This window comes from Dipodomys merriami, unplaced genomic scaffold (assembly GCF_024711535.1).
Source record: "Dipodomys merriami isolate MVZ:Mamm:240054 unplaced genomic scaffold, mDipMer1.0.p SCAF_1, whole genome shotgun sequence".
NCBI classification, from domain to species: domain Eukaryota; kingdom Metazoa; phylum Chordata; class Mammalia; order Rodentia; family Heteromyidae; genus Dipodomys; species Dipodomys merriami.
In genome coordinates, this window is record NW_027202270.1 from 98,709,918 (window position 1) to 98,939,884 (window position 229,967).

At 40.5% G+C, this 229,967-nt stretch overlaps 3 protein-coding genes across 10 annotated transcripts; 2 read left to right on the forward strand and 1 right to left on the reverse strand.

Annotated features, from left to right (window-relative positions):
• The first annotated feature begins 59,929 nt into the window (after window positions 1-59,929).
• On the forward strand, window positions 59,930-75,612 carry Coch (cochlin). 4 transcript variants are annotated; one of them, XM_070026247.1, is made up of 12 exons: window positions 59,930-59,992; window positions 60,425-60,476; window positions 60,560-60,607; window positions 63,037-63,193; window positions 64,387-64,520; window positions 64,943-65,005; window positions 67,261-67,305; window positions 67,765-67,912; window positions 70,532-70,635; window positions 71,493-71,719; window positions 71,876-72,392; window positions 75,113-75,612. In XM_070026247.1, the coding sequence occupies exons 2-12, from the start codon at window positions 60,443-60,445 to the stop codon at window positions 75,286-75,288; spliced, it is 1,653 nt and encodes a 550-aa protein (XP_069882348.1). In that variant the 5' UTR covers window positions 59,930-59,992; window positions 60,425-60,442; the 3' UTR covers window positions 75,289-75,612. The 4 variants fall into 4 exon arrangements, with proteins under 4 accessions (XP_069882348.1, XP_069882358.1, XP_069882377.1 ...); XM_070026257.1 differs by having other exon boundaries at window positions 59,975-60,210; XM_070026276.1 differs by having other exon boundaries at window positions 59,977-60,060.
• Window positions 75,613-79,541: 3,929 nt separating this feature from the next.
• Window positions 79,542-184,811, reverse strand: Strn3 (striatin 3). 5 transcript variants are annotated; one of them, XR_011372717.1, is made up of 19 exons: window positions 184,273-184,735; window positions 139,011-139,114; window positions 136,998-137,071; window positions 132,199-132,280; window positions 127,311-127,484; window positions 117,312-117,441; window positions 116,438-116,579; window positions 111,011-111,121; window positions 100,538-100,678; window positions 95,092-95,225; window positions 93,138-93,313; window positions 92,711-92,758; window positions 92,419-92,540; window positions 91,125-91,292; window positions 88,724-88,864; window positions 86,160-86,267; window positions 81,545-81,631; window positions 81,226-81,467; window positions 79,542-80,605 (listed from the first exon to the last, which is right to left on the reverse strand). XR_011372717.1 is itself a non-coding variant. In XM_070026287.1 (18 exons), the coding sequence occupies exons 1-18, from the start codon at window positions 184,570-184,572 to the stop codon at window positions 81,298-81,300; spliced, it is 2,412 nt and encodes an 803-aa protein (XP_069882388.1). In that variant the 5' UTR covers window positions 184,573-184,811; the 3' UTR covers window positions 79,542-81,297. The 5 variants fall into 5 exon arrangements, 4 of the variants coding, with proteins under 4 accessions (XP_069882388.1, XP_069882399.1, XP_069882401.1 ...); XM_070026287.1 differs by having other exon boundaries at window positions 79,542-81,467; window positions 184,273-184,811; XM_070026298.1 differs by lacking the exon at window positions 111,011-111,121 and having other exon boundaries at window positions 79,542-81,467; window positions 184,273-184,811.
• Window positions 183,967-225,810, forward strand: Ap4s1 (adaptor related protein complex 4 subunit sigma 1). The gene is made up of 7 exons (XM_070026317.1): window positions 183,967-184,119; window positions 198,358-198,464; window positions 199,200-199,408; window positions 203,559-203,645; window positions 205,501-205,569; window positions 211,702-211,713; window positions 225,391-225,810. The coding sequence occupies exons 3-7, from the start codon at window positions 199,271-199,273 to the stop codon at window positions 225,517-225,519; spliced, it is 435 nt and encodes a 144-aa protein (XP_069882418.1). The 5' UTR covers window positions 183,967-184,119; window positions 198,358-198,464; window positions 199,200-199,270; the 3' UTR covers window positions 225,520-225,810.
• The last annotated feature ends 4,157 nt before the right edge of the window (window positions 225,811-229,967 follow it).

Consider the following 229,967-nt stretch of genomic DNA (forward strand, 5'->3'; position numbering starts at 1 on the left):
GCAACTTTTTCATTGCTCTGCAGAAAAATATTTCATAAATAGAAGTTATTTTTTTAACAGTAAAACAGTAGACTTACTCAGTGTGACTCTGGGAGGGCTCTATGTCTATTGGCCCAATGGTTCCCTAACAACAAATCTCAGATCTGCTCCAGGTGAGGGAAGAGTTAGCACACAAGCTCATATCAAAAATGCTATCCTGCCAGGCACCAGTGGCTCACACCTGTAATCTTAGCTACTCAGGAGGCTGAGATCTGAGGATCACAGTTCAAAGCCAGCCTGGGCAGGAAAGTCCGTGAGACTCTTATCTCCAGTTAACCACCAGAAAAACAGAAGTGGTGCTGTGGCTCAATTGGTAGAGCACTGGCCTTGAGCTGCAGAGCCGAGGGACAGCACCCAGGTCCAGAGTTCAAGCCCGATGACTGTCCCTTCCTCCACCCCTCCTACAAAAAAAAAAGTTATCCTGCCAGACACCTAGCTACTCAGGAGGCTGAAATCTGAGGATTGTGATTCAAAGTGAGCCCAGGTAGGAAAGTCTTTGATACTCTTATCTCCAATTAAGTACCAAAAAAAGCTGGAAGTGGTACTGTGTTTCAAGTGGTAGAACATTCGCCTTGAGCAAAAAAGCTCAAGGACAGTGCCCAGGTGCTGAGTTCAAGGCCAGAACTGGTACAGATTAAACAATCAAAAGAACATGCTATCCTGGCAGTGAACCATTCTTAGCCACCAATGATAAGTGAAGTTATAGAAAGTTATATGAAAGTGGCATTGATTAGCAAAATTGTGATATTCTGTATGTACATGTGCGTGCGTGTGTGCATGGGCATACCAGCACTGGGACTTGAACTCAGGGCCTCATGCTCTCACTTGACTTTTTCACTCAAAGTTAGCACTCTACCATTTGAGCCACATATCCACACTACCAGATTTTTGGTGCTAAAGTGGAGGCAAGAGGCTCTCATATTTGTTTCCCTAAGCTAGTTTTGTATTGGGATCCTCCAAACAGCTAAGATTATAGGCATGAGCCACAGGTACCCAGCAATTGTGATGTTCTTAATGGTCTTGTTTAGTTCTCCTAAAGGTTTTTTGTTTGTTTTTGTTTTTTGTTTGTTTTTGCCAGCCCTGGAACTTGAACTTAGGGCCTAGGCACTGTCCCTGAGCTTCTTTTGCTCAAGGCTAGCACTCTACCACTTGAGCCATAGCACCACTTCCAGCTTTTTCGGTTTATGTGGTCCTGAGGAATCAAACCCAGGGCTTCATGCATGCTAGGTAAGCGCTCTACCACTAAGCAACATTCCCAGCCCCACCTAACGGTTTTTTTTAACCCACTATAAGCTCATGAAGTCTAAAAATCTGGGACCTACACTCTAAATCTCTTCTTAATCTGGTGGATTTTAAGTAGAATCATGAGATGTTACAACCCACCAGTGCCAGATGCCATTGCCTCTAATCAACATAGTACTATGTGAGATAGTCAACCAATCATCCATGGTTCCTATAGCTCCGTTCAACAAACAATGCAAACAAACATGGCCTTTGTTTGTTCTCTGATGGCTCCTTTGCCACCTTCTGTGTTGGCTCCTTTATTTCCCCAAGTGAAAAGCTGTAACTGTGGACATTCCTCATGACCTGTTCTTATTTCCATTCATGCTTTCTGGGAACCACTTCAGAACTGAATTACAACTCTGTGCCGATGACTTTCAACACTTCAGATTGGAAAGCTTCAAGTGCGAGGCCTCCAACAGGTTACACACATGGAAGGCCCACCGTTGGCTCCCACTGGTCCTCTCCACAGTGACTCAAGTCCCTGTGCCCTCACAATTTTCCACTTTCATCTAGCACTTTACTGGAAATCAAAACCTCATTGTCCTTTTATTCTTTTACCCCCTAAATCCAATTTCCCCTCAAATCCTTTTCAACCATTTTCTAAAATTTCTCCCTACAGACTTGAGAGAAAAAGAAACCTATGTTTGAGGCTAAGCCCTGGCATATAACAGCTCTGAGACCTTCAGATGAACAACTTTCTCTCTCTGTGCCTCTGTGAAGTGGGGGGCTAATAGCAGCCACCCTGCAGGAAGATGCGAGCTCTCTTTTCCAGACCTATCACCACCTCTTCCAACTGATGGAACAACCTTAACTCAGTTCCTTTCATCTCTGTCACTCCAGTCCACTCTCATGTTACAAGCGGATTCATACTCAGAAATCAAACCAGCCACATCTAATGCCCTCACAGCTGTATGTCTATTGGCTGAAGTTTGTACTTACAGATATTGCATTATCTATCTCAGGGTCCCACCCCATCCATTTCACACACACACACACACACACACACACACACACACACACACACACACACACTTTTTTTTCAAATTCTTTGTGATTGATTACATAATTTCACAAATTTCACAGTATTGTGGGATAGTGATGCTTAAAGTCACAAACACATTCTAACTTTCATGGGGTAAATTGTCTATCATGGTCTATAACATTTATGAGTTCTATGAGCTTTGCAATACAGTTATTTCTTCCACATTGGGTGATATGTACATTTCTTTTGTTTTGCATAGCATCAGCTGTTCCCTCTTTCCCACTTGTTCCCTCCCTCCCATCGCTGCCATTGAGTTCCTTAGTTCATTTTGGTCAATGTCCAGTGCAGCTGATGGGTCCCACTGTTGTATGTTTTTCCCTGATTCCCTCTAGTTCTGTGTCGTCCTCCTGGTTCTCCTCCGGTGTGCACATATATACCATACATGTGATCAACAGCATGGGGTTATTTAGTAGTGATTCGACCAGATGAGTGGAAGTCCTTTCTCAAGTCTTGTTAATTTTGTCGTATCATCTAACATTTTGGATTTAGCATCCACATATCAGGGAGACCATGTACCGTTTGTTTCTTTGCTCTTGGCTTACCTCACTCAACATGATTTCTTCTAGCTCCATCCATTTCCCTGCAAATGCCGTTATTTTGTCCTTTCTAATGGCTGCATAATATTCCATTGTGTCTAGATACCACAATTTTTGGATCCATTCATCTGTGGTGGGGCATCTGGGTTGTTTCCATATCCTAGCTATTGTAAACAGTGCTGCAATAAACATGGAGGTGCATGTGTCCTTGTAAACTGGTTCTTGTTGTTCAGGATAGATGCCTAGAAGTGGTATGACTGCGTCATAAGGGAGGTCAATATTTAGCTTTCTGAGGATCCTCCAGACTGCTTTCCAAAGTGGTTGTATAAGTGTACATTCCCACCAGCAGTGTAATAGGGTTCCTCTTTCTCCGCATCCCCTCCAGCATTTGTCGTTGGCTGACTTTAAGATGACACACACCCTCTTCAAAGCTACAAAATGGTTTCTACTGGTCCCTTTCAAACTTATTCATATGATGAACATAGTTAATTTGCCTGCATCTATCAAATTAACCATGCAAGTCACTCCTCCCTCAGTTGGTCTTCATTTATTCCAGGAGCCCTGACTTCCAACTTTTGGCAAGACTTAATTCTACTTCCTCATCTTCATACATAATAATATGCTTCTAGCTTGGAGCCAGTAGTTGATATCTGCAATCCTAGCTTCTCAGGATGCTGAGATCTGAAGATCTTGGTTCAAAACCAGTCTGAGAAGAAAAATCCAAGAGATTCATCTCCAATTAACCAACAAAAATCCAGAAGTGGAAATGCAGCTCAAATGTTAGAGCTCTAGCCTTGAGCAAAATAGATGAGAGCACAGACCCTAAGTTTAAGCCCCAGTACCAGCACGCACGCACACACACACACACACACACACACACACACACACACACACACACACAAACACACACACACACACATATGCACACATGTCATTCCATGACATAACTGCTTAACATAAGAATGGATTATTGGGGCTGGGAAGGTGGCTCAGTGGGAAGGTGGCTTGCCTTGCATGCATGAGGCCGAGGGTTTGATTCCTCAGCACCACATAAGCAGAAAAAGCTGGAACTGGCACTATGGCTCAAGTGGTAGAGCACTAACCTTGAGCTGAAAAGCTGAGGGACAGCATCCAGGCCCAGAGTTCAGGCCCCATGACCGACCAAAAAAAAAAGCATTATTTCAACTAAAAGAGCAGACTTGTTCCTGGGGATCAAGGCTCATGTCCTTCATGATGTCTCTGGAACTCCTAGTCCCTAACACAACAGCACTCACCAAAAAATGTGACATACTGCCAAGTGCTGGTGGTTTACGAATCCTAGCTACTTAGAAGGCTGAGATCTGAGGATCACAGTTTGAAGTCAGCCTGGGCAAAAAATGAGCTTTTATGCTCAAGGCTAGCACTCTACCACTTGAGCCACAGCTCTACCACTGGCTTTTTAATGGTTAATTGGAGGTGAGAGTCTCACAGAATATCCTGCCTGGGGTGGCTTTTAACTGCGATCCTCAGATCACAGACACCTGAGTAGCTAGGATTACTAGCTACTGGCATCCAGCTTACTTTCATTTTTTTGTAAGCTATTTCAGACCTATATATATCAAACCCTAAGCCAGGCACTGGTGGCTCATGCCTGTAGTCCTAGCTACTCAGAAGGCTGAGATCTAAAGACTGTGGTTCAAATCCAGCTTGAGCAGGAAAGAACGTTAGACTCTCATTCCAATTAACTATCTAGAAACTGGAAGAACTGTGCCTCAAAGTGGAAAAGCATTAGCCTCGAGCAAAAAAGCTCAAGGACAGCACCCAAGCCTAGAGTTCAAGTGCTACAAAACCACGATAAACCTAGAGGGCTTATGCAACAAATTTTTAAAAATGTTAGATTCCAAATATTTTAAGAAAATAAAACTTTTCAAATGCCATTGAAGTCATTTTACCTTTTTGAATTATTCCCTGTCCTCTTGCATTCACAGATCCATTTAGATGTGCCCTTGCCAATGAGTTTAAAACTTTCTCCAAGCCGGTTGCCGGTGGCTCACACCTGTAATCCTACTATTCAGGAGGCTGAGATCTGAAGAGCTCCGTTCAAAGCCAGCCCAGGCAGGAAAGTCTGTTAGACTCTTAGGTCCAATAAACCACTCAGAAAACTGGAAGCGTTGCTGTGGCTCAAGTGGTAGAGCACTAGCCTTGAGCTGAAGAGCTAAGGGACAGCTCCAAGGCTCGGAGTTCAAGTCCCACGACCTTCACACACACACACACACACACACACACACACACACAAACTACTTCTCCATAAATGTGACAGTAGATGGTGCCTTTTGTTTCTTAATTTCACATAAATGTTTATACTATGGTGATTCATATTCTAATTATGTTTTCAGCTCATTATTAGATTTCTGAGATCCATTCCACTCTGATAAACAAGGGATGTGGTTTAGCCATTTTGCCCTTCTACAATGCTTCCTTAAATACCTGCACAGTAATATATTTATTTACTCCCATGTCAATGAATGTTTACATTGTCTCCAATTGTTTAGAATCACATATTGAAAGGAATATTCTCGATAATGTAAGGCAGCCTACTTCAAAGTAACTCAACCTACGCACGAAGTCTGTGATTCCTAAGCAATGGTTTACATGTGTTCTCTAATTTTTAAACGTTTAAATATTCAAACACAAAGACAAGAATTCTTAAACTAGGCAATGCATGACTGTAACTTCAGATTACATAACTGTATTCTCAGCAAGTGGGAGGCTAAGGTAGAAGAGAATCACAAGTTCAATGTCAACCTGAGCTACATAGCTAGATCTTGTTTTAAAAAAAAAAAAAATCCTAGTCTCAGTATAATTGCTTCTTCCTGAAGTCCACCAATCCCGAGATATTATCAATCAGTTTATCCCTCGCAAACAATAAGCAATATCTGCAATAATTGGGAGGTGAGCAAAGTACAGGTAAACATCTCTTTTCTCAGCCCAAAGGTACTGAATGTCTGAGCAGCCATCCATCACTGAATGGCAGGTAGCCTCAGACACTCTTCTAGGCCCTGAGAAACAAGAAGCAGAGCCTGCTCTCACAGAGCTTGCACTCCAATAGAAAAGATAGGCAAGAGATAACCCAAAAGATAAACATAAAATATACCACACAGACCCAAATCTACAATGAGAAAATGTTGATATGATGAAACGCAATGAGAAAGGAGAGTATGCTTGTTGGAGACCAGTGGAGTCCAATATGACTTTGTACAATGAAGGGACAGTTCTCCAACTGTACCATCCGATATGGTAGTAGCTGCCCCCCCCCCCGCCACCACTCTAAAAAGAACTAAATTTAAATTTATCTTTTTTTTTTTTTTTTTTTGGTCATGGAGCTTGAACTCTGGGCCTAGGCACTGTCCCTGAGCTCTTCAGCTCAAAGCTTGCACTCTACTACCTGAACCACAGCGCCACTTCCAGCTTTTTCTGTGTGTTTGAGATACTGAGGAATCAAACCCAGGGCTTCATGCATGCTAGGCAAGCACTCTACCACTGAGCCACATTCCCAGGCCTAAATTTGAATTTTTTTTTTTTTAATTTTTTTTATTGTAGAGATACTATACAGAGGGTTACAGTTACATGAGTGAGGTAATGAGTACACTTCCACTTCCTCTTGAACATTGTTACCCCCTCCATTGTTTTCCCCCTACCATCCCCTCCCTCCCTCCCTTCCCCAAGGTTCTTTTTTTTTTTTTTTTTTTTTTTTGATCGTGATTAAGTGATTACTTAATTTCCGGAAATTCACAGTATTGTGGAATAATGATGCTCATTTAAAGTCACAAGTTCATTCTAACTTTCCTGGAGCAAATTGTCTATCACAGTCTGTAATATATAACGGTGCTCATATGTTATATACCATATATGTGATCAGCAGCATGGGGATATTTAGTAGTGGTTCAACCAGATGAGTGGGAGTTCTTTGTTTCTTAAGTCCTGTTAGTTTTGTCATATCACCTAACATTTTGGATTCATCATCCACTTATCAGGGAGACCATGTACTGTTTGTCTCTTCGTTCTTGGCTTACCTCGCTCAACATGATTCCTTCTAGCTCCATCCATTTCCCTGCAAATGCCATTATTTTGTCATTTCTAATGGCTGCATAATATTCCATTGTGTATAGATACCACAATTTTTGGATCCATTCATCTGTGGTGGGGCATCTAGGTTGTTTCCATATCCTAGCTATTGCGAACAGTGCTGCAATAAACATGGAGGTGCACGTGTCCTTGTATATTGGTTCCTGTTGTTCAGGGTAAATGCCTAGAAGTGGTATGACTGGGTCGTAAGGGAGGTCAATCTTTAGCTTTCTAAGGACCCTCCAGACTGCTTTCCAAAGTGGTTGTATGAGTGTACATTCCCACCAGCAGTGTAATAGCGTTCCTCGTTCTCCACATCCCCTCCAGCATTTGTCGTTGGCTGATTTGTGGATGTGGGACATTCTGACTGGGGTAAGGTGGTATCTCAGGGTTGTCTTTATTTGCATTTCCTTCACCACCAGGGATGATGAACATTTCCTCATGTGTTTCTTTGCCATTTTTATTTCTTCATTTGAGAAGTCCCTCTTTAGTTCCCTTGCCCATTTAGTAATTGGTGTGTTGGGTTTGGGAGGGATTAGTTTCTTGAGTTCCCTGTATATACAGGATGTTAACCCCTTGTCTGATATATTGCTGGTAAATATTTTTTCCCAATTAGTTGGTTGTCTTTCTAGCTTGGTTGCGATAGCTTTATCTGTGCAGAAGCTTTTTATTTTAAGGTAGTCCCATTTGTCGAGTCTCTCTCCAATTTGTTGTGACCCTGGGACTCTGTTCAGGAAGTTCCTTCCTGTGCCTATTAGTTCAAGTGTCTCTCCTACTCTGTCCTGCAGTAGTTTCAGAGATTCAGGTTTAATGTTAAGGTCTTTAATCCATTTTGAGTTGATGTTGGTGCATGGTGATAGGCTGGGGTCCACTTTTAGTTTTCTGCATGTGGCTGCCCAGTTTTCCCAGCACCAGCGGTTGAAGAGGCTGTGTTTCTTCCATTGTATGTCTTTGGCTCCTTTGTCGAATATCAGCTGGCTGTAGGCCTGTGGATTTATTTCTGGATCTTCTATTCTGTTCCATTGGTCTTCGGGTCTGTTTTTGTGCCAGTACCATGCTGTCTTTGTTATTATAGCTCTGTAGTAGAGTTTGAAGTTCGGCATGGATAGCCCTCCCATATTGTCTTTATCCCCTAGAATTGTTTTGGCTATTCTAGGTCTTTTGTTGTTCCATATGAATTTTTGGACTGTTTTCTGTATTTCAGTGATGTACGTCATTGGGATTTTAATAGGAATTGCGTTGAATTTGTATATTAGTTTTGGAAGTATTACCATCTTTACTATATTAAGTCGGCCTATCCAGGAGCATGGGAGGTCTTTCCATTTCCTAGTGTCTTCTGCAATTTCTTTCTTTAACTTTTTATAGTTCTCATTAAATAGTTCTTTTACATCTTTGGTTAGGTTAATTCCTAAATATTTTATTTTTCGGGAGGTTATTGTGAATGGGGTTGCTCCCTTTATTTCCCTCTCTTCCTGTACATTATCAGTGTATAGGAAGGCAACTGATTTTTGTGGGTTTATTTTGTATCCTGCTATTTTGCCAAAGTGATTTATGATTTCTAAGAGTTTGGGGATGGAGTTTTTGGGATCGTGGAGGTATAGTATCATGTCGTCTGCAAAAAGGGATAGTTTAACTTCTTCTTTTCCTATGAGGATCCCTTTAATATCTTTTTCTTGCCTTATTGCCCTGGCTAAGGGTTCTAGGACTATATTGAAGAGGAGTGGAGACAGTGGGCATCCTTGCCTTGTTCCTGATTTTAGGAGAATTGGTTGTAGCTTTTCCCCATTAAGTATAATATTGGCTATTGGTCTGTCATAAATGGCTTTTATTGTTTTTAGAAATGTTCCTTCTATTCCTATTTTCTCCAGAGCTTTTAGCATGAATGAATGTTGAATTTTGTCAAAGGCCTTTTCTGCATCTGTAGCGATAATCATGTGATTCTTGACCTTGGCTCTGTTGATATGTTGGATTACATTTATTGACTTACGTATGTTAAACCATCCCTGTGTCTCTGGGATGAAGCCTACCTGGTCATAGTGAATTATTTTTTTTATGTGTTTCTGGATTCTGTTAGCTAGAATCTTGTTAAGGATCTTTGCATCTGTGTTCATCAAGGAGATTGGCCTGTAATTCTCCTTTTTGGTTGGGTCTTTGCCTGGTTTGGGGATGAGTGTGATATTGGCTTCGTAGAATGAGTTTGGGATAGCTCCTTCCTTCTCTGTTTCTCTGAAGAGCTTGAGGAGTATGGGTATTAGTTCTTGTTTAAAGGTCTTATAGAATTCTGCTGTGAATCCATCTGGTCCTGGGCTTTTTTTTGTTGGAAGACTTTTGATAGCTTCCTGTATCTCATTATAGGATATTGGCTTATTTAATTGGTTAACTTCTTCTTTGCTCAGTTTGGGCAACTTGTATTTCTCTAAAAATGCATCCATTTCTGCCCGATTTTCTTCCTTTAGAGAGTATAGCTTTTGAAAGTAGTCTGTTAGAATTGTTTGGATATCTTGGGTACGTGTGGTGATGTTTCCCGTGGCATCCCTAATCCTATTAATATGGGTTTCCTCTCTTCTTTTTTTAATTAATCTAGCCAATGGGCCATCAATTTTGTTTATTTTTTCAAAGAACCAGCTTTTTGTTTGGTTTATTTTGGTTATGGTTTTCTGATTTTCTAATTGGTTAATCTCTGCTTTTAATTTGGTTATCTGGCTTCTTCTAGTAGCTTTAGGTTCCATTTTTTCCTGTTTTTCTAGCTGTTTTAATTGCAACATGAGGTTATTTACTTGGTCTGTCTCCATTCTCTTGATGTGGGCACTGAGGGCAATAAATTTGCCCCTCAGGACTGCTTTTGCTGTGTCCCACAAGTTTCTTTGTGAGGTGTTTTCATTTTCATTGAGTTGTAGGAAGTGCTTTATTTCTTCTCTGATCTCTTCTGTTATCCAGGCATTGTTAAGGAGTGTGCTGTTCAATTTCCATGTATTGGAGAAATTTCTGCGGTATGCTTTGTTATTGAGAGCTAGCTTGATTCCACTGTGGTCAGATAGGATACAGGGGATTATGTCGATCCCTTTGTATTTGCTTAAGTTCCTTGCATGAACTATGATATGGTCTATTTTGGAGAAAGTTCCGTGAGCTGCTGAGAAGAATGTGTACTGTGTTGTTTTAGGGTGAAATACTCGGTAGATGTCAGTTAATTCCGCTTGAAGTATGGCCTCTCTTAATTCGGTAGCTTCTTTGCCAATCCTCTGGTTGGTAGACCTGTCCTTTGGTGAGAGTGGTGTGTTAAAGTCTCCTAGTATTATCGTATTGGGATCTATTTTATTCTGTAAGTTTGAGAGCATTTGTTTGACATATCTGGGTGCACCAATATTTGGGGCATATAAGTTGATGATGGTTATATCCTCCTCTTGGATTGTTCCCTTTATTAATATGTAGTGTCCGTCCTTGTCTTTCTGTACTGATTTTAATGAAAAGTTTATTTTGTCAGATATCAGGATAGCTACACCTGCTTTCTTACTGGGGGCGTTTGATTGGTAGATCCTTTTCCACCCCTTCACTCTGAGTTTGTTTGTATGTTTGGCTGAGAGGTGGGTCTCCTGAAGGCAACAGATGGATGGGTCTTGTTTTCTTATCCAGTCCTCAGTTCGTTTTCTTTTAATTGGCGAATTCAGCCCATTTATATTAAGAGAAAGTATAGAGAGATGCATTGTTGTCCCTGCCATTCCGTTTTCCTAAGTTTTTCTTTTTTCCTTTCCTCCTGTGCTTGCTCAGTTAGACTTTGAGTAACGCCTGTTTGGGGCAGGCCCCAGTTCCTGGCTGCTTTCTTCAGGTTGTGTCCCCCCTCTTAGAATTCTTTGTAATGCTGGCTTAATGTTTATGTATTCATTTAGTTTTTCTTTGCTATTAAAAGTTTTCAGTTCTCCATCAAATGTGAATGCTAGCTTTGCCGGGTAGATCAGTCTGGGTTGGCAGTTATTGGCTCTCAGGGCTCGTATGGTGCTTTCCCAGGCTTTTCTTGCATTCATTGTTTGTGTGGAGAGATCTGCAGTAATTCTTATTTTTTTCCCATTGTAGTATAGCTCCTTCTTCATTTTTGCTGCATGCAGGATTGTTTCCTTATTATTCAGATCTATCATTTTTACTATAATGTGTCTAGAAGTGTTTCTCCTGGGGTCTTGCTTGTTGGGTGTTCGATAAGCTTTTGTGATGTAGTTAAGATGGTCGTTTTTGAGGTGGGGAAAATTTTCATTGATTATCTTGTTAAATAGGTGTTGCATTCCCTTGCTCTGGAATTCCTCACCTTCGTCCACTCCAATTATGCGAAGGTTAAATTTTTTAGCATTATCTGCTTGCTCTTGAATATCCCTTTGGTTTAATTTGAGTAATTTTTCCATATCTGTCACTTTTTGGTCCAGTTGGTGTATTCTGTCTTCTGTATCTGACACTCGACCTTCCATTTCATTCACTCTGTTGACAGTGGCTTCTATTGTGGTTTGCATGGAGGAAATGGATCCCTTTATGGATTCAATGTTGGTTCTCAGAGTACTGATCTCACCTCTCAATGAGGTATGCATTACCTCTAATTTGGCGTTTATCTCACTTCTTATTGAGGTTTGTGCAGCTTCTATTTTTGCATGCATCTCTTGTTTGATACCCTGTATCTCTTTGGATAGTTCATCCTTGTGCTCTTTCAATTTCTGATAAATTTCTCGCTTTATTTCTTGAGTCATTGCCTCCAGCAACCCTTGGAAGTAGCCTTTGTCTTCCATTCCTGCTTTGCTCCCACTGGGGCTCTCCCCTGTGTGGCTGCTGGCTTTTGAGGTGAGCTTGCTGTCCTGGGTGGTAGTAAACCTTGTGATTTTTCTCTGTGATTTTCGCATGGAGGTTCAGGAGACTGCTCTTCAATTTTGTTTTGGTGTGTCTGTCTTTGCTTGGTTGCTGATTCTGTATTGGTAGAGAGAGTCTGTGCCTGATCTGGGTTCTGTTGGGAGCCTATTTCCAGCTGCTATTCTGACTTACTTAGGATTCTCAGCTCTCTGCTGTAGATTGCTGACAGTTCCCGCCTTTGGAAGGGTTGAGCAGCCTAGACTGCTTGTGTTTGCTCCTACGGGTGCTCTTGTGAAGAACAGATGCTCTGGATGCACTCTCCCAAATGCTGGAGTCTGCTATGGGCTCCTGATGTGTTTTTGTTTATTTGTTTTGGGCTGGTTGTGGGCTTGAACTCTAGGTTTGGGTGCTGTCCCTCAGCTTTTCAGCTCAAGGCTGGCACCCTACCGTTTGAGCCACAGCACCACTTCTGACCCTTTTTGCTTTTGTGATGCTGAGGAATCAGATCCAGGGCCTCATACATCCAAGACTATCACTCTATTGCTGAGCCGCCTTAACAGTCTGAGCTCCTGCTTACTATCAGGTGCTGGCAGCCTGTGTTGCCCAATTCCCAGTCTAGGGTATATGGGTGGAGTTTTGGTGGGGTTTGGGCTTCTCTTGTCCTGGGCCTCCAGGTCTTTTGTTGTCACAGGCGTGCTTCCCGGGGGAGTGTTGTTTCCTGGTTTTCTCCCCTCTGTTGAGGCGTATGCTCAGCTTTTTACTTCAATTGGGAGGAGTTGGTTGTGTTGTTCAGGCGCCGGGTCCCCGGGCCTGGTTCCGGCCCCAGCCTGGAGCGCGCTTGTTAGGCCTGTGCTGATGTGTATACCACCTAGGTTATGCAGCCTGGAGCGCACTCGTTAGGCCTGTGCTGATGTGTATACCACCTAGGTTATACAGCCTGGGGGACACAGTTCAAATTTCTTCTACTGTTGGTAGTCTTGACCCAGGGGCGCTGTTCCTGGCTTGGGCATTTAAGCTCCCTTCCAGGGGTGCTCTTGCTCTAGCCTGGCCAGCTGAGTGTGCTCCACGGGCTGGTGGAGCTCTCAAACAGTTCCCAGTTTTAGTGGGTCCTGTGGTCCGGGTGTTGGGGTAGGGAGTCTAGGTCAGGGTCTGGGGATTCCCTCCAGCTCTGGTCTCCCTTGAGGGATACACTTCCCCTGTGGGGTACTCACCCTGGAGCTGGTTGTTTCTGTGTGGTGTAGGTCGTCAGTTGTTGTTGCAATCCGGGCTGGGTTGGGCGGTGGTGGCTCTGTGTGATTCTTTTCTGTCTCTGCCTCTGTCGAAGCTGTCGGGTCAAGAGTGTCCCCGCTCAGACAGCTTCTTCGCGGTACCTCTGGGGCCCGAGTGGCCCCGCCGGGTCGTTGCGATCGTGATCGGGCGGGCGGGTGGGTGGTCTGCAGACAGTTCCCTTTGCACGCTGCTGGCGGTTTTGGCGGGATGGAACCTCTCTGCTCGGGTGGAGAGTGCCGGGTCGTTGCGATCGCGATCGGGCGGGCGCGCTGCTGGTGCCGAGCGGCTTTGGCGGGATGGAGCCTCTCTGCTCAGGTGGAGAGTGAGGGGTGGGGGTGGGATCCTCGTGGAGACTCCCGGCTGGTAGGCTTCTCTGTTCCTGGCGATCCGCTGTTCTGTAAACCAGTACCTGGTGATCTGAAAGCGGCCCCCTGTGTCTCTGCTGTGTCGCTTGGGGCTCCCGCAGCCCCCGCCGGGCCGGCTGGCAGGCGGCTTGGCGCACTGCCGCGCGGCCAGTAAAGGTTGGGGGAGGGGTCTTCGCTTTTCTTCTGAAATTCTTCTTTTCCTCTGTTTCTTTTTTGTTATTCTCCGCCTCTGGTTTTTCTCTGAGTGTTCGTCTTTTTGTTGTTGTCGGTCTCTTGGGGAGATTAAGCGTTGGAGCTCGAACTCTCTTTTTGGTTGGAGAGAGCTGTGGCGTTTCCCTACTGCCCCGTCGCCATCTTGGTCCCCCCTCCCCTAAATTTGAATTTTAACTAATATCAAATTAAATGTTAATAGCCACATGTGGCTAATGGTTACTGAGTAGCAGGCCTTTCACAAGGATAGTGGACAAATTTGAACCTAAGGAATCTGGCATCAGAGTTGACACGCATAACCAATGCATCCACAGCCTCTGCTGGCATATATTAGTTGACAGAAGGAATCCTGAGTAGTTTTGTGTTCGTTTCCAAAAAATAGCCTGTTTTTATGCTGATGGAAATTCATCAGTGGAGAATGGGAAAAGTGATGATGTAGCAGAGGAGAGAAAAGGCATCTTGAATTAATGAGAGGAGATGAGAAGCAGGACTTGGTGAAAAGCAGGGAGCTCATTTTCAGGAAAGCAGGATTACAGGAACTCTGTGCACTGACACGGCAGGAAGACTTGGATAGAGGATAGTAAGGGAGCTTCTGCACCTTGCTATGACTCCCTCCACAAGTGTCATGCAAGCTCATCAAGTGAAAATCAGGAAAGGAGGAGCCGAGGAAGGCTGGAGGAAAATGCAAGTCTAAGAATGGTAAGGCAGGTTTTAAGGGCCCATCCAAGGTCCATGGTCATCAGTTCTACAGGACATTGTTGTTGGTCTCCAACAACTTCTGCAATTATTACAGTTATTGGTATTATTTGGTGGTGTTGGGGATCAAAGTTCACACATGATAGCCAAGCACTCCTACCACTGAGCTACTCGTGCAGCCCAACTTCTCTAGCAGTTTCAGTGGATGGGGTGTAAGCACAAATTGAGTAATTATGTGCTGACCAGTAAAGGAAAAGCCAAGGGCCCAGGGAGTTTAGTACATTTACAAGGTTAACATGAAGTCCAGGGTAGGTTAGGAAAGGAAATGAGGCTGAAGATTAGTGATGGTGAAAATGCAGTAAAACCTGCAATTCTAAACAAAGCTCCAACAAGGGTGTTGTTTGTTTTGTGTGTTTTTATGAAACCTAACTAACTATATATGTATGTAATGAAAGCCAGACACTGGTGATTCACACTTATAATCCTGCTACATGAGAGACTGAGAATGGGGCAATTGCTGTTCAAGGCCAGCCAGGGCAGACAATACAAGATCACTTTTCAGCTCAAAGCTGGGTACCAGGGGTCGTTCCTGTCATCCTAGAGATGTAGGAGGCTACTATTGATTGGATATTGGCTCCAAGTCAGCCTGGGAAGAAAAGTCTGAGGGACCTCCTCTCAAGGGAAGAAAGTTGGATACAGAAGTGTGTGCCTGTGATTCCACCTACAATAGACAGCCTAAAATAGGTAGATCTTGATCCAGGCATGCACCCAGGTGGTGCACCAGTCAACTCTATCTAATGGAAGAGAGCTTTAAATGCACCTGCAAACATATGGCAGCCTGACTTAAGACATGGCTGATACCACAAATACTGTTGGAACAGCATATAATAAATGAGGTTAGTAAAATAAGCTGTCTACATGAGATAAAATTTCTTTCATTAAATCACACCACACATGTGGATTAATGACTTTAATACAAAAATCTAAGCTATAAAACTTGTCAAAGAAAATGAAGAGTATCTCTACAACAGGGCAAAAAATAATCTTAAGTAAGAAAGAAAAAGAACAACCACAAAGGAAGAAACACATAAGTTTGAATACTCTAAAAATAAGTCCTGTTCAAACAATAAAATAATGTGAGAAGATACACCGAAAACTGGAAAGAAGTGTTTTCAACACCCAAAAACCAGTAAGGGTTTCTATTTCTGCATATATAAAGACCTATATATCTAGAAGGATATTTCAATAAAAGAACATAAGCCAAAAAACACTTCTGCCTAGATGTGTTTCACAGCACAAAAAATTGAAACAACCCAGAAACATTTTTTAAAGAGAGAAGATCCTCAAATTCACTGTTATTTATGGTAATCACAGAAATGCAAATTCAGCACACAATAAAATACATTTTGCATTCTTAGGTTGGCAGCAGTTTTAAGGTTTGTATAGTAATGATTGAGAATCTCATCAAGGGTAGGGAAACATCTGGTGGTTGTTCTCTTAATTCTTCTTGTAATAGTTAAAACAACAAAAAGTCAGTGGATACGAGTGCTGGTTCAAAAATATACAAATAAATCTAATAGTTTCGAAGAAAAGATCTTATTTTTTCCTATATTAATTTTTTGTTCTAATACTGGGGCTTGAACTCAGGGTCTAGGCACTGTCCCTAAGTTTTTATGCTAAATGCAAGAACTGGAGCCACATCCACTTCCAGCTTTCTAGTGATTACTTGGAGAATAAGAGATTGTATCTTGATTTTTAAATTTTTTTTACTGTATTTGTAATAACACTTTAAAATACAAATATATTCTATAGCTAGCTATACAAAAAATATTTTATTTTCTTACTGTACAAGCATTTTTGTTGTTAGTTGTGGGTTTGAACTCTGGGCCTGGGCACTGTCCCTCAGCTCTTCAGCTCAAGACTAGTGTCCTACCACTTGAGCCACAGAGCCACTTCTCGTTTTCTGATGGTTTACTGGAGATAAGAGTCTCACAGACTTTACTGCCTAGGCTGGCTTTGAACCATGATCCTCAGATCTCAGCCTCCTGAGTAGCTAGAATTACAGGTGTGAGCCACAGGCGCCCGGCTTTTGCAAGCATTTTTTGTCAGTCATGGGGCTTGAACTCAGGGCCTGGGTGCTGTACCTGATCTTTTCTGTTCAAGGCTAGTACTCTAACCACTTTGAGCCACAGCGCCACTTCTGGTTTTCTGGTAATTATTTGGAGAAGAGTCTCATGGACTTTCCTGCCTGGCTTCAAACTTCAGTCCTCTGATCTCAGCCTTCTGAGTAGCTAGGATTACAGACATGAGCCACCAGTGCCTGGCTTCTACTAACTTTTTTCTTTAACTTTTCAATTTTGTTCACATTATTGATTAGCACCAGTTAGACGTACAGAAAGCTTCATTCTGTCATGTTCATATCTGCATATGGTTTACCTTTATCAGACTCACCCTGTCCCTCCCTCTCCCTCTCATGTTCCCACCTACCTTCCCCAAATCAATCTCAGCAGACTTCACCAGTCCATTTTTACACATGTACTACTTTTTGCATTGTTTTTGGTTCAAAAAGAAAGACTTGCAAAAATAAAAAAAGTAAAATAAAAACTAAGACACTAAGACTGTGCCTATAACCCTAGCTACTCAGGAGACTGAAACCTGGAGGACCATATTTTAAAGCTAGCCTGGGCAGAAAAATTGGTGATTCCATCTCCAAAATAACCAGCAAAAAAAAAACACAGAACTAGAAGTATGGCTCAAGTGGTAGAATACCAGCTGAGCAAGCAAGCCATGGGATCATGAACCTTGAATTTAACACCCCCCCTACACACACACACACACACACACACACACACACACACACACGTGCATGCTATCAATAGCACCAGGTAACACCGTCTTTCTCCTCACTTCTTTTCCCACTAATGGGCTTGGTGGGCAAAATGTGCATGAGGTTGTCATCTCCAGTGCCTAGTTCTGGATCTCATGCACCATGACCTGCTGGGTCTTATCCTGAGGAATAGGTCCACTGTGGGTTGCTTGATTTGTTTTCCTTTTCATCATAGATTTCCTTGTATATAGATAATGCACCATATTCGATTTCATACTTTTTGACTTTTAAGGATCGTGTTGAGGTCTAGCCAAAAAGCTCCTGCCAAGCCCTTCGCTGTGAATTTTCTTAGCGGTTCTTCCGTGTCTTCTCCTAAAGTTTCCTTTCTCCCTTCCTCGGTTGTGTTTCTGTTCCAGCAGCAGCAGCTCCTCGTCCTCAGTGCCTTAGGAACCACCTCAGAGCTCCTGTATGCCACCCTCGCCACACCCATGGTCACAGCTGTTTGTCTATCAGCCACCGTCTCGTGGACTTGGCACTCAGCCCACTTCATCCTTGCAGGAGCTTCCTGTCACTGTGACACGGTGAGTGCAGCCTTTGCATCCTACTCATATCCCTGTCATTTGGCGGGGAGAGGCCCACTTGCTTAGCAACTTGCTATTAACTGTGCACACATGCTCTTGAACTTAGTCCCCCACTCCCTCCCCCCATCACTGAATTTTTGTGTCACTCCCTCCCCCCATCACTGAATTTTTGTGTCTTTGACCAAGACCATTGACAATTCTATACAATCTGTTGTCATCATTGGGTAGTTCATGATCAGTTATTGTTCATCTCTGTGCCTAACTTATAAGTTAAACTTTATTGCAATGATAGGTTACAAAGGAAAACACAGGACATGCAGAGTAGTATTCCTGGCTTTTATTGGCTCCATTGGGGAAGTTGGAGCCTATTCCCCATGGATAAGTGGAGACTTCAGTATCCAATGCCACCTCTTAAGTGTTTCCTAAAGAAAAAAAAGCATTATCTATCTATAAAGAAGAATGAAATGATGATATTATGTTAAGTTGGATAAACCAAACTCAGACAAATACCACATTTTGGTCTCATATGCAGAATCTAAGTCCATACATATAAGCAAACAAACAAAAATACATGAATTTCAATGGGAAGGACTATTTAGGGGGAATCAAGCAAAAAGGACATGAAGGGAGATGGTAGACAAATAAAAAAACAAATACATTGTATGCATATATGGGAGTGTCATAATGAAGCCTATTGTTTTCTCAATAAATTAATGTTTAAAGATTATTCCTCTAAGGACCTGAACTCTTGATTTTACATGAAAAAGATGCTATCCTAAGACCAGCTTCCTTGGGAAACCTGTAAACATGAAGTTTCTAATTAGAGACCTTGAAACCTCAGATACCAGATAGTAGCTTGGCCTGGTAAACTTTTAAGACAATCATTGTGGTCAATCAGCAGTTTCTGTTCAAGATCAGGAGTTGAAAAGCTAAAGTGAAGAGGATGGAGAGTTTGTTAGCTCAGGAGCAGAGCAGAAGTCTAGATGTGCATTAGGAAAGAAAGAGTGACTAAAGCTCCTGATCTAGGGGAAAATGATCTGATTGTGACAGAAGGCTGGGAAGGCAGAACTGGGACATGCTTGTCTTCAATGTAAGAATAGATGTCTGGACATGATGACAGATTTAGAAATCTCAATGGAAAGTGAATAAAGGAAATTTTATAAAAAGTAGGAAGTTGGCAGTAAGTCTAGGAATTCCCCTAGATGTCTGGAACTTCCTTCCTGTTAATACATGGACCCTTCCATCCTTTCCCTTAACATCTCATTACCTTCTACAGATAAACTACTTCAAACAGTTCAGCTCAAGGGGGACAATGAATAAACATGGTTTTCAGTTTTAACAAAACTATAGGGACTATGATGAATAAGTCACTTTAGAGGAAGAAGAGAATCACATGTGGATAAAATAATATGTTCTAAAAAAGGAATGCTCGGCAGATCTGAATGTCTGGGTTTGCTTTGGGTACTGGTATGAATGCTTACAGAAGAGCGTGTATCACCACCAAGAGCGGGCCCATTCCAGTTTCCTCCTTCCTGCTCATCTCTCTCATAGAGGATGGCTATAAGTCAGATCATCTACGTCTTCCTTGCAGAGGGTGTGCATGCTTGAATGTGTGTATGTGTGCATGAATGTATATTCATGTACAGAGGATGTAAACTAAGACTCACCACCTTCTTTGATGTTCATATGGTAGAACAAATTGTGATAGAGAAAATCAACTCACTACTCAGCAAGCGATTATTAACTGTAAATAAATTACTACATGACAGAACCAATGGCAGATGATGCTACAATGACAAGCAAGACAATGTCCTACTTCCCATGAAACTCATGGTTTATTCTGCAAGATGAAGTAGTTCTCAAAGATGTAATATTAGAAGAGCAAGAAGAGAGTGAGTCCGGTGCTGGTGACCCACACCTATAATCCTACCTAGGAGGCAAGGCTGCAATCTGAGATTGTGCTTCAGAGCCAGCCTTGGTAGAAAAATCCATGAGACTCTTAGCTTCAATTAGCCAGCAAAAAGGTGGAAGTGGAATTGTGGCTCAAGTAGTAGAGTCCCAGTGTTTGAGTGAAAAAGCTAAGTGACAGCACCTAGTACCTGAGTTCAAACCTCAGTACTGGCACACAGAGAGAGAGAGAGAGAGAGAGAGAGAGAGAGAGAGAGAGAGAGAGAGAGAGAGAGAGAGAGAGAGAGAGAGAGAGAGAGAGAGAGAGAACTCTAATATATTTTACACTGACAAGTTAGAATCCTAATCAATCAAAATGGCATTTTCATAGAATAGAAAAACATAAGCAGGCTGAGTATCCCACAATTTGGTGGAGGAAACTATAGTGCATCAACATGACAGAAAATTATTCTGCCCCTAAAAGTTATGAGCAAGATGATTATGTATCTCATGTGAGAATAGAAATTACAAAAATATGTATTATGATTGAAAAAAATGCAAAGATTTGTACAAATATTACTTGGAAATAATATCTTAAAGATTTAAATGAGTAATTGCAATGGGGAAACCCTAGATTTTTAAAGAATGGTCTACTCATATTCTAACTCCTAACTTTGGTGAGTTGACCATATTCCTTATACTTCATGTTCTTAGAGAATGGAGCCCAGACTATGCAAACTGTTATATGGTACGCTCACTGAACAGTGAACACAAGAAGTCTTATTGTATAATTTGTGATTTTAAAAAAATTAATGTAAGTCAGAAACCAGTGTCTCATACCTGTAATCTTAGCTACTCAGGAGGCTGAGATCTGAGGATCACAGTTTAAAACCACTCTGGGCAGAAAAGTCTGTGAGACTCTTATCTCCAATTAATCACCAAAAAGTTGGAAATGAAGATGTGGCTCAAATAGAAGAGTATCAACTTTGAGTGCAAAAGCTCAGGAATAGCTTCCAGGCCCAGAATTTAAGCACCAGTATTGGCATGCATGCATGCATGCATGTATGCATGCATACACACACACACACACACACACACACACACACACACACACACAAATTATAGGATAAAAATGAATAGACCTTTTACTTTAAAACTACTAGATTCTTTTCAGAACTTCTATTCATTGTTTGTTTTGTTTTTTTACTAATACAAGAAGAATTAAAACACAGCCTTTTTCCTTCTGGTCACAGTCTCTCAGGCAAATTACTCTCAGCAGCCTCTCTGTATTTCTCTCTTGTCAGTAAGAGGAGATGATGGGAACTGTGTCTACGTTATGGGGCTGTCACCCAGGTCCAGTGGGATGGCCTAACCATATGCTTCATCAGTAGAAACCATTTGCTGTCTTCAGCTTTCACAAATTTCCTTATACCTGACTCATGACACTCTTTATGCAACTCTATCTTTCATTCATATCTTTAAAAATACGAGTTTGTTGTGAGCGCTCTAAAATAGATAACTTCCTCCTCCTTTCTTTTAGTTGGATCATTTGTAACTAGAATGGCAGATTATGCAGAGTCTGGCCTACTTACATTATAATGTCCTTGAATTCTCACATTAGGTATCTGTGCTCATCTTCTCTATAAACTTTTCCACTCACATACAACTGATCCCAGCCTTCTTCCTCCTATGACTCTCTTAACTAAGGTGTATCTTTTCATTTGAAAATTTTTAATGTTTTTAAATTTTTAAAAGATACACCTGGACATAATAATATATACATATATGTATGTGTGTATATAATATATATATATATATATATATATAAAGTCCACATGCAGAAGAATGAAATCAGACTCCTATCACTACCAATTATAAAAATTAACTCAAAGTGGACTGAAGAATTAAATGTGAGCCAGGTGCCAGTGGCTTATACCTATAATCCTAGAAATTCAGGAGGCTGAGATCTAAGGATCATGTTTTGAAGCCAGCCTGGGCAGGAAAGTCCATGAGACACTTATCTTCAATAAACTACTTAGAAAAAGCTGGAAGTAGTGTTGTGGCTCAAGTGGTAGAGTGCTAACCTTGAGCAAAAAGAAGCTCAGGAACAGTGCCCAAGCCCAGAATTCAAACACAGGACCTAATAAAGAATTAAATATGAGGACTGACATTATGAAACTATTAGAAGAAAACATAGCAAAAACATTTCATATTTTTAAAATAAGCAAGGACTTTTTGACAAGACTCCATAAACACAGGAGCCAAAAGCAAAAATAGATAGCTGGATAATATCAAACTAAAAATCTTTGGCACAGCAAAGGAATCAATTAACAGAGAAAAAAGACAGTGTACAGAATGAGAGGCAATAAAATTCACAGATTACGCTTCTCACGAAAGGTTAATATCCAGAACATAAAAGGAACCCCCAAAACTCAGTAGTTTAAAAAGTAATAATAACTCAGTTAATAAATGGACAGTAGGCATTTCTCAGAAGAAATTTTGTACACAAATGCCCAATAGAGTCATGAAAACATACTCAACATCAGTAATCATCAGAGAAACAGAAATCCAAACCACAATGAGCCCTCATTTCCCCCATGTTGGAATGGCTATCAACCAGAAGACAAAAGACAGCAATTGAGGGCAAAGATTTGGAGCAAAGAGAAGAATGCTACTGGTATCAGTACAGCCAGCATAGAAATAGCTGTATGGAGGCTTTAGATTTTTAAATATAAATTTTTAATTCAAAAAAGGACCTGTCATGTAATCTGTCATCTCACTCCTGGGCATATATCCAAAGGAAATGAAATCAGTATGTCAAAGCAACACCTGCAGTCCTCTGTTTACTGCAGCACCATCCACAAGAACCAAGAGATGGAAACAGCCCGTCTCCATCAACTAATGATGCATAAGGAAAATATGCATAGACATCATGCAATATTAGTCAGACATAAAACAGAATAAAATCCTGTCGTTCACAATCATTTGGATAAAATTATAAGTCATTAGAGCAAAACAAGCCAAGCACAGAAAAACAAATACAGGCTTGGTGGTACATGCCTGTAATCCAAACTATTCAGAAGGTAGAAACAGAAGGAATATGAACTTGAGATCAATCCAGAAAAAGTTAGCAAGATCCTATCTCAAAATCAAAATGCATGCAAAAGGATTGAGGTACTGGGTGCCAGTGGCTCTTCCCTGTAATCCTAGCTACTCAGGAGGCTGAGATCTGAGGATCATGGTTTGAAGCCAGCCCAGGCACCAAAGTTCATGAAACCTTTACCTGCAATTAACCACTAAAAAGTCAAAAGTGAATGTGTGACTCAAGTGGTATACTGCTATCCTTGAGTGAAAGCTAAGGAATAATCCCCTGGTCCTGAGTTCAAGCTCCAGTATCTGCACAAAAAAGGGATGGGGGAGGGACAGGCATTGGTAGCTCACACCTGTAATCCTAACTCCTCAGAAAGCTAAGTTATGAAGATTGCAAGTTGAAGCCAGCCTAGGCAGAAAGCCCATGAGACTTTTCTCTCTAATTAATCACAAAAAACACCAGAAGAGGCACTGTAGCTCAAGTGGTAGAGAGCTAGCCTTGAGTAAAATGAGCTCAGGGACAGCACATGGCCCAGAGTTCAAGCCCCAGCACTGGAAAAATTCATTAAGAAATAATAAATATTTGACATAGATATGTTTAACCTGATTTGAACAGTATGTCATATCTAGATGCATTGATATATCACATGGTACCTCATAAATATGTATAATCTTCTATTTTTGTATATCAGTTAAAAATAAATTTAAATGAAAATAAATTAAACCTCCCTCTTCTTGTCCTAGAGGTAAACACTATTATGTGTTTAATGTATCCTTTGGAAGCACTCTATTCATTTTCAAGCATATATCTGTTTGCACATATACATACGTGTATATGTATCACATTTTTAATTCGGCTTCAAACATGCCATATATACTTTGCCACACATTGCTTTTTTCATTGGAACATCATAAATTGTCCCATGTCAATAAAAATAATACCTCATTTTTGTTTACAGTTGTATAATTTTCCATGGTATGTAGAAATTCTAATTTTTCACCAGTCCCATACTGTCATTTCTATGCAACATTTGATCCTTATATTATTACAAATATGCCACAACAAATATCCCAAGCCTTGAATATAAAATAATATTTAATATATAAATATTCCTTTTATGCATAAATAATTTTGCATCTTTTTTCACAAATCAGCCATTCTGGCAGTTTTAGAAACTTATTTTCAGTTGTTATCATAGATAAATCAAAACAAATATCCTTAATAACCCAGATGTCAAAATGAAATGTTATTTTGATTACCTGTGCTTTTAATCTTTGTGGGTACTGAATAGCTTATCAAAGCTATCTAGACAAAGCTTCTGGCAGGTTACAGAATTCTGCAAAGCCAATGAAAGAAGAAAAGATTGATATAAATATTTCTTATACTTGGCAAACTCCTGTTAGTGGCAGTTCAGCCATTAAGGTCAGTCTCTCTTCTACCAAATCTGCTAAGTTCCTAGAAATTTAATTGCTGATCCAAAGTATACATACACTCATTGAAACAGGTCCAACTACTCCCTAGAGAGATTGTGTACAGTATTGCTCTTCCTCAAGCTTCTCATGACAAATTCATTATCAACCACTGGACCTTATGGTCAAACTTTGGCCTAGAGCATTAGTTTGAATATTTGCTTTCTCCACACTCTGAGAGGTAAGTCAAGACCGGTTTTCTGCGCTGCCTTCAATGGAACAATCTTTGGAAAACACATTCCATCAGTACCATTTCACCAACATTCTCTCAGGAGTGACTGTTCAGGTTCTGATGGCATCAGCAGATAACTGCAAGACCTGGAAATTGAAAATAAGGATGGATAGCTGGGCTCAAGTGGCTAAAGTGGTAAAGAAGCAGCTTGAGAAAAAAAAAATAGGGCATGAGGCCCTGAGTTTAGGTCTTAGTACAAGTACAAAAAGAAAAAGAAAAGAAAGTAAACATTCAGGGTGATGACTCATATGTTAAACAGTTCGAGTTAGCCATTCCACAATGTGCACACATATCAAAACATCGTGATACCACTGGGCACTAGTGGCTCATGCCTGTAATCCAAACTACTTAAGAGGCCAAAAGCTGAGGGTCTCAGGTCAAAGTCAGCCCAGGCAGGAAAGTCCATGAGATTTTTTTTTCTTTCCTTAATCCATGAGACTCTTATCTCCAATTAACAACCAAAAAGCCAGAAGTAGAGCTGTGATTCAAATGGTATAGCACTAGTTTTAAGCACAAAAGCTCAGGCACAATGCCCAGGCCCTGAGTTCAAGCCCTCAGGACTAGCACCTTGAAAAAAGAAAAAAAAAGTTGTAAAAGTTAAGTGTTTTCTCATTCTCTGGTCTCCAAAAAAGTAAAGAGGAGTGGGGCGGGGGAGGAACACTGAGGAAAAGAAAATAAAAAAGAAACAGTGGGGAACACATTCACTCACCTAACCTCTTCCAATGAGCATGAGAAACTGGTGGGAACTAGCAGCAGGTTGCTGGCCTCAGGTGTCTGCCTGCCCCCTGGATCTGCTCGCCTGCATCGAATCAACTGCTTCCTGAGCCCTGATTTCCCCTTGGCTTTAGCCACAGAATGGAACCAAGAGAGGATTGAAGCAAAAAAGAGGTCACGGTGAACAGCTGGATGGGCTGTCACTGTCACTTACTCAATCTTCTTTCACTTATACATCCTCTCCAGGAGGTCCTCCTCCCTCAGTTCCCCTCCTCAAGTTTGGGGACTCACTTCACCCTTTACCTTCAGAACACTGCAGTGATCGGAGACTCCCAGTTAGTCAATCCTGTGTGCTGCAATGACTTGTGATTTCTCTTAATTCTACCCAGACTCTGTGACTCTGTGAGTCCTCTGTGTGTGTGTGAGTGTGTGTGTGTGTGTGTGTGTGTGTGTGTGTGTGTTAGCACTATGATTTTACACTGGCTAGGCGGGTACTCTACCACTTGAGCCACTCCTCCAATCCTTTTTGCTTTAGTTATTTTTCAAATAAGGTATTGTGGTATTTGTAAAGTATGCCAGTTTTGCCTCCCTCCGAGGTAGAATGACAGACAATATACCACTGCGCCGGCTTTTATCGGTTGAGATGGCATCTCTTGAACTCCTTTGCTGGGTCTGACCTACAACTACAATCCTCCTCATCTCAGCTTCCTGTAAAGTTGGGTTGACAAGTATGTATTAACAAGCCCAGCTATAGATTGGATCTCGTGTACTTTTTTTCTGGGGATTTCTGAAACTATAAGCCTGTCTTCTTAAGCTCCTAAGTAGCTAGGATTACAGACATGAGCCACCATACCCTGCTTGTAAGACATTTCTTTATTAAACTTTTCTCACATTATCCATCCATTTCCTTCTGGGAAACTAGTTTCTACAGAATTCTGATATTAAAACATCCACTAGAAAAATCTTTCTCTTTTCTTTTCTTTTCTTTTCTTTTTTTGTCGGCCGTGGGGCCTGAACTCTGGGCCTGGGCGCTGTCCTTCAGCTCTTCAGCTCAAGGCTAGTGCTCTACCACTTTAAGCTACAGCGTCACTTCCAGCTTTTTGTTTATGTGATGCTGAGGAATCGAACCTAGGGTCTCATCATGCAAGGCAAGTACTCTACCACTGAGCCACCTTCCTAGCCTGAAAAATCTTCTTTTAAAAATGAGTCTTATTATCATTACGTAGCCATCCAAAGGGGTTACTAAAAATTTCAAAAATAGAAAAAATTACCTATCAAAAACTTAAGGAGCTGGACACAGTGGCTCATGTCTATAATTATGGAAACAATGAATGAATCAAAAAAATAGCCTCTTTAAATGTTGGATGCTATACTTTCCAGACCTTTTAAAGCATAAAGCTTCTTTTATTCATTTTATTTATTTTTTTGCTTCTCTATTTTTTAAAGAGCATCTGGGAACCACTGTTCTACAGAATACTTAGGAAAATTCTGAGTTACGCCACAAAGGAAGAAGAGAAGAAAAATATACAAAACTCTATACAGCCTCTAAGAATGTTCATGTTGCTCATCTGCCAGCTTCAAAATACAGCCACTCACCGACCCTGAAGGTCTTCCCACAGACATGGGCATCCCTGAAACAAGAACCTTCCAGAGTGCCCTGCTCAGAACAAGGAGCCATTTCTGACTTCTAAGTCATCATCCAAGTCACTGGAAAAAGCCAAGGACACTTGTCATTACCGACATAGGATTTTTTTTTTAACAGTGCAGGGGTTTGAACTCTGGGAGTCTTGCTTGTTAGGCTGTTCTTACGACTGAGCCATACCTCTAGCCCTGTTTTCTACGCATTATTTTGAAATCAGTTCTTGCTCCCTGGATGCAATTCAGACTTCCCATGCATCTAGGCTAGCAGGCTTGTGCCACTATATCCAGCTGCCATGAACTTTTACTGGGTTGAACTTGAACCACAGTCTTCCCGATCTCAGCCTCTTCAGTAGCAAGGATTATAAGCATGAGCCATCAGTTCTGGCTCTGATAGCTTACAAGAACCTTGACGGACAAAGAAACACCAACTGTAGACAAATTATCTGAGGAACATTGAAGTTACATTTCCTTTCCTGAGCTCTACATGTGGTACCTTTAATTGCCTGCAAGACCAAAATTGAGTCGTAACAGATATTTAGTAATCTGCTTTTTTAATGTTTAATATCCAGATAGCTATGCTGTGCTCCATTTTTATCCTGTGAAAGCACCTCCCACGTTAAACAGTAATTGTGAGTTTAGTGTAGGCTGCTGCAGGGAAGAAAATTGTCTTGTTTTTAAAGCCTTAACACTTGACACATTGTGTGCTAATAAATATTTTTGAGCAAAATGGAAAAATATTGGCTGAGTGAATAAATGTGTCCTTGGGAACTTATCTCACTATGAGTCATGTCATGAAGTTTTACTTCAGACCTACATCACGTGTAGAGAAAAATCTCTAAAGACATTTAGAGGCTACCCACTCTGGATAGAAGTACATTGTTTTAAATCAAAGTTGTCTTGTTTTCTATTCATTGTATTTCTTTTCAATCTTCAGTAAAGAAAACTTCACAACCACCTTTGCAAATGTATCTCAGAAACATTTAGAGGTAGAAAAGATTCCCTTAGATACCCAGGAGCCCTGTGCTCATCTACACATAAGCTAAACAAGGTAGGTAAACAGGGAAGCAAGGTATCTTGGTATAAGACCTTATAGGAAGGCTCAGTCGTGTGTGTGTGTGTGTGTGTGTGTGTGTGTGTGTGTGTGTGTGTGTGTGGTCTTCATATATGGTGAGATCAAACATAGAATGGTGAATCAGTGGACATCCCTCCTCTATGCTCCCATTGGTAAGTCACTTTCATCAAATACTCCTCCTCATGAAGAGAACCAGGCTTGGTTCCCACTTAGCCCTGAGTGGTGCATTTCAGGGATAACTGTCAACCCATGCAGTGTTCAAGCCAATCCCATCTTCCTGTGGGAATAAAGGGGCACTTCCCTCTTTTGAACTGTAAAGCCTGCCTCCCAAAGCCATACCCCTGTGTAGCAGGAAGCATCTTCAACTGCCCCCACACACACACACTTGAATGTCTGTGATCAATAAATTGCTGTGGATCTCACTTGACCGTGTCAGGTCAGGTCAGGTCAGGTGTCAGGTGTTTAGCCATCCTCCAAACAGTCAATCAAGAATCCTTCCCCCACCGATGAGCTGGGTAGGAGGGAATTAAAACAGGGATGGAAGAGTTACAGATAAAGCTCAATGATACAGTGCTTGTCTAGTGTGAGGTCCTGGGTTCAATCTTCCTACAAAAACAAAACAAAACAAAAAACAGGGATGAATCCAATATGGGAAAAATACCTGCCAGCAAATGAACTGTAGCAATACCTGGCCTGGAGCCTTGGAGGCAGGTGGTTGTAGAAAGAATGGAGAACTGGACAAGGCATGCCCCCATTTACACAGGCTGCTGCCATTCCACTCTTACTTACTGTGCACAAGCTAGTTACAACAGTGCACAGCGCTGCTAAAAGCTCAGCTTTGTGAGAAATACAGGACATTTGTATTTTACATTAAAACACCTAATTTTTTGCTTTTTTGTTTGTTTTTTGCCTTCTTTTGTTCCTTTTTGTGGTTGGTGGTGGTGGTTGTGGGGCCTGAACTCTGGGCCTGGGTGTTGTCCCTCAGATCTTCAGCTCAAGGCTAGCGCTCTACCACTTGAGCCATAGCGCCACTTCCAGCTTTTTCTGCTTATGTGGTACTGAGGAACCGAACCCCAGGCCTCATGCATGCAAGGCAAGCGCTCTACCACTGATCCAGCCCCTGATCCTTTTGTTAAAGACCTGGTCTCAATAGATTGTCCAGGTTGCCTCAAACTTGCACTGCTTCTGCCTGACGCTCCCAAATTGTTGGAATTATAGGAATATGCCATCATGCCCAACTTGACTAAAGAATTGAAGGATCTCAGTTCAGAGCCTACCTGAGAAGAAAAGTCTGTGAGAGTCAATCTCTAATTAACTAGAATTTTAATTAACTAATTAACTAGAATTAACTAGAATTCTCTAATTAACTCAATTTTTTTTTAACTTCTTAAAAGCTAGTAACGTCTTACTCTCTTCCCCTTCCAAACTTCCATCTTACCAGGGGTGGTTTTGACAGGTGCCAAATTGTAATCCCTGTTACAATGTGTGGTCCTCCCTTACTCATTCTGCCATTCCATCTTTTCTTCTAATACAGTGATCATTGCTGATTTGAGTTAGGTTTATCATACCCTTGAAATGGAATCTCTTCTCTCTAAGCTAGCCTTTAATGTAAGTCCCCATTACATTTTAGACTGGTCTGCTTTCTGCCTCCTAGCAACAATTAAATGCACTGCATTATGTCTTGACTACTTTTCATACTCCATTTTAAATTCTAATGATTTCCTTCCAGGACCTTTACAACTAGTCTCAGCTCCTGCTACTCCTTCCATTTTTATCATCCCAAGCATCAAAAAAGTCAAAGAAAGTAGTTTTAAAATAAGACTTCTAAAACACTGTGGCTAGTTCTATCAGATTGACGTGCACAAATAATAATTTTCTTAATAACTTCCAGGAAATTTAGCAATGCATTTGTTTCTAGAATGTCAGTCTTTAATGACTGGTAAATACTAGCTTTGGAAGTAATTAATAGGGTCTTGGAAGGTGGCCCAGTGGTAGAGTATTTGACTTTCATGCATGAGGCCCTGGGTTCAATTCTTCAGTATCACATAAGCAGAAAAAGCCAGAAGTGGTGCTATGGCTCAAATGGTAAAGTGCTAGCCTTGAGCTGAAGAGCTGAGGGACAGTGCCCTGGCCCAGAGTTCAGGTCCCACGACCAACAAAAAAGAAAAAAAAAAAAACTTGATCCATTCCTTACACTACACACAAAAATCAACTCCTTGTGAATCATAGACCTAAATATAATACAATAGTATGTTTTTGTTATAATCTATTTAAAAGTACTAGAGGTGAATCCCTCCAAGCCTGAATACAGGAAAAGATTTCTACCATATAACCTAAAACTTAAATTCAATAAATAAAACATAGCCAGGCACACAGTGTCTCATGCCTGTAATCCTAGCTACTCAGGAGGCTGAGATCTGAGGATCATGGTTCTAAGCCAGCCCAGGCAGGAAAATCCGTGAGACTCTTATCTCCAAACTACCAGAAAACCAGACATGGTGCTGTGACTCACATGGTAGAGCACTCGCCTTGAGTTGAAAAGCTCAGGAACAGCACCCAAGCCCAGAGTTCAAGCCCCACAATGGGGAAAAAAAATTAAAAATTCTGATTACATAGAAGTCAACTATCACATAACTCAAACTATCACATAAGAAAAATGTCACAGACAAATAGGAAAATTATGTAACATATATATGGGTATATATAGGTATATACATATCTATATATACACATGTACATATGTACATATGTGTATCTAAATAAAGGGCTAGTATATGAAAAACTTTTAAAATCAAGAAAACAAGTCCTGTAGAAAAGTGGGCAAAAGAAATGGGGTGGGGGAATTCAGAAATAAAAATATTTAAAATGAAGCTGAGCACCAGTGGCTCATGCCTGTAATCCTAGCTGCTAAGGAGGCTGAGATCTGAGGATTATAGTTTGAAACCAGCCCAGGAAGGGAAGTCTATGAGACTCTTATCACTAAAAAACTAGAAGTGCAACAATGCCTCAACTGGTAGAGATGCCAGCCTTGAGCAAAACAAAAGCAAGAATGAGAGGGCCTACTACCAGCAAATATATATATACACACACTAATATATATACACACATATATATCATAGAGAGAGAGAATGAGTATTATATATGTATATACATTATATATGATGACCATTAAACACATGAAAATGTGTTCAAAGCAACAGGAACCAGTATACAAGGACACATGCACCTCCATGTTTATTGCAGCACTGTTCACAATAGCCAGGATATGAACAACCCAGATATCCCACCACAGATGAATGGATCCAAAAATTGTGGTATCTATACACAATGGAATATTATGCAGCCATTAGAAAGGACAAAATAATGGCATTTGCGGGGAAATGGCTGGAGCTAGAAGAAATCATGTTGAGCCAGGTAATCCAAGAGCAAAGAGACAAACGGCACATGGTCTCCCTGATAAGTGGATGTTAAATTCAAAATGTGAAGTGATACGACATTAAGAAACAAAGGACTTCCACTCATCTGGTCTAATCACTACTAAACAACCCCATGCTGCTGATCACATACATGGTATATATGTGCACATCGGAGGGAAACCAAGAAGACGACAAAGAACTACAGGGAATCAGGGAAAAATCATACAACAGCGGGACTCATCAGCTGCACTGGACATTGATCAAAATGAACTAAGCAACTCAATGGCAGTGATGGGAGGGAGGGAACGAGTGGGAAAGAGGGAACAGCTGATGCTATGCAAAACAAAAGAAATGTACATATCACCCAGTGTGGAAGAAATAACTGTATTGCAAAGCTCATAGAACTCATAAATGTTATAGATCATGATAGACAATTTGCCCCATGAAAGTTAGAATGTGTTTGTGACTTTAACTAAGCATCACTATCCCACAATACTGTGAAATTTTGGGAAATTAATCACAATAAAGAATATAAAAAAAAGAAAATGTGTTCAAAATCCTATATAATACAAGAATTCATATTAAAATTATAAAAAATAAAATATAAGTTATAATTTTTCTCCTATTTTGAGGTCAGAAATTCAAAAACATTATTGTATACACTGTTGGCAAGACTGGGAGCTCACAAGCCCAGGTACGAATGCAAAATGGTTCAACATCTCTGAAGAGAAGCTAATCAATATCAGACAAAACTATGTATTTCAGCTTAGATCCAAAATTCCACTTACCAAATTTGTTTTCTAAAGACACAATCCTAGCAATATGAACACAGACACATACATATACAACATCTACACATACCCAAAATTTCTTCATTACAACACCATTTGAAGTAACAAAATACTATTATCCAAATGATTATGTAATGGATATTATTTGAACAAACAAAATAAGCATGTCCCTTATGCCACTATTTTAAAACAATGAGAAAGTCATTAGTGTATTAATATGGAAATATTTCAGAATTATTTTCAGTGGAAAAAAAATCAAAGTTAAAAAATATTATGTAGGGCTGGGAAGGTGGCTCAGTGGTAGAGCGCTTGCCTTGCATGTAAAAGCCAGGTGCTGGTGGTTCACACCTGTAAACCTAGTGGTTCGTGACGCTCATATGTAAAGATCATGGTTCAAAGCTAGTCAGGCAGACAAATCTTTGAGATTCTCAACTCCAATTACCCAGCAAAAAGTCAGAAGAAGTGTAGCTCAAGTGGTAGAGCACCAGCCTTAAGCAAAAATGGAAAGCAAGAGCCTTAGGCCCTGAGTTCAAGCTCCAGTACTAGAACACACACACACATTTAATAAACAAGTAAAACTTACAAAATTTTATTTGTGTAAGAAAATGAGGAAACAGAATGCATACCTGTATCTCTTCACTTTTGCAAAAAGAAACACCAAAGCTTCTTTTAATGAAATTAATTATCTATAAGGGATAACAGTGAAAAGTTTAGGAGAAGAAAGACACATTACTTAATATAATTTTTGTGTCATTTGACATTTGCTAGTGTGTTAATGTTCTATACAAATAAGTACAAAAAAGTTAAAATTTTAAAAATATTAAATCAATAAGGATAGCTGAAGATAGAAGAACCTAATACAAGACAAAAACAACTTAATACAAGACAAAACAAACGTTTCCTTCTGTATTTCAGTTTTTCAAATAAATAGCATAGCCATATTGAAGGCTAGTTAGCCAAGACATTTTCAGACACAGTCCTTGGGTATAGACCCTCCATCTAGAAGGAAAAAAGAACTTCAAATTTTGAAGGCTTGCTAATTGTTACAGTCTACCTGTAGAATATATCACAGAATCAGATAAGTGTGCAAACGGTGTTGTTCAGAATTAGAGTTCTTACTGTGAAAAAAAAACAAACATAGGAGAAAAAGGGAAAAGAAGAACAGGAGGCTGGCCAGGCACCGGTGGCTCACGCCTGTAATCCTAGCTACTCAGGAGGCTGAGATCTGAGGATCTCGGTTCAAAGCCAGCCCAGGCAGGAAAGATCGTGAGACTCCTATCTCCAATAAACCACCAGAAAACAGGAAGTGGTACTCTGACTCAAGTGGTAGAGTGCTAGCCTTGAGCTGAAGAGCTGAAGGACAGCGCCCAAGCCCAGAGTTCAAGCCCCACGACCGACAAAAAAAAAAAAAGAACAGGAGGAAGGTGGGAACTGGAAGCACAGATGTGCTCTCGTGATTTCTAAGGAAAAAAATAGGTTTCCACCCTCTCTTGCAAGAAGCAGAAACAAATATCTTATCTCTTCACCCAGTCATGGTTTCTAAACACACTTCCTTGTGGAAAGGAGTCAACCTTTGGAGAAAAAACTTCCAAGAGTGGAAAGCAAAAGTACAAAGTACAAGCTAGCTTGAAATAGTCTCTGAATCAGCAAGTACATGCTTTTAAGGCACTGGACTCAAACCTGTTAATCCTAGCTACCCAAGAGGCTGAGATCTAGAGGATTATGATTAGAAGCCAGCTCAAACAGAAAAGTCCAAGAGACTCTATCTCTAAAACAACCAATTTTTAAAAAAGGCTAGAGATATGGCACAAGTAGTAAAGCACTAATTAAGCAAGCAAGCGAGCGAAGGAAGTGTGGGCCTGAATTTAATTCCCAGTACTGGGAAAGCAAAGGAAGGAAAAAGAAGAAAGAAAATGCTTTTTTACTTTTTTCGGCCAACCCAGGCAGACAAATCATGGAGATACTTATCTCCAGTTAATTAGAAAAAGTCAGAAGTGTGGCTCAAATGGTAGAGCATTAGCCATGTACCAGTACATGTTAAAAAAAAAATAAAGGGGCCCGGCGCTGGTGGCTCACGCCTGTAATCCTAGCTACTCAGGAGGCTGAGATCTGAGGATCGTGGTTCAAAGCCAGCCCGGGCAGGAGAGACCGTGAGACTCCTATCTCCAATAAACCACCAGAAAACCGGAAGTGGCGCTGTAGCTCAAGTGGTAGAGCGCTCGCCTTGAGCTGAAGAGCTGAGGGACAGCGCCCAGGCCCAGAGTTCAAGCCCCACGGCCGACAAAAAAAAAAAAAAAAAAGGGGGGGTGGTCAGCATTTCAAAAGAATACAAGAAACAATTTGAAGAGGCTCCTACCAAACAAATGTGACTATTTCATTATCAAAATACAATAGTGTACTGTAATCCCCTGAAAAAAAGAACACATAGAAATTCATGAGTCCAAATTCATAATACATAAACACGTGTATATAAATATAGAAAGAGCTCTTTCCTAGGGTAATGACTGATAAATGAGGAGAGGGTCAGCTTTGTTGGATCCCTGCTCATAAAGACCTCAAACATCTTCTAATGTTCTTCTGCTGCTGTCTCATAGCTTTGTATAATCTATCTTTGTACATAGGGTAGTCCTAAGGCACAAGGGACATGGTGTGAACAGAGAAGATAGGCCCGGAATGCCAATCGTTCCTTCTACATGTGTGCCAATGACATAAGCACAGAGCTGCAGAGACCTTCCTCTGCTCTCCCTTTCAGTGGGAGTCAGGCACCTGATGTGGGCACCTACAGTTAGAGAGAGAGAGAAAGAGAGAGAGATCCCAAATAACATAATGATGAAACTCAAGCTTCTCGAAAAACAAGAACCAAACCTCAAGTGAATTCTAAGATTTATATGAAAATATAACATACCCTGAGAAGCAAAAGTAATTCTGACCAAAAAGAGCTGCGCTGCCAGGTGCTGTTGGTTCACACCTATAATCTTAGATATTCAGGAGGCTGAGATCTAACCCAGGCAAGACAGGAATATCTGTGAGACTCTTACATCCAAATTAAAAAGCAAGAAGTGGAGCTGTGGTTCAAGAGGTGTTAGCCTTGAGCAAAAAAGCTCAGGGACAGCGCCCCAGGCCCTGAATTCCAGCCCCAGACTGACAAACAACAACAACAACAATGATAACAACGTAAAGGATTGAAGTTCTTTATCTGTGAGGCCTGAAACTTTGAAAGGACTACAGGAAAACATGGAAGAAACACTTGACATTATGGGCATAGGCAATTATTTTTTGAATGGGACTAATGTAACATGGAATGGTCGTATTTGACATAAAATTACCAGAACCATGAGGCAACCACAAAATGGAGAAAAATCTTTGTCAGCTATGCATCAGTTAAAAGATGAATATCCAGAATATACAACAATCTTAAATTTTTAAACTGCAATAGAACAAATAGTCCAATTAGTAAGTGGGCGAATGAATTAGGCAGTTCTCAAAAGTACAAATACTTAATAAAGAGAATACAGGAGATATCAAAGGAAAATTTTGGTGTTTAAGGTTACTCCTTACTAGGGCAAAGAATAAAACATGTTTTCCAACTTAATTCATTGTTTAAAAAAAGTGAAGGAAATAAATACAAATGACATTTATGGACATGCAACAAACAATTAGCTTTCCATTTCCTGGATATTTTCCTGTTATATTAGTACAAATTAATACTTTGACTGAAATGAGTCAGTACTCAACTGCTTGTTTACAGGACAAATGCAGTACTTAGGGAAATAGAAGAATTTCTCCAAATGTGCCTTTTTCAACGAGTTGAACTTCAAGTTCAAGCTTCAGGGTTTCAAAATGTCTTAACTTTTCTAAACTACACATGTCTGCAAAGGTTTTTTGTTTTTTGTTATTGTAAAAGTGATGTACAGAAAGGTTGCAGTTACATATGACAGGTGATGAGTGTATTTCTTTTTGAACAGTGTCACCTCTTCCCTTGTTTTCTCCCAGTTTCTAAGTTGCATAGTTCATTTTCAGCATAGTGCCCAATAAGTATCACTGCTACGTTTGCTTACGCTTTGTCCTGCTATTTCTGTGCACCCCCTTACCCTCCCCAAAACAGATCAACTTACATACAAGACCAAAGGTATAAAAAACAGTAGCACAACAAAGGAAAACAAAAACAAAATCAAAAAGCAAAGTAACAAAAAACCTCTAGTTTTCATTTCTTGGAGTTCATTTCAATAAACGTCATTGTATATGATCATCTGCACATAGCTATTAAGCCTTTGTGTCCTCTCCTAAGAATATCTCAAGCAAAGGTTTTTGACAAGTACTCTTTTGTCTGAGACTCCCACCCCCTTACTGAAACTGCTCAAGTCTGGACCCTGCATGGTTTGTGGGAAAAGTAGCACAGAGCTATGCCTCTCCACATCAAAAATCTGAACGTGGTCTTTGGAGACCATGTGTGTCTGGAAGAGGAAGGAGGCAGTACTTCCTGTCATTTTCTTTTATGTTTGTTCACATTTGTGTTATTGCACGGGCTTATGGATGCAGGAAACCTGGAGTGATAAGTAAAAGGTCTGGATCCACTACCTATTGTTTGCATGAACTTAAGTAGGCAGTATTTTCTCTCAGTATTGGTTTCTTGAATGTAAAATGAGGAAATTAATTCTTAGCTGTTTTTGTGGATTACATAAGAAGTATGTAAAGCTCTTGATATGGGACCTTATACATAGTAAACTATCAATAAGCAAAATTATAGTTTATAACAATGAAGAAGTAATAGTTGCAATCCTTTTTGTGGTGACATAGTCATTATATTTAAACATGCAACGGAAACCATTTGCTTATAGATTTGGGTTGCTGTGTGTGTTACAGCAATTGTTAGCATCTGTGGTAGTGACCAACTAAATAATTTGTTTGGAGAATTTGTACGAATTTATTAGAATACTGATACTGATAAGAAACAAAACAATTGTTTTATTGAGTGACCCTTTGAATATCTGACGAGATTCTGAAAGCAACTTAGAGGATGTTCTCAAGGTGATGGACTGAGACCAGAGGCCTGTGTCTTGGTACCAGATGGCTGAATCTGCTCCTCTGCTCCTCTGATATGTTTTCTAGGAAGTGTTCCCTTATTTTTATTTATTTATTTTTTTTGGGGGGGGGTCTGGTCTTGGGGCCTGAACTCTGGGCCTGGGCGCTGTCCCTCAGCTCTTCAGCTCAAGGCTAGCGCTCTACCACTTAAGCCACAGTGCCACTTCTGGCTTTTTTTCTTTTTGTTTATGTGGTGTTGGGGAATCGAACCAAGGGCCTCATGCATGCAAGGCAAGCGCTCTAGCACTGAGCCACCTTCCCAGCCCAGTGTTCCCTTTATTATTCTACTGGATGTTCATAGAGACACCAGTCTAACAGGTGCTTTTTCTTTCAAGATTTTTGGCTGAGCTCCAGTGGCTCACGCCTGTAATCCTAGCTACCAAGGAGGCTGAGATCTGAGGATCACGGTTCAAAGCCATCCCAGGCAAGAAACTCCGTGAGACTGTTATCTCCAATAAAGCACTAGAAAACCAGAAGTGGCACTGTGGCTCAAGTGGTAGAGCGGTTGCCTTGAGCTGAAGAGTGCAAGGACAGCACCCAGGTCCAGAGTTCAAGACCCACAGCCAACAACAACAACAACAAAAAAAAGATTCTTGAACAACTGCTGAAAGATCCAAGGGGAATTCAAATTCCCCTTCAAATTTTTTGCAAATATTTTCATTGTAGCCATGAAATTAATCAAATACAGAACCTAAAACAAACAAAACAAAAAGAAGAGCAAAAGAAGTTAAAATGTGGAGGAAGACAGAAGCTGTGGAGAAGAGAGACACTCTGTCTTTTATTGAAGAGAAATTAGACTCCAAAGTATTAAGACTATCATTTTGTCCTTCATATGAAGCCAATTTGTCTTCTGAATTCTAGCTCCATTGATATTTTAAGTTTTTATAATTGTGCTGTGATATTATTGAATTCAACAATTCAATTTTTCAATGCATTATTATTGCAGTCATTGTAACTAAGTTATTGTTTCTAGAAACTAAGCATTTTTAATTTATCTACTAATATGCGCTCACATTTTTTATCAGCAGAGGTATTACAAAGTCATACGACCAAAAAAAGATACATTAGGGGACTGGGAAGGTGGCTCAGTGGTAGAGTGCTTGCCTTGCATGCATGAGCCCTGGGTTCAATTCCTCAGCACAACATAAGCAGAAAAAAAAAGCCGAAGTGGTGCTATGGCTCAAGTGGTAGAGCGCTAGCCTTGAGCTGCTGAAGAGTTGAGGGACAGTGCCCAGGCCCAGAGTTCAGGCCCCATGACCGGACCTAAAAAAAAAAAAAAAGATACATTAAAACAATCCACATCTCTCCCCAATTTTATTAATGCACATTAATTGTACAAGAGGATTTCAGAGTAATATTTTCATAGACACAAAACGTGCTCTTTGAACAAGTTCACCACCTCTATCACATGCCCTCAACCCCTTCCCCCTCCTCTTCCTCCTTCCACCATTTTCAATTAGTGTTTAGTGGATTTCATTACGCTATTTTCATTCAGATATACATATGTGCACCCTGCAATATCCTCCTTTCTAATTCTCCCTCCAACTAATTCCACCTAGATATACCCTTTTATGCTAATGTGCAATTGTTATTGCAACCATCATCAACATTACCATTATCATCATTATCATTTTAGGTATAGAGTTTATGTAAGAGTGAAATATAATAGGGGTTTGTTTTATTTTTTTTGTTTTTTGGTTTTTTTTTTTTTAGCTTAGCTTGATCTCCAGCTCCATCCATTTTCCTTTAAATGACTTTTTTTTCTTTTTACTAGTCCTGGGGCTTGAACTCAGGGCCTAGGTGCTGTTCCTGACACTCTTTGTGCTCAAGGCTAGAATCTACCACATGAGCCACAGCCCCACTTCTGCCTTTTTCTGAGTATTTATTGGAAATAAGATTCTCTTGGACTTTTCTGACCAACCTGGCTTCAAACCAGAGGGTCCTCAGATTTCAGCCTCTTGAGTAGCTAGGATTACAGACATGAGCCACCAGCACCCAGTTCAAATGACAGAATTTTATTCTTCCGAATGACTAAATAATTCTCTATGTAGCCTGGCACACTTCTATAATCCTTGCTACTCTGAGATCTGAGGATCTGAGGATCAAGGTTCAAAGCAGCCTGGACAGGAAAGTCCCCATGAGACTCTTATCTCTAATTAACCACCAGAAAACCAGAAATGGAACTGTGGTTCAAGAGGTAGAGCACTAGCGTTGAGCTGAAGAGCGCAGGGACAGCGCTCAGGCCCAGAGTTCAAGCCCCCTGACCAACAATAAATAAATAAATAATTCTCCATGTGTGTGTGTGTGTGTGTGTGTGTGTGTGTGTGTGTGTGTGTGTGTGTGTGTGCGTGTGTGTGCGTCTCATATTTTTTTACCCATTCATCATCTATTCAGCACTAGGCTAATTGCAAAGACTATGGTAAACAGTGCTGCAGCAAATGTAGGTGTGCAGACGTCTTTCTTGTATGTTGATTTATACCCCTTCAGATACATGCCCAAGAGTGAGATAGTGGGGTTGAAAGGTCAGTGTATTTTTATTTTATTTTATTTATTTTTGGGGGGGGGTCCAGTCATGGGGCCTGAACTCTGGGCCTGGGCGCTGTCCCTCAGCTCTTCAGCTCAAGGCTAGCACTCTACCACTTGAGCCACAGCGCCACTTCTGGCTTTTTTTTCTTTTTGCTTATGTGGTGCTGGGGAATCAAACCCAGGGCCTCTGGCATGCAAGGCAAGCACTCTACCACTGAGCCACCTTCCCAGCTCCAGTTAGTATTTTTTTTTAGAAAGTTCCATACTGATTTCCATTGTGTTTACACTAGTTTACAGTGCCAACAATCTTATAGGTTCCTTCCCTCTTCTCCCCATCCTTGTAAGCATTTGTTTTTGTTTGATGATTGTTATTCTGACTAGGGTGAGACAGAATCTTAGTGTAGCTTTTTTTTTCCAGACATTTTTAAGGCTAATTTTTCTTTTAAAATAAATGATTCAAAAGAAGTAATTTTTGTGCCATTCCTGAAGTTCACAAATTAAAGAATTCCCATAGTATTGTAGAAGCCTTTGAGTTTATATGATTTGGCCTGGGTTAACTAAGGAGTAACTGAAAGTCTCCTTTTAAAGTTATGGTCTTATGGGCTGGGAAGTTGGCTCAGTGGTAGAGTGCTTGCCTTGCATGCCTGAGGCCCTGGGTTCGATTCCTCAGCACCACATAAGCAAAAAGAAAAAAGCCGGAAGTGGTGCTGTGGCTCAAGTGGTAGAGCGCTAGCCTTGAGCTGAAGAGCTGAGGGACAGCGCCCAGGCCCAGAGTTCAGGCCCCATGGCCAGACCCAAAAACTAAAAACAAAAAAAAGATTTTGGATTATTCATGAACTGTGTACTGACAGCATTTCCACCAGTTTTCTCTAACTCAAAATATCCTGCACTGTAGCAATCTGTGCTATATTTAGTTTATAAGTAGTGATTCAGTTTTACCAAAACAGTACCATTTGTCACATTGAGTTAAAGTTGATTTAAAATTAACTGGTTTTAGAGTTTATATTTAATTTGTAAATATTTTGGTCTTATAAAACTAATAAAAAATTATATCTAGTCTTATGTGTATATTATATTTAAGTGACATTATTACATAGTTAATTCAAGTTCACCTCCATTTTTTTTCTTTAAGGAAAATCAAACAGAACATGGTCTCTACCATGCATTCTCCTCTCAATGAGTCTGCCAGCATTGTGAGAGTTTGAGATCCAGCCTGGGGGAAGTAATCGTAAGTTTTGTATGAAGGGACAATGAGCTTTAACATCTTTGACTTGGTGATTCCAGCTCTTTTCAGGACACTGACAAATCCCACCCCAGTGAAGAAGATGCTACATGATCAACACATTCTTCTCAAGTTCTTCTATAGAATGTGGCAATTGCTCTAACTTCATAGCAATGTGCTTCTTAGAAATCTTATTATAAGTATGTATCTGCTAGGTACTGGTAGTTCATGCCTGCAATTCTAGCTACTTATGAGGCCAAGATCTGAGGATTATGGTTCAAAGTCAGCCGGAGCAGGAAAGTGTGTGAGACTCTTATTTCCAAGTAGCCACCAAAAAGCCAGAAGTGAAGCTGTGGATCAAGTGATAGTACCAGCCTTGGACAAAAAGCTAAAGGAGAGCCCTCAGGCCTTGAGTTCAAACCCCAGTACCAGAACACACACACACACACACACACACACACACACACACACACACACACACACACACACACACACACCACACACACACACACACACACACACTATGCATTTTAAGAACTATAACAATAAAAAGAAATTCAGTCAGAAGATTTGAACTAATGTCTAAGAAGCTTAAAGCATTTTTTTCAAAGTGTCTTCCTCAGACACCTGAAATGCAAATCATAGGGCCCTGAATCAGAAATTGTTCAGGTAATGCCCTATCTGTTTCGCAAGACTTCTGGGTAATCCTGATGCATATTACAGTCAATCAAAGACCCCCTAAAAAAAAGTCATTATTTGCAAAGAAGTAGCATAGTAGGAAAGAATCTGGTGGACAACAGATCAAAAAATTTTAAGAGCCAAGTGAACTAATGGAGAATATAAACTATTCAACACATTTGTTGGTTGGTTTTCCAAGAATTGGGTGCTAGAAACATTCAGAACCAGTTAGTTCTCTGGTTTTAGGAGCTGGCCAGGCTGGGTCCTGATTGAGATGAAAGGCAGGAATATTGCAAAGTCCTAAGAAGCAAACACCCAAGTTCCAGCAACATTTTATGGTATAATAGGGCTTTTCATGCTCCACCCTATACCATGACACATTAAAAACATGCCCATCTGCTTTACCCACAAGCCCACCCTGCTCGTAAATGATCCTCTGTCCCCAAATATGGCACACATTTAAAAAGACGTCATTGTGTTTTTTTTGCAAATGCAAGAGCCATTAATCACATCCACAGCTGTGGCTTTCCCCCATGTTATTATATTTTAATGCATTATCTGTGAGAATCAGTCAAAAAGTCTCCTTCCTCTATCCTTATGCAGTAGCTTCTACAAACTCTCAATACCCCACAGTGGAAAATCTGGTTCCTTGCTATTTTGTCAATAAAAATAGGAAACTGGGGCTGGGCCCCAATGGCTCATGCCTGTAATCTTAGCTTCTCACAAGGCTGACATCTGAAGATTGAAGTTCAAAGCCTGCCAGGACAGGAAAGTCTATGAGACTGTTGTCTCCAATGAAGTTCCAAAAAGCTGCAAATGAAGTTATGGCTCAAATGATAGAGCCCCAGCAAAAAAAGCTCATGGACAACGCCCAGGCCCTGAGTCCAAGCCTCAGTCTCACTACAAAAAATAAACAAAAGGAAACAAAAACTATATAAAGAAAAAGAAAGAGATTACATCCTCCAAGATAAGTGGCATTACCAACTAAAAGAGAATAATATCTGTATTATTATTACCAATTTCAGAACCTAGGTCCCATTCCAGACTAATTATAAATGAATGAAGGACTGCATTCAACAGCTCGCTAAATGTGAAGTCACACCAAGCAAAAAGGGAAAGGCAGTGAATTTCTCTTTTTTCAACCCACTTCCACCTCGAGGACACCCCTCCTCACCACCCACATCCAATCTGTCAATTTATTCCACCTTTACAATCTCCCCATCACTACCTTGACCCAAATGCCTAAGGCTGTGTGAAAACAGCACTGTCAGATTTCATAAATGTGCAATGACGACTCACACTGAAAAGAGACATTCTGTCACAACGGAAGCACAGCTTGTCAAAAAAAAATTCATACCAAATTTGAGTAGCTCTCAAATTTCAGGTCTCAGGGCTTTATTTTTAGAGATCAGTTCTTGTATTTGGGATTTTGCTCAAAAACTACATTTTCATAAATTTGGTTTTTATAAAAACCAGAAAGTAGTATTTTGCTATCATAAATCTAATAAAGTTTATATTTGTCAAATTCACAACAATTTTCTATTCTTTAAGAATTATAGCCTTTGGACTCTCTTCTATTTATTCTTGAAATTGAAGAGCATAATTTTGTTTTTTATTTTGCCCTATCATTCTTTTGCCATGTCCAGAATAATCAAATTTATGTGTGCTTTATATTCAAGTACAAGTCATGTTTGTGATGGCAAAAAGTTGGTGCTCTGCCTTCACTGAAGTCAGAATGGCTCTTGACCATGATTAATGTCCATCTCTGAAACATCTCCTTTGTGGTTATTGAGTGTTCCCCAGCTTTTGCTGAACTCTCTTCTTGGCTTTTCTTTTTGCTTTGTGTTTCTTCCTGACAACAAAAAGCCTAAGGAAAAGAAACTAAGGGTGAAAATATTTACACGATGTGATTCCCAGAATTTCCAACTTGGACTCCTACTGGAAGGAAAAGCTGAGATCCCAGGCTCTCAATTACTGGTTTTCGTTTCCTCCTGGCCAAGTATGGGAAGTCCCTTGGTTTTCTCTCCTTTACCATCTTTTGTCCATCACTGAGGGGTCAACCCAGCTTCCCCAAGGTGGATTCAGCATGTCCCTAGAGCCTGCCAGTAAAAGCAGCCAGTGCCGTGAACAACAGCAACATAACCCACCCACACTTCCCTTCTTCCCAAAATCACACCATCACATGTGTGTTTATAGGGAAGGAGGAAAGGCTCTAAGACCAAGTTTATCCATGCCCATGTTGCCAGTCTCCCCCCAGCCTGGAGTGGGGTGGGGGGTGAAAGGATTGGGCAACCAGTGTGTCTTTTAAGCAAAAGATATAAGGCCCTCCCCAAAGCCACCCAACAGTTGTTTAAGCTACTATGACAACTCAGGATTTAAAAAGGTAACAGCACAATTTTCTGGAAAGGAAAGGGAGGGAGCTGAAGATACAAGCAAAAATTAATTAGTAAGATCTATAAGGGAGGAAAAGTTATAAAACTAAGAACAGTGAAAATATGGGAGGAAAAACTTGAGTGGGGTTTCAGTGGTCACACTTGTAATTCTAGCTACTCAGGTGGTGAAATCTGAGGGTCACAGTTCAAAGCCAGCCCAGGCAGGGAAGTCCAGGAGAATTAACAAAATATCCAGAAGTGGAGCTGTGTCTCAAGTGATAGAGCACTAACCTTGAGCAAAAAAAGCTAAGCAAGAGCATGAGGCCCAGAGTTCAAGCGCCAGTACTAGCAAAATAAATAAAAATGTGCTTATAAGATATAATGTAATTGTAACTTTTGAAGAGAAGAAATAACTGATTGTTCTGAGCTCTTAGAGGGCTGATAGGCCGTTTACTTAATGGTGGCTCATGCCTGTTCAAAACCAGCTTGGGCAGGAAAATCCATGAGACTATCTCCAATTAACCACTGAAAAGCTGGAAGTGGAGCTATGGCTCAAGTGGTAGAACACTAGCCTTGAACAAAAAGGCTCAGGACACATGGCTAGGCCCTGAGTTCAAGCACCAGGACTGGCACAATTTTAAAAATGGGAGAGGGGAAGGAATACAACAAAGACTGAAAGGTTTGTGGCATTATAAGAAAAACACTTAACAGTACAGGTTGATAAACATCAAAAATTGTTACAGAATAGTTGTAGAGCTTATTTGAGAAGTGTAAAAAGTGAACTTGAAGACTCATTACCATATGGGCACTGGTGGCTCATGTGTATAATTCTAGCCACTTAGGAGGCTGAGATCTGAGGTTCACAATTCAAAGACAGACCAGAAAGAAAAGCTGGTGAGACTCTTGTTTCCAATTGGCCAGCAAAAGTCTGGAAGTGGAATTGTGGCTCAAGTGGTAGAGTACCAGCTTTAACTGAAAAAGCTATAAGTAACCATACAAGCCCTGAGCTCAAGTTTCAGTGCTGGTCTGTGCGTGCGCGCGCGTGCGCGCACACACGCGTGCGCACACACACACACACACACACACAAACTATCAAAAGTTGGCAATGTGGCTCAGTGGCAGAGCACTTGTTTTACATGTTCCAAACCTAACACCACCAAGACCAACAAAAATCATGAAAAAGAATTTCAGGGACTGGGAATGTAGCTTAGTGGTAGAGTGCTTGCCTAGCATGCATGGAGCCCTGGGTTTGATTCCTCAGTACCACATACACAGAAAATGCCAGAAGTGGAGCTGTGGCTCAAGTGGTAGAGTGCTAGCCTTGAGCAAAAAAAGCTCAGGGACAATGCTCAGGCCCTGAGTTCAAGCCCCAGGACTGGAAAAAAAAAAAAAAAAGAATTTCAAACCATGACCATAGTATGTCATCTACCTTTTGTCTGTGCTTTCTCTATGACAATACGAAATGACAATACAAAATGAAATAATATTCCTAGACCATGCTAGATAAGAAATCTGCTTCTTACACTCAGTAGAACTTCGTGGATGAGTGTTCCCTACTTCCTACCATTTCATTCATACACACACACACACACACACACACACACACACACGGTCAGCCCTGCGAGGTTGTTAGGAAACATAATAATGCCCATAATATAAGGTGGAAAGAAGCCAATGCAGTGGTCCTATGTCACCAAGTGTGTATGATAAGCTCCCCATAATGCATTTTGGAAAGACAAGTGCTGGTTTCTACTTCAGAAAGCTCACATTTTCTGAATAAGGCTGGAGAAGGGAAGACAGAGAAGGAATCTGATGTAGTTCATTTACTTGCAAGAATGAATATATCCTGTGGCAGTTTCCTAACTTTCGACGATCCAGGGCACTCGTCATATCTGATGCCCAAATGTTTTCACATAACCTCTTCCAACCAACAGAGCTGATAGGCTGAAACGCGCTGGCTTGTGTCACTGACACTGAAACAAAAAGCTGCCCTTGTAAAAGCACAGATGACTGAAATGAAATGTCTTCTGAATAAATATTTTTGGTTTGCTAAATCACCCAGGCAGCTTTCAAATCACCCATCAAAGCAGGAAGCCTTTCCCAAGATTGAAAAATACTGCAGCTATTTTGTAAACAAAACATTCAGCAAACATGCCCTTGAGTATCTCTGAAAGTCAGATTCAGACCAAAATTGACAACTGTTTTTCTAAATCCATCCATGACAATCAGTATAGTAGGGTGACTGTGTAACTGGAATTTCTTATGCAATAGTCAAACATTACTCAGGTTTAAAAAAAAATTATTGGTTTGTAATCAACTTCCATCCTAGTTAATAAGACAGCAGGGAAAATAATGAGATAGGTCAAAGAAAACAAAAGATAAAGAATGTCCTTGCCTTGCCAACTTCACTCCCAAAATGACTTCAAGTAATCAACGAAAAAGCAAACACTCCTCAGCAAAATTCTCATCTGTCAAATACAGTAGTGTGTACACCACCATTTAATTATGAAACTCAATTACTACCAGGCCCAAGCAGACCTCATGGAGCACAGAAGTGATGGAATCATTATGCCACAAGTGGAAACAAATGTTTAGGCGGGAGGATGTTGTGAGCATTCTAAAGGAGGAAAGATTAGAACTTTCTTACCTTCTGTGAAAACAAGTTAGTGTCACAAAGGCCTTTTCATCCTAAACTTCTTTTCATCTAAAACTTCAAATTTACCAGAAAAATGTTCTCTAACTCTAATACCTTAAAGTATGTATTGTATGTAATGAACTATTTTCTCTCCTTCTCCTCCAGAATGGCATTTTCCATGTATCATTGTAGATAACTGATACAGTTACAATGGAATTCCAGGTTCAGAAAGGTGTACTGAACAGATGTCAGCACGTTCGTACCCCTCACACTTTTACAGCACTTTGTGATTCTCACAAACAACAAAAATATGTTCTGGTAACATATATGGAGTGCCTTAAAATACCTTTAGACATCCAATCCACAGATAAGATAGATGAGAGATAGGATGAGAGAAAGAGAGAGACAGAGAGAAGAGAGACTGAGGGAAGGATAAGAGACAGAGGACTGAGGAGAGATGATGGAGAGGCAAGAGAGATAGAACAAGAGATGGAGAGAAATGAAAGATGAGAGAGAAAAAAGAGGAGAGAAAAAGATGGAGAGAGAAGAGAGGAGAGATGGAAAGAGGAGAGACGAGAGGGAGAAAGGAGGTGATGGAGAGAGTAAAAAGAAAAGAGGGAGAGAAAGATGGAGAAAGAGATGGAGAGAAATGAAGAGAAGAGGAAGAGAGAAATGAAGAGAGGTGGGGAGAGAGAAGAGATGTGGGAACCCTGAGCTGTGTGGGATTGTGGCAGGCTGCAGGAGCCTTGACAGTGTGCTTGAAGTATGAATGGTAACAGTGGAAAACATTCAATTTTTTTTAATTCTATATCTAAAGACACAGGATTATGAGTGTTGGACCTTTTGCATTAAATCCTGTCAAAAGACCAAAGTTCTTGTGCTGACTTACCTTAGGAAATTCCTGGATCCTTACCAAAACTCATCAAGTGCTTTGTGTATGTATGAGAGAGAGAAAGAGAGGGAAAGAGTGTGTGTGTGTGTGTGTGTGTGTGTGTGTACTCATCAAGTGCTTTGTGTATGTATGAGAGAGAGAAAGAGAGGGAAAGAGTGTGTGTGTGTGTGTGTGTGTGTGTGTGTGTGTGTGTGTGTGTGTGTGTGTGTGTGTGTGTGTGTCCTGGGGATTGAACTCAGGGTCTAGATGCAGCCCCTGAGATTGTTTTGCTCAAGATTAGTGCCCTTCCACTTGACCACAGCCTCACTTCTGGCTCTTTTTGGTAGTTTCATTGGAGGTAAGAGTCTTGCAGACTCTCCTACTCTGTCTAGCTTCAAACTGCAGTCCTTAGATCTCAGCCTCGTGAGTAGATAGAATTACAGGGGTGAGCCAACAGCATAGGCCTTCAGTGCTTCTTGATTTTTCATCATCTACCCTTGATATGTGCCCTTTTGTCTATTTTCCTGAAACTCCCTCAATTTTTCCCTGGGCTCACTTGAATGTATAAAGCAGAGATTGGAAGCGAGAACTTGAATTTCATTTTATCTTTCAGTTAAACTCATTACTCATTCCATAGAGATAATTGGGATATTAATTATTTAATCACCAATATTCTGAAATATCACTGCATGGGCATTTCTTCATCTTGTTTCCCTGGAATCTGCTTTGGAACTGGCAAATAGAGAGAGAAGAGGGAGAGAGATGAAGAGAGAGAGAAGAAAGAAGGGTGCAATGAGAGAGATGGAAAGAAAGAAGAAGAGAGAAGGAAAGAGGAGAGAGAAAGAAGAGTAACGAGAATAGAGAGATGGAGAGAGAAAAGAGATGAGAGAAGTGGAGAAAGATGAAGAGGAATGGAGAGAGAAAAACAGAAAAAAGATAAAGAAAGCAAAAGGAGAGAGATGGATCTGGAGAGGAGAGAGAGGAGAAGAGAGAGAAAAGAGATAAAAGAAATGAGATTCGATAAATATTGTATATTTGAAGAGAATTGTTATTCTGAAGTATTTTTTTAAGTTTGCAAGGACTTACTTTAGAAAAACAGGATAAAGTGGGTAGGTAGAAGAGGAAGGGAGAGACATTTCCTACACAGTATTTTATAGAAAAAAAAGTATTCTTAGTTCTGTCCGCTAAAAAAAAAAAAAAAAAAAAAAATCCCTAAGAATATGATGCAGCCATTTCCCACTACCAGGGAACCTGGGTTCCTTGGAGAACTGGGTACTTCCAGGAGTTGGAAATGTCTCAGAAGATCGGGTATTACGTAGGAAAAAGGTCACTGACTTGAACTTGGCAAGGCACCTTGCTGACTGGCAGGAAGCCACGTAAGCAAGTACACTGGATGGGAAGTCTGCCCACGTGTTATCCCTAATGAGTGACTGCCCTTTGTTCTGATGGTCAGAACTTAGGACACTTGGCCAAAGCAGGAGCTAGTCAGAAGAACAATTCTTAATGCTTTACCAGGTGAGCCACACCTCCTCTCTAGAGAAACAATTCTTAGAATACAATGTGGCTTAACTAAAATAGCTCTTCTAAGATGGCAGTCATCCTTAAAATGGTGAGGCTTATGTCAAGCAGCCACTTTGACAGAAAAGATTCTAACTCCTCTACCTGCTTGGGACAGAAAATCATCCCCAAGATGAAAATGGAACATCTTGTCAAACCAGAGAACAAGGAAACTATCAAAGACAACTAATGTCAACATGAAAAGAACTTAGGGACAAACCAGACTCCTGAGTTTATAGGGAACATGGCAGATAGTTAAATGACATCATGAAAATACGATCAACAGTTGGGTACTGGTGGCTCACACCTGTCATCCTTGCTACTCAGGAGGTTGAGATCTGAGGATCATGGCTCAAAGCCAGCCCAGCAGGAAAGTCCATGAGAATCATCTCCAATTAACCACCAGAAAACCTGAAGTGGCACTGTGGCTTAAGTGGTAGAGTGTTCACCTTGAGTTGAAGAGCTTAGGGAGAGTGTCCAGGCCCAGAGTTCAAGCCCCACAACAACAACAACAAAAACAGAAGTACTGGGGCTCAAAGTGGTAGAGTGCTAGCCTTGAACAGAAAAGCTAAGGGATGGAGCCCAGGTTCTGAGTTCAAGCCCCATGACCATAAAAGAAAAGAAAGGAAGTCTGTTGCTATATTAGATAAGTCAATCAAACAAAATAGCTGATACCTGGGCTTTTCCTGTGCTAGCCATGAAGTTGACTTGTAGGATCAATAAAAGTCAGAATAACTGTGGCTCTTCAGTTAATATAAAACTTAGCTAACCTTGCCAGCCTTGGCACAGCATTATTATTGATGATGCTCTTTGGTGTGAAATGTAGGCTAAGCAATTTAAATACATTTAATTTTATTTTAAAATTTCTAAAAATATTGCCTGAAATTTTACATGTCCTCTGTGCATCAGAATGGACAAGAGAAAACATTTTCTTCTTCTTCCAAACTGTTATTGAAGGCACTTTCAATTGCCTTGAGCTCTTTACGTGGTTTAAATGTCAAAATTGTTTTCTTCAGTTTCAAAAAAAAACGTGTCTTCCCTAAGGGGGATAATCCTGTTAATCATAAAATAGATAGTATAAGGAATTTTCTTTCAAAGCTAAATTTAATTAATGTTCTTTTAAATGTTTCTCCTTCCTTTTACATGCTTCAATTTTTTTTAATTTTTACAAGCTATTTACTGTATACCTATATCCTTTAAAATGAGGAGTAACAAGTCATTAACTGTAAGAAGCACATCATATCCACATCTTTGAAATTGGGGCGCATTTATAATCAACATAGTTTTCCCAAATCATTTTTTCTCATTTAAATTTACATTAAAATAAGACATTAGATATTTATTTATTCATTTATTTATTTATGGACATGGGGTTTGAACTCTGGGGCTAGGTGTTGTTCCTCGGCTCTTCAGCTCAAGGCTCATGCTCTACCACTTGAGCCACTGAGCCACTTCCAGTTTTCTGAGTGATTTATTGGAGCAAAGAGTCTCATGGATTTTCCTGCCCGGGCTGGCTTTGACCCATGATCCTCAGATCTCAGCCTTCTGAGGAGCTAGGATTATAGGCATGAGCCACTGGCACCCGACATTTTATATTTTATTGCAGGCTAGATTTGATAAAACACCATAATTTCTTCAACAATTATTATGAAGTTAGTGATGGAACTGATCGCTATTAAGTACTTCTCAGTGTCTTGTTTTGTTTGTGTTAGTCCTGTGTTGAAATCAGGGCCTGGGCACTATCCCTGAACTTTTGTGTTCAAGGCTCTCCACTTGAGCCACAGCCCCACATCCAGTTATCTGATGGGTAATTGGAGGTACGAGTCTCATGGATTTTCCTGTCTGGGCTGGCTTTGAACCCCATTCCTCAGATCTCAGTCTCCTGAGTAGCTGCGATTATAGGCATGAGCCCCCAACATTCAGCTAACACTTTGTTTTCTATATACCTTTATAAAAGAGCAGTTTCTCATACTCAAACTTTTCAAAAACCATGGGCAGGCAAGGAATTGGCCTTTTCTATGCACAACTACTTGGAAACATATATTCCAATTATCCTATTTTTCTATAGTTTAGGAATTAATAGACAGTAGGACCCAAAAGCCACTGATGAATTGTGTTTTAAACAAAATTATATTTGAGCGAAAGAACAAAGCGCTGACACATCAGGACCATGCCCAGAGTCAGGATCTAAGGGCGTGGCTTTGAGTGTCGGCCTGTATCAGCTTTTAAACATATTCAACCGGAAGGGGGACAGGGGAAGGACTTACGCCTGCGCAGTTGGGCTCTCTGTCCATTTTGGCCAATGGTCACTCCAGAAGTGTTTACAATTTTTGCCAAGGCCTTTTGCCTAGGGACTGTTGACGGGAAGGTTGGGGAATAGAACAAAAGATGCGAGTGATGCATTTAGTTAGTAGCAGAAGCAGAGTTACAGTTTAATTTTATAACCACAAAAACAAAGTTACAAAATTATCCATTATTGATAAGCAGAGACTTTTAATTTTTACATGGCCTAAATACCTAAATCAAACATTACATCTTTAATTTTTATACCACAACAGTATTTGGTACAAGAGAAATGTGAAGCTTCATGTGAGGTTATAATGACTTGGAACACATTTTTTGATCAATCTAGGAATCAGTATCTTTATCTAGAAAATGGGAGGTGATGGCTATCTTGTGAGGATGTTGCAAAGACTCAAAGAAGAACATGTATCAAGAGGGTAGTACAGGACTATGGGCTGTGGCTCAGTGGTAGAAATTGCCTAGCATATGGGAAGTCCTGGGTTTGAACCTCAGCAGCAAAAGAAAGTAGGAAGGGCAAAAAGAAGGCAGGGAAGATGGAAGGAAGGAAGGAAGGAAGGAAGGAAGGAAGGAAGGAAGGAAGGAAGGAAGGAAGGAAGGAAGGAAGGAAGGAAGGAAGGAAGGAAGGAAGGAAGGGAGGAAGGGAGGGAGGGAGGGAAAGAGAGAGGGAATGAGGGGAAAGAAAGAGGGAAGGGAAGGAGGAAATAATAACAGTATCAAGTTTTTTTCTCTGGTGGTACTGATGACTGAACTCAGGGCCTGAACTCACGCTTGCTAGACAGGTGCTCTTTTACTTTAGCCATGTCCCCAGTTCTTTTTCACATTTGCTATTTTTTGAAGAGAGTTATGTCTTTTTGTCCAGGCTACCTGGACATCAACCCTCCTATTTGCACTCTCTGTATAGCTGAAGTGGTAGGCAGGCCAATACTATGCCCAGCATTTTACTGGTTGAGATGGAACATTTCAAACTTTTTGCTTGCATTGGCCTCAAAGTGTAATCCTCCCCTTTCTCCATGTAGCTGGGATGACAGGCATGAACACTCAGCTAGGATCCCTATTATTATTAGAATTTTGGTTCAACCTGCACAAGAGTCAAATAAGCAACTTAGTAAGTAATAAGAAAGAGTGAGCCATGGGCAGGAAACTCCCCGGAGTAGAAGGTACTAGGCCATCTTCTACATTAGTAACTGAGATACACTTAGAGTATGGATCCCAAAGGCTCATAAGTTGCAGGATCTGATAATGCAAGAGGTGATGAACCCTTTAGAGTGACACCGAGGTCCTTGGTCCTTGGGAGTCTGCCATTGAAAGGAATTGTGAGACGCTGGTCCCTCTCTAGATTCTGGTTTTACCCTGTAAACTCTCCTCTCACATGTCCTTCCCTTCTGCCATAAGACGACATAGCCCTGTGGGGCCCTCACAAAGGCCTACACCATGTTGCTCAATGACTAAAACTGTGAGATAATTAAATCACTTTTCTTTATAAAGCTATATTGCCTCTGGTATTTCTTTACAGAAATGAAAAATAAACTAATGCATTAAGTATCTACTTTGTAACCTAACACACTACTGAGTAGAATATTGGGAATATAGAAGACTTGGTCTTCAAGGAACTTACAATAAATAAACAAGTAAGGGAGAAGGAACGAATCTCTCATTCAGAAGAATTCTCAATATTTGAGGCTATTTTCAAGGAAGTAGAAAGGAATACCCCACTCCTTAAATGTGAGTTACTCATAATGTCTTTCTTCTAAAGACTATAGAACAGAGTCATGTGCTGGTGGCTCATGCCTATAATCCTAGCTACTCAGGAGGCTGAGAAATGAGTATCGTGGTTCAAAGCCAGCCCAGGTAGGAAAGTCTGTGAGACTCTTAATCTCCAATAAACCACCAGAGAAACAGAAGTGGTGCTGTGTCTCAAGTGGTAGAGTGCTAGCCTTAAAGAAGAGCTGAGGGACAGCACCCAGGCCCGAGTTCAAGCCCCAGGACCAAAAAAAAAAAAAAAAAAAATAGAATATAGAACAGGAATAAAATGAATAGTCACTGGTGGTTCATGTCTACAATCCTACCTACTCAGGAGGCTGAGATATGAAGAACATGATTCAAGGCCTACCTGGGCAGGAATGTCTGTGAGACACTTATTTCCAATTAACTACCAAAAAGCCAGGGGCTGTGGCTCAAGTGGTAGAAAACAGGCCCTGAGTTCAAGTCCCAGGAATGTCACACACACAAAAAAGACTACAGGGTTGGGAAGATGGCTCAGTGGTAGAGTGCTTACCTTGCATGCATGAGGCCCTGGGTTCGATTCCTCAGCACCACATAAGCAGAAAAAGCTGAAGTGGTGCTGTGGTAATGCTAGCCTTGAGCTGAAAAGCTCAGGTACAGCACCCAGGCCCAGAGTTCAGGCCCCACAACGGACAAAAAAAAAAAAAAAAAGACTACACAGCTTAGAAACTTGATCAACACTACTTTAGCCAGATGACCAATTTTAAGCCAATAGTGGTGTCAAACAAATCTCAACATCTTACAATAAGAAACATCTTACAAAATACCAATCTGTCCTCTCCAAAACTGTTAAGGCCATCAGATATAAAGACATTCTGAGAAAGTCTCACAGCCAAGAGCAGCTTAGGGAGACATGATAACTAAATGTATAATGTGGTGCCTGGATAGAATCTGGCATGGGAAAAGAGCAGCAGAAACTAAGGAGATGTGACTCAACACGGACTTTAGTCCATTGTATCAGTGGTTCGTTAGGTATGACCACTGTGCCACTATAGTGGAACATGTTAATAGCAGGCAACTAGGTGTAGAGTATATGGGGACTCTGTACTGTCTTATTATTTCTTCTGTAAACCCAACATAAGAAGCCAAAAAAGAAATTGACATAATGTAGCAAATGCCAAGACAAAATGACCCACATGCATGGTTTTCTATGGGGTCGAAAATGGAAGCCAAGGCCAGGCAGGCGCACTTTTCCAGAGACTACAGGAACAGTAATGATGGCATGAAGAAAGATATCCTGCCCTGAGGAGTATATTACAACACACTCTGGGCCTTGCAGAATTTACATTCCCTGTCACAGCCTCCTCTCTTAGAAGCAAAGACCTAGTGGACTTCTAGTGATGCTATGGCATTACTTCCTGATCCAGACCAGAATTTATCAGAGTAGTGAATAAAAAGAGACTTTGGGTGAACCCCAATAGCTTATGCTTAGAATCCTAGCTGCTCAGGAGGCTAAAATCTAAGGATCAAGATTGAAAGCCAGTCCAGGTAGAAAATTCCAGGAGACTCTTATCTCCAATTAACCAGTAAACCAGCTGGAAATGGATGGAGCTGTGGCTCATGTGTAGAACACTAGCCTTGAAAGAAAAAGTTAATAGTGCCCATACCCTGGATTCAAGCCCCAATACCAGAAGAGAGAGAGAGCGAGCGAGCGAGCGAGCGAGAGAGAGAGAGAGAGAGAGAGAGAGAGAGAGAGAGAGAGAGAAGAAAAGGAAGCATTACATACAAACATACAAAGGGATCGGCCCTGGGAAGTTGGGAGCCAAGTGGTACAGCCAGTGTTCCCTAAACCACACCACTCCATCTCTGGAAAACTACAGCCCCTGCAGCCCCCACTTCCCCAGACACACGTGTACCTAGTCACTTGTGAACTGCTTGTAGCCAGTAGAAAGTCCAGTTTAATCACTTGATCTAATTCCTGTCACCCTCTAGGAGAGGAAATTGAAGTCTACTAGTCACAGGAGCATTTCAGAACCACCTTTCCGAGTGTTTTTGTTGTTTTGTTTTCTTTTATTCTTTTTGTAGTGCTGTGGATCCAACCTAGGACCTGGCAAACACTAATAAGTACTCTACCACTCAGCCACTTCTCCAGCCTCTGGGATCAACTTAATTTTCACTCCTCAGAGACTATGGACATTTCTGTTGCTAGAAACCATCAGAAACTAAAAGGCCATATGTATATTAATTATACCAGGTGTTGATGGCTCACCCCTGTCATCCTAGCTACTCAGGAAGCTGAGATCTGAGGCTTGCGGTTCAAAGCCAGCCTGGGCAGGAAAGTCCAAGAGACCTACATCCAATTAACCACCATAAAACTATTGGTAAGTGTGGCAAAGCATGAAGCTTGAGCAAAGCTCAAGGACAGCAAGTACCCGGGCCCTGAGTTCAAGTCCCACGACCAACAGAAAGAAGTTAAAATTAAAAATATATATAGGACTGGGAATGTGGCTTAGTGGTAGAGTACATGCATGAAGCCCTGGGTTCAATTCCTCAGTATCACATAAACAGAAAATGCTGGAAATGGTGCTGGGCTCAAGTGGTAGAGTGCTAGCCTTGAGCAAAAGAAGCTCAGGGACAATTCCCAGGCCCTGAGTTCAAGCCCCAGGACTGGCCAAAAAAAAAAAATATATATATATATGTATATATATATATATACATATATATATAACATTATATTATATATACATAATATATAATAATACAGGGAATAATCAGAATGCCTGTAACAAAACATTACTGTGGGCTCACTGATAAGAGTTCTAAAGCTGATTTTATTCTATATAATCAATCAATCGCATAAATCTTAAGGTCACTATAATTGAAATCAAATTAAGTTACTATGTCTTGCTCTTCTAAGTAACCGTTTAGAAAAGCGCTTAATTGGTAGAGGGGTGCAGCAAGAATACTCTAAGAAAATAAAAGACCTACAACAAAGATCTAAAAGAGAATGGGTAGAAACAGAGAGGGACCGTGCAAACCTCAGAGCTTGCCTCTTAGTTTAAGTAAGGAGCTAACCCTAAGCTTTTCTAGTGAACCTCTTTCGAGTTAGCAGCAGCATCTGGCCACTTGACCCTCTCGGTTTTAGAGGCAGTCCATTCCTGCAACACGGACCAGCCCACTCTAGAAGGCTGGAAGCTTGGTAGAAAGCACCCCTAGGACACAATATTTTTTGTGGTGCATGCCAGGCCAGTGCTTCAGCATTGAGCTACACCCCTCCCCTCCGCGTCCCTCCCCTACCCCGCTGCACCCACTGCCCAGATAATTACCTTTTAATGTCTCCCTCCTTTCTGTTAAGCATTATTTTTGAACAACCATCAAAAGATTATCTCAAATGTTTTATCAAGGAAACTGAAGGCCAAATTTTAATGATAAAGATCATAAAAAATGAAAAATTAGAATGATGACCTTCTACCTCTAGGCCAAACATTAGACTCACCTAGAAAGATAAGCTCTGGAGGCTCTGGCTCTATTCTGGCCAATTACATGGAATATCTGAAATGGGACCTAGACCCCTGGTACATTTTATTTATTTATTTATTTATTTATTTTGGATTTGACTGCTTTATTTCAACCTTATTATCTTCAGATTCACAGATGTTCTTGCACGCCGATATTCGGTCAAAAGTACCCAGGTGCAACTTTCCTCACCTCGCCTGTCATCTCTTAAATCCAGATATTCTGTAGTGTGTGTGTGTGTGTGTGTGTGTGTGTGTGTGTGTGTGTATGTGTGTGTGTGTGTGTGTGTGTATGTGTGTGTGTGTGTGTGTGTGTATGTGTGTGTGTGTGTGTATTGAGGCTTAAACTCAGGACCTGAATGCTGTCCTTTGGCTTTTTCACTCAAGGCTGATGCTCTAACACTTGAGCCACAGCTCCACTTCCAGTGTTTTAGGGGTTAATTAGAAATAAGTGTTTTATAGATCGCTTTGAGCTTCAATCCTCAGGTATCAGTCTCCTAAATAGCTAGGATTGCAGGCATTAGCCACCAGCACCAGCCTCAGAAATTTCTTTCTTCTTCTTCTTCTTCTTCTTCTTCTTCTTCTTCTTCTTCTTCTTCTTCTTCTTCTTCTTCTTCTTCTCCTTCTCCTCCTCCTCCTCCTCCTCCTCCTCCTCCTCCTCCTCCTCCTCCTCCTCCTCCTCCTCCTCCTCCTCCTCCTCCTCCTCCTCCTCCTCTTCCTCCTCCTCCTCCTCCTCCTCCTCCTCCTCCTCCTCCTCTTCTTCCTCCTCCTCCTGCTTCTCCTCCTCCTCCTCCTTCTCTTCCTTCTCCCCCCCCCCCCCCGTGTGTGTGTGTGTGTGTGTGTGTGTGTGTGTGTGTGTGTGTGTGTGTGTGTGTATGTATTGCTGGTCCTGGGACTTGAACTCAAGTCTGGACATAGGCACTGTCCCTGAACTTCTGTGCTTGAGGCTACCATTTGAGCCTCAGCTCCATTTCTGGCTTTTTAGTGGTTAACTGGAGATAAGAGTCCCTCAGGTTTGTTTGGCTTCAAACTGCAATCCTTGGATCTCAGCCTCCTGAATAGCTAGGATTACAGGCATGAGCCATCAGTGCATGGCCACAGATAGTCTTCTTAATATACTTATGGTAAGCATAAACTACAAACCAGAAAAGAAAGACAAACCTCATCCTCACCCCTCCAATTCTCCTGGATTGGCCACTCCAAAAGAAAAAAATAAATAAGAGACTAACTTCTCTTAAATGTTTCAAAACAAAATAATTAAAATGTCTCTGGGTAAACAGCTATGAAACTCAATGAGCTATTTCCTTTATTTTTTTTTTCCCCTAGTCACAGACCCAAGGTCTATCATGGAAATAGTTGCATTGTTTTGACAGGGGCCAAATCACTCAGTGAAATTACATCTCAGGAGGTTGCCTGTGCCCTGCGGGGTTCTGAATAGCATGTACCCCCTTGGCTATTTGGGCACCAACCTGCTGAGATATGGAGTGGCAACATTTTTCTAGTCCATGAACTCTTCCTAATTATATGGCATCATAACAATTTACCCAGCCTAATTGGAGGAGCTATTTAGCCCTATCAAGGACACTCCATAAACAATAGTGAGAAAGACAGCTTTAATGGGCTGAGGCTTGAATTTTCTCCCAAGGCAAATATCAGGGGTGGTGGCCATATTAGTGGGTTTCTAAGAGTAGTAACTCCTCCACCATTTAAGGGATTTAAAACCAGCTCACAAATGCTGTTTTTGTCCCTTTCCTTTCAGAGGACAACTTACATAGTGACAGCAATGAAATCAACCCTTTCCAGTTGCCAGATGAAACCACTGATTTGTTCCAATCAAGAGGGTTGTAAAACTAAATATTATTTGACTTCTAGGAGATGGTGGTATGTTTGTTTTTCGTGCCTGTAAATCTGGCTTCTCAGGAGACTAAGATTATGAGGATTGAGGTTCGAAGCTAGCCTGGGCAGGAAAGTCCATGAGATTCTTATTTCTGAGTTCAAGCCCCATGACTGTCACAAAACAAGATTAAATAAGTGAAATTAAATGATATGGGGATACTGTTCAGCAGTACTGCAGGGAAGGAGAGAGGTGGAGATGGAAGAAGGGAGGGAGGGAGAGAAGAAAGAAGGGAGAGAGGGAGGGAGAGAAATGGACTCATACATACTCCAGAATCTCAAAATCATTCCAGTGCATGAAGCCCCACAGTGTATATCATTTATTTGAGAAGTCCACCAAAGGAAACTAAATCTATGGGGAAAGAAAATAGATTATTGGTTCTTAGGCTGATGCCCAGGAGTGGCATGGGAATGTTCTGATCCTGGGTTGTAGTGAGGGGTGCACACCCCTGAAAAGTTACTAACAGTCGTGCTAGATGGGTGTGTGATATATAACTATATAAAGCTGTTTGGGGAAAAGCAATGAAGGCCATGGCTGCCCAGGTCTGGGGTGCCTGCGACTTAGCGTTCCCAGTGAATTCTTCTCTTTCTCCATGGCCATCTATGAAAAGTGACTAGAATGGAAGTGTTCGGTGAAGGCGCGCCGCAGTACCCAATCTGGACATTCTATGTCTATCACTAGGCACCATGTCTGGGAATTTGGAAAGGGAATTAATAAACCTTACATCTCCCCTGACCTGGGGGGGGGGGGGGAGGCAAATAAATGTACCAAATGTACCTCGATGGAGGTCCGGCCACTCTACAAGCAGGGGCTCTAACCATTATGTAAGTGTGGCGTGGAGAAGATGGGACTTCTGGGCAGAAGAAGGCCGCGAACCCTATGAACCAGCAGTCAGCTGGCAGATGCGTCGGGCAGAGCCGGGCTGGTTTTATTTCGACAGCAGACACTCTTCCACCGGAGCACGAGGTTGGGAAGTTTCTCAGGCCGCCCTGCCCGGTGGCTGACTTGGGGATGGGGGGGGGGGGGTGGAGGGGGTCCCGGTGGGACGTACCCGCACTGCAGCCCGGACCGGACCCCGAGGGCCGCCGCTCCAGCCGTCGGGGTGGGGGGGGTGAGGGCGGTGAGACCCCCCCACACAGGGCGGCCGGGCCAGGGCGCAGTACCCACAGCCTGGCATCCCGCGGCGCCCCCCCCGGCCGGTCTCGGGTCTCCGCTCGCGTCCCCAGGCGCTCGTCCCGCACTCGGGGTCCCGGGGAGGTCCCGACGCTGCGTGGGGGGAAGGGGGGGAGGGCAAGGTCGCGCCGCGGGGGGGAGGCGCCTCCGCGCCCGCCTCACCCCTGGCCCGCAGGGGGCGAGGGCGGAGCTGCAGGGCCGCCGCCCGTCCCTCCCCCCCCCCCCCCCGGGACCCGCTCCGGACCCCCTCCCGCGTGCTCCCCGCACAATGCTCATGCGCACCGCCCAGCCTTTATAGCGGCCGCGGGAGCCGCGCTTTCCGCACTCGGGCGCAACGGGGCGGATCCCACGCAGGTGCAGCACCCGGGCCGTCAGCGCGGGCGTGCGGGATCGGGACGCCCGCGTGCCGGGGTCTGTCCTTGGTAGCTGCCTGCTGGCCTGCGGGTCGGTCTGTCGGTCTGTCAGCCCGCCTGCTCCCCCGCCCGCCCGCCGATTGGTCGGTCGGTCGGTCGGTCGGTCGGTCTGTCTGCCCGTCTTCCCATTGGCGCCCCGCTCCCCCACCTCCAGCCCAGGTCCGAGCTCCCATCTGGCTTGTGGGTTCGGCTCTTGCCGGCGGGACGCTGGCTCCATGGAGCAGCAGACCGGCGGTCTCTTCCCTCCCGGGGCGACCCCTAGGTTCCCGGGGTGCGGAAACTCCAAGAAGGGGGCGGGCGGGCAGGCGCCAGGTGCCGGGGACCGGCACGGCCCCCCTCGGAGCCTTCCCCTCTCAGTCTCGCTCTCTCGCAGGTCCGATCGGCCTCGACCATGCCTGCGTTCTGGACCCCGTTCCTCTGCCTCGGTGGGTACGCGCCCCTCGCCGCCCCGCCCCGGCGCGCGGCCGGCGGAGACTGCACCAGCCCTCGCGCTCTCCTCTCTCCGCAGGTGTCTGGGGACTGCTGCTGCCGGAGCCCGCGGGCGGCGAAGGCGCCGGTGAGTTGTGGGCTCAGGACACTCGAGGCAAGAGGGCTCGGCCCGGGAAGCCAGAGGGGCTGAGGCTCCGGAGTCTGGGGAGAAGCGGGGTTCGGAGGGAGGCCCGGGGGAGCAGAGGTGGAGGGCGCGCCCGTTTTCACCCCGACCCGATGGGAGAGAAAATCCTGCCCCGAGGTCCACCTGCCTCGCCGCGGACCCCGCGACCCCGCCGAGCGCCGGCCCCGAGGCCGAGCCGCGCCGCGTCCCCGGCGGGTCCCCCGCGTTCGGGCGGGGGCTGGGGAGATCGCAGCGCCCAGGGCGCGCGGGGTGATCGTCGGTGTGCCACCCTGCTCGGCCCCCTGGGGTGTTTTGCTAGGTGTCACCTCTCATAAGAAGCAGCATTGGGGGGGGGGTATGGGGGGTGGCTCATCCGTGTGCCAGAAAGTCTAAAGAGTTTGCTGCACGTGTCCGAGCGCGGGCGTGCGGTTCGCCGTGTTTCCTGCGGGGTGAGGGACCAACGCGTTTCGAACCCCTGTTGTTTATTTGACCGTAGACGGGAGGGTGCCTGTGGCCCGACGAAGGCGGGGGTGGCAGCCACCGAGTTCCCAGGGGAGGGCTTGGAACGAGAGGTGGGGCGGCGTGGGGCGGCGAGGGCACCCTCCCTCCCCCCAGCCGGCGCGGTCCACGCGGGGCTCCAGCCAGAGCCCGGGAAAGGGTTGGGGTAGGGGTGGTCTTGTTAGAAGCAAGCCAAGGCATCGTGATCACACAGCCTTCTTCCCCGGGGCTTCTCAAACAAAGGGTGGCCTTTTGAAACGCGTTTCCAAACATTTGGACAACCACTCTCGTCTGTGTTAGGGAAATGTTGTTTAATCATGTCCATTTCCACTGAATTTCAGCAGTGAATGGATGGATGAACCGTTTGTCTTCATGTTTTTTTTTGTTTTTTTTTTAATTGTATTTTATTTTATTTGAGAACATACTGTACAGAGGGGCTACAATTACATGGGCAGGGTAATGCATACATTTCTTACCAAGCATTGCAGCCTCCTCCTTTGTTTACCCTTCACTTCCCTTCCCCGCCTCCCCCCTCCCTGTCTTCATGTTTACCTGGTCACACGTTGCCATGGGCTGTGTCTACCCAGCATCTTTTGTAGAAAAAAATAAAAATCTTGTTTTTACACAGTCCACCTGACTGGTTATCAGGGGCATTGTGTAAAACCTGAGCATATTGACAAGTGCTTTCTTTGCTTGCTTGCTTGTTTGTCTTGGGGCTTGAACTCAGGGCCAAGGCACCATCCCTGAGCTTTTTGCGCAAGGCTAGCATTCTACTACTTGGAGCCACGGCTCCACTTGCAGTTTTCTGGTGGTTAATTGGAGTATAAGAGTCTCATGGAATTTCCTGCCTGGGCTGGCTTGGAACCACGATCCTTAGATCTCAGCCTCCTGAGTAACAAGGATTACAGATGTGAGCCACTGGTGCCAGGTTTTGAAAAGTGCTTTCTAAAAATGAGCCCATACTCACTACCTGATATGTCTCTTAGGATAGGTCTAGGGCAGAAACAACTGGGTTTGGTTAAAATAAAACTGCTTCATTCTGATACTCTATCATGCTCTTTTGGAATGTTCCTTGGGCAAACTAACCCTAACCCATGGCTTTAGTTTTCTCATCTGTAAAGTTCATGAAGGAACTAAATAACGGTCCATGAATCTAAGCACCCTTTTACTGATTGGTTTATGCAAACACGTGCTGTGTGTGTGTGTGTGTGTGTGTGTGTGTGTGTGTGTGTGTGTGTGTGTGTGTGTGTGTGTGTGTGTGTGTGTGTGTGTGTGTGTGTGCCAGAATTGGGGCTTGAACTCAGCTCGGGGACTGGACACTGTCTTTTAGGCTTTCTTGCACAAGGCTAGCACTCTACCACTTGAGCCACAGCTCCACCCCTGGCTTTTTTGGTGGTTAATTGGAGATAAGAGTCTCATGGACTTTTTAACTACTCCTGGGTAGCTAGATTATAGGCATGAGCCACAGCACCCAGCTTTTCATTATCTGCCTTTGCTAGGCTACAAGATGTCATAATGGAAAGGATAGCTTTGAGAGCTTTTTGTCTATAAAAATGCCCCCCCCCCCCGAGATTCCATCTTAGGTACTATGTACACAGTTTCATCAGAATTAAGACTTTTTTCTAGAATAAATAAATGTTCAATGACTCATTTTCAAACTGATTGGAAACAGAAAATGGTCACAGTAGCTTTCTGTCATGAACAGGAGCTAGGTTAAATTGGAATGACAACTTTGACTTGCTAAAATCTAGAATGGTGTGAACAAATCAATATTCCTTCTAGAGGTGTGCCAATTAGGGAGAGGGTGTGAAACTTGAATCTCATGTACTACTTTCTCTGACCTACTTCCTAAAGAGTTGTCCCAGCACTGATTACATTTTCTCCTTTCTCTTCAGCTCCCATTGCTATCACATGCTCTACCAGAGGCCTGGACATCAGGAAAGAGAAAGCAGATGTCCTCTGTCCCGGGGGCTGCCCTCCTGAGGAATTCTCTGTGTTTGGGAACATAGTTTATGCCTCTGTATCCAGCATCTGTGGGGCTGCCATCCACAGGTAAGACCAGATACCAGGTAGGGAGCAATGGCAACATCATTATTTCCTTTTCCATTTGTACTCCCTTCCTCCCTGTTCTCCTTTAGTACTGTTTTAATAAAAGATTATTACATCTTTAAAGTATTCTTGGGTATCTTTGAAGTATCCGATATGTAAAGGGGAGCTTTCCCCGCCCCCCCCCCAGTTGTGGGGCCTGAACTATGGGCCTGGGGGCTGTTCCTCAGCTCTTCAGCTCAACGTTAGTACTCTACCACTTGAGCCACAGCACCACTTCCGGCTTTTTCTGCTTATGTGGTGCTGAGGAATTGAACCCAGGGCCTCATGCATGCAAGGCAAGCGCTCTACCACTGAGCCACCTTCCCAGCCCCTAGAGTCCCATGCTTTCTAATCATGATTCCTAATCATATCATTCATTATGGAGTTTTTAACTATGTGCCAGCTTTTTTTTTTAACCTTTCATCACAATCTTAAGGTAGACATAGTTTCTTCTTTTTCCAGATGAGGAAACTAAACTCAGAGTTGTCAAGTACCTTGCCCAAGACCACCATGGTTATTCTGCAGTAGAACAGCCAGTGATATTTACAAAAGAAAAGGAGAAAAAAAAAGTCAGGCACTGGTAGCTTACTCCTGTAATCCTAGCTACTCAGGAGGCTGAGATCTGAGGATCACAGTTTGAAGCCAGCCTGAACGTCAGAAGTCTATGAGACCCTTATCTCTAAGTAGCCACCAAACTGGAGATGCACCTCACATGGTTAAGCACCAGTCTAGAGCAGGGAAAATGAGTGAGAGTGTAGTGCCCTGACCTCAAGCCCCAGTACCATCATCCCCCCCCCATACACACTCCCCACCCCACCTCCCAAAGGTAGTCTAAGGGCATGTAGTTAGGTTACTTTAGAAAAGTTGTCTGTCACCCTTTATTATCTCTGAATCTTTGAGCTGTAGGAAACAGGATATTACAAGTGTATCCTTATCAATACTCTAAAAGTTTGACAGTACAAAACTATTTCCCTAGGCATGTTTTGTTCCTGTGTAAGCAAGTTTTTAAAAGGCTGGCAGCAAGCATTCTTTGATGTCTTCCCTGCTGAGCTATTTTCTTGATTAATCAGAGCAATAGTTGCAACATGGCATTCTAAGTCAGCCAGATGCCCTGGAAAAGTGGAGCTGGTGTCTCAGCTGCTCTTCTTGTGCTGTAGGGGAGCAATCAGCATCTCAGGGGGACCAGTGCGTGTCTATACCCTACCTGGACGGGAGAACTATTCCTCTGTAGAAGCCAACAGCATCCAGTCGCAGGCGCTTTCCAGGTGGTCTGCTTCCTTTACAGTGACTAGTAGGTACAATTACATTGTTCCCACATGTGTATAAACACTGCCACCCAGCCTCTAGGTTCCCCCAAATGTTTCCTACTCTTCTTAGCCAAGCTTCTTTGATTCTGATAGAAAAAAGCTCTGGTCAAACATTGATCCACTATGATACAGACTCAACATGGGTAGATGAGGAAAAGGACGGGCTGTCAGACAATGGCAACAGGAACTTGAACTTGTCTGCAGTCCGAATGCCCAGGTACTTTACCAAGCAGTACTAAACTTCGAGACAAATGAATTCAATCCATTTTGGTTCTCTGAAATGAATAGGCTACATGATGTTTGTACCTGCAATCCTACCTATAGCAGACTGTGGAATTGCAAATTAGATTCATAAGGTTTTGATGATGTAGGAGGAAAAATAATAGACTTCTTTTTATTTAAACAGAAGGCAAAAGTAGTGCCCAGGAAGCAACAGGAAGGGCAGTGTCCACAGCACGTCCACCCACAGGTATGAAGCATGGAACATTATGTTGGCCTGGGAGCATTTGGAAGTTATATGTATTGCATTCTCTCTGTGTATATGTGTGTATGTGTATACTAGTTCTGACGCTTGAACTCAGGACCTAGCTGTGCCCATATACTTTTATTTCTGGCTTTTTGCTGATTAATTAGAGATAAGAATCTCATGGACTTTGCTGCCTAGGTGGCTTCTAATCTTGATCCTCAGATCTCAGCCTCCTGAGTAGATGATAGGTGTGAACCACTGGTGCCCAGCATACATGTGTTGTGATACTTTCCTCTAAACAATTTATATGAGAGAAACAGAAAAATAACTTACATTAAAGATATATTCAGTTTTATGTTTCAAATGTCTTCTTTTTAAATCGTTTAAAAAAATTGAGGTTTGAACTCAGGACTTTGCATTTGCTATACAGGAGCTCTACTACTTAAGCCATTCCTTAGCCCTGGTTATTTTTCAGAGAGCAGTTTGTGTTTTTATTTGGGGTAACCTCAGAACAGGGTCCTCCTATCTATGACCAACACTCCCCACCCCCACCATCTACAATCACAGGTGAACATCACCTCATCTAGCTTATTGATTGAGATGAAGTGTGGCTAACTTTTTGTTTAGGCTGACCTCAAATATTGATCTTCCCAATCTTTGCCTCTTGAGTAGCTGAGATAACAGGGAATAGCTACTGTGTCCAGCAGACTCTTGTTTGGTTGGTTGGTTTTTTTGTTTTTTTTTGTCAGTTGTGGGGCTTGAATTCTGGGCCTATGCACTGTCCCTGAGCTCTTCAGCTCGTGGCTAGCACTCTGCCACTTGAGTCACAAGGGCACTTCCAGTTTACTGGTGGTTAATTGGAGATAAGAGTCTCACGGACTTTTCCTGCCTGGGCTAGCTTTGAACCGGGATCCTCAGATCTCAGCAGGGAGTAGCTAGTATTACAGGCTTGAGCCACTGGCGCCCAGCTCCTTGTATTTTTTAAATGATCAAATCTGCTACGAATTATTCTCTGAAGGCCTATGAACTGGTCCAAGTACCATAAACTTTTCTCCTTCATTTGCTTCATTAAATTCCCTTAGTCCTTGATTACTGTTGTGTAAATAAAAAGAATTAGGGAATATCTACAGGAAGAAATCCATAGGGCTCACCTTTTCTTAGCCCATGGCCATTTTAAAGTCAAAAAATTGAACATTAGGCTGTGACTTCCCAATCCTGCACCCCTGTTGGTGTAGGTTGTCAAAGTTCTGGAATAGAGGCATACCAAGTGTTGGGGCCTACACGGTCCTGTCTTGTTCGTTGTTGGGGCATTGCTTCCCCAATCAGAAAACTATAAGGAAACTAACTTTTTTTTTTTGTACTGGGCCTAGGGCTTGAACTTTCTACCTAGGCACTGTCCCTGAGGTTTTTTGCTCAAGACTAGCACTCTACCATTTGAGCCACAGCTCTAACACCAGCTTTTTCTTTTTTTTTTTTTTTTTTTAAAGAGTATGACAGATTTTCCTGCCTGGGCAGGCTTTGAACCAAGATCCTCAGATCTCAGCTTCCTGAGTAGCTAAGATTCAGGTATGAGCTACTGGAGCCCAGCTGAGTGAACTATTTAAAAGCCTTTTTGTAGTAATAAAATTGTATTAAAAAATTCTTTACAGCTGAGTGCCATTGGCTCACCTCTATAATCCTTTTAGGAGGCTGAGCTCTGAAGATAGTTTGAAGCCATTAGACAGGGAAGGTCCATGAGACTCATCTCCAGTTAGTCAACAAAAAGCCAGACAGGGTTCAAGTAATAGAACACCAACTATAGGCAATAAAAGCAGATTGACAATATGAAGCCTTGAGTTTAAGCCCCAGTTGTAGCCAATAAAAAAAAATGAGAAGTTTTTTCAAGGATTGAGGGTGTGTTTCAAGAAATAGAATGCTTTTTTCTAAGCAAGCACAAAAGCCCGAGTTCAAGTCCTAGTCCTAAAAAAAAAAAAGGCTTTTTTCAGCGCGCGCATGCGCGCGCGCACACACACACACACACACACACACGCGCACACACACACACACACACACACACACACCAGAGTAATCCTAGTACTCTGGAGGCTGAGATCTGGAGTATCAAGAGTCAAAGCTGAAATATAGAGCTCCAGCTAAGCAGAGAAGGCCCAAGCACTAGGGTAGGCAGGAGTCTTTCTAAGCATAGCACTCCTTCCATGAGCTTTTTCGTTGTAAATCTGTCATTCTCTTGCCCATGTTAAGTGCTTTCTTTGCTTCAGGTAAACGACTAAAGAAAACACCAGCAAAGAAAAGCGGCAATAAAGGTAAGAACATGGCATTTCCTCTGCCTTCTTTATTTTTTATTTTTAAATTTCCAGTTATGGGGCTTGAACTCAGGGCTTGGGTGCTATTCCTGAGCTCTTTTTTGCTCAAGGCTAGTGCTCTACCACTTTGAGCCACAGCTCTCCTTCCAATTTGGTTGGAGTGGTTAATTGGAGACAAGACTAATTGGAGATAAGACAGTTGGTGACTTTTCTGCCCAGGCTGGCTTTGAACCGTGATCCTCAGATCTCAGCCTTCTGAGTGGCTAGGATTACAGGCATGTGCCACTGGCACCAGGCCTGTATAGATATTTTTAATAGGTTGCATTATGGTATTTAACATATATATGCATATATATATATATATATATATAATAAAGATATTACTTCTATGATACACACACACACACTTTCACCTCTGCCTTCTTGAGACTAACAAAGGACTTGTTTGGGTATTCACAGACTGTAAAGCAGACATTGCATTTCTGATTGATGGAAGTTTTAATATCGGGCAGCGCCGCTTTAATTTACAGAAGAATTTTGTCGGGAAAGTGGCTCTCATGTTGGGAATTGGAATCGAAGGACCACACGTAGGCCTTGTTCAAGCCAGGTACTAATTTCATTCCAATGGGAGGTGACTGATAATCTTGAATGATGACAACTTAATCTGGTTCATTCATTGTAGTTCAATATAAAACATGTTAAATTCTGGGACCAGCTAAATTCCCAAACTATAAATTCAGGATTTAAGACTGCCTGTACAGACACTTGACATGCATGTGTGTCCCTGGATCTGATTCACAGCATCTCAAAAACAAAAGAAAAAAATGCCTGGCAATCTGAGTAGGCCCCAGTGCCTCGTTTTTGGAAAAAAAAAAAATTTGGAGAATTGTATGCTATCTTGCTCAATTTGCAATGTTTCTGATCTGAAGGAAGCAACAGTGGTATGTCTGTTCCTCTTACATCATCTGCCATTTCTTTTTAGTTTGCTTGGTTGTGGTCTTTTGCCAGTCAGGTTTGAACTCAGGGCTTCACTCTTGCTAGGCAGGTATACCACCACTTGAGCTAGGCCCCCAGCCTCCATTCTGCCATTTATTGTTTTAGGACTTGCCATATTTTCTTGGTTGGAGACATGCAAGCATGATCTTTTTCCTTCATTCATTTAAAAATAACATTTATTGTGGGCTGGGAAGGTGGCTCAGTGGATGCATGAGGCCCTGGGTTCGATTCCTCAGCACCACATAAGCAAAAAAAGCCAGAAGTGGTGCTGTGGCTCAAGTGGTAGAGCACTAGCTTTGAGCTGAAGAGCTGAGGGACAGTGGCCAGGCCAAGTTCAGATTCCATGACCGACAAAAAAACAGAGAACAAAACAAAACAAACCAAAAAACACATTTATTGATGGCTTTCAGAATCATAATGTGCTCACTATAGGAAGATTGAAAAACATATAAAGAATTAAAAGTTTCAAACCATGTCTCCCAGGATAATCTTAATATAAAGGTTTTCTTTTCAGTATTTTAAGAAAAATTTTGACTGCATGTTGTATGTATGCATTTCCTTTTTAAAAGCTGGAGTATAAAAATGTCTTGGGGTCCTGGTTTTTCACCCTTAGTATGTCATTTTTCTTATTATAAATATAAAAAGTTTCATAATAGTCTTTTGCATAACTAATCATTGTCCTACTTTTTTAACCACTACACATTGCTCTGTATTATCTTTATCATCAGCCTTATATCATCTTTTATGCCCATCTTTACTTGTTTCATTTGGTTAAATTCCTAAATGTGAAGTTTTGACATTTCTAAAGTTTATAACTAAATTGCTTTCTAGAAAGTTGAATCAGTTTAGACCTTTAGCAGTCCATAAAGATGTCACCAGTACTACTTCCAATATTTATATTTCATTTCTTACTATTTTTAAATTGTCTTTGCACAAAGTTATAATAGGAATTTTTGTTTTGATAGTTTAACTGTGTTCTTACCTAATTTAACCATTCGTCTCCTTTTAAAAATGACCTCCTTATTCCACTGCTTTGTTTGTAGCATCATTTTTATCTGAGCAAGTTCATGTCTTGTGATTTATATGATTATATCTCTTTGCTGTTGTTTTATTGTAATATTTGGTTTTGTTTGTGTGCTGGTACTGGGGTTTAAACTCAGGGCCTCCTGCTTTTTCACCCAAGGTTGGCACTCTTACCACTGGAACCATACCTCCACTTCTAGCTTTTTGATGGTTAATTGGAGATAAGAGTCTCACAGACTTTCCTGTGTGATCTGTCTTCAAACCACAATCCTCATATCTCAGCCTCCAGAGTAGCTAGGATTACAGGCATGAGCCACCAGTGTCTGACTTTATTGTAAACTTTAACAACTCATGATGCAATTCCCCTGTAGTAATATATATATATATATATATACACATAGAGATATGTACATATATATGTACATATATATGTATATGTATGTGTACATAAATGCATACATGATACTGTATGTGTATATATGTATTATATATGTACATGTGTATATACATACACATGTACATATATGTGGAGAGAGAGAGAGAGAGAGAGAGAGAGATTGTTGGTTGTGGGGCCTGAACTCTGGGCCTGGGTGCTGTCTCTTGAGTTCTTCAGCTCAAGGCAAGCACTCCACTTGAGCCACAGCACCACTTCTGGTTTTCTCGTGGTTAATTAAGAGTCTCATGGTCATTACTGCCAAGGCTGGCTTTGAACCATGATCCTCAGATCTCGACCTCCTGAGTAGCTAGGATTACAGGCGTGAGCCCCTGGCACCCGACTTACTATATTTTTGAGGGGCTAATTTAACCCTAGAAAAGCTGTAAGCTACATTGCTATGTACTTATTTTAGCTTCTTATAAACTTCCTGGTTTATACACTTTCTACTTTAGGAAGAACATGAAAATAAACCACGAGCATATGTTTGTAAAAGAACAAAATGATCCTTGTATTACAAAGGATGCAAAACATAAGTGTGATAAAGATTGTTGATAGTTGAAAAGTAACCATGAAAATGATAAGGTTATCTCTGAAAAATCTGATTTTGTGACCCAACATTTCTGCCATTGGTTATGCAAAAATAAAATGTGTACTCATTCCTCAAAAATATCTCAATAAGAGTCAGATGTGGCTGTGGCACACTTGTAATCCCAGTTGTTTAATTTGCTTTTCTGATATTCCTTAAATAATTGCTTTTTTCTTTAATCACAGTGAACATCCCAAAATAGAATTTTACTTGAAAAACTTTACATCAGCCAAAGATGTTTTGTTTGCCATAAAAGAAGTAGGTTTCCGAGGAGGTAATTCCAATACAGGTAAGTAGACTGCCCTTGGGGTGTTAGTCAGGGTTACAACATGATCAGACATGTAAAACAGCATTATGCTACTTTATATAAGCAGATGACATGACACTTTTGGCTTGATCTGCATCTGGTCACCTGAGATACATATTCGGATTATAATAGAAGCTATACCAATAGCTTGGTAGTTTTTACTTAATATATGTAAAGCTTTTTTTTTTTTTTTTTTTTTGTCAGCACTAAGCTGGCCCTTTATCACTAGAGCCATCATCCAGCCCAGTTCTTTGCTCATTATTTTGGAAATGATAAGTCCTGGACTTTTCTGCCCACACTGCCCTTGAACTCAGACTCTCTCTGGATCTCAGCCTCCTAAGTAGCTAGACATAGGCCACCAGTGCCCAGACAAGCATTGTGATTTTATAATCTTTATATTTAATAGATCAGTTACCATTATAGAGAAGTAGCTGTTTGTAATTAGAAACCAACAGACTCATGCAACAAATGCAGATAGATTAGCACAAGTGGCCCTCTGAAGAGACTCCTTGTTCTTTTGGAGGAACTCATCTGTCAGCAGGGGGCAAGAGCACACCACAGGAGTAGGAGTCAGTTTTGTGATTCTGACTGGTGATTGATGGGAAGTAAGGAAATCTGAAGCTTCAGGAGGTGGAGCGGGGAGAACGTGGGTTGTGAAGACAAAAAATAGGCCTGAAGAATAATTAACCTTTCCCTATCTGAGGGATCAGTTATAGAACTGAGTTCCATATAAGTTAAATCCTTAAACTTAGTGACATCAAGTTGTTACCAGGGAAACAGAGATGTCATTTGAGTTAGGGGTAAATTGCTGCTCAAGTTTGCTTCTTTCTCAAACCTAGGGAAAGCTTTGAAGCATACTGCTCAGAAATTCTTCACACCAGACACTGGAGTCAGAAAAGGCATCCCCAAAGTGGTGGTAGTGTTTATTGATGGCTGGCCTTCTGATGACATCGAGGAAGCGGGCATTGTGGCCAGAGAGTTTGGTGTCAATGTTTTTATAGTTTCTGTGGCCAAGCCAATTCCTGAAGAATTGGGGATGGTTCAGGATGTTGCATTTGTGGACAAGGTAAGGTGGTGAGACACATCCGTTATGTGTACCATGATTTGGTTTTGAGCCTCCAAGTGTAACCTCTTGACTACCTGTGAACATTCAAGACTTAAATGTTTACAAATTTGGAGCCATTTTTGATCCTTCTGATCTTTTCTGTGTCTCCCCCATTAGGCTGTCTGTAGGAATAATGGCTTCTTCTCTTATCATATGCCCAACTGGTTTGGCACCACAAAATATGTAAAGCCTCTGGTACAGAAGCTCTGCACTCATGAGCAAATGATGTGTAGCAAGACCTGTTACAACTCAGTGAACATCGCCTTCCTGATTGACGGCTCCAGCAGTGTTGGGGATAGTAATTTCCGTCTCATGCTTGAATTTATTTCCAACATAGCTAAGTCTTTCGAGATCTCAGACATTGGGGCCAAGATAGCTGCTGTACAGTTCACTTACGATCAACGCACAGAATTCAGTTTCACTGACTATAGCACCAAAGAAAATGTCCTAGCTGTGATCAGAAGCATCCGCTATATGAGCGGTGGGACGGCTACTGGTGATGCCATTTCCTTCACTGTTAGAAATGTATTTGGTCCCATAAGGGGTAGCCCCAACAAGAACTTCCTGGTAATAGTCACAGATGGGCAGTCCTATGATGATGTCCGAGGTCCTGCTGCTGCCGCCCATGATGCAGGTAAGGCCTTTGTCTTTTTATGGGAAGAGGACTGAGGAAGGCTCATGAATTTGAGGAGTCATTAAACCTTGACTGTTTTATTGAACAACACACCTGAAGTGTAGCACAGGCAACTGCTCTGAGCTTCACATACAACTGTCAAAGCACCCCTGGCAATCTCATTCTACAGACAAAGACTTCACCAGGATGAATTACAAATAGACAAAGCAAGGATTCAAACCTAGCTTTAGGGCCCACAATCCTAACCATGGGATTGTGGAGAGAATTAAGTTTTAAGGACTTAGGGTGTGTCCATGTGACTTAAACTTGGAATAAATACATCCCCCAAATGATGAGGTTAGCCTTGCCTACCATTTATTTACCAAGTAAGTTTTTAGACTGGCATGTGATTTATTAGATGGCAAGATCTCCAGAAGAGTTTAATCCTATCTTAAATTCTTTCCTAAACTGTTTATTTTTCCCTCTTGAGATGAAACTCTGGAATTTTAAAAGGTCTAAAACAGGTTTCCTTCTCACTTCTATTCTCAACCTTAATATTACTTTTGGAAAAGGCCTGAAAATGTTAGCATAATGTGCTGGTGAGATCAAATAAGCCAGCCAAAGCCTGAGGTTCCTCTTTGGGGTGTAATTGAGAGACTTGGAAGGGGAGACTTGCAGTCCTTACTTTTGCATACTCCTTCTACCCCCAACTGAATTCCTAATTCCCTTTTTCCTTTCTATCCATAGGTGTCTTTTTTCAATATACATTACATACTTCTATAAATACTAGTGAAATGCTGTCTTAAAGCAGGACAGAGAACAGATACCTGCAATTTTATAAAAAAAATTTTACACACCAACACTAATCTATGATGAATATCTGCTAGAGTATACTGTCACTTGGTAAATTCGGCTTACTTAACTAAATGTGAGCAGGACTATACTTAAGCTAATGTCAAATGTTCACTTTCTATATTCTCCTTGTGGTTAAAGTTTCAGGGAAGTGAGCTGCATTGCAAAAGTTTGATGAAATTTATCACTTAATAGTGAAATGAAACATCCACAAAAGCCAGAAAATGGAATTTTTAGCACTAGGTCACAACTTCTTTTTGTTGGTGGTGGTTGTGAGGCTTGAACTCGGCCTGGGTGCTGTCCCTGAGCTTTTCGGCTCAAAGCAAGCACTCTACCACTTGAGGCACAGTGCCATTTCCTGTTTTCAGGTGGTTAATTGGAGACAAGCCTCATGGATTTTCCTGCCAGGCTGGCTTTGAACTGAACCATGGAGCCTCAGATCTCAGCCTCCTGAGTAGCTAGGATTACAGGCGTGAGCCACCTGCGCCAGGCTCAACTTTTCATTTTTTTAATTTTAGGGCCTACTGAGCTTGAGTTAAACAATCTGAAAACCCAAGAGAGGAAATTAGTTTTGACAATTGGGGTGGGGGGAAGGGATGGTAGCAAGGACAGGGATTGGCTAGTGATAAATTGTTTCAAGCATTTTTCTTTTTTTTTGCATTAGCTAAACCTGGTTTATATTGTCTTTCTTTACAACTCTGAGCACAAAACATTACATACAAAGAATTTCACCTAGCAGAAAAAAGCTAAAACTAATGCATTTTGCAGGTACTATTGAAGTGAATTCCACTGACACCCTAGCCAAAAATATACACTCTTCTAACTCAAGCAGGCAGGTGAAATAGGGCGTTGGTGACTCCTGCCTGTAAGCCTAGCTACACAGGAGGCTGCAATCTGAGGGCTGCAGTTCAAAGCCAGCCATGGTGGACAAGTTCTACTCTTTTCTTCAATTAACCAGTAAAAGGAGAAAGTCAGAGTTGTGGCTCAAGTAGTAGAGTCAGGCTTCAGCACAAAGAGGAGCAAGCATATAAAGGTCCTGGGAGGAACTGAAGTAACTCTGTAAATACAAATACAAATCCCTTCCCAGTTTTACTGATCACATTTTTGCTTTAGTATTAAAGAATGGCAATTTTTGACTACTAGACAGTTTGCCAATGTAACTATAAAGATCAAAGTGCAGGATACAAATCCTTTCTCACTTCCTCAGACAATACACCATCTGAAAACTTGCCATTCTTGAGTATATGTACTGTCAAGGTGCCAATAGTGTCTAACTAAAGTAATGATAGCAAGCAGTCCTTTCTCATCCTATTATTTGTTGTAGGACTTTGTGTGTATGTGCCAGAACCAGAGTTTGAACTCATGGTTTTTAAGCTTGCTTGCTTGTTCAGCAAGCCCTCAACCATTTGAACTATGCCTCCAGGTGCGAACTTTGCTGGTTAATTGGTGATGGGTTTTGGTCTTTTCTGTCACAAGTGACTTCAAAACATGACCTCTGAGGTGTCAGCTTCTTAAGTTGTTTAGGACTACAGCATGAGCCACTAGGCCCTGAAATGTTGTAGGACTTTAATGATACTCTGTATCACCTGTGTTTCCATTCTTAGCTTACAAAGTGCACTGTTATGAATACTTAATTTCTAACTATTTTTTCTATTATCAGTGACTATGATTAATCCATGAATGTGGGAAATAACACTCATGGCAAAGTTTCTGGTTTTGAGTGCCCAATTGTTTGCCACTGGTCCCACAATGACTGTGAAAACAGGAAAGATTGTAGTTCTGAAGTTACTAGGCAATTCTCACTGCAACTATATACTTGGAGATGAAAAATATATATGGACCTTTATAAACTGGACATGTTTTTCATTTTAAAATATCTTGCATTGTAGGTATCACCATCTTCTCTGTTGGTGTGGCTTGGGCACCTCTGGATGACCTGAAAGACATGGCCTCTAAACCAAAGGAGTCACATGCTTTCTTCACGAGAGAGTTCACAGGATTAGAACCAATTGTTTCTGATGTCATTAGAGGCATTTGTAGAGATTTCTTAGAATCTCAGCAATAATGGTGGATTTTGACAACTGGTAAAATACAAGATCTAATATATAAAGTGTACTCTCATAATACTGAAATATTATATAGCATACTAGAATCAGATACTTTAAGGCCAACAGCTGTTTTAAACACACAAGCATTCATTTAAAGCTCCACCTTTGGATTAAAATTTAGACTTTAACTCTTCAAAACACATGGTTAAAGCTTCATAATCATGGCCCTTAGAAACTCAGGAAAGAGGAGGTATGGATTCAAATTGTAAGTTATGCCTATTAAATGTATTATAGATGTGCAAATATTATCTCAATAAAATAATCTGATACTTAAGACAAAAGCAATGTTCTTTCTCTAATCATTCTGTATTGGCTAATAAGGGAAACAATTTTAAGCAGCTTTTAAAGTTTAAATATAAGTAATCTAAACCCAGTGGATGCTTTTAAACCAATCAATAGGATTATAATTATAGGTAAGGAAAGTAATCTTATACCAAGCTTCTTTTATAGTGTATTTTCTAACTTATAACTAAAAATATCACACTGAATAAGTAGCAGGATTTCCAGGTATTTTTCTATTTACTTTTTTTTTGTGTGTGGGGGCGGGGGGGTCCAGTCGTGGGGCCTGAACTCTGGGCCTGGGAGCTGTCCCTCAGCTCTTCAGCTCAAGGCTAGCACTCTACCACTTGAGCCACAGCACCACTTTCCGGCTTTTTTATTTTTGCTTATGTGGTGCTGAGGAATCGAACTCAGCCTCATGCATGCAAGGCAAGCGCTCTACCACTGAGCCACCTTCCCAGCCTTATATCCTTAATTTTATATGTATATAGTTATATTGGCTTGTACTCTATAATACATCCAAGACTGAGAACATGTTAATAAGTCAGTAAAGCCTTTGAAAAGAGCTTTCACGTATCATAATTATAGGGGAAAAAATGTAGTCTGGATATTTTTTTAAAAATTGCTAATGGGCTGGGAAGGTGGCTCAGTTGTAGAGCGCTTGCCTTGCATGCATGAGGCCCTGGGTTCGATTCCTCAGCACCACATAAGCAAAAAGAAAAAAGCCGGAAGTGGCGCTGTGGCTCAAGTGGTAGAGCGCTAGCCTTGAGCTGAAGAGCTGAGGGACAGCGCCCAGGCCCAGAGTTCAGGCCCCACGACCGGACCCCCCCCCCCCCACAAAAAAAATCGCTAGTAACTTATTCATTATTCCAATTGGTCCTCTCTAGAGATGGTAAACATTCTACATTTACCAATTTACATGGGAAGACCAATTTGAACTGTACTTTAAAATTCTGCAATAATATCAAGTATGTTTATTCTTTCATGTAGTTGTATATGTTGGTACTAGGGTTTCAACTCCCAGCCTTGAGCCCTATCTCAGCAGTGGTACTCTACCACTTGAGTGATAGATTCACTTTGGGCTTTTAGCTGGTTGACTGGAGATAAGCATCTGCCCAGCTAGAAAAGATAGATATAAGAGTCTGCCCAAGCTAACTTTGAACCTCAGTTCTCACATTCAGCCCCGAGTAGCTAGGAATATAGGTGCAAACCACCAGCTTTTCATTCAGTTATTTACTGAGTGTGACTGTTTAGCCATTATATGCATAACATTATCAGATTAATCATTGGTATGTTTTTGAGAGCTTGCTTCAATGTAAGTGATTTGTAACTAGTATTACTAGTGTTAATGAGGTTCATGTCCAAAGAGAGTATCAGAAACCCCTTAATTTGCTTAAGGACCACCAGGGCCTCTCCTCATCTTGCCTAACAAGTTAGTTCCACCTGTGAACCATACCTTCCTCCCTCCCTACCTTCAGAGGGGTACTGGTTCTATCTGAAGCTGTTTTGACCTGAAAGAGGTGTTAACTGGTTGGAGTGATATGTCCTCTAAATCTTTAAGTCTTTACAATTGTATTGCTCACTCAAAAGGGAATTAAGGGATATACATGAGCAGAACTTGAATTACCTTCAAAATTAACAAAAACTTGGTAACATGGAGGAGAAATGTCTTTTGTTTCCCATTTATAAAAAAGCTACATATGACTGATTAATGCAACATGGAAAATTAATGCAACCTCAAAAATGGGTTAGCCAAGAACTGGTGGCTCACGCCACAGTGGTTTGAAGCCAGATGGTGAAGGAAAATCTGTGAGACTCATCACCAGTTTACCACCACCAAGCCAGAAGTGTGGCTTAACTGCTGAGTGCCCAGGCAGGCCCTAGTTCAAGCCCAGGACTGGAATTTAAAAAAAAAAAGGGGGGGGGGTGGTTAGTGGGAGAGAGCTAAACTTAGCCTGATTTTTCTCGCCAGTACAGAGGACACAAATTCCCACCTAGGAATTCAACCCCTTAAATAGTAAAACCCCAGCTTCTAATAATTAGCTGCTCAGTTCTATAAAGAATCTAATTTTGAGGAATCTGGGTTATCAGGGACACTCATACTGTAAGAGCAGGGTGTGTAGCTCAAGTGGCAGAGTGCCTGCTTACCAAGTATAGGCCCTGAGTTCGAATGCCAATATTCTTCCCGCTACCCCCCAAGCAAGAACAGGAATAACTTTAAGCTAGTATTTTCTATAAGTAAACAGGATAAAGAGTTAAACAACTAAAAGGAGACAGAATGAGTTGCTTACTTTTTGGTGATACCAAGGATTGAACCCTGGGCCTTGTGAGAGGCAAGCACTCATAGCACTTGATCTATATACCCAGCCCTTTTGCTTTTAGTTTGAGGTAGGGTCTCACTACCTTTTGTTCAGGCTGGTCTTAAATATACTATGTAGTCTAGCCCAGACTGGACCTGAACTCAAGATCTTCGTGCCTCAGTGTCCCCAGTGTTTAAATCAGCATATACCACCATTCCCCACTTAAAACACAATTTTTAGAAAGATGTATTACAATTCAGTGTTAGCAAGCATGTCTAAATTTCAAATATGTTAGCTCATTTATAACTTTTAACGCATTAAACATTACTTTTCAGTGGATACTAAGAAAAAAAAATCTCCAAAATGCTAGTGTGTGTATGCATTTATACACACACACACAAAAATAATAAACCTTCTTTATAAAGTCCTAACAGTAATCTGCTGTTTTCCATGAGTCACAAATGGAAGCACACAAATAAAATGAAGACATTCATTTTACATCCCTTTAGTCTCTTCCAAATGTTTAATATAATAAAATACAACCAAAGTAGATAATAAAAATAGACTAATTTTTATCCATCTCAATTTTTAATACATTCTAAAAGAGTTAAGTTTTTATGCATTGCAATGATAATAACCAAATTACAATTAAGCAGTGATGCAATGGGTTAGGACAGCTGCCAGAAACAATACTAGCTTTGGAGAACTTATTTTAAAAAAGATGAAAGAGTGCCTTTTACTGTTTGATTTGTTCACTGATTGAATATTCAGTTCACAAAACAATAGAGAAATTCTGTCTTAAGTATTTCATCAGCAACAACTAAAACTGGCACTGGGAGATGTTGAAAGCACCGAAGGCGCTTTAGTTTTTGCAGAAGGCATTCAAAGGCTCTATACAAGTTCTCTGGTATCCTCTTCTAACTGCATTTACAATTCCCTTCAAAGAAAAAGAATATTTCATAGCTGAAGGAAACAGTTTCAAGATATTAACATTTAAGATAACTTTTAAATAATAAATGCTGCAGTTTTTTTCTCTGAATATTCCCCCCCCCCCGCCATGGAAACAGACATGGTGCTAAATAGGACACTGTCATAATTCATCATCTTAAATGAAATTCAGATTTAACAAAATAACAGGATTTGTAAGTAAAACTGCACCTCTGTTTCTTGGGTTTTATAAACAATTTTGTTGACTGGTACTGGGGTTTTGAACTCCAGACCGTTTGCTTGCTTGCTTGGTGTTCTACCATTTGAGCCACACCTTTTCTTGCTATTTTCTGGTTATTTCAGAATCTGAAAAACTTTTCTGTTTAGGCTGGCTTTGAAGGAAGATCCTCCAGATCTCAGCTTCCAAAAAAGCTAGGATTACAGATGTAAGTTACCAGCACCCAATACATGTCTGAATTTTAAAAAAATATTTCAGTGGCCAAGCAGGGAGAAATACTTTAAAGGCATACTTAACAGTGGTACTGTTATATTCTTTTCCTTTTTGTTGGCTGTGGAGCTTGAACTCAGGGGGGCTGGGCACTGTCCCTGAGCTCCTCTGCTCAAGGCTAGTCCTCTACCATTTTGAGCTATAGCTACACTTGTGATTTTTTTTTTTTTTTTTTTTTTTTGGAGGGAGGAGGGTGTTTATTTGGAGGAAACAATCTCAGGAACTTTTTGCCCAGGCTGGCTTTGAACCGTGAACCTCAGACTTCAGCTGCCTGAGTAACTAGGATTACAGGTGAGGTGTGAGCCACCAGTCGCCTGGCATGTTCTATGCTTTAGGTGAAAAGCAGTGTAAAATATAAAAAGAACAGCATCAAAATGAAAGACTCATTAAAAATCATCTCTATCTCCTATTTTAATTGTGGAGAGTATTGCACTTTATTATTCACAAAATGATGTGGCCAATTGTAACATACAGGTACACAATTTAATATTTATTATATGCATTTTATATACATTATTTTTCAACAGCTGTACGTTTGCTTTGTGGTACAATCTTAAAAATTTGCTGATTCATAGTTTGTAAAACAAAAACCTTACAAAACTCATCAAAACTTGCAAACTGATCAGAAAAGGGTTTTGGAAGACTAGAAAAAATACTTTATTGTCTTAATCATGCATTACACAAACAAAATCTTTAGTTACACCAAAAAAATTAAGCACATCTAAAAAAAAAAAAAAACAAAATGGGGAAAATTAGCCCAAACACAGCAAATTTCTGTATCCTGATTCAACTATTTTTGTGTTCTATTTGTAATGCAAATAAAGTTTTACTCCAAATATTTTAAACAAGATAGGCTTGGAATTATGGTAAACCAAGATACACATCTTAGGGGAAACACCTTAGTTTGCAACTTAAACTATAAAATATTCATTTTTAGTCTATTTTAGACAATTCAAAGAGTTCCAAAATAGATATACAGGTTCCTTTAGCACATTAATAAAAGGATATAAAGACCAACAAAAAGTGAAATAAATAATAGGCCATTAGCAAGATGGATAATCCTTGATAAATAAACTTGTAAATACAGTAAGATGTACAAAATATCACATAGTGATAGGATGTCAAGATTAGTTTTTAAAGAGTTCATGTGGAGTACTAAACTCCAGTTTCATTTTTATACATTTAATAGTCCTTGGTTCATGAAGTCATGTATGTGATGATGAAGATGATTTAGCATCTTTATGGAAGGACTTAGCTGAGCTGTATTAGGCAAAAGAAGGAAAGAAAGTGGTTACGGGTGGCGGGTCAGTGAGATCTCTGTGTTTTAGGGTTGTATAATGCAGAAAACTTCAATACAATCTTGAGCACTGTTGTGACAGGCTAAATATATAAAAAGACTTATAAAAACTAGAATTTTATCCAAACATTTTGTGCAACTAATGCTAAAATATTTTAAGTTAAACTTTCTTTTCTTTTCTTTTCCTTTTTTAAAGCAAAATAACTTTAAAAGGGAATCTGTGGCATTTAACTGATAAACGTAAGATCACTAGAGATGAAAAAAAAAGCTACTCTTGGAGCTCACTTCTCCCACAGAGCACCACATTCCTAACCCTAAGGCAGCACACAGAGTCCAAAAAAAGTCTTTTTTTCATTTGTAAGATCAGACTCCACATTGGTTTAAAGACACCTAAAAAAAGACATATGCTCAGTTCATATCCAGTACAAGCCACAAATACTGGAGTCCTTTTTCTTTTGTCCCACAAAATACAGTAATTACAGTTAAAGTAGTGAGCCTGAAATTAGGATGTGATTTCTACCAATTTATACCTGACTCAAATAGCCTTCACCAGGCAGATCGCATTTAGTGTTATATCAATAACCTTTTTGATGGCAGTGATGCAGACCCTTTCTGTCCAAGCCAAGTTTTTCTCTTGATGTGAGTTTCTGTTGATTCACACAAATACTTTGGCAAGGGCATCAGCTCCTGCACTGGCAATGTATGCTTTTGATGGATGAAAAGCAACATCATAAATCGATTCGTCCAATTTCTTCCTATGAGCTGTTATTTCTTGCACACATGTCTTGCTGTCTAAATTCCATAATCTAATGGAACAGTCATGGCCTGTAAATAACAAACAAAACTTATTACTAACACTTCTTTTACAAAGGCTATGGGTAATCATACAAGTTCCGACTTACTTCCAGACATCAAATAGATTCCATTAGGATCTACTGCTAGACTTGTAACAGCATCCAAGTGAGCTACCATAGAATGGATCATTTTACCTAAATAAAAAGAATATAACAGAGAAGATTAAGTTTTCAAAAGTACTGATGTTAGACACAGAAATGCTATAATATGGCATCAACATAAAATACACAAGCACTACAGCAGTATTTTTTTAGTTGTGGTAAAACATATACAACACAAAACTTACCGAATAGCAAAACCATTTGAGAGCATGAAATTGCATGGTTTTGAGTAATCACAATGCACAGCCATCACCACTATCTAATTTGGAACATTTCATCTTTGACAAATTAAACCCTGAACTCATTTAAGCAACCACACTCCTCATTTGTCCCATTAATTTCTTTCTATATATTGGCTTATCCTGGACATTTCATATAAATGAATTCAGCAAAGCTAGGCAGCGATTCACATCTGTAATTATACCCTAACTCAGGAGGCTGAGCTTAGGAGGGTTAGAATTTGAAGCCAGATCAGGCAAAAAGCCAGTAAGATGCCTTTCTCAACCAAGAACTGGGCACTCCTATCACTCCATCTATGTCAGGAAGCATCTCAGTCTAGGTAAAACAGGAGGACCATGTAGCAGGAGCTTGCCTGGGGAAAGGGGAGATCTTATCTCAAAATAACCAGTGCAAAAAAAAACCCTGAAGGTCAAAGGTCTGAGGGTATGGCTCCATGGCAAAGCCTATCAAATACAAGGTCCTGAGTTCAAATCCTAGTAACACATACACACGTTTTTCTTGTGTCTGGCTTCTTTTATTATGTTTGAAAGGCACATTTGCTACAATTAATGTTTTGAAATAAACTTTCCCATATAGTTGTATTAAGACAAGGTTTTACTATGTACTCCAAGCTAACCTGGAACTTGTAATCCGTCTGCTTCATTTCCTGAGCGCAGGGATTGCAGGCATGAAAACCATGCCTGCTGCCCATATACTCTTAAAAAAAGAGGGGGAGGAAAGGAGGGGGAGAGACAAAGTTGAGACTTTATATCCCCCCAAAACACAAACAGCCAGGTGCTGGTGGCTCATACCTGCAATCCTAGCTACTCAGAAGGCTGAGATCTGAAGATTGATGTTAGAAGTCAGCCCAGGCAGAAAAGACCCCGTGGGAATCTTAATTCCAATAAAACCACTCAAAAATACAAAACAAAAACAAAAACAACTACAACAACAAAAGCCAGAACTGGGGTTGTGGCTCCAATGGTAGAGTGCTAGCCTTGAGGACAAAACTCAGGGTGCCCAGGCCCTGAGTTCAAGCCCCACAACCTACAAAAGGGGGGGAGGGTGCTGCTGTGGGACACAGATTAAGTGGTAGAGCACTTGCCAGCACGTATAAGACTATGGGTTCCATCTCCACACAGGAAAGGGGTTGTGGGGAGGGAAATACAATAGCTGTGTGACATAAGATATAATTTAATAAATATCTTCACTGAAGACTTGGCAAATAAATGGAATTCAAACCATGCAGTTGCAGTTACTTCTGCCACTAGATCTGAACATTAGTATTGCTGGTTATAAAAGGAGAAACAGGAAGGGGCTGGTAAACTGGCTCAGTGGTAAGAGTGTTTGCCTTGCATGCATGAGGCCCTGGGTTTGATTCCTCAGAACCACATAAGCAGAGAAAAGCTGGAAGTGGCACTGTGGCTCAAGTGGTAGAGCACGAGCCTTGAGCTGAAGAGCTGAGGGACAGTGCCCAAGCCCAGAGTTCAGGCCCCACGACCGACCAAAAAAAAAAAAAAAAAAAAAAAGAAAGAAAGAAAAAAGGAGAAACATTGATAACAAAGCTGGCCTCAAGATTTTGTAGTTTGGTCTGTAGAATGCAGGCTAGTATCAAACAGGATCTTTTTTTTTTTTTTAAAGGTAGACTACCTGTCTAGCAAACACAAGGCCTTGAATTTCAAACCCTAACACTAATCCCTCCAAAATAAATACAAACATAAAAATTTTTAAATGGGACTTAACCTCAAGTTGGAATCAGAACTAAGTTGTCAGTATGCTGTTGTGCTGCACAAAGATTTGGAGGCAAAGCCATTCTGCAGTAACATGGCAAATACTGACACTTTAGTTTATTCCCCTTTTATTCAGCTAGAATGCTCCTAACTAAAGATGGGAGGCCTTCTGTAGAGGTCTAGCTGTTGCTGGTGCTTCCTAATAACATTTTACACTGAGGCATGAAAGAGGTCTATTTTTGTTACTTGTCATGGGGCCATAAATGTTGATCTGAATATAAAACTAAACCATAATCAATGAAGCAAAAACATACTCCAAAACCTATAGTTGTATTATGGTTTTATATCAAGCAATTTTCAGCTGAGGATAAAATTAGTTATTTCAAAGCATGGTTATGTTTGTCATTCACATAATTCCAACAGATTAAAAAGAAAGCCTTAAAATATCCATATATAAGCCAGGTACTGGTAGCTCATGCTAGCTACTCAGAAGGCTGAGATCTAAGGATCATGGTTCAAAAAGCCAGCCCAGACAAGAAAGTCTGTAAGACTGTTATCTCCAATAAACCAACAGAAAACTGGACATGGTGCTGTGGTTCAAGTGGTAGAACACTAGCCTTGAGCTGAAGAGCTTAGGGACAGGGCCCAGAGTTAAAGCCCCACAACCAACAAAAACAAAACAAAAACCCCAAACACCACACCCACACATCAACCTCCTCCATACTAGAACAAATCTAAAAGTAGATTTAACAACAACACAATTTTGTAAGTTTCTTATAAAAGATATACTGTGAAGATGACAACAGTATGTCCATCGTACCATGGGCTTCAACTCAGGGCCTGGATGCTATCTCTGAAATTTTGGAGGTTTCCCCCAGGTCTATCACTCTACCACTTGAGCCACAGCTACATTTCTGACCTTTTGATGGTTAACTGGAGATAAGTCTCAGTAACTTTCCTGCCCTGGCTGACTTTGAACTATGATACTCAAATCTCAGCCTGTATAGTAGGTAGAATCACAGGCAGCAGATTACCACTCTGTGTTGTTTTGTTTTTGCCATCCTGTGAGTTGAACTCAGGGCCTGGGTACAGTCCCTAAGCTTTTGTGCTCAAAGCTAGCACTTTACCACTTGAGCTACAACTCTACTTCCAACTTTTTACTGATTTAACTGGAGATTAACTAGAAATCTCATCAACTGTCCTGCCTAGGCTGACTTTAAACCACAATCCTAAAATTTCAGCCTGAGTAATTAGGATCAGCAATTAGTAAGCCATGAGCACCCAGCCTACCAACTGTTTTAAGAATATATTTGATTGGTGCTGGGAAGGTGGCTCAGTGGTAAGAGTGCTTGCCTTGAATGCATGAGGCCTTTGGTTTGATTCCTCAGCACCACATAAGCAGAAAAAGCTGGAAGTGGGGCTGTGGCTCAAGTGGTAGAATGCTAGTCTGCAGTTGAAGAGCTGAGGAATAGCACCCAGGCCGAGTTCAGGCCCCAGGACTGACCAAAAAAAAAAAAAAAAAGAATATATTTAAAGAGAGCAAGGGAGGGAGTGATATTGTCCAAAAAGAAATGTACTCTCTACCTGACTTAAATAACTGTAACCTGTTTGTATATCACACCTCTATAATTTAAAAAAAAAAAAAGGAATATATTCAAAATGCCAAAAGAACTCTCTTGTAATATGCATTAAGACAGATTAGGAAGAAAAAAATTCACATGACATGAAGAAATCATTATGGGTAGACAAGGTATTAGGTACAAATGTAAAACCTACACATTGCAAATGTGCTATACTACATAAAAGCAAAAATCCAAGTTGCTGAATAAAAAGTTAGTAAGACTCCACCTCAAACAAGCCAGGCATTATGGTGCACACATAACCCCAGCTATACAGAAGGTATGGGTAGGAGGATTGAATTCTGAGGCCAGTCCTGGGCAAAAATCTAAGACCCAATCTGAAAACATAAAGCACAAAGAACATAGTGGGATGAGGAGTGGGAGGAGAGCATAGGTCAATTTTTAGTGTCTGCCTATCAGAAACAAAATTCTGAGTTCAAATCCCAGTTTAGGAGGGGAAAAAAAAAAGGAGGAAAAAAGAAAAATATACAAAAACAAAGCAAAACAAACAAAAAAACCTTAGGCAATCCTGATGCTGGTTTAGCACCTGTTAATAAGGCCCAGGAATATAGCTCAGTGACAAGAACACTTGTCCAGCAAGATACCCAGCTTCTCAATAATAACAAAAAATAATTTGAAAAAGTTTTTAGTTTCCCCAAAATTTCAGAGCCTCAAATTCAACTTACATTATACAAAAGAACAGTGTTTTAGCCAGGTGCCAGTGCTAACACCTGTAATCCTGGCTACTCAGGAGGCTGAGATCTGAGAATTGTGGTTCAAAACCAGCCTGGGCAGAAAAGTCCCTGTGAGACTTTCATCTCCAATTAACCACTCAGAAACTGGTAGTGGAGCTCAAAGTTATGCAGAGCATAAAGAGCTCAGGGTTAGCTCCCAGGCCCCGAGTTCAGGCCCCTTGACCAAAACAAACAAAAATCCCACAGCATTTTTAAATCACAAATTTACACTATTAATATGAAAAGACAACATACTTACCCGTTTTATTGTCAAAAAATTTGATATGTCTGTCTTCGTGAGCAGTTATTGTAACAGGTAGTGTAGGATGACTTACTACTCTGTTAATATGATTATTGGATTGTAAACCTGAAATATGAAGGAAGACAATTCTTTGCATTCAAATTATTTGGTTTGAGGATGTAACTCAAGGGAAAAATATTGCTTAGCATACAATGAGGCCTGACTTGACTTCCAGCATTGTAAAAACTTGAAAGATAAAATCCAAACCTTAAACTAGAAGTTAGATGATGTCTTTTTAGTCTTACCAAAATGAATGCTAATACACTTTAAAAAATGGACTGTTCTGCTTGTATATAAGAACTCTTAGGTGGGCCTAGTGGTTTCACTAGACTCACTAATCTCAACTACTTGCAAAGCATAAATCAGGAGAACAGTGGGTCAAATTAGCTTGGGCAAAAAGTCAGTTGAGACCATCTTTTTAAAAAAATATATTTTATTGTAAAGACACTATACAGAGGGGTTATAGTTACATGAGAATGGTAATGAGTATATTTCCTATTGAGCGTTGTTACCCCCTCCTTTGCTTTTCCTCTACCATCTTAATCAATGAGCTAGACCTAAACCACAAGTGGCTTATTGGCAGATACCTTTAGAGAAAACCTTCCAGACAATTGGAAAATAACCCAGAAAAGAGAAAAAGTTGACAAAATTCAAATGGATTCATTTGTATCAGCCTTTCCAAAATTAAAGCTCGAGGTTGTGAAGAACTGCTTCTACCTAATGCAAACTAAAGCCCACGTCTAACTTTCAACTGTTACCACTGCCTTTCTGTCACTTACTAGTTCTACAGCTTCAACAGAAACTCACCTCCTAAAAACAGGAGGGCCTCCCATGCTAAATGACAGGCATTGGAACAAGAAAGAGACGAATTATTTCTTATTTCCTGATCTACAAAAACTTGTCACTACAAGTAGCCAATACTCTAGGAAATAGACAAAACTTTAGGGACTTACAAAGATGAACGGATTTCCCAGCAACCATGGCTACAGAACAGAAGAATCTTAGATAAGACAACCAAGGGGAACCTGTGTTACACATGCCAAAGAATCCTGCTCTAGGGTTAATAAATCAGGACAATTATAGACTAACATTCATAACTAGTCAACCTCGCCTATCAAAATTTAGATGGCTCTTCTCATGGGAAGATTTCTGATCATGGCTTTCCTGGCTCCTCTACTTCTGGGAACCTCTAGTTTCCCTATTACTTCTCTTCCTTATTATTCCTTGCATAATTAACATTCTCAACAAAATGTTACAATATAGTCTGTCTGGTGGCCATGTGTCAGGAGTCACCGCACCAGGCTTCCAATACTTTTAGAAGCTGTAAGCATCTTCCAGAACAAATAAACACAGGGATACCTCTAATACTCAAATCAATTCCAAGAAGATAGGACTCCATGGTTCTATCAGAAGAGGAATGTGAAGGCCAAGTCCCTCTCTTAAGGATTCAAGGTAGGAACAAAATACCAAGAGCCAGGTAGAATGAGAAAATAAGGGCTTAGTGTATGAAATTCAAATCATATTCTGAGGAGTAACAACAAATCAAGCAAGGCCCAGGAAAAGAAACAATGAAATCCCAAGTGCCTCCATAAAAGCTTGCTCCCAATTTTGTCTCAGTGTAGCAGCAGTATTTCTCTTGTTGTTAGGCTATCACTGCTTCTCTTCCCAACATACTAAACCTTTGTGTCCCTAAAAAAATAAAAATAAAAAATAAAATAAAAATAAAAATGATGTGGGTGCTTGCCAGGTGCTATATGAAAGGCCTTACTTAAATGGGATTTCCTGAAGCCAGATGGGCAAAACTCATGAGACCTTTCCTGAGAAACAAGGGCTACTGAATGTGGCTCAAGTGGCAGAGGGCCTGCCTAGCAAGCCAAGATGAGCCAGAATGTATTGTCATACCAGAAACTAAAACAATAATGGTACCAGTAATTCAGCCTGTAATCCTAACTACTTGGGAGACTAGGATCAAGAGGATTTCAGCTCAAGGCCAGACTGGACAAAAAGTCTATGAGACCCCTTTCTTAACTAGTAACTGGACACAGTAAAATGCTCCTGCCCTCTAAACTATGTAAGAAGCTGAGGGAAACAAAGAAAAGATCAAGATCTAGAGGAAATGTATAGGTTAAGAGAGACCTGAGACTTTATCTATCAACTAATCACAATCACAATGCACCCATCTTCTTTAGGTACCTATTTAAAGAAACTGTGTAACAATATTCTACAATACTGACATAATTCTAAATATAATACTGGTGAGCATACCAGATTCCTTGTTTTTGTCTTTACTTTCACATACATTTCAAAATAAGTTCAAAATTATTTACTTTGCTTTTACCTTTATATTACTCCATTCACTCCTCTATCTCCATTAACCCACTAAACATTTAAGTCTAAATAGACGTAACATAAATAATTGTAACACAATAAATCTATTTTTCCATCTTAAATTCAGTCAATAGGAAAATAACTAAAGTATAATTCCTTTTTAAGAACTTTCAGAGAAAATAGTGACAACTTACCAGCTTCTACCTGTGATAAAAGCATCACCAATGACTGTGATGTTTCTAAATCATAAATTACTGCACTGCCAGTGTTGAAAGAGGTCACCATATGAGCTGGATCACAGCCTATGAAGTCAACTGATGTAGGTACTCCATGTTCTGAAAGAAGCCCAAAGATACACTATAAACATAATAATGTTGAAATTTCTACTTTTTAGATTAGAAGCAGGTATCATTCATGTTTTTAATTCCAGCGACTTGGAAACTGGAGACTCAACAAGACCTCATAGCAAAAAAGCTGAGTGCAGTGGGTTACACACAGCAATCCCAATTACACGTAAGCCTTAATTTTAAGTAGGAGGATCATGGTTCAGAATACCATAGCCATAAAATGGAAGACTAACTGAAAGGAAACTAAAGCAAAAAGGGACAGGGGCATGGCTCTAATGGCAGAGCTCCTGCTTAATTAGCACGTTTAAGACTTGCAGTTCAAACCCCGATATTGAAGCCTGTTCCCCCCCTAAAAGAAAGCAACTTTTGTTCAATTTTTATTGGTAACATTCTTTTTAACATTATAGGAAAACTACAAATGAAGAGTAGATTTATACATAAATTACTAGTCAGGTATGGTGACATATACCTGTAATACCAGAATTTGGGATACCAGTCTTTCAATTAATTGATTTGTTAATTATTGTATGCATTTTCTTCAAAAGTAAAATAAAATCTTGTCAATTTTTTAAGAGTAAATGAAAGTATGGTATTTTCAAATCTGCATCTTGGGAGATACCTTTCCATGTCAAATATATGTCTTATCAAGTAGTTAATACAAGTAAAAAAATTTTTTTTGTTGCTGTTACTGAGGCTTGAATTCAAGTACTGTGGCTCTTGCTTAGGATTTTGCTCAAAACCACCACACCACCACTTGAGCCATGTGTCTCCAGTTCCATATTTTTGCTTTTAATTGAAGACAAGGAATCTTATGGACTTTTAATGCCTCGCCTGGCTTCAAAACCATGATCCTCAGATCTCATGCCTCCTGAATAGCTACAATTACAGACAGGCATCAGCCACTAGCTCTTGGTTCAAGTCAAATTTTAGATGTAAAAATGAAGATCAAATTGGTCTAGGCAGCAACTTTTTTTTTTTTTTTTTTGGTGTCGTTGTAGGGCTTGAACTCTGGGCCTAGGCACTGTCCCTCAGTCTTCAGCTCAAGGCTAGTGCTCTACCACTTGAGCTACAGGGCCACTTCTGGCTTTCTAGTGGTTTATTGGAGATAAGAGTCTCACGGACTTTCCTGCTCGGGCTGGGCTGGCTTTGAACGGGGATCCTCAGATTTCAGCCTCCCAAGTAGCTAGGATTACAAGCGTGAGCCACCAGTGCCTGGCAGCAACTTCTTTAACATACTAAGTTAATTATCTGAATAAAGCAAGAAACATGTTTAAATACTAACATATATAAGTATATATTATATTTTTATAAAGCCTAGATTAACTGAAATATTAATAAAATGAGTGTATCAAAAAGATACACAAAAGTGAGCACATTATTACTCACCTAGATGGTTTTAAAATAATATATTGAAATAAAAACGACTGATTAAAAATTTAAAGACTAGTCAAAAAAATATATATGCATTCAGAAGATAAATTGGAGCTGAGCACCAGTGCTTGTAATCCTAGCTACTCAGGAGGCTGAGATCTGAGGCTCTTATCTCCAATAAACCACTAGAAAACCGCTAGTGGCGCTGTGGCTCAAGTGGTAGAGTACAGACCCAGAGTTCGAGCTTCTTGACCAACCAACCAACAAAAAACCAAACTGGCTAAAAGCCTTTTTTTACTAGGAAAAAGATCTGAAAGCATGAAAGCAATCCAACTGGTGCTTATGGCAAGGGTGCTATTTTACTGATTATGTCTGGATTTCCCAAAGTGTGCTAAGCATCATGGCAGGCATAGTGTCTAGACTGTTTGGGACTACTACACCTTCAGTTTTGTGGGTAATTACACCCACAAAACTGGGTTGCCTCCTGTTGTCCCTATGAGTAACATTTGTCGACCCCAGTATTCTTTATAAATACTTTAATTTTTAAAATGGAACATGATCTTTAAAAGGTTAGAAAGCCTTGAGCTACAGTATAAATTTACAAGGTACTTTAAGTAAAAAAATTACCAAACAAAATATTACTATAAATTCTTATAAAATTTTTCCAATATATCCCTTTGGAGTAGAGAAGAAATTACAAATGGCTGGGTTGTTGTTTTTTTTTTTTTGGTCAGTTGTGGGGTTTGAACTCTGGGCCTGAGCGCTGTCCCTCAGCTCTTCAGCTCAAGGCTAGTGCTCTACCACTTGAGCTACAGCGGCACTTCCTTTTTTTTTTTTTTTTTTTAAACTCCCAATTTCTATTTTTAAATTAACTTACCCTTGTCTCCATTGTAAGTGCAAATACATGGCAATTTTTCTTGTGGATTCCATAACCTAATAGTGCCATCTGCTGAACAAGATAGTAACTGATTTTTTATGCCACTGTAGGCAAGACCCCAGACTGCATTTGTATGAGCAACTAAAGTGCCAGCTAGAATATTTGATTCTAGGAAGAAAGAAGAAAACAAAGATAAGCTGAAAGAAGCCTGGTAAAGAAATTTTTCCATACAATTAAATTTGTGGTGGTACACATCTGTAATTCCAACACTCAGAATGCAGAGGCCAGTTCAAGGCCAACTTGAACTACCTTATGAGTCATAGGCCTGCCTGAGTTACATCAAGGATGATCTCTTATCTCCTTTCCCTCACACATAGTAAAAGATACGATATACTTTAAAATCCAATCTCAAATGTACAATTTCATTCAACATAATTTATCAACAAATTGTTCTACTCTACCTTCCCAAGAATCTAGTGACACCTACTTCCTTATTTTAACTGTTCTAACACCACCCTAATCTTGGCAACTTTATCTCTTACCTAGTCTACTTACTAGACCACTATATTAGAGCAGCCTTTACAAGATTCACAGTCACCTGTTTATTTAAAAAACTGGGGGAAGGGAGAATAGATCTAGGGTTTGAACTCAGAGCCTCAAACTTGAAATATTTCCCCTGTAGCTGGGATTACAAGGATAAGCCATGGCATCTAGTAGTAATAGCCACCTTCTTTTTTCTTTCCTTTTTTGTCAGTACCAGGGCTTGAATTCAAGTTCTCAAGCTTTCATTCAGTTTACTTGCTCTTGGCTGACGCTAGCACTTAAGCCTCCAGTCTTTTATTTCCTTGGTTAAGTGAAAATGAAGTCTCAATACTACAAGATGAAGGTGTGATTCAAGTAGAGTATACTACAAGCAAGTACTCTAATCAAGTGCAAAAGCCCTGAGTTCATATCCCAGTACCAATCCCTTCTGTCCCCGCCAAAAATTACATGCACTATCTTGAGTTTAAACATTTAAGATATTTTGTTTTTCCCTCCTTGTTGTTAATAATCACCAAGTTTAACATTTTAATTAATAGAGTTTTAGGCAATATAAGGCACTATTCTTCACAGGCTTAAATATTCCTGGTAGGAAATTTAATTTTTCTCTTTGATAAAGCAACCTACTAGCAAATGGAAGAACTGAATAAAGAGACTAAAATATGTTAATAAACAACTCTGTAGTAACATTTTAAATATTTACTTCTTGTTAGCTACATTTACTTAAAAAATATGCTCTGACAGTTTTACTTACCATATGTATCATAGGGATCCACATTAGGACTAGGCATATTCCACCACTGAATGGTTGCATCAACACCACCACTAAAACACTGTTCTCCATTAGAACTAATAGCTAATGACAAAACAGGCCCACTGTAAGAAAGAGAGGGAGAAAGTTACTTATAAATCTAAGAATTCAAATTTCTATTATTCTATTAAAAAACTTCTAGGTAAATATATACATTTAAATTACTATTTAACATTACTATTTAACATTAATAATTATTAATAACTACAACTACTATTAATTCAACAGAACTTACATGTGGGCCCTAAATGTGTAGATAGGCTCCACATCTAAAGAGGCACTCCTAAAGGAGGGAGGAAAAAAGATGGAGAAAGCAATTAATTAATTGAGGCTATAGGTAGATCAAATGTGCATATAAAAGATACAGGATGGGGCTGGGAAGGTGGCTCAGTGGTAGAGCGCTTGCCTTGCATGCATGAGGCCCTTGGTTCAATTCCTCAGCACCACATAAGCAAAAAGAAAAAAGCTGGAAGTGGCGCTGTGGCTCAAGTTGTAGAGCGCTAGCCTTGAGCTGAAGAGCTGAGGGAAAGCGCCCAGGCCCAGAGTTCAGGCCCCACGACCCGACCCCCCCTCCCCCCAAAAAAGATACAGGATGGTAAAAAGGAACGACGGCTCATATAAGCAAAATCAGAGGAAAATACAGCTAACAATAAAATATTTACTTTTTGGCTGGAACTGTTTTTTGCAAGTTCCATAGTTTCAAGGTATGGTCCTCAGAGGCAGTAACCAGCACAGGTTCTATAGGATGAAAAGCTAATGCCCGTACTCCATCAAAATGGCTACGCAGTGTATACTTGGGATTCCATGTCTTTCGAAAAGCATCTTTATTGGCAGGCAGCTAGAAAGAAAACATGCACTATTTATTGGTAAAATCAATAAATTCATAGGTATATGGAGTTTTTGTTTGTTTCTTTTTGCTGTGTTTAAAACATGTTATTTAAAACTTACTAAAATGTCCGACAGAAATTTAAAATACCTTAAAATAATTATAAGCCTTTATATCATTTAATAAACATTCAGAAGAATAATTTCAGAAGCTTTTCAAATACCCAGGTTAAATGAAGAATTCCTTAATCTGCCTTTACCTAATCATTATGCTAAACTCAAAAGTTCCTATTATATATCAGATGAAAACCAAGTCACTACTATTGCTGCAATACTTTACATCAAAATGAAATACATAACCAAATAGCCATATACATGTGAAGTTTCCAAGGCAGCAAGTTAAGGTATTATCTAAAAGTCTAAAATAGAAACCCTTTAATAATATTTTCATTTTTTTTCTAATTCTTAGACTTGATAGATTTAGTCTTTTTACCCTTATTTCTCCATCTGTAAAAATAAGCTATTAAGTCACTTCTAAAGCAGTCAAGTTTACTTGTACTTAGTTGCACATAAAACTTAAAAAGTTTAGAATACTTAATATTCCAATATTTATTAGATCCAGTCCATCAAGGCTGTTATCTAAAAAAAAAAAAAAATGCTAACATTAAGTATAAAATATAGGGGGATGGGGCTGGGAAGGTGGCTCAGTGGTAGAGCGCTTGCCTTGCATGAATGAGGCCTTGGGTTCGATTCCTCAGCACCACATAAGCAAAAAGAAAAAAAGCTGGAAGTGGCGCTGTGGCTCAAGTGGTAGAGCGTTAGCCTTGAGCTGAAGAGCTGAGGGACAGCACCCAGGCCGAGAGTTCAAGCTCCATAACTGACAAAAAAAAAACAAAACAAAACAAACAAACAAACAAATATATATATATATATATATATATATATATATATATATATGGAGAAAAGTTACAAAGAAAAAATTAACTTGCTGAAAAACTGCAATTCACTAACATCAAAGTCTAAACTAGTACAGTTCACTCTCAACTGCATGTCAAATGTGTATGAATCATTGATTCAAAAGTAATTTTAAGCTGGGCGTCAGTGGCTCACGCCTGTAATCCTAGCTACTCAGGAGGCTGAGATCTTAGGATCACGGTTCAAAGCCAGCCCAGGCAGTAAAGTCTGTGAGACTTTTATCTCCAATAAACCAGCAGAAAATCAGAAGTGGCGCTGTGGCTCAAGGGGTAGAGCCTGAGGGACAGTACCCAGGCCAAGTTCAAGCCCCATGGCCGACAAAAAAAAAAAAAAAAAAAAGAGTAGTTTTAGCTGTTAGCACTTTTTCCCACCAACCCTATTCGGCTCTCTTGCCTCCAGATGGAGTTATTTAGGAAATGATGCAAGCTAACTTTAACATTATTCTTTAGAAAAAAAAAGTCAAGAGTATGCTTCTTATCAATATACATAAAAATTGGTTCAGATTATCTACTTATTTCTCATTAGTGCCCACATACGGTTGAATTTTGAGTATATACCCAAGAGCTCACTATTAAAGATGTAATATGCTGACCAACTGTTTAAGGTAATCACCCCAAACTCCTAACCCACCAAAATACCTAAGAAAAATTTAAGCACCAAAGTTATAAAAGAAAAACTTCATGTTATTTCAAATTAATACATTGACACACTTAAATATCTTTTCCATGCACCTTGACATAAATTGTTTTACTGATTCCAAAAAATAAGGAGCCTTCTATTAAATAATTACAAAATTAAAAATAAAACTGCACTTACATCATAACTATAGTCTGCATCATTTGTTACCGTCAAGTCTGCAAGGTCTCCAAGGCCCAGTACACTTAACAAAACATCATCAGAACCCATAATAAATGACTTGCCTCCTCCAGATGGAAACGTTATTGGTTCAGCTATAAAGAACAAAACCGCTTCTTAAATGCTGAAAAATCATACAGTACAAGACAATATTGTAGGGGAAATTTAAGCACTTAACAGTTACATAATTTAATAGTATAATGAATTTCTACCTTCCTTCTTCTACCCAAAAAAAAAAATCACTAAGAAGTAATAAACAAGTATGGTGAAAATGTAATGTACCTATCTTCCACAAATCAAATATGTACTCACTACATGTTTATAATCAAGGATGGGAGGAAGGGCATAAAAGTTTTATTTAAATCTTTACCAATTCAGTAAACTTAACTATGGCTTATTGTTAAATAAGAAATAGAATAAATTTTGTTTAATTAATGGAATCAAATATTAGATTTCAACTATTTATGGGAAACAAATCTCAACTAATTAACCTATTAGTAGCTCATACAATATTTTTTAGAAAGCTAATAAGGCTAACTTCTTTTGCTTTCTAAAGAATTACTAGGTATTCTAGTCTTGATAAAAATATAAGCATTCAATGTTAATGACTTCCAAACTGTCTGCCATATCAGCCAGTATACAATGGTCTAGGACAAGGCAGTTCTACCACTAATAACATTATTCTTCTATATGGTTAATTCATGAGATCTTCAAATGCCTTTCAGCTTTAAAGATTTGACTATGATTTTCATTTTAATGACCTCTTCTATTTATATTGTGTCAATTAACTTACGTTAGCTATTACTATTCAACTATACTATTTACTATATAACTTTAAAATATATTTCTGCTTAGAAATACATTTTCGTTCAGAACAGCTATTTTAATTTCAAAGAAAATTCACAGAAAAGCTTCATTTAACTTAAATTTGTATCATATGCATTATTATAACTTTGCATGTTGATATTAACAGTTCCAATTACACTTTTCTCTACATAGTGATCAATCAAACTCTGTCATAGTTTGAATGACTCTATACCAGCATCTAAATTTTTACTCTAACACTTAGTGTAAGCAATAATTTTCAGTGTCATTTCAAACATGTTTTGAGAGCTAAATGTTAATGTTAAAGATGTCCAGATGAATATTCAACTCATAATGAAATATCTCAAAACACATTTAAAATTCATAAAACTTAAAGGAAACACTAAAAAAGTAGATTTTTTAATTGCTGTGAAAATTACATAAATTTATTACACTTCAGAAAACAAGGATAATAAAATTTAGACATCACAAAAACTCAAAATATTTCTGGGAAGATACAATGCATATTACTATGGTAAAAGTAAAGATCACCTTTATTAGAGTATTTGTTATTTTATCCCATCAAAGTTGTAGAATTAGACTCAAAGTCACCTTTAGGATTTATCAGAAAGTAAAATTGATAACATAAGAGAAAAAATAGAAATGCTAAGGATTTACTTTTTCAATTATTATACTTACTGAATATGAACAATATGTAGCACTGATCTTTCCTATCAATACCAAGGTGTACAGTTACTAGTAAATACCAAAAATAGTCAAGAACTATCAAATCAACAGCTTAAAATTATGTTTAAGAACAAATACATGAAGGTTATCAAGTAAAATTTACTATTTGTTGCTACTACAAAGAATATTTTTAAACTCATAATTTGATCCTAAGACAAATTAAAACAAAATGCCAAAATTCTTCCCACTCACAACTGTACAAATAATCACTAAAAAACTGTAAAAGCTCAATGGAATAACTTTTACTGTAACGTATTGTTATGTTGTAAATTATTTTTCCAGGACTATTTCTGATCAACCACTGAACAATTTAGGGATATGCTAAAAAAAAAAAAATGGCTTGGCAATACTAGCTAGTTTTCCTGGATTTAGATTAATTTGCAAACAACAACAACAAAACCCTAGCATTTTATGTTTATTTCTAATTAATCATGTAGCTATATTTTTATTCTTTCTCAAAAGATATCTATCTTTTATTATATAGCAACTATTCTGCTTACTTGGTTTTTATTTACATATATAAATACAAACATGCAAATACTTCTTAAGGTGTTATTTTTCCTTCCCACATCAACCATCATTGTGGCATATGGCAATGACAGTAAACATGCAATTTGTTTTCCCTCATTTCCCTGCCAAGTAAACTAATTGTGTATTCTACAAATTCATATTAATACTGATAGCAATTAACAATTCAAGACAAAGTAATAATTTGTTTTTAATTTAATGACACCAGCTATAGATAGCACTTTTACTAAGTACTTACTAAGATAACATCAAATAATTTAAAATACTATTACTGTTAGCATTTTCTTTCTTCTTTCCCTCCCTCATCTCTCTCTCTCTCTCTCTCTCTCTCTCTCTCTCTCTCTCTCTCTCTGCCTGTCCCAGGCCTTGAACTCCAGGCCTGAGTACTGTCCCTAAGCTCCTTTTCCTCAAGGCCTTATCACTTGAGCTACAGCATCACTTCCTACTTTTTCTGTGGTTAATGGGAGATAAAGAGTTTCATGGACCTTCCTGACCAGGCTGGCTGTGAAGAGCCATCCTCAGATCTCAGCCTCCTGAGTAGCTAGGATTACAGTCATGAGCCACAGAAACCTGGCTAGTATTTTCTTTTATATAAAAATATTACAGTCTACTAGATCTTAAATAAGGTATTTGTCATAATTCTGTAATTTTCCTTTTTCATGAACACTGACTAAGAAAGTCTGTAAGTGACACATCAAACTCCTTTATCTTCATTTTAGGCGAGATGAGGGGATAAGGAATATAGATACTGGGGATCAAGCCTAGGGCATTACATATACTAGACAGGCAGACAAGAACTCTATCATATTCAGGTATATCCCCAGCTCTCCCCCAATTTTATCAAACCTGATAAACACAATAATAAGCTGGTTCCATTTATGCAAATGCAAATATGATAGATCTTAAGTTTTTAGTAACAATAGTTTGAAGGTTTGTGATATACAAGTACTTCTCCTAAAAATTAGACCTTCATTCTTTTTTCTTTGTGCCTGGGCTTAAACTCAGGGCACTGGGGCTGAGAAGGTGGCTCAGTGGTAGAGCGCTTGCCTTGCATGCCTGAGGCCCTGGGTTCGATTCCTCAGCACCACATAAGCAAAAAGAAAAAAGCCAGAAGTGGCGCTGTGGCTCAAGTGGTAGAGCAAGCGCTAGTCTTGAGCTGAAGAGCTGAGGGACAGCGCCCAGGCCCAGCCCAGAGTTCAGGCCCCAAGACTGGACCCAAAATAAATAAATAAATAAAATAAAATAAACTCAGGGCACTGTCTAAGCAATATGCTCAAAGTTAGTACCACTTGAGCCACTTCTCCACTTTCAGCTTTTTCGAGGATTATTTGGAGCAGAGTCTAAAGAATTCCTGCCTGGGATGGCTTCAAACCATGACTCTGAAATCTCAGCCTCCTGAGAAGCTATGATTTCAGGTGTGTGCCATCAGAGCCCAGTAGATACTCAATTTTTATACCTTGAAAGATAACAAGAATATTTTAAGGCATAAAGCTAGAAGACTGCTACAGAAATTAATTATACTTGATATAAACTCAAATAGCTTAAGTTTTACTAAGATTTAAATAATAAAGTTCATGTTTATAATTAAATCTCCCCACCTTCTCTCCTCCCACAATTATAAAAGAAATCTGTAACTTACATTTATTCTATAAAATACATACATAAACACACCAAAAGAGCTCTAAATTGTTTTTTGTCAGTACTAGGGTTTGAATTCCAAGCATCACACTTTGATTTGCTACCCTGCTCAATTCTTGCTGTCTTTTTGCTGGTTAGTTTTGGAGACCTCTGAAGAGTTTTCTGCTGCAGGTAGCTTCATACTGTGGTTCTCCAGACCTCAGCCTCCTTATTAGCTAGGGATTCAGATGTGAGCTGCCAGCAGCCAACTCTAAACTGGTGAGCTTGATTGTTATGTTTTTCCCTATCAAGTTGGTATGAGACATTTTTAAAGGCTTCATAACTTTTGTAAGCCTTTGTCTTATTAAACTAGAAAATCTGTATTTTAAAATGTAAATTATAAAAATTCTACTGCGTTACACTATATATTATTTGATATAAAAAGCTCAATTGCTACGTGCATTTTAGAAAATACATTATCAAGTAAAATGAGTAAACGAAAATTAGATCCAGAAAAATCAGCAGATTATTTTACTTTTCATTGCTTTTGTTTTGGTTGTCTTCCCTCCAATTTCCTACAGATTAAAAAGGTTAGGGTAAAGGAAGTAATTAAGGTAAGGAAAAAGGCAAAATTATTCACTATCAGCTGTAAAGAAAATATGTAACTACAGAAAACTTAAAGGAGAACAAGATGTTTTCAAAAAGTTTGGCTGTGGTGAACAAACCCTTTACACAGCAAAAAAACAGAAACATCAAATAAAATTAAATGTATGACATATCAGCCACATATTTATTAAAATATTTATATAAAAATTCAAATTTACTACTTAGAATTGTAACTAACAAGAACCGGAATTATAAACTAGTCAAGTATATCTAGCATCTTAAACATTTTTTTTTCCTTGGGCTGGGAAGGTGGCTCAGTGGTAGAGCGCTTGCCTTGCATGCCTGAGGCCCTGGGTTCGATTCCTCAGCACCACATAAGCAAAAAGAAAAAAGCCGGAAGTGGCGCTGTGGCTCAAGTGGTAGAGTGCTAGCCTTGAGCTGAAGAGCTAAGGGACAGCGCCAGGTCCAGAGTTCAGGCCCCACAACCGGACCCCAAAAAAAAATTTTTTTTTCCCCTGAAACTGATTTTGAATAAGTGGCATTATCATTTTCTGTACATTGTGGTTTAGCCAAATATTTGAAAATTCACTATGAACTCATGGACATTTGATACCAAGTAAAAGATATTAACATTCCTTTATCCTACAATGATTAAATTAGAGAACAGCTACACATTTAGAATATATGTGTAGAGTTCCCAGTGCAATGCCTAACACTTGGCTGTCTTCTAGCAAGTGGTAGTTTTTACAGTTGCTAAAGTTAAGCCACAAGAACTCAATACTCTTTCCTGTATTTAAAACTGATTTTTTTTGTAAATTATTTCCTGTTTCTAGAACTGTACACTTTATGTTAAATTTAAGGAAGGTGAGCTGAAGTGACCTATAATAGAAACAGCTTCACCTAACATTAAAAACAAAAATAAATACGAAGAGAAGCAAAATGTTCCAAAGTCCCTAAGACAATTATACAAAGAGCTTGCCCAATGCCTTCTCTGAAGATCATATATAATGATCTCCAGCATTTTATACAACATCAAATGTGCAATATTAAGATGTAATTTCATGTCTTCTGCAATATAAACAAACATGGTAGCTAAATTTTGTACCTTCCTCTGCTCTTGAACCTTCATGATCGGTCATTCTAGTAGAGGCTGACCTAGACTGATTAATGATTCCTGAAGGGATGTGGGGCAGCTCATCATCTCCCAGATCAGCTATCATGTCGCAGAGTTTTGTCCTGTTGACCCCTGTAAATTAATGTCAGCAGTAGATGTTCACTTAATGGCTACTGCCTGACTTGCTAGCAGCCTTAGTAAAGCAATTACTAACAAAACAATCTATAAAGAATTCCAACTTATTAAAATATTTTCCATATCATCCCCCCAAACACATTAAGATTTTAAATATTTACTATTCTATAGTTATCTGTATATCTTAAAAGACATTTTAAACAAAGATGGGAAGAGTGACAGAAAAGAATGGGAGAGAATGGAGAGAAAGAAACTTCTATTATTAAATGCAAGTTATGTAAGCTCACAGACACAGAAGTTACCATTAAAACAAAGGCAAATTTTGGTGCTTAAAGTTACTAGTTTTACTAGTGCAAAGAATAAAACATAAGCTTTTCCAACTTAATTCACTATTTAAAAAAGTGAAAGAAACAAATACAAAGACATTTATAAGGGTGCAACAAACAATTAACTTTCCCTGGTATCTTTCTGGATATTTTCCTGTAAGTACAATTTTACTTTAATAAATCAACTCCAATTTTACATTTGTTAAAACTGTTCAATCAAAGTGTTTTTGTGTCTTTCCAGATCTGCAAACACTAGTTGTCCCCTGAGTTCTCTCAATTTCTCATAATATGAAAAATCAATAGTCATAAAACCGTAACTTTCAGCTACTCCCTAGATAACCAAGTCCAAATCATACAAAACTCAAAGGCTTCCACAGTACTGTGGGAATTCTTTGATCTGATAACTTCAGGAATGGCGCACACATTTATTTTGAACCATGTAATTTGAAAGAAAATTTTGGCCTTAAAACTGACTGACAAAATATATCCACTAACACAACCTTAATGGATTATTAAACTACTATGGTTATTCTATCATGATTATTAAATTCAGTGGCTAAATATTAATTGTTCTACGTACCGGAAATGATCCTTATCTATAGACCCATAACAAAATGGAAGGGCAATGAGAGGCTAAGACAGGTAGAATTTTATACATTAGTTTCATTTTATAGTAATTTCCTAGCTTCTTAGAAATGTTTATACAGCTTCTAAATATTTAACTCTGAAATCTGAATTTCCTAAAAACATAGTAGGGTAAATTGCTGTTACCTGAGCTGTTCCCTTGCCAGTGAACTGACCATGAACAAATTCCTTAATTAAAAAAAAAATGCTGGCTGGGCACTAGTGGCTCAAACCTGTAATCTTAAGCTACTCAAGAGGCTGAGATCTGAAGATCATGGTTCAAAGCCAGCCCAGGCAGAAAAGTCTGTGAGACTCTTATCGCCAATTAACTACCAAAAAAAAAAAAAAAAAGCTGTAAGTGGAGCTGCAGCTAAAGTGGTTGAGTGCTAGCTAGCACCAAGGCCCTGAGTTAAAGCCTCAGGATGGACACGCACGCACGCATGCACGCACGCATGCATGCACACACGCACAGAGCCAACTGATACCAACCATTTAGTAAATTCAACAGGAAAATGAAACATTACTTTCAAACAAATAACCTCTCGTTTATAGTAACTTTTCTACTTGAACAATTATCACCATAGCCAGGCGCTGGTGGCTCACTCCTGTAATGCTAACTACTCAGGAGGCTGAGATCTGAGGATCATGGTTCAAAGCCAGCTGGGAAAGAAAGTCTGTGAGACTCTTATCTCCAATAAACCACCAGAAAACTGTTACTCAAGAGGTAGAGTGCTTGGGGAGGGCAAAGGGAGTAAGGGTAGAGAAGGGAAAAGCTCCAATACCATCAAAAAAATAAAATTCTACAGGCAAATCTTAATCACACTACAGTTAAAAATTCCACTACTTGTAAAATACTGGGAGGGTGGAAAGCTGTTGTTTTTGTTTCTTTTTCTTATTTAAAGAACCATTCTGTAAAGCCTAGTGCTGGTGGCTCTCAGGAGGCTGAGATCTGAGGACTGCAGGTCAAAGCCAGCCTAGGCAGAAAAGTACTGGCACAACACGCACACACAATCCACATACATACCAAAAACTCCTTTATTCAAATACTCACATTCTTTTTTTTTTTTTTGGGGGGGGAGGGGGAAGAGTCCAGTCATGGGGACTGAACTCTGGGCCTGGGCACTGTCCCTCAGCTCTTCAGCTCAAGCCTACTGCTCTACCACTTGAGCCACAGCGCCACTTCCGGCTTTTTTCTTTTTGATTATGTGGTGCTGAGGAATCAAACCCAGGGCCTCATGCATGCAAGGCAAGCATTCTACCACTGAGCCATCTTCCCAGCCCAAGACTCACATTCTTGTAGCAGGGCTTTTTGGTTTTGTTAAAGGTAAGCTCTACTTGCCTTCTGTTGAATTTAAGTATTACAACCATTAATTTTTCAAGTGAGAAATGCCGATTTACATCTTAACTTTTTTGGGGCCAGAGATATCCTGAAACCAAGAACCATATGCCTTAAGACATGATTTAGATTTTTTTCCTCTGGAAAGTCTCCAACTAAAAATTGAATGTATTGTAGAACAGGCCAATGACCAATGGTGGCAGAAGTAATATCAAACTATGTTTTGATGTGTTGGCTCAACTACTCCAGATGGCTGTACAGCCCTGTAATCCTAGCCATAAGAGGCTGAGATCTGAGGGTTGGTGTTGGTGCTCTGGAGTATCCATGGAGCCTTCAAATAAAAATTCAGATGGGCTTTGCAGAAACTCTTAGCCAACATTTTATGGCATACAAAAAACAAAAACAAAAAAACTGAGTAAACTACAATCAAATTGCAAATGAATTGGCTTAAAAGGAGACAAAATCCTCACCATTAGTGCATCAGATTTTTTTCTTTTTAAACAAACCATAGTTTTGTGCTACTGGGTAATGTTAGGTTAGAAAGTGATTATCTGCAAAATGTTACAGATTCCCGGATCACTAACTAAAAGGACAGATCTTTAAGATTTGGCCTTTAGAGTGCTTTTGAATTCCTATGTGTCAGCTTAAACTGACAGATTTTCTTTCTGGTGATTATCAAGCATTTATTCTTTTGACTTGATTACTTGCTCCTGTTCAAGTGAACTTATTACTGTAGCTGAAGTTATGTACTTGCCAATTAACTATTTTCTATTCCAAAAGAATCATTTTTCAAAATTATCATCATTTGCTCAACAACCAAAATTGTCAAGTTTAAACTAAAATCTTGTACTAAATCTTGTAAATGGTTCATAATCTGATTTTATTTGTTCTATCCAATCTTTTTTTTTTTTTTTTTTTTTTTGGCCAGTACTGCGGCTTGAACTCAGAGTCTGGTCACTATCCCTGGGCTTCTTTTGCTCAAGGCTAGCACTCTTATCACTTGAGCCACAGTGCCACATCAGTCTCATGCGGAGTTTTCTGCCTGGGCTGGCTAGGAACCCAGCTTCCTGAATAGCTAGATTACAGGCATGAGCGACCGGTGCCCGGCTAGAAGTTATTAAATATTTAAAATAATTTCACAAGAATTGCTATCTATCGCAATAAAAAGATGTTTCAGATGTGAATAATCTTCCTAAACACATGAAAGACAAATAGGACATAAATATTAGAAACACTACTGTAATATAAGGATGCCAAATTATATCTTTATTATTATCTATATTCACCAAGTAGCACAGTGCCAACTTTAATCCTAGCTTCTCAAAAGCTGTCAAAAGATGAAAAAAAGACTTTATAAATTGAAATCATAGCTTTGCTATACTTTGCTGAGCATCTTTCAATTGTCAACTTGTTTTGCTTTTTGGTGCTGGGACTTTTGAATTTAAAGCCTCACACAAGTGAGGCAAACACTCTACCATTGAGTTATATACGTTTAGTCTTTAAATTTTCTTTTTTTCTCTCTTTTTTTGGTCAGTCATGGGGCTTGAATTCTGGGCCTGAGCACTGTCCCTCAGCTCTTCAGCTAAAGGTGAGTGATCTACCACTTGAGCCACAGCACCACTTATGGGTTATTGGAGACAAGAGTCTCACAGATTTTCCTGCCCAGGCTGGCTTTGAACTGGGATCCTCAGGATATCCTCAGGATAGCTTCAAACTACAATCCTCACGATCTCACCCTCCTGAGTAGCTAGGATTATAGGCGTGAGCCACTGGCACCCAGCTTCCCAAATTTTCTTTCTAAACTCATTTATTATTATTATTTTATTTTGCTTTATGTTTTGGCAGTATTGGGGTGTGGACTTAGGACCATGCAATTTGTCCAGATGGTACTCTACCACTTTAGTCATGACTCCAGCTGGTTGTGGAGCTATAGTCTTGTGGACATTTTTGCCCAGGATAGCTTCAAACTACAATCCTCATGATCTCAGCCTTCTGAGTAGTTAAGATTACAAGCCATCAGCACCTGACTACTATCTACTCGATATTCTAAATATTTTTTAAAATGCAATAAAATATTTCAAATAAAAAATGTGAAATGTGATTAGCAGTAATGAGAAAGTTATAATGATAGTCATGTAATAAAACAGTAAATATAATATTTTGAATAATCACTAAGTATAATTAAAAAGCAGTTCTTCCTTGCTCATGTAATTGTAACCCCTCTGTATATTTTCACAATTAAAAAAAAAGCAGTTCCTAATTACTGCTGGAATTTATAGTAGAAATACCCAAGAAAACTTCAAAACTATTATTCTAAAATATAACCTACTTACCTACTTCTTAACCATGACTTCCAATTATATGTTTCTAAATACGCTGCAGTACAATGAAAAGCACTGATTATGCTTACAGATGGTTACATTGTTTTTAAATTCACATAATCATGACATTTATCTTTGTATTCATTACATAATTTTAAGCAAAATAGTATTTTTTAATAAACCCAATAACCTGACTGTCATACCCACATACAAGTACTGAGAGATTTACGGTAAAGTTACTGTTGCTACCCTTCTAGTATATCTAATTTTAAATTCAATCTTTAATATAGTCATTGTTCCCAAAATTGTTTGGGCCCAGTTGATGGAATTATTGAGAGGTGGTAAAAACTAGAAGTAGGAGCTTAGTAAGTCATTGGGGGAGAGTAAGGAGAGTTTCTGTGGGACCGTATTGGATTCCTCTATCTCTGCTTCCCGGCTACATGAGGTAAAACAGCTTTGCTCTACCAAATGCTCTCTGCTATGATGGACTTACTCCTTTATCACAGGCCCCAAATTAAGGTACTAAAAAACTATGGGTGGAAATTTCTATTGAGCAAAATGAATCTTTCCTCATTATTTATTTTTGGCCTCAAACTCTGGACCCTGCCTGCACTAGCCTCTGGAATGGTGGTATCACAGGAATGATCGTGTCTATGTATATGTGTTGTAGGGAGTACCAGTAGTGGAGCTTTTAAGTCAGGAGCTTGAATTTTCCCCTCAGTCATTTCACTCATAGCTGGCACTCTACCACTTGAGCTACACACTTCTGGTATCCGATTTTTTGCTGGTTAATTGGGGAGTCTCTTCTGATTTTTCTGGTTGGCCTCGCTTCAAACCAAGATCCTCAAATCTGAGTAGTGAGGATTATAGGTATGAGCACTGGCAATTAGTTCTAGAAATTTCTTCTTTTAAATTAAAAAGAAACCCTAAAACAAACAGTAGAATTTATAGTTTGATATCATCTAAAGCTTGATAATCTACTGGGAGTCTTGGAATGTATTTTCTTAAACTTCATCTGCAAGACAGATTCAGAGACATTTTCAGATTGAACTTTATATTTAAGAGCAAAAGGTTTTAATTCATAAAACTTCATAAAGGAAATATTCAAACATTATTTCATATTCTTTAAGATACTGTTTAGAAACCTCATCCATATATCTACTTTTATGACTATCCTTAAAGATAGTGTCATTGGCTGAGTGCTGGTGGCTCATGGCTTGAATGAAGTTAGTCCAAGCAGTAAAGTCTGAGACAATCTCCAATTAACCTCTAAAAAGTTGAAAGTAAAGCTATTGCTCAAGTAGTAAAGTGCTACCCTTAAGCAAAAAAAAAAAAAAAAACCCTCAGGTCAGTCAAGCCCAAGTACCAGCACCAAAAGAAAAAAAAAAGTACTGATATTTGCAGAAGTATTCAAAATTAAAAGCAATATAAAATTTAACTGATGGGGGCTGGGAAGGTGGCTCAGTCGTAGAGCGCTTGCCTTGCACGCCTGAGGCCCTGGGTTTGATTCCTCAGCACCACATAAGCAAAAAGAAAAAAGCCGGAAGTGGCTCTGTGGCTCAAGTGGTAGAGTGCTAGCCTTGAGCTGAAGAGCTGAGGGACAGTGCCCAGGCCCAGAGTTCAGGCCCCACGACCAGACCCCCCACCCCCTCAAAAAAAATTTAACTGATGGAGGCTACGTTACATCTACAAAATGAAATATTATCTGACTAGCAAAAATTCAGACTTTAGAAACATTAAAAAACAATGAATTTAAATAATATATTGTTGAAAACACAAAAAAGTTTATGCAGTTTTTTCCAAACCATTATGAAAAGATGAATGGATATATGTTAAATACTAGTTAATTTCCAAGTAGTAAGAAAAAAAGGAGAATTTCACTTCGATCTTTATATTCCTACTTGTGTTCTTATATTTTCTGAGAAACAAACCTATGTAATTTTTTTTGGGGGGGTCCGGTCGTGGGGCCTGAACTCCGGGCCTGGGCGCTGTCCCTCAGCTCTTCAGCTCAAGGCTAGAGCTTGAGCCATAGCGCCACTTCGCGCTTTTTTCTTTTTGCTTATGTGGTGCTGAGGAATAAAACCCAGGGCCTCAGACATGCAAGGCAAGTGTTCTACCACTGAGCCACCTTCCCAGCCCCAAACCTATGTAACTTTTAGTAATTTTGGACAAAGCTAATTTTTTTTTAAATTTTAATTGAGATTAGGTGATTACATAAATTTCCCACACTTCACAGTATTATGGAATAGTGTTACTTAGTTATAGTCACAAATACATTTTAACCTTAATAAGGCAAATTGTCATTATCATGGTCTATAAAGTTTGTGAATTCTATGAGCTTTGACAATACAACTATTTCTTCCACATAGGTGATACTTACATTTCTTTCCTTTTGCTTAGTGTAAGCTGTTCCCTCTTTCCCTCTCATTCCCTCCCTCCCATTGCTGCCTTTGAGTTGCTTAGTTCATTTTCATCTCTGTCCAGTGCAGATGATAGGCTCCTCTGTTGTATATTTTCCAATTTCCCTCTGATTTTATGTCCTCTTCCTTGCTTCCCTCAGATGCATGCATACATATTCCATATATGTGGTCAAGAACATGGAATCATTTAGTAATGATACAACAAAATGGGTGGAAGTCCTTTGTTTCTCAAGTCCTCTTTATTTTGTCATATCTCCTTGCATTTTTGACTTTAGCATGCACATATTAGGGAGACTATGTGCCATTTGTCTCTTTGCTCTCCGCTTATTTTGGACAAATTTTTTTTTTTTTTTTTTTTTTTTGGTCGGTCGTGGGGCTTGAACTCTGGGCCTGGGAGCCGTCCCTCAGCTCTTCAGCTCAAGGCGAGCGCTCTACCACTTGAGCTACAGCGCCACTTCCGGTTTTCTGGTGGTTTATTGGAGATAGGAGTCTCACGGTCTCTCCTGCCCGGGCTGGCTTTGAACCGCGATCCTCAGATCTCAGCCTCCTGAGTAGCTAGGATTACAGGCGTGAGCCACCAGCGCCCGGCTTGGACAAAGCTAATTTTTAAGAAGATGTAAAACCAAAATTAAAGGAGAGTGAAAAATAAAACACATCTAAATAAGGTATTATTGAGAGCAAAGAGACCACAGGTCCTGATTTAATCACATTCCCTTTCACTCATTTCACATATTATATGATCTAAATATTGTTTCATGGGTATCGTGGTTTGAAAGAGCTGAAAAAATAATCAGAATGGTAATTAGCTTAAAATTTTGTTTTTTATGGTATGCTAAAATGGCACAAATTTAAAACTGTTGTATATAGCCCTACTGAAAAAACAATAAATTGGAATTTTATGAAGATTTAAATTAATTGCAGTTCAACTCAAGTATTTCTTAAACATGTTCTTAAAATTTTAAACTTGTAACTGAAAAAAAAATACCTTGGGTGTATTTATTATCTACCCCCTATCCTTTTTTGTTACAGTACTGTGGCTTGAATTCAGAGCCTTGCGCGCTCTCAGTTGGCTTTTATTTTTTCCCCCTGACAGTTGTGGGGCTTAAATTCTGGGCCTGGGCGCTGTCCCTAAGCTCTTCAGCTCAAGGCAAGTGCTCTACCACTTGAGCCACAGCACCATTTTCTGGTGGTTAATTAGAGATAAGAGTCTCACAGACTTTCCAGCCTAGGCTGGCTTTGAATCACTACCCTCAGATCTCAGCCTCCTGAGTAGCTAGGATTACAGGCACGAGCCACTAGTGCCCCGTTCAGTTGACTTTTTTTTTTTTTTTTTGGTCCAGTTGTGGGGCCTGAACTCTGGGCCTCAGCACGGTCCCTCAGCTCTTCAGCTCAAGGCTAGTGCCCTACCACTTGAGCCACAGCGCCACTTCTGGCTTTTTCCTTTTTGCTTATGTGGTGCTGAGGAATCAAACCCAGGGCCTCAGGCATGCAAGGCAAGCGCTCTACCACTGAGCCAACTTCCCAGCCCCTCAGTTGACTTTTTTGATCATGGATGTGGTCTGCCATTTGAGTACTGTTTCCAGTTCAATATTTTCCTGGCTAATTATAGATAAAAGTCTTGGATTTGTCTGTCTGAGCTGGCTTCAAACCAATCATCAAATCCCAGCCTCCTGAATGGCTAGGATTTTAGGCCTAAACCACTAGTGCCTGGTATTACTTTATTTCTAAGCTTCAAAAGGATCTAGGTCCCTTATCTAAAAATTGAATATAATACTTCTATTGTAAGTTAGAAGCAACATCAATTAATATTTTCTAAAGAAATCTTTCACAGATTAAGGGAGCATATGATAACATATAAAATAAAACAGATAAAATAGTCCAATATTAAGATGAACTACCTCACTTCTTAAAAAACCTTAATCCTAAAAATCAAATACCTTTTTGCTATGCTAATTCAATCATGCAATAGTACTTTCATATACAACATGCATAGCCTATAGGTAAGTGATGTTAAAACTGAACATATCAGGATGGTAATAAATTATTATTTCTAAATATAATAAGCAAATCATAATATACTATGAAACTCATTAAAGAATAAGATATCCTTTTATTCACATGCAGTAACATAAATTAGCATATAAGAAAATATGTGTAACAGGCAAAATGCTCAAAACTCCACTTATACCTCTACAGTAATAAATAAATAAAATAAATAAAAAACCTTTTTGGGGGGAGGGGGGCCAGTCCTGGGGCTTGAATTCAGAACCTGAAAACTGTCCCTGAGCTTCTACATTATACCCACCTACCATTTTACAAACGAATATATTTGTCATCAGAGAAAGGAATATGAAACAATGTCTACAAAGTTTTTGCTTTCATCATGCACTATTTTCTCATCGATATAGTAAAAAGAAAAGGTTATACTAATAAGAGTCAATAGCTAGCTCAAAGTTAAGATTTCCTAGAAGTAGAGGTATAACTCATATGGGTAGCACAGCAGCCTTGACAAGCTAGAGCTCTAGTTCCAGGAAAAAGGAAGGAAGGAAGGAAGGGAAGGAAGAAGGGAGGGAGGGAAAAGAGAGAGAGGCTACAAGGTTTCTCTGTTTACCATGTGTCTGAAGACGTTTTTCATGTGGGTGCTTTGAATTTGATTCACAAAAAGGAAATGAATCACTTCTTTGCTCTGTAAAAGCAGCACTTAATACTGCTACAGTACAGTAGTCAACCCAGGTACCCAACTATTTCTAGCTATTGGCTAGATAATCTTAACTATCATCACTAATCAGTTCCCTGCCCCTGCCCTCTCCTCCCATGGCTTTTCCTTTCTAGAATAGTCAAGAAAACACTACTCATGAGTGGGTGTTATCTGTGGTCATAAACAGAAATTATAATTAAAACTTTCCTACTTATTTTAAGGATTGTAAATTAAGAAATGGAATCTAGATGAGTGTAATCTAGATATAGCTTTTATAGTGCACACATTATAGATTAATTTATCATTTTTCCCTTTTGAATAATCTTCTACTATAAATTCCAAAGCCAATATTCTTATAATTTGGCAAACTTTTTAAAATTTAAAAAAACTCGATCTTTATGAGTTTCCTTCGCCCTTATCCTAAAGTTATTTTTACTTGAATTAACACATCTTGAATTTTAACCAAGTTTCAATAATACAACAGACAAAGTTTAAAGTTAGTTGCCCCCTTTTTGAAACAACAACAACAACAACAAACAGAGTTGAAGAATTATTTTGTCAATATTGACATACAAAAAGTATAATAGTCAGAATCTGAACTTACTCTTCACCCCTTTCTTCCCCTTTCGTTCCTTCTTGTACTGTTCCTTCAGTTTACTTATTAGTCCCTGGTCTACATCCCAAACCTCAGCAGTTGGGGACAGGTCATCTTTATCTACATGCAGCATATTATTAAAAGAAAACAAATCAGCAGTTGGCAATGCAAGCTGTGGGCAGTAAACTGTTATAGCTTTATATAACAAAAATGTTTCAATAGCATGTACTCAAAATACTTTAAAGGTGCAGTCTCAGTTTTGGTACTTACAACTTAAACTAAATGCTCATTTTGTAAATATCTAAACAACAGTTAAATGTGCTTCATTTTTATGTATTATAAATTTGAAGGCTATTATTTCAATGGACTGACAGAAATCTAAAAAATAGATCACTGCATCTTTATAAAAATGTTAATAAAATTATTCAGCCAGCATCGTATAAGCAAATGAATGAATTACATGCGAATTAATCATAAAAGTGCAAGCTGGAAAGGTCAGTGCCATTTCATTGATGAAAGTAGGTCATGCACCTTCTGTCACACTAGTTTGGCATGCACACAGTAACTGTACTAATGGAGAAGCATTCTAGTTGGATATAATACACACACATAGTTCCAAAATATGTCTCAAGTAATTAACACAAAGCATTCAAAAAATCCTACCTTTGACCCCACTCTACCCAAATAATTCAACATCTTATTACCTTCTTCCATTGGTCTACAACTAAGATTAGCAAAAAACAAAGCAAAACAAAACTCAAATTCCATTGAAGAATTTTCTTAGAATTGATTTTTTTTTCAGGGTAAGATAAGCAGTGATAAGCATGGAAATTAGAAACGTACTACTACACCTCTGCTAAAAAAACGACACCAACTATTTTAGATAAGTAACTCTATGTTACTAAGTAAATACTTGTACTTGAAAAATTATTCATAGTAAACTAGAGGAAAACATTAAAAAGATTTTTCACAAACAGCTAATTTTTTATTTTAAGTAAAGTATTGAGGGTTTTACATCATCTGAATTTCTAAAGCAGCCATATTATTAAAGAAGTTTAACACTCAGAGATTAACACCTAGGAGTTTAAATAACTCTGCTATAAAAATTAATCCAAAACACTGAGGCTGTTTCTGTGGAAATGTATAAAATTTTTATCAGTAAATTTTTGATAATTCAGTATATTCTAATTTCCCTCTACCTTCTAGACTTAAAGAATAAAGCTTGTATTTTAAAAGTCCTTTTTTCTTATAGACTGCTATTATGTAGCAAACATAAAATGCTGTCATATTTAAACATCACTCAGATTCACATATTTACTAGCCTTCGAGTCTCCTACAATTAAGATTTTTCTCTTAATACATCTATGATGATTAGTAGTCAATGTGAAAAGCTAAAACTCTTACACTAATTTAAATAGACTCATTTCCATGTAAATGTAAATCTGAATATGCCAATAACAATGTAATCTAAAACCTGTGTACTATATAATTTATGTACATGTGTGTTAAGTTTTTTTGTAGACAGAATTCTCACTGAAGCCAGACGCTGGCTCTGAAAAATCCTCCTGTCAGCTTTCAGAGTGCTGACATTAGATACTGAGCAACTTGAATAGCTCATGAACATCTTAAACAAAGCTAACAATCCTTACTGTTAACTTGAAGTAAATCAAATTGAAACATTTTGAGGAAATTTCTATATCTGAGACCAAAAATCTCATTTACATGGTACAAAATTTTGTAAGAAAATTAGAAATGTTTAACTAAGATAGCCAAACTGTATTCTACAAGAACTTTTAGTGAGAATGAAGCTGTGAATAGCTGCAAGAACATTAGCAAAAGTGAGTGAAGTGAAAAAAAAAGCAAAAGTGAAAAAAAGATAAGCTTAAGAAAAAAACAAATATTTGCAAGATAATCTCAAATCTAAAAAACAAAGGTCAACTAAGGCAGTGCAAAGAACAGGTTGGTGAATGAATATATGCACAAACAATATCCTGAAACTTGCCTGGTAAGTTACAGCTGATTTGATATTGCTTATAAGAAATAGATAAGAGCAAAAGGGAAGAAGCAGCATAATCTTCTACATATTAATCTTGTTTTAAAAAATCTAGGGGGAGGGGAATACCAAGAAATGAAGTTGAATCAATCATGGGAACTCTTGTCTAAAACAAAACAAACATGCACACACAAAAAATTTTGACTCCTAATAATCAAAACCACAAAAATATAAAATTCTATCATTGTAATTCTGATTACCAAAGCAGAAGAATTATACAATTCCTAGTGTAGCATAATTTATAACTAATTTTATTTCATACAAATATTAAACAAATCTCCACTCAGGTACTAATTTTATTTTGTAGTACTACAACTTTTAAAGAGTAGGAGAAATTAAATATCCTTAAAATGGCTAGTCTCCATGAGGGGGGGAAGGGAAGATGCCAACTAAAAATTTGTATATGAGAACATATAATTACTAATATTCAACTCTAATATCATTTCTCTAATATAGATAATAAAGAAACAAGCTTCCCAAGAAAAAATTTCAGAAGACAAAAGAATTTAAAATTAGAGAAAACTAAAAAGATGCTAATATATAAAATATTACGTAAATTATATAACTATGGGTTAATACTGCGTTATGTTAGGATAAAGACTTTTTTTTTGGTGCCAGTCCTGGGGCTTGAACTCAGGGCCTGGGCGCTGTCTCTGAGCTATTTTGTTCAAGACTAGTGCTCTACTACTTGAGCCATAATAGACATATTTTGGAGCTAAATTGGAGATAAGAGTCTCAGGAACTTTCCTGCCCAGGATAGTTTCAAACCATAATCCTCGGCCTTCTTAGTAGCAATTGTAAGCCAGCTGTGCCCAGCTAAAAGACTTAATTTGAATTTGAAAATTTGCTCATTTATGCTAAAAAAAAAACCATCAAATTAAAGAAAAATAAAAAAAGATGTTTATACATTTGCTGTCTTCAGAAAAACTAACAAAATACTTGTTGAACAAAAATGATGAATTTACAACATATTATATAGATATCTAGACAGTTTTTTCCTTATGTAAAGAAACTACTTGAACCATTTTGGACTTTTCTCCATCAAAACTTAAATTGCTCAAAGGTTCTGGTGTCATCTGAAAGTAAGAAGCCTTGTTAGTAATCTCCATTTACTTAAGGAGAAATGTTGAGAATAAAAAGGAAATGGCTGCTATTCACTAAGTCCTCTCTTAAAAGTGATTTATAGTAAGATGATCAATTAGCTATACATACTGATATTTTACTATTAAAGAAATAATGCCATTTCATTCTGATTGACTTCCTGAAACCTTTGCTTATCCTTCTGATTAAGAATTAAAGGTCTAGCAACTTTAGGGATGGATGCATAACAAGATTTAGCTAAACAGATCCTCAATAAACTTTATTAAATATATGTAAATATATACTTCTATAATTATATAATATTCAAGACAAATAAATATAATTCTGAATTATTAGAAAAAGATTTTCAACATTTAATGGGCTGCATACAGAAATTAAAATAATATTAAAAATCTTACCGTTTCTGCTGAGCAATAATAAAATATATAGTCATTTTCTTTTCTTTTTCTTTTTTTTTTTGTCGGTTGTGGGGCCTAAACTCTGGGCCTGAGCGCTGTCTCTCAGCTCTTCAGCTTAAGGCTAGCGCTCTACCACTTGAGCCACCACAGCACTTCTGGCTTTTTCTGATTATGTGGTGCTGAGGAATCAAACTCACAGCCTCATGCATGCAAGGCAAGCACTCTACCACTGAGCCACCTTCCCAGCCCCATATTCAAAACAGTACAAAAATACATTAAATCTAGAAATTACTGTATAGTTCAGGCTTTGAATTAATAGGTCTCTAAAAAAAAAATGTGCTTATTTCTAAAGATAAGTGAAAATCTAAAAATGAGGCTAATAAAATCCAAATCTTTGGAGAAACAGATTCATTTTTAAATAAAAAGTCCGTGTGTGTGTGTGTGTGTGTGTGTGTGTGTCTGTGTCTGTGTGTTTGTGTGTGTGTTTGTCACTTGCTATTAGCAATATTCAGTGTCAACGTATAACATTTTTTTAACCTAAGCATGTTTCTCATCATCAAAGTACTTTTTTAAAAAATTTAGTAATATATCTTCTTAAAGGTAATTAAATAAGCCAAGTACGGTGGCTCACACCTGTAATCCTAGCTACTCAGCCGCTGTAAGAGTTGAGGGTCCAAGTTTGAAGCCAGTCAGGCAGTAAAGTCAATGAAATTCTTATCTCCAATTAACCTCCAAAAAGCCAAAAGTGCTGCTGTGGCTCAAGAGGTAGAGCAATAACCCTGAGCACAAAAGCTCAAGGTCAGCATCCAGAGATCAAGCCCCAGGACATAGATGCGCGCGCGCGCGCGCGCCCGGACGGACGGACGGACGGACGGACGGACACACTTTAAATTTAAACTTTTATGTACTAACAAAGCCTGTAAAAGTCCAATAAAGCTGATTTCTACTGTTCTATTATGTAAAATGCTGATATTAAGTGACAAATGAATGAACATCAATTAAAACTTATCAATAAAAACTAGACATCAGCTATTATCCTACAATATTTTTATGCTTTTATTGTATTTTGTACTGCTTTTCTTTCTTTTTTGGTGTCCATATGGAGCTGGAACTCTGGGCTGCAGGCTCTTGTTTGGTATTCTTGCTCACAACTTGTGCTTTTCCACTTGAATCACATCTCCACTTGCAAACCGCTGGCTAATTGGGGATGAAGTCTAGTGGATTTTTCTGCCCAGGCTGGCCACAAACCATAACTGTTTCAGTCTCCTAAGACAGTTTATGCAGGCATAAACCACCAATGCCTGGCTTCTAGTGAGGATTTAAACTCAGTACAGATGAAACTGTCTCTTTCATGAGGCTTTGGATTATATAATTCTCCAGATAAAAGGAGTATGTACTACTTTGAAAATATGGTCCCTACCATTTCTACATTGAATATTATATGTAAAAACATTTAATTAACATTAAATTATGCTTAATATGGGGCTATCAGTATCATTAGCAATAAATCAGATAATGTGTCTGTTTCCTAAGAATTAAAATCCTCTTGAAGCCTAGATTACCAAATTAAATAACAGGAATGTTTAAAAATGAGTGATGCTAGAAGAAAAGTGCTAAAGGGAAAGAATTTTTATATTAACTGAATATTTCAACATTAAATCAAGATGAATTTCAAAAATCAAAAGCAATATTGATCAAGTTAGTTACCAAATCTAAGTAAACTAACATAAAATAACTTGTAATTTATTCAATGTCCCTTTCCTTGCTCTTATTTTACCTGTCACCATACATTCAAATACATACATCCATATACAATGTTTAATAACAACTCATCTTGAAAATTTTGATTTCCTCCCACCCCCAATTTCTTTTAAATCACCTTACCCCATTCTGTGCCATCTCCTGAACTCCGTGCTTCTCCAGCTCCTTCACCGTCTTCAGCAGTTACTAAAAAATCAAATTCCTTCAATGCTTCCTCAGTATCAGGATCATCAGTTAGGTCAGCTGCTAAACCTTCATTACCTATCTGTTAATAGAACATAAATCAAGAATTATTTTTATACTGTTTTATACTGTTTTTATACTGTTTTAAAGGGCTCCTTTAATGTTTTCATATAGAACACAGACACATTCATTTTTAAGTTCTTGGATCAAAACTTTAGATTTAATGTGTAATTCACATGGAAAACGAGGTTCAATGGTATAGCACACCAAGACCATTTGTATGATGTGAGCTAAGCAACATGGTACTAATGGCTGAAATGTTATTAAGCATGCATGGTGGCTCAGGCCTCTAATCCCAGTTACTCAGGAGGTGAAATCAGAAGGAATTAATGCATTTTGAGGCCATCCCATGCAAAAAGTTACACCATCTCAACATATAAGCCAGTATGATGGTGCATACCTGTTAATACTAGCTATCTAGAAGGGGCATAGGTAGGAAGATTGGAGTCTGAGGCCATTCCTGGGCAGAAAAAATTAGTGGTAGAGTGCTTGCTTTGCATGCATGAGGCCCTGGGCTGGAGTCCTCAGGCCCTTATAAGCAGAAAAGGCCGGAAGTGGCTCTGTGGTAGAGCACTAGCCTTGAGCTGAAGAGCTGAGGGACCGTGCTCAGACCCAGAGGTTCAGGCCCCACGACCAATAAAAACAAAAAAACCTTTTTGCCCAATTAGTGAATAATGTTAGAAATAATTTCTTCTACACCTTCAAGTGACCTGTTAAAAATGATTAAAAAGAATGTAAAAAATAAATTACTTACTTTGTGTTTATTCATTCGATGTTTATCTTTTCCTTCTGGGATGCCTTCAATCATGTCATTTTCCTCTTCTTCATCACTGTCATCAGCATTTTCTAAAAAATTGAATGTCTCAAGAACATCACCAGAGGGTCTGTAGAAAGAGAAAAAAATGATTACAACTACTACAATGGGAAATTCTTCCTTCCTATTTTAACTCTTTCTTTACATATGTTACGAGATCAAATTCAGGGCCTCACATGTGAGGCATGCACTCTATCACTGAGGTCACTACAACCCAGTCTTCTGGTTCCTATTTTAAAACTATTTGAAGACAGCTACACAGCCCAGCACCAGTGGCTCCTGCCTATAATCCTAGCTACTGAGGAGGCTGAGATCTGAGGATCATAGTTAAAAGCCAGCTCAGGCAGAAAAGTCCATGAGACTCTTATCTCCAATTAACCACTAGAAAACCAGAAGTGGTTCTGTGGCTCAAGAGGAAGAGCACTTGCCTTGCTCTAAGAGCACAGGGACACCGCCCAGGCCCAGGGTTCAAGTCCCACAACCAGCAAAAAGGGGCTGGGAAGGTGGCTCAGTGGTAGAGCGCTTGCCTCACATGCATGAGGCCCTGGGTTCGATTCCTCAGCACCACATAAGCAGAAAAAAAAGCCGGAAGTGGCATTGTGGCTCAAGTGGTAGAGCACTAGCCTTGAGCTGAAGAGCTGAGGGACAGCGCCCAGGACCAGAGTTTAGGCCCACGACCGGACACCACCCCCCCCCCAAAAAAAAACACCAGCTGGGCAGGAAAGTCCATGAAACTCCTTATCTCCAATAAACAAGCAGAAAACTGGAAGCAGCTCTGTGGCTCAAGTGATAGAGCACTAGCCTTGAGCTGAGGGACAGCGCCCAGGCCCAGAGTTCAAGCCCCACAACCAACCAAAAAAAAAAAAAAAAAATTAGCGTATCAATTATAAAACAACAACAACAAAATACAGCTTTTTTGGTAAATGAGGATTTACATTTTGAACTTTGACGAATTATATACTACTGTCCTTTAGAGTCTCTATCAAGCGATAAAAGCCTGTTTTCAGTTTTTAAACTATACTGATATAACAATATAAGCATGGCTTTAAATGTCAATAAGAGGGGTTGGGAAGGTGGCTCAGTGGTAGAGCACTTGCCTTGCATGCCTGAGGCCCACGGTTCAATTCCCCAGCACCACATAAGCAAAAAAGAAAAAAGCCAGAAATGGCACTGTGGCTCAAGTGGTAGAGCACTAGCCTTGAGCTGAAGAGCTGAGGGACAGTGCCCAGGCCCAGAGTTCAGGCCCCACGACTGGACCCAAAAAATAAAAAGTGAAAAAAAAAAAAAAAGTCAGTAAGAACACAGCCTAGAAAAGAACACTTGAGCCCAAAGCTCTGCTCTCTGAGACAATAATAAAAGAATTGAGAGACTATTAGGAGAATATAAAAAGTCTATAGATGGGGAGAAAATCATTTTAAGTCATATAATTCTCAATAAAAATCAGTGATAACAATCTAGCTCATTATTGTTTCAGAATTCTAGAAGTCAGAAGACTGAATCACACAAAACCTTTTGCCCCTGAAGTTCCACAAGGTTAGCATAGGGGAAGAATCAGATGGATGCTGCAAATGAAGAGTGTCTAAATCACAGCTTCTGTGACCAACTGTTTGTATCCTTCCAAGGTTGTTATATAAACATTCCTATAGAGTCCAGACAATCAGGGTTTATGTTTGGAAGATGTTACATATGTGAGCAATCTGTGAGGAAATGATTCCCACATACATATGTATGTATATTTACATACACACATGTACAAAAAAATAAGGTAGTGCTATAAACCCAGGAGGGAGAATGACTAAAATTAAGGCATGAGTTTAGAATATAGTTCAGAATGTAGTTGGAAACTTATAAAAGGTAGGAAGAAATGTGAAGAACTACAAGGCTGAATGCAGAACAAATATGAAGTTGGACTGTAAAGAATAAAGTATTGTCAGATCACTTTAGAGCTCTACTGAAGTTATGATGCAATTATAATTTCACAGCCATTATCATGTAGTAGTATCATGTAGTCAGTAGATTTTTGTTAGAAGTTCTGCTACAGCTGATGCTGTAAGCTCACGCCTATAATCCTAGATACTTAGGAGGCTGAGATACCAAGGTCTCAGGTGACAGTCAGCCTGGGCAGGAAAGTCCATGAGACTCATCTCTAATAAATTTCCAGTAGGAAGTGGAGCTGTTGCTCAAGTGGTAGAGTGAAAGCCTGGAACAATAGAAGCTCAGAGCCAACACCCAGGCCCTGAGTTTAAACTCAAGCAGGCATGCACAAGCACACATGTACATAAGCACACATGTGTGCACACATACACAAAAGTTCTGCTATAAAATAGTTGTGGGAGTTGATGGTTCATATCTGTTATCTTAGGGACTTAGGGAGCTATGGTCTGAGTACAGGTTCAAAGCTACCCCAGGCAGCAAAATCTATGAGATTCTTATCTTCAATTAACCACCAACTGGAAATGGTGCTGTAACTCAAAATGGTAAGAGCACTAGCCTTGAGCACAAAAGCTCAGAGACAGCACCCATGCCTTGAATTCAAACAGCCCCTCTCCCCAACATACTTGTGGGAAATAGCAACAAAGTTCCAAATAATTTTACCTTATGATAAGTAAACAGTCTCCAGGGCCACTCTCCACCTATTTTTGTTTGTGGGGGAGAGAGGGATGGAGGAGATACCTGAGCTCAGGGCCTTCCACATGCTATGCATGTAGTACTTGAGCCACACCTTCCTTCTTTACCTTTGATACCTACACAAAACAACCAACCCACTTTGAAAACTGTTTTAGAAGTTTCCTTTGTTGTTTATTTTTCTTCTAAAAAACATACTTAGACTGCTACTTTTTCTTTTTGCTGATCCTCAGTTTGGAACTCCCAGCCTGGAGCTTTCTCAGCTTACTTGCTCAGCTGGTGTTCTACCACTAGAGCTACACTCAGCCTTACTTTGGATTTTAAAAATCATTTAAGTAGTTGCGCAACATAGATTCAATTCAACACGTGAATTTATGAATACAATGCACCTAAATCAGTGTTACCTCTTCCAGTTGATGGCTATTTTGGAAATGAGAGTCTTAAGGACTTTTCTGCCCTAGCTGGCAGACCCAGGCCTCCAGAGTAGGGCTGTTAGGTATGAACCACCAACACCCAGTTTAGGTAGCTATTTCTGGAAGATTTAGCTCCCTTACAGCTTTCAACTCATTCTCACACTTCTATACCCAACCGAAATACAGTTGTATCCATTAGGTTTTGGCTAAATATTCTATGGCAAACATTACAATTGTTAGAGACAATTCTATTCCCTTTACTTTCTTAAAATATCTGCCTAGTAGGTGGTGGTAGTAGTTTTTAATTTTCAAAGATGTTATAACATTCTGAAATTGTTTATCACCTTTCAGAATCTATAAACACATAAGGCTTCACACTAACTACATTATTTTCTAAGAAACATTGCTTCTAGTACTGTTCTCTTTTTTCATTCTATTGTTTTCTGAAAGTTCTTTGCATTGCTTCCATGCTACACTGATTTTAAGTATCCTGGAGTCTACACTGTCCTCCTTGGTTTATATGATTGCTTTCTGAGAAAAAATGAATAAATCAGAGATCTTAATGTAGGAATGTGTCTCTTACTTGAACAAGTAATATAGTAATTTGGTTCAGCATACAAATCTAAATGGAATCACTTTACTTTTCTTCAGAATCCAGAAGGTATTATTATACTACGTTCTAGCTTTGAATGTTAATTCCAAATTTCTTGAATTTGGTTTGCCTTTACACTGGCAAGATTTCAGGATTTCTTCTTTTTTTTTTTTTTTTTTTTGGGGGGGGGGGTCCGGTCGTGGGGCCTGAACTCTGGGCCTGGGCGCTGTCCCTCAGCTCTTCAACTCAAGGCTAGCACTCTACCACTTGAGCCACAGCACTACTTCCGGCTTTTTTCTTTTTGCTTATGTGGTGCTGAGGAATCGAACCCAGGGCCTCAGGCATGCAAGGTAAGCGCTCTACCACTGAGCCACCTTCCTAGCCCTTAATTTTTACTTTTTATATTGATAACCCCTGCACTTACTGCCCAGAAGTATTTGGGAAGGTTAGTTTCAATGTAGAAATAAATAAAGTTGGACATACATTCCAGAAACATATTCTGGAAAACTTGCTTATTTAAGATCTTTTCACAGCCATGCCTATAATGCTAGTTATTCAGAAGGCTGATCTGAGAATTACAAGTTGGACGTCAACCTAGACAGAAAATCCTAAGAGACTCATCTCCAATTAGCCAGCATAAAGAAGGAAGCAGAGCAGGGGCTCAAGTGATAGAGTGCCAGCCTTGAACAAAAGAGTTAAGGGACAGTGTCCAGGCCCTAAATTCAAGCCCTAGTACTGGGGGGAGGGAGGGGGAAGAAGAGACCATTTTATCTATTCTCTCTCTCTCTGAAACTCCTAAACACTGATTCTCCTGGACTGATCCTGAGTTTCCCTACCTTTTCAGCCCTATTTTTCTCTGCTCAAGCAGAGTCCGTCAACCTTACCTTCTAGTTTTTATTCAAGGAAGTCATTTCTATCACACTTTTTATTTTATGATCTCAAAACCAGCTCATAAAATATTTTTAAAAATACTATTCAATTTGTTTTACAGAAGAATTGCATTCTCCCAGTCCTTCCAGGACAATTTAATCTTTGTTTCCTATTTTCTGTGAGTTCCTTTTTTGTTTGATTTCTCTTGATTATCAATGTCCATAGCTATAAAGTCTTTGCTTAACTTTTCACATTTAAAAGGGAGGCATTGAAAAACTCAGACAGATCATACATGACTACCATAACTGCACTGTCCTCCAAATTTCAGGATCCCATGTTATAATATGAAGAAGTAGCACTTTTGCGAAGTGACTAGGAATAAGTAAACAAATGGAATTAGATCCATAATAAAAAAGACCTGAAGGAGCTTTTTTGCCCCTGCACCATGTGAGAACATACTGAGATGTTAACAGCTGCAACCTGAAAAAGGAATCTCAGATCTCCCAACATCCAAATGTTGAGAAGTAAACTACCTAGTCCATGGTGTTTTAACTGCTCAGAAGAACTAAACAAATCAGCAGCTAAATTTACTTTTATATAATAGGACAGCAGCCATTTTACTACCATATCCCAGATGTCACTATCAATTTGGTTTTTTCTATTAATAGCATCAGTTTTAATCATATTACTGGAGAATATATAAGATCATCAGCCAATAAACTGGAAATCAAAGGCTTTTAATGCTCAATGACAGACATCCAGTTTGTTTTCAGTAGTATAACTCAAAAAATTTCAGTTATTTTACTTCTTGAAAAATCAGAAATCACTGGGTCAATTCTACCAGAAAATATACCTCCACTCTTTGGGATAGAGAGAGGTGATCAACTGGAAGCAGAGCTGTGGGTCAAGTGGTAGGCTGCTATCCTTGAGCAAAACAGCCTGAGACAGCCCTCATGCCTTGAGTTCCCAGGACAGGGGGGAAAAAAGCAACAGAATAAACAAGGCCAGGTGGTAGCCCACACCTATAATCCCAGTACTTAGGCAGAAAGAGTATTAGTTCCAGACTAGTCTAGGCTAAATAGAGAAACCCTATCTCAAATTTAAGTAAAAAAGCAGAACAGACCCATACAGAAAGTAGAAACTGGTACATCATGTCAAAATGATGTTGACATGAATTGTATTCCTCAGGAAACTTTGAATCAAATCAGTAAAGCTTCACCAAGAAGGCTAGGAAGTTGGCACAGAAGAGATCAGTAAACTCTGATGAGTAAATGTTACTTTGTACAACAATTCAGTCTGTACTTAACCTGCCCTGATGAAAATTAGTGCAAGGAAGTCATACCACCATAGAAGGCAACTACTACTTATATGTGGACTGAGCAATCAGTCTGTGGCAATAATGTTGAAAATGTACTGCATTCATTATTCTCAAAGTAACAAATTTATTTTTTTTAATTTATTTTTTTAAAAACCATTGAAATCAACGTTTGTGTATGAGAGTAGATGGGTTATTACCATAATCATTGTTGAACTACCTGAAACCTGCCTTTAGAAAACTAAATATACTAAATCCAGCCAACAACAAATGCTGGCAGGGATGCAGACAAAGAGGAACCCTATTGCATTGCTGGTGAGAATCTACACTAATATAACCACTCTGGAAAGCAGTCTGGAGGTTCCTCAGAAAGCTAAACATAGACCACATAGACTCTCCCTATAACCCTGCCATACCACTCCTAGACATCTACCCTGAACAACAGGAACCAGGAAACAAGGACACCTGCACCTCCATGTTCATTGCTGCATTGTTCACAATAGCTAGATACAGAAACAACCCAGATGCCCTACTACAGATGACTGGATCCAAAAACTGTGGTACCTATATACAATGGAATATTATGCAGCCATTAAAAAGGACAAAATAATGGCATATGCAGAGAAATGAATGGAATTAGAACAAATCATGTTGAGTGAGGTAAGCCAAGATCAGAAAGTTTGACAAACGGCACATGATCTCCCTGATGTGGATGTTAAACTCTAAATGTAAGGACGTATGACAAAGTTAACAGGACTCATGAAACAAAGGACCTCTTCTTAATTTGTCATATCTCTTTTTTTTTTTTTTTTTTTGGTCAGTCGTGGGGCTTGAACTCTGGGCTTGAGTGCTATCCCTGCACTCTTCAGCTCAAGGCAAGCTCTCTACCGCTTGAGCCACAGCACCACTTCCGGTTTTCTAGTGGTTAATTGGAGATAAGAGTCTCACGGACTTTTCTGCCTGGGCTGGCTTTGAACCATGATCCTCAGATCTCAGCCTCCTCAGTAGCTAGGATTACAGGCGTGAACCACCAGTACCCGGCTGTCATATCATCTTTAGATGACACCATGTCCTTGACCCCCATATATGGTATATACATGTGCACATGTGAGGGAAGAAAGGAGAAGGACACAGAATCAGAGGGAAACAGGAAAAAATACAGCAGAGGGGCCGATCACCTGCACTGGACATTGATGAAAGTGAACTAAGCAACTCATAGGCGGGAGGGAATGAGAGAAGGGGGAACAGCTTACACTAAGCAAAAGGAAAGAAATGTACATATCACCTGATTTGGAAAAAAATAGCTGTAGTGTCAAAGTTTGTAAAGCCCATAAGCTTTATAGATCATGATCATGACAATGCGCCTCGTGAAGGTTAAAATGTGTGTGTGACTTTACGCATGACTATCCTACTGTGAAATATGTGAAATTTATGTAATCATTTAATCTCAATAAAAAAATTTAAAAAACATGAGTGGCAAAGTTTTAAACATAGCTGTTTCTGATCTCATTTTTGAGGGGTGGGGAGATGTTGGTTACTGACATCTACTTTTTGTTATTGTGAAAAATTGAAGCATGTAAGACCTTGGGATCAAATTAAATTGGACTTAGCTGAGCACCAATGAAGCCTGCAATCTCTAGCTACTAAAGAGGCTGAAATCCGAGGATCACTGTGAATCTAGCCTAGGCAGGAAAGTGCATGAGATTGATATCTCCAATTAACCACCAGAAAACCAGAAATGGTGCTGTGGCTCTAAGTGGTAGAGTGCTACTCTTGGGCATAAAAGAGCTCACTGACAGCACCCAGGCCCTGAGTTCAAATCACACAATAAAATAAAATAAAATAAATAAAAAATCAAATGAGGTTTGAAAGCAAAAGACTCAGTGCATTTCCTAGAGGAATATCACAAATGTAACCCCGAGATTCTAAATAGAGTGAAATGTAAGAATGACAAGTTCAAAGTCAAATCAAAACATTACTAAGAAGCAACCTGACTTTTCCCAATTACAAAATCTAAGAGAACTGTCCTCTAATTCTTCCCAAACTTTGCTTGGCTTGTTTGCTTTTCTGGCTGACACTCTACCAAGTGAGTGATGTTCTAGCCAAGCTTTTTGCTGGCTGCTTTGAAGATGGGAGTCTAGCAATTTTTTTTTCGCTTGAAGTGACCTTAAACCTTGATTCTCCAATTATCAGCTTGCTGGGTAGTTAATATTACAAGTATGAGCCACTGGCACCCAGCTAGTTGGTTTTTCTGTTTGTTTGTTCACTGGTTGGTTAATTTATTCATTAAATAAAGCATAAACTGGTAGCATTCTGAACCCAAGAACTAAACAACACTTTGTTATTTTCAGTCTGTCTAAAGAAACAGTTTGTTTTAGTGGTAGGAAAGAATTACAACATATTAAAAGTACTCTAGCAGTTGAAGTACCTATGAATTACATAAAATCCATCTCAAATCTACATTTCAATTCTATACCTGTTTCAGAGTTAGAACCGTTCTCTGACACAAAACTTATAAACTTTAAAAGAACCTAAGTACTCAATTTATTTGCTCAAATTTGGGTGGGTGGAGTCTTTTGGCATTTATTTTTTTGTTGGTCGTGGGGCTTGAACTCTGGGCTTGGGCGCTATCTCTGCACTCTTCAGCTCAAGGCAAGCGCTCTACCGCTTGAGCCCTAGGGCCACTTCCAGTTTTCTAGTGGTTTATTGGCGGTAAGAGTCTCACAGACTTTCCTGCCAGGGCTGGCTTTGAACTGCAATCCTCAGATCTCAGCCTCCTGAGTAGTTAGGATTATAGGCGTGAGCCACCAGCACCCGGGTAGGAGTCTTTAAATCTGAATTCTGCTTGCTTAAAAACTGTTACAGAGCTAGATGCCAGTACTTCATACCTATACTCCTAAGTTACTCAGGAGGCTGAGATCTGAAGACTGAGGTTCAAAGTTAGCTCTGGTAGGAAAGTCAATGAAAATATTTATCTCTAATAAATCCCTAAAACACTCAAAGTGGAGTTGTAGTTCAAGAGGTAGAATGGGGCTGGGAAGGTGGCTCAGAGGTATTATGTTTGCCTCGAATGCAGGAGGCCCTGGGTTCGATTCCTCAGCACCACATAAGCAGAAAAGGCCAGAAGTGGTGTTGTGGCTCAAGTGGCAGAGCACTATCCTTGATCTGAAGAGCTGAGGGACAGTGCCCAGGCCTAGAGTTCAGGCCCTACGACTGACCAAAAACAATAAAAAATAAAAAAAATAAACAACTCAGAAAAGGCTGGAAGTGGTGCTGTGGTTCAAGTGATAAAGCACTAGCCTTGAGCACAAAGAAGCTCAGGGACAGATCCAGGCCAAGTTCAAGCCCCAGGACCAGCATGAATTGATGGACGGACAGACAGATGAAATTATGTCACATAGACTGAATCAAGGAGGAAAATTCAGGGGCTGGGAATGTGATTTAGTGGTAGAGCACTTGCCTAGGAGGCATAAAGCCCTGAGTTCAATTCTTCAGTACTTTATAAGCAGAAAAAGGCAGAAGTGGTACTGTGGCTCAAGTGGTAGAGTACTAGCCTTGAGCTGAAGAGCTGACGAACAGTGCCCAGGACCAGAGTTCAGGCCCCACGACCGACATACATACATACATACATACATACATACATACATACATACATACATACATACATAAACAAACAAACAAACAAACAAACAAACAAATAATTAAGTGGTAGAGGGGCTAGGAAGGTGGCTCAGTGGTAGAGCGCTTGCTTTGCACGCATGAGGCCCTGGGTTCCATTCCTCAGCACCACATAAGCAGGGAAAAAAAAGCCAGAAGTGGCGCTGTGGCTCAAATGGTAGAGAGCTAGCCTTGAGCTGAAGAGCTGAGGGACTGCGCCCAGGCCCAGAGTTCAGGCCCACGACCGGACCCCCAAAAAAAGTTAAAAAAAAAAAATTAAGTGGTAGAGTGCCACCTTTGAGCAAAAAAGCTAAGGAACAGAACCCAGGTCCGAGTTTGAGGCTCAGGAATGGCACCAAAGGGGGGGAAAAAAAAGAGAGGAAAAAAGGAATAGTAGCAACAAGTAGTTGCAGAAATTTATAAAGTCCATTATTTAAACACTGTTAACGAACAAATGCAAATCATACCTTTTGATTTCTTGTCCTTTTTGCTTAGGAGATTCACCACCATTCAAGATTTGTTCTAAATTCTTTGTTTCTACTGATCCATTTGGTTCTGAATTAGATAGTCCAAGTAATGACCTTACCCGTTGAGACCGGACATCTAATATAGTATCTGTGTAACCTACTTCCTGAAGATACCTATAAGAGAAAATTAAAGACAGTGAACTGTTAACACCTCCCAGTCATAAAATTTTACCATAAGATTTTTAGAAAAAAAATCCATAATCCTACAAATTACATTTTTTCTTTTCTCAGTATCTTTCTTCTCTACAGACTTGCTTCTGTACTAAAAGAGCAATACAAACTACAATTTAAGAAAACATATAGGATGACTAACATTGATTAAAGGTCAATTATCTCAAAACCTAGGACCTTAAAGTTTTTCACATTATGTATGTATATATGTATGTAAATACATATGTATATACATGCACACTTTTCAGTCTAAATAGTAGTAGAAAATAAATAGAACCAAAGATCAGAACAGTGATGTGATAAGTTCTTAACCAGAGATTGATAAGATAATCTAATTATTCTTCTGAGATCTCAGATTTCATAACATTTCTCTAATTCTGTGTTTTTCAAGCTTTCTGCTTATCTAAACCAGGATAACCCAGGATCCAGATGGGACTAGAGAAAAAGAGGACAGATAATGACATATAATTAAGTTTTGAATGACTTTGTATATTCAAGTATTTAAAAAGCTAATGAAATATGTAAAAAGAAACCTTAAACACCACTAACAAAAGAAACAAAAGAATCTTAGGTGAAAGTGGAAAAATAGGGAAATTGGTTAGGATGCTATTAAAGCATGCATGAAAATAGAGAGAACAAACATCAGAAAAGTAAGCATAAAACCTTTTTGACTTGATGCACAAATAATGACAGTAAAATTAAAGTTGATATATATCAAGGATTCTAGATAATTCTCAGGTTTCTAACTTGGATGTATAAGTAACTGTTCCATTCACTAAAATGGAGAATAAGAGAATCAAATTGATTAGAGTGAGTATCTATCAGACAAAGTATATGGTGTCTATTTAGAAAAGTCAAGTGATAGTGTTATTACACATATAAGTAAGATAGGTCCCAAAACTCAGAAGAATATGTGAATCCCTAGGGAGCTTGGAGAACAAAAAGCCAATACACACACACACACACACACACACACACACACACGCACACGCACACGCACACGCACACATACGCACACAGTCACAAGAGTCCACCTCAACACCAATGCCTATGTGCAGTGGCACATGCCTCATACTGAAGCTACAGGGAAAGCACAATGACTGGATGCAGTGGCCCAGCCCTTTCACCTGGGACGAGAAGAATTAGAGCCAAGGCTCATTAAGTGGGCATCAAGTGACCCTACCTCAAAAATAACCAAGATATGGGGCTGGGAAGGTAGCTCAGTGGTAGAGCACTTGCCTTGCATGCCTGAGGCCCTGGGTTCGATTCCTCAGCACCACATAAGCAAAAAGAAAAAAGCCAGAAGTGGCACTGTGGCTCAAGTGGTAGAGCGCTAGCCTTGAGTTGAAGAGCTGAGGGACAGTGCCCAGGCCCACGACCGGACCCCCCCCCCCCAAAAAATAATCAAGATAAAAAGGGGGCTGTAGATGTGGAAACACCAGTGTAACTAAAAACAAACAAAAAGGTCTATTAATAAAATTCAGAAGAGACTGGATTGGATATACAGATTTAGATCAGTAGTCTTTGATGGTTGTCATACTTTGAAAAAATGCATAGTTTGCATTTGTCCCCCACCTCCAATGGCTTATGTCTTGAGGGCTCTGGTTCCCAGATGGTAATACTATTAATAGTGAAGTTTCAGGAAATTTCAGGAGGTGAGACCTAGATAGAGAAAATGGATTCTTACTCCTTGAGAGTATCTTATCTCTGACCTCTTAATGTCTGTCTTCCTGGCTAACCAGCCTGAGGTAGAGTCTCTGAGTCTCCTTATCCACATGCTTCCAGTCCCATGTTCTGTCTCAACACAGAAACCTGGATCCAAGTGACCATGGACTAAATATCCCAAAACTCTGAGCTAAAATAAATCTTTCCTCCTTTTATTTGGTTTCTAACATGGATTTTGGCCATACCTATGCAAAAGTAACTAATAATATTTTCTATGGATTTTTAAATGTGTTCACCTACATAACAAGCCCAAGAAGAGAAAGCAATGCAAATGCAATTTATAAGGAAAAGAAGACAAAGAAAACCTCAAAGAAAATCAAAGTACTTAAAAAAATTAGGGGAGGAAATGGGATTGTGGCTCAAGTGGTAGAAAGCAAGCCTTGAGCAGAAGAGATGAGGGACAGTGCTCAGGCCCAGAGTTCAGGCCCCATGACGGACAAAAGAAAAAAAAAATTAGGAGAAAGGAAATAACAGCAAAGAGTGATATCAAGGAAGGGAAGTGTAGCTTAAATGGTAAAATGCTTGGCTAGCAAATACAAATCCCTGAGGTCAAACTCCAGTACCTCCACCAAAAAAAAGGTCTAATAGTTCAAGAGGTCAAATATGAATTCAAAAGGGTATCTAGAACATGCTATGAGAGCAGTTTCAGGAAAATGTCAAATAAAAAACTTAAAACAGCTATGGGAAGTACAGGTAAGGCTCAAGTCAGCCTTAAATAGAAAAGCTAAGCTAGAGCACAGAGTGCTGAGTTGAATCTCCAATACCAGCACAACTTTGCTCCTGATGATTCAAGTGATAAGAGCACCAGCTGTGAGTGAAAAGCTGAATGAGTGAGTGGGAGCCCCTGAACTCCAGCCCCAGTATCAGAGAAAGAAGAAGAAGAAAAAATGAAACACCCACAAAAACAAAAAAAGCAGCTATGAACAAGAAGGAAAACAGATAAAGGACCACAGAAACTACTCTTAGAAGTTTGGCTATGAACTCGTTATCTTGCCCATGTAATTGTAATTCCTCTGTACTGTATTCTCACAATAAAAAAAAAAAAAATTAAAAAAAGGGGCTGGGAAGGTGGCTCAGTGGTAGAGCACTTGCCTTGCATGCTCGAGGCCCTGGGTTCGATTCCTCAGCACCACATAAAAAAAAAAAAAGCCGAAAGTGGCGCTGTGGCTCAAGTGGCAGAGTGCTAGCCTTGAGCTGAAGAGCTGAGGGACAGCGCCCAGGCTCAGAGTTCAGGCCCCACGACCGGATCAAAAAAAAAAAAAAAAAAAAAAAGAAGTTTGGCTATAAAGTCACAGGTAAAAAGAAAGGCCAAGAGACAATGCACCTATCCAGGTAATAAGGTTAAATATTTATGCAATACTGTACAGAGGATTTTAATACAGCTGTCTTCTAAACAATGCATTCCACTTCAGGAACAACACTCCTCACTACTCTCTAACCTTTGGTTTTAATGACCTTTAAAGGTCCTCTATAGCCTAGGTAAAAATTCATAAGCAGTTATTTGGTCAACTCAGACCAATCTGAAACTGCCTCAGAAATTGATTTTTGGTGGGTTTCTTTTTCCCCCTACAGAAAAACAGAACAAAGCTAAAAAGAGATGAGCAGAAACCAAAGAATAAGATTATATCCTGGATTATTTTCACACTCTAAAAGGTCCTTTGAGCTACCTGACTTCTTGACACTATGTTGATCAGTTTTCTCTAGCTCTCTTTATCCAGTTGGCTTCCAAAAATGTTCTTTTGTTCACGTTTTTGTTACTTATAATAGAGTATAAGAACTGATAGAATAAAAGTTTAAATTCATTTTCAGAAAGATGAAAGCTTTATTTTCAGTGGAGAATCTTAAGTGCTCTACTGAAAGCAAAGGAGAATGGACTCACTGTGCAAGTTTATAGTGTATCCACTGAGGACAACAGAATGGGAACTGAACAGGATGATGGGAAAAGGCTCTCTGCAATGTGGGGACAGAAAATCATGACAATACCAATCATGATATTCTGTGATTTTTCACCAAGACAAGTAAAAAACAGAAGTTAATTAGGCTAGAAATTAATTAGAAATGAAAGTAAATGTAGTAGTAAGACAAAACTCGGGCTGGGGTTTTGTAGCTAAGTATAATAAAATGACTGGTGGCAAAGGGGTGAATAGTGGGCACTAGGAAAAGGCAAATCATGAACCATGAGATCTAAGCTGGAGCAGAAGAAAAAGATGTAAAGCAACTATGTGTAGAGGAGATAAAAAGAAAAGAAAATGATCAAGGATCTAAAGATTGTGACAGATTATAGAATACTACAAGGTAACATAGTTCGGGGTGACATGGTTAGTAAAAGTGAAGATATTTGGAATCGAGATGGTTGAGAACTTTTATGTGTTAACCAGGATATTAGTAGGTATCACAAGTACCAGATTTTTTTTTAACTATAAGGAAAAGAAAAACTAGAGAAAAGACAATAAACAGGATCTGATGAAGTATTTTCAGTATAGCAATGAATTCATATAACATCAACTTCCTCAAAAGTTTATTCAAAAAAAATAATTTGGCAAGTCACCTCTGAAAAATTTCAGATATCCAGTTAAACTTATTCCTTAAACAGTTACATCTTGACTTAAGAGAAACCAAATACAACTTTTGCAGTAACATAGTTGAATAGGTCTAGAACAATAAACAGTATACTGTTTTGTTCTCGACTTCAAGGCATACAAATCTTTTAGACACTCTATCCCACAATAAAATGTTTTTCAAACATCCGAAGCTCAGAGGAAATAAACTTTAAACAAGGTCCAAGTATTTTCAAAACAGAAAAGCAGCAATATGAAAGCCCATACGTGGCATCACTATTATTAAATGATGGTTTTGCTTGCAAATTGACTCAATACAAGCACTGTTGTCACTATTTTATTATTGAAGAGCACTAAAATAAACCATTACTCACTGTCTTAGCAGCTGCCTGCCCTGTTTCCATGTTAACTGGCTATTCTGAGGTGCTGGGGGGGCCTCGGTGTCTTTGGTTTCTTCTGAAAATAAAGAATGAAGTTTTACACACATTTCAACTCTTGAAAAGAGTACCAAAGTGTCCTAGGAATAAACTCCAAATAAATATACTTAAATATTTTTATACAGGATAAAAAATTTTTAATGCTTGCTACAGTAGTTCAACTCACTGAGGTAAGTTAATTATCCATCTCAAAATTGAGAAAACCCAAATGTACTTTTATTACTCTAGAGAATTCAAAAGTCAAAAGCCCAGACTTGGATATAAATTATTATTTTTTTTGGCTATAAGAATTCTGCAATGTCAAAAAGTCCTTTAAATTAAAAAGCTCCAGGCACTACTGGCTCACACTTGGAATCCCAGGTACTCAAGAAGCTGAGATCTGAGGCTCACAGACTGAAGCTTAGCTAGGGCAGGAAAGTCAGTCAGACGCTTATCTCCAACTAACCACCAAAAACCCGGAAGTGACAAGGCTGGGAATGTAGCTTAGTGGTACAGTGCTTGCCTAGCATGCATGAAGCCCTGGATTTGATTCCTCAGTACCACATAACACAGAAAAAGCTGGAAGTGACACTGTGGCTCAAGTGGTAGAGTACCCTGAGTTCAAGGCCCAGGACTGGCCAAAAAATAAAAAAACAAAACAAAAAATAAAAAACAAAAGTGGAGCTATGACTCAAATGACAGAGTGTTATCCTTGAGCAAAAAGCTCAGGGACAGCACCAAGCCCCGACTTCAAACCCAAGGACCGGTATTACTGGATATATGTAACAATACTGAATAACTCTGAATTTCTATCATTAAACCTTAAATGTACAACTCAAGACTTTTTCTAGATAATTTATTATTGTCTCTTTTTGTAGTTAGAGTTAAACCCAGGGCCTCCCTGTTCTATCATTTTATCCACACCCCCAGCCCACTAATTTCATTTTTAAAATAGAAAGTTAAACCAGAAAATCATTCTGTTTTTAGATATGATCTTACTATGATAAGCCAGGCTGGCCTCAAACTAACAATCCACCCATCTCAGTCTCCCAATTGCTGGCATTACAGGAATGTGTCATCATACCCAATTCAGAAAAAGGTTTTGTAATAGGCAAACAGTCATTACTTTATTCTAAGAGAACAAGGTATATGTATATATATATATTTTTTTTAAGTTTAAGTTCAGCATGCTTTAGCAGCATGTGTAAAGCCCTAAGGTCAATCCTGGCATTGAAAAAATGCAAATTTTTAGAAATTACAACCTTTAACACATTTAATAGAGAGTAAACTTTAAAACTACTTTGGACACTAAATAGTAATGTTTTCTCATAAATTTCTATTAACACAAAGAAGAGAAATGGAGAAGAGATGAGCTTAGAAATTCAAGCTTCACACAACCTTGAGAACTGTTAAGAATGGATAGTTAGGCAGGGGGCAGAGGTTAATAGCTAGTGGCTTGACCACAGCATGTGCAAGGCCATAGGTTCAATCCTCAGACAACAACAACAAAAAGAACGGTTCAGTTACTAAGCTCCTATATTTTCCTTAGTTACTTTGAGTGTATTAGTAGTATTTAAAATAACCTACAGACATTATTTCTCCCAACACTAACAATCTCCTGATATTTTATTCATCCTCTATATACAAGGAATTCTCTGACTTGTAGAAATATTTCATTCTAATAATTTTCCTACTTATTTTTCTATTCATAACATTTCATTTAATTTAAAATAATACATAATCATCACTGGAAAAGTACATGTCTTTGTTTTGTTTTTGGCAGTACTAGGGTTTGAACTCAGGATCTCATACTTACTAGGCTGGTGTTTTACCACTTGAGCCATGCTCCTAGGCCTGCTTTTCTCTGATTATAGAAATGGAGTCTATCAAACTTTTTTGCCTGAGCTGGTCTCAAACCACGATGCTCCACATCTCAATCTCCTTAGTAGCTAAAACTACAGGTGTGAGATACTGGCACCCAGCAAAAGTATCTTTTTTTTGGAAAAAAAAGGGAAAATATAATGCTTCAAAATCCTATCACCAAAAGTTAACTACACACTGGAGTTTCAGTTTTCTTTTTCTCCCTGAAAATACTCACATAACTCAACAACTCTACTTCTTTTTTGTTTTTTGTTTTTTGTTTTTTTTGGGTCCGGTCCTGGGGCCTGAACTCTGGGCTTGGGCGCTGTCCCTCAGCTCTTCAGCTCAAAGCTAGCGCTCTACCACTTGAGCCACAGCGCCACTTCCGGCTTTTTTCTTTTTGCTTATGTGGTGCTGAGGAATCGAACCCAGGGCCTCAGGCATGCAAGGCAATCGCTCTACCACTGAGCCATCTTCCCAGCCCCAACAACTCTACTTCTTTTTAAAGTATGTATTATGCTATAATCTGGTTTTGCTATTTAATGCATTCTCATCATTCTTTCTATAGTAAAATAGAACAACATCACTTAGAAGTGATTACACTGAGTTGGAGGTATGTATTAATAGTAGAACACTTAACTGTCATGCAAGAGGCCCTGGTTTTTATCTTCACCTCCACTACCACAAAATAATTATATAATATTCCATTAAAATATATACCTATTAATATAATCAATTCACTAATACTAAAATTAGATGCTTTTCTTCCCTATTACAGTTTTTTAAGACGTTGTCAAAATATATTTTAACAATGACCAACAGAGGCATAGCTTCTAAGTTCTAAAATGTATTTTGCTTGTTTCATGAATATTCTAAAAACACTGGAAAGAAAATGAACAAAAGAAAAGTCTCTGAATCATTCCAATTTTTCCTAGTGAAGTCAGTACTACTTCTGACTAGAACAGGATAATGGTAGTAAACACAGCTCTATTTTCTATCATTTATTCTTGGTTTTCCAAGAAGGTCACACTTTGCTTTCTAGAGTTGGAATAAGTTTTACTAACCATTGGCCCTAACATCAAAAAACTACCATGCTCTCTCAATTGCAACTAGAAGATAAATGATTCTGCTGCTATAAGTAAAATGGAAGAGATTTTTATTTTTATTTATTTTATTTTTTTTGGCCGGCCATGAGGCCTGAACTCTGAGCCTGGGCGCTGTCCCTCAGCTCTTCAGCTCAAGGCTAGCGCTCTACCACTGGAGCCACAGCACCACTTCCAGCTTTTTCTGTTTATGTGGTACTGAGGAATCGAACCCAGGGCCTCATGCTTGCAAGGCATGCACTCTACCGCTGAGCTACCTTCCCAGCCCCTGGAATAGATTTTTAAAACAATCAACTTCACAATATATATTATGGTATATGTGGTACATTTCTGCCAAATCCTAAGTACTTAGTACATACACAAACAATGAACTAGATTTTTTAAATTAACTATATACCACACTAAACAAATTCATAGTAAGTTTTATTGCCATACTATATGCTTTGATTTTTTTATTAAGTACAGAAAAAAGCTACAGAACAAATAATATATCCAAATAAAAGCCATTTTTGTGCTTAGCTAGCATTCAAGAACAGTATAAGCTTCAATCTGACTAGACATAAAAAAATGTATATATTAGTAGTATATGGTGCTTCATTCCTGTAACTCAGGATCCTGCTTTGAAGCTAAGTCCCGGTAGAAAGTTTGCATGGCACAAAGCCCAGAGTCCAAACTCCTGTGCCACCCCCCCACAAGCATATGTGTGTGTGTGTGTGTAATTCAAGTTTCAAATATGATAAACTAAGTCACTTAAAGATAATTATTAGTGGATTCTTCGTATATAATGTTGAACACATTTTCAATGGTTGACTTAACGGTTCTTGAAAAACTATATGTTCCTGATTTTTCTTATTCAGCATCACATTAGTTAAAAATGTATTTCAGGGGCTGGGAAGTTGGCTCAGTGGTAGAGTGCTTGCCTCGCATGCACGAGGCCCTGGATTTGATTCCTCAGCACCACATAAACAGAAAAAAGCCAGAAATGGCACTGTGGCTCAAGTGGTAGAGCGCTAGCCTTGAGCTGAAGAGATGAGGGACAGCGCCCAGGCCCAGAGTTCAAGCCCCATGACCGACAAAAAAGAGAAAAAACAACAATATCAGAATATTAATGAAGTATGATATTACAACTGCCATCAATAAAGGCAGCTCAAATTTTTTAATGAAAATTAGAAACTGCTATTAACATTCTCAAATCCTACAGAGTTAAAAATTATTTTAGATTCCTCAAACTAAAATCACCTGGAGTCCTAAAATTAACATTAAATTGTTAGCTCTTTTCTGTATCTGGTCCTCTCCATTTACAGACACTATCCTCACAGTCCCCAGTTAGTAAACAGCAAGGCCAGTTGAAAATACTTTTCTTTAACCTTCCCTTTAACATATGGGCCTCCACTACAGTTTACAAATCTAGTAAAATTTCTAATATATTAGGACTAAGATGACTTAGTTACAACTCCAGGTAAAAAAAGGACTTTTTAAATAATAAAAAAATTAAGCTCATATAATAAATGAAAATTACCTACAGGTAGAAAAATAATTTAGTATCTTCTCATTCTAATTATTACCAAAAAACATACCCATGTTTTTTATGTTGATCTAAATGCAGGGAAATAGGATTTTAGAACTGATGTACATTAAAGTACTATTTTATGCAGTTAATGTTTTTCCAAAATTTTAGGACTGTTTATAATATTCAATTATTTATCTAAAGCCATCAAAGCAAAAAGGTGATGAAGAATAAGTCTGTTACACAGAAATGAGCTTAAAACAGAAGTGACAGAAGAATCACGTTACCTGATTCAAAGGTTGGCATTTTCAAATCGCCTTGATTCAGTTCTGTGCCATATTTTAATTTATGATATTTTGCCCTGAAAATTTAATAGTAAATTGGTAAAAGAGTAATTATTTCCTTTTCTACAGGTAAGAGAATACAAATATCAATCCAATAACAAAGAATAACACAAGCATCTTAAAAGTTTACTTGTTAGGAGCAATGAAAAACATGAACTCCAGCAAATGGAAACATGGTGTTTTTGTTATTCTTGGCAGCAGTGGTCTTTGTGTTTATTTTTTTTCTTTTATGGGGCAAAAGGAGAGATACAGAAAAGGAAGGAGGAAGGATAAATAAATATAATCATGCTTTCATACACTGTGGAGAAAATAACCTATGTAATTTGTAGGCAGGGATGGAAGAGGAAAACTGGGGTAAAACGAAGGAACGGGTGACACTGCCCAAAAACAAAAAATTATTCACTACATGTAAGAAATGGTAACCCCTCTGGTAAAACACCTTAATAATAACAATAATACCACAAAAACAAAAATGCAGCTGGGCGCCGGTGGCTCACGCCTGTAATCCTAGCTACTCAGGAGGCTGAGATCTGAGGATCCTGGGGCAGGAAAGTCCATGAAACTCTTATCTCCAATAAATCAGAAGCGGCACTGTAGCTCAAGTGGTAGAGCACTAGACTTGAGCTGAAGAGCTGAGGGACAGCTCCTAGGCCCCCGACCAACGAAAAAAAGAAAAGAAAAATGTCCAACTAGAATATGTTAAGATATTCCTAGCAGAGGATCACAATAGCTCTTTTTTTTTTTTTTTTTTTTTTTTTTTGGTTGGTTGTGGGCCTGAACTCTGTCCCTCAGCTCTTAAGCTCAAGACTAGCGCTCTACCACTTGAGCCACAGGGCCACTTCCAGCTTATTTTTTTCTGCTTATGTGGCACTGAAGAATCGAACCCAGGGCCTCATGCATGCAAGGCAAGCGCTCTACCACTAAGCCACCTTCCCAGCCCCGAGCTTTTTTTTAAGTGTAGTGTTTGCTGTTATTTCTTTTTTCTTTCTTTTTTTCCTCCTTTGGGTTATTCCTTGATGCCACTGTTTTGTATTTCTGTACCCTTTGTCTTGAATATCAAGTTTATCAGATTAGGGGAAGGGCTGGGGAATGACAAAAATGGTAGGACAAAGGGAGAACCAATGCAACAGTGATACCCACTAGACATTATGCCAGAAATGAAGTTTACTAGTTGGAGGGGGAGGGATGAGGGGGAAGTGGGAGAAAATGAGGAAAGAGACAATACTGTTCAAAAAGAAATGTACTCATTACCTTAATTATTTAACTGTAACTCCTTTGTACATCACCTTTACAATGATTTTTTAAAAGAAAATTGTTCAAGTAAAAAAATATCTTCAAAAGGTATTTTGAATGTGGCTCAGTGGTAGTGCTTGCCTTGCATGCATGAGGCCCTAGGTACGATTCCTCAGCACCACAAACAAAAAAAGCTGGAAGTGGTGCCGTGGCTGCTCAAGAGGTAGAGCGCTAGCCTTGAGCTGAAAAGTGGAGGGACTGCGCCTAGGCCCTGAGTTCAGGCCCCAGACCCAGAGTTAAAAAAAAAAAAAAAGTTCCTAGACTGGTGCTGGTGACTACTAGCCAGCCTCATCAAGAAAGGCTGGGAAATCCTCTGATCAAGCACCAAAAAAGTCAGAAGTTGAGAGATGGCTCAAGTGGTTGAATGCCAGACTTGAGGGGGGAAAAAAAATTCTCAGAACAGCATCCAAACCCTGAATTCAAGCCCCTAAAAAGTGCCTAGTCATCAAGGAAAAAAAATACCCAAAACTGAGATTCTAGACTAAAGAACATTATTTCAATTTAACTATTTGAATTGCCTTTTCCCATATATATCCCATATAAATACATATTCCATAAATATATATCCCATAAAAGTATCTTTTATTTAAAATCAAAACTTCAAAGAAACTGTGCATGAGCACAATATTCTAACAATTATATGAAAAAATGACCCATACATACCTTTCTTGTTTTAATGCATATTCTAACATCTTTATTCTTCTTACTAAATCCTTCTTCAAATTCTCCTGACCTTTTCTTTCACCTTGTAAAAATGCTATCCGTGCCTAAAAATACAAAAGATGCATTACTTCATTTTTCCTTAATTATACACAGGAAACTAAAAAAGAGAAAATAGTGAATTCTAGTTACTCATGACAGTAAGAATTAAAACTCATACAAATAGGCAGAATATGTTAGATAATGACCATTTTAAAAATGAAAATAACTGCCAGGGACTAGTGGCTCAGGCCTATAATCTTCATAGCTATTTGGGAAGGTGAGATCTAATGATCAAAGAAGCAAGCCTGGGCAGAAAAGTCCATGAGACTATCTCCTATTAATCAGAAATGAACCTGGTCGTTCCTAATTTCTAACATAATAGTAATAAAGAAAAGAGATTTATTCACAAATAGATGAAAATAGGGTATTAGTTGTTTCAAAAGCATAACACAGCTGGCGTCAGTGGTAGAGCCACTAGTCTTGAGCAAAACAGCCCAGGAACCATATCCTACTCCTAAATTCAAGCCACAGTATGGGGGGCGGGGAGGAAGCATTATTTCAAAAGCATTCTTCCTGTCATACTTGAAAATATGTGCTGGCTGGAGCAGGTAGCTCACACATGTAATGCTAAATACTCAGGAGGAGGAAATCTGAGGATCACAGTTTGAAGCTAGCCCAGGTAGGAAAATCCTGAGACTTGTATCTCTAATAAACTACCACTTTATAAGACAGCAATAAGAGTACTAATACAAGCACTAAAAACTCATTTGTTAGGTTACCATTTTTTCTGTAACCTAATTACTTTTTTTTTGGTCCGGTCATGGGGCTTGAACTCTGGGCCTGGGCGCTGTCCCTCAGCTCTTCAGCTCAAGGCTAGCACTCTAACACTTGAGCCACAGCGCCACTTCCGGCTTTTTTTTCTTTTTGCTTATGTGGTGCTGAGGAATCGAACCCAGGGCCTCAGGCATGCAAGGCAAGCTCTCTACCACTGAGCCACCTTCCCAGCCCCATCTGTAACCTAATTACTTTCTGTTACCACTTTTTTACTATGAAAGAAGTATCTTTTTTCTCTTTTCAATTGCTTTATTTCCTTGTCTCGAGAAAAAGTAAATTCTCTTGCCATTTTCTGACCCTAGTGAGACTAATAGCAATATGGGGGCATTCCCTATTATACATATATTCACAACAAAACTTCCACAAATGGTAGAAGGCTCTTATGAAGATAACTCACAGGTCTATCTGTTGGTACTGAGAAAGATACCAAAGCTGGGTGTATTGGTACACACTTGTAATCCCAGTAAGTGGGGAGATGTACGACAGAAATAGATGGTATGAAGTCAGCCAAAACAAAAAGATTACCAAGACTATCTCAGACAAGCTGGGAAGTGGCACTGTGGCTCAAGTGGTAGAGCGCTCGCCTTGAACTGAAGAGCTGAGGGACAGTGCCCAAGCCCAGAGTTCAAGCCCCACGACCGACAAAATAGCAAGCTGGGAAGGGAAGGCCTGTAATTCTTGCTACTCAGTAAGCGTAGGCAGGAGTATCAATCTTAGGCTATCCTCGACAGAAAAACAAGACCCTATCTGAAAAATGCCTAAAGCAAAACGGACAGGGGTATGGCTTAAGTAGCAGAGTACTTGAGGAAGGAATTCAACTCTGCACCACCAAAAACAATATATAACCAATAAACTAACATTTAATTACAAATTCTTCTGTGAATATGGATGAAACAAAAATCAAATAATTTGAATTAAGCTGGCTGAGATGTGTTGATTTCCATGAAAAAAACTGGTTTCCACCAGGTGCCAGTGTCTATAATCCTAGCTAATGAGGAGGCTGAGATCTGAGGATCATGGTTCAAAGCAGTACTCTATGAGACTCTTTTCTCCAATTATGCATCAAAAAATTGCTGGAAGTAAGACTTGCCTAGCATGTGTGCCTAGCATGCATGAATCCCTGAGTTCAATTCCTCAGTACCATAAAATCATGTCATTTTCTAGAAAATGGCTGTATCATTGAGATTATCATGTTGAACAAAATAAGCTAAGTTAAAAAAGTAAAATAATGTGTTTTGGCTCATTTGTGGAAGCTAGAGCTAAAGGATATACATATTTATAGAAAGATATGTACTACATCTACATAAAAATATACACACAGAAAGAGAACATGCGGAACTGATCAGGGAGATGGAGAGGACAGGAGAAAGGGAAAAAGAAAAGATGTCAAGTGAATACTTTTGAAGTGCATTGCAATTATATATCAAGATAGCATAGGGAATCTCAATGAAAATGGTTTATAGGGCGGGAAGTGTGACTGAAGTGGAAGAACATCTGGCCTAGCAAGTGCTAAACCCAAAGTTCAAACCCCCATACCAAAAACAGCAAAAAGCAAGAAAAGATTGTTCTCTATTATCCTAAAAAAAATTCCTATGAAGGGGCTGGGACGGTAGCTCAGTGGTAGAGCACTTACCTCCCATGTATGAGGCTCTGGGTTCGATTCCTCAGCACCACATAAATAGAAAAGGCTGGAAGTGGCACTGTGGCTCAAGTGGTAGAGCGCTAGCATTGAGCCAAGAGCTCAAGCCCTACGACCAACAAAAAAAAAATTCCTATGAAAGCACTCACCACTTTACAACACCTGAGAAGTTAGGAACAGCTACATGCAATAAAGTTTCCAAATAAAAGGAAAGGTCTGCTGGACCCTGGTGGCTCACGCCTGTAATCCTAGCTACTAAGGAAGTTGAGATCTGAGGATAGCAGTTCAAAGCCAACCCGGCAGGAAACTCCATGAGACTCTTACCTCCATTAACCACCAGAAAACCAGAAGTGGCACAGTGGCTCAAGTGGTAGAGTGCTAGCCTTAAGCTGAAGAGCTCAGAGACTGCACCCAGGCCCAGAGTTTCAAGCCCCACAACCAAAAGAAAGAAAGAGAGAAAGAAAGAGGGGGGGGGGAGGAAGGAAGGAAGGAAGGAAGGAAGGAAGGAAGGAAGGTGTGCTGGGTTCTGGTGGCTCATGCCTACTCAAGAGGCTGAGATCTGAAGATTGCAGTTTGAAGCCAGCCTAGGCAGGAAAGTCTGTGAGACTCTTACCTCCAATGAACTACCAGAAACCTTGAAGTGGCACTGTGGCTCAAAGTAGTAAAGTGTGGGGGGGGGGGGGAGGAGAAGGATTGGGATTGGGGGGAGGGGGGAGGCTGGGAAGGGATGTGAAGGGTAAACAAAGGAGGAGGCTGCAATGCTTGGTAAGAAATGTACGCATTATCCTGCCCATGTAATTGTAACTCCTCTGTACAGTATGTTCACAAATAAAATTAAATTAAATTAAAAAAAAAAAAGTAGTAAAGTGCTAGCCTTGAGCAAAAAAGCTCAGGGACAGTGCCCGGGCCCTACCTAAATTCAAGCCCCATGGGGGGGGGGGGTCTAAAAGAAAAGGTAAACATTCAGCACCTGAGAGTTCAGTTCAGTAGTAGAGAGAGAGCTTAACTAACAAAAACCTTAGAGTTCAATCTTGAGAGCAGTATACAGTATTTTTAAAAAATGTTTTAGAACCTAAGTGTCTAACATCTCTAAAGAGAAGAGCAGCAGCACTATCTCCAATTAACCACCAAAATACTGGAAACAGAGCTGTGGCTCAAGTGGTAGAGTGCTAGCTTTGAGCACAAAAGTTCAGGGACAACTCCCAGGCGCTGAATATAAGTCACAGGACTGGCATATACGTGCGCTCACACGCACACACACACAAGCACATATACGCACGCACGCACACACACACACACACACACTTAAAATGGCATCTTCATTATGCATTTTTCAAGAAAGATTCTGAGTTTTCTCTTGTAGAGCCTGACTCGGCTTTAAAAAAAAAATTGTAGTAAGCCAGGTGCTGATGGATACGGCTATAATCCTAGTTACTCTGGGGACTGAGATCTGAGGATCACAATTCAAGCCTTAGGTATGCGTGAGACTTATCTCCAATTAACCACCAGAAAACCAGAAGTAGCACTGAGGTTCAAAGTGATAAGAGTGCTGACCTTGAGTGAAAAAGCTCAAGGACAGTGCCCAGCTGAGTTCAAGCCCCAAGACCAATAACAACAAAAAATTATAATAGCCAGACACTGTTGGCTCACACCTACAATCGTAGTTAACTCCGGAGGCTGAGATCTGAGGATTGTGATTCCAAGCCAGCCAGGGCAGAACAGTCCAAGAGACTCTTATCTCCAATTAACAGGCAAAAAACTGGACTGAAGCTATTTCAAGTGGTAGAGTGCTAGTAGCCTTGAGCACAAAAGCTAAGGCACAGCACCCAAAGCCGAGTTCAAGCCCCACGACAGGCATTAGAAATAATAAATAAAAGCACAAAATTATATTCTATACAAGCATTAAATAATCCTTATCTTCAAATCTTATGATTATTCAGTCCTGTAAGTGTCCTAAAACTTATTAGTGGAAAAATCTGAAAGAAATTTCCTTTAATATTACTAATAGGTAATCATTGGTTTTCTGATTGAGAAAAATTACAAAATGTCTTCTAAGAGGTAGATAAATAAAGGACTGTACCATAATACTTTCTATTAGATTCTTATACTATTGTGAAAGCTCATCTTTATTTTGCATTTTTCTATTTCTAACCATCTCTACTTAAGAGAATGTGGCAAATTAGACTAAGCACAAACCACACAAAAAGGCATGAGTCCCAAAGCAGTTACTGAAAATAGGTGATTCATGAGAATATAGGTCAAGTTGAAGATGAGAACCTATTAAAATACCTTCAAAAGAACATAGCTTAAGTGGAAATACATTAAGAAAGGGAAGATCTAAGGAGAAGCCACAAGGGCTGGAACTGACTTTATGACCTAGTATCACTAAGTATTCAGAAAGAATTCTAAGTGAAAAGGCTTATATTATACCTGATAGTCCTAACAATGACTTTACAAAAGGATCCTTTACAAAAGGATCCTTTACAAAAGGATCACTGACAATGACTTTCCAGTTAGTTTTTCTTCTTTCCTTTTCTAAAATGTGTGGGTCCTGGGGCTTAAGTTCTGGAGCCCAAATGATGTCCCTGGAGTTTTTATGCTGAAGCCTAGAGCTCTAATATTTGAACCAAGCTCCACTTCTGCCTTTTTGGTGGTTAATTGGAGATAAGAATCTCACAAACTTTCCTGCATGAGCTGGCATGGAACTGCAATCCTCCTATCTCAGCCACTTGAGCAGCCAGTATTACTGGCATCTAAATTTTCTGTTATTTTTACAGATCAGAATGCACTGTTTATAGCATTCATTTCTGCAAATACACAATTTAACACATTAATTTTAAAACCATATTTACAATGGTATAAAAAATTAAAAGTAAAAAGTTCAGCACTTGTGTGTTGAAATGTCACAAAGTAATCCTCCCCCTCCCCATATGACTAATATATGCTAATAAAAGAGTTCAAGGCTACAACACATTCCAGATACACACGCACACGCGCGTGCACACACACACACACACAATCTTAACAAAGTGAATCTAACAAAATATCAAAAAGATTACTATAATATGCTAGCATCAATGGCTCACCCGTAATCATAGCTAGTTGAGGCTAAGATCTGAGGGTCGATGTTAGAAGCTAGTCCAAGCAGAAAAATCTGTGAAATCTTTATTTCTAATTAACTATTCCTTTCCAAAAAAGCTGGAAGAAGAGGTGTGACTCAAATCGTAGAGCTCTAGCCTTGAGCTAGAGTGCCCCAGACCCTGAATTCAAGCCCCCAAACTGACACCAAAAATAAGGGGGGGAGGGTGATTATGCATCCTGACCAAGTGAGATTTATTTCTGTAATTCAGATATGGTTTAACTTAACTGATCAATGTAACACATTAAGAAAGGAGAAAAACAGAAAATCATTCTGACTGATGCAGATAAGGTATTATTAGACAAATTTCAATATTCTTTTATGAGAAAAACAACATCCAGCAAACATGTGACTGATCCAATATGAGGCAAGGAAAATAAAAAGGCAACCAAATTTTAAAGTACGAAGTAAAACACCTCTTTTTAGATATTAACATGATACAAAGCCTCAAGATTCCACAACAGGGCTGAAAATGTGGCTTAGAGGTAGAGTGCTTGCCTAGCATACATGAAGCCCTGGGTTCCATTCCTAAGTAACTTATAAACAGAAAAAGCCAAAAGTGGCACTGTGGCTCAAGTGATAAGAGTGCTAACCGTGAGTAAAAGAAGCTCAGGGACAGTGCCCAGGCCCTGAACTGAAGCCCCAAGACTGACCCTCCCTCCCCTCAAAAAAAATTCCACAACAGTACGTTGAGAATAAATGAACTCGGGCTGGGAAGGTGGCTCAGTGGTAGAGCGCTTGCCTTGCATGCATGAGGCCCTAGGTTCGATTCCCCAGCACCACATAAGCAGAAAAAAAAGCCGGAAGTGGTGCTATGGCTCAAGTGGTAGTGGGCTAACCTTGAGCTGAAGAGCTGAGGGACAACGCCCAGGCCCAGAGTTCAGGTCCCACGACCGGACCCAAAAAAAAAAAAAAAAAACAAAGAATAAATGAACTCAAATAACAGGATATATAGATCAACACAAAAACCAGTTGTTTTTCTATACATTAACAATGAACAGGGCTGGGAGGTGGCTCAGTGGTAGAGCGTTTGCCTTGCATGCTCGAGGCCCTGGGTTCGATTCCTCAGCACCACATAAGCAGAAAAAAAAAAAAAAGAACAGCTTGAAAAGTTAGGAAACAATTCCATTTACAACAGTATCAAAATGGTAAGATATTTAGGAACTAACAAGCAAGGATTTGAAAGATCAGTATAATGAAATTTACAAAACTTCAGTGAAATTTACAAATCATAGCCCTGACTATAGACTGTAAAACTAAATTACTAAAATGTCATTACTACCCAAACTGATCTACTATATTTTTCTCTATAAATCACATTGCATAATGTTAAAAGATTTTTTTAAGTCCAGGGGAAATGGGGTGTTAAGATTTAAGAAGTATATTTTTGTCATGAATTTAAAAGGAGAAAAGAGTTCTAAATAGAATGTATGATTACTGCAATAAAGATACCTTGGTGCTGAGAATGGAACCCAAAGCCTTACATATAATAGTTAAAATGTTGTACCAATGAGATACATCCTCGGCAAGAACTTCTTTAAAAGCACCCAAAAAATCACTTTTTAAATGAACCCAGTCAATTATTCTTTATGTATTTAGTCACATTGATATCAAGATTATCAAAGTATGTGGTTAACTTGAAGTTCACTCCTAAAAATACTGTAAAAGCAAAAATAAACTTTTTTCTACCTATCCAATTTCAGTTGATATTCCATTTATATTCAATAAATTTTATTGTTTATTTTCAAAGCATCTTTTTACTTTGAATAAGTAAACTTGGCACTATTTTACATATCAACTGAATTTACTCAACAAGAAGCATATGATTAACACAAAAGGACTGGTATTTATTTGATGGCAGACAATTTTTAACTAGGACCACTAGAGGTCACCAGTGTACAACTTTCAGCATTGTTAACTCCCTAAAATAATCGTTTTTACTGAATAGAAATAAATCACTTAATTTATTCTATTGCAAGATTTTTCTTAAACTATCTAAACAAAAGCTAGCACTACACATAGATGAATTGTTGTAATGATTTTAAGACACTTAAACACCTATTGTAAATTCAAAGCAACAATATCATTAAATAGCAAACTGTAGTACTCAAGAAATGAAAAAAGTAAACTCTCAAATAGGTTTGGGAGCAACTTAGAGGCAAATTTAAGTTACAACAGCTGATAACAAGACAACTAATTTAAAAATCAAGAAAAGTTAATATCGTCCTTCCCTTTGTGGTCAAAAAAATTATACATGTGAATCTGAAGCACCAAGATTCAGTTGTAAATAATTTTAGGATACTAAGGTGACATAATGACAAGGCATATAAAAAATTTTATAAAAAAGGACTCCAAACTTAATCAACTTCACCAGGGAGCTTAAATACACACACACACACACACACACACACACACACACACACACACACACACACACACACACACACACACACACACACACACACACACACACACACACACACACACACACACACACACACACACACTCTCTCTCTCTCTCTCTCTCTCTCTCTCTCTCTCTCTCTCTCTCTCTCTCTCTCTCTTACTTCAGTATATTGAAGCAATCAGTCATCTAGTAATACCAGTAATCAGTTTCCAACTGATCAGGATTATTATTCAAAGTTTTGTTATTTCAAGAAAGATAAACAAAAAACTGCTTGCAAAAGCCTAGAACTTCCTTCTTTCTTTCCTTCCTCTCCCTCCCCCCTTCCTTCCTTTTCTGGTCCTGGGGCTTGAACTCAAGGGCTTGGGTGCTGCCCCTCTGCCTTTTTGCATAAGGCTAGCGCTCTTCCACTTGATCCAGCCTCACTGGATGTTTTGGTAAACTGGACATGAGAGTCTCATGGACTTTCCCGCCCAGGCTGGCTTCAAACCCCAATCTTCAGCTCTCAACTTCTCAAGTAGCTATGATTACAGGCATGAGTCACCAGCACCAAGCCATGAGCCACAGAGCACACACACACACACACCTTTTTTTTGTGCCATTTCCGGGGCTTGAACTCAAAGCCTGGGCACTGTCCCTGAGCTTTTTCAAAAGTTCAAGGCTAGAGTTCCACCACTTGAGCCACAGCTCTACTTCTGGCTCTTTGATAGTTAGAGACTTTCCTGTGAGAGCTGGCTTTGAACTGCAATCCTCAGATCTCAGCATCCTGTGTAGTTAGGGTTACAGGCATGAGCCATTAGCACTTCCCTTGGTATCTTATTTCTTTTTTTTTTTTTTTTTTGGTCGGTCATGGGGCTTGAACTCTGGGCCTGGGCGTTGTCCCTCAGCTCTTCAGCTCAAGGCGAGCGCTCTACCACTTGAGCTACAGCGCCACTTCCGGTTTTCTGGTGGTTTATTGGAGATAGGAGTCTCACGGTCTTTCTTGCCCGGGCTGGCTTTGAACCGCGATCCTCAGATCTCAGCCTCCTGAGTAGCTAGGATTACAGGCGTGAGCCACCAGCGCCCGGCAATGGTATCTTATTTCTTATGTCTCCACTTACAACACTGTCTAAAACAAGGTTAACTGAATTATAATATTACCATTACCTCTAAAATGCCCATGTCACCTTTGATAGAAATACTGTTTCAAAGCATAATGAGTTTTTCTTTTTTTGTTGTTTTTTTAAGAAGTATACTCCTACAAGGTAGCAAATAAATCATTTTAATAAAACACACATCTTAATAATACATTTTAATAAAAACACAACTTTTTTTTTTTTTGCCAGTCCAGGGGCTTGAACTCAGGGTCTGGACACTGTCTCTGAGCTTCTTTTACTCAAGGCTAGTACTCTACCACTTGAGCCACAGCACTACTTATGACTTTTTCTATTTACGTGGTACTGAGGAATTGAACTCAGGGTTTCGTGCATGCTAGGCAAACACTCTACCACTAAGCCACATTGACTATTTTTTAAATCCATTATAAATATCATATACAAGTTCACAGAAATTGTGAAAAAGTGAAAGTGGTCAGTAATATGGCATTATAGCACTAATTCAGAATCTGAAGATGTAAAAGAATGAAATTATATAGTATCTGAACTGCATAGAACCATTTGTGTATCAAAATTCTATACTGAAATTTAGTAGGCCACTGGCTCATGCCTGCAATCTTAGCTACTTAGGAGGATGAGATTTGAACACTGTGGCTAGAAGCCAGCCTGTACCATATAAATTCCAGAAATATCTCCAACTAACCAGCAAAAAGCCAGAACTAGAGGTATGGCTCAAGTAGCAGAGCACTAGCCAGCACTGAACGAAAAGGCAAGCAAGAGCACAAAGCTCTAAGTTCAAACCCTGGTACAGGCATACAGAGACAGCAGGCAGACACACAGATACCACACACAAGTCAGAGAGAGAGAGAGAGAGAGAGAGAGAGAAAGAGAGAGAGAGAGAGAATTTAACAAATTTTTTTTACTCATTCAGGTTTGCTACTTATTCTACTGAGGTAGATTTTTCTCTCTTTTACCAATCCTTCAATTCTTCAGCATGCTGGAAATTCAAATTAGGTGTAAGCTAAGAATAAATGAACTCTGCTATTTTATTGTTGTTTATATACATTTGAAAAGAATGAAATTCTTTTCAGAGTATCATAAGTAATAAAAATTTTAAACACCTTCATCTTTATTATTTTATTCTTACTGCTGATAAAATTATTTGGAGTAAGGTTAATAATGAAAGAAGGTGACTAAAGATTACTGTACTATAATAGATTCCACAGCATTTAACGATCAGAGGGAAAAACCCTTGTTGGAAGGGCAGAGGCATTCTTAAGATTTCTTAAAACCTTTTTAATTTCAAAAGATGTTTAATACTTTATAAAGATTACAAAATAATCTTAAAATAATGACCACATGGGTTCATTTATTACTCTTTCTCAGAAGTACAGTGAAAGCAGGGTTCCAGTGACTTATGCCTGTAATCCTAGCTACTCAGAAGGCTGAGATATGAGGATCATGATTCAAAACCAGCCTGGGCAAGAAAGCCTGTGAATTGCTTTATCTCCATCTCCAAATAACTACCAAAAACGATGGAAGTGGCTCAAGTAGTATACCCTTAAGCAAACAAAACTCAGAGAGTGCCAGGCCCTGAGTTCAAACCCCAGGACCAGAAAAACAACAATAAAAAGTATAACGAATCAGATGCTGATACTTGATTCCTGTAATACTAGCTCCCCAGGAGGCTGAGACCTGGAGGATCTCAGTTTGAAGCAGAAAAATCTCCACTATTCCCATTTTAAATTAACCTGCAAGCCGGGCGCTGGTGGCTCACGCCTGTAATCCTAGCTACTCAGGAGGCTGAGATCTGAGGATCGTGGTTCAAAGCCAGCCCAGGCAGGAGAGACCATGAGACTCCTATCTCCAATAAACCACCAGAAAACCGGAAGTGGCGCTCTAGCTCAAGTGGTAGAGCGCTCGCCTTGAGCTGAAGAGCTGAGGGACAGCGCCCAGGCCTGGAGTTCAAGCCCCATGACCGACAAAAAAAAAAAAAAAATAAATTAACCTGCAATATGCTGGACTGGCAATGTGTTCTGAAAGGTAGAATGCCAACAATGAGAAGAAAACTAAGCAAGAGCAGAGAACCTGAATACAAGCCCCAATACTAGTACATGCATATGCCTGTGTGCGTGCATACACATATCCAACAAGCACAGGTCCCCCACCTTTTTTTTTGAGGGGGGGGGTCCAGTCGTGGGGCCTGAACTCTGGGCCTGGGCACTGTCCCTCAGCTCTTCAGCTCAAGGCTAGCACTCTACCACTTGAGCCACAGTGCCACTCCCGGCTTTTTTCTTTATGCTTATGTGGTGCTGAGGAATCGAACCAAGGGCCTCATGCATGCAGGGCAAGTGCTCTACCACTGAGCCACCTTCCCAGCCCATCCCCCACCTTTTTAAAAAAATGACAGTACTGGGGGGCTTGAACTCAAAGCATGGGCATTGCCCCTTATAGCTTTTTCACTCAAGGTTGGTACTCTTACCATTTGACCATGGCTCCACTTCTGGCTTTTTGGTAGTTATTAGAGGTAAGAGTCTTTCAGACTGTCTGGCTTCAAACCATGATACTCAAATCTTAGCCTCCTGAATTACTGAGTTACCAGCACCTGGCCAGGTTACATTCTTAATCCAAAGGCCTTGAAATTAGCTGGGTTGTAGAAATCATTACTATACTGTATACATCACATCTAGTGTAAAATTTACTTAATGCAAACTAAGGCAGTAACACAAACATTATTTATCAATTATTTTTCCAAAAAGGTTTTTGCTAAGTGTGAGAAGGTGTAACTTCAGGTAAGGAATTCTGACACCAAATGCTTAACAAAATTCCTTTAGTTGTCAGGAATTTTTTCAGGATTTAACAGAATAGTATTTGTCAAGATTTTTTTTTGGGGGGGGGGCCTGGTTGTGGGGCCTTAACTCTGGGCCTGGGCGCTGTCCCTCAGCTCTTCAGCTCAAGGCTAGCGCTCTACCACTTGAGCCACAGAGCCACTTCCGGCTTTTTTGTTTTTGCTTATGTGGTGCTGAGGAATGCATGCTCAGGCATGCAAAGCAAGCGCTCTACCACTGAGCCACCTTCCCAGCCCCAGTATTGTTATATATCGAACACTATGAGTTTTAACATTCCCCCATAAAATAATCCTGTAATCTGGCACTATTTCTCCACTGCACGAAGAGTCAAATTAAATATAGTTACATACTTTCCTTGCTTTTCTCAAGTAAAGCAGTGGTCAATGGAGGCACCAAGATTTGAATCCAGACAATCTTACTTCAGAGCCTACTCCACTCACCAAACCATAAAGCTGCTCTCAAGAAGAGGGAGAGGAAATCAGCTTAAAAAGAGCCAACATATTCTAGTCAACAATCTCATCTTACCTGTTACATTAAGGATATCGTTAACCTCACCTCTGAATTTTTTATTTGTTTATTTATTTGTTTATTTTGGTGCCAGTCCTTGGGCTTGATCTCAGCACCTGGGCACTGTTCCTGAGTTTTGTTTCTAAGGCCAGTGATCTACCACTTGGGCCATAGCTCCACTTCCAGCTTTTCTGGTGCTGAACTGGAGATGAGTGTCTCATGGACTTTCTTTCCCTGGCTGACTTTGAACCATGATCCTCAGATCTAATCTCCAGAGTAGCTAGGATTACAGGAGTTAAGAGAACACAACCCAGCTGAATTAGAATTCTTAATGATTTAGCAGAAAAGCAAGCAGATCACAAACTGTGACCTATTAGAACTTGCAGATGGTAAGAAAAGCTGGTAAACCAGAATTTACTTGATAAGAACACATGGAAGCTTTAGGAAATGAAGAAATAAGTATGGGAAGAAGCACTAAATCTTTGGTCTTTAGAGTCACTGCCTTATAAGAAACAGTACAGTCACCAATCAAAAAACTGTCTTTGCCGGGCGTTGGTGGCTCATGCCCCTAATCCTAGCTACTCAGGAGGCTGAGATATGACGATCACGGTTCAAAGCCAGCCCAGGCAGGCAAGTCCATGAGACTAGAAAAGCAGATGTGGCACTGTGGCTCAAGCAGTAGAGCACTCGCCTTGAGCTGAAGAGCGCCTTGAGCTGAAGAGCGCCTTGAACTGAAGAGCGCAGGGACAGAGCCCAAGCCCAGAGTTCAATCCCCAGCGCTCGCGCGTGCGTTGCGTGCGCACACGCACGCAACGCACGCGCGCACATACACACACACACACACACACACACACACAAGCACAAGGCTTTATCAGATAGATCCACTTAAGGGAAAAGTATGCTAAGTGTGCTTCTAAATGTTAATAAAAAACCAGGGAGGGTCTAAAGAGAAAAGCAAAACACTAACCACTTCTAGACTAGAACAGAAAGAAAATTAAGATATATATATATGCACACACACACATTAATAAACTCATTCAAAGAGAAAAGCAATAATTTTTTTTTTTGTCGGTCCTGGGGCTTGAACTCTGGGCTTGGCCGCTGTCTCTCAGCTCTTCAGCACAAGGCGAGCGCTCTACCACTTGAGCCACAGCGCCACCACTTGAGCCACAGCGCCACTTCCGGTTTTCTAGTGGTTTATTGGAGATAAGTCTCACGGACTTTCCTACCCAGGCTGGCTTTGAACCAAGATCCTCAGATCTCAGCTTCCTGAGTAGCTAGGATTACAGGCATGAGGCACTGGCACCCGGCAATAAATCTTTTTTTTTTTTTTTTTTTTTTTTTTTTTTTGTTGGTCGTGGGGCTTGAACTCTGGGCCTGGGCGCTGTCCCTCAGCTCTTCAGCTCAAAGCGAGCGCTCTACCACTTGAGCTACAGCGCCACTTCCGGTTTTCTGGTGGTTTATTGGAGATAGGAGTCTCACGGTCTCTCCTGCCCGGGCTGGCTTTGAACCGCGATCCTCAGATCTAAGCCTCCTGAGTAGCTAGGATTACAGGCGTGAGCCACCAGCGCCCGGCAATAAATCTATTTTTAACCTAGCATTTTGCAAGAATAATTTTGCATTCCAAAAAATGTAGATGCCAATTAAATACTTGTTGAATAATTTCCTAAGTAAACAGAAAGAAGTACAATTCAATAGGTCTCGTGTCCATTTTAATGCATAAGATAGGCACATTCCTAAATGGAAGGTAATGACCTTTTTTTCAGTGGTAAGCACTGCAACTTAACTTTAATTTCTTAATATAAATTTAATAACATACATTCCCCCACCTTGCAAAACAGTCTATTTTGCCACTCTATGGTTGAACAGTGAAAGAGTCCTCAAACTTCAATTACAAACAAATCTCCCATTTTGGTATCTGTATCACATCACCTTTGATATACAGTACAATAGAAAGTCCTTCAAACACATACATAAATATAGTATGCTAAGACTCTGAAGATATAAAGAACAGTAAAACTCGAACAAAAATGGAAAAATTATGAAAAGACTTAAAAGGTTGCATTAGGAATTTTATCAAGCCATGAAAAAACTTAAAAGAAAAACAGTAAGATTTTTGCATCCCTCATTCTAATTAATTACCTTGATTCTACCAATATTCTGACATCTACCTAGATAAATGCAATGTAGTCTCATTTCTTCCAGTACTCTCTTCAGAGTAACTAGTATATTAAAACAATTTAAAAATTATCCCACACGATTATGAGCCCCAAAAGGAATCACACCTTTCAGTTTCCCAGATACTCAGTAAACATGTCCAAAAATATCCATCTTTTTATAGTCATTGTGAATGGGCTCTTTAAAATTAAACAAATTTGACATTTTTCTAATAAAGAAAAAGTAATCCCAGGACCTATGTCAAGAGCAGCACATGGGTCAGAAGAATGAATCCTAAGACGTACTTTCAACCTACTCTTATCCTTAAACTCAATTAAAAGCGAATATGCTACTCAAAGCATTAATTTTCATATGCTTCTTAAGTTATGCACAGTTCTGCTAGCATAACAACATTTAATTCATTAATTTCCCCTTAATTATCAACTTTATTAAGCAAACATACAAAATACAAAACAGAATGTTAAGACAAACTAAAACAAAATTAAAGCATACCCAGAAAGAAGGATCAAATAAAAACTTGGTTGAATGCCAATTTATTCCTTAGATACAGATATTATAAGAAAATGGAGAAGAGTGCTGGTGGCTCACAATCTGGAGGATCATGATTCTAAGCAAGCCAGGGCAGGAAGTCTGTGAGACTTATCTCCAATTGACCACCAAAAAGCTAAAAGTGAAGGGCTGGGAAGATGGCTCAGTGGTAGAGTGCTTGCCTTATATGCATGAGGCCCTGAGTTCAATTCCTCAGCACCACATAATCAGAAAAAGCCAGAAGTGGTGCTGTGGCTCAAGTGATAGAGTGCTAGCCTTGAGCTGAAGAGCTGAGGGACAGCACCCAGGCCCAGAGTTCAAGACTCATGACCAGCCGGGCGCCGGTGGCTCACGCCTGTAATCGTAGCTTCTCAGGAGGCTGAGATCTGAGGATCACCATTCAAAGCTAGCCCAGGCAGGAAAGTCCGTGAAACTCTTATCTCCAATAAACCACCAGAAAACCGGAAGTGGCACTGTAGCTCAAGTGGTAGAGTACTGGCCTTGAGTTGAAGAGCTGAGGGAAAACGCTCAGGCCCAGAGTTTAAGCCCCACTACCAACAACAACAACAACAACAACAACAACAAAAAGCTCATGACCAACAATAACAACAAAAAAAGCTAAAAGTGGAGTGGTGGCTCAAGTTGGAAGAGCACTACTCTTGAGCACAAATGCTCAGAGACAGTTCCCAACCCCAAGTTCAAGCTCCCCCCACACACAGGAGAAAATGAAGTCACAATATAATTACAAAGCCAGTCCTACATTTTCTTGTAAGTTTCATTTGTTTTAAGACATCTCACTATGTAGCTCAAGCTGGTCTTGAAACTAAAATGCTCCTGCCTTAGCTGGGATTACAAGTCCATCCCATGGTGCCCAGTTTGTATCTTCTAAGTCTTGAATCTGAATAGCTCCTCTATTGTCCTAACAGTCTATTTTATAAAGTCCACCAACTGAAGCAATAGACTTTTTCTTTTCTTTTCTTTTTTTTTCCAGTCCTGGGGCTTGAACTCTGGGCCTAGGCACTGTCCCGGAGCTTCTTTTGCTCAAGGCTAGCCCTCTACCACTTGAGCCACAGCGCCACTTCAGGCCTTTTCTGTGTATGTGGTACTGAGGAATTGAACCCAGGGCTTCATGCATGCTAGCCGAGCACTCTACCACTAAGCCAAATTCCAAACTTTATTTTTAGTCTTAGTTTTCATCATCTTTCTGTATTCTACTCCAACTGAACAATGCAATCTTCCCCAAAATCAAATCATACTTACCAGCCATGTAATCACAGCTCAAAGCCAGTCCAGGCAGGAAAGTCCATGAGGGTTCAAGTGGTAGAACCACAGCCTTGCATGAAAAAGGTAAGGGACAGCACCTAGGCCCCGAGTTCACATTCTATTACTGGCACCAAGAAATAAATAGAAACAAAACAAAACAAATCTACCCCCTCTAAAACCTCATACTTCATAGCAACCTGAATTTTGTTTACATAATTCATACTATTACCCCCTACATCTACACTCTGTACATCCACTAACGAATAGACTACAGGCAACTAAACTTCCTTCTTTGGATGTGGATGAATTCAAGTAGGCTAGCCTCCAAGGTTTCAAGGTTCCAATGTTTATACCAGAAAAGGGTCAACATTCAAAGGAAAAGATTCACATGAAAGGAGTTTTAATCATCCACAGAAAGTAGCCAAGTTCATATTACAAAGAAGAGTCAGTTACCTTACTCCACTCCTTGGCTCCCTAAAGACCACTTAAAACCTCCTATTCCTAGAACTTGTTGTCTGGCATCCACAGTACGTCCTTCAATTTGACCTTTCCTTTGCTTCACAATAGCATTCATACCCGAGGATATGGCTTACTGATAAGACAACAAGACCTGGTTTCAAAAGAAGCCTTCTTCAATGTAGTCTAAGGATGGCATAAAGACTTTATCCAAAGGACTTTTTTTTGGAGGGACAGCAAATCATCAGAACAAAGACATTGGAATAAACACATGATTTGTAGCGAGATAGGTTCTATTTCATAATTCTAAATCCTAACACATAGAATTATGGGATCTTGGACAAATTTACCTTAGTTTCATATCTGTAATTGGAGATGATGGTATTATGTAATACCAATTCTCAAGCTACACAAGGAAATAGAAATAAATCTCAGAAAATGTATCTATGGTATTCTAATTCAGAAAAGTGGATTTGGGACAGGCCAGTCAATACACTATAAACTCAGGAGAGAGGAAGACTTTTCTGTATATTTCCTTTAACAAAACAAACAACAAAAAACCACGTTGAGCACAATAACTAAAATAATTGCAATAAACGCAATGCATGTTTATAAATGAAATTTTCACATAGAAGGAATAGCAAATTTATACCTGAAGGCTCAAAGATGGTTTTCCAGAAAAAATGACAGCTAAGCTTTGACCTGAGAAATCAGATGTGAAAGGAAGAAGCTAGGCTGAATTTACCAGGTTAGAGAAATGAGCAGAAGCTGTATTATAAAGTATCTTAATATAAATTTACAGTATCAGCTGGATGTGGTGACACAGACCTGTAGTCTCCCTGGGAGGCTTGGGAGGATCATGGTCTGAAGCTGGTCCTTACAAAAATACAAGGCCAGGCTAGAAAAATAACAAAGGACTAAGTGTGGCTAAAGTGAGAGAGTACCTGCTTTACAAGTAGAAAGCCCTGAGTTCAAACACCAATACCATAAGATAGACCACAAGACAGACAGACATCAAGGCTAGCAATTGAAGGTAGAGGCAAAAGACCTTGAGTCCAAGGCTGGCTTGGGCTACACAGAGACCATGTTCAAAGGCAACAACAAAAAATGCTCAACACAACAGAATATGAAAACGGGCAAATTCTGACTCCAGAATCAAGTGCAGTTGTAGATGATCTACAATATATTCAGGATAATCTACCACTGAAACTAGAATACTTTTTTTTTTTTTTTTTTAATGCTAGGGCACTTTCAGACCTCACTTAGAAATCTTATTCATTGTATGATTCTGTGGTGACTAGTGAAGGTTTTCTATTACCTGAGTAACTCAGTTATCTGGAGAAGTTTCCAAAGTTAACTGTGGAGTCATCTTCCAGGAAGGTTAAAAATAAATCAGATTCACCTATCCTAAACGATATAACTCTAGAAGCTGAATATTATTAATGCTTTTACTAAAGCATCTGTATTGTTTACAATGTGACTATAAAAGATATATATGTATACATATAATCATATTTTCTATGCAGATATGAAAGTAGAACATCGAAACCTGTTGAAATTGTTTTAAGATGAAAGACAGAGACAGAGACGGTAATTGAGGGGATACATTGTGTCTACATATGAATAGATAACCATCACTTGTACATAATTAATATATGCTATTTAAAAAAATTTTTAAAAACAGTCTAGAGACATGACTCAGTATTAGCTTGCCTATCTAGAAAGTACAAGGCCAAGTACTAGGGTCAAACCCCAATACTTGAAGAAGAAAAATGAAGAAGGAAATTTAAAAATAAATTCAAGCCAGTTGCTAGTGGCTCATGCCTGTAATTCTAATTACTCAGGAGGCTGAGACCATGATTTGAAGCCAGAAAAAGCCAGAAGTGGCACTGTGGCTAAAGTGGTATAGCACTCGCCTTGAGCACGAAGCTCAGAGACAGTGGCCAGGCCCTGAGTTGAAGCTCTAGGACTGGTAAAAAAATAAAAATATAAAAATAAATTTAAAAAGCAAAAATTTCTTTAGTTTGGGCTGGGAAGGTGACTCAGTGGTAGAGCACTTGCCTTGAATGCATGAGGCCCTGGGTTCGATTCCCCAGCACCACATAAGCAAAAAGAAAAAAAGCCGGAAGTGGCGCTGTGGCTCAAGTGGTAGAGCACTAGCCTTGAGCTGAAGAGCTGAGGGACAGTGCCCAGGCCCAGAGTTCAGGCCCCACGACCAGACCCTCCCCCCCCCCAAAAAAATTCTTTAGTTCAAGACTTTAATACTCTTTTAGAAATTGTAAGACATTATGTAAATTTTAGAAATTGTAAGACATTATGTAAATGAGTAAGGTACTGATAAAAGAACAACAGCCTATATTGTTTGAGGATGTGAATTTGAATCCTTACTTGTCATAATCTAGCTGTTTTATAATCCTTTATCTGTTTTCTTCAATTGAGGCTAATTCATTATTTATATACAACAAACCAAACAATTCAGTTCTTCAAAAGTACCTTAGTCCAAACTGTTCATCTTGGGCCTGGGAAGGTGGCTCAGTGGTAGAGCGCTTGCCTTGCATGCATGAGGCCCTGGGCTCGATTCCTCAGTACCACATAAGCAAAAAGAAAAAAGCCGGAAGTGGCACTGTGGCTCAAGTGGTAGAGCGCTAGCCTTGAGCTGAAGAGCTGAGGGACAGCGCCCAGGCCCAGAGTTCAGGCCCCACGACCGGACCCAGAAAAAAAAAAATTGTTCATCTTAGCATCAGTAAAAATGTATAGAACTTAGCTGGGTGTTAGTGGCTCATGCCTATCATCCTAGCTAATCAGGAGGCTGAGACCTGAGGATAGAGGTTCAAAGCCAACCTGTTCAGGAAAGCTGAAATTGTTTTAAGATGAAAGATAGACAATGTAATTGAGGGATACATTGTGTCTACATATGAATAGATAACCATCACTTGTATATAATTAATATATGCTATTTTTAAAAAAATTTAAAAACATGAGATTCTTATCTCTAACCACCAAAAAGCCTGAAGTACTAACGTGACTCAAGTGGTAGAGCACCAGCCTTGGGGGGGAAAAAAAGCTGACAGAGTGCCCTGGCCCTTAGTCAAGCCCCAGTATTGTGTTGGTCTGCACCTACACACACACACCACATACATACACTTGTAAACACAGTGTAGAATGAGAGAATTTTTCATGGCTAATTAACAATTAATTAGCTAAATAGAAAAAGTAAATAATATTTTGCCTGTGGCTAGTCTTAGGGAGAGACTTAATTCTAAGCTACTTGAATAAAACTTGTGCCAGGATAAACAAAATGTCATTCTTACCCTGGAAATGACCCACTTTCAGTCTATTCAAAGTATATTCATTTCTTAATAAACTTTCCTATCACTTTCACTGAAATAAAAAATGGAAAGGAGAAAGGAGAGGAGAGGGGAGGGGAGGGGAGGGAAAGGAAAGGAAGGGAAGGAAAAGGAAAAGGAAAGGGAAAGGAAAGGAAAGGAAAGGAAAGGAAAGGAAAGGAAAGGAAAGGAAAGGAAAGGAAAGGAAAGGAAAGGAAAGGAAAGGAAAGGAAAGGGGAAAGGGGAATCATGGTATAACTCATGAGACCACATGTAGCAGACACTGGAATATATTGTACATGTCCTCCTTTCCGAATGACAGATTTATTATCCAGCTGCTTGGAGTACTTACTACTGGAAAACAGCCCTCAGCTGTCAGTTTTCTTCAGGAATTCCCTCAGCTAAATTGAGTGCCTTCCCAAGTGGCCCTTGTCCAATGTCTGATCAAAATAGGGTTATAATGGTCTAGTCCCTTCTAGCTAAGGACAACTATGACAACTATGCCAGCTGCAGAGTTCCCAAATGGGGTCAGTTGAGCATTTTGTCAATATTGCCTTATAGCCCAGTTTAAATGTTCTGCTTCCTTTTACAGATAACTATTCTAAGAGCATTACTACATGCTAAATGCTACTCCAGCTATCTGAAGGTACTCAATTTGCAACCTTAGTGACAGGATGATACAAGAAAACAGGCTTTATTTATTTTGGGTCCGGTCGTGGGGCCTGAACTCTGGGCCTGGGCGCTGTCCCTCAGCTCTTCAGCTCAAGGCTAGCGCTCTACCACTTGAGCCACAGCGCCACTTCCGGCTTCGTTTTTGCTTATGCGGTGCTGAGGAATCGAACCCAGGGCCTTATACACACAAGGCAAACGCTCTACCACTGAGCCACCTTCCCAGCCCCAAGAAAACAGGCTTTAAAATGACACTGAAGTTGTGTACTTTGGTCATACACCTAGCCACCAACTGCTCCTAGCACACACTCAAAAAACCAGGGCAACTAATTAAACTTCCAGCTATGGCAAACTAGGGAGTTTTCTGGTGAAAAGGAATGCGAAGTTGGCACATCTTCTCTACCAACAGCCATATTTTAAGTACCTTACTTGGGCTTTCCACCATTACACATTCTTTTATTATTGTTTGTTTTATACTTCTTTTTAAACTGGGCCAGCACAAAAACAAAAACAAAAAACAGGCATACTCTAGGCTAATTTGACCTGCAGGTAATAGTTTGCTAAACCTTTGCTACAAAGTACACTATACCAGGCATTTTTGAAATACAAATAGGACCATAAAATTAGGTAGGTACTGCTAAAGGCAATTGACCCTGAAAAAAAAAAAAAAGAACAAGAAGTGAATATAACAGGGAATGAAAGATGAAATGATATTGACATATGCTTGTAACCATTTGGGAGGTATAGACAGGAAGATCACAGTTCAAGGCCAGGATACTTAGTGAGAGTTATATAGTGAGAACCTGTTTCAAAGGAAGGCAAAGGAGGGAAAGGTATGTTTTATTTCATAAAACAAGAAAACCAAAGATTCTTTAGTAGCACAGAGACATTTATCTCAAGCAGCAAGGCGTAACACATCCTAATAGTAACAGAATTCCAACAAAAGCTAAATTCTTTCATTCTGGACAGATGTGTCACACCAAATCTAAGTCTTACATGGGAAAAGAAAAGTATGACCCTAAAAGTACAATAGAGACATAAAATGATAAACCTGAAAATTCTTCAATCTTCAGGGAACTCTGTGTTTATGTATTCTTTTTTTCTCCGTGTATTATGATATTCTGACATTTTAAAAATCCTTTCTGGGGCTGGGAAGGTGGCTCAGCGGTAGAGCGCTTGCCTTGCATGCATGAGGCCCTGGGTTCGATTCCTCAGCACCACATAAGCAAAAAGAAAAAAGCTGGAAGTGGCACCGTGGCTCAAGTGGTAGAGTGCTAGCCTTGAGCTGAAGAGCTGAGGGACAGTGCCCAAGCCCAGAGTTCAGGCCCCATGATCGGACCCCCCAAAAAAAATCCTTCCTGGCTAGGGAAAAGGCCCCCCAAGGGCTAGGCAACTCTTCAATTTGACAAGGACTCAACAGCAAGAGTGCCTTTGATATACAAAAGGCACATCTCTAACAGTCTGGTACATACCAGGAGGTAATATTCCTCTTCTTTAATCACACTAGAGCCAAGCATAAGACAACTAGGAACCACCCCTATAAGTTCACAGCCCTCCAAATTCAACCAAAGTAGCCAGTCTAAACTAGTTACCTGGTACCTGCCTTGACTTTCTTGTAGAAACCCTCAAAAAGGAGAGGCTATTGCTGAAACCCTCCTTTTCTCTCCTATCTTCTGTTTCATGACCAACCCAGAGTCTTGAGAGTCATGCTATGCCTCCTCTAGTGGCCTTACCTAATAGGCTAGTCCATAAAAAAATTCAAAACATCTAGCTTCGTTTGAGCCCTACGAGCTTAAAGAAGAAACTTGTATTTTTATTAACAACCTTTTTTATTATCAACCTTTGCTTTGCAATAATACATCAAAAATAGTGAAGACCAAAGGGAAAAAAAAAAGTAAAGAACACTGAAATTCATTCCTCTGTAGTAACAATAAAAATACTGGCAAGTTATTAACTCTTCCAGAATGATGGAAGTTAACTGAAGCAAACAGAATAATGTTTATGGAACACACAGAGTTCAATCTTGGTAAACAATAAACTTGCTATTTATATTTTCTCTCTTCCCAGTTCCATGATAGGCATAAAACCAATAGATCACAATCAGTAAAAACCAGCAGTAACTGGAGCAGACAAGAGGAATGCAGCTTCTTCAAATGTCCATGCCCACATCAGGGCACAGTGGTACATGCCTGTAATTCCAGTACTCCCAACACTTGGGAAGATGAAGGTGACTCCAACTACTACACAGTGAGACTGTCTCAAAAATAAGGGGAATCAAATGATAGAGTGTTTTGCCTAGCAAGCCTGAGTTCCCAAACTCAATCTCTAATACTGCCAATAAAATAAAATATAAAAGCCTTACTTTGATTTTGGCTGTCTTTATCTGACTTAGGCAAATTCATCCAATCCAAGCTGGGTTTTTTCATCTATAGCCAAGAACAATTAGGAGCAATTTAGCCAAACAAAAGATTAACTTAGAAACTTAAGGGGAAAAAAAGCTAAGAAAGATATGAGGTGGAAAAAGCTAGGAAGTAAGATGTATGCAAGGGGCTTTGAAAGCTTGAATACAGTCTGGGATTCTAGGTCACACATGCAGCATTATGCACTTGCTCAAAAAATTCCTAAGAACCAAACTCTTGAGTTTGAGGCTACCTACAAACAGCAAGTGAAAGCTAAGGCAGAGTTGTATATACCTTACTGAGTGATGAATTCATGCCGATAGCACATACATTAGAATCCCTTGACAAACAGTAAAATATTTAACATGTTTCAGGTATTCAAAGCAATCTGCTTACTCATTAGCTTCTCTGCGTTATTTATAAGCTTTAACCACTAAGCTAACTGTAGAGAATTTAATAATCACACAAAAATGCACATGCACATGCACATACAAAAATCAATACAAAAATGGAGAAGGATGGGTGAGAATACTGAAAGAGGTGACACTGAACAAGCTATATTGTATTCATAAACTGCTTTAATGGCAACTCCTTTGTACAATTACTTAAAAGATAATCTTAAAATTAAAAAAAAATCTTGAGGGTAAATCTGATGTTATAATGCTTTATAGTTTTGCATGCACAGGAAAAAAATGAATATAGAATATAGAACCAGGGATCAAAGGTAGAGTCATTGCCTAGAATGCTCTGGTTCAATTCCAGCAATGCGAAACAAAAATAAAGTTCATTTTCAACAACAAAATTACTAAGTAAACAGAAAAACAAGTATGTCATGTAAATGGGGGATGGACAGATATACATACACACATGCACATACAGACAGACATAGTAAACTTTCCCTAAGAAAGCCCAGACACCAAACCAAGTCTTTAAATTATTGAAAAATGACTAAATGGAAATTCTAGAATTGAGGAGTAAAACAACTGAAATGAGAAATCTAAATAGATTTGCTCAAAGGAACTTACAAGGAAGCAGAACCACCAATCAACTTCAAGGTTAGTCATGTGAAATAATACAGTCTAAAAAACAAACAAAAAAATGAGGAAAAAACAAGTCTCTAATAAGAGATCTACAAAACACTTTTTTTTTGTTGTTGTTGGCCATGGGGGCTGAACTCTGGGCCTGGACGCTGTCCCTTAGCTCTTCAGCTCAAGGCTGGCTCTCTACCACTTGAGCTACAGCACCACTTCCGGCTTTTTTCTGCTTATGTGGTGCTGAGGAGTTGAACCCAAGGAAGCAAGCACTCTACCACTGAGCCAACTTCCCAGCCCCTACAAAACACTCCTAAGTACTATATACTGATATATGCATAATGGAATAAAAAAATCTATAGAAAAATGATTCCATATTTGATGAAAAATGTTATCTACAAATCTAATACAAGTAGGATGAACTAAAAATCACATAAAGACACACCATAATCAAACTGTCAAAAGCAGTTAAAAGAAAAAAACTTGAAAACACATACAAAAAGATCTTACCACATAAAACAACATTACAAGCTGGGTGCTGGTGGCTCACACCTGTAATCCTAGCTACTCAGGAGGCTGAGATCTGAGGATTATAGTTCAAAGTCAGCCACAGCAGGAAAGTCTATGAACCTCTTATCTCCAATTAACCACCAGAAAACTAGAAGTGGTGCTTGTGGCTCAAGTGGTAGAGCACTAGCCTTGAGCTGAGGGACAGCGCCCAGACCCAGAGTTCAAGCCCCACGAATGACACCCCCCCCCCCGCGCAAAAAAATCCATAATAGATGAATTCCCTTCAGATACCATAATAAATATAGGATAATAAATGCAAGTGCTGAAACAAAGACTGTCTAGACCGTCTATAATCCACAAAATTATCCTTCAAAACTGAAAGAGAAAGCCAGGCATACTGGTACATGTCTTCAATCTCAGGAATCAGGAGATTGAGGCATGAGGATCTTGAATTTGAGGCTAACTTGTGCTAACTAACCAAATTCAAAGGCGGCTTGGTAACACAGACACAGATTCATTCTAACTAATTGAGAAGCAGAGATCAGGAGGACTTGTAGTTAAGAGGCCAGCCTAAGCAAAAAAATAGTGAGACCTCAACCAATAGCTTAGGTTGGTGGCACTCAACTGTCATCCTAGCTAAAAGGATGGTATAAATGAAAATATAAACAAAGGGAAGTATAAATAAAAAACAAATGGTAAGACAGCAGGCCTATGGAAAAGAATAACAAAAACCCACAAGAGGGCTGGGAAGGTGGCTCAGTGTTAAGAGTGCTTGCCTTGCATGCATGAGGCCCTGGGTTCGATTCCTCAGCACCACATAAGCAGAAAAAGCCAGAAGTGGAGCTGTGGCTCAAGTGGTAGAGCACTAGCCTTGAGCAGAAGAGCTGAGGGACAGTGCCCAACTCCAGAGTTCAGGCACCACAACCAACCAAAAAAAAAACCAAAACCAAAAACCCAAGACCCTATCCCAAGAATAACTAAAACAAAAAGAGTTGAATGTATGGTGGCAGAGTACCTGCTTAGCAAGAATAAAGTTCTGAGTTCAATCCCCGTAAGCTAAACTAATAATAATCAAATCACACATTTTAAAAATCAAAAATCAGCACACCAGCAAGTGCTACAAAAGCAGCACTGAAAGGTCAAAATCAAGAGAAATGGCTTCAAAATGTTAATGTAAATTTACTCTCTAAATACCAAGTAAATGTGACAAAATACTAACATTTTTAAAGAATGTAGGTCTCTAAAATCTATCTCTTATTTAAGTTTTCTCAATAAATGACTTGACAATATATCTAGGCAAAATGCAACAGTAAGCTGAGAAGCCAGGCACTGGTGGCTCACATCTGAAATCGTAACTACTCAGAGGAGGTTGAGATCCAAAGATCACAGTTCAAAGCCAACCCAGGGAGGAAAGTGAGTCTGTGAGACTCTTCTCTCCAATTAACCACCAGAAAACCTGAAGAGAAGAAGCTGTGGCTAAAAAAGTGGTAGAATGTTGCAGGGAAATGGATGGAGCTAGAAGGAATCATGTTGAGCGAGGTAAGCCAAGAGCAAAGAGACAAACGGTACATGGTCTCCCTGATAAGTGGATGCTAAATCCAAAATGTTAGGTGATACGACAAAATTAACAGGACTTAAAAAACAAAGAACTCCCACTCATCTGGTTGAACCACTACTAAATATCCCCGTGCCACTGAACTTGTGATTTTAAATGAGCATCATTATTCCACAATACTGTGAAATTTGGGAAATTATGTAATCACTTAATCACAATTTAAAAAAAAAAAAAGAACCTCGGGGAAGGTAGGGAGGGAAGGGATGGTAGGGGGAAAACAATGGAGGGGGTAACAATGCTCAATAGGAAGTGTACCCATTACCTTGCTCATGTAACTGTAACCCTCTGTATAGTATCTTTACAATAAAAAATTAAAAAAAAAAAAGTGGTAGAATGCTAACCTTGAGCAGAAAAACTCAAGGACAGTGCCCAGGCTGAGTTCAGGCCCCACAACCAACAACAGCAACAACAATAACAACAACAAAAAAGAGTAAACCAAGAGAGGATCAATACAAGGCAATGAACAAAACAAAACAAAAAACAAACATAAGAGAGAAGCAGACATTAGCTTCAAAATGCAGTAAATCTCACGAAGGCTAAATCATAGGAAGGGCATGGATAACACTGGGAGACAAGTTGTCCTCTTCCTTACTAATTCATATATAGAAGGCAGAATTCATAGAACATACGATACGATATGCTTCAAGAGCTAGAAAACCCATAGTCGTACAGAAATTGTACATAATCATGCATAGTTGTACATATTCTTTTTTTTTGTTGCCAGTCTTGGAGCTTGAACTCAGAGCCTGAGCACTGTCCCTGAGCTGCTTCTTCTCAAGGCTAGTAGCACTTTACCACTTGAGCCACAGCACCATTTCAGCATTTTTGAGGAATGGAGCCCATGGCTTCATGCATGCTAGGCAAGCACTCTATCACTAAACCACATTCCCAGCCCTTGTACAAAATCTTTACAGAAATATGGACAATACATACATAACAAAAGACATTTTTAAAAGACAATTCCATGAAAAATAACCCAAAAATTGTATAAAAAGAGGAAAGCAATCATAGACTACTGGGCTAGTGGCATGGCTCAAGTGGTATAGCTCCTCAATTCAAGCCATTACCTCCAAAATTTTTTTTAAAAAATTAGGGTTGTGGGGCTGGGAAGTTGGTTCAGTGGTGGAGTTCTTGCCCCACATGCATGAGGCCCTCGGTTTGATTCCTCAGCACCACATAAGCAGAATAAAAACAGAAGTGGCACTGTGGCTCAAGTGGTAGGGTGCTAACCTTGAACTGAAAAGGAAAAGCGCCCAGGCCCAAAGTTCAGGGTCCACAACCAACAACAACAACAAAAATTGGGGCCGAGAAGGTGGCTCAGTGGTAAAGTGCTTAGTGTTTGCCTTGCATGCATGAGGCCCTGGGTTCAATTCCTCAGCACCACATAAGCAGAAAAAGCCTCACAGAAGTGACACTGTGCTCAAGTGGTAGAGTGCTAGCATTGAGCTGAAGAGCTGAGGGACAGTGCTCAGGCCCAGAGTTCAGGCCCCAAGACTGACAAAAACAAAAACTAAAAAGGAAACCTGCTAACTGTGATGGGGAAATAACAACTCCTCCCTACAGAGCATTCCCTCCCACAGCTTCAGAGCCTTCTATGTCTTTCTTATTCAGTTACTAAAGCCTATCTAAAATAAGGTTCATGGACACTGTTCTAAGGCAGTTACTTTTTTTTGTTGTTGTTGGTCCTGAGGCCAGAACTCTGGGCCCCGGCGCTGTCACTCAGCAATTCAGCTCAAGGCTAACGCTCTACCACTTGAGCTATAGCGCCACTTCCGGCTTTTTCTGCTTATGTGGTGCTGAGGAATCGAACCCAGGGCCTCATGCATGCAAGGCATGCCACCTTCCAAGCCTTGAAGTTTGTTATTTATGAAATTAAATATAAACCAATAAAATGCCACCTTCCAAGCCTTGAAGTTTGTTATTTATGAAATTAAATATAAACCAATAAAATTATGTGTATTACTAGCTTGACATTGTGTCCCACCTGTAATCATAGCTACTCAGGAGGCAGAGGCAAGAGAATCTCAAGTTTGAGGTCAGTAAAGGTAAAGGTAAAGGTAGTTGTAAGGTCCGCTCCTGGATGGCTAGCAGACTCCACCCTCCTCCCAGCAAAGTCTCTACCCAATACCTGCGTTACCTAGGCAACTGGGCCACCTGGAAGAGGTCATATCTGAATGTGATGTGGCCACACCTTTCTCCACCCATACCCTAGATAAGGTCTAGCCCAGGCCCAGATACCCTCTCTCAGCTCTTTTCTAGCTCTTTCTCAGCTTTCTCTTCTCTTTCCCAGCTCTCCCAGCTCTCTTTCCCAGGCCTTTCCCCACCGCATGGAGGACCAAGATGGCCTGGTGCCAGCCGGAACGATGAATAAACCTGCCCCTTACCTGAATACCACGTGTGTGCTGCTGTTCTTACTCCGCTACCTCTTTTTAAAAACCTAACAGTAGCCGGGCGCTGGTGGCTCACGCCTGTAATCCTAGCTACTCAGGAGGCTGAGATCTGAGGATCGCCGTGCAAAGCCAGCCCGGGCAGGAAAGACTGTGAGACTCCTATCTCCAATAAACCACCAGAAAACCGGAAGTGGCACTGTAGCTCAAGTGGTAGAGCGCTCGCCTTGAGCTGAAGAGCTGAGGGACAGCGCCCAGGCCCAGAGTTCAAGCCCCGTGCCCAACCAAAAAAAAGAGAAAAAAAATAGAAAAAAATAAAATAAAATAAAAAATAAAAATCTAACAGTAGTGTCATCTCAAAAACAAAGCCAGGCGCTGGTGACTCATGCTTGTAATTCTAGCTACTCAGGAGGCTGAGATCTGAAGACTGTGGTTCAAAGCCAGCCTAGGTCTCCAACAGACCACCAGAAAACTTGAAGTGGCTCTGTGGCTCAAGTGATACAGAGCTTGCCTTGAGCTGAAGAGCTGAGGGCCGCGTCCAGGCCCAGAGTTCAAGCCCCACCAAAACAAAACAAAATTGGGCACCTATGGCTCATGCCTGTAATGCTGGTTACTTATGAAGCTAGAACCTGGGAATCCCAGTTTGAAGCCCTCAGGGAACAAAGTCCATGAGACTTCATATCCAATTTACCAACAAAAATCTGGAAATGGAACTCAAGTGGTAGAGCACTAGCCTTGAGCACAAAAGCTCAGGGTCAGTGTCTAGGCCCTAAGTACAAGCCACAGGACTGGCACATACTCGAGCCACAAGCAGCTGGGCACCAGTGACTCATGCTTATACTTCAAGCTACTCTGGAAGCTGAGATTTGAAGATACTTGTTCAAAGTCAGTACAGGCAGGAAAATCCATGAGACTCTTCTCTCCAACCACCAAAAAGCTGGAAGTGGAGCCGTGGCTCAAGTGGAAAAATGCTAGTCTTGAACCAAAAGGAAAAAAAAATGCTCAGGGACAGTACAGAGGCCCTGAGTTCAAGCCCCAGGACCAGCACTAAAGGGGGGAAAAAACAAGCATAACAAAACAAAACAAAACAGAGCTGGTGATATACCTCAACAGGTAGAGAACACTTAACCAAGCACACATATGGTCCTATGATTCGATAGCCAGTACCACCAAAAATTGTATTACTAAAAGAAAAACAAGTAACGTAAAATGTGAGTAATGATTTAATTTGATTACCTATAAGTAAATCTGATGAAAAAATTTAAGAATTGTCATAAATCTTCTATTAATATAACTGGATGTGAGGAGGTAATGTTCAACATTGCCAGAGCCAAGAAGTAGTAATATGCTAGGTGCCAATCTCACCTATTATAGTCCTAGATACTAATGAGGCTGAAATCTAAGAAATAAGTTGGAGCCAGCCAGATCAAACAAATCCAACAGACTTACCTTCAACTAAACAGAAAAAAGTCAGAAGTGAGGTATGGCTCAAGTGGTAGAATAAAAGCACTGAGCAAAAAAAAGCTAAGAACATGAGGCCCTGAGTTTAAGCCTCCGCACTAAGCTGGTACAGACAGACAGACAGACAGACAGACAGACAGACAGACAGACAGACAGACAGACACACACACACACACACACACACACACACACACACACACACACACACACACACACACACACACACACACACACACACAGAGAAAACATCAAAGAGGATACACCAAGTACTTACAAAAGTAGTTAACAATGTGGGATCAGAGTACAAAATCATGAGTACAAGACTTAAAATTTAAGCAATGCATTATCTACTCAAAATATAAAGAGATTAAACTTTATTAATAATTTAATATAACAATAATGTGATAATATAATAATAATTTAAATAAAATCTAGTGATGGTCCAAAATTTCACTGCAAATTTGTAACTGCTGTAATTTGGTCATTCAAATTATTGTCAATGAGTCTATTTAACTGTTTTTAATTCTTTCCCAAAGAAGACAAAATACTAATACTACTTTTGCGATACTAGGATTTCAACCCAATGACTTGTGCTTAATATACAAGTACTCTACCACTTGAATCATGCATACCTAATATTATATTTGTCAAAAAAAGTATGGTATTTTAACAATTAAAAAAAAACCCTCAAAAGGTCCTTGGTATACTATGTACACTAAGCAAGTTATTTAATCCCTGTTTATGTTCCTCTCTAAAATGAAGTTACCTATGACATAGCATTGGAATGAAAATTAGAATGAATTTAACAGTGTTTCATTAAATGTTAGTAACTGTTAGTAGTTATTTATATGGACAGATGTTTTTAATCTAAGTAATCAAACATTAGAGTACATTTCAATTAAATCCAACAGAAAGCTCTACTACATTCAAAACTAAAACATTTCTATTAAGAAGTAATTTCATGTATCAGAAAAATTAAACTATAACTGTAAAAAAATAAAACTACACCAATACAAGTATGCAGAGGGCAAGTGACTAATTGTAGAGAAAGAAGTGATACTTTTGCTAAAGCTTAAAATGCCATTATGAGAAAAGGGGATAAAACAAAGTGAAGATAATGATTATTATAATGAATCATTAAAAGCCTTCAACTCAGCAGCTAGCTTATATACCTGGTCGATAATCATAATTATCAGGTAAGCATTTAAAAAAACACACATAGATTCAACCTGAAACTGCTTAAGACACAATTAATTACCGGGGAAGGAACCTGAGAAACTATTATTTTTGTTATAGTAATACTGAGGTTTGAACTTAGTACCTTGTGCTTGCCAGACAAGGGTTCTACAGTCCTCTATGCTTTATGTTATTGAGTAAGGTTCTTGATTTTCGCCCAAGCCAGCCTGGACTGTGATCCTATTTATACCTTCTAAGAAGCTGAGGAGAAACTTTGTCATTGGTTGGGATGGGGTCTTATATGTAAACTTCTTGCCTAGGCTGGTCTCAAACTCTCCCAAGTAACCACTGTGCCCAGGTGAGAACTTAATTAGAGACTTCAAAAATACCCCTAAATCAATTTAATGGTTTTGGTGACTGAACGGAAAGAAAAGGTAAAGACAAGGTGATGCTACACTATGTCAGTCCTTTAGGAGATCAAAGAAGTGTGTGTGTGTGTGTGTGTGTGTGTGTGTGTGTGTGTGTGTGTGTGTGTGTGTGTGTGTGTGTGTGTGTGTGTGTGTGTGTGTGTGTGTGTGTGTGTGTGTGTGTGTGTGTGTGTGTGTGTGTGTGTCTGTCTGTCTGTCTGTCTGTCTGTCTGTCTGTCTTGGGAATGCAGAGCCTGGGCACTGTCTCTGAGTTTGTTTTTTTTCCTCAAGGCTAATATGCCCTACCCTAGCCATAGCTCTACTGCCTTTGTTTGGGGGGGGGGGGGGGGGAGAGGGTAATTAATTGGAGGTAAGAATCTCTCAGACTTTCCTGCCCAGGCTTTGAACAACACTCCTCAGATTTCAGCCACCTGAGTTGCTAGGATTACTGGCATGAGCCACCAGTGCCTAGCTTTAAAGAATGTTTTTAAAGTATTTATTAGTAAGTGTTAAAAGTAATAGCAATGCCAGCTACCATTTACTTAACAATTTATAAATGACTGGATACAATATTCAACAACATCCTATCCAAAACCAAAGTAAATGTCAGGAGGAAAGAATTATAAAGAATGTAATTTTAAATGTGTAAAACTTCTGAACAGATCCCTCACTGAGACAAGTAAGCAAGTAGGAAAAAAATGTCCAACACTGTATTTCAGTAAGATGTAAATTAAAACAACAATGTATTGAGTCCTTGTAGAATATGTCTTTGTAAACCCACCACTGGGGAGGCTGAGGCAGGAGGATTGTAGTTCAAGGCTAGCTTCAGCTAGATATATATTAAGATCCTGTTTCAAATACAATAAATATACAAGCACCTGTCATGAAATCTAAAACACTAACAATTTTAAATGCTAGAGTGGAACAAAAGAATATTCAATCAGGGCTGGGAAGGCGGCTCAGTGGTAGAGTGCTTGCCTTGCATGCATGAGGCCCTGGGTTCGATTCCTCAGCACCACATAAGCAAAAAGAAAAAAAGCTGGAAGTGGTGCTGTGGTTCAAGTGGTAGAGCGCTAGCCTTGAGCTGAAGAGCTGAGGGACAACACCCAGGCCCAGAGTTCAGGCCCCCATGACCGGACGACCCCCCCCAAAAAAAAATATTCAATCATTACTGATGGGAGTATAGCCATTTTGTAAGACTTGGGAGTTTCATATACAACCATATATAATCCTGTCATAGTTAGCCAACTTACCTGAAAACTTAAATCTGCATGAAAACCTGCTCGTGGATACATACAGCCCACTTTATCTACCAACTGCAAAAACTTGTAAGAAACTGAAACACCCTTCAAAAAGTAGTCTGTATAATGGAATATTATTCCTCTTAAAGGAAATACTTTATCAAGCCACACAAAAAGTCATGGTGGGCCAGGTGCTGGTGGCTCATGTTTATAATTCTAGCTACTGGGGAGGCTGAGATCTGAGGATTGCAGTTCAAAGTCAGCCTGGGCAGGAAAGTCTGTGAGACTCTTACATCCAATTAACCACCAGAAAACTAGAAGTCGAACTATGGCTCAAAGTGGTAGAGCACTAGGCTTGAGTGAAAAAGCTCAGGGACAGTGCCCAGGCCCTGAGTTCAAGCGCCACAACCAGCCCCCAACCCCCATACCCACTATCTGACTCTACGACAGTCTGAAATGGGCAAACTAAACTCTATGGAGGCAGAAAAAAAGTAGTACTGGGGAGAAAGAATAGGTGGAACACAGATGACTTACACAGCAAAACTATTCTACATAGTGTAAGAGTAGAAATATAGCCCAGCACCTGTGGCTCACACTTGTAAGCCTAGTTTGTGAGGAGGCTGAGATCTAAGGATCATGTTTCAAAGTCAACCCAGGCAGAAAAGTCAGTGAGACTTTTTATCTCCAATTAACCACCAGAAAACTGGAAGTAGCACTGTGGCTCAAGTGGTAGAGCACTCGCCTTGAGCTGAAGAGCTTAGGGTCACCAGAGTTCAAGCCCCACAACTGACAAGAAAAAAAAAAAAGAGTAGAAATATATGGCAGAATTATTCTATATAGTGTAAGGGTGAAAACTGTCATATATATATAAACTCACAGAAGGTACAAGAGAGTATAATGTCAATGGATAATGTTAAAGTGTGATTTTTAGCTTACCAATTTTAACAAATGTACTACATGGGAGTGAATAAATATTGATGAAGAACAGTGATGAATGAGTTAAACTGTTCAACATGTATAAACCTAAAATTGTTCTTAAAAAAGTCTGCGAGGGGATAGTGGGGAACAGAGTGCTTGCATCTAAGACAGGAAGGACATACAATTTAGAATAAAAAATTGTAGCCTGAATTTACAGAAAAGGTATTCTTTGGGGAAAAAAGCCCCATAACACTGAAACAATTCAAATTGTTTCAAATATTTTCAAATTGAAATAAATGCCAGTCCTGAAACCTTCTTACATCACTGATGGGAATGCAAAATAGTGCAGTCACCCAGAAAACTGTTTCTCCATGACCTAGCAATTTAAAACTAGGAATATACATAGCAAAACTGAAAACGTGCACCCACACTCCAAAACACATGTACACATGTTTTCACACACACGCACACGCACTACATGAAAGTTCACAACAGCATTATTCATAATAGTTATTATGTGCATATCACCCAAAATGTCCATAATAAGCAAAATACATCCACACAAAAGAATGTAAAAAGTATTCAGCCCTAATAATATAGTTATATGCTATAAAACAGATAAAACTTAAAAAAAAAAAACAAATCCATAGATTAATAGTTATCAAAATGAGAAAATTGGGGCTAGCTAGTAATATTAGTCCTTTTTGAGGGATGATGAAAATGTTCAGAAATTATACAGTGTTAACTTCACAACATAGTGAGCACACTAAAAAGCATTTTAAAAGGTTGAATGTTAAGCCAGATGCCAGTGGCTCATGCCTGTAATCCTAGCTACTCAGTAGGCTGAGATATGGTGATTGCGGTTCAAAGCCAGCCCAGGCAGGAAAGTCCATGAGACTCTGATCTCCGATTAACCACCAGAAAACTAGAAATGGCGCTGTGGCTCAAGTGGTAGATGCTCGCCTTTGAGCTGAAGAGCTCAGAGTTCGAGCCCCACAACCAACAAAAACAAAGTAAGGTTGAATTTTGTTATATAAACTACATCTCAATTTCTTAAGACTTTTTTAGCCAGGTTCTGGTAGCTCATGCCTAGCCTGCAATCCTAGTTACTGATCTGGATGATCCTTGTTCTTACTCAGTCCAGTCAAAAAAGTTTGCTAGATTCTATCTTCAAAATAACAACTAAAAAGCCGGGCGCTGGTGGCTCACACCTGTAATCCTAGCTACTCAGGAGGCTGAGATCTGAGGATCGCGGTTCAAAGCCAGCCCGGGCAGGAGAGACCGTGAGAAGTGGCGCTGTAGCTCAAGTGGTAGAGCGCTCGCCTTGAGCTGAAGAGCTGAGGGACAGCGCCCAAGCCCAGAGTTCAAGCCCCACGACCGACAAAAAAAATAAATAAATAAATAACAACTAAAATGCAGGATTGTTGTGATTCAAGTGGCAGAATGCCAGCCTACTAAGTGCAAGGCCATGAGTTCAAACCTGAATAACAAGAAAAAAAACTTTTTTTTTTTTGGGGGGGGGTCCGGTTGTGGGGCCTGAACTCTGGGCCTGGGCGCTGTCCCTCAGCTCTTCAGCTCAAGGCTAGCGCTCTACCACTTGAGCCACAGCACCACTTCCGGCTTTTTTCTTTTTGCTTATGTGGTGCTGAGGAATCGAACCCAGGGCCTCTGGCATGCAAGGCAAGCGCTCTACCACTGAGCCACCTTCCCAGCCCCAAACAAAACTTTTTTTACACTAAGACTGGTCCTAATGAAAAATGCTTCCTAAGCACTAACATCAAATAGCTGCTAACATCAAAGAAAAATTACCCACTGCCACACGCCTTCTGACAGAAGACTTAATCATAACCTGGAAAGTTATCTTGGTCTCCACATCCCTCTGCCCCATCTCCCCCTCCCCTGCAAAAAAAAGAAAATAAATCAGTTTGATCAATTTCCTAAGTAGCCAAGTTTTAAGGAACAAATAGAACACCACAGGGAAGCAATCAGCAAATGTAGTGAGACAAAGACCTGATTCCTTCAAAAGAAAATGATAAGGAGAAGATCTCAATCACAAATGTTATCTGGATCCTATTCAAATGAACTGTTCAAAGTTGCTAGGTAAACTGGAAATCTGAGCACTGAATATTTGGTAATATTAAGAAACTGTCAATTTTTTAGCAATGATATACAATAGTGATATTTTAATTGTATACTACAAGTTTCTATTACATACTAAAATATTCATGAATGATAATGACGCTGAGATTTAATGCAAAATAATTTGAAGTTGGAAGGGGAGGGCTAATGATGATCTACTTTATCTATATGTCTTAAATTTTCCATAATATATTAAAGCAAAGTTATATGGGAACAATTATATTTATACCATAAATTTAAATCCCAGTACCACCAAAAAAAAGAAAAATAACTGCCAACTTCACCAAGTTGTTGAGGATTAAATGGATAAATACTGAAATGTTTCAATAAAACTTAGTAAACTGTAAACAGTAAGTACCAGGTATTACTAAAACATGGCAAATGGCAGATAAAATTTAAAGTGAAACAGTACAGTAAAAATGTGCAAGAAAGTTAGACACTGTGGCTCATACCTGTAATCTTAGCTACTCAGGACACTGAAATCCTAAAGATAGAAGTACAAAGCTACCAAACAAGGCAGAAAAGTCCCGAAGATTTACAGAAAAGTTAAAAAAAAAAACTACATCTCCAAAATTACCAACAAAAAACAAGGCTAGACTCATGGCTCAAGTGACAGAGCACTTTTAACGTTAAGCAACAAAGCAAGCTGAGCAAGTGAAGAGCCCTGAGTTCAAGCTCTGATACTAGAAAGAACTATAATCCCAGCTTATGAATGGGAATATATAAATGGAAATACATTACAATGAGAAAGTGAACCAAAAGGGCTGGGAAGGTGGCTCAGTGGTAGAGCGCTTGCCTTGCATGCCTGAGGCCCTGGGTTCGATTCCTCAGCACCACATAAGCAAAAAGAAAAAAGCCGGAAGTGGCGCTGTGGCTCAAGTGGTAGAGCGCTAGCCTTGAGCTGAAGAGCTGAGGGACAGCGCCCAGGTCCAGTTCAGGCCCCACGACCGGACAGAAAAAAAAGAAAGTGAACCAAAAGAAAAGTGGGGAGTAACGCAGTGGAAGCCAAAGAAAAGGGTTTTGAGAAGGAAACAGTCAATAGCACAGACAGCAGGTCAAAATGCATATGATCTGTAAAGCCACAGGATCTGATGGTCTAAAGGTCAACTGTTAAAAGAAAAAATAGTTTTCTGTAAAATGTTAACAAAGGGGCAAGACTATTTAGTGAGGTTAATGTGGAAGTAGAGGATATTCTAAATTAGTATTCCTAATCTTTTTTCCTGGGCTTCAAACAGGAAGACTGACTGAAAGTTGTAAACTTTTTTTTTTTTTTTTTTTTTTTTTTTGCCAGTCCTGGGGCTTGAACTCAGGACTGTCCCTGGGCTTCTTTTGCTCAAAGCTAGCATTCTACCACGTGAGCCACAGCATTACTTCTGGCCTTTTCTGTTCATGTGGTACTGAGGAATCAAACCCAGGGCTTCATCCATGCTAGGCAAGCTCTCTACCACTAAGCCACATTCCCAGCCCATGAACTCTTAATTTTTAAGATGTTTAATTCTATTATCACCATCATTTGAAATCAGAAACTGAGTAATAGCAAAAAAAAAAAAATGTATAGAGCCTTAAAAACATGTGTGAGTGGCTGTAGCTCAAAGCAGAGCATTAGCCTTGAGTAAAAAAGCTCAGGGATAGTGCCATAGACCCTTAGTTCAAGCCCCCCAACTTAAAAAAAAAGTATGTTGACAGGGTGACAACAGGAAAATAATCCCCAAAAATTCCTGAAGAGGGAACAGGAGAATCTCAAATTTGAGACTAGCGTAGGCCACATGGAAAGACCTTGTCTCCAAAAATAAACAATCAAAAAAAGTGCTTTATGAAAAATCACTACAATGTTTTCTTCTTTTTGTAATTTCACAGATTCAAAAAATTCTATCATGGGGCTGGGAAGGTGGCTCAGTGGTAGAGTACTTGCCTTGCATGCCTGAGGCCCTGGGTTCAATTCCTCAGCACCACATAACCAAAAAGAAAAAAAAAAGCCGGAAGTGGCGCTGCAGCTCAAGTGGTAGAGCACTAGCCTTGAGCTGAAGAGCTGAGGGACAGTGCCCAGGCCCAGAGTTCAGGCCCCACAACCGGATCCAAAAAAAAAATTCTATCATAGAGAAGACACTAGGATTTAAAAATGCTCCAAATGATCCTTTGAAAATCCTAACCAAAAAAAGATAACAAATTGGACACAATGGCACTTGTTTATAATCCTAATTATTCAGTAGGTTGAGGCCATCATGAGTTTTTTGTTTTTGGTCAGCCATGGAGCTTGAACTCTGGGCCTGGGCACTGTCCCTCAGCTATTCAGCTCAAGGCAACCACTCTACAACTTGAGCCACAGAGCCACTTGCGCTTAATTAGTGGTTTATTGGAGATAAGAATCTCATGGACTTTTCTGCCCAGGCTGGCTTTGAACCATGATCCTCAGATCTCAGCCTCCTGAGTAGCTAGGATTACAGGCGTGAGCCACCAGCACTCAGCTGCCTCAGGAGTTTTATACCAGCCTGGGCAACTTAAAAAAAAAAAATGTCCAAGGAAAACAAGTTCCCATTTCTATTTGAAAATGGAGAAATAGTTACATCTAAGCAAAATATATCCTATTAAAAATCTTTAGGCAGTAACATGTCAGAATATACAAACAAAAATTTAAATTTTATACTTGCTGGAGAATCTGTAGTTTTCTATATTACAATTTTCTATATAGGGCTGGGAAGGTGGCTCAGTGGTAGAGCACTTGTCTTGCATGCCTGAGGCCCTGGGTTCGATTCCTCAGCACCACATAAGCAAAAAGAAAAAAAAAGCCGGAAGTGGCGCTGTGGCTCAAGTGGTAGAGCGCTAGCCTTGAGCTGAAGAGCTGAGGGACAACGCCCTTTCTACGTATTAGATAGATACATTATCTGTAATTTAATTATCTATGTTATGTCTACTCACTGGAAAACATTTGGAAGTATGGTATGTTTACTACATACCAACTACAGATGAAAATAAGAAGACTGAAAATGTGTCTTAGTGGTAGAGTGGTTGCCTAGCATGAATGAAGTCCTGAGTTCAATTCCTTAGTACCATATACACAGAAAAACCTGAAGTGGTGTTGTGGCCAAGTGGAAGAATGTTAGCCTTGAGCATAGAGAGGCTCAGGGACAGAGCCAGGAACTTGAGTTCAAGCCCTATGACCAGCAAGAAAAAGAAGGAAAGAAGGAAGGGAAGAAGGGAGGAAGGGAGGAGGGGAGGGAGCCACATAATGGGGTATGTAGACATAAAAAAGATCCTATTTGTATTTTAAGTAAGGGGAGACAGGCACGCGTGCCTCACACTAGTAATCGTAGCTACTCAGGAAGCTGAGATCTGACAATCACCATTTGAAGCCAGCCCAGGCAGGAAAGTTTGTCAGACTCTTTATCTCCAATTACAGAAAAAGCCAAAGTGGCACTGTGGCTCAAGGAGTAAAATGCCTTAGTGAAAGTAGCTCAGGGACAGCCTTCAGGCCCAGAGTTCAAGCCCTAGGACTGGCCAAAAAAAAAAAAAAGCTAAGGGATGAAGGTATACAAAGCTCAGTTGCAGAGTGCTTGCCTAATATGCACAAGGCTAAATTCAACATTCAGCTCCCTCCAAGAGAGTAATTTTTATAAGCTAAAAGACAATATAATGCAATGGTTACAAGGATAATAACAGACTAGTCTTTGGGGCTTGACTCAGGTGGGCGCTATTCCTTAGCTTTTTTTTTTTTTTTTTTGCCGGTCATGGGGTCTGAACTTGGCCTGGATGCTCTCCATCAGCTCTTCAGCTCAAGGCTAGCGCCCTACCACTTGAGCCACAGTGCCACTTCTGGCTTTTTCTGCCTACATGGTGCTGAGGCAGCAAACCCAGGGTCTCATGCATGCAAAGCAAGCACTCTACCACTGAGCCACCTTCCCCGCCCTTCCTTAGCTTTTTTTTTTTTTTTTCCTGGTCCAGTCATGGGGCCTTAACTCTGGGCCTGGGCGCTGTCCCTCAGCTCTTCAGCTCAAGGCTAGCGCTCTACCGCTTGAGCCACAGTGCCACTTCCGGCTTTTTTCTTTTTGCTTATGTGGTGCTGAGGAATCGAACCCAGGGCCTCATGCATGCAAGGCAAGCGCTCACCACTGAGCCACCTTCCCAGCCCCTCCTTAGCTTTTTTATTCAAGTATTCGACCACTTAGACCAGAGCTCCATTTCCAGCTTTTTGCTAGTTAACTGGAGATAAGACTTTCACAAACTTTCCTGCCCAGTCTGGCTTCAAACCACAATCCTCAGCCTCCAGAGCAGCTAAGATTATAAGCATGAGCCATCAGAGCACGGTCAACATTCCATTTTAGTATCTTTTCCAAACTGAGAAAATATTAATTTCAAATTAAAATTTTCTATCAATACCATGCTTATTATGAAATGGATTAAAATATGTAGTTCTAGGGGATCTGTAGTCAAGCATTTGTCTTTCATATATGAGATTCAAGACTCAATTCCTAAAACCATTAAAAAGAACATGAGCAGGGTATTTTTGTGTACATTGGTAGGCTAAGTACTTGGGTGTGGCAGGAAAATCTCTTGAATCTTCTTTTTAATAACCGGGGGCTGGGAAGGTGGCTCAGTGGTAGAGTGCTTGCATGCAAGAGGTTCTGGGTTTGATTCCTCCGTACCACATAAGCAGAAAAAGCCAGAAGTAGTGCCATGGCTCTAGTGGTAGAACACTAGCCTTGAGCTGAAGAGCTGAGGGACAGCGTCTAGGCCCAGAGATCAGGCCCCACGCCTGACCAAAAAAGAAAAAAAGGATAGCCAGGCCATGGTAGCTTATACCTATAATTCTAGATACTCAGGAAACTGAGATCTGAGAATAACCACTCAAATCCAACACCAACAAAGTAATGAAGACTCATCTCCAATTAACCAGCAAAAAAGCCAGAACTCTGAGAGTAACCACTCAAATCACTCAAATCCAACTCCAACAGACAAAAAGTAATGAAGACTCTTATCTCCAATTAACCAGCAAAAAAAGCCAGAACTGGAGATGTAGCTCAAGTGGTTGAGGAAAAAAAGAGATTGAAGGAATAAATGAAGTGAGAGTACAAGGTCTCCTGAGCTCAAAACTTAGTGCCAGCGCATACATGAACATGAACACACACACACACACACACACACACACACACACACACACACACACACACACACACACACACACACACACACACACACACACACACACACACACGTAAATAAACCAGAACTTTGTATGGAGGTATCTTCTTCCTATGTTTCAAATTTAAATCCATTGATGTTTCAACTAACAACATATTCATTCCAAACTTTTTTTTTTTTTTTTTTTTGGTCGGTCGTGGAGCTTGAACTCTGGGTGCAGTCCCTGAGCTCTTCAGCTCAAGGCTAACCACTAGAGCCACTTTCTCATGGTAAACTGGAGATAATCTCATGGAGCGGGGCACTGGTAGCTCATGCCTGTAATCCTAGCTACTCTGGAGGCTGGGATCTGAGAATCGGGGTTCAAAGCCAGCCCGGGCAGGAAAGACTGTGAGCCTCCTATCTCCAATAAACCACCAGAAAACCGGAAGTGGCGCTGTAGCTCAAGTGGTACAGTGCTTGCCTTGAGCTGAAGAGCTGAGGGACAGCGCCCAGGCCCAGAGTTCAAGCCCCACGACCAACCAAAAAGTCTCATGGACTTTCTTGCCCTAGCTGGCTTTGAATCACAATCCTCAGATCTCAACCTCTTGAGTAGCTAGGATTACAGGTATGAGCCACAGGCACCCAGCTCAACACATTCATTTTTAAATATGCATCTCACAAGCAATCTTACTGTAGACTGAACAGTCACCTAAAGCACATTCAATATTCTAGATACAAGTCTATTACTTAAGTACCTCAATAAGTCATTCTAAATGCACAGCACACCCAAAACACATTAACACACACAATGAACATTTTACTCCAGGACAGTAAAAAAGTTTTATACAACAGAATAAAACAATGAAAATTCCTGGGGGAGGGGAAGGAGGGAAATGAGTCTAGAAGCAAAACACTTCTTCAAAACAAGTAAACAAAAACTTAAAGAGTTCGAGTACCAGAATTAACGTACCAAACTCAGATAAAAGTGAAAGGAATCTTCCTTGAGGACTTTCCAGTTGCTATTATGGACTGGAGAAATGGTAGGAAAAACAAGGGAGTAGGCCAACAACATAAACCTAATGTAAAGTTTTTATTAATTTAGACATAAGTCTTTCAACTACTTATATTAATGAAGTTTATGAGGACAAATCCAATTGCTAATCTGAAACACATTACATTAATAGCAAAACTTTTAACAGTACAAAGGCCAAAAACGGTATCAGAAACTGTTGGTTTTTATTGAGTGAGCCTAAACCTCCATGTGTTTCAAGCAAATACTTTATCTTAACACACATAATTAAGTTTAGCACACAGCATACTAGAAAGTTATATACCAACAAAATTGAATATACCAAGTATTTTAAAGCAGACTGTACCTAAATTAAAAGAACCCAGAAGAGGAAGGAGGGCAGGGAGAGAGATAGATGTGGCAAGATTGACTGAAATACATTGTAAACATGTGTGAAAGGTAACAATAAAATTACCTCCTAAGGAGGGGAAAAAAATAAACCCACAGGCAATTTTGACATAACGCCGTATATTTTAAGCCAAAAAATAGTAAAACAAGCTTAATAGACAACAGTTGCTCAGGTCTGTAATCCTAACTACACAGGAGACTGAGATCAGAAATTGAGGTCAAAAACCAGCCCCCACAGCAAAAAAACAGGGCTGGAAGCATAATTCAATTGGTGGAGTTCAAGCCAAGTAAAGCATAAACCTTAAGAGTTAAAACCCTGATACAGGCAAAATGAAAGGAAAATACAATTCTACAATATTGAATGAGTCAAAGTATGCATCTTCACTTGTGTGTGAGCACATGCCGGGTCTTATGGCTTGAACTCATGTCCTCGTGTTGTCCTGAGTTTTGTTTGTTTGTTTTTTGCTTAAGTCCAGCATTCTAACACTTGAGCCACAGCTAAACTTCTGAACTGTTGATCATTAATTGGAGGTAAGAGTCTCATGCATTTTCCTGCCTAAGCTGGCTTTGAATCGTGAACCTCAGATCTCAGCCATGTGAGTAGCTAGTACTACAGATGTGAACCATGGCATCCAGCAGTGTTTTTACTTCAGAGCCATGCATGGTGAAGCATACCTGTAATTCACTAGCAGACTGAGACCAGAGGATCCTTAGAGCTAGAGGCCAGCCTAGGTTACATAGTAAGACTTTGTTAGGCAGGCTCCGGTGACTCATACCAGTAAACCTAGCTACTCAGGGGGCTGAGATCTGAGGTCGTGGTTCCAAGCCCCCAGCAGGAAAAGTTTGTGAGACTCTTATCTCCAGTTAACTTCCAGAAAAACAGAATGGCTCTGTGGCTCAAAAAGTGGTAGAGCACTGGACTTGAGCTGAAAAAGCTCAGACAGCAACCAGACCCTGAGTTCAAGGTTACAACCGACTCCCTCCCCTCCCCTCCCCCCTCCAAAAAACAAAAAACTAAAACTTTGTTACCCTGACCACTGGTGTGGCTCAGGCCCTAATCTAGGCTCCAAGCCAGTCAGGCGGACAAATCTGAGAGACTCATCTCCAATTAGACCAGCAAAGTGCCAGAAGTGCAGATGTGATGTGGCTCAAGTGGCAGAAAGCCAGACTTGAAGTTTAACTTCACCCACTTTGTGGAATCAAAAGCGTTTACTAGCTCAAAACCAAACTAAAGGGTCATTTGTTTGAGGACATCCTATTAATCCAATCATCTCTCTTCCTAATTTTTCCTAACTACTCTCATCTTCCTAACCACATCAGGCATATAATGCCTAAATATGTAGCAGTACAAAAAGCAGTACTATTCTGATGCATGCCTTTTGTTTCCGAAACTTAAATTTGCTCTGGGAAGAGATGTAAAAATAAACCCAAGTACAGTATCCTACAATTTATGTAAGCCGTCTGAAAAGATGTAGCAATTTTTAATATCCATGGCAAGAGCCCAATGCTACTAACACCTTCCAAACGCTGGGTAACGAAGCCACTTTTTAGTTCACATTCAGAAGAACGAGTCCGGAACTCAACTTTTATGAGTTCGTAAGCATGGCACAAATACGTTGCACTTCGAAACGAGTAACCAGTTCTCTGGCGTGTCACAAATGCAGCACAAGAGAAGTCTGGTTTGGCTCGGTGAAGAAGGGGACTGGAGGGGAGGTCTGAGTGAAAGGGACTCTAAAAACGACAAATGCACATCAACCCCGGGGAAGAACTAAAGGGAGTCCAAGTGAGCAAAGCAGTACCTGTGTAATACACGTCTCATACTTATGTTATATATAATATATATTATATATATATAATAATCCCAGGGATGTAGGTAGTTGAGATGACAGTGGGAAATGAAAACCTCACAGATCAGCTGTGAGGTAGCTGCCCAAGGTGGTGGGGGGGGGGGGAGCTGTGGTTTTCGAGGGGGTAACTATATATTAAGTTGCGGGAAAAGGGGGTCAAGTCAGACTAGCCCAAAGAGGAGGGGAAGGTCCGGGGGTCAGGGGCAAGATGGTAAGATGCCAGTGTCAGTCCGTCTTCGGGTTCTCCATCTCCAGAGAGAATGAAACGAGCGCAAACTCTACGCCGGGCAGCCCCACTCCGGACGGTGGCGGCCGGGAGCGCGGCCCCAAAAACCCCGCAGGCCAGGGAAGGCCGGGCTCCCGAGGAGCCCCCGCAGACGCCATACTAACAGCCAAAATGGCTGCCCCGAGGAAGCCCGCACCGCGCAGCTAGGGAGGGCTGGGGAGCCAGGCTCCGTGGGGGAAGGCGGAGCGGCCGCCGGGCCAGCGCCGCCGGGACCGCCGGCCTCCGGGCCGCCCAGGTAGGTCTCTCTCCGGCCTCCCACCTCCCGCCGCCCGGCGCCGGCTCCCGGTGGAAGGGAGTCCCGGCCCCACCTCCCCCCCACCCCCCGCCCCGGGCCGCGCGTCCCGGCCGCCGTCCCGCGCCCCCACCGACCGACCCCCTCGCGAGGTACCTGCAGTTCGGCCCGCTCCACCTCCCAGTGCGCCCGCTCCATCTCGAACCGGGCCCACTCGTGCTGGATGTAGTGCAGAATCCCCGGGATAGTGTACTGCTGCGGCCGGGACAGCTCCGGGCCCGCCGGGGGGCCCGCTCCCTCCGAGGCCGGAGGACCCCCGGCGCCTGCCGCTCCATTGCCCCCCGGCGGAAGGCTCAGGTTCCCCCCGGGGCCCTGCTGCTGCTGCGGCTGCGGCTGCTGCCGGGGAGGGACCCCCGCCATCCCGGGGCCGCCGCCGCCGCCGGCAAGCTCGTCCATTGTGTGTGGGGCCCCGGCCGGGGCGCTGGGCGAGACGCAGGCGGCGGGGGGAGGCGGGGGGGGGGGGGAGACCCGGAGAGAGTGGCCCCGAGCCGACGGCGAGGCGCAGGCCGGCCGGCAGAGGGGCGGGGAGGGGGGGTCGTTGCTGGGGTGCTTGCCGGGGGAGGGGGGGGTCAGAGCAGGGAGCTGCCGGCCGCCGCCATTACAGTCCCTCCTCCATCTGCCCGTCTCACTCACTCACTTTAGGGGAAGGGGGGAGCCGCGGCGGGAGGGGGAGGGGGCAGGGTCGGGAAGGGGAGCGACGCAGGGCCGCCGCTCCCGCGCGGCATGCCGGGTAGTCGACGCCGCGGCCGCCGCACGCTGGCTAACCAAATAGAGTCGGGCCTCACCCTACGCAAGCGCACCGAGGACGCGGGCACTCGCGGTTAGGGGGTGGGGACAAGTCTGGCCACGCCCCCCCAGACCGGCTCCGAGTTGGCGGCGGCGGCGGTAGCGGTGGCTGCAGCAGCCGGGACGGCGGTTACTGAACCGGGGGGCTACAGTTCCGGCTTTGTGGGGCGAGCGGGTCCGTGGCTGCCCGGTGGTGTGGCTTGTGGCAGCCTCCGCAGCCGTTCGTTTCGGTGTGCAGCCCGTCCGGGATTCCTGACGCCTCCCGCATTCCTGGCGGGGCTCAGGCTGCCCCAGGACGTCGGCCTTTTTTTTCTGTCTGCCCCTCGTTCTGTCTGCGGTTTCTTAGTCCCGGGGGGAGAGGGGGGAGCTGGGACTTTGGAGACCGGTCTCCTTCGGCAGATCACCCCGATCCCTCGTCCCTGTCTCCAGCCCGGGCCTTGGTCCCCGCCAGTCAGCCCCCCCCCCTCGGGCTCGCCCCACTTTTCCTCCCCGCTTCCTCGCTATTCCCAAGTGAGGTGTGTCGGAAGAGCTTTGAGGCCATGATCGCCTCTAGAGCCTGATGATGGATGAAAGGAGAAAGGGTGTGGGGGGGTGCCACCTGGTCTGTGTCACGCCACGAACTCACGAAGTTCCTCTTTTGTTAGTGCTGTTGTCTGAGCCATCCGGGAGGGAGACGTACATACTCCTCCCTGGACGTGTTCCTCCTTCAGGACCAGGAAGAGGAGGCTGAAACTCCTAACTTGTTGGGGAGGTGCTCCACCCCTGGAGCCACACAGTCAGACTTGTAACCCCTCTTTTTTTTTTTTTTTTGCTTTAATTATTTCTGAAATAAAGTCAGACCTTTGCCCAGTCCAGCCTAAATCTCTAATGGCCTCCTCCACTTGGGGATCACAAGCACGCACCACCGCACCACCCGTTCTGAAGGTTGGCCTCCAACCATGATTCGGCTGAGTGACTGGGATTGTGGAGGTGCACTCCCACACCTGGTCTACTGTCTACCTGACACTATCTAAAGGGAAAGGCCAGGAGTCATTGTAGTATTACCTTTCCCTCAAACCACTGTCCCCCTCAAATGGAATCCTTTCTCAGAAACGACTTTCCTATCTGAAAGGAATCCTTCAAACCCATTCCAGGGGGACCACGGGGAGGCAGTTAGGCACAGGAGAAACATTATTATAAGGTGTATTAGAGGGGTCCTATTTCCCAAGAGAAGGGAACACATGGCATCCATCTCTATCCAGGTAGCTGGAGGGTCTGGGGGCAGGAAGTGAGGTAGGTGCGGGCTCAGATGGGTGTGGGTGGAGAGAGGGAGGGGGTCAGCTGTATGTGGGAACTCTAGGGCTGGGAGGAGCTCAGGTCTGGGTGGAGCTGAGGACCAAAGGTGGGCAGAATGCGAACACTATCCTTTGCCTCCATTCATGCCTGAGTTTAAATCTCCACACCTTCACCCACTTCCACTATCCCCCGTGCCTCATTGATCCTCCAGAAAAGCAGATTTGTTTTTATCCTGCTTAAGATATTCTAGTGGTGTCCACATTTAGAATAAAGTCCACATTTTTACTAGCTTATAAAGATCCTTCAAGTTGTAGATCTTCCTTATCTCTGTCCGTACTTTTCCAGGCTAATTTTAAGCAAATTTCTCAGGAAACCACCTGGCACTCTCAATCTCTTATGTGCATCCGTTTCAAATCGGCTCTTTGAAAACCTCAAGTGAGCTCCCTATTTCAAGAATTCCAACCGAATATGTCTACATTCACTTTAACCATTGGTTTATAAATGTCAATTCCTTGGCCATTTTTTAAAATATATACTATAGGGTCATTTGTCTGCCAGTTGCAGCTTCCAAGAGAGGCAGAGACCCTCTGTTTGCAACCATCCCGACTGCCAGTGCTGGGACACAATGGATCCTTCATAAATATTTGATGAATAACTTAAGGCCAGACTAAAATGAGTTGTTATTTGAAATTGGATCTGGCTGTGTAGCTCACACTGGAACTTAAAATTCTGTCTCAGCCTCCCAAGTGCTAGGATTAGAGCTGTGTGCCACCATGCTCTGCTCAGCTGTTAAGATTCAAGGACTAGAAATGCCCTGCATATTAAAAGTACAGGACAGGGGGAAAAAAACTATCTTTTGTAAGCTATTCACACTATACTTTCGGCTCTTGACGTCGCAGGACAGGATAATGCCAAGCCACATTATCACCTACAACTTACTGGAATTCCCTTTTTCTGATCTGTAGCTGAGTCATTTCCTCTCCTCATTCTCACCTTTGAAACTTGCTCTTTGTTCTGTCATTTCATCATTCCTATTTATCTCTTCTCCTTGCCCACAGATAGTCCCAGTCTCCTGATAGGATCTTCAAGAATTCCTGTCTTAAAAATTCAGTTTAGAATTTCTTCCCAGAGCTGCTCTTTAAATCCATATGCTTATTTTATTTTTGACTAAAGACATCATATTTCATTTACATATATTACATCAGCAAAGGGATTTTTAAGGAATTCCAGATTTAACTGGGAATGAATAACATTCAGATACTGTCTTTCCAATTGTTATAGTATTTGATAAATAGTTTTAACTCTGCCTTTTAGAACTAAATAGCTCCACATAATACTTGCCTAAACATACAATTTTATTTTTTATTTTTGCCAGTCGTGGGCCCTGAACTCTGAGCCTGGGTGCTGTCACTCAGCTCTTCAGCTCAAGGCTTGAGCCACAGCACCACTTTCAGCCTTTTCTGCTTATGTGGTGCTGAATCAAACCCAGGGCCTCATGCATGCAAGGAAAGCACTCTTCCACTGAGCCACCTTCCCAGCCCCTAAACATACAATTTTATATCAACTTGCATCAAAGAGTATAAACCGGTTCAGGAACACTTGCCTTTTTTTGTTTTTGAGTCATCTGCAAAGATTGTGACTAATGTTCTTATCTCCATGACTAGGAGAGAAAACTGAAATAATCTTTGATCATCTGAGTGCAGGTGCCTCATGCCTATAATCCTAACTACTCAAGAGTTTGAGATCCAGAAGATTAAGGCTGTTAAGCAACCTGGGCAGAGAACTCCATCTCCCAAATAACCAGCAAAAAGCAAGGCTAAAAGCATGGCCCAGCTGAGCCAGCAAACTGAGTTAAAACGTCAGTACCAGAAAGAAAAAAAAAACTTTCATAACTTCAGCATGTTCTTTTATTTTTATTTTTTTTTTCTGAGCCTGGGCGCTGCCCCTCAGCTCTTCAGCTCAAGGCTAGTGCTAATCTACCACTTGAGCCACTTCTGGCTTTTTTTTTTTTTTTTTTTTTTTTTTTGCTTATGGGTGCTGAGGAATCGAACCCAGGGCCTCAAGCATGCAAGGCAAGCATTTTACCACTGAGCCACCTTCCCAGCCCCAGCATGTTCTTAATAGAACAGCAAAATAGGAAGTGATTTCCACTGTCAAAACAAACGTGTTTGGAAACAAAGTTTCCCTTTACTAGTTTGCCTCCTACTCACTTATCAACCAGCACAAGATTACTATCTTGGATTCCAGAGGCATTTTCATTCTTGAAGTTATTTTTAGGTAGTTTAGGGGTGATGCAGTTGCTCAGGGAAATAAAAGGGTATTCACCTTTATAAACAATGCAAACAAATATAGGAGCCTTTAGAAATAAATGCAGGGGCTGGGAAGGTGGCTCAGTGGTAGAGTGCTTGCATTGCCTGCATGAAACCCTGGGCTCCATTCCTCAGTACCACATACACAGAAAAAGCCAGAAGTGGCACTGTGGTTCAAGTGGTAGACTGATAGCCTTGAACAAAAAGAAGCTCAGGGACAGTGCCTAGGCCCAGAGTTCAAGCCCTAAGACTGGCAAAAGAAGAAAAGAAATGCAGGACACTTGAATCATTCAAATAATATATTGTGTGCAAAAAAAAAAGAACCTTCCTCTATCCTAGAAAAATAGATACTAAATAAAATCTTTAAGAAACTCAGAGAACAAAAGAAGGTATGACATTGCCCAGAAAGAAATGTATTCATTACCTGACTTACAGAAACAGTAACCCCTCTGTAAATTGCCTTAATAACAAATTTTTAAAAAATTCAGAAAGCTGTATAAAATTCTAGTCCAGGGCTGGGAAGGTGGCTCAATGGTAGAGTGCTTGCATTGCCTGCATGAGGCCCTGGCTTGGATTCCTCAGCACCACATAAGCAGAAAAAGCCAGAAGTGGTGCTATGGCTCAAGTGGTAGAGCACTAGCCTTGAGCTGAAGAGCCTAGGAACAGAGTTCAGGCCCCATGACCGACCCCCCCGCAAAAAAAAATTCTAGCCCAGGTTCATTTGGAATTGTCTCCTGAGTAATATGAGTCTGATAAAAGTAGGCTATGATAATATTGCATAATACCTAACAGAGAGATGTCAAAAAAAAAAAAAAACTGGCTAAGCCGGGTGCTGGTGGCTCACACCTGTAATCCTAGCTACTCAGGAGGCTGAGATCTGAGGATCGTGGTTCAAAGCCAGCCCGGGCAGGAGGGACCGTGAGACTCCTATCTCCAATAAACCACCAGAAAACCGGAAGTGGCGCTGTAGCTCAAGTGGTAGAGCGCTCGCCTTGAGCTGAAGAGCTGAGGGACAGCGCCCAGGCCCAGAGTTCAAGCCCCACGACCGACCAAAAAAAAAAAAAAAAACTGGCTAAAGCCAAGTCCCACTGGCCATTGGCTAACAAGGGACAGCCAGGTCTGTAAACATGAGATCAAAATGACTGGAAAATGTGGTTGAATGGAAAACTGCCCAAACTTTCCAAGGTGAGAATTTAACAAGCTTGGAAATGTGGCTAGTCTCCCATTAGAGCAATTGGGGAGACCCCTCAAAAGGCTGATATCAAGTATAACACCTGGAGATTCTGTGCTAGAGACAGTGTTCTCTTTTGAGAATTGATTGTTGTTGTTGTTTTATTCTTTGTTTTTTTCCTTATGATAGGAAGTAAACCGAGGTCCTCAGGTATTCTAGATGCATGCTGTACCAGTAAGCCATACCTCTAACCCCTAAGAGGTTTAAAATCGGCATAATTTTACAAAAATATGTCTTTAGAACATATTTTTGAATGATGGTTACTTTTAGTCTTTCTATTAATAGTCCAACTTAGAGTACATGACAATTATCCCACAAAAAGATTTTTAAATTACATGGGAGTTTTGGTAGGTTTTGTTATTGTTGCTCTTTTTTGGCAGTACTGAGGATTGAACTAAAGTCCCCATACTTGCTAAGTGGGCACTCAAGCAGACATTCTACCACTTAATCACATGTCCAGCCCCCTTTTTTTTTTATCTTTTTTTTTTTTTTGTGGGGAGGAGAGGGGAGGAACATCTGCACTGAGGCTTGAACTCAGAGCCTCGGGATCTCACAGGTTTTTATTTTATTTTTTCTCACCACTGGCACTCTACAACTTGAATATTAAGTTTAGGCATTTTGCTGGTGAATTGAAGAGATGAGAATCTCTCAGATTTGTCTGCCCAGACTGGCTCCATACCTCACTCCTTAGATCTCAGCTTCCTAACGAACTAGGATTACAGGTATGTGTCACCAGTGTCCAACTGCAATTGGAGATTTTAAATTGTGTTCCACATATATTTGGATATTTATATGTTTGTTTGCAGCACTGGAGTTTTGAACTCTTCTGGCACTTCAGGCACAAACCAAGTCCTTATTGCTTTAGGTTATTTTTCAGATAGAGTCTCATGTTTTTTCTGGGGTTGATTGGGACATTAATCTTCCTACCACTGTCCCAGTACCACCATAAAAAAAATATATATGTAGCAAACCCAGGTGCTGGTGGCTCATGCCTGTAATCCTACCTACTCAGGAGGTTGAGATCTGAGGATCATGGTTCAAAGTGAGCCCGTGCAGGAAAGTCCCTAAGACTCTTACCAGTTAACCACCAGAAAACGAGAAGTGATGCTGTGGCTCAAAGTATTAGAGTGCTAGCCTTGAGCAAAAGAGCTAAGGGACAGTGCCCAGTCCCTGAGTTCAAGCCCCACAACCAACAACAACAACAATAAAAAAAACTTGCAACACAGACATTTATGCTTAGGTATAAATGTATATAGATTAAGCCTACAAGGATAGATACTAGATAAAAACACTGGTGGTGGGCTGGGAATGTGGCTTAGTGGTAGAGTGCTTGCCTAGCATGCATGAAGCCCTAGGTTCCATTCCTCAGTACCAGATGAATAGAAAAAGCCAGAAATGGTGCTGTGGCTCAAGAGGCAGAATGCTAGCCGTGAGTAAAAAAAGCCCAGGGACAGTGTACATGCCCTGAGTTCAAGCCCCAGGACTGGCAAAAAGACAAAACAAAATAAAAAATACACTGGTTGTCTTTTGAGGAAGATGATTGGATTTAGGACAGGAATTGGGGTTCCAGGATACCTTATATGTCTGTTTTATGTGAATATATCTGTGGTTTTCAGTGCTTGGTTTTTGAATTTCACTGCTTTCCCAGCCTGGTCTGAAACATGCTACATAGCCCAGGCTGGTTTTCAACTCACAATCCTCTGCTTGTGGTATGAAGTGCTATGTAAGGATCTGAAGTAAGGCAGTGGTCATATTCACAAGTTAATATTCTAGTATAGTAGCTGGGCACCGGTGGCTCACGCCTGTACCTAGCTACTCAGGAGGCTGAGAACTGAGGATCGGGGTTCAAAGTCAGCCTGGGCAGGAAAGTCTATGAGACTCTTATCTCCAATAAACCACCAGAAAACCGGAAGTGGCACTGTGGCTCAAGTGGTAGAGCGCTCGCCTTGAGCTGAAGAGCTGAGGGATAGCACCCAAGCCCAGAGTTCAAGCCCCATGACTGACAAAAAAAAAAGAAAAAGAAAAAGAAAAAAATATTCTAGTATAGCACTTTTCAAGCTTTGGGTCACAGTCCTTTAGCAGGTTATAACCTTAAATATAACTCACGGTCTAAAATATCCACAAGTCCTTATCACTATGAAGGAATAATTGAATAAATAAAAGAGGTAGTCTAAACAAATTTGTACAGAAGAGCTACAAATAATATATGTAGACAGTCTTCTTCCTAAAGGAGGAATGATAGAGGAGCATAATATGGAGAAAACTGAGTCAAACATTGTGGACAGTGTCCACAGTGAGAGGCCATGCTGATAGAAATGTGATAAAAATGGAACTTTATCTCTGGGTTCTTCCTCCAAAAGCCTATAACCCCATTTTAGTTATGAGAATAATATCGGGATTGGGGGGGGGAAGAGGCATCCCATCGAATATCTGATAGTATCTTCAAAACTGCCAAGATGATCAAAAATAAGGCACCCACCAGAATTGTCACACCAGGAATACCTTAAGAAGGTATGAGAGCCGGGCATCGGTGGCTCAGGCCTGTAATCCTAGCTACTCAGGAGGCTGAGATCTGAGGATCACGGTTCAAAGCCAGCCTGGGCAGGAAAGTCCATGAGACTCTTATCTCTAATAAACCACTCAGAAAACTGGAAGTGGGGGGCTGGGAAGGTAGCTCAGGGGTAGAGTGCATGCCTTGCAAGCATGAGGCCCTGGGTTTGATTCCTCATCACCACATAAACAGAAAAAGCCAGAAGTGGCGCTGTGGCTCCAGTGGTAGAGTGCTAGCCTTGAGCTGAAGAGCTGAGGGACAGTGCCCAGGCCTAGAGTTCAGGCCCCATGACAGGCAAAAAAAAAAAAAGAAAAAGAAAAAGAAAACTGGAAGTGGTGCAGTGGCTAAAGTAGTAGAGTGCTAGCCTTGGGCTGAAGGGCTGAGGGATAGCACCCAGGCCCAGAGTTCAAGTCCCACAACTGACAAAAAAAAAAAGCATGAACACCAATTTCAATGTGGTACCATGCCGCAGAAAAGGACATTAGATAAAAAGTAGGAAATCCAAATAAAGTATGGACTTCATTAATAATAGTGTATCAAAGATGGTAATAATAAGGGAATGATCAATAATAAGGGAATGATCGTAGAAAAAAACAACATGTGGAATATATAGGAATTACAATCACTCCAATTTTTCTACAATTCTAAAACAGTTCTAACAAATAAGGTCTGTTAATTGAAAAATCAAATAAAAATCCACTTAGCCAAAATAACATTTTTCCTTTCTATTACTGATGACGTGTGTGTGTGTGTGTGTGTGTGTGTGTGTGTGTGTGTGTGTGTGTGTGTGTGTGTGTGTGTGTGTGTGTGTGTGTGTGTGTGTGTGTGTGTGTCTGGGCACTGTCCTTAAGATTTTTTTGCTCAAGGCTGGTGCTGTACCAGGTGAGCCATAGTTCCATTTCTGGCTTTTAGTGGTTAATTGAAGAGTCTCACAGATCTTTCCTGCCCAGGCTTTTTGAACTGTGATCCTTAGATTTCTGCCTCCTGAGTAGCTAGGATTACAGGCATGAACCATCAGTACCCAGCTTATTACTGATGACTTTCAAGTAGGAAAGTTGAAGAAATTTTACAGTGAATTCCCATGTATTACTGTTTCCATAGTAATGCAGTTCTCTAAATACTTCAATATACCTATACCTACACCTATACATATTTTTTCATGTGTAGGTACTGGAGCTTGAATTCATGGTCTTACCCTCTTCTCTTGCCTGGCTTTTTTGCCCAAGACTGGTGCTCTATCACTGGATCCATGACTCTACTTCTGGAATTTTACTGATTAACTGAAGAGTCCCACAGAGTTTTCTGTCCAAGCTGACTTCAAATTCTGAGCCTCAGGTCTCTAGCTCCTGAATAGCTGGATTACAGATGAACCAACAGCATCTGGCTTAGCATATGTATCATTAATCAGAACAGCTTGGTACTCAGTCTGAAACCTATTTTCCATGTTTGAATATGATGATCTATAAAGATGCTTCTAGATCTAACCTCCCAGAAAGACAACCTTCATAATTATGAAATTGACCTACTTTAATATAACCTCAGTCTTTTCAGTCTCTTTTCTCTAGGTGTTAAGTTTATGTCATGTAGGACCCCAGGACATGGCTATGTTCACAATCTACTATGAATCTGACAAGTCCACAGGTCTTGGGCTTCAAAGAATGTCCCTACTAACTCAAGGAAAATCTTGTTCGTTTACTTTCTCCTCTAGGAATGTTCTAGAATCCCTGTTGGGTGTTCCCCACACCCTTTGTGCAATACTTATCCCACTGGAGTTTCATTGTTGTTGTTCTTTGTTTTTCATACACAGTCACACAAGCTTTTGCGCATGGGCTCTCCTAGATTCCTTAACTGTCTTGTACACTGTTGAAGCAAAGAGTTCATTAAGTAGAAAGAGTTCATACCTGCTCCCTCACCACTCCCAGCATTTGTCTAAACACATTCCTTTATTGTCTTACCTCTCCCTCCCAGTTATTTATCTGCCTCCTTCTTGATGATTGCTAGCCAGGATCCATGCTTACACTACTCATCTTCAGTTTTCAAACAAGTCTTTGTCTCTCACCTCTTCATATTGTTTACTTTGTGTACTTTTATGTAGGAATAGTTTCTAGTTGTACTTCTTATTATTTTTGAATCCTGTAATTATAAATTATGGAATTGTAAGTGTACCCCCCCCCCAAAAAAAAAGTCTCCAAATGCCTTCATTTAATCTTGGGAAAATTTACCTGGTAACAGGTAGGATATAAACAGGTAGTCAATTCAACTTGTTTGTCATGTGTGCATCTGAAGTCAGTGAGAAGGAATGTTGTGCTTCCACTTGTAAGTTAGAAGCCAATTTGATCCCTCCATGTAACATCTCTGTAGGGTGTGTGTGTGTGTGTGTGTGTGTGAGACAGAGAGAGAGAGAGAGAGAGAGAGAGAGAGAGAGAGAGAGAGAGAGAGAGAGAGAAAGAGAGAGGGAGGGAGGGAGGGAGGGAGGGAGGGAGGGAGAGAGAATGTGTGCCAACCAGTCCTGGAGCTTGAACTCAGAGCCTGGGTGCTGTCCTTCAGCTTTTTTGCTCAACACTAGCACTCTACCACTTGAACCACAGCTCTACTTCCAGCTTTTTGGTGCTTAATTGGAGATAAAAGCCTTGTGGACTTTATTGCCCAGGCTGGTTTTGAACTGTGAGCCTCAGATCTCAGTCTCCTGAGCAGCTAGGATTACACTTGAGCCACTGGCACCCAACTTAGTGGATCTTTTTATTTCTCACTTTACCACTTAATGAAACCAGGCCTTTTGAAAGCAGAAGTTGACCATTGGTACCTTTGAAATCATAATTTTAATTTTTAATTTTTGGGGGGCAAGTTCTGGAGCTTGAACTCAGGGCCTAGGCACTGTCCCTGAGTTTTTTTGCTCAAGGCTAGCACTCTACCACTTTAGCCACAGCACCACTCCTGGCTTTTTCTGTTTATGTGGTACTAAGGAATGGAACCCAGGGCTTCATGCATGCTAGGCAAGTACTCTACCACTAAGCCACATTCCCAGCCCCATAATTTTATTTTACCTGGCTACTGAAATCAAAGTTATAAGATTTTAATTCCTGTCATTGTTTCTTTTAAAATAATTTTGCCCAAAGGAAACAGATGGATGACAGTCTTAACTTCTTGGTCATCTGTCATAATTTCCTGGCAATAATTCGTAAGGAGAACAAAAATAACACTTAATAGCAAATGATCAAACACCACAGGGAGTGTTGCAATCCCACCCACAGCAAACAGTGATGTTATCTTCCTGGAAAATGGAGTGAATGACCACAGACCTCCCCCGTTGCCCACCTGTCAGATCCCTGGCTGAGCTGCTCTAGATAATATCCTGTTAACCCAAGGGTAGCTTTGCCACACTCTGCTTGACTTTTTATAGCATGTTTGAGATTGCCAGGTAGCCACCTGTCTGACAGGGCTTAGGAAATAAGAGATGAACTGGGAGAGCAAAAAGTAATCGTATAGCCAGGCGCCAGTGGCTCACGCCTGTAATCCTGTTATTAAGAAGCTAAGATCTGAGGATCATGGTTTGAAGCCAGCCCAGGTAAGGAGATCATAAGATTCTTATCTCCAATTAACTACAAAAGAGCCAGAAGTAGAGTTGTGACTGAACTCCCAAGCCCTGAATTCAAGCCCCACAAACAGAAGGAAAAAAATCATATGTGTATATATACATATATATATATATATATATATATGTGTATATATATGTGTATATATACATATATATATAACTTAGTTCAAGCTAGGCTGTGGTGACTCAAGCTTGTATTGCCAGCAACTCATGAGACTCAGATCTGAGGATCACAGTTCAAAACCAGCCCGGGCAGGAAAGTTCTTGATATTATTATCTCCAATTAGCCACCAAAAAAAGCCAGAAATGGAGCTGTGGCTCAAGTGATAGAGTTTTAGCCTTGAGCAAAAAGAATTTCAAGGACAGTGCCCAGGCCAAGTTCAAGCCCCTGGACTGGCACCAAAACAAAAGACCTGGTAGTGGTGCTGTGGCTTAAAGTGATAGAAGATGGGCCTTGAGCAAAAAAGCTCAGAGACAGCACCCAGCCCTGAATTCAAGCCCATAACTGTAAAAAATAAACAAACCACACACACATACACACACACACACACACACACACACACACACACACACACACACACACACACAGAAATAAAACCCTTAATCCAAGTTTTATTGTATAATATTTCTGGATTCTTCAAGACTCTATTGTAGAGTAACCATCACAGCAGACCCTTTGCTGAGTACTGTTTGCATTTCTCTCTCCTACTTCATTGGTAGATATTTACCTAGAGCTCAGAAATCCTTGGCAGGTGTTGGGCAGAGCTAAGGTGAGCTGGGTCTGTTTTACTCAAGTTCAAGCTTCTCTTTAAGCAGGCAAAATCCCTAAAGGAGGGCTGGGAAGGTGGCTCAGTGGTAGAGTGCTTGCCTTGCATGCATGAGGCCCTGGGTTCGATTCCTCAGCACTACATAAGCAAAAAGAAAAAAGCCAGAAGTGGCGCTGTGACTCAAAAGGTAGAGTGCTAGCCTTGAGCTGAAGAGCTGAGGGACAGCGCTCAGGCCCAGAGTTCAGGCCCCACGACCGGACCCCCCAAAAACAAAAATCCCTAAAGAAAATACTTAGTGCTGGGCTGGGAAGGTGGCTCAGTGGTAGAGTGCTTGCCTTACATGCCTGAGGCCCAGGGTTCAATTCCTCAGTACCACACAAGCAAAAAGAAAAAAAGCCGGAAGTGGCGCTGTGGCTCAGGTGATAGAGCGCTGGCCTTGAGCTGAAGAGCTGAGGGATAGCGCCCAGGCCCAGAGTTCAGGCCCCATGACTGGACCAAAAACAAAAAATACTTAGTCCTTCCAGCTAGATCTAGCTACTTTAGCCTGCAGCTAACAAGGTTCACTCTGTGATGGAGGCCTTGGCCTATGAACTTTCTTGGTATTCTTTTGTGTATATGTATGTGGCCATACTGGGGTCTGAACTCAAGGCCTCATGCTCTGTTTTGGCTATTTTTGTTTAAGCTTAAGGTTGGTGCTCTCCCACTTGAGCAACACTTTCTAGCTTTTTGCTGGCTAATTAGAGATAAGAGTCTCATGGACTTTTCTGCCTGGACTGGCTTTAAACCATGATCCTTAGCCTCCTGAGTAGCAAAACTTTACTTTGTTTATTATTGAAATAAGGGCAACAGAAATATCTGTCTTCAAAAATGAGATTTAGCTGGCACTGGTGTCTCATGCCCTATAAACCTATCTACTTAGGAGGCTGAGATGTAAGGATTACAGTGTGAAGCCAGCCTGGACAGGAATATCCCTGAGATTCTTCTCCCCAAATAACCATATACATACAATCCAGTGCTAGAGCAACAGCGTTGAGCAAAAAAGCTGAGGGACAGTGCCCCAGGACTTAGGTTCAAGACCCAATACCAGTAAAGGATCTTGGTAAAGGAATTTGACAAATAATTATTAATACTACAATTTCAGGCTGGGAAGGTGGCTCAGTGTAGAGCGCTTGCCTTGCATGCTGGAGGCCCTGTGTTCAATTCCTCAGCACCACATAAGCAAAAAGAAAAAAGCCGGAAGTGGCGCTGTGGCTCAAGTGGTAGAGCACGAGCCTTGAGCTGAAGAGCTGAGGGACAGTGCCCAAGCCCAGAGTTCAGGCCCCACGACCGGACCCAAAAAAAAAAAATACTGGGGCTGGGAAGGTGGCTCAGTGGTAGAGTGCTTGCCTTGCATGCCGGAGGCCCTGGGTTCGATTCCTCAGCACCACATAAGCAAAAAAAATAAAAAAATAAAAAAAAAATACTACAATTTCAACCACTCATAGAGAAAAACTTCACTGAAATCTTATTTCTATTTTTATAAAATACAACTTAAATTCCTTAGTATGAGTTAAAGCTGATTTTATCATATTTAAGCAGCTTAATTTCCTACATCCATTCTTGCTACTCTCCAAAATTAGCCATGGTGAGTTTCCCAGATCATTAACACCTTGCTTCCTCTGCCTCAGAGTGTCTCTGGATCATCCACAACTCCACAGCGAACCTCTTCTCCGGGAAGCTCTTGCTCAATCTTTCCGTTTCTTCCTTGTGCACTGCAAGAGTACACCTGACTCAGGTACAACTGTCACCTTTTATGCAATAGCTTGTCTTTTTAGCACCTAAGCCATGAAAACCAGAAGAACAAAAATCATAACTAGTCATCAGTGACTCACATCTATAATTGTAGCTCCTCAGGAGACTGAGATCTGAAGATCACAGTTAAAAGCCAGCCAGGACAAACAAATCCAAGAGACTCTTATCTTCAGTTAACTGGCAAAAAAGCCAGACCTGGCCAGGATCTGGTGGCTCACACCTGTAATCCTAGTTATTCAGGAGGGTGAGATTTGAGGATCATGGTTAAAAGCCAGTCTGGGCAGAAAGGTTCATGAGATCTCCAATTAACCATCAGAAGTAGCGCTATGACTGGAACTGGCTGACTGCTAGCCTTGAGCAAAAAGAGCTCAGGGACAGTGCCCAGGACTTTAGTTCAAGCCCTAGGACTGGCAAAAAAAAGAAGTCTGAACTAGAGATGTGGCTCAAGTGATGTTAGACATAGTTGGCACTAGTAAAACTGACGACTAAACAGAATGAACATGAACACAAGTAATGCGAATGCTCAGAATTGTTTTGCATGATAACTAATGAAAATTGATGTTTTGTTATTATTTGTTCAAACCTCATTTTGCTCATAGGAGTGAGGCTAATGTTTTCAGATGATATGTTATTTCCTTCTGGCTCATCTTTAGAACAGACTAAATATGACTCTTGGAGAAATTTAATCTTTCCTTTCTGTTGTTCTTTTACCCTCCAGGTTCCAATTCCAGCCATCTCCTGTCATAACTTTTCACTTCTGTTTAGAAAAACACTGGCAAGAAAAAAAAAATGATAAAATTTTTTCTAATGGTAAATAAACAAGGGCAGACCCGCCTTTCTAAGTACTATGAACATATAGAGATTAATAAGAGGACCCTTCTGGAAACAGAAGTCATCAAGAGCTGTCTGTCACGGTCCAGTGAACAGGTAAGCTCCTGATGCTATCTTCTGTCTTTAGTCAACCTAGCCTCTGAAGCTCTGTTACTGCTGAGGGTTCGAGGCTACCATTTTCTCTAAACTGTATTTTCTCAATAGCTATTTGGGAAAATCAGGAGTGAGGTAAAATGAGGACCAAATGCAGTAAAGTTCTCTTTACACCTCCTTAAGAGAATAAAAACAAGGGAACCCAGGGCATGGTTTGGGTTCTTATTTCAGTCAGGATATTTATCTCAGAACACCATAGGAGTGGCAGCTAAATTTATTCTGTCTAAATTTATTATGTCTGCTAGCAGACATAATCTTTTTTTGTTCATATGAATTCAGCCTGTGGAACACTTAGGAGTTGCCTGTGGCAGGTGGCTTTCTGTAAGCCAAAAGAAATGAAGGTCATATGACTGGTACCGAGGTAAATGAATACTCATGATCCATTTTATGCCAGAGGATAATGACAGTCTTGTGGAGAGGAGCAATTTTCTATTTTCCATTTTTTATAAATACACCACCAACCCAATACTAGATTTTAAAACAAAACAAACTTGATTTCACTACATAGATAGGAGAAAGAAGTTTCAATTTTATATAAACCAATAAAATCCTGCTGAAATTTGGAGGCCAAAGCTAGAGGTTCAAGTGGTAGAGTCCTCGCCTAGCAAGCACATAACACAGAGTCCAAACTCTAGTACCATTGAAATTTTGTGTGTGTATACTGATTTGGGGCTTGAAGTCAAGGCCGTGAGCTCTTGCTTGACTATTTTTGCTCAAAGCTGGTGCTCTGCCACTTGAGCCACAGCTCCACTTCTATCTAGTATCATTGAAATATAAAGGCTAAATAATTATAATAATAGATTTTTTATACTACTAAGATATTATAGTACTAAGATAGAATTTTTTTTATAGGACTAAGGATTGAGCCCCTGGCTTTGCATATGCTAAGCTAAGCACATACTTAGCTACACTCCAGCTCATGTATAGGAATTTTTTTAACATCCATTTTTACAAAGAATTTTACTTGAAGAATTCTTTATTTTTCACCTCCTCTTCTCCCCCCATTCTGGGCCTGGGAGCTGTCCCTGAGCTGCTTTTTTGCTCAAGGCTAGTGTTCTACCACTTGACCCAAACCTCTGCTTCTTGAGTTTGCTGTGATTAATTGAAGAGAAGAGTCTCAGGGGCTTTCCAGCGTGGGCTGGCTTTGAATTGCGATCCTCAGGTATCAGCCTCCTCTGGAGTAGCTAGGATTACAAGCGTGAGCCACCAGCACTGGCACTTAGAGAATTCTTCACTGCAGATCCTAAATATCAAATACATTGGAAAATCTCTCAACAGCCAAGGTACAAATCAGAAAGCTTGTTCAGCCCATCCATTAATTTGCTCATTTCTTTATTTCCCTGAATATAAAGATCATCTGTAAGGACCACCACTAAGTCATAAAACATTAAGCTACCTCAGAGCTCAGAAGGTACACATGATAAATGTGTTTCCTTGGCTTCTAAATTGATTCTCCAGTTGGAATGTCTCAGAGTTCCTCTATGAATTCAAGCTTTGCCTGCCAGGGCAAACTGCTTCATGATATCCAATAGAACCAGAGACTGTTTTGTTAACAGCCACATGCTTTAAATAAAGGGAAGAGCTGGGCGCTGGTGGTTCATGCCTGTAATCCTAGCTACTCAGGAGGCTGAGATCTGATGATCATGGTTCAAAGCCAGCCTGGGCAGGAAAGTCTGTGAGACTCTTATCTCCAATAAACCACTAGAAAACCGGAAGTGGTGGTGGCTCAAGCAGTAGAGCACTTGCCTTGAGCTGAAGAGCTGAGGGATAGTGCCCAAGTCCAGAGTTCAAGCCCCACGACCAACAAAATTACATAAATACAATACAATAAAATAAAGGGATGCATCCTTCAAAACATGCCTGTGTGAATCTTTCTACAGAATGGAGGACCTCCACAATTTCAAAACATCATTTTCATGGACAGCTTACCCTTTTGAAATACAAGTTTTGAAATAAAGTGATATTCCAAATTATTATAGATTTTTAGAATGAACCCATTGAGCTTCTGGCATAATCATTGAATAAGACATAATAAGGCAGGCGCTGGTGGCTCACACCTGTAATCCTAGCTACTCAGGAAGCTGAGATCTGAGGATCATGGTTCAAAGCCAGCTGGGCAGGAAAGTCCGTGAGACTATTTTCTCCAATTAACTACCAGAAAACCAGAAGTGGCGCTGTGGCTCAAGTGGTATAATGCTTGCCTTGAGCTGAAGAGCACAGGGACAGCACCCAGGCCCAGAGTTCAAGCCCCATAACCAACAACAACCAAAAAAAGACATCATATTAGCAGCTTAGTTTTCATTCCATTCACAAATGTGCCTTGAGCTTCTTTTTTTTTAATGTCAGAAATTCCTGGGAAACTTTGAAAAAAAAGCTTCCTCAGTTCTTTCAAATAGGGATGTTTTAAGGAAACATCCAGCTGGCAGAAAGCACCCTGGCTCTCCAGTGAGCCAAATACCTCAGATTGGTCCAGCATTTATTACTTTCATCCTAATTTTAATTAAAACTTCCAGCTCCTTTTTTTTTTTTTTAATTTTTTGATCAGTCGTGGGGATTGAACCCTGGGCCTGGGCACTCTCCCTCAGTTCTTCAGCTCAAGGCGAGCACTCTACCGCTTGAGCCACAGCAACACTTCCAGTTTTCTAGTGGTTTTAGTGGAGATAAGAGTCTCACGGACTTTTCTGCCTGGGCTGGCTTTGAACTGTGATCCCCAGATCTCAGCCTCCTGAGTAGCTAGGATTACAGGCATGAGTCACTGGCGCCTGGCTGAATAATTTATTTAAAAAAAAAAAAAAAAAAAACCTTCACCAGTCGGGCGTAGTAGCACTTACTTATAATACCAGTATGATTACAGGAGTGGCTTAAGTAGGTAGGTCATGAGTTCAAGGCCAGGCAGGGCTATTTTGTGAATTCTAGGCCAGGTTGTGCTACATAGTGATTCTTGGAAATATTTTGATATAAATGATTCACATCTGGGGCTGGTAGGGTGGCTTAGTGTTAGAGTGCTTGCCTAGCATGGAGCCCTGGGTTCAATTCCTGAGGAATTTATTCCACATAAATAGAAAAGGCTGGAAGTGGCACTGTGGCCCAAGTGGTAGAATGCTAGCCTTGAGCAAAAGAAGCTCAGGACAGTCCCCAGGACTTGAGTTCAAGCCCCAGGAGTGGTCATATAAAAAGAAGATTCATATCTGCATTCCTAGCTACTCAGGAGGCCAAGATCTGGAGGACTAAGGTTCAGAAACAGCCTAGATAGAAAAGTCCATGAGATTCTAGCTCCAAAATAACCAGCAAAAAGTAGAGCTGGAGTCTGGTTCAAGTAGTAGATTACCAGCCGAACAAGCAAGCAGAATAAGCATAAGTCCTTGAGTTTAAAAAGAATTCAGGTAGATAGGTAAGTAGAATACTATTTATATTTGGGTCCTCAATGACTATTAAACAGTACAAAACTGAGCCTCTTTATTGCTCCCCAAGAATTCATGAGGAGGCAGAAAAAAGAAAACCTTCAGCATGTTTGCATATTTTCCCATTAAAGCAGTTTAAAGTGCTGATTTTCGGGGAGAGAGGCTAGTATTTGGGATTATACTCAAGGCCTCTACCAATTCAGTGTCTCTGTCAGCCCCTTTTTGCAGATGGGTATTTTGAAAATAGGGTCTCACTTTGTGCCAGGGCTGGCTTGGATTTTGATCCTTCTATTTGGCCTCCAGTAGCTAAACCCCAATCTCCTCTTCAGCAGCTAAGAGTTCGGGCTTGAGCCAGCACTGTAGGCTGAAATGCTGATTATTCATTAGCTTTGCCCCCGGGCTCCTCAGAGAGCCAACGGAAGGAATCCAAGAGAAGGAATAAAAGGAGGGCCATGGGAACCCAGGGGATCACCCAGACTCCTTTTTCCAAGGCTGTTTCTCTAACCACACCTAGAAATGCTTTGAAGCTGCCCCCTGAAGGTGGGGAAACGGCCAAAAAGGCTGCAGCATCTAGGAATCTTTCTAGGAATGTTTTGGTAGATGCTTAGAGCACAACCTAGGAATTTACACATACTACTTTGAATAAGTCTCTGCCAACCAAAGACATTAATATCTCATTGTGTTTCATCTAGTGCTCTTTCATTGAATATAAGGACTTTAAGCTGATCTACCGGCAGTATGCAGCTCTCTTCATTGTGGTTGGGGTGAATGACACTGAGGTAAGGTGACAGAAGAGCCTTTGGAAAATATAAGAAAAACTAGAGATCAGTCTGCTTTTTATTCCTCCTGAGTTGACATTTTCTTCTTATTTATCTCCCTAAAAGTAATTATGTCTCTTGAAGGATCTTGGCTATTTTTTTTAAGCTTCCATACAGCTTTTTGGAAGAAAAAATACCTATGATACTTCTTAGATTTGATGGACAGCTTGTCAGTTGGAGAAGAATAAAACCACAGATTGTGCTCCTGTTTTGTTTTTTGTATGTGTGCCCGCCTTGCACTCTGAAACTGGGCCCTGTTCCTGAGTTTGTGTGCTCAAGGCTAGTGTACTTCCACTTGAGCCACAGCTCCATTTGTGGCGTTTTGGTGGGTAATTAGAGATAAGAGTCTCATAGACTTTCCTACTTGAGCTGGCTTTGAACCATGATCCTCAGAGTTCAGCTTCCTGAGTAGCTAGGATAATAGACATGAGCCATTGGTGCCTGGCTTGTTTTGTGTGTGTGTGTGTGTGTGTGTTTTAGACAAGGTCTCGGCATGTTACCCCAGGCTGATCTCAAACTTGTGAGCTTAAGCTATCCTCCCACCTCACCCTCAAAATTTACTGTGACTACAGGCTAGCACCATACAGCTTGCTAGACTATGTGCTTTTTTTTTTTTTTTTTTTGGTCGGTTGTGGGGCTTGAACTCTGGGCCTGGGCGCTGTCCCTCAGCTCTTCAGCTCAAGGCGAGCGCTCTACCACTTGAGCTAGAGCGCCACTTCCAGTTTTCTGGTGGTTTATTGGAGATAGGAGTCTCACGGTCTCTCCTGCCTGGGCTGGCTTTGAACCATGATCGTCAGATCTCAGCCTCCTGAGTAGCTAGGATTACAGGCATGAGCCACCAGCACCCGGCTTAGACTATGTGCATTTATTCTAAGCAATACCACTGTCCCTCCCTTGTTCTGTCACATAATGAGGCAGTTCAGGCAAGCATACAAGCCAGTCAGGCATGACACTGAACATGGGCTGACATGTCAGAGTGAATTATAAACATGATTGTGTTTATGTCTCCTCAGATTTAGTTCATATCTTCAGAAAGGTCAGCCTTGGATCACTAGCCCATGAGGCCATGGGACTTCTGAAAGGGAGTTCCAAATCTAAAGGACTGAAATCTCATGGAACTATTGCTATCCTTAAACCACTTTGACATGGTTTCCCCATCTGTACACATATAAATATGGTTTCATTAAAGAACCTGAAAGCCCGGCACCGGTGGCTCACATCTGTAATCCTAGCTATTCAGGAGGCTGAGATCTGAGGATCGAGGTTCAAAGCCAGCCAGGGCAGGAAAATCTGTGAGACTCTAATCTCTATAAGCCACCAGAAATCTGGGAGTGATGCTGTGGCTCAAGGGGTAGAGCGCTAGCCATGCACTGAAGAGTTCAGGGACAATGCCCAGGCCCAGAGTTCAAGCCCCAGGAGCTCAGAATTCTTAGATTCTGAAGTTTCAGTTTGGCCAGATACTTTATGAACTAAAAAGAAAAATATTCCAGGCTAAGGTTTTCTATATTTCCCCCAGTAATAAATGTGCGTGCGCGCGCGCGCGCGTGTGTGTGTGTGTGTGTGTGTGTGTGTGTGTGTGAGTGTGATATTGGGATTTGAACTCAGGCTTGTGCTTGCTAGGCAAGTGTACTACCACTTGAGCCATGCCCACAGCCAATAAGCATTTTTTAAAATACATGAATGCTAGGCCTGTTGTAAGTATTTTCCAGTGAGAAGTTTCTTTGCTCACACTCTCATTACACTACATGCACTAAAACCTGAACTTTTACTGGGTATTTCTCCTACAATTAATTGTACCCTTCCTATTTTGTTTCAGAATGAGATGGCTATTTATGAATTCATCCACAATTTTGTGGAAGTTTTAGATGAATATTTCAGCCGAGTGGTAAGTCTAATGGCTAAAAACTAATTATTTTCCTCAGCCCATCATCTATCTTTCTTTCTTTTTCTTTCCTTTCTTTCTTTCCTTCCTTCCTTCCTTCTTTCCTTCCTTCCCTTCCTTTCTCTCTCTTTCTCTTTCTTTCTTTTCTGCAATTCAGTCCCTTTGGGTTAACAGAGCTTTAAAAGTTAAAATACAAATAATAACCTTTTTTTCCTTGCTCATCTGTATGCATTAGATCTTTTTGAAGAATCAATTCATAAAAGGTGAAGTACATCTCAGATTTTTTTTTCTCTCAGTTACCAAATTTTGCAATCTACATTGCTCTCACACTTTTTTCTTTCCACTGATTTCATTCCTGACATATCAGGACCCTTTACACTTTAAGAGTCATTTCCTTCTTTTCATGTGAATCCTTGCTTTTCTTTTTCTCCTTTTGGTACTGGAAATTGAACTCAACACCTTGTATAAGTCAGACAAAGCAGTCTACCACTTGAGGCATACCCTTAGCCCTTTTGTATTTTGTTTCTGAGATAAGGTCTCACTGCTAACTTTATCTGGGCTGGCTTACAATTTGAGATCTCCTGCCTCCACCTCCTAAGTAGCTGGGATTATAGCTGTCAAAACTTTTGTTTTGAGGGTCAAAAATCAACTCCTGCCAGGTACTGGTGGCTCACATCTATAATCCTAGCTACTCAGGAGGCTGAGATCTGAGGATAGTGGTTCAAAGCCAGCCCAGGCAGCAAAGACTGTGACACTCTTGTCTCCAATTAACCACCAGAAAACCAGACATGGCGCTGTGGCTCAAGTGGTAGAGCACTTGCCTTGAGCTGAAGAGCTGAGGGACAGTACCCAGGCCCAGAATTCAAGCCCCATGACTGAAAACACAACAACTGTGTATGTGGAATATATGTATTCCATTTCAACCATTCTCTTCTATTTCAGTAGCTTGTGTTGAAATACAACTTGCATGCCATATAATTCACCCACTTAAAAGTATATAATTAGGTTTTAGTATTTACATGGTCATGAAACCATTAGCACAATTAACTTAAGGTAGTTGTATCACTTGACAAAAAGCGTATCTATTAACATTTCCCAATTAACTCTCTCTACTTACTCCAGGTTCTAGATAACCACTAATTTACTTGCTAGGTCTGCAGCGTGACCTGTTCTAAACTTTGAAGAATATAGAATTATATAATATGTGGTGCACCTTTCTTTTACTGCTTGTATTTTTAATGTTGTGCCCAAAAGATTTTCAGGTTTATTCCTATATTTTCTTCTTAGAGTTTAGCTCTATGTCTAGGTCTGTGATCCATTTGGGGTCATTTTTGTATATATCCTGAGTTATGAATCTAAGTTCCTTCTTTTTGTTTCTTCTTTTCTTTATAGTAGTACTGGGGTTTGAACTCAGGACCATGCACTTGCTATTCTACCACTAGCCTTGTTTTATGCTGGTTATTTTCATATAGGGTCTCATGAACTTTTCTGAACAGACTGGCTTCAAACCTTCATACTTCCACTCTCAGTGTTCTGACTAGCTGGGATCACAGACGTGAACCACCAGCACCCAGCATTAACTTCATTCTTTTTTTTGCATGTAGATGCCCAGGCATCCAAACACCATTTATTGATACTATTCTTTTCCCATGAATTGCCATGGCACCCTTGTTGGGAAACAGTCAACCATAAATGGATCTCAGTTCCTTGCCATTAATCTGTATGTTTATCTTATATTAGTACTACATTCTCTTGATAACTGTAGCTTTGGAGTAAGTTGAAAACTCAAATGTCTTTTCATTCAAAAAGAATCAGTGCAGGGCTGGGAAGGTGGCTCAGTGTTAGAGTGCTTGCCTTGCATGCATGAGGCCCTGGGTTCGATTCCTCAGCACCACATAAGCACAAAGAAAAAAGCCGGAAGTGGTGCTGTGGCTCAAGTGGTAGAGCGCCAGCCTTGAGCTGAAGAGCTGAGGGATAAGGCCCCAGGACCGGACTCCAAAAAAAAAAAAAAAAATCAGTGCAGACAGTTTGCTTTGCTACCATATGCTTTTCTGAGCCTTGGTTAGACATTTTTGTGACACAAGCTTATTGTTTTTCTGTTTTATTTAGTTCATATGAAGGATTAGGAAGAAACTGTTGGAATGTTGCTTTTTCCTGAGGCAGAGATAGACTTTGCTCCAAAACTAGAAATACTGAGTTAATAAAAAAACTGAGAAGCCAAAACATTGTGTTGAGAGGTCATGCCTTCCATCCATTGCTAAGCCAGAAATGAATTTTGGCAAACTCTTCTTGGGGCAATCAACTAGTCTGTCTTTGTTGTCATAGTGCATTAGTTCTAAGTCTTGTTCCTAAATCAGAATCTTAAGGTGGGAACTTGTTAGAACTTCTGGGTAGGTGTGATGGTACACACTTATATTCCCTGTCATAGGGGAAGCAGAGATATGGAAAGGCTGTGGCTCCAGACCAACCCAGGCAAAGAAAAACTTAGTGAATTCCTGTATCAAAAACAAGCTAGGTAAGCCAGCACCAGTGGCTTATGCCTGTAAGCCTAGCTACTTAGGAGGCTTAGATCTAAGGATCATGGTTCAAAGCCAGCTTGGGCAGAAAAGTCCAATGTGACACTTATCCCCAATTAACCACTCCCCCACCAAAAAAACAACAACAAACAAAACAAACAAAGTAGAAATGGAGCTATGGCTGTAGTGCTAAAACACTAGCCTTGAGCAAAAAAGGTCAGGGACAGTGCCTAGGCCATGCATTCAAACCCCAAGACTAGCACAAAAAGAAAGAAAACAAAAAAAATCCAAGCTCTGCATGGTTGCTCTAGCAAATTGGGAAGTAGGAGAATTGCAATTAGAATCCACCCTGGGCAAAAGCAGACTTTATCTGAAGAATGAGTTAGTAAAAAGTGTGGGAATGGCTCTGAGTTCCAACTCCAGAAGAGACAGAAGGAGGAAGGGAAGGAGGGAGGGAGGAAAGAAGGGAAGACATAAATCAATCATCCCAGGCCACTCCTCAGCTCACTGAATCAGAAATTCTGGACTGAAGCCCATCAATCCATGGTTTCACAAGCCTGTCAGGTGATTCTGACACATGCCTAAGTTTGAAAAACATTAGTTTCGTGTATGAGGCTTGCCACCAGAAATTTCGTAACTCACCAACTGGTGTCCTACAATGTGATAGACATCTAGAAAGGCATTGATGTCCATCAAGGCTAAGGCTAGAAGAGGTTAAGTGGTCAGGCCATGCTAGAGACTGACCTTGCAGGGACCAAGGACACGGAGACAGGCTTGAAATCTATGTCTGTGTTGATTGCTTGGAGACAGCAACACAGACCAGAACTATCCATAAAATTTTCCTCAGGAGGAGGAAAACCGTGTACCTGAGCTACCAGTGTGGTAGGCACTAGCCTTTTGTGGCTCTGGAGTATTAAAAATGTGGTTAATGGAAGTAATAAATTCAAATTTAATTGTAACTGATTTAAATTTAAATCACCCCACTGAACAGCATAGTGCTAGCTCTTGGCATCTCTAGCATGGTGACTATGTATATAAGCATGTGAAGACAGGCTGGTCACCATTAACCAAGTTAAAATGACACCCATCAAGAAGAATATAATTTCCCCATGTAACAATGTTTTAAATCTGGAAGGATGAAACATGATTCCAAGCACTGTCATTGCTAAGGGTTTTTTTCATTATTCCATAACTAAAAATAAATAGTACATTGCTGAATTAGACATATAATTTTAGGGAGAGTCAGTGACCACGTAAACCACAGAAGTAAGGACTAGAATTTAATTTAAACAAGGTGATTACACAGCGTTAGAATGCACTAGGGATGACCTGGTATATGCTTTCAATGAAGAGGAAGAGTAGAATGGGGAATACCTTGTTGTCTAAGATGTATTTTTAGGTTTGTATTTTTAGGTTTTTTTTTTTTTTTTGTCGGTCGTGGGGCTTGAACTCTGGGCCTGAGCGCTGTCCCTCAGCTCTTCAGCTCAAGGCGAGCGCTCTACCACTTGAGCTACAGCTCCACTTCCGGTTTTCTGGTGGTTTATTGGAGACAGGAGTCTCACGGTCTCTCCTGCCTGGGCTGGCTTTGAACCGCGATCCTCAGATCTCAGCCTCCTGAGTAGCTAGGATTACAGGCGTGAGCCACCAGCGCCCGGCTATGTTTGTGAGTTTTAAACATTCTTTCTGGGCTGTTTTTGTTTTTGTTTTGGGGGTCCGGTCGTGGTGCCTGAACTCTGGGCCTGGGTGCTGTCCCTCAGCTCAAGGCTAGTGCTCTACCACTTGAGCCACAGCGCCACGTCCGGCTTTTTTCTTTTTGCTTATGTGGTGCTGAGGAATCGAACCCAGGGCCTCATGCATGCAAGGCAAGTGCTCTACCACTGAGTCACCTTCCCAGCCCCCGTTTGTTTGTTTTAATCTCAGAGTTTACAGTCTTTTTTTTTTTTTTTGGGTCCGGTCATGGGGCCTAAACTCTGGGCCTGGGCGCTGTCCCTCAGCTTTTCAGCTCAAGGCTAGCGCTCTACCACTTGAGCCACAGCACCACTTCCAGCTTTTTTCTTTTTGCTTATGTGGTGCTGAGGAATCGAACCCAGGGCCTCAGGCATGCAAGGCAAGCGCTCTACCACTGAACCACCTTCCCAGCCCCCTCCAGTCTTAAAGATGAGTCATATGCTGTCTGGGCTGAGAAATTTCTCAGCACCATATTTTTTATGTAATTTTTTATTGAGATTAAGGGATTACATAAAAGTCACAAACACATTTTAACCTCCACAAGACAAGTTGTCATTTATCATGGTCTATAATATTTGTGGATTCTATGAGCTTTGACAACACAACTCTTTCTTCTACATCACGTGATATGTACATTTCTCTCTTTTTGCTTAGTGTCAGCTGTTCACTCTTTCCCTCTTCAGCATCCTATTTTCAAAGCTAAAAGGCAAAGCCATTTTGTAGGAGGCTAGGACTGGTGAGGAAGTGGAGGCCAGTTTTGCAGTGCTGAAGTCCTTTTCATGTGAGCTTGATTCTCTTTACCATTTCCTTGCTCTGGGACATTTTCAGTGGCATAACTAGTAATGACATGGTCAAAATAGTCTGTTCACGTTCAGCACAGATAATTTTTCCCAAATATTTTTAAATGTAATTGGTTAAATTCATGGATATAGATGCAGAGGGCTGGCTGCATATCATTTTTAAACATTTACTTATTTATTTATTTATTTATTTCAGTGTTGGGGCTTGAACTCAGGGCCTGGGTGCTGTACCTGAGCTTTTCTGCTCAAGGCTAGCACTGTACTACTTTGAACCACAGCTCCACTTCTGGTTTTCTGGTGGTTAATTGGAGATTAAGAATCTCATGGACTTTCCTTCCCCAGGCTGGCTTTGAACCACAATCCTCAGATCTTAGCCTCCTAAGTGGGTAGGATTACAGGCACAAGCCACCAGCACCCAACTCTTGCTATTTTTACTGTGCTGTCAGTACTTGTATGTTTACCTGATCATGTGTCGATGAGCTGTAGTTTACTTTAAGTCCTCCCTTGGTAGATACTTAGGTGATTATTAATATTTTGCCACTATAAATAACCTCATGTAAGGCTGGGAAGGTGGCTCAGTTGTAGAGTGCTTGCCTTGCATGCATGAGGCACTGGGTTCGATTCCTCAGCACCACATTAGCAGAAAAAGCCGAAGAGGCTGTGTAGCTCAAGCGGTAGAGCACTAGCCTTGAGCTGAAGTGCTGAGGGGCAGCGCCCAGGCCGAGTTCAGGCCTCATGACTGACAAAAAAAAAAAAAAAAAAAAACATGCCGAACATCTGTGTACATTGTACCTTTGCCCAATTCCATAGGGTATACCTCATGACGAAAATGAAAGGATACAAAGGGTATTGCAAGTGGGTAATGCTGTTGCTATATAGATCACCTTATCTGTAAAAGTTATTATATCCCCTCTCCTTTCTGGCCTCTAAGCTTCCTCTAACCTGTTTTGTTGTTGTTTTGTTTTTTAAATCACAGACCCTGGTTCAGGGCTCCCCAGTCTGAGGCTTGGGGAGGCGGAGGTCACTGTCTGTGTTGTATTCCTCCTGTCTGAGTCTGCTCCTCATCCATGCATTCTCTTTCTCTTTTCCAGAGTGAACTCGATGTATCCTTTTTCTGGCTGCTTTCCACAGCTAGTGGCAAAGCACTCTAAGTTTAATCAGGTAAGTGCCACAGGGCAGGAAAATGATCTAGCAGAGTACAGGAGGCTATTCGTCCTCCTTGGACAAGGCAGCCTTCATGCAGTACGTGTCACGTCACTACCCACCCAGCTGTACAAAGCCGTTTTCTCTAGACAGGTCAGTGCCACAGCAGCAGTTGATAATAGCTATACATATCAATTTCTTTTAAGTATATGAAATAGGCTTATTCAAAACTTACAAATACAGCCTGAAAATGTTCGGTTTTCCCAAAGAGACTCCATTTTCAGGGCACCAGGTATCAATTTCCAGACTCCTCTCTCAAGGTCAGAAGGCCTATACGGTTGGTGAGCGGGAGAGTTAAAGAAGTTGCCCTGTTTTCCTAACAAGGAATGCTCTCCTTTTCTTTCTTTAAATCAAGCATGCCCAAGGGGCCTGGTGTAGTGGCCCTGTGGCTCAAGTGGTAGAGCACTTGCCTTGAACTGAAGAGTGCAGGGACAGCGCCCAGGCCCAGAGTTCAAACCCCACTACCAACCAAAAAAAAAAAAAAAGAGAGAGAGAGAAATAACCAAGGGTCCTGGTGTGTGTGGTGGCTCCTAGCTATTCATAAGGCTGAGTTCTGGAGGATTTCATTGTGAAGCCCACCCAGGCAGAAAAGTCTGTGGACTCCATCTTCAATTAGGCAGCAAAAGCTGGGTTAGACACGTGTCTCAAGGGATAGAGTTCCAGCCATGAACAAGGCCAATCCAGTACCAGACCCTGAGTTCAAGTCCTAGCCAAAAAAAAAAAAAGCCCAAGGGGTGAGAGATATAGCTCAATGGTAGATGGAAGAATACTTCCCTAACATCTAGTATCATTAAAAAATTAAATGTCCAAGGACCCCACAAGCATAATTTGGTGAAAACATTGCAGGCCTACATATTTTGGCAGGAGTCCACTAGGCACTGTGGCATAGCTATAAACAGGAGACATTTTGATTCACTCCGGAAATCTGCCTACCACTTCAAAGAGACAAAGATGTCTTTGGGAATATATCAGAATTTTGTGTGTGTGTGTGTACTGGTCCTGGGGCTTGAATTCAGAGCCTAGGCACTGTTTCCGAGCCTTTGTGCTCAAGGCAAGTGCTTTACCACTTGAGCCACAGCTCCACTTTCAGCGTTTTGGTGGTTAATTGAAGATAAAGAACCTCATGGTCTTGTACTTTCCTGCCCAGACTAGCTTCAGGTCTCAGTCCTCAGGTCTCAGTCTCATAGAGTAGTAAGGATTACAGGCATGAGACACCAGTGCATGGCCAGACATGAATGTAGAGTAGTAACATTTTAGAGAAAATATTAATTTCCATTATATATATTTAGCATATAAGATGTGTTGTGTGTGTGTGTGTGTGTGTGTGTGTGTGTGTGTGTGTGTGTGTGTAAAGTAGACATCTATGCCAAGAACCAATATATTTACATAAATTTACTATTCTGGAAAAATGGTCAGTTACCTATTATTGATAGGAAATTGTAATCCGGCTGATAAAATTCACTTGCCAGCTGTAGTTAGAAGCCTTGTTAACTGGGAAGAACAAGTGCCCCCTAGTGGTGCACAACATAAATCTATGATCACTCTGACCTAAGAAATCCCAAGAGCTGGGTGGCTCAGGGCCTGTAATTTTATTTACTCAGGAGGCTGAAATGTGGTTCAAAGCCAGCCCGGCAGAAAAGTCAGCAAGACTTTATATCCATTTAACCAGTAAAATAATGCTGAACTGGAGATGTGCACAAGAGTCAGCTATGAGTGAAAAAGCTGGGTGAGAGCTCAAGGTCTTAAGTTCAATCTCTGTAAACAGCACACACATAAGAGTATGCATGCATTGCCTTGCATGCCTGAGGCCCTGGGTTTGATTCCTCAGCACCACATAAGCAAAAAGTAAAAAGCCAGATGTGGTGCTGTGGCTCAAGTGGTAGAGCGCTAGCCTTGAGCTGAAGAGCTGAGGGACAGTGCCCAGGCCCAGAGTTCAGGCCTAACGACCAGACCCAAAAAAAAAAAAAGAGTATGCATGCAGACACACACACACACACAAAAACAAAAACAAAAAGAACAGTACATTTGTCTATATTCTCTTCAGCATGCAACTTTCTATCTAAACCATTTATAGTAGTTCTACTCGTACTCGTACTGTTGTTTTTTTAGAGGGTGAAGTGGGGGTCATGGGGCTTGAACTCAAGGTCTCGGTCCTGCCTCGAGCTTTTTTTGCTAGTGCTCAAGACTAATGCTCTACTACTTTGAGACACAGCTCCACTTCCAGCTTTCTGGTGCTTAACTTGAGATAAGAGTCTTGCCGGGCGCTGGTGGCTCACGCCTGTAATCCTAGCTACTCAGGAGGCTGAGATCTGAGGATCGCGGTTCAAAGCCAGCCCGGGCAGGAAAGACCGTGAGACTCCTATCTCCAATAAAACCACCAGAAAACCGGAAGCGGCGCTGTAGCTCAAGTGGTAGAGTGCTCGCCTTGAGCTGAAGAGCTGAGGGACAGCGCCCAGGCCCAGAGTTCAAGCCCCACGACCGACAAAAAAAAAAAAAAAAAAAAAAAAAGAGTCATAAACTTTCCTGCCCAGACTAGCTTTCAACTACAATCCTCAGATCTTGGCCTCCTGAGTAAGTAAGACTACAAGCTTGAACCATCAGCACCTGGTGTACAGGGTTTTTTATTGTTGTTTTAAAAAAAAATCCTTTGTATTAAAAAAAAGTCATCAGGAAGATAGCAAGGGCCAGGAGACATATCTAGGAATAAAGAAACTTAAGATCTACTTTTGGGCTTGCCTCTTGCTGAGACGCACAGCCTTCTCATTTCAAAGTGAGAGATAAATTAGACCAGGAGGGCTTTTTTTTGGGTGGGGAGCATGTTATTGGGATTTGAACTCAGTACCTGTGCACAAGTGCTCTATTGCTTGAGCCATATACCCCATCTACCAGGAGAGCTTTAATACCCTCTCAACCATGATTGCAGGTAATGGAGGAGTAGTTTTGCCTCTTGTAGGAAGAGAGTCTTAGAAGTCCAGATATACAGGGAATTGATATGAATCAGGGTACAGGCTATGTACTGGATGAGTTATGTTCCTGGTTATCATGTATTGACTGAGGTTTATTGGAGGCTGAGTCAGATATGCTTGTCTTTGTAGCCCTGTGCTGAGTAGCATATGTCTCCAGCATTCTAGTGTCAACTTACTTCCCATACCAAGACACATGATTTGGGTTTTTGTTGTTGTTGTTTTATTGTTTTTGGTCAGTCATGGGGCCTGAACTCTAGGCCTGGGTGCTGTCCCTCTGCTCTTCAGCTCAAGGCTAGCACTCTACCACTTGAGCCACAGAGTCACTTCCGGCTTTTTCTGTTTATGTGGTGCTGAGGAATCAAACCCAGGGCCTCATGCATGCAAGGCAAGCGCTCTACCACTGAGCCACCTTCCCAGCCCCAAGACACATGATTTGTATGTTTCCCCTTCATTGTACTTGCTTTCATTTTTCCTTTCCTGCTTCTCCAAGTTATGTATTACTATCATGAGGCACCTCTTATTTACTGAAACAGATTATTTTTTTATGAGTCTCATACAGAACTTTCCTGTCTAGATTGACTCTGAACTGTGATCCTCAGATCTCAACCTCCTGAGTGGCTAGAATTCCAAGTGTGAGCCACTGTAGCCTGGCTCCTACTGACATTCTTAAGAGGTCACCACCCTTAGCCATCTGATCCTCATCTTACTCAAACATAGTTCTCTTTAATGGTCACTTATCCTGGAGAACCTCTGCAGACCAGTTACATAACTATGACAGCGGAAGCTTTGTGGATGCTTGGCTGCAGCCCCCTGCTCAGGGACCTGGGTGCCCACGTGTTCTGTGTCATTGTTCTGTAGCATGCAGCCAGGGCCTGCTGAAGCAGCCAGCATGGTGGAGACTGCTCTGTCAAGAAAGCTTCCTTAGGGCTGGGAAGGTGGCTCAGTGGTACAGTGCTTGCCTTGCATGCCTGAGGCCCTGGGTTTGATTCCTCAACACCACATAAGCAAAAAGAAAAAAGCCGGAAGTGGCGCTGTGGCTCAAGCGGTAGAGTACTAGCCTTGAGCTGAAGAGCTGAGGGACAGCGCCCAGGCCCAGAGTTCAGGCCCCATAACCGGACAAAAAAAAAAAAAAGAAAGAAAGAAAGCTTCCTTAAGCCTGAGTGGTTGAAAACAAGCAGCCAGCACAAGTGTGTCCCAGAACTAAACACATCATCTCTGTGTTCAGGCTTCAGATAGCTTTCCTTGTTAGCCCACGTGGAACAGACCACAAGTTAAGGTCCAAGTACTGCAACTGGACAGGGAAATAAGTCAAACCCTCAAAACGTTTCCCAGAAGCCTCTGCCTCACAGCCTTTTCCTTCAGAGGCTTTTCTACTTCAATGCCTTTTAAAGATAGTTTCCAGGCCTGCAGACTTAGTCTTTAAGAAAGTGTACCATTTACATTTCTCCCTAGGATGGGCTTGTTCTAGTTCTACTAAGACTTATATTACAGAGCAAGACAGATGGGATTTGAAAAGAAATGACCTAAGCACAGAAACCAGGACAGAAGCTGGCTAGCTGAAACCCTTCCGTTGCATTAAGTGGAGCCCTCTGTTGCTGTGGGGTCGGGGACTGGGGGGGGGGTGAGAGGGACTGCCTGTTGGAACTGAGTGCATCAGTGACCTGATCACTTTCGCACTGGGAGCAAACTCTGCACAAACTCACCCCTCCTCCCTCCTTGGACTGAGCTGTTGCCCTAGGACTCCCCAGACTTGTTTCTTTAGAGAGTTTGCCTTAGCACTCAGCTTTGGTGGACTTAAGACCATGAACTAACATTGTTTTTTAGAAACCAACTGATGAACTTCCCAAACTGTGCCTGGCTCTGGGACCTCAGCAGGCTTGCTATTGTCTAGATAATGCAGACTTGAAAGGTGCTGTCTCTAACCTCATCTGCTAAAAGGTCAGAGGATGTTACTGGTGACCAGCATTTGGGGGTCATGTACCAACTCAATTCAGTGCACACCTATGGTGCACATGAAGATGCAGAAAACTGAACAGCCTATACAGCGTTTAGTGGCTTTACAAAAGCTACAAGAATCTGGGTGCTGGTGGCTCATGCCTGTAATCCTAGATACTTAGAGGCTGAGATCTAAAGATCATCGTTCATCGCCAGCCCATCAGGAGAGTCCATGAGACCCCTATCTCCAATAAACAACAATAACAACAAACACCAAACAGATGTGGAGCTGTGGCTCAAGTGGTAGAGTGTTAGCTTTGAGCAAAAATGCTCAAGGCAATGCTCATGCTCTGAGATCAAGACCTAGGACCAGCACAAAAAATAAAATGCTGGTGCCAGTGGCTCACACGTTATCCTTGCTACTCAGGAGGCTGAGGAGGTTTGAAACCAGTCTGGGTAGAAAAATCCACTTTAATTTCCAATTAACCAGCAGAAAGTCATAATTGGAGCTGTGGCTCAAGTGGTAGCGCTCCAGCCTTGAGCAAAAAGAGCCAAGCAAAGATGCAAGTCCCTGAGTTCAAGCCCCAGTACACCATCAAACAAACAAACACAAAAGATAATGTGCAAGACTTGCCTACCTTAGCAAGAATGAAGCAGTCACACTGCCTTTACGGCTGCATAACCAGCATCTCTTTCTTGGCGGCCCTGCATTTTCGGGGACTCCTTCTGCTTGTTTCACAAAGTACCTCCTCTCTGTGGGGAAAGGATGCCCATCTGGAATCTGCAGCCCTGTCCACCAGTTTCTTGACTGCCCTCTGTAACCTGTGCCTCTAAAATTTACAGGGTGCCTAGATGGCCTCCTAAGACCTGTTGCAAGGGCCTATATAGGCCTCTTCTCCATCCTCACCCCAGGACTGGGGACGGGACTGATAACTAGGCAGGCAAAGAGGGTCACTGGGATGTCCCACCTCCATGCATAGAAAGAGAAGCAGAAAGCTAGATGGTAGTCCATATTTATATATACATTCTTCTGCCCCTCCCACACACCCCCTCTCAAAATAAGGGTAGGCCTAGAATCTAAAATTCTTTCTTGATTTTAAAACCTCTTTAGAGAGGTGGTGGCACTTGTCTATTACACCAGTATTTAGGAGACTGTGGCAGGAAGATTGAGAGTTCAAGGCCAATCTAGGCTACATAATGAAACCCTGTCTCAAAAACTGAAAAAGCTGGGCATGGTGATTCATGACTATAATCCCAGCTACTTGGGAGTTAGGAATAGGAGGGCAGGGATAGGAGACCAGTGTGGGCAAAAATTACAAGAGTATCTGAAAAATAACAAGCAGATAGGGCAGAAAGAATGCCTCATATGGGCTGGGAAGGTGGCTCAGTGGTAGAGTGTTTGTCTTGCATGCATAAGGCTCTGGGTTCAATTCCTCAGCACCACATATGCAGAAAAAGCTCGAAGTGGCATTGTGGTGGAGCACTAGCCTTGAGCTGAATTGCTGAGGGGCAGCACCCAAGCCCCAAGTTCAGGCCCCACGACTGACAAAAAAACCAAAACAACAACAACAACAAAGAATGGCTTAAGTGATAAAGTACAGACTCTGAGTTCAAAACCTCAGGAGAGAGGGAAAGGGAGGATTAAAAACAATTTCTTTCCAATCACTCTGAACAAGACTACCTCAAGATTGACTTATTACCAGATGTAACAGCCCCAAGGATTTTTGTGAGTTGTATCAGCTGGGCACTGGTAGCTCATGGCTATAACCCTAACTAGTTAGGAGGCTGAGACCCAAGGATTACTGTTTGAATCCAGCCCAGACTGGAAAGTCTGAGACTCTTTATCTTCAATTAAACACCAAAAAGCCAGAAGTAGAGCTGTGGTTCAATTGGTAGAGTGCTAGCCCTAATCAAAAGAGCTCTGGGACAGCACCCAGGGTCTGGGTTCAAGCCCCAGAACCAGGAAAAAAAAAATGTCAGTACTTTGGAATTGGAAGACACCTACACAATTAGCAGGTTAAACCTCTCTAGATGAAGAGGCTGAGACCAGAGAGGTTCTCTGATATGCCCCTATCCATACAACTGGTAACAATCTCGAGGTTCCAGGGTCCACTTTGAACATGAAGATTATAAATTAAGGAGTGGGATGTCTGGCCTTTGTGAGTAAAATCCCTGCCAAAAAAAAAAAAAAAGAGTAAGTAGATTAAAGGTGCTACTGTTTCATTTTGTTTTCTTTTGGAGATAAGGTCTCAATATGTTGCTAAGGCTGTCCTCTTAGGCTTAAGCTGTCCTGCCTCAGTCTCCTCCAATGCTGAGTCTACAAGTGCATGACATAAGGCCCAGCCAAGTTTGAATTTTTTTTTTTTTTTGTCGGTTGTGCGGCTTGAACTCTGGGCTTGGGCACTGTCCCTGTGCTCTTCCAGCTCAAGGCAAGAGCTTTACCATTTGAGCCACTGTGGCACTTCCGGTTTTCTAGTGATTTATTGGAGATAAGAGTCTTACCGACTTTCCTGCCCGGGCTGGCTTTGAACCAAGATCCTCAGATCTCAGCTTCTTGAGTAGTTAGGATTATAGGCATGAGCCGCTGGCGCCTGGCTTAAACATTTTTAAAAATTACTAATCCTAGCTAGGCACTGGTAGCTTACACCTATAATCCTAGCTACTTCAGGAGGCCGAGGTCTGAGGATCAAGGTTTGAAGCTAGCCTAGGCAGGAAAGTCCCTGAAACTCTTAGTTCCAACTAACTACCAAAAAAGCCAGAAGGGGATCTGTGGCACAAGTGATAAGAGCACTAACCTTGAGCACAAAGACTGGCAAAAAAATATATTAATCATCTGAAAGACTAGCAATTTATTCTCTAGTGAAATATTTGTAATATCCTGTTGCATGGCATTGTGATTGTCTTTTGTGAATGACAAGAGAGGTCTTGGAGAAACACACTGTTGGCCGGCTGCCAGTGGCTCACGCCTATAATCCTAGCTACTCAGGAGACTGAGATCTGAGGATCATGGTTCAAAGTCAGCCGGGGCAGGAAAGTCCGTGAGACTCTTAGCTCCAATAAACAAACAGAAAACTGGAAATGGTGCTGTGGCTCAAGTGGTAGTGTGCTCGCCTTGAGCTGAAGAGCTCAGGGACAGTGCCCAGGCCCAGAGTTCAAGCCCCTTGATTGACAAAAAAACAAAAACAAAAAACACCCCACATTGTTGGTTTGAGATGTGAGAAAGGATGAAAAGTTTTGAAGTACCTACAAATGTCTTGTTAAAAAGCATCTTGTTAACATCTCCACAAGTGGAGTTCACAAAGATTCCTATGCATCTTTTCTTTTTGTTGTTGTTTGGTCAGTCATGGGACTTGAACTCTGGGCCTGGGCGCTGTCTCTCAACTCTTCAGCTCAAGCAAGCACTCTACCACTTGAGCCACAGTGCCACTTCTGGCTTTTTCTGTTTATGTGGTGCTGAGGCATCAGGACCTCATGCATGCTAGGCTAGCACTCTACCACTGAACCACATTCCCAGCCCTTTTCTTCTTTTTTGAAAGTAAATTCAAAGTTGGACTACAAGTGTGAGAGCTGAGAGAGCCTAAGAGCCAGATGTTTTTGAGAGGTCAGGCTCTGAGGGACAAAGGACAGGGCCTTCTCTAGCATGAGAGCTCTGTCCTGCGCTGTCATGAGTGATGAGAACCTCAGAAAAGAGCCGGGTGCTGGTGGCTCACACCTGTGATCCTAGCTACTCAGGAGGCAGAGGTCTGAGGATCGTGTTTCTTTTTTCTTTTTTGGGGGGTCCGGTCATGGGGCCTGAACTCTGGGCCTGGGCACTGTCCCTCAGCTCTTCAGCTCAAGGCTAGCGCTCTACCACTTGAGCCACAGCACCATTTCCGGCCTTTTTCTTATGTGGTGCTGAGGAATCGAACCCAGGGCCTCAGGCATGCAAGGCAAGTGCTCTACCACTGAGCCACCTTCCCAGCCCGAGGATCGTGTTTCAAAGCCAGCCTAGGCAAGAAAGTCTGTGATACTCTTATCTCTATATACCAACAGAAAACTGGAAGTGGTGCTGTAGCTCAAATGGTAAGAGTGCTAGTCTTGAGCTGAAGAGCTCAGGGTCACCAGAGTTCAAGCTCCACGACCAACAAAAAAGAAAAAAAGAAAAGAAAAAAGCAATGTTTAGACCCCAGGGGAGACACTGCTTCCCCAAAAGATTCTGTCTTCCAGGCTTTTCTCAATCTTTTTAATGTGTTCTCTGAGTCTTCTAGATACCATATTCATCTGCTCACTACCATCCCACCAAGTCCCTCCTCCTTGGTCCTACTTTTGTTCCATGCTTCTGGGTTCTGTTTTAGTCAAGAACAGCAACACTAAGTGAACCAGCATGGTGTGGGGTTTGCTTGTAATCCCAACGAAAGCCTGAGCGGTTAGTGAGACCTTGTCTGAAGGAAAATGGAGTCATGGCTTAAGAGGTAGACACTTGCTTAGTATTCATGAAGCTCTATGTTCAACCCTCAGTCCTGCAAAATAATAATTAAAATGATAATATTATAGTGTCAGCAAATTTTGAGTAATGATAGGAGTTAAGATGGGCTCATATGACCCAGTGCTGCCCTTAATACCTTAATTTTATGTAAGTTCATAGGAATTTTAAGGCCCATATAAAATTATACTTGTTCTCAGAAGGTGAATGGGTCTTGAAGGAAAACATCCTGTAAAAAAGATGGGCTGAGAATCTGGCTCAGTGGTAGAGTGCTTGCCTATCATGCATGAAACCCTGGGTTTGATTCATCAGTACCACCTATATAGAAAAAGCCAAAAGTCGTGCTGTGGCTCAAGTGGTAGAGTGCTAACCTTGATTAAAAGAAGCTCAGGGACAACAACCAGGCCCTGAGTTCACAAGTCCCAGGACTGGCAAAAAAAAAAAAAAAAAAAGGCTTTTCTGGGCACTGGTGGCTCATGTCTATAATTCTAGCTACTCAGGAGATTGAGGTCTGAAGACCAGGGTTCAAAGACACCCCGGGCAGGAAAGTCCCTGAGACTCTTATTTCCAATTGACTACCAAAAAAGCCAGAAGTGTGGCTCACATGGTCACAAGGTAGAGTACTAGCCTTGAGCAAAAGAAGCTTAGAGACAGCAACCAAGCTCTGAGTTCAAGCCCCAGCTTGAACACACACACACACACACACACACACTCTCTCTCTCTCTCTCTCTCGCGCTCTCTCTCTCTCTCTCTCTCTCTCTCACTCTCTCTCTCTCTCCATTCATTGAGATGAACAGCAGGTATGGGAAAATCTCTCCTGGGCTGGCAGGTCCTGCATGATGACAATCCCCTATTCAGTAGTAGTCCATTTTTTTTTTGGGGGGGTGGGAAGTATGATCACTGCAGCCCTTAGCAGCTTTTCCATTTCATGGGACATGGAATTAAAGTATAAATAATGAGAGAGAATTTTTTCTACCTAGTTATTGTATTATTTATATATTTAAAAATAAAATCAAGTGAGAAGCCAAGGGACCTGAGACCAGAGCCAGCAGTTTAGCAATACAGTTTCTGAGTAGGCATCTGCCCTCAAATTGTTTTCAGGATTCCATTCAAATCTGTGCCACTTGGTTTTCTCACTTAGTGTAAAGGACAACTATTCCATCACAGCAGACTAATTAATGGCATTATAATGGTGTTAAAATATCATGTTGGTTCATTTTTTTTTTTTTTTTGGGTCCGGTCGTGGGGCCTGAACTCTGGGCCTGGGCGCTGTCTCTCAGCTCTTCAGCTCAAGGCTAGCACTCTACCACTTGAGCCAAGCTCTGCTTCCGGCTTTTTTCTTTTTGCTTATGTGGTGCTGAGGAATCGAACCCAGGGCTTCTTGCATGCAAGGCAAGCACTCTACCACTGAGCCACCTTCCCAGCCCCAAAATATCATGTTGGTAAAGTGTTTTGTGACCCAGAGATCAAAATTCCCATGTAAGACCCATCAACATTTTTACCACTTAAATTAAAAATCAATTTCCGGGGGGTACTAGTATTAAAGATCCCCGTAAAGTTCAACTCCAATCTGTATCATCATAGAGAAATGCAGAAAAACCCTTAGGTGACAAGGTTGAAAGAAAGTGGGATTTTTAGTAAATCTACTCCTTGGGAAGTTAATAGTTCATTGTCAGTTTCATTAGGTCCCTGAAGGAAACATGTTGCTTTACGAATGTTACAGCAGTCAGGTTCAGTATGGATTAAGATGGGTCCTTTCAGAACACACTGCCAGCTGACTGCATGAATAGGCTCACAGTCTAGTTCTTTCTTGCTTTCTCCAATTCCAAATGTCACAGCTCAGGGCTTGTCTGTGTCTACTGCACAGGGCTTGGCATATGGGGTATTTCTTTGGTCTCTACTGGCCTGGAATATGGTCCAAATGCCTTAATCTTGGCCAGTGTGAACCAGTTGCTCATAAGCCAAATCAAGATGTGAACAGCAGCTGGATTCTCAAAGGAGTCATATGATTCCAGGGGGAAATAAGTTCTCAGGCCTTTCACTGAATTTGGTCTGTGGTTTCCCTATATAGTGCCAGAAACTGCCAGATACAGATAGCCCAGCAGTCACATGCTCACAGTACAGAAATGACCTCACTGCGTAACTCGTGATTTGAGATGTTGGGAAATTCAACTTGCTGAAAGATCTTGTCCTTGCAGCATGGGGATGTCGGTGGTTTATTCAGCAGTAAATTCGAACTGTCAAAACAATTGGGCAGTAGCTGAAGGGGACACCTGAATTGCACATCATCTATTTGCCAAAGAGGAAGCCATCCACACAGCAGCTTGATCCTTGGAGTAATTGAAGAGATTAAAATTAGATTTCCTTCCATGGGGGCGGGGGTGGGAATCATCTTGGAGATGAAATCAAAGGCATTAAGGCTTTCATTGCCCTTTGTGAACCTTCAGAAGGGTCTGCTGCCTGCCCACCCCCAAGCCAGCTGTGCTGTTCAACTCCCTACCTAACGATCTATCATTCCCTACTTTGTCTCAGCTAGAAGTCCTGGTCTGTGTGTGGTAAGCAGGTTGAGTGAAAGGCCTAAAATTCACTGCATTCCCAGTTTGGCTACATGATAAAGCAATCATCTATATAAGTGGAAGGCTTTAGTAGGTGTATCAGAGTAAAGCCTTTATTCCCCCTCTTCTGGGTCACTTAAGACAGTTCCCATCTGCTCTTTAAAGTTTATTCTACTGGAGGAATATTTGCAGTGCTTAATGTGATGGTAACAGTCTAACAGAAATGTAAAGGTCATTTATGTTGAGGTCCCATCTTCTGTAGGTATCTTCCAGTAAATAAATACAATAGAGTCTTGAGTATTAGGAGTTTTTGAAAAAAAAAAAAAAAAAAAAAAAAAAACAACTGGTGGTAATAAGTAGCTTTACTGGAATTCATTTATAAACCTCCCTAATGAACCTTTTTTTTTTTTTTTTTTTCTTTCTTAACTCAGGGCCTGCACACTGTCCCTGAGCCTCTTTGTGCTCAAGGCTAGCACTCTAGCGCTTGAGCCACAGCACCACCTCTGGCCTTTTCTGAGAAGCTTATTGGAAGATAAAAGTCTCATAAAATTTTCTGCCCTAGCTGGCTTTGAGAGATGATCCTCACATCTCAGCCTCTTGAGTAGTTATGATTACAGGCATGAGCCTCCGGTGCTTGGCTTTTCTAGTGAACTTAATCACTTAAAGTGTCTATTTGAAACTTGCTGGGTGTTTTGCAATCTAACCTGTTTAGGAATGGAAACTTAAGTTCACCTCATTTGTTACTATCTTTCACAACATAAGGACTCAGATTAAGGGTTTCTTAGGGGAACCATTGGTTCTTTCTAGTTTACTAGGAATCATTTTTTTGTTACTTTCTACTTCCCCTATGCACTAGAGTAACTTTCCAATAAGAACACCAGTAAAAGTGGCTTAATTTCCAAGAACTATGCATTTGTAAGAAAAATTCAGAACTTTTATTTTCTTGGGAAATTTAATTGGTATGCCTTACCTTCTACTTCAGTCTGGCAGAGAAGATAGCTGATGCTGCAGGGCTATCAAGGCATCATTGTGGGGGCGGGGGTAGCGATTTAGGGGCCAGGGATGTGTGCCTGCTTGACAGCCTTGAGGTCCCCTAGAGAAGCCTGGAGAGCAGAGCCCTTAAACACCAACAGTGGGCTTAAATTCCAGCTCTGGCATTTCCCAGTTCTGTGACCTTGGACAATGGCTTTGGCTTGCTTTGCTCCTAGGTAAAATGCAGATAATAATGACTGAATTATGTATGTTCATGTTTAACACTGTCTGGAAAGTAATGAAGTATTCAAATCATTGCTACTAGTGTTCTTGTGACTAAAGACGTTCCTGGTCAGGCTATTCTCTTGCTGAAATTTACTCACTTTTCTAGCTCTTAATAGACTTAGTTTTGCACTAGCATGTCTTGCCTAATCAGGGTCAATCCTCAATACTATGAAGAAAAAAGATAAGTAGCTATTTCATTTCTATGCCTACTTATCCTCAGCGTAACCAAAGTGGAAGTAGGGGTTTATGTATACCTGAAGGTAATTATGTCTAACATGGATACTAGTTTTAATTTCAGAAGTCCTCTGCTGAACACCTCCTCAGGATTTTTGCTAAGTTGCTATTAATTGAATGTTAACTTTTTTTACAACTTTAAAATTAATTTCCTTAATAGGATCTTAGATAATGTTTAATCTGGATAAAGTACACATCATTTTGGATGAGATGGTGTTAAATGGCTGCATTGTGGAAACCAATCGGGCAAGAATACTTGCCCCTCTACTAATCCTTGATAAGATGTCAGAAAGCTGAATAGAAGGGTCTGCCAGACAGCACTGGATTTATAGGAAATGTGACCACCATGGAATTCACTTCAACATATGTATCCCAAAAGAATCTGGAAGACCACACATGGCAAAAATGCAGTAACCTTTCAATTATTACACCAAACAAAATTGTATTTTCAAGTATGAGCAAAGAAATAGTTTCAACTAAGAGCCAAATTTTATTTTCTAATTGTCAACATATTTTTCCCTTACCTATGTTTTTTTTTTTTTTTTTTGCCAGTCATGGGGCCTGAACTCTGGGCCTGGGCGCTGTCCCTCAACTCTTCAGCTCAAGGCTAGCGCTCTACCACTTGAGCCACAGCGCCACTTCTGGCTTTTTCGGCTTATGTGGTGCTGAGGAATCGAACCCAGGGCCTCATGCTTGCAAGGCATGTGCTCTACCACTGAGCTACTTTCCCAGCCCCCTTACCTATGTTTTATTGCAAATTTAAGGAATCTTTTTTGCCACTGCTTTTTACAAATTAAATTCAGGAATAACAGGATAGGAAGAATGTGTGGCAGTTATCAGACAAAAAAATTTAAGTTTATTGAAATATACATGATGTTTTGAGTAAGCCTGTCTTCTGAGTGGTCTTTTGTTAAAATGTCTTAGTAAGCTGGGCACAGGTGGCTCATGCCTGTAATCCTTGCTACTGATGTGGATGAAATCTCAGGATTACAGTTCAAAGCTGAGTCAGACAGAAAACTCCTTGGGAATCCTATGTCCAATTAACCACCAAAAAGCCAAAGTCGAGGTATGGCTCAAGTGGTAGAGCACTAGCACCAAAACAAAAACAAAAAAACCCTGAAATTTAGCAAGTGAAGGGGTGACATTGTCCAAAAAGAAATGTACTCATTACCTGACTTATGAAACTGTAACCTTTCTGTACATCACCTTTGAATACCAATAAAAATAATTTTTAAAATGAAATTTACTTTTGAAAAGGTCTTTCTTAGACTGAGACTCAGCAGTTAGGGAACACTGTACTAGCTGCCAGGCACTTAATCACACATTCAGGTAACTTCTGGTATACCAGAAGCACAGTGGTACCCACTTATAGATAGTACCAGTACTCAGGAGACTAAGGCAAGAGGATCAACAGTTCTAGACTAGGGCTGCAAAACTAACACACAGAACACTTTATTACAAGTGTATACAAAGTCAATTGCAAAATTAAGCCGGTACCAGTAGCTCACCCCTATAATCCTAGCTACTCAGGAGGCTGAGATCTGAGCATCTTGATTCAAAGCCAGCCTAGCAAGAGAGTCTGTGAGACTCATTTCCAGTTAACCACCAAAAAGCTGGAAGTTGAGGTATGGCTCAAGTGGTAGAGTACTAGCCTTGAGCAAAAATAGCTCAGGGACCTGGCTCTGAGTTCAAGCCCCAGGACCACCACACACACTAAAAAACAAAAAACCCAACAACCTAAAAAAAACACAAAACCAACCAAAAAAAAAAAAAAAAGACCCTGCAAAATTAATTTTACACTATTTACCAGTTTGCAAAAGCCTTTGATACTATTTCATAGATCTTAGCAATTATGCCATCACCATGTAACTATAATGATGTATCAAATAATGTTTAAACATTAAAATAGAACTTTACAACTATTATTTATGCTACATCTTAAAGGATTTGTCTTAATGAAATTTATTAGTTCAAAATTTAAAAGTAAATTTAAGAGAGTATGTCTGGAATTTGAAATAAATCCTTCTAATAATTTTTTTCCTAGTCCTGGGTTTAAGCAGCCTCAAACTTGGTTGGCTTACATGCTTGGTTATGCTATAGCACTTTAGCTATGTCTCTAGATCACCTTTTGATGAGGTACTGATGGCTCACACCTATCATCCTAGTTACTCAGGAGGCTGAGACCTGAGGATCATGGTATGAAGCCATCCTGGACAGGAAAGTCCATGAGACTCCTATCTCCAAAATAAAAACCAACTGAAAAGCCAGAAGTGGAGCTGTGGTTCAAGTGGCAGAACACTAGCCTTGAGAAAAAGGGGGAAAAAAATTAGGGACAGTGCCCAGGCATTGACTTTAGGCCTGGGCATGAGGGGGGTGTGGAGTTGGTGGGGGTGAGAAAGGAGAAAAAGGAGTCTTGTGAATTCTTCTGCCTGGGCTTGCTTTGAACCATGATTTTCCCAATCCTGAGAAGGTAGACCTAAACATGTGAGCTACCGGAGCCTGGTTCTGACATTTATGCATTTAACTCTTAGAATATCTTAGAAGCAAGGCAAGTACCAGTGGCTCACATCCTAGCTACTCAGGAGGCTGAGAACTGAGGGTCATGATTTGAAACCAGTCCAGGCAGGATAATCCATAAAACTTTTATCTTCAATTAACCAGCAAAAAGCCAGAAGTGGAGCTGTGGCTCAAGTGGCAGGCTCCCGAGTTCAAGTCCCACTACCTGCACCAAGGGAAAAAATATCTTAGAAGTAAACTGTAAGTCACAATTGAACAGCAGTGCCTTGCCTCCTGACCTCCAGCTTTCTCTGTGCAATCACCATTCACGCAACAGTAGAATATATGAAACTGGCTTTGTTAGGATTCTGTATGTGGGCTGGGCATGGTGACATACATCTGTAATTCTAGCTACTCAGGAAGAAGAGACAGAAAGATCACAGTCCAAGGCTAGCTCAGGTAAAAGTCTGAAATCCTAGCATGGCTCAAGTGGTAGAGAACTTGCCTAGCAAGTGCAAGGCCCCAAGTTTAAACTTCAGTACTACCAAAAGGGAGGTCATGCATGTATACACAGAGGAGTCAGAGGTCAAGTAAGAGGAAGTGAGAATTAAGATAACACTCTATGCAATGTTCCCATGACTGTTTGATCTGTAACATTCAATTTTCCCAAAAGGGCACTTGTAGAGACTGGCCAATCTGCATGTGCTATTCTTGCTCTCATATATATGAATTTTTTTTATTCTTTTCTAAAAATCAATTTACGTGCTTCAAAGTTTCTACTTATAAGGACCCAGAAAGGTAGTCATTTTGGGCTTGAAAAGTAAAATTTGAGTTATTCTAGACTGATTTAGGAAGGCAGGAGGAAGGCTTCTTACCCATGGGAACACTAGGTAATATGTGTATACAGATCCACCTTTGATTTAAGTAGTCTTAGTGTGGGGAAAGCCCCGACTATATCGAAGTACTTTGGAGGTCTTTCTGAGACACAGTAGTTGGGAAACACTGTCCTAGTTGGTAGGCACTTAATCAGAAGCATATTCAGGTAACTGCTGAAACTGGTACACCAGAAGTGGCTAGGGAGTGAATAAAATTAATTTTGGGGTCACACTAAAATAGATGAATTACATTTTGGCACAGATTTCAGTACCTTCAGAGAATAAAAAGACTTTCAAAAATAATAGGTATAGGAAAAAAATACTCAAAAACTTAGTGTATTTGAGACACTAGATGTCTTATAACACTTGAATCATTCAAAGTTGAACTGTGATGTGACTATTTGTACTTAACTTCAATTTAGTAAATGTCTTTTTTCACTCATAAAATATTTTGTAAAAATTTTATGACTCATCAAGTTACCTACAGTAGCAACTTGCTAAGCTAAAGCTTGGCAAACCTTTTCTATAAAGGGCCAAAGAGAAAGTATTTTAGACTTTGTGAAATATATGGTCACTGCTATCTACCCTAAAGCAACCACACATAGTCTTAATGAATAAGCATGACTGTCTTCCATAAAATTTTATGGTAGCCAGGTACTGGTGACTTACACATGGAATCCTAGCTACCTAGGAGGCTGAGATCAGAGGATCAAAGTTTGAAATCAGCCTAAGCAGTCAGATCTGAGACTTCTTATCTCTAACCAGAAAAATGCTGGAACTGGAGGTATGGTTCAAGTGGTAGAGCACCAGCCGTGAGCAAAAAAGCTGAGCAAGAACATAAGACCCTGAGTTCAAGCCCCAGTATCCACACAAAAACAAAACAATAAACATGGTTATTGAGCAGACATGGTGTCTATAATCCCAACTTATTAGGAGGTAGAAATAGGAAGATCAAAAGTCAGTAACCCCATATTTGAAAAGCAAAACCCTGGTGGACAACGCCTGTAAATCCTAGCTACTCTGGAGAAAGGAATCTGAAAATCATGAATCAAAGCCATCTGGGGTAGAAAAGCAAGCAAGACTCTTTAACTCCAAAATGTGAGAATGAAAGCCCAGTGAGAGCATGAAGACTGAGTTCAAACCCCAGTACTGGGGTCATCCTTTAATTAATTAAAAATTAAAACCAAAGCCGGGCGCCAGTGGCTCACACCTGTAATCCTAGTTACTTAGGAGGCTGAGATCTGAGGATCAGGGTTCAAAGCCAGCCCGGGCAGGAAACTCCGTGAAACTCCTATCTCCAATAAACCATCAGAAAAACAGAAGTGGCGCTGTAGCTCAAGTGGTAGAGCGCTAGCCTTGAGCTGAAGAGCTGAG

Coding starts and splice junctions, on each gene's coding strand:
- Ap4s1 (XM_070026317.1), top strand. CDS start 199,271: ATGATAAAATTTTTTCTAATGGTAAATAAACAAGGGCAGACCCGCCTT. Junction 199,409..203,558: donor TGTCACGGTCCAGTGAACAG/GTAAGCTCCTGA, acceptor TGTTTCATCTAG/TGCTCTTTCATTGAATATAA. Junction 203,646..205,500: donor TTGGGGTGAATGACACTGAG/GTAAGGTGACAG, acceptor ATTTTGTTTCAG/AATGAGATGGCTATTTATGA.
- Strn3 (XM_070026287.1), bottom strand. CDS start 184,572: ATGGACGAGCTTGCCGGCGGCGGCGGCGGCCCCGGGATGGCGGGGGTC. Junction 95,226..100,537: donor AGGTTCAAGAGCAGAGGAAG/GTACAAAATTTA, acceptor TGTTCTTTATAG/CTGAACCAATAACGTTTCCA. Junction 91,293..92,418: donor GGATCCCTATGATACATATG/GTAAGTAAAACT, acceptor CTTTCTTCCTAG/AATCAAATATTCTAGCTGGC.
- Coch (XM_070026247.1), top strand. CDS start 60,443: ATGCCTGCGTTCTGGACCCCGTTCCTCTGCCTCG. Junction 60,477..60,559: donor GACCCCGTTCCTCTGCCTCG/GTGGGTACGCGC, acceptor CTCTCTCCGCAG/GTGTCTGGGGACTGCTGCTG. Junction 70,636..71,492: donor AGGAGGTAATTCCAATACAG/GTAAGTAGACTG, acceptor TCTCAAACCTAG/GGAAAGCTTTGAAGCATACT.